Raw genomic sequence first — 266,580 nt, 5'->3', positions numbered from 1 at the left:
TAAACCTCTCTAGAAATGCTTCTAGAAATGTGCTTCTCCTTGGTAATTCCAAATCCAGTCAAATTAACATAAAGCTTCACCACCACATGCCCCAAAGGAAGGTCAATGACTGGAAAATTGGAAAAGATAAAAACTCAGCTGACCCTAAAAAGAAACCTTTGGAGTCAGAGTGGCTCAGAAGTGAAATTAACTCTGCCTTAAGTGAAGACTTCAGTTACTGAAGTTACCGAAAGCTCTAGTTACCAGTCTCTAAGGCTAGAATTTACCTCAGTCACAGAGCACTTGCCTGGTAAGCCTGAAGCGTGGGTTTAATCCTCAGATTCCCCCCTCCCAAACAAGTGTTGTCGACTCCTTCAAACTTCAGAAATCTCCCACTCTCTAAGAAATAAAAACTGAGTTTATAGAGAATTCATCAAATACAATGAAATCTGGCATTTTTGCTGCTGACTGGCCATGGGTTTGCTGGATGCAATCTCTAAACCAGTGGTTCTCAACCTTCCTAGTGCCATGACCCTTTAATACGATTTCTCATGTTGTGGTTACCTCCAATCATACAATTATTTTCTTTGCTACTTCATAACTGTTCTTTTGCTACTGTTACTAACCATAATGTAAATATTTTTGGAGACAGGGGCTTGCCAAAGGGGTAATAACCTACAGGTTGAGAACCACTGCTCTAAACCCTTGAGATGGAAAGAGAAGCAGAGATACTTCAAGACACTCAAAAGACTAGAAGAGGCTAACTGTCCAAAAACAAACAAACTCACCACGGAGACTAGTTGACTTCTTGGAGTGTCTGTACTCATTTTCTCTGTGTGGAGCCATCCCATATGGGTTTTGTATTACGCATGTCTGTTTCTTGGGTAGAGAACAGAAGACAGACACTGCTCCCTGAGACAGGATAGTTCAGTCCTATCTGGATGACACCTCCATCCCTGGCCATTCCACTCTGCAACATGAATTATACTTGTGTTTCCTTGTTTACAACCTACAATCTATGCGAGCCTTCTCTTGATTGAAACGTTATTACTGGATAGATCTTTTGACCTACACCTAGATTCTCCCACCTTATGCGGTGCCTTTAGATTGGTGATTTGACTAGATTCTTTCACACAGTGTTTACTGTTACTTTGGACTCCCTTTGCCCTCCTCCCTCCCCTATCCCTTATGACTTTCATTAAAAGAATTCAGTTATATTTAAACTAAGGACTGTTTCTATTGTCTGTCCAGAGCTTAGTCTAGAGCCAGCCTTTAATGCTACTCCTTGCTGTCTTCCAAGGACCCACATCTCTTGCAAGAGGCAACCATGGCTCAAGGTGTTTCCCTCCACAAACGTTACTTTATCTCAGCCCATCCTGGAAGAGTATCTCAGCCCTCTCTGCCTCAGGGTCTTCATGGGTAAGACTGAACTCTTCATAACTGTCCCTTGCATTCATGGGGTCATTTTGAGGATAAGTTTAGAACTGGCCACCTGATAGCTCAAGATTCGGAGCTATTCTAAGTGATGACCTCCCAAAGAGAAGCCAAAGGAGGAGGTGACCTGGGGTGAGAAACACCAATACTCCAGGCACCAGTTGTGCCAAGTTTGTAAGTTTGGTTCCATCTTCATGTTACCAAGCATGGCCTAAAACTGTTTACTCAAGACCTGAAACAACATAGGACTTTAGTCCAGGCAGAATTCAGCTTGAGAAGGCAAATCTCCCACAAAGACTAACACATCTGTTCTGCCAGAAGGATTTCAAAGTGGTACAAGCTTTTTGGAAGGCATTTGAATAATATCTGCCAAAACTATATATGCAGGACTGGAGAGATGGCTCAGTCAGTAACATGCTTGCCACACAAGGATAAAGACCTGCCAGGAGGTGGTGGTGCAGACCTTTAATCCCAGCACTGAGGAGGCAGAGGCAGGCAGATCTCTGAATTTGAGGTCAGCCTGATCTACAAAGAGAGTTCCAAGGCTACCCAGAGAAATCCTGTCTTGAAACACACACACACACACACACACACACACACGGATCAAGACCTAAGTTTAGATCTGCAGCATACATAAAAGTCAGATGTGGCACACATATGTGAAAAAGAGGCAGGTGGGTCCTGGAAGCTCATTGGCCAGTCAGACTAGCTGAACTGATGAGTTCCAGGTTCAGTGAGAAACTGTTCCTCAAAAGAAAATAAGATCAGGGTGGAGAAATAGCTCAGCTCCCAGCACCCACACGTAGCATCTCACAACCACATGCAACTCCAATCCAGGGAATTTGACACCTTCTTTTGGTCTCTGCAGGCACTAGTATCCATGTGTTGGCACATACATGTATACATCACACAAATCAATACATACATCATAAATACACACATCATACATCATACATATATACATATAAACAAATAACATTTTTAAAAGATGGAAAGCAATTGAGGGAGATAGCCAATACCAATCTTGGGCCTTCACATGCACACACACACACACACACACACACACACAAAGGTGTATAAGGAATTAATAAGAGAGAAGGAAAGATTTTCCAATCTTTTTATATTTTAATATCTTATTTATTCTTTGCCAATTTTATATATACTTACAATGTATCTTGAGTATACCAATCTCTATATTTTTATTTTTAAATGATCCCAATATTTTAATTTTCAAAAACGGAATGAAGGCCTAGGGAGGAAGTTGGGAGAGGCTCAGTTGATGGTTTGCTTCTCTAGCATGCAAGGAACCTTGGGTTCCATGCCCAGCACTGTATAAACAAGGTGTCACGGTGCATGTCTGGGATCTAATATGCAAGGAACCTTGGGCTCCATGCCCAGCACTGTATAGACAAGGTGTCATGGTGCATGTCTGGGATCTAGTATGCAAGGAACCTTGGGTTCCATGCCCAGCACTGTATAAACAAGGTGTCACGGTACATGTCTGGGATCTAACACTCAAGGTGGAAGTAGGAAGGTCAGTATCTCAAGGTCATCCTCAGGTACACAGTGAGTTCCAGACTAGCCTAGGATACACAAGAACCTGTTAAGAATGAGAGAGAGAGAGAGAGAGAGAGAGAGAGAGAGAGAGAGAGAGAGAGAGAGAGAGAGAGAAGAGGAGGGAGGGAGAGAAGAAGAGAGAGAAGAGGGGGAGGGGAAGGAAGGAGGAAGAGGCCAGAAGGGAAAAAGAAAAGACAAGAGTAAAGAAAGCAAGCTTTCTCGGGAATGTTTTCCAGAAGAGCAACTGGCATGGTTGACAAAGGTCTTGATCCTGACTGGGCCTTGCCCACTCTGCACTTCCTTACCTGAAAGACAGGAGGGCTGGCCCTGTGTGCCCAGTTCCTTCCAGGCCTCCTCTTCTATAAGGCTTTCCGGGAATGCACCCTATTTCATGTCATTGTTACTTTCTGTGCCCTTTCACATTGCAATTGTGCACACGATTGCAAGCTGCCCAGTCAGGGCTGGGTCATGGGTGTCGGGAGAACCCCTAGCATCTCATGATTACTACGGGGTTACTTCCTTCTCTTGGACTGACGTGTCAGTTAGCCGTGTACACTTGCTTCTCTCTTAGGCTTAATTTTACACTCCGGCTGGAGTTAATCCTGTTAGAAAGCAATTCATATAAAAGGTAATATTGGGAGAGAGGGGCAGAGCATCCTGTTCCTTGGTTAATTGCCCTCTACATGACAAAGTCCAATTCTGGCTTGTTCGTTCATTTAGGTTCATTCATTTAGATTTGTTCATTTCAGTTAAGGTTTGTGAGGATGAGGCAACAAGGGTCGTAGGAGACCCGTGGATACCCGATGGATAGAGGTGAACCGATTGCTCTGCTGTGTCTAAAGTGGAGAAAGGCAGAGCTAGGGACTGCGGAGCTGGTCAGGGCTGTGCTGGATCTGGGGACTTTTCATTGCTCTGTGATGGACAGAAGCGCCTCTATGGTCTGATGCTTGTGGCAGTAATTGTGAAAGAGTTGGAGTAACAGGAAGTCAATCAAGGGCTAAAGGAGGATGGAGGCCAGGCATTGTCATCTCAGAAGCTAGAAGCAGAGGCTGGAGAACTGAAGCAAGTTTGAAGCCAGCTTGGTCACCTTAGCAAGTTCCATCCAGGCTGTGTACAGAGACCTCGTCCTGAAGTCATCAAAATCACAATAACAAATGAAGGACAATGGAGGCCTTCTACAGCTGTTATGTGCCAGCTAGCTCCACAGTTTAATCTGGTCCCAGCTCCAAAAGGAGCTGCTAGATGTCACATCGGCTAGTGTCTGCTGGGCAGTGTTGTGATCACCCCTGAGACGCCCCTCTGTATACCGATAGTTAAGACATTCTGGCACATATTAAAAAAATTTTAACTAGGGCTGGAGACATGGCTCAGTGGTTAAGAGCACTGCCTGCTCTTCCAAAGGTCCTGAGTTCAATTCCCGGCAACCACATGGTGGCTCACAACCATCTGTAAATGAGGTCTGCTGCCCTCTTCTGACCTGAAGGCATACAGACAGAATATTGTATACATAATAAATAAATAAATATTAAAAAATTTTAACTAAAGAGTTCTTTAATGCGATAATCATGTCCCTTGATATTTACCCAAAGAGTTAAAAAGCTTACATCCATGCAAAGCGTGTGCAAAACTTCAAGGCGACCAACGTGTGCTCCAGGAGGTGAACGGGTCAATAAGCTGTGTACACTCCAACAGCAGAGTACTATTGAGTCTCAAATACTACTCAGCACTAAAATAAATGAGCTCTGGCCCAGGGTGGCGTCCTATTCCTGTAATCCCAGAGCGCAGGAGTTGGAAGCAGGAGGACTAGGAGTTCAAAGCCGGACTTGGTTACGTGAGATCCTGTCTCACCCTCCGTCTGAGACGGAGTGACCTCACTTCATACAGTCTAAGTTGATCTGTTCTCCTGCCAATTTTGTAATTTCACTTCTCTTTTGAACTGGATAGCGTTCTGTTTTATACACGTGCCAAGTTTTCATCGTCCATTCGTGTGCTGACGGGCATCTCGGCTGCTTCCATCCACTTGCTATAGTGAAACGGCAATAAAATGGATGTGCAGGTGTCTCTGTGGGAGGATGTGGGGTCCTCTGTGAGCACAAAAAGAGTGGGGTGGCTGGGTCATATTCCGATTCTATTTTTAAACCGTTTTAAGGTCCCTCCAAACTGATTTCCAAAATGGGTGTATTAATTTGTACCCCCCACCAGCAGTGTCTTGAGAGTTTTGTTTGTTCGTTTTGTTTTTGAGACAGAGGCTCTCTGCGTAGCCCTGGCTGTCTTGGGACCTACTGTGTAGATGGGGCTGGCACTGACCTCACAGGCATCTGCCCATCTCTGCCTCTGGAGTACTGGGACTAAAGTTTCCTATTTCCCACATCCTCTCCAGCATTTCTTGATGTCAGCCATTCTGACTGGCATGAAGCGGTATCTCAAAGTAGTTTTCATTTACATTTACCTGGTATCTAGGGATAATGAGCACTTTTAAAATAGTTATTGGCCATTTGTTCTGAAAGAAACTGTCTACTCAGTATATTGTACTATGTATTACTGGCAGTTTTATTATTTCCTGGGTGTCTAATTTCTGCCCTTCTTTGTAAATTCTGGTTGTTAGCCCCTTGTCTATAGCTTAGATGGCAAAGAGTTCCTCCCATTCTGTGGTCTGTCGGTGTGATCTGATGATAATTCCCCTCTCTCTGTGCAGAAACTTTTCAATTTCTTTTTGTTATTTGTTTTGTTTTGTTTTGAGTTTCTCTGTAGCCCTGGATACCCTGAAACTCAATTTGTAGACCAGGCTGACCTGGAACTTGCAGAGATCCTCCTGCCTCTGCCTCTGCCTCCCAAGTGCTGGGATTAAGGGTATGCACCACCACAGCTCAGCTTTTTAATTTCATGTAGATTCATGTGTTGATTCTTGGGGCCAGTTCCAGTGCTACTGAAACTGTTCAGAAATTCTAGTCTCTCCCCATCTTAAAGAGTGTTTCCTATATTTCATTGTTTCTGATTTGGGGGTATTTTAAAATAATTCTTTTTTATTTTATGTGCATTAGTGTTTTGCCTGCATGTTTGTCTGTGTGAGGGTATCAGATCTTGTGAGCTGCCATGTAGGTGCTGGGAATTGAACCTGGGTCCTCTGGAAGAGCAGTCAGTGCTGTTAACTGCTGAGCCAATTTCCAGTTCCTGATTTTATGTTTCTGATCTATTTCAAACTTATTTTTGGACAAAGTTAAAATGATTAATCCACTTCATTTTTTTACAGATGGTTATTCAGTTTTGACAGCATCATTTGTTTAAATGACTTTTTTTAATGCATTTTTTGTTTCCTTTGTCAAAACTTAGGTAGCTAACCAGGCGGTGGTGGCAACATGCCTTTAATTCCAGCACTCGGGAGGCAGAGACAGGTGGATCTCTATGAGTTCAAGGCCAGCCTGGTCTACAAGAGCCCAGGACAGGCTCAAAAAAACACAGAGAAACCCTGTCTTGAAAAAACATTGGTAGTTATAGCTATGTTGGTCTATTTCCAGGTCCTCTGTTTGTCCCGTTGGTCCTCCTGTCTGTTTTACACCAATACCAGGCTGTTTTGATCACTATAGCTCTGTACTATAATTTGAGGTTGGGTATTATAATACTTTCAATAATGTTCTTACTCCTCATAATTGATTTGGCTACTCATGGTTTCTTGTGGTTCCATATGAATCTTTGAATTGTTTTCCTAGGTCTATGAAATACATTGGAGTTTTGGTAGGTACTACATTCAACCTGTAGATTAATTTTGATAGAACATTTATTTTCAAACCAAAAATAATTAGAAGTGATAACAGGGACACTATTAATAAAGGGAATGATTTGCCAAGGAGTTATAACAACTGTAAGCATTTATGTACCAAGTATCAGATAGAATAATGCCATAGAACAAACACAAAGGACACAAAAAGGCCACACAGGTCCTAACATAATAAGAAGGGATTTTAATACCCCCTTCTCATATCTAGATGAGTCTTCCAAACTAAACACAAGTGAAGAAATCTCAGAGCTAAAACATACTCTGCATCTACTGGCCTGCACAGATGGGATACACAGAATACCCCAGCAGAGAGGGGTACATATCTTCCTCGGGGGCACTTGAACCCTTCCCCAACATCGTTTATATCATAGGACACAAATCAAGTCTTAACCAATCAAACATAACTGATATAATTCTTTGCACCCCGTCAGGTCACAGAAGAATAAAGCCAGAGATAGGCAGCAAGAGAAAGCACAATATTTTCATAACAGAGCAACGCTATCAGACCAATTTATGTCATCCACCGGAGTCTGAAGATCTACTTTGAAGGTCTCCAGTGCTCTTCACAGCCTCTTTTCTTGTGAAGTGATAACTTCACAGTAGAAATGGCTGGAACCGCAGCACTGGAGAGATTGCTGCAAGGGATGCTGTGAGTTCGAGGACAACTTGGGCTACAGGGAGAACCTGTCAAGAATGAAAGAAATTGAGAGAGAAATGGAGAAAGAGAAGGGGGAGGAAAGAAAGAATTGGAGGAAAAATAGATGAAGTGAAGGAGGGAGGGAGGCACGGAGGGAGGGAGGGGGATACTCTTTGCTAGTTTTTTTATAACTTGACCTAGATGTTAATAAACTTGCAGATGTAAAGTTTACTTCAGTTGTGTGGAAAGGGGCGCCAGGAAGGAGCAGGAATTTGCATTGATTGAGTGTGTTTATCATACAATATATACAGTCCTGCTTCCTGGCGATGCTGGTTGAGCAGCATTAATTATCCAATGGGGGTGCTAATTCATAAGTTAACACCTAGTTAACCAGTCGATTTTCACATTGCTATTCAAGACCAAGCTTCCATTTGTCTCACTATGAGTCCTGACTTCTACACCCCCTATAGCAACTTTCCCACGGCAGATGCCATTAAGATGACACAATTTGACATCACTTTTTGAGACAGGGTTTCTCTGTGTAACAGTTTTGGCTATCCTGGCATTCACTTTGTAGACCATTTGGCCTCAAACTCACAGAGATCCCCCTGCCTCCACCACCTGAGTTCTGGGATTAAAGGCATGCACCACCACCACCACCTGGCTGTTTTGTTTTAAGGAAAGGAGAAATAACACACTCAGAGCCGCTAGCACAGTGCCTGGCCCTGGAAAATTGTTCAAGGCCTGATAACTATTGTCGTTTGAATGAGATGTGTCCACATAGTCTCGGGCATTTTAATACTTGATCCCAGGTTGGTGGCACTGTTTGGGAAGGCTTAGGAGGTACAGCTTGCTGGAAAAAGCACATCCCTGAGGGCTTTGAGGTTTCAGAGCCTCATCCTAGGCTCACTCTCTCTCCCCTGTTTCCTACTTGCAGTTGAGCTTGTGGGCTCTCAGTCAACACCGTGGTCGCCATGCCTGCCAAACTGCCAGGCTCTCCCACCGTGAGGGTGATGGGCTCCTGGCCTTGAAGGATAAACTCGAATAATCCCTTCCACCAGCTGCCTTGATCATGGTGTTTTATCACAGAAATAAAAATGGTTATTATTTTCCTTGGTGACATTGCCCCTCAAAAATCTTAATGTATAAAAAAAATCTCAGCTCTTAGGAGGCAGAGGCAGGTAGATCTCTATGGGTTCAAAGTGAGCCTTGTCTACATAGTGAGTTCCTGTCCAGCCAGCACTGTACAGTAAGACTTCCCCATCTCAACACAAAATAAAATACTTGAAAGCCTAGAGGTTTAGCATGGCTCGAAGCACCAAAAGCAGAACATAAAAAGGAAAAAAGAAAAATGGAAAAGTATAAAAGAAACACGCACATGCACAGCACACACACACGCATGCATGCACATGCACACACACACGTGTAATTCCAGCTGAACAGTATTGCAGGGGCTATTTATCACATGTAGCTAGCTCACGGCTGAGTAGTCTGAACTCTGAGTCTCTTAGAGCTGTTATTGTCACCCATTGCTGTCTCTAAAGGGCTGGAACCTTTCACCTCAGTATACAAAGCTTCCCTTTTCCAAGAACAGCTGCTGAATAGCACCTCCCATAACACAATGCACGTACGAAGTGACTGCCACAACAGACATCTGGAGACACCTCAACCGCCTCTCACTCAGGAACCGCTCAATAAACTGTGTCACAGTCACACAAAGGAACCTCTGCGGCTATAAACAGAGAATGAGGGAAATGCTCTCAGAGCTGATAGGGAATAGTTTCCCGGATTGTGGTGAAATAAAAAAAGCAGGTTTCTCACGGGTTATAAAACATGCTATCTTTTCTCTAAGACTTCCGAGAGCAACCACTAACCCTTCCGACTTCACAGAATCATTAACCCAGGGCTCATCCCAGAAAGCTAAGGCAGGCTCCACACCAAGACACTTACGGGCAAGGAAAGGGAAAAACTACATCATATAGGAGGAAGCCAGGAAGTTAGTTGACTGAGATAATTCAGCATGTACTCTGATTCTTATGTGTATCTCTGTGTGTATGTGTGTTTGATTTTTTTGACACTGACTTTTTAAATTGATTTTTATTGAGCTCTACATTTTTCTCTGCTCTCCTCCCTGTCTCTCCCTTCAACTCTCCCCCAAAGTCCCCATGCTTCCAATTTACTCAGGAGATCTTGTCTTTTTCTATTTCCCGTGTAGATTAGATCCATGTATGTCTCTCTTAGGGTTCTCATGTTTGTCTAAGTTCTCTGGGATTGTAATTTGTTGACACCAACTCTTAAATAGCTCAGAACTAGCCTAGAGTTCCATGTGTAGCCAAGGATGACCTTAAATTACTCATCTCCTGCCTCTATTTCCCAAGGGCCGGGATTTTAAAAATGTGACACCACACCTCACTCCCAATTATCTTGAATATAAAAATATTAAAACCCTATGCATCTTAGAAAAACCACAAAAATTACTTCCTGATACTATCAATCTGGGGGCCTGGAGAGATGGCTCAGCAGTTTTTAAAATTGCTTGCTGCTTTCCAGAGGGGTCTGAGTTCAGACCTTGGGCACCTGTGCCAGGCTGCTCACAAACCAACATGTAATTCCAGCTCCAGGGGATTTAGCGTCCTTTCTTCTGGCCTGTGCAGGTATGCCCACAGACACATATAACTATAAATAAAATAATACAATAAGTATTTTTAAACGCTATAAAACTAACTGAAAATAAACAAGAAAAACAAAACAACAATGCCCGAACACTAGAAGCTCAGATACAAAACCAATTGGATTCTGTCTACACTTGTTCTGGAAGTTTCTAGAATCTTGTTGAAATAAGAGAAACAAATTTATTCAGAGGTGTATTCAAATGGAAGAAGCAGATCACAAGACCATTTCAAACCCAGATTCCATTACAATAATTTTACAGATAAGCAGAAAGTTCAGTTGGTGAAGTGCTTCTGTACCAGCACAGGGATCTGAGTTCAAATCCAGAACTCACATAAACACACAGGGCTTGGTGATTCTAGCACAAGGGAGACGGAGACAAGTGGATTCCTGGAATTCATTCATTGGCCAGCCAGCCTAGTCTACTTAGTGAATGAGACCCTGTCTCAAAAGACAAAATGCAGCCGGGCGGTGTTGTGGCGACACGCCTTTAATCCCAGCACTCGGGGAGGCAGAGGTCAGGCGGATCTCTGTGAGTTCGAGACCAGCTGGTCTACAAGAGCTGGTTCCAGGACAGGCTCCAAAGCCACAGAGAAACCCTGTCTCGAAAAACAAAACAAAACAAAAAAAAAAGACAAAATGCATTTTGAAATTTCCAGAGCATGGTGGAGCAGGCCTTTCATCCTAGAACTCTGGAATTAGAGGCAGGTGGATCTCTTGTGAATTTGAGGGCAGCCTGGTTTAACCATAGTGAGTTCCAGCATCCAGGGCTATATAATGAAACCATGTCTCAAAAAAGGGATGGAGCCGGAGAGATGGCTGGAGAGATTAAAAGCATTTGATGCTCTTCCAGAGGACCCAAGTTCAGATTCCGGTACTCACGTGTAACTCCAGCCACCTGTGACTCCAGTTTTGGGGGATCTGACACTGTCTTCTGACATCCACAAGGATTGGGCACGTATATGGTGCATTTACACACATGCAGGCCAACACTCACAAGCATAAAATAAAAATGGATAAATCTTTCAAAAAAATTTACTGTGTTTTCTTAACTAAACCACAATAAAGTATACTGCATCCTGAGTAAACACACCCAAGGTTGCCCTTGTACACACACACACATATGTATATTCATATATATATATATATATATATATATATTCGCATGCTTATGTTGAATAAATTTTTCCATATCTGAGATTATACCCCTGACCTATGGGGCTAGTTTCCCACATCTTTCAGTATTTCCTGAATGCTTTATTGTGGGGTGTATTTATTTGGTTTTTTTTTAAGATTTTTAAATTTATTATATATACAGTGTTCTGCCTACAATGCACACCAGGAGAGAGCATCAGATCTCATTACAGATGGTTGTGAGCCACCATGTGGTAGCTGGGAATTGGACTCAGGATCTCTGGAAGAGCAGCCAATACTCTTCTGAGACATCTCTCCAGGCCCTGTGGCGTGTATTTATATAAATTTTTTTAAAAAAATCAATAAATCTCTTTTACCCATTAATGGCCTGTGTGTATGGAAACCCATTTCAGGGTACATTTCTCACAAAGTGGTGATGTTTGTAATCTGAGGCCACGTCCCAACTCACCTCCACCTCTGAACTCTCAAACTGCTCTGCTCTGCCTGGTTCCAGTATTTCATTCAATGGGAGGCTTCTCAACTCTGGATGGGAGACTTCGCGTCTCTGGATAGGAGGCTTCGTGTCCCTGGAAGAGAGACTTCACATCTCTGGATGGGAGACTTCACATCTTTGGATGAGAGACTTCGCGTCTCTGGATGGGAGATTTCGCGTCTCTGGATGGGAGGCTTCGCATCTCTGGATGGGAGGTTTCACATCTCAGGGTTCTACAAAGACCTAGTCTGGGCTGAGTCCACAGATTGGTGTGAGATTGTATACCAGGGCAAGCCCCCCTCCCCAAAAAACATTAGCAGCAAAACTCACTTCCTCCAAAGGTCTTGCCCAACTGAAAGGGTTCTGCCTCACAGTAGGTCCACCAGAAGCTACCCCCTCCCCAGTAGGCAGATTTGGAAATCTCTCTAGCAGCTTCCAACCTTCAAAGGACAGGCTTCTAGGTCCCACTGTTGGGCTGAAGGTCACAGACGGAGCATGGCAACTCTAGCCGTCTCTTTCCACGGTTCTCGAGGACCTTGAGTATCTCTCAGCTGTGTCTCCTCCCTTGAGCTCCTGGCATCCTCCTCCTGAAGACCGCATGCCCACTGCATCTTAGACACATTCCCTGGCATACACACTCAGGTGGCTGCCACGTGTGCTGCTTCTGACCTGTGAACCGACTCAAGGCCCTGCACAAGCTAGGTTGGTGCTCATGACGGAGCTGGAACCCCACCCATGCCTAGTCCTCTCCTTCTCCTCTCTGCACCCTGAAGTTGTGACACATGCCCTCCTGGGTCTCAGTTCTTCCCAGGAGAGGACTGAATTAGCTGTTTTCTTCTATCTGTCCAAACCGTTTTGATTCCTTAGTTCCGTTGTTGATAGTCAGCTGAGAGACTGCTGTGGACTGTGGACCCCCAGATCCTGAATTTTCTGTGACCCCTGCCTGCCGGAGTAAACAACTTGTTTTCCTATGCTTGCAGCCGATCTGAGCAAACAGCTTGTTTTGCAGCTGCTCTGAGCACGAGACCCTTGGGAGTTCCTGATGGCAGGGGAGTGGTTTCTGGTGGGCTTACAGCTGAGAGTTGGGGTGTGGCCATTTGTCAAGGAGACCCTATATAAGCTGCCCTAGAACACAATAAAGAGAGCATTCTTGGGGAATTCTTGGCATTACCCATGTCTCTCTCTTTCTCTCTCTCCTCTCCTCTCTCTCTCTCTCTGTGTGTGTGTGTGTGTGTGTGTGTTTCAATCTCCTGGCCTTACCCGACTTGTGAACCGTACCATAGCACATAGCGCATAGAGCAGGCGTTGCACTACAGGAGACACAGCTCTGGGCACAGCAGAGGGCACATCCAGAAAGTTTTAAGTGAGGAGGGAAGACCTGCCCTAAACGTAGGTAGCACCATCCTGTGGTTGTGTACTGGGCTTGATAAACGAAGGAGAGGACAAAGTACCATCCTGTGGTGGGGTACTGGGCTTGATAAAGGGAGGAGGACAAAGCAAGCAAAGCAGCAGCACGCAGCTCCCTGTCCTTCCTGACTCCAGACACAGGGTGACCCCACCTCGTGCTCCTAGAGCCTCATCTAGAGCCATTCTTGCCACCATGAGTTCTCTCCATAACTGACTATGAACCTTAAACTTTGATCCCAAATAAGCCTTTCTTTCCTTCAACTGCTTTTGCCAGCAATTTTGTCACAGCCATGAGTGAAGTGACTGATATAGTTGCTCTCTAGCGTTGCCCAGCAACCTTGCCCCACAGCCTTCCATCCTTGCCCTTCCATCTTCCTTTCTGACCCAGTACCACCCACACCATTAGCGGGTGATGGAGGAGTATCTATGTGTTACTTTCATTGATTAATAAAAAAAAAAAAAAAAAAAAAAAACTGCCTTGGCCCTTTAAGAGGACAGAAAATTAGGTAGGCGGAGTAGACAGAACAGAATTGTGGGAGAAAGGAAGCAGAGTTGGGCAGACGCTTCAGGTAGTCTCCATAGTCAGTTGCCATGCTTCTCCTCGCCAAGATGGACGCAGGTTAAGATCTCTCCTGGTAAGCGACCACCTCGTGGTGCTACACAGATTACTAAATATGGGTTAAAGGAAGATGTGAGAATTAGCCAATAAGAGGCTGAAACTAATGGGCCAAGCAGTATTTAAATGAATACAGTTTCCGTGTAATTATTTTGGGTGTAAAGCTAGCCGAGTGGTTGGACGCAGCCCCGCCGCTCCAACTACAAGCCGGGAGCCAGCCTGGACGGCCTCTGCCAGGATCATTCCCTTCAAATCTGATACAATGATCAAGCCACACAGATGGTCCAGGGTGATTAGTGTACTGAGATCAAGTCTGGTGTCAGCCCACTTGGGACTTTGGAATATTGGTACAGCCATTCCTCATCTATCCAGCAGCAGCTCTCTCTCTAGCGTCTCCTCTCTATAACTTCATTATAAGCCAGAGCTGTGTCTCCTGTTGATGTGGGAGAGTCTTCTGTTTGTGTTGATTTCATTCGTTAATAAAGAAACTGCCTTAGCCCATTTAATAGGCCAGCTCTTAGGTGGGTGGAGTAGACAGAACAGGAGGAAAGAAGTGAGGAAGATGGCTCAGTCAGTCGCCATGCCTCTCCTCTCCAAGATGGACGCAGGTTAAGATCTCTCCTGGTAAGCGACCACCTCGTGGTGCTACATAGATTACTAAATATGGGTTAAAGCAAGATGTGAGAAGATAGCCAGTAAGAGGCTGAAACTAATGGGCCAGGCAGTGTTTAAATGAATACAATTTCCGTGTAATTATTTTGGGTGTAAAGCTAGCCGAGTGGCGGGACGTAGCCCCGCTGCTCCTTTCTACATCCTGTAGTATATAAAAACATGTAAATCTATATTAAAACACAATATTATATTTAAATATTTATTTATATATAAATATAAAAATACAAAGCATATATATGTTGTGTGTGCGTGCATGCACACGTGTGTGTGTGTGTGTGTGTGTGTGTGTACAAAAAATACTCATTCAATCCCTGGGACCCACACGATGGAAGGACAGAACTGACTCCCTCATTGCCCTCTCACATCTACATACAAGCCATGCCACACACACCCGAACACACATGTCAAACAAATAAATAAACGTTAATTCTTTAGTTAAAATATAACTTGATACCGAGGAGATAGCTCATTCAGTACAGTGATCATGGGGCAAGCACGAAGACCTAAGTTCAAATCCCCCATGCTCATGTAAGATGATGGGCACAGTGGTATATGCCTGTAACCCCAGCACTGGGAGGGCAGAGACAAGAGAATCTCTGGAGCTCATTGGCCAGCCAGGTTCACTGAGAGGCTATGCAGAATGATTGAGGAAGATGCCTAGCCTCAACCTGTGGCCTCCATACATACACATACATGAACATATGCTCATCACATTTAAGTTAAAGATAGACTCTACCAGAGTTAGCCGTCATGAATAGTTTGGCATGTGTTGTCCCAAACAAATTTGTTACAACAGAGATGTATTATCATCACAAACAATAATGAGATGACAGTGATTATCATTGCTCTTGGGCTGGTTTGAAATAAAATGGGGATGCTCAAGCATACCACAAGGACGTGTGCTCAAATAAGTTCATCGCAGCATTATTCATAATAGCCAGGCCTGGAAACAACCTAGATGCCCCTCAACCAAAGAATGGATAAAGAAAATGTGGTACATTTATATAATGGAGTATTTCTCAGCAGTTAAAAACAATGACATCATCATGAAATTTGCAGGCAAATGGATGGATCCAGAAAAAAAAAAAAACATACTGAGAGAGGTAACCCAGACCCAGAAAGACAAATATAACATGTACCGACTCATAAGTGGCTTTTAGACATAAAGAAAAGGAAAAGCCAGCCTACAGGCCACAACCCCAGAGAGTCTAGACAACAAAGAAGACCCTAAGAGAGACATACATGGATCTACATAGGAAGGAGAAAAAGACCAGATCTCTTGAGTAAATTGGGAGTGTGGGGGTCATGGGAGAGGATAGAAGGGGAGAGGGGAGGGAGGAAGGGGAGCAGAGAAAAATGTATAGCTTAATAAAAACAATAAAAAATAAATGTTTAAAAAAAGAATTTGGATTTTAAAAAAGGCAGAAAGACTTCATTAATTTATGACTTGTTCAGAAGATCCCTCTTAGGAAGACTTAACAAAAATTAAATGTACATGAAAAAGCAATATGGAAGTCTATAATCCTGCAAAAAAAAGTAATTTAGAAGGGGTAGTAGAAAATGAGTAGCATGGCCAGGTGGTGGTGGTGCACACCTTTAATCCCAGCACTCAGGAGGCAGAAGCAGGTGGATCTCTGTGAGTTCAAGGCCAGCCTGGTCTACAAGAACTAATTCCAGGACAGGCTTCAAAGCTACAGAGAAAGCCTGTCTCAAAAAACCAAAATTAATTAATTAATTAATTAAATGCAATAAAAATAAAAATATAAATACAAAATTAAGTAGCGTGAAAGAACATGGGATATACTCTGGGTGAAAGGTTTAAATGAGTATAGGGGAGGGATAAACAGGGCGTTGGTGGTGGCTAGCCAAAACGAAAGATGTATGACTAAGTCTGAAAGCGAAAATCCACTAGGTCATAAGCTAATTAAAATATATTTTTTTTAAAAAAAAAAAGAAAGAAAGAAAATGTCTCCCTAAGGGAATGGCTCTATTAAGAGGTGTGGCCTTGTTGAAGTAGGTGTGATCTTATTGGAGAAAGTGTGTCACTGTGGAGGTGGGCTTTGAGGTCTCACATATGCTCAAGCTATGCCCAGAAAGACAGACCACCTTCTGTTGCCTGTACAAGATGCAGAACTCTGTTACCTCTCCAGCACCGTGTCTGCCTGCACACAACCATATCCCACCATGATGATAACGGACTAAATCTCTGAAAATGTAAGCCAGCCCCAAGGAAATGTTTTCCTTTATAAGAGTTGCTGTGGTTGTGGTGCCTCTTCACAGCAACAGAAACCCTGACTAGGACAGCTCTCCAGCCTCAGGAGCACACTGATGGTAGCTGTGGTTAAAGAGAACATGGGGACCCGTGAGTCATTTCAATTAGAGGGCATTGGGAAGAACTTATTATGGGGCTTGGGCTTCTGCCAGGAGATCTGAAGATGGGGTGAGAGTTCAGAGAACTGCTTGCATTGGATACTGTCAAGAGGCCTAGCCATTCTGGGGCCAGGCAGGTTAATACACCCTGTTTGAGAAGAGGGAGGATGAGTGCTAGGCCAAAGCTAGAGATGGCCTAAGCCTGCACATCTTTACATCAGCTGGGGCAGGTGTAACAGGCCTTTTCTTTTGGGACCACCAACCAGCTCTCAAATCATGACACTTCTTATAGTCATAAATGCTCATTCTTATCTTATGATTGTCCCACTAGCTCTTATAACTTAACCTGTTTCTCTTCATCTACGTTTCGCCTCGGGGAGTTTTACCTTTCTTTCCTTCTGCATATCTTACTTTTACTGCTGCTTCTGTCTGTCTGCCAGCTGCCTGGCTTTTAGCCCCAGGTGTGTCCCTCTCTTTTTCCCTCGTTCTCCTTTCTCTCTCGAGAGATTTCTCCTCCTACTTATTCTCACTGCCCGCCAGCCCCACCTATCCCTCCCTGCCTAGCTATTGGCCATTCAGTTTTCTATTAGACCAATCAGGAGGGCAAGGTGAAAAAAAATGTAACACATTCTTATATTGTTAAATAAATGCAGCATAAAGCAACACACCTTTACACAGTTAAAATAGTATTCCGCAGGATAAACAAACGTAGCACATCTCTGGCTAGTTAGTGCATGCTCACTTCTGTGGTTTGGGCAGTATTCATGTTTGTGCCTGTGTTTAGATGTGGGTGTAGATAGTTTTCACCTTGATCTGTCACTAGCACTGAGTGCCCTTAGCCAACGTTGATGTTCTAGCAACTATTCCTAGTTCAACATAACTTGCAGAACTTGAGCACCAGGCTAGCTCCCAGCCCTCTGGGGCTTCTCTTCCCTAGTTACTGACTCTTCTTCACTAACCAATGTTGCAGACATATTTTCATGCCAATACTGAGTCATATTTAATCAGAACTATTTCACAATGAGTCATTGTATTTTTCTGTCAGTCTTGTAATTACTACTAATATGAAATTTTTTAGCAATACATCTCTGCACAGACTTTGGAATATGAGAGACCTGAAAATAATCCTTAGGAGATAACACTATGATCTTCGAAAACTTCCCCTCTGAGCTTGTTTCTCTGGCTGAAACTGTAGCTAATTATCCCAGTGTTTCTGAAGTTGAGTTTAGTATGAAAAATGTTTACTATACCATACAAACAAATTAGTATATGTAAGAACATCATCTTTATTTTTAGTTAAAGCAACTATTCTTTTATTTTTCTGTGTCTCAGTGAAAACTTTATGTTATTTTCAGGTCTCTCATATTCCAAAGTCTGTGCAGAGATGTATTGCTAAAAATTTTCATGTTAGACAGGCGGTGGTGGCGCACGCCTTTAACCCCAGCACTCGGGAGGCAAAGGCAGGTGGATCTTTGTGAGTTAGAGGCCAGCCTGGTCTACAAGAGCTAGTTCCAGGACAGGCTCCAAAGCTACAGAGAAACCCTGTCTCAAAAAAAAAAAAACAAAACAAAAAAAATCATGTTAGTATTAATTATAAGACTGACAGAAAAATACAATGACTAAGTGTGAAATGTTTTTGGTTAAACATGACTCAGTGTTGGCATTGTATGTATATATGTATGCATATATATAATCAATTATATAATACATAAAGCTTATAATTTTTATTTCAGGGTCAGAAAAATATTGTGATTTGAAAATTTACTACAATGAAGTAGACACACATTAGAATCTATTATTTTTTATTGAGCTATCCATTTTTCTCCGCTCCCCTCCCTTCCTCTCCTGTGATCCCCATGTTCCCAATTTACTCAGGAAGTCTTGTCTTTTTCTCCTTCCTATTTAGATCCTTGTATGTCTCTCTTAAGGTCCTCTTTGTTGTTTAGGTTCTCTGGGGTTGTGGCCTGTAGGCTGATTTTTTTTGCTTTATGTCTAAAAGCCATTTATGAGTGAGTACATATTATTTTTGTCTTTCTAAATATGGTTTTTCTTCTAGATCCATCCATTTGCCTACAAATTTTAAAATGTCATTATTTTTATTGCTGATTAGTACTCCGTTGTGTAAATGTACCACATTTTCTTTATCCGTTCTTTGATTGAGGGGCATCTAGGCTGTTTCCAGGTTCTGGCTATTATGAATAATGCTGTTATGAATATAGTTGAGCACATGTTCTTGTGGTATGGTAGTGCATCTTGTGGGTATATAACCAAAAGTGGTACTACTGAGTCCTGAGGTAGATTGTTTTCTAATTTTCTAAGAAATTACCATACTGATTTCCAAAGAAGCTATACAAGTTTGCATTCCCACCAGCAATGCAGGAGTGTTTCCCTTACCCCATCCTCTCCAGCATAAGCTGTGTTTTTGATCTTGGCTATTCTGACAGGTGTAAGATGGAATCTCAGAGTTGTTTTGATTTTCATTTCTCTGGTGGCTAAGAATAATGAGCATTTTAAGGATAATGTCTTTCAGCCATTTGAGATTCGTCTGTTGAGAATTCTCTGTTTAGGTCTGTACCCCATTTTTTATTAGGTTATTTGTTCTTTTGATGTCAAGTCTCTTAGGTTCTTTGCATATTTGGAAATCAATCCTCTGTCTGATGTGGGGTTGGTGAAGATCTTTTCCCATTCTGTGGGCTGCCATTTTGTCTTGTTGACCATGTCCTTTGCTTTACAGAAGCTTCTCAGTTTCAGGAAGTCCCATTTATTAGTTGCTAAAGCAACTACTCTCATTTAGGACATTAATTTTTGGAAAAATAATGTATCTCAGATAAATAGTTTAATTTCTTTGATCAAAAGGGAGAGCAGAAAAGACCCATCCGCAAATAACCAAACACTATTTATAGAACCCAAAGAAAATAAAGGTCTAAGCTGTGGTTCAGAAACCAAGATAGAAAAAGGTTGCTGGAGTTCTGAAAGAGAAGCACCCGAAAGCCACCTGTTGAAGAGTGTCCATGTGTTGGCTTGAATATGCACTCTACAGGCTCAGATATATGAACATCTTAGACCCAGTTGGAGGTGATGTTTGCAGAGGTTTGGGATGTGAGGTCTTGCTATAGGAAGTGTGTCGCCGGGGTTGGGCTTCAAGATCGCATAACCTCACCCTACCTACAGTCCACTCTCCCAGCTTTGTGCCTGTGGATAATGAGGATGTGAGTTCCCAGCTTCCTGCCCCAGGGACTATGCCTGCCACCGCCTGCTGCCATGCTTTCTGATGGACTTGGAAACATAAGCCAAAATCTCTCTCTCTCTCTCTCTCTCTCTCTCTCTCTCTCTCTCTCTCTCTCCTGTAAGTTGCTTTTGGATATAGTATTTTATCACAGCAACTGAAAGCTCCAGGGCCCATGACTCAGCACTGTAGAACCAAGCTAGAGCTATGTGGGCTCCACAGAAGTGCTTATTCGTTCTCTCCATTATCCAGTGAGCAAAGGTCAGCAATGGCGTATTGACTCATTCAATAAATATTTTTTGAGATCTCTGTAAGGTACTTCTTAGGCACTACTTAGGACTACACTAAAGAGCTATGGTTCAGGGTGATACAAAATATAGTTTGGTAAGGAGAAAAATAACTCAAACGGAATAAACCAGTGAAAAGGGGAAATGTGTGCTAATTATAAATGCTAGGCCAAGAAGGATATGGAGGCAGTCTTGTGGATTGAATATGAAATGTCCCTCACAAGCTCGTGTATCTGAACACTTGGTCCCCAGCTGGTGGCGCTGTTCACAAAGGCCATGGAACCTTTGGGATGTGGAGCCTTGTTGGAGGAAGTTAATCACTGGGGACCAGCTTTATGGCTTCATCACCTAGCCCCACTTCCTGTGTACCCGTGTTTCCTTTGTGGGGAGGAAATGTCTCTCTGCTTTCTGTCTGTCAGGCCATCCTTATGATCTTGCTCCCATGCTTTCCTCACCACAATGGGCTGTATTCCCAGTAAATACTATCTCCTATAAGTCGCTTTGGTCAGGGCCTTTTGTCCCAGCAGCAGACAAGCACACACGCATCTATACTGAGTGGTCAGGGTGGGCCTCACTCTGGAAGTGAAATTATGAGGAAGGCTAAATAGCTAGAAGGAGCCAGGCTTGCCAAGAATAATGAGCTTAAATGCCATAAGGAAGGAAAAGCTTAATGTGTCCACAGATGTGAATAAATGGGGTGTCATGGCTAGTCTCGATTGTCAACTTGGCTATGTCTGGAATGAACTACAATCCAGAAATGGAGGGCACACCTGTGAGAGATTTTTGCTTTGTTTGAAGTAGGTGAATCCTCTTTTAGTCTGGACCTTTGAAGTAGAAAGACATGCCTCTGATCCAGATCTTGAGATGGAAGACAGACCTTTAATCTGGGTCACAGCTTCTGCTGGAAGCCTATATAGGGTCATGGAAGAAGGAAGGTTTTGCTGTCGCTGGGTCTTGCCTTGCTAGCACATCCATTCCGCTGGCATCAGAGCCACTTCTTCCAGCACATACAAAAGGCCAACTGAGACACTGAGCCCCATGAGACTAAAAAACTACCAGATTCTTGGACGTTCCACTCACAGCCAGTCATTGTTGGGTTAGTTGTACTGCAGTCTGTAAGTCACCCCAGTAAATTCCTTTTATATAGAGAGATTCATTCTATAAGTTCTGCGACTCTAGAGAACCCTGACTAATACAAGCTAGTAAATAAATTCCTTGTATATAGAGATTCATCCCACAAGTTCTGTGACTCTAAAGAACCCTGAATATTACAGGCTAGTATGGTGGTTTCTTTGCATGAGGGGAAAGGAAAAAAAAGTGTGGGCAAGTGAATAAGTATCCTAACCTGCAGGACTCTTAAATAGAAGAAAGGGTTTGGAATTTCTCCTAAGTGTCATAAGAAACCATAAGAAGTTTTCATCTGGAAGGAATATATTCAGATTTAATTTCTGAAAGATCACTGTCTACATCTAAAGTGGCTTTAGTAAACTACAACCTTTTTTTGGCTATCCTTATGCCATTCTGAAAATTTATTTTTTCCCCTCCTTGTACATGCATGTGACTTAGACTTGGCCAATCACAGCATTCCATTTCCTTGAACACAATCATTGGTTCAGTGTAGTCATGTGATATAAACAGAGCCTTCCTTGTGATTTTTGGTTTGGAGTAGAAGTAGCTTTGACATCTGAGATCTGTAACTGAAAAAATGTGAAAACAGCCATCTTTATTTTCCTTTCCTTTAAAAAAAAACGTTTATTTTAGCCGGGCAGTGATGACACACACCTTTAATTCCAGCACTGGGGAGGCAGAGACAGGCAGCTCTCTGTGAGTTTGAGGTCAGCCTGGTCTACAAGACCTTATTCCAGGACAGGCACCAAAGCTACACCAAGAAACCCTGTCTCAAAAAAAAAAAAAAGAAGAAAATTTGTTTTGTGTATGTATGCATGTGTGCACATGCACATGTATGCCAAATCACGCATGTAGAAATCAGAGGACAACTTGAGTTAGTTCTCTCTTCCCATGTGGGTTCTGAAAATCAAATGTAGCAGCAAGTGCCTTTAACCACTGAGTCATCCGAGCAGTAGCCATCTGGTCTACCTCTGTAAGTGGAGCATGGACAGAAAGAAATCCGGCAGAACAAGCCGAGGTGACAGACAGTAGGACAGAGAGACCCCCCTCTAGCACTGAATCATGATTCCAGAGGTTGGCAGCTTGATTCCCAAAGTTCTTTTTGCTTTACTGAGAGTGTCTTACTCCTGTCTTCTCTACTAAGTGAGCCATGAATTTCTCATTTTACTTAACCTAGGCCTTCTTAACGCCAAGTATGTCAGTATATATACTTATAGTCCCAAGACTTTGGGGAACTGAAATAGGAGAATCACAAGTTCTGAGCCAGTCAGGGTACATATTGAGGTCAAGGCCAGCCTGAGCTATATAGTAAGATTACTTCAGCATCTTCCTTAGCTGGATTTTGCTGTGGGACAATGGTCTGTACCTGTCACTTATATTTTAAATAAATGCTGTTTGGCCAGTAGACAGGAAGGAAGTATAGGCAGGGTGACCAGGCAGGAAGCAAAGGTGGGAAAATAAGAATTCTGGGAAGAGGGAAGTGTATTCTGCAGTTGTGACCCAGCCACAGAGGAAGCAAGATGTGACTGCCTCATCAAAAAAGGTACCGAGCCACGTGGCTAATTCAGACAAGAATTATGGGCTAATGTAAGCTATAAAAAATAGTAAATAAGAAGCCTGAGCTAATGGGCCAATCAGTTTATAACTAATGTAGACCTCTGTGTGATTCTTTGGGACTTAATGGCTGCAGGACCACACAGGACAGAAAATTCAGTCAACAGGATTTTTTGTGTGTGCCCAATCTCCATCATTCTGAGGGAAAAATCACTTCCATCTTGAAACTAGAATAGCACAAAGACTTAGTACATTTGCCTGGTGTGGGAGGTCCTTCTGTATATGTATATGTGTTTCTTTTATGGTTAATGAATAAAGAAGCTTGCTTGGCCTGTGATAGAGCACAATGAGCTAGGCAGGGAAAACTAAACTGAACACTGGGAGAAAAAAGGCAGAGTTATGAGAAGCCATGTAGCCCTGCCAGAGACAGACACTGGGTGGAACCTTGTTGGTAAGCCACAGCCATGCGGCAATACACAGATTAATAGAAATGGGCTAACCAAAGATATAAGACCTAGCTAGCAATATGCTTAAGCTACTAGCCAAACAGTATTGCAAATAATATAGTTTCTGTGTGATTATTTCATGGTCTGGGTAGCCAGGAGCAAACAAGTGGCCTCCTACATTTGCCCCTTCCACAGAGAAGCAACGATGATGTCTGGCCCCTGGTCTAGCAGAAGGAAACTTTGGCTATAAACACTGCTCAAAATGTTTAAGATTAGAGGGCTAGAAAGATGGCTGAACAGTTAAAGCACTTGCTATTCTTTCAGAAGGCCTGAGTTCAGTTCCTAGCACCCACATCCACCACCTCACAACTGCCTATAGCTGCAGGGATCCAATGCCTTCTTCTGGCCTCTGGAGGTGTACTGCATTTACACATGTATACACTGACATGCACATATACACATCATTTAAAAAAATAAATCATTATTTTAATAAAGCCTAGACATGAGTGGCTAAGACCCATCCAGAGATGGACCAAGACCAGACATCTGTGAAAGGATGGCCCAATTCCCACTGCATGGGGCTCACAGTGACTACACCTGTCATGGCTGTCAAGTGGTTAAGCTACGATGGTATAATAAAGCAAGTTACAACAACAACATCTACTGCTATAGGTAATGCTTTTATTGTTGACACATTTCTCATTTGCTCCTTGCAGCATCCCTGAGGTAGGTATATCCCCACTTTACAGATGAATAAACCAATCCCTATGTTAGAGTATATGCCACAGATCACACACAAACCCACTGTTAACTCCAAACCCAGGGGACTCTTGAGTAGTTCACAGGCTGCTGTCAAGGAAGGTGGAGCAGAAAATGTCATCTGGAAAGGACTGCGTCACCACTGGAGTCTGAGGTCCCTTACCAGGGATGAACTAGGCACGCTCACAGGCCAAGACCAGGACTGAGCAGAAGCAGAGCACACTGGGAGTACAAAGTAAGAAACAAGGTGATGGTGTCTTCAAGCCGTGCAGAGCCTAGCTTCCGATGACCGGAGAGATGCCGGATCTCCAGCAGCAACGTGTCCAGGGACTGGCCACAGGCAGCAGGGCAGGGAGGAGCTACCACGGATCAGCACCTCCAGCATGCAGCCCACGTGGCGACTATGAGCACTGGTCTTTTAACATCATTAAGGCCTTAAGCTCTGATGAAAGCCATAATCCTCCAAAAAACAGACACACATGGACAAACACTTTGCATATCATTTCTGGAGTCCGTGGGCCCCAGCCGGGGGACTCCTATCTTAGAGCAAGGGCGAAAGCCGCTGCCAAATCTACCTTTAACCTGTGTGTATCCCGACACACATTTCCTTCGTCATCCCCCCAATCCTTAGAATGTCGTGAAGTTAATTTTAAATGGGAGCCAGGGAAAGAGGGCTCAGCCTCCACTCTAGCCAGGGAAAGCGCAGCAGTGGCAATGGCAGTGGTGGCAGCCAGAGGGTAAAGACAAGGAGAGGGATGGGGGCCACATTTCCTGCTGCCCTTCCCACCCAGAAGGTCACTTTGGGAACTTTGCTCGAAGTTAGAGAAGCTCTGTGGGGTGATAGGGGGTGTGGTTTCCCTCACTGGCTACAGAGGGTAAAATTGTATGGGCAGTGTCCTCCATTCCAACCTTCCCCTCTTACCCCCCAAAGCACCTAGGCACCGGCCCTGCCATTCATGCACACACAGACAGGTCTTCTAGGCACACCAGTGTACAGACACACACTCTTCCGGGAACAAAGGGAAACTGAGATGGGAGAGACTTCAAGGCGGTCAAGGGATCATGCACTCCCCAGAGTCAGCAATCTGGAAAATCATACAGCCACCACAAGGACGCAGTGCACACCAGCCCCAGCTACCTCTGTGGTGCTTCCTTCTGTCTGGGGACCACCAGAAAGCAAGTCTGAGATAGATCCTTGCTCCATCCCCAACTGATGGGCCCAAGATAGAAGGCCATGGCAGAAGGTCACAGGGATCGGTCTCTCAGGACTCAGGCAAGGTCTGGCCCTCAGTTCGCCCGAGTCTAGAGGACAGACACTGATGTCCAGGTGATCACACAGACTCCCAGACAACTGAGCAGCCATTGCCTCTCTCCCAGGTCCAGTAACCCTGGTCTTGGTAGCTGCTAGTTCTGGTGACTGCTCATGGGCTAGCAGTCATTTTCCTGGCCCTAGATGGATGTCTCATCACACGTGGCTAGAGGAGCCCCGGTGAGCCGGATGTGGGCAGGGCTCGAGCAAGAATCAAGCAGGAAGGGTGGAGGGAAGCCACCAAAACCACTGCCCCTCTTGGCCAGGGCCAGGGGCAGCCGCTCATCTTCAGGAGAAGGGGAGGGAGGGTCTTGGCTGTAGCTTGTGGTTCCGGAAGCTGGGGCCCCCAGGTCTAAGCCCACTTTGTCTCTAGCCAGAAGTTCCCTCTGACGCCGACGCTGTTGACGGCGACCAATCAGAAGGAGAGTGAGGGACGCCACAAGAACCCCCAGGAGAAAGCCAACCAGTCCAGCCCCTACCACAGTGTGGGCCCGGTTTGAGGGCCCCTGCTGGCTGCCCCACACCAAGCTGTAAGCAGCCACCACACGGGCCGCTCCACCCTCCTGACACTCACAGGCATAAGCACCCACCCATGGCCCCTGGGGTCACCACCACCTCTAGCCCATCCCTTCGCGGGGTGAGTGCAGTTACTCCACTGGGCTGGTGCCAGACACATGATGCCCAGGCAGAGCTGGGGGAACATGGCAGGACCACATGTCCCTTGGTAGCCACTGGAACTTCAAACACTACCGGGTGTTCTGCGGAGAGAAGGCACAGGCACAACAGACATGAGGTTACTAAGATGAGGGGGCATATGGAAAGATGTCAGATACGAGATGGAGTTGTAGGGACATTGCCAAAAAGGATTTCCCAAAGAGGGGACGGCCCTGAATCCCTGAATGTCATGTCTTCATGGGTCCAAGTTTTTCGATTAAGTCAAAAGTGAACAACTTCCTCGCCCCTTTCTGTGTATCCCACCCACATTTCCTTGAGCCATACAAACCTCCAGGCTCTTTTGGACACAAAGACGAGACATCCGCTGACTCTATGTCTTGGACCATCCTACGAAGAAGAGAACATATGGTGACTCTGAAGTTCACGTGTGCCTGCATCCTCCTCAGAGCCTCATGGTACCACGGTACTCCTTACTCACTACACAGCCCCCCATCTGATAAGTCACGCCTGGAGTCAGTCAGCATTCTCCCCGCCACCAAATCTTTCCTTAATTCCCCTTACGTTCCTTGAGGCGTTTGCCCTGTCCAGTTCTATATACATTCCTGCAAACAATCTGTTGGAAAGATGCTTGGTAGGTTGGCCCGAAGAGGAAGAGAAGTGTCCTAAGAAGCGAGACTGGCTGTCCTAACTTCAAGATTTCTATATTTAAACCTGAGTGGTCCAGGGAGGTGACTCAGCCAGTGGGTGTGCTGGTTGTGCAATGAGGACTTAAGCTTAAACCCCAGGTAAAAGACTGGGCGTGGGGCCAGGCTGGTGGTGCACCACAGGGCTTCAGAACAGAAAATCTCAGGGTTACTTTGAAAAAGGATTCTGCAAACAGCTGGCCAAAAAAATTATTCTGTTGAGGGAATCGATATTAAAGATTAACAGCTGAGAGTTTAGCTTGGGGAGAATGCCTGCCTAGCATGTGCAGACCCTAGGTTTGAATCAGGTATGAATCATGATGACTATAATCTCAGTGTGTGGGAGGATGAGGCAGGAGAGATCACTATGAATTTGAGGCCAGTTCAGGTTACACAGAATGAGTTCTAGCCTGATTATATAGAGTGGACTGTAGTACTCAATTTTTTTTTTAATTGAAAGACACTTATAAAACCTATAAGCCTATTAGATAAATAAGACCTATTGATGGTCTTATTTGAATCTTGACTTATACAGGCTGTTTTAAGTATATGCAAATGAGAAATTTGAAATATTACAGGATATTTGATAACACTAAGAAATTAATGATTGGGTATGGCTAGAGTAGTATTATGTATCATTATGTAACATGGCTATTTATTTTGCATGTGTATATGCATGTGTTTGTGTGCACACAAATGAACATGCACATGTGTACGTACACAGGGAAATCAGAGGACAATCTCAGGAGTCATCAGGCAGCATATACGTTTTTTCCCCCTCAAAATGCCCTACATGTGTGCTATGCCCTGACAGGCCAGAAGAGGGCACAGAAGCCCCGGAACTGTGGGCCATCATGTAGGTGCTGAGAACTGAACCATGCTCTTAACTGCTGAGCCATCCCTCCAACACCCACCAAACCCCTTTGAAAGTGCCCTTGGATGCTAGAGATACTCAAGGTTTCATGGATAAAGTAATATGATATCTAAGATTTGCTTCAAAACAACTGAGAGTGAAGTTATTAAAAACACAGGTTTGGCCAGGCAACAATGGTGGGAGGGGTAGGTACACGGAAATTCATCATAGCAGTCTCTCTACTGTTGAATATGCTTAAAATCCCCAAGGATGAAATATTTTTAGGATTGTCTTTATGAGATAGAAAGCCAGCCTGAAATACCCAGGGTGAGCGAGATGTCAGGGATTTATTTCCATATGGCATATTTGAAGGTCACTGCTGACCTTAAATACTCAGGGTGAGTGAGGAGTCAGGGATTTATTTTCATATGGCATATTTGAAGGTCACTGCTGAGAGGCAAAAGGGTGGTAGAGACAAAATGAGCAAGAGAAGTCAATGAGGAGGCAGAGAAGCAGCTCACTGAGAAGTGACCAGGTGGGGGAACGGCTCAATGAATAAAGTGCTCCCCTGCTGACTGAGGAGGAGGAGACAGAACTGGGAGGTTGTCCTATGACCCACACACACACGTGTTGTGGAAATAACATAGACTTGCTGGTACTCATATATATACACACATACATACATACTCACACCATATACAAATACACATCACACACACTTCATACACAAACACACATGTACACATTTCCATCACAATGCATCATATGGACACATAAAGAAGTGACACAAGCTTGGTGGCAGTGGAGGTGGAGGAAGCCAGTAGAGCCATGATTCACCCTGGAACCGGAGTCGATATCAGTCGCAGTCCAATGTGCACAGCATTTGCTGCGAGCACCTGAAGGGATGGCAGTCCTCCTACTGAGATGTGCACAAGAGGGAAAGAGGAAACCAGAGTGCATGCCTAAGAATGGCTGTGTCTGAGCTGCTTATGAAGCTCTGTGGGGGAGTACGAAGCATAGGTTCACAGGGGAGTTCTGCGGGGCTATGGGATATTATTTTAACTGTGTAGAGATATATCATATTTGTTTATGCTGTGGATGCTTTAACTGTGTAAAGATGTGTTTCATTTGTTTAATGATGTAAGGATGTGTTTTTTGATTAACCTTGCCTGCCTACGGCACCTGATTGGTCTAATAAAAAGCTGAACGGCCAGTGGCTTGGCAGGAGAAGGGTGAGTAGTGAAAATAAGTAGGAGGAGAAATCTAGTTCAAGAAAGAAAAAGGAGGAGAGAAAAAGGGAGAAAGAGAGGAACATGTCTGGAGCCAGAGGCCAGGTGGCCACCAGAAAGACAGACATGGGAAGCAGGAAAAGTAGGACATTCAGAAAGAAAGAAAGGATAAAAACTCTGAGGCAAAACATAGATGAAGAGAAACAGGTTAAGTTATAGGAGCTGGAGGGGCGAGCATAAGCTGAGGCCGAGCACTCATAACTGACAAGAAGGCTCCGTGTCCTGACGTGGGAGCTGATTGGTGGAGCCTGCAGCTCTGCTTCCGACATGTCTGTGACAATCACAGGAACAAAATCACCTCAGCGCAGTGTAAAAGAAGAATCTAGGACTAAACCCTGAGGAATATCGGTGTTCAGCGGCTGGAGGAGGAGACAGCAATCGATAGGGTGTGAGGAGACCAAAGAAGGCAAGAGGGAGAAACCCCAGCTAGGAGAGGAAGGGCAAGGGCAGGCTCTGTGAGAGCAGCTAGCAGGCTGAAAACCGAGAGATGTCGTCACCAGCTGACATGGACTCAGTCCCACTATCAGGGCAGGCCTAGCATTAATTAGGCAGCACCAGACAGACGGACGAACGGACGGACGGAAGGACGGATGAGCTAATATGGGCTGGCAGATGGACGGGCAAGTGATGCAGACACTAAACAAGAAGTAGGCACACACACAGGGTGGCATTAGCAGATGAGACAGGCATATGGGAGGGGTGGAGCCACGGAGGGCAGGCAGAGACCAAAGCAAAGCAGCCTCACTCACCCACGGTGCTCCCCTGCATGGGCCACACAAGCATCAAGCCGGAAGCTCCAGGCACACACAGGGTCCTGGGCCAGGATACACTCGGAGCAGCTCTGGAGACGGCCGCAGTTGCTGGTGTTCACTTGTGTTACCTCGGTAGGGGAGCCCACCAGGAGCCAACCCTACAAAAATGGAGCCAGGAAAGAAAAACGCGCTACATCTTCCAGGCCGGACCATGAACTGGCCACAGACTCGGTTCTTCTCCCCCTTCTCCCCCCCCCACCACCCCGGCTCCTCTGATCCACAACTCACATGGTACAGTTTCATGCTCTCAACCGGCTGTGGCTCCGGGAACAAGGCCAGATCTTCCAGGACACTGAGCTGAGCTCCGATGCGCACAGCCCGGTGGATGTGTCCGTCCTCTAGAAGGCAGGCAAAGGGCAAGAAAATGGCATGGTTGGCACGGTGCCTGCGGCTCTGATTCCAGTGCATCACAGGGGACCTCTCTGTAGTGACAGTATGCACTATGCAGAGAACTTGTTTGATGTTCAGATATACCTGTCCCCAGGTAGAGCACATCATATTCTTTCCCTGAGAGGCTGGTCACCCTGTGGGCCACAACTCTGAGATAGGCTGTATCTGTAGTGACCAGCAGGGGGCGGCCATCAGCTGGGAACACAGGCCTGTCCATGAGCGGGTGGTCTCTGATGAAGGTGAGCACTCGGTCAGGCAGGGAGAGTGAGGACCCAAACTGCTGGAGTTTCATGTTGTTGGTGATACACTAAAAGAGACAGGTCTGGGTGACAGTGTGTCTCAGGGAACAGGAAGTGTCAGGGACGTTAAGCACGACGCTTGTCCTTTGTGATGGCAAAAATCAGGCCTGAGATGCAGACCTGCCCACCCTCTCACCTCTCCAGGTCTGGGCTGGGGCACCTCGTTGTCCATGACAGGCAGTCCCCTGTTGCAGTCATGTTTTAGCTCTCTAAAGGGACCGTTCAACACTGCCCGAATATCCTGGGGTCGGAAGGCACACACAGCAGAGATGGCAGCTCCTTCCCTGGAGGAGTCACAGATTGGAGCCAGGTATCTGGAGAGGGCTAGGTGACAGCAACTCATGCCTTATCAAATGAGGTCATCCCCGAGAAACACACGGGAGCCATGCAGCTGAGGGAAAGAGAGTCCGCCGGCAGTGACCACACCAACTCCGCAGACCTCCCGCCCCGTCATTCTTCCCCACACCAGGATCCCCCTCACCACTGAGAGGAAAAGATGCCATAGAAGACGGGAGTCCCCGCTCCAGGCTGAGGTCGGAGCTCTGTCATATCCTGCAGGACCCCGGAGGCCTGGCCATGCTCAGGCCCTGGACACAGCAGGTCGGCCTTTAGAAATGTTGTCCATCTCTGTTGAAGGGTCTTCCGGCCCCCTAGGTCCCCCTGGGTGACAAGAACATGAGGAACACTCTTCAGAAGATCAATTAGGCAAAACGTGTGTCTAGTTTCCTCCCTGACTTCACAGTGCACATGGACAGATGAGAAGACAGACATACGGAGATGGAAGAGCAGACATATAGCCTGAGAAGCCGGGGGTAATGAGATGCAGAGGCAGACAGGACTGTGATAGCAACGACAGAGACAATGGCCGATGAGTACTGACAAAGAGCCGTGACCTCACGTACTCCGCAAACACCTACAGGCTGACATCAGTTATTATGTAAATTCTATATATGTGTTTCAAAGGTGCTAAAGAATAAACTAGACCACAGAGGCAGGAAGTGGTGGGGCAGGACTTGAACCTGGGACCGACATTAGCTCCTGCCTTGAACTTCTAATGTAAACCAACCTCCTGTATAGACAGTGTGTCACAAGGGTGAGTGTGAGGGTGGAAACGGGGCCCTCTCCATCACATTCCTCAAGTTCCTATGAAAGAAGCCTAGGTAGAGAACAGAGCAGAGGAGACAGGCAAGGAAGACCCAGAGAGAAGACAGAAGGACAAACGCCAGCAGATGACAGACAGCCAGGACAGAGATCTCACCGCACACACTCGGGCCACCCGCGGGACCTTGATGCGCTCATATGAGTTCAGCACTCGGGAGGTCTCCGTGAAGAAGAAAAGATTTCATCATCTCCATCTTCATCCCCCCACTCAGCCGGGCTCAGGACCATAGCAGCGACAAAGGCTGGGGCTGAAGAAACCAATGACCTCAGATCTTCACAGACAGAGCCTGGGGCCACCCAGCCTCCCCCCACCACCTGTGCCGCAGGCGGCCCTGTCCCTCTCCCCACCATTAAGCCAGGATGATAAGGTCTCTGTTCGAATCCAATCCTCAGCACGACCCACGGCTCGGGAGATTATTGGCTCTGTGCCCAGGAAGTTTTTCACAGTGGCAGTGTAGAGGACGCCCCCTGCAGGGCGACAGGGAGAAGACCAGCTGTCAGAGACACACGCCCAGAAGCAGAAGCAGTCACAGGCAGAGCATGGGACAAAACAGAGCAGCAACACGCAGGACTGAGCATCCACCAAATGTCACCACAGGGAAGCACCTGACTTACAAAAAATGGGACAGGAAGTGCTGGAGTAGGAAGCCCACACTGAGGAACTGCCAGAGAGACTGTATGGTACAACAAGAGCAGAAAGGCCTCTCTAGGGGACACTGGGGGTCACTGCGGTAACCTGGGGACACTGGGGGTCACTGCGGTAACCTGGTGACAAGGTGGCTGTCCTGAGACTTCCCAAGAGGTGGCATTTGCTTTGCAACAAACCCCGATTTTACTCAAGTTGTCCACAATGGAGCAGTCGGGGAACCTGTGTTTTTTCCAAATGCCACTGGGTATGCTAGTCTGGGACAATTCCCAACTAAAGACCACATGGGAATTGCTTGGGGACTTGAAGACAGGGAAAGTGTCCTCAGGCCCAGTGACTAACTCGGTAAATTCGGGACACTTCAAACAAGCAGGGGTTACTCTGATGCAAGCGGCCCAGGCTCACTTTAGAAAATGCCAGCTCAGTTTGATGAGAGGAAGCTCTAGGCAGTGGGGACAACAGAAGAGTGGGCTCTTCCTCTGGTCCCCAAACAACTGTGAGCACTCCAGGGTAGTAGTGGTAAGGGAATGAAGAGACCACAGACACTTTGGTTCCAAAGAGACTGACAGCTCTGTCACCATGAGTAACATGGGCAAAGCCCAGCCACAGGAATAAGAAGTGGCTGAGGGCAAAAGAAAGTCGCGGGCCTCTGGGAGGTCTCAAGCACCAAGGGCAGTCTGGAGAAAGCAAGTTGGCATGAGCCCATCAGCTACTGTGCACAAGGCACAGTGCTGAACACATCACTGTCCCCACAGACTCCACTGGGGAGAGGAAGACAAGCACATGTCCAGAGACCAGAAGTCTTGAACTAGTGGATGGAGGTGGGCACAGCGGGTGATCTAGCCATATCTACTTAGGGTTGCAGCATCTTTGGAAGGGTGGCAGGGAAGTACCAGGCATTGAAACCAGGACCCTGCATAAGCCAAGCAAGTGCTCTACCAACTGAGCTGTATCCCCAGACAGTCCCGTAGCCCCTCTGAAGAATAAAGTTGGCTGGTTAGGGCACTTCAAGGAGAAAGACTGGAGAGACGCAAATAGAGGAGCCATTTCCAGGCCTAAGGAGCATGGTGGCTGATGCCCAGAGGGCCAGAGGCTTCTGGGTCAAGCAAGCGAGCACAAGCGAGGCCAGAGGCATGGAGACGTACCCTGTTTGTCAAGTGTGCTCTGCCACACCAGAAAAAGTAGTCTCTATCCCACAGAAAAGAACAGAACTACAGAGATTTTTCTTTTAATGGGGGAGAGTAACAATCAGTTTGTGGTTGTGAAGAAGATAACGAGGGCTGGAGGTGCAGCTCCGCGGTAGAGCACTGACCAATGACAATGACAAGAGTGACACTGACGACAATCGAGTCCTGGTGGTGTGAATCTGTAATCCCAGCAGCAGGGAGGCTGAGGTGAGAAGGTGACAAACTGGAGCCCAGCCTGGGTTACAAAACAGGCTGCTGTCAAAAACGAGAAGGAAGCCATGGTAGTGTATGCCTTTCACCACAGCGCCCTGGAAGCAGCGCGCACAGATCTCTGTGTGTTCAAAGCCGGCGTGGTCTACGTATCAAGTTCTAGGACAGCCAGGGTTACACAGAGAGACCCTGTCTCAAAAACAAAACAGCAAGAGCGAAGATGGTTCAGCCATTAAGAGCACAGGCTGCTCTTACAGAGGACCTCTATTTGATTTCCAGCACCCACATGGAGGCTCACAGTCATCCTTGGACTCTAGACTCGGAGGATTCAACACCCTCTTCTGGCTTCCTTGGGTACTACAGGCATGTAGTACCCAGCCATACATGCAAAACACGCATTCACATAAAATGAAAATGGAAAAAGAGAGGGAGAAGAAACCACTCCCACATTAAATTCACCATGTGATATTTTTACTTGTGAATTCATTAAAAAAAAGTGATTTTTATGTTTAAAAAAGAGAAGAGGAGGAGGAAATAGGAGGAGGAAATGGGAAAGGAGAATAAGGAGAAAACAAAACAGAAAGAGAGGAGGCAGAAAAGGAATAACAGCAACAAAGGACCATTCACCCAGTCCAAGAAGAGTGGAAGTCCTGAACAAGGCACAGAGAATAAAGGGGGCAGGCTAAGAAGATATTCCTAAGGTAGAGTATGTTAGAAAGATTTGAGCATGAATTGAGATAAGAGAAATGGAAGAATAAACTAAGACAATTTCCCTATGGCTTATCACCCATAAGTAACCAGGACAAGAAACAATAGAGGAAGAGCCATGAAGAAGTAGCTGGAGAGGAAGGACATTCACTCCTGGGCATGCTAAGGCAAAGGGGCTTTCAAAACAGATCCGAGATTCTAGAAGGCGATTAAGAAAGGTCCAGGAAACACAGCCAGAGCCAGCACCTGGGACTCAGTGCACATCATGTTTAGGCCCCAAACAATGCAAAGGTGCTAAGCAGAAAGGTAAACAGGTTAAGGTGTCCTTGGGAACACTACCTTTTAAAGGAGAGGATTCTGCAGACGGCTAAGGGGTCTGAGCAGAAAGCCAGGAGAAGCAAGGCAGAAACTTTAGCAAGGGCTTGAAGGGGCTTGTGCTAGCCAGGGGATGCAGGAGGGCAAGGTCACACAGAAGGGAGTCAGACACCCCAGGCCGCAGATGCTCCAGAAAGGCTATTTGCTGTTATCAATGGCCAGATACCCAGCCTTGACACAATACTCACTGCAGACTGAAGGCAGGAGGCCTGGGAGACATGGAGGTTGAAAACCTTGTGGGGTAGGGATAAGAAGGGGAAATGATTTCACTACTTGAGATTTCAGAAAGGGTTTCGGCCTCAGAAGATTTCAGTTTGAACTCTGACTACTTACTAGATAACAGGATCTTGGGCAAACCACCTTTCCTAAATCCCAGATTCTTCAAATGCAGAATAGAGAGAAAGCCGCCTCTACTCAGAATTAATGCAGACGCCAGATAACACTCACAGAGCCCAAGCAAGAGTCTGGCACATGGCAGGCATTCAGTACAATCAGTTACAGCTCCCTGTGAAACTTCAGAGACATATGCTTGACTTGCTGCTAATAGAGGAGGGGCAGCTGTCAACTGACACCCCAATCCCTCCCAGAGAAGTAGAGAAAGGAAAACTCAAAAATTAGTCATAGGTCCCAGCAACAAATGGAACCGGATGTGGCCCAACTCTCTGGACTTACAAGGTGGTAGGTGGAGAGAGAACTGACACAGAAAAAAATGACTGAAAAAGGGTCCCTAGTCATGTGATGACACCACCTTTAACCCCAGCACTTGAGAGGCAGAAGCAGGTGGATCTCTGAGTTCAAGGCTAACCTAGTTTACAAAGCAAGTTCCAGAACAGACAGGGCTACATAGAGAAACCTTATCTCAGAAAGAAAAAAAAAGTGGTCCCAAGAACACCATACACAGAAGACTCTAAAACCAAAACTCTGGCAGAAGCTGTGCCACGGCTGTCCTGAGAATGGAAGATAAAAGGGGACAGGTGTGCATATTTAGAGAGCATGTCTTTAGGGGTCAAGGTGATAAAACATTAATGGAGAAGAACCACAGATACGCACGAAAGCACGAAAAAGCCTGGCTGTCCCTGGAGGCAAATGGTCCCAAAGTGCTCTAAGGGATCAATACCCTGCATAGTTAGCAACACTGGAACCTGCAAGTGCAGAGAACTGCCACTCAGGGTGGAATAGAAAAGGGTCACTGACACTAAGCCACCGAAGAAGGGACAGACACTCTGGGAACAGGAGTGGAAGTAGCAGGTATCCAAGTGCTCTGGGAGAATCAGTGGCTCACCACGTCTCAGATAAACACAGAAGGGACATCAAGCACACAGGCATGAAGGACCGTGTCACAGGAGGACATACAGTCATTACACATTCTAGATTCTCCAAGACTTCTTCTCCATTTCATTGTGACAGAACCGCAACTTAATGTAGTAAAATATTCATAAATGTGTAACTGTTTGGCCAATTATTGCTGATATGGATTCAATTCAAGTAAACATTCAAATACACATGCCGGTCCAGTGATGCATGCCAGAAAATCCCAACACTTAGGAAGCTGAAGTAAGAGTATTAGGTACCCAGGTCAGCCTGGGCTACACAGTTAGACCCTGTCTCACAGGCTGAGAGCAGGGGCATAGTGCTGCATTCTTTAATCCAGTACTATTGGGAGCAGAGCCGGGAGTGGGGGTTTCAAGGCCAGACTGATCTATATAAAAGTATCCAGAGCCAGAGCATATAGTGAAACCCAGTATCAAAAACCAAACCAAACCAAACAAACAAACAAAAACAACAAAAAAAAAAACACGAAACAAAAGAGCTGTGGTCTTGGGTGGAACTCAGCAGTAAGATGCTGCAAAGGCCCTGGGATCAACCTCATCATCAAAACAAATGACAATGTAAACCTAAAATGTAAAAGAACGATGACCACGGCACAATGACCACAGTACTATGTAGGGTAGTGAAAAAGCTGGTTAGAAAAAAACATTGGGGATAATTTGGTCCTTATTTTTATAAAACGTATTTAAATATATCCATATAGAGGAGCTGGGGGGAGCACTCAGCGGATAAGAGCACATCTGTGCAAGCATGAGGACCTGAGTTCAGATCCCTGACACCCACATAAAAAGCTAGCACAATCGTATGTGAGCCTGTTAGTCCCAGCACCATGTGGGACAGAAACAGTGGGATCACTGGAGCTTGCCGACCCTTAGCCCCGGGTTCTGTGACCGGCCCTGCCAGGCTCAAGGGGACAGAGCAGAGGAACAGAGCAGGACATCTGGCATGCTCTCGTAGTCTCCACACTTCACAAGCCATAGACAACTCAAACAGATGTGTGCACACACCACCCCATACATAATGTGTGTGTGCATGCATTTGTGTATGCATGTGTGTATATGTATGGATGTGGTCTTCAGAAAGATTGTTGAAGATGGTATAACTACAGTGTTTATGATGTTTGTTTCTGACTAATGTTATTAGAAAAATTGCTTTGCGTTGAGTTTTTTGAAAAAGAATCTTCCTGGGATGGCCTTGAACTTTTGATTTTTCTGATATAACCCCCAAGTGCTGGGATATCCAGTTTAAACCACTTTCCTAGTCTGACTTTTTCCTTTGGGGAAGGGGTAGAAAGGGTTGAGCCAGCATCTCATGTACTCCAAGCTAGCCTCACACTTTCCATGCAGGGAAGGACAACCTTGACTTTCCTGCCTCCATCTTCGAAGAGCCTAAGATTATAGGTATGTACCTCTACACCTGGGTAGTTTTTTTTTTTTTTTTTTGGTTTTTCGAGACAGGGTTTCTCTGCAGCTTTAGAGCCTGTCCTGGAGCTAGCTCTTGTAGACCAGGCTGGTCTCGAACTCACAGAGATCCGCCTGCCTCTGCCTCCCGAGTGCTGGGATTAAAGGCGTGCGCCACCAACGCCCGGCCTGGGTAGTTTCTTTAAAAAGAGAAATTCTTTAAACTTCTGTAGTCATTGTTAATTTTTTGAAGTTATCATCTTTTCTTTTATAACCCAGAAATTAACATACTTTCATTTCGAAATAGAAAAAAAAAGGAATTAAAAAGAGAATGAAAGCCACAAAAGATGAGGACTCACAGCTGAATAAACATATAGCCATATATGTAATAGGTCCCTGCTTGTCCGGGTGGCCTGTGGACACAGGTCTCAGAAGGATCAGCCACCCTAAAATTAACAGGCTAGGTTATGCACCCAGCAGCAAGTATCCATTACACCATCGGATTTCAAATTTCCATTTGGGAGGCTGGAGGGATGGCTCCGTGGTAAAAGCAGTTACTGATCTCATAAAAAGCTTGGGTTTGATTCCCAGCACCCCCATGGTGGCTCACAATCATCCTTAACTTCGGCTTCAGAGGACCTGATGCCCCCTTCTAGCCTCTGTGAACACCAAGCATACACACTGCACACAGACATACATGCAGGAACAACCACACACATAAAATAAAATAAATCTAAATAATTTAAAAATAAACAACACACTATCTCAATTTTGAAGCTTAGGATGGCCTTGAACTCCAGATCCTCTCAAAATGCTTACTTTTATAGGAAATTAACACAGGGATTATCTGTTTTTAAAAAAGATTATGAACATGCGCTAGTTTTCCATCTAAGATCGGCTCCCTTCCTTCCTTCCTTCCTTCCTTCCTTCCTTCCTTCCTTTTTTTCCTCCTTTTCTTTCTGTTCTTTTGACACGGTCTCATGATGGTCCAATCTGGCCTAGAACTCATTTATGTGGCTGAGACTGGCTTTGAAACTCTGATCTCCCACCTCCTCCTTCTCCCCTAGTGCCAGGATTACAGGCCTATGCTACCACATTCTGCTGGTCAGACAGTCTTTCGAGATGGACAGCTTCGATTCTATCAAACGTTTTCCATTTCCTTATCTAAGAATTAGGTCACCAGGCTACCTTTCTTCAGCAATCTATTTGTAAGACACAATTAGACAGAGATCCCGTGTTTACCCCTTATTGTTCTCTATGGGTCATGCAGGATCCTATGCCTGTCATGTTTCAGTGTATGCTTGGTTACCCAGGAGCAGAAGTGGATTGAAGAGGTCGGATTTGACCTAAGATGTTGGCGGCAGCCATACACCTGAACACTTTCAGGACTTCTTGGCAGAAGCATTACCACCAGCAGGGATGGTTCTGGAATCCATAGAGGAAAAGGTACTGGGTTGGGCAGGTTAACAAAAAAAAAAAAAAAGCATTAGCAAAAGCTTCGGGCCACTGTCACAGAAACCTGACTCAAGATGAGGTAGGAAAGACCAAAGGCAATGGCTCCAGTTTGGATGCCTGGGTAAGTAATGATCTCCGAGACCAGGATGAAGATGATGAGCTAATGTCGGGGCATGATGGTTGTGAGATTCTTGTGGGACATTCAAGCACAGTCGTCTGAAAGGCAGCTAGATGATATTCTCCATCCAGGTAAGGTCTGGAGGCAGGTAGGGAACCAGGAGCCCTCAGAATGTGGTGGAGGAAGAAGCCACGAGGCTGGCTGAGATCACAACTGTGTGGAAAAGAAGAGGCTTTTGGGTAGAAGCCAACCTTCAAAGAGCACACATAAAACAAGGGAACTGCCAAGGACTCACCAATGAGTTCAGGCTAATGTGAATCGATTGCCAAAAGAGTCACATTTTTCCTAGAATAAGTATCACAAATGAAGACAGTGAGATGATTTTGCTAATTTTATCTGACTACAGTACAGATAAATGTCATATTTCGAAATTGAACTTACAGCTAGACATGGTGGCCTATGTCTGCTATCTCAGCACTCGGGAGACTGAGGCAAGATGACTAGGAGGTCACAGCCAGCCTGGGCAAGAGAGACCTGTCTAAAAAAACAATAACAACAATAATAAACCCTAGAATTATTAGGTTTACCCAAAAAAAACTACAAGTACCAGTAACAAGACAAGCTGTTTTGACATCTCAGGAGAAATGCCAATCAAAACACAATATGGCCTAGGGTGGTGTACATCTTTAATCTCAGCACTTGGAGACAAAGGCAGGCTGAGATCCCTACAAGTTCAAGGCCATTCTAATATACTTAGCTAGGTCCATGCCAGCAATGATACTGATGAGAACTATGTCTCCCCCGGAAAGAAAGAAAGAAGAAAGAAAGAAAGAAAGAAAGAAAGAAAAGAAAGAAAGAAAGAAAGAAAGAAAGAAGGGAGGGAGGGAGGGAGGGAGGGAGGGGAGGGAGGGAGGAGGGAGGAGGGAGGAGGGAGGGAGGGTGAGGTGAGGGAGGGACGGGAAGAAAAGGAAAGGAAAAGTTACAAATCAAATTGGACTTTAGATAAGAATTTTTAATTAAATAATAATAAAATAATAACTTTCAATCAATAAATAAACTTAAAATGGAGGCTTGCACTCCTCTAAGCTATGTCCTCAATATGAATTTTTATTCCTGCTGAAACAAAGAAGCTCTCCAGAGACTCACACATGCTTAAGGAATATTGCTTTGAAGAAAGAACACTTCGTGTTCTTCTTCATGTTTCTTCAATTGCACAGACTCTAGAAATGTTTACAACAGCTACAACTCTCAGAAATCCTTCTTAATGACCCCAGCAACCAGTTCAGAGCCGAGAAAAATAGTGACTGAACTGTTTTATTCAAACATGAACTAATACAAACAAAGTCTCATCGGTTCTCAACAGTAGATGGTGACAACCATGATGTCTGGATGCTGTAGCTTCTCAGCTCTCTGCCTGCTTGCAAACACACAGAATCACCAATCACATTACTGGAGAGTGATATTTAATCTGCTTATCTTTAGACTTTTCCTAAAAATAAATTCCTACATAAGGAAAAAAAATTCACGTTTGTAGCCCAAGTTTCAACTTTTGTTTATATAAAATATATACAAGCTGGCATGGTGGTGCACAACTTTTAATCCCAACATTCTAAAGCCAAAAGCATGTAGAGTTCTCTGAGTTCATGACCAGCCTAGTCTACATAGTGAGACCCTGTCTCAAAAATAAATTAATAAGTCAGGTGTAGTTAGGGTGGCCTTTAATCCAAGCACTCGGGAAACAGAAGCATGGTGATCTCTGAGTTCAATGACAGCGTGGTCTACAAAGTGAATTCCAGAACAGGCAGGGCTACACATAGAAACCCTGTGTCAAAAAAAAAAAAAAAAAGAAGAGAGGAGGAGGAGGAGGAGGAAGAGGGGAGGAGTGGGGAAGAAGAGGAAGAGAACAAGAAGGAGGAGGAGGAGGAAGGAGAGGAGCAGGAGGAGGAAGAAAGGAAGGAAGGAAGGAAGGAAGGAAGGAAGGAAGGAAGGAAGGAAGGAAGGAAAGAAGGAAGGAATAAGTAATAAAATTTTTATAAAGAGTCCAAAAATTTAAGTACAAATATATTTTATGATAACCTTGGCAACAAGTATCAGTGAGAAAGAACGGTGATTAGTGAGAACAAGCCCCAGGTTACCCAGCTGGGAAACGTAGACTCACTTTGAGCCCACTCACGCCAACCACTAAAATAAGTTCCAAATATTCAAAGAATTAAATCTAAGGAACTTTTAAAAGGAAAAAATGGTTATTTTTTAAGAAGAACTAAGCTTTTAAAAATATAAAAATCAGAAGCCAGTGTGGAGATACAAACCTTTAATCACAGTCTAGGGAGGCAGAGCCAGGCAGAGCTCTGAGTTTGAGGCCAGCCTGATCTACAGGGTAAGTTTCAGAACAGTCAGGGATGCATAGAAAGACTCTGTCTCAAAAATAAAATAAAATAAAAATCAGGGCTGGAAAGATGGTTTCAGTGGTTAAGAACACTTGCTGCTCTTCAAGACATCCCAGGTTCAATTCTATAGCAGGCACATGGTTGCCCACAATCAGCCATAAACTCCAGTTCCAGGGGGTTTGATCCCCTCCTCTGACCTCTGAAGACAACAGGCATGAAACATGTCTCACTGGCATACACGTAGGCAAGCACTCATAAAATAAAACAAAGAATCACACACACACACGTGCACACACACAGAACACACAGACACACATACACACACATCCCACAGAGGAAAAGGTGTGAGTTGGAGTACTAATGCCCTAATCTCAACTGAGATTTACCCAATAAGCAAGCAAAAATAAGAACTATAAAATTAAAAAAAAAGTTCAACTTTACTGGCAGTCAAAGAAACAACAAATTAAAGCCAAGTGCCACTTTCAGTCTCAGATTAGCATCGATTTTCTTAAATGACAACAATATATTACGGCAAAATTAATGTGAGAAAAAAGACACCCTCATACACCTGCTGGCTTAGGGTGTGAATTGGTACACCCCATCTGAAATTCAATTAGCATCTGATAATGAGCCATAGCATCTCATCACCCTTGATATGGTAATCCATTTCTAGGAATCCTGAGATGAGCAAAACAAGGACAACATACACACATGCGTGTTCACTATAGCAATATGGATAACACTAACAAACTATGAAGGAAGCATAGAAAACAACACTTGAAATTATTTTAATCAACTTACAGTATTCTCAGAAGATGAAGAGTATCATGCCATTAAAAACTGCTCTTCACAGCTGGGCATAGTGGCACACACCTTTAATCCTAGCACTTGGACGCTAGAGGCGGGTGAATCTCTTGAGTTCAAGGCTAGCCTGGTTTAACAAATGAGTTCCGGACAGAGCTACATAGTAAAGCCCTGCCCCAAAGAACCATAAATAAAAATAAATAAATAAATAATAATAAATAAGCAAGCTAATGGAATAATTACTTTAAAAAATGTCTTCACAAAGTACTTTTGGAGGCTGGAGGACAGCTCAGTCAGTAGAGGGCTTGCCTAGCACACACAACGCCTGGGTTCTGTCACCAGTGTCCCTAAGGCGGATACAATATCTCTCCTTCCAGCCTTCAAAGGTTGGAGACAGGAGGATCAGGAGCTCAGGCTCACCTCTGGCTACATAGAGAGCTTGAGGCTAGCCTGGACTACATGTTACTTTGTCTTAAAAAAAACAAAAAAATTAAAATCATATAGAAAGTTCTACAAACTAAAGTTACATGGCAAAGATTCAAAATTATATTCAAGCTGGAAGGTAAGTGGTTTAAATTATTAGATCGTACACCTAAGATTCTATTCTGTTCCTGCTGTTCTGGCACTGTCAGGGAGGAGAAGCTGGCTTTTCTCTGACTGTGGAGAGTCTACATGGGGTAACCTCCCCTAAAATATGGGTTAACTCCCCTAAAATATGGGTTATGTAGTACAAAAGCAATCTGTTCTCTATGCCAAGAAATTTGTCATTCTCCAAAAGAAGTTTGGGCGGGGTCCACACTTGAACAATTGCAGGTGGCTCCTCAAAGGAGGCAATGAAGGAACTGAAAAACAGCCGTTCCTCTGAAGAACAAAGGAGGAGCCCCACAAAACGGTGTGTAAGGGTATGCGGGTGTGTGAACACATTTTAAAGCTGGAAAGAATATCCTAAAACACCGGCAGGGTTTTCAAAGCAGAGATATTCTAGAAGTACATTAAGTGATCGCCTCAAGGACGCATGGGGCCAATTTACACCAAATTGAATTCAACTTAATTTAAATTTCCTCAATCCATTTCAGTAGTCACATTTCAGGGCTTAACAGCCAAGGTAGCCAGTGGCTACCAAATCAGACAAAGATCTAGGTCATTTTGATTATCACATAAAGATCATTTGGATGGTGCTATTCTTAATCATGCTCTTTCTAAAATGCTCTTCTCCAGATGTATTACAATATGCACTGCAGTCAATTCCTCTTACAAACTGGGTGGGGTGGGGATGGCTGTAAGAGAAGAAACTGGGGTCCACAGAAAAAGCAATCAATCACACTGCAAGTGCGGGGGCCCACATTCTCTGGAGAGGAGCCTAGGGGAAATAGTATTCTGTGGGGACACAGAGCAGTCACAGGTCTCAGGGGCCATCAGGAAAGGCTCAAAGGAGACATGAGTGTAGTAGACATTCCAAGGGAAGACAAGACACAGAAACTCAAGCGGCAAGGGTGGGGAAGGAAGTCGTTAGGGCCAGAATCACCGGTTCTTGTCTCTCTCCACTCACCAGCCATTACAGCTGATGACCGTTGAGCTGGCTCAAAAGGACATTTCCCCCGGCCACTCTCAAAGTCTTCAACCTGCTGGAAAACTGGACACATCCTACAGACCAGAAGGGGGTGGGGCAGGTGGTTTAGGGTTCATGGGGAGGTTCATGGTGAGAATTAAACAGAGATCAAATGGAGGAAAAGGGCCATTTCCATTCATCCCTCTCTCCCCACTCTCACCCCTATACCCGTCACCTTACTCCCCGGTTTCCCACCCCACTCATTTTCTCTGCTTTCCTCCCCTTTGCCCTCAGACTCCACACCCCCACACTTCCTCATGAAGGCATACCTAGAACAGCCCTAGAAAATACCATGAGGCCAGTCATAGGTCTCTCCTCAGTAATTCTGGAGTTTGGAACTACCTGGATGTGCTAGAGCCTAGAGAGATGGAAGGGAGCAGACAGCCTTTTGAGGGTTGGAGCTCTGAGGAAGGGCAAGGAAAAGCCGAAGTCATGGAAACCAGCAGAAGCCCGGGAACTTAGAGAAAACAAAAGTATCATTCTTCCTCATGGAGGAACAGGGTCAGGGTCCCACATCCAAGCAGAGAGAAAACTGTGAAGCCAATGAAGAATGACCCAAAGCTCAGATGATGCTCTGAGGGCTGCTAGGCAAGTATTGTCTTCTCCCAGGGACCTCCAGAGGGTGGAGGGGACAGACGGAAGACTGCCATCAGGGCCAGTCACAAGTGATCTTAATCTAGCCTAGAGCACTAAGAGAGTGTCAAGCTAACACCTAAAAGTGGAAATGAGGAACGGTTTCACTAGGACTCAGAGGAACATTACTGCAGGTTGGCTTCAGATCAAAGTTATGACATGGACATGCCAGGCATGCTGTCTCCAGCTCGCAAACTCAAGTAGACGCCCACTGTGGCAGCAGCTTGATTGTTCTGATGCAGTCAGAGGTGTGTAGTAAAGACAGATCCTAAGCTTAATGCTGCTACTGTCCGACTATTCGCATTGATCCTCTCTTTGCTGCAGATGGCAAACAAGGTTTGATTGTGCTGATACAATTCTTAAAGAAGTCTTGTAAAACGAGATGTGACCTGATGGCTTCTCCAGAAAAAGATTTTGGATCCAGAGAGCCTTTGGAATGGAAGACCCCAGCACTTATAAATAATATATAATTATTACAAGGATAATGAGAACATCCTTGTCTGAGAAGAAAGATGGTGGTTCTGCACTATCAAAGTGCTCCGGCCCTCCTGGAGTGCAGTGAACACCAACTGTGGCTGCATTTCTGCCCTCTCGCCTGAGCCACTCCTTGCCCTGTGCGGAAGAGAATCCACCCCCAATTTACCTCCATATTTACTTCACATCAATTTTTCAGAATTGCGCCCATCTGTGCACGCACACCGCGTGCGCGCACACACACACAACCCATCATTGCCTTGTAGTGGTAGATTGTTTTGTATTTTAATAAGTAAATCTTGTCTGAAGACCAGAGGCAAAGATAAAGCCAATAGAGGTCAGGTAATGGTGGCGCACAGAGGCAGATGGATTTCTGTGAGTTTAAGGATTCCCTGGGCTAGAAAAGATCAGTGCAGAAACAGTGCAGGTGGTGGTGTGCTGGAGGAGGCCACTTGTCGGCTCACTGGAGTGTCACCTTTATTCCCGGTACCAGTAGGGAACCACACACCTTTAATCCCAGCCCGAGAGGGGATATAAACTGAGAGGAGAGAGGCTCTGGCTGCTTAGTTTACAGTCGCCCAGCCTTGGTAGAGGTAAGGCTTCTCTAGTGGCTTGGCTGCTTTGCTTTTCTGATTTTCAGGTTGAATTTATTTATTAAAATACAAATAATATATCACTTATATTTGCCTGGAGTACAAGCTCTAATAACCCAATCTACTTATCTTCTCCTGCTTCTCAAAATAATCATTTTTCCAAACAAATCACCTATTATTCCTGGAAAGCAAACTGTCTTCCTATCTCTGTGCCTAAAGCTGTTCTCTTTCTTTTCAGCAAAGACCAAAAAAGACAGGCCTTTTCCTGATTCCCTACCCACTTCAATCTCTGTGTATCCATTGGCATATTAAATTCATTTTCTTGAAATATTCCATTCCTTGGCTCTTGAGACAGTATCTTCCTGAAGTCCTTTTTCCTATTTGGTATTTGTTTCTCTAGCTCCTTCTTTTTCCAGCCCCACCATGTGTATCCTTAGGATCTATTTATAGTCTTTCTAACATATCATTCAAATATCACATTCATCCCTCTGTTTCCAGTCTTTCTTTTTAAACCATGGCCAGACCCTCTGAGACTGAGGCTCTCCAATGAGCCCCATGTCCTCCAAATTGAGTCCATTATTTCCACTGACCAGTGGATGTTTTCACAAAGTTTTTCAGTTTCTTAAAACCCAACATGTCAGGACTAACTAGCTCCCTCCCAGTCTTCCCTAGTGCTATTATCCTACCATCTAACCTTCTAACCCTTGAGAATGTGAGCCACCCACTAAGAAACAGCTTCTAATTGTCCTCTGTTCAAAATGACCCTGAGATGGGCTGTGAACATGTAAGTTCATCTCAGCTAATTTTCTTTGTCTGTATGTGGAGATTCTTCATCACATCATCATCACGTCAGCAGCCAGTCTCTATCAGCCGCAGTGAAGGCAAGTCCCTAAAGCTAAATCTGGGGATGGATAAGAAGTCTCTCCCTGAGCAGTGAAGTTATAGTTGACCCTTTGGCCTTGTCCAAAGAAAACAGAAGGCATATAAGGACCCAAGATGCATGAACCATGTCAGATGCTACAAGAGATGGAAGCCAGATGAAGCCCCCTGGGTTGCAGGTTGTACACACAGACAGGGTTGTACACATATCTATACTAGCCCAGGTTTAAATTTTGGCTCTGTCTCTGCTAGATATATAATCTTAGCCATGGTATCTAATTTCTTCTGAATATCAGTTTCCTTGCTTATAAAATAGAAACAAAACTACCTGAATATCATGATATGGTGATAAAATTAAACTTAATTGTGAACATAAGGAACCTAAGCCCACAACAGAGTGAATGACCATTACTTTTCTGGTAATCATTACTGAAGCTTAATATTTTTCTGCTCTATTAATGGCTGGAGTTTCCTCAACAAGTCACATTCAAGTATCTTCTTCCAATGCACGATGGAAGCTGAAACTGAAAGCTAGCAATTCATTGCTAAAACTGGTAGAAACCAGGGCTTCCTTAGAACCTTGATTTCCCCATGACCATCTGTGTCCAGATCAAAGCTTTCAGGAAATAGCTATCCACAGCCTCAATATCATTAGTCGGGGCATGGGAGGTTCAGCACTACGGGAAAAACAAGGACGTAGTCAAGCAGAATAGGACAGGTAAAAGCAGCAGAGGGTGTTGGAAATGTCTACAGAGCAGGCTTGGGATAGAGCGTGGAGGGCTAACAGAGCTAATCTTCCCCTCATTGCATGAGCCTGTGAGAGCGATGGCTTCAGAGAAAGCACTGATCTGGTGAGATGAACTGGTGGGGCACAGAACCCTGGCTCCACTCGCCATTGCTGACATCTCTCGAGAATGGATGGGGCCCAAGTCACAGGATAACCCCAGGCTTGGCCAGACGTTTTCCATCTAGGTATGTTGACTAGGACCCGATGGGGTCCAACTCAGAGATCCCAGGAAGAAAGAAAAGCTAAAGGAGATGAGCTGGGATGATGGGACTATGAACAATCCCTGACTCTGGTAGTCAGGCCTCTGGGATCCCTATGCCTGAGCAGACTAGGAAACACAGCTCTGCTACCTGTGGGCCTGGTGGGAAGTGTAAAGACCTAAACCCCCAATATTGATTTCTGTAATACAGAAGTTTTCATTCAAATAACCATCCAGAACCAATAAGCCATCCCAGACTGAGACAATCACCTTTTTTGTGAAGAGCATATAGAAAGAATTCAACAAGGCCAGGCTAGCCCCGAAGGAAAGCCCTGGGTGCTGACTGAATCCATCCCAAACCAGAGACAGGAGGGTGCCCCTGAACAGAAGTTTTTGGAGATGTATACTGCCTAGGCCCAAGCGGATCACTGTATTAGTGCAGACTACAGAACCACCCAGTCAATATCTGCAGTTCAGGATCAGAGTCAAGAAAGAAATACGCTCACAGCCTGTGTGCAAAGGACATGGAGGCTTTTTATTTACCCCAGGACTGAGTCACAAATCTGCGACCAGAAGACCAGTGGTGACCACTGTACAATTAACAGAGAAAGGTCAGAGTTCCAAACATGCAGCTGTGATTAGACTAGACATCATCAACAATATATCACACCAAGACTGCCCGGGTTGGAGGGTGGGAAAGTCCACAGGCCTTCCCCAGTAAACAAGATCTAGAAGAAAATGTGGTTGACAGAGTGGCTCATGCCGAAGGCGATGTCAAGAGCACAGAGCCAGCTGGTACCGCATTATACATGGTGATGACATCAGAGGTCATGAGAGTCACACACTGTAGAGAGTGGGGTTGGCAGAGGATGCCAGAAGATGAGGAGTCATGCTATGGGAGAAGAGAGATTGGGCTGTTCTGACGAGGAGTCAGGCTCTGCTGCTGGGCCAAAGCACTTAGTGGGCAAAGAAACACGAGTGTCTGGCTTCTGAAGTATCTCTTGGAGTGGTCCGAACTCCATTCCCTGACTCACAGCATGTTTTTACACTTAGCATACTCTACCCTCTACAGACAAGCAGCCTCTCCCATCCACTATGAGGGTATCCTCTATCCCCAGCCCCCACCGATATTTATCCTGCACAGTGGTTGTCTTAACTATGCCCACCACGGATCACTCACAACAAAGCCCTTCCCACCCTCGCACCCACCACCCCCAAGTAACTCACACTGCTGCGGGCTCCCTCTCCCTCTCCTTCTGCCCCTGTCACTCACAATAACCCCGCACTTCGGATCAAAGGCGAAGGTGCCACAAGTGAGGAGGTGAGAGGCATTGGCAATGGCGAGAATCTGGATAAAATTGTGACATTCGTCCTGGGGGGTCAGAGATGGTTAGAGAGAATCAGAAGCCGTGGGGATGAGGAAGGGCTGGGTCAGGTACAGTCAGTTAGAGGCAGCTGTGGTATGGGGAAGTACCCCGGTGATGTGTGGGTGTTGGGTCCTTGCCTGGACCCTTCAGGATAGGGGTGCCACTGTGGGATGACCAAAGTTAGGGCTGGGACAAACGTCCCCACAGACACTCAGGACAGGGTGTGGTTTACACCTACCTCTTTCTTGCCTTTCTTCCTACAGTTCTGTCTGTGCGCCTCAGGCACCATCCAGTCAATCTGAGAAAGAAGAAGAATTCTTTCCCCAGGTTCCCTTCTCCCTGCACACTGAGGTCAGGGAAAGAAGAGAAGGTTCTACAAATCTCAACAATCTGGAAACTTCCAAGATTCCGCACTCACTGCGCTTCTTTTCAAACTGGAAGTACCCCACCCATTAATGAGTAACAAAATCAACTGTGAAATCAAAACCATGCTTTTATTTTTGAGACAGAGTCTCAGCAGCCCAGGCTGGCCTCAGACTCTTGTAGGGCCAAGGATGACCTTGAACTTCTGATCCTCCTGTCTCCATCTTCCCAGTTCCGGGATCACAGAACCCATACACCATACACCACCACATAAGATTTTATGTGGTGGTGGAGATCAAATCCAGGACTCTGTCCAGGCTAAGCAATCACCTACTAAACAAATTCCTACCACATGTTTAAGGAAACACAATATATCAGAATTTATCACATATGTGACTTTCGATGCTGGTCCCAAGGAAATTTTCTGTCAGGACCCATTTACCTACTTGTGCGCCGTGTTAGGCGCGTGCACTAGAGCTCTGACAAATGCATCGTGAAAACTGTCTGCAAACTCCGGGGAAAATCACCATTCCAGTGACATCTCTGCCCACTGCCACCTGAAACACGTCATTGTACTCTTCCCCCATTATCATGCGTCCCTCAAAACCTCCCCCAACCATGTCTACCCATCACAGCCAAAACAGGTAGGAAGACCCCTTCCCATCATCCCCTCCCTGACTGGCAGACCAAGGCTTTAACCCTGAGAGGGTGTCCTCCGCCCCATCCTCTATTCCACACAGTAATGGTCTTAACCACACAACCACAGTCACTCACCAACAACCCTTCCCTCCCACCCATCACCCACCACCCGCAAGCAACTCACGCTGCTGCAGGCTCCCTCTCTCTCTCCTTCTGCTCCATTACATCTTTAGTTATTATGAAACTCCCCCACCTACAGCCCACGGAATGATGGCTTTAAATGCATGCTATGGACTCTGGGTCAACCCCACTGTCATCTCTCACCCTGCGGGGTCGTTCCCCCGAGAAGGGCAGGGTTAAAGCGAAGACGCTGTCCCGAGCTCCGACGTAAAGTGTGTGAGATGCAGGGGTCCACGAGGAGAGCAGAGTAATTGTATGTGCGAGGGGCGGCAAACCGCGTGAGATAGGAGTCAGCCTCTGGCAGGAAGAGAAGAGGGGGAGAGTAACATCAGCCATCCCTTCAGAAACATAAGGTCTCCATAGGGGCTGGGTTTTGCTGTCTTCCAAGGTCTATTTATTTGACAGCCAGCTAGGATTTTAAAAAGAAGAAGAAAGAAAGAAAACAGAACCCCAACAAGCCAACCATCTTCCTGAGGAGGCCAGAATAGTTAGCGCGCAATCCAGTCAGGCATGCTTTTTCTATAAAAAGAACACTTTAAACGAATAATGGCACAACTATTGAATCTGTCATTTCCATTCAAAGCAATGTGATACAAAACATTAAAATACCTATAGAAAGTGTTAGTACTTTCCTGATACACCTCAATTATTTCTTTTTTAGCTAAACTCTCATTATGTAACCAAAGCTGGCCTTGAACTCCAAATACTCCTACCTCAGCTTCCTGCCAGCCAGGATTAAACGTGTGTACCACCAAAGCGGGCGCTCTTTGGCCAACACATCTGGAGTGTCCTTCCTCTCTCACCCTACACCCTTGGCTTCCCCTTACCCCATTCACCCAAAGCCAGAGTGGGGTGATATGTGTTCTGAACTAGATCAGCCTGCATTTAAATGTGGTTCTTCTACTTACCACTGTGTGTGCTCACGTGAGCCCTGTGAGGGCCTCACCTTTCTCATGTGTAAACACCACCATCCAGGGGTGTTGGGAGAGTACAGGGGGTAATGAGTGGGCATACCACCTGTCTCAGTGGGCACATCCTTCCTTTCTTAGCATGCATTCTACTTAGACCCAAACAAAACTCATTATCCGCATCAAGAACTCTTAGCTATTTAAAGTTCAATACTGTAAATTCACCTTCGCTCAATATCTGGTTCTGGAGACCTGAGCTCTGCACATCCCGATTCTGGCGGCCTCTCCAGAGAATAGACCAGCTACGGGCCCATTCATCCCTAGATGTGCCAGTGTGGGCCCCACCATGCCATCCTTCCACATCCACACTCATCCCCAGCCTCTACTCTGATGCTTAGTATAAGCCCCGAATGGTCAGAACTCCTTTTGTGTTACCTGCTTTGCCTTGCCATCTAGCCTCTCTCGGTTCCTGGATACCAGTGAAGACTGGCACCCACAACTCTCTTTGTGAGGTACGGCTTTGCACAGACTGAAACTCCAGAGGCTCTGGTCCCAGCTTTGCTTTTTGGACTCACGGCATCCTTAGATGTCATTTGGCCTAAGTGTCACCCAATTGTGAGTTTTGGCTTCATTGAGAAGAAAACAAGCCCCATGCCACACTCATGTCCAACTCAGCAAAGAGTATTTAAAATGTGAATACCATCTGAACTTCAGCGGATACCCTGACTTCTCCCATCCACGACCCAGCCCTAGCCTCTGTTTTTAATATGTAATTTTTAGGTTTCATCATCATCTGTTATTATTACTATTATTAGTATATGCACCTTTGTATATTTGGTCATACAAGTAACCACAGAGTCCTGTTCCCTTGGAGTTGGAATTGCTGGTGGTCGTCAGCCACCCAACATGGATGCGGGGAACAAAAACTCAGATCTCCTGGAAAAGCGGCTAAATACCCTTAACACCTGAGCCATCTCTCCAGGCCCCTTTTTCAAAGTTTGAAGAACTTTGAATGGACTCATTGAAGTGCTTTCTAGCATTCAGAGTAGGGGATGGATTGGGGGAGCAGCGAACATTCAGAAAATCAAGTTAAAGCGAGTTGGTAACAGGATGGGGAGGATAAAACCAGAGATGTCAGCCGTATAGGAAGTGGGTGGAAAGATCTGGGTCTCGATGGCGTTGGGAGGGTGATTGAAAGGACAACGGGGGGGTGGGAGGAGAAGCTGAAAAGACTGAAGTTCTAGGTTAGAGATCAAGGTGGGTACCTCAAGTGGAATGAAAGAAAGAATAGGGAATAGCATGGGCTGGAAGTGAAATGTTGGGTGTGGATGTAGGTGCGGGAAACAGGAATAAAGGGCTGAAATGGACAACCTTGGGCAAACCCCAGGTGTTCCCTGGGCTTCAGTATCCAGGTCTGCAGGACATGGGTGCATCCTGTTGAAAGAGCTTCGAGAGCACTGTGGTTGTGTCTTAGGAACTGAGATGCCAGGCCAGGCTGGGGGTAGGATAGGGTGGGATAGGGTTGGGTGGGATGGGATGAATGAGATGGAGAGACACGGGGTACAGGTCTCAGTCTTGGTCTCAGAGGGGTGTGCACCGTGCAGAGAGGGGCCCTAGATGCTGCCGCTGGGGTTAGCAGGGCAGGTGGGTGTGGGCGCCTGCTGGCAAGGGCTGGGCTCCGTGCAAAGGGCTGAGGACAAGGATCCCTGCGTCTTACCAGAGATGGGCAGCGAGGTTCTGGGTACCGACCGGGGGACGCGGCCCCACACCGGGGCGCTCAGCATCGCCAGCAGCAGCAGCAGTAGCGACGGCGGCGGCGAGATCGGAGGCGGCCGGGGGCCCGGGTGGGGCCGCTCGGCTCCGGCCAGCATCTCTGGCTCCGCCTGATGCCGGGTGGGGCGCGTCCGGCTGCCTCTGATCAGTACCGCTACTACGCGGGCCTCGGTGCCTCTCGGATCCGCTCGGCTGAGCTCGGCCTGCGGCGGCGAGATGAAACACAACCCGACTCCATTCCCTCACGAAGGAACCAATGGAGAACCTGTTTCTTTCTATAACCAATCAAAATTAAGTGGAGGAGGGACGAGGAAGAGAGGCTCAACCCAGGTGGAGGCGGAGCTAGATCAGGTGCAGGTGTGAGTGTCTTCCCCAGAAGAACGGAGATTTCCCTAGGCCTGGAGTCACCCGTGAGTTTGTTACAGTCGCTCTTAATCCCCAAATATGCATATCTGTACTACTAGGAATATATATGTAATTCTATGGAAAATATGTGGATAAATGGGAGCATACACCAAATTTCTCAGAATTATTTCTTTGTTCCCTGTACGCACAAAGATATGGTTGTAAGGGCTGGAAAGATGACTCAGTAGGTAAAGGCACCTGCTGCTGAGCTTGAAGTCTGAGTTTGATTTCTAGCCTCTGCTCACACATATATATGACATTTGCTCACACATACACACAGATAATTTTTAAAGAGAGAGAGCCCTTGGGTTTCAAATAATATGGATGTAAACATCTGTTAATTTACTAAGGATTAACCAAATAATTCACAACAAAACTGTGACATTATTTAGTTACAACAATTATTAAGAATTTGTAAAGGTTACATAATTATTGTGGTGGTTTGAATGAGACATGTCCCCCATAAGTTCAGGTATTTGAATACTTATATCCCCAGTTTAGGGAGGTTGTTGAAACTGTAGCAGGAACTGCCTTGCTGGAGGAAGTCTGGGGCTTTGGGAGTTTATCAGCTCACTTCATTTTGCCCTCTCTGCTTCCTGGTTGTAGCTGAAGATGGATTTTTCAGCTCCCTGCTCCAATCACCTGCTCTTAGCCTCCCCCACCGTTATAGATTCTCCCTTTGGAAACCTGAGGCAAAATAACTTCCATAAGTCACTTTCAGTCATGAGATTTTATCACAGCAACAAAGAGTGACTGACACAATTATAAATCAAGAATAACCACTGAAGACAGAGACTGGCTGGGAGCAGCATTACTGCCCTTTCTAAAATTGCAGGATTTTATTCTACTTGTGGTATAAACAGACCAACAGAACATCCCAGCAGTGGCTGGAAAATGTGCCTGGCCATCCAGAAATGCACTGATCTGTTTCGGTGTGTTAGTGTTAATACGCCTAGCAACTGAGTTGGAATGATGAGTAAGCAGCCCTTAGTCACCTGTGGAATGGAAGTCTGGGATGGCATCTCGTGTTGTTTGAGAGCAATGAGGACTTGCTTTAACTCAGGCCGAAGACTTCTTCAGGTCCTTGTATGCTGTTTTGTCTCCTAAGGAGGCCTCTATGTAAATAAGTATTTGCTTTCTGGGAAGAGTTCTTGAGCAAATCCTGACTGACTCTCTAGTCTTGATCACATCTCTATTAGGTGCACACTTCATGTTTGAAGACAGTTGTGGTCTGGTATGAATTTCTTCTAGAAACCTTGTTTCCTTTCTGTGATCAAATCACTTCAATCAACCCAGTTCTAAGAAACAGCATTTGTGGGGCTGGAGAATTGGCTCAGTGGTTATGACCCAGGTTCAATATCTAGCACCCATGTAGCGTCTCATCACTTCCTCAGGTACCACAATGCGTGTGGTGCACAGACACACATGCAGGTAAAACATTCATGCACACAAATAAACTAAATCTAAAAATAAATAAATGAAAATATAAAAAGGAAAGGAAGAAATAAATGGTCTTTGTGAGTTCAGGAGTTGAGTGGTAATACTTGGTGTGTTTATTTCTCTCTTCTGGGGTTGAGAGAGTAAAAAGCACCCTACAAATATGCCACCTGTCATCATGAATTCTTTACCTGTACAAACACTTCCAAATATAATTACTAGATGTATGACCATGGATGTTTCTGATATATTGATATACCCATAAGTTTGCACAGAGCTGGGGGGGGGGGGAGTTTCTTCTTTAACACCATGAGTCTCTAGCCTTTATAGCAGCTTACCCCCTACCCCCTCTTCAAGTTTCCTTTACTAATCTTTTCCCTTCTCCCCAGGTCTCATTAATGCATGTAAACCTCTCCATCCTTTGAGGTCTGGGTTATGTCTTCAGTCCTTGGCCATTCATCTCATTTGCTTCCTTCATGGTGTTGCTGATGTTACTTCATGGTGTTATTGCTCAAAAGGAAGTAAAAGCTTGAAAATTTGGGGGAGATAGCTTTTGCTTTTCTTTAGTCAGTGTTCTATTGCTGTAGAAAGAAACCATGACCAAGGCAATGCTTATAACAGAAAGCATTTAACTGGGGGCTGGTTTCTAGTTGCAGAGACTTAGTCCATTGTCATCCTGGTGGGGAGAATAGCAGCATGCATGTAGGCACTGGAGCAGTAGCTGAGAGCTGGGAGCCTGGGTATAGCTTGGGCTTTTGAGACCTCAGAGCCTATCCCCATTGGCACACTTCCTCCAACAAGGCTACACCTCCTAATCCTTCCAAACCTTTCTAAAAGCACCACTCCCTGGTGACTAAGCATTCAAATAGATGAACCTCTGGGGGCCATTCTTATTCAAACCGCCACAGCTCTACTGATCCATTCCATATTATTAATATCTTGAGCCTTACTTCCTCACAAAAATATTCATACCTCATATTCCTTCTCAGATTATAGTGCAGTTTGCATAGTTTTTTATGCTCTTAGTTTTCTTGACGAATTAATGCTGTACTCCCACTCTTTTGCCTTACAATTCACTCCTTAGTCAATTTCAACCAACATTCAGCTCTATTCTTTTTTTAAAAAAATTACTTTGTTTTGTTATTTTATGTGTATGGGTGTTTCGCCTGCATGTATATCTGTATACCTTATGCTTGCCTGGTACCCAGAGAAACCATAAGAAGTAGAACTGGAGTTACAGACAGTTCTGAGCTGCCATGTGGGTGCTGAGAATCAAACCCCAGATCCTCTGAGAGAGCAGCCAGTGCTCCTAACCACGGAGCCATCCCTCGAGGCCCTCAGCTATCCTCTTGAAGCTCAATAGTAGCTTTGGAGAATGACATTTGGCTGCAGTGGAAAGAGTTCAGAATTCAGAGTCAGAATGAACTGGTTAGGGTACCAGTTTCTGTTACTCTTTAACCCTAGAAAAGTTACGTATCTTAGCTACTCAGAGTGTGGTGTGAGGACCAGCAGCACTGGGTGTCACTAGAGAGCTTAGAGAGTCACACACCTGCTGGACCAGAGTACTTGTGTTGGTGAGATGCCCACACTAAGAAACACCATCATATAGCTCTTTTGAAGAAAAGAAACTCAGGTTCCTTATATGTAAAGAATTGGTGGTGATACTCTGACTTATTAACTTTCTTGCAAACATCTCATATGTTTCTACCTGATTATTCATTGGGGACTCCTCCCACGAGCACATAAACTTTGTAGTAAGGGTTACTTTTTTTGTCTTCCCTATCTAGCACAGTACCTGCATAGAGTAAACATCCATATTTTTGAATGGATGAATAAATGTACAATCTATCAATACCTGCCATTTGCCCTGCCGCCATTTATGAACACTGCTATTCAGAATTGCTCTCATTGAGAGCTATTGTGTTAGACACTCAAGATATAGAGCATTTCTATTGTCAGAGAAGGTTCTATTGGATTGAGCTACTCAGAGTTTCATGTTTCCTTTCCATCTACCATGAATCCATATTTCCGCAGTATCATTCTTTTTTAAAAAAAAAAATTTATTTATTTATTTATTATGTATACAATATTCTGTCTGTATATATGTCTGCAGGCCAGAAGAGGGCACCAGACCCCATTACAGATGGTTGTGAGCCACCATGTGGTTGCCGGGAATTGAACTCAGGACCTCCAGAAGAGCAGAGTGCTCTTAACCACTGAGCCATCTCTCCAGCCCCGCAGTATCATTCTTATCAAAACTGTGAGCAGTCCCGAATGCCCCGTAAAATTAAGTTCATACTTCTCAGTGCAAACTTTAGACCTTTACAGTTACATATATATTCATACATACACATTTTGTTCTTAAAAACTTAGTAGCTGGCCGGGCGGTGGTGGCGCACTCCTTTAATCCCAGCACTTGGGAGGCAGAGGCAGGCGGATCTCTGAGTTCGAGGCCAGCCTGGTCTACAAGAGCTAGTTCCAGGACAGGCTCTAGAAACTACAGGGAAACCCTGTCTCGAAAAACCAAAAAAAAAAACTTAGTAGCTGATGCAGCTGCCAGCCCAGTGGGCTGGTGTACCTGCGCGGAGACTCGCGAAACATGAGTGACCAGGGCGGCGGGTGAGCACACGTGAACAGGCAGCGGCGAATGGCGGCGGCAGCTTAACGGCACAGACACAAAAAATAGACATAAAGCTTTATTAAAGGAGAGAGAGGGAGAGAGAGAGAGAGAGAGAGAGAGAGAGAGAGAGAGAGAGAGAGAGAGAGAGAGAGAGAAACAGAGAAGGGGAGAGACAGAGGCGTGTGTGCACACTCAAAAGGGGACAGTGAGAAGAGGGAGAGGGAAGAGAAAAGATTCAGGATGACTCCGAGAGACCAGAGGTAGCTGGGAGTGGGCGTGGAAAGGGGCGGGAACCAAAAGAATAACAACACATATATATTAGTTATACATAACATATATTATAGATGTATACACACAATATGGGGAAAGTCGTCCAAGCCCGTTGCATGCACCTCAGTCATCTATTCCATAGTGTATGACCCCCGTGGGACCTGAGGGCAAAGGAACCCCTAAAGGTAATCCCATGGTCCTTTGCTGGCCACAGTAAAGTCTTGTTTCTGACTGAGGGTCTTCCATCATCATGGGATAGCTCAAGGCTATTAGTTTATAGATAGAATGAAACCAAATCCCAGGCCCCAAAGCATTCCCCGTCATGTTAGATTAGGATTGGTTGATGTGGTGTGGAACTGGTTGTTCTGGTTAAAGATTCTGCTCATGCAGACATTGCTCTTTATTTCCACATTGCGTTGGTCTGTCCCAGTTTAACACACTCCACTGGAAATTCCCTAGAAATCCAGACTCAAATATCTCTATCATATTCTACAAGTGAATGCTGGGTGTTGGTGGGCTGTTTTGATTTGTTTTGTTTTTCGAAGCAGGGTTTCTCTGTGTATCTGTGTAGCCTGGCTGTCCTGGATGGAACTCACTCTGTAGACCTGGCTGGCCTTGAACTCAGAGATCTGCCTGCCTCTGCCTCCCAAGTGCTATAATTAAAGGCGTGCACCACCACGGCCTGGTAATATACTGCTGTTTTTAAGCTGTTGTTCTATTTTGATTATTTTACTTTAGTTTGCTTTGTAATTAATGATTTTGTGTACATTTTTGTCTTCTTTGCGCATCTCTATAGAATTAGTTTCTAAATGCTTAAAAGCTAAAGTTAGGGGTTGGGGATATAGCCTGTGGAAGAGAACTTGGGGGGGATTGGGAGAGAAGAGGAGGAGGGAGGGAGAGAAAAGGAAAAGAAAGAAGAGAAGGGAGAGAAGGAGAAAAAGTGGTGAAAGACTCCCAGTGTGGGGCAGACTCTCACTCAAGTCTTGGGATAATACGACCCCCCACCCAGTAACTCATGAGAGACCGTCCTTGCTGCAATCACACAAGGTTTAATGAGATGAGACAGGAACCAGTGCACTGGGGCCGAGACTCATAACCCACGCAGGGGAAGAGTTCGACCCCGAGTGGCCGGGAGAAGGAGTTTTTAAGGGAAGAAACCACAGCCCAGTGATCCAAAAGGGGCAGGGAGGGTGTAGAAAATTCCGAAAATACCAGTGATGATCACAAGGGGGGCAACTCCCTGCCTCTGAAGATCACTCTCAGGGTCATAATCAGCTAGTTCCTAAAACACAGTATTCCAAAATCCCAATGATAATACAAGGGGGAAACTCTGTTTCTCAAGATTATTCTCAAGATTACAATCTAACTTTATCTTCAGCTAGTTCCTGAAACACAGTCACTGAACCGGCTAATCCTAGATTTCTGATTCTTCTCTTCCTGCTTAGATTTTTGGCTATTTTCTTCCTGCTGAGGGTCGGGGAGAAACCTGGATTTATCCAGGGCTTTCTTTGGGGAAACCTCTTTCAGTGGGAGGGAGAGAGGGAGGGACGGACTATTGGACAGACAGACAGACGGACAGAGAAGAAGAGAAGAGGAAAAAAGAAAGGAATTGATGCTTTTAAGCCAGGCAGTGTAGCTCACCTTATAAACGAAACATCCAGGAAGGTAGGAGGATTGCCTGAGCAATTTGAGTTCAAGGCTAGTCGGGAGGACACAGAGAGACCCAGTCTCAAAAAGTAAAAGCAGGGGCTAGAGAGGTGGCTCAGTAGTTAAGAGCACTTGTTATAGAGGCCCTGGGTTTCTTTACAGCACCCATATTGTGGCCAAGAACGTCTGTAACTCCAGGTGCAGAGGATCTAGCGCCCTCTTCTGGCCTCCTCAGGCACTGCACACACAATGCACAGATGTACATGCAGGTGAAACACTCATACACATAAAACGAAATAATCTTTCTTAAAAGGCAAAGACAGAAGAAATGAAGCCATGAGGCCATCTTTATTTTTTTTCACCAGAAAAAGAGACTTTTTATAGACAGACTCTAATTCTGTCACCTTTAACTCTTTCTACTTCAGCCTCCCAGCTAGAATTTAATATAAACACATAAATAAAAGATGAAGAGAAGTAAAAATAGTTCTAGTATGTCTACAATCCAAGTTAAGAAGGCTGAGAAATACATTAACAAATGTCATTAAGTCAGACATGGTGGCTTGTACCTGTAATCCCAGCTAAGACCAAAGCAGAGCAGAGCCACTGATTAAAAAAAAAAAAAAAAAAAAAAGTTCCTTTCTGAGGGCACGATGGCTATTGCTTGCATTCTTCCACACCCCAATCATATCATGCTGCATGATACAGTGTGTTCCCCATCGGGGCTTACTGAATGAAATAGCCAAGTGAAGCTGTGGACGCGAAAGGCTAAGGCCTAGACCGCATATAGTGTTTTGCCTGTGTGTTTGGTAGGAAGAGGACAGCTAAGCGAAAGCTGTTTAACTTCACTCCGCTTTTCTGAGATCTACAACTGCTCGTGAACCATAGAGGACTATTCGCAGGACATTTTGGAACTTGAACAACAGCATCAGGAGTGGATGAAGCTGAGTGACCCAGGAAGACAGGGTTGGGAAGAAAAGACGCCACCTGCAGTGAGATGGCCTGAGGACACATATCTAGAGACTATGGAGGACCCTGAGAGGAAGAAACCCAGTGGGAAGTAGTCTCAGTGGGAAGAGCCTCAGGGAGGGGGCGGTCCTACAGGGAGGGGGCGGTCCTACAGGGAGGTTCCCAAAGGGGAGGAGCTCAGAAGGAGGAGCCCCTGAAGACCGGGTCGAGGAGGCCAGGAGGCGGTACCTAGAGGAAAGCCTCAGAGGAAGGTGGCAGTGAGAAGTTTCCTGTAGGGGAGGAACCTGAACTTGAGGTGATTTTATCTCAGGGAACTTCTGAGCAGGGGTACCTGAGATGGGAGGGGGTGGGGCCGAGGATGCTACTTAAAGAGGGACTCCAGAGGACAGATGCTCGAAAGGGGACTCCCTTCAGCCGGTACCTGAGAAAAGATTCCCCTGAGGGAGGAGCTGCCTGAACTGGGATCTGATGGGTTATCTCAGAAAGAGATACCTGAAGTAATGTGGGGAAAATTCTGAGGGAGACGCCACCCGGGTGTCTGAAGACGAACCTGCTAATTGAGTAAATTAGTTGAATAAGTGAATGAAGCTCGTGAACACTTAAGATTATAGGCTAGAACTCTCTAGAATGTTAGAGCTATGCTTTGGTTTGATGGGGGAGGGGGGGTAAGCAGGCGGTAGAGCCTGGGGGAGTTGTCCAGGGGAGGCATCTGCCTGAGGTGAGGCGCCTGAGAGGGCGATGCCTGAGGTGACTGTGTCTGAGGAGCGGTGCGTGAGAGAGTTCTCCCGGGGTGCCTGAGATGAGCTTTGCCATAGCCGGCGGGCACGGTAGGAGCAGGCAGTCTGGCTGGCGGGTAACGACGCTCGGTCTTCAGGCCTCTGGGCAAGGGAAGAGACTGAAGGGCTTGGGAGTCAGGACCGCCTCAGAGCCTCGTTTAGGGAACACACTGAAGTCAGCCCTCGGGGCAGGTGCGAGGGCGCAGTGCTGAGGGCTGCGTCGCCATCTGCTGGCTCGGTGAGGGGCAGCAGGACCAGCGGTCGGCCCGGTAAAAGCAGTGCTGACTGGCAGAAGGCAGGCTTAATTCTCTCTCTCTCTCTCTCTCTCTCTCTCTCTCTCTCTCTCTCTCTCTCTCTCTCTCTCTCTCCTCTCTCTCTCTCTCTCTCTCTCTCCCCCTCCCTACCTCCCTCCCCTTCTCTCTCCGTCCCCCCTCTCTCCCTCCCTCTTCGATCACCCCGCCCCCCCCGCCACCCCCCCTCTTCCCCCCACCGTGGTGGCGTCACCTCGCCCCCACTCACCCCTGAGCCGACAAGCCTAGACTAACTTCTTCAGTAAGAAGAAAACAATGAGCTCTGAAGGCCAAAGAAACTGTTTTTATCTCCCCTCTCTAAGAGGAGCCTTGACATCTTTAAGACTCTTAAAAATCTATTCATTTTTTTTTAATTGGAGGATAGGGTTCATCAAGGCAAAAGTTCTTTGAACCCCCAAGAAGTATGGTTTGGTTTGGTCTGTGGTACTAGGGAGTAATTCAGGGCCTTGCACCTGCTAGGTCAATGTTCCTCCACAGGGTGACACCGTCCCCACAACACACACACACACACACACACACACACACACACACACACACACACGGAAAATTTTGATGGAGCTCTGCTGGAGAGAGAACAGTTGGATAATTTACTGCACAGTAAAGTGTCCGAAGAGGTCTAAACTCACAGCGTAGGTACTTTAAAGAGGGCATGTAAAGGGGCCCTAATCTGTGGTGAGAGAATGCTGGGGAAGAAAGTACTCCAAGCCCAGCTGGAGCCTGAATGTGTTCATGACGAAAGAAGACTGGGGAGTGGGCAGATCCACAAGAACCCAGCGTGGCCCAGGGATAGGGATTCGGGAAGACACGTAGGCAAAAATTTGAGGCCAGGATGAGATGAGGAGTTTTGGATTTTGTTCCAAGCATAGTTGAAACCCAGTGAAGGGAGTTTAGTACTAAAGTAACTTGGTTTGGGGTAGTTCAAGTCCCAGTTCCAGGTTTAACCACATTACAGAGAAAAAAATAAAAATCCAGTGGTTGTTCTTAATAAAAGGAGAGTTCATGGGGTCAGAAAATGAAGTCAGTCCTGTTAGGTAGTGTGTCCAAACACTTCAGATGTGCTGTTTGGTCATATTTGAGGGGAGTCGCTTCATTCAAAGCAGAGCCTTCCCATCGCAGATGTGAGATATAAGCTGACTGTGAAATCACAGTGGGTCATGGTACAAGGGGAAAGAGTGTGGCTTAGTTAGGGTTTTCATTGCTGTGAAGAGACACCATGACCACAGCCACAGGAAGGGGTGGCTCGAATACAGTTTCAGAGGTTCAATCCATTGTCATCATGACCTAGAGCGTGGTGGTGTGCACACAGACATGGTGCTGGAGCTGAGACTGCTACATCCTGTGGGCAACAGGAAGTCAACTGGGGCACGAGGTGGTCTCCTGAGCATAGGAAACCTTGAAAAAGGCTGCCCCTACAGTGACACACTCTCTAACAAGGCCATACCCTCGCCACAAAGCCACACCTCCTAATAGTGCCACTCCCTGTGAGATTATAGGAGCCAATGACATTCAAACTGCCACACACTGTCAGGTCATCTTCTAATTTCAGCTCAAGGGATATCTTAAAGCGCACTCAGAACTTACTGTGTGAGGTGTTTCATTGAGAACAAACTGGATAGCATCACTGCTAGCGCTATTCCTTTCTTACCATCGTTTCCATCCCATTTCCCCCTCCATTTCTTGGGAATTTTGTAAGCAGAAGAAGTTTAAACTGCTCTAGTAGGCTATAGGCACTAAAGATTTCTGAGGGGAAAAAAAAAAAAAAGCTTATTTCATCTTTGTCTTTTTTTCTCGTTTTGTGTGTGTGTGGTGTGTGTTTATGTGTATGATATATATATGTGTGTGCATGTTCATTTGTATGCAAACATACCACTTGAGTGTGAAAGTCAGAGAACAACCTCAGATGTTGGTTCTTACTTTCTATCCTGTATAAAACAGGGTTTATTTTTGTTGTTTGTAGTACATATGCTAAGCAAGCTGGCTCAAGGCTTCTGGGAAGTCTCCTGTCTGCTTCCTGTGTTGAGGTAACTGGGCTAGCAGGAGTGCAATGTCGTCTTTTGGTTGGTTTCAAGGATTCACATTCCAAGTTGTCAGGCTTGTTCAGCAAGCACTTTGCCCACTGAGTCATCTCCCCACCGTATTTCATCTTGATTTTGTGTTTATTTGTAATACTTTCCTGTAAGTATTTTGTAATATTTTACTTGCATTGGAATGAATCACAATCCATTCCCTAAAACAAAGCAAGACAGATGTGTGAGAAGATAGACAACATTTTTATTAGAATGACTTCCCACTCACCTAAAAAAACAACTGGACCACCTGGAACACAGAGCCATTCAGTGGGGAACACCGAATGCTCCCTTCCTGTGGACATCTTTAGGGGAATGGAGAGCTGATATTTCACATGCTATAACTGAAAGCACCAGTAACATTGAAAATGTTTTGTTTGTCTTCAAAAGGGGAGAAACAGCTTTCTGGGCATTGGGTGTGATGTCATCACCCTGTAATCTCAGTACTTCGAAGGTATCAGGAGGACAAGGGTTCGATACCAACCTGGCTATAGAGTGGGATCTGTCTAAACAATAACAACAAACAAACTTCAGTGGTCTGAACAATGCCTTGTGCTTTCTTTCTTCTCACAGAACAATTTACAGTAGCCCACACTTTCCTCTACGCCTCAGAAAATTGTTAGATCCCTAAGTTTGGATCTGCTTGAACATTTTCCGGAGCGCCCCGTAATGATCCTGGTTTTGCTAGTGGCACTTCCCCCTGCAATATCTACATCCCTTTCGTCATAACCAATTTCTTATAAAACTCCACATAGACTAATCACAAAGAGCAACGGAGCAACACACTTCCTTGCTCTGCTGTCTGGACCCTGCAGTGACCATTTGCTGAGAGACTTTAAAAGGAGTTATATAATTGTCCACTGATCATTTTGATTGATATACATCTGTTATGGCTATAACGGTTTATGTAATTACTTGATTAGTTCTGCACAGCGACCTGATGCCTGAATTGTTCTGATGGGATAGTGTTAATGACCAACGCTGAAACAGCAGCTGAAATTGGTGCATAGTGGAACTGTGCAAAGTGCAGACTGCCTATGTCTACGGTGAAACTGGACATGGTGGCTCACCTCTGTAACCCCAACATTTGGGAAACTGAGGGGGCAGAACCTGGACTACAAAGTGAGACCTTGTCTCAGATAGATAGATAGATAGATAGATAGATAGATAGATAGATAGATAGATAGATAGATAGATAGATGGATGGACAAACGGACGGACGGACAGACAGACAGACAGACAGATAGATGATAGATAGATAGATGATAGATGATAGATAGATGATAGATAGATGATAGATAGATAGATAGATGATAGATAGATAGATGATAGACAGACAGACGGACGGACGGATGGACAGACAGACAGACAGACAGATGATAGATAGATAGATAGATAGATAGATAGATAGATGATAGATAGATAGATGAGAGATAGATAGATAGATAGATGGACAGACAGACAGACAGATAGATAGATGATAGATAAATAGATAGATGATAGATAGATAGATAGATGATAGACAGACAGATTGATAGATAGATAGATGATAGATAGATAGATAGATAGATAGATAGATAGATAGATAGATAGATAGATAGATGATAGATAGAGATAGATGATAGATAGACGGACAGATGGACGGACAGACAGACAGACAGACAGATAGATAGATGATAGATAGATAGATGATAGACAGACAGACAGACAGACAGATAGATAGAATAAAATGATGTTTTCATATATATGAAGGAAAATAGTCTAGGGGTAGTAAATGAGCCTTCTGGGTACCTATTTTTTCTATATTAATATATATGTCACCTTCAAACAGAACGTTCCATTTAGAATTGGCCTTGTACACCAGTTTATTTGTTTATTTTTTGTAGTGTGAAGCGGCGGGGCTGTGTCCCGCCACCCGGCTGCCGGCTAGCTTTACACCCGAAATAATTACACGGAAACTGTATTCTTTTAAAACACTGCCTGGCCCATAGTTTCAGCCTCTTATTGGTTAATTCTCACATCTTCCTTTAACCCATATTTAGTAATTTGGGTAGCACCACGAGTTGTGGCTTACCAGGAGAGATCTTAACCTGCGTCCATCTCGGAGAGGAGCAGCATGGAGACTCACCACGCGACTGCCTGAAGCGTCTCTCCCTAACTCTACTTCCTTGTTCCCACAATTCTGTTCTGTCTACTCCACCTACCTAATTTTCTGTTCTTAAAGGGCCAAGGCAGTTTTCTTTATTAATTAACCAATGAAAGAAACATAGATAACTCTCCTCCATCATTTCCCCTTTTTCTGTTTAAACAAAAAAGAAAGGCTTCAACTTTAACATAGCAAAATTACATATAACAAAACAGTTATCAAGCAAGTATTACAGTTACAATATTTAAATCTATTTTATCTTTTATCATAACTAAGGAAAGCTATAACTATCTATTTATTCTTCAACTCCATCAAAGACTCCAGAAGGATATAATGCTACCTAAGTAAACAAGAAATAAGTAACTTATAAAACTCTAGAAATGACAGAGACAACTCGCTGCCTGGACAGTCACCCAAAGTTCCTCTGTACCGTTGGGGCATCCATCTTCGGCCTACAGGCCCATAGTATCCAGCAGACATTTCCATGAAGCAGAAAAATTCCAAAGACAGTTCAGTCACTTTCTGCTGTGTCCTGCAGAACGTCTCGCAGACTCTTTCATGAATCAGGAACCCCGAAAGACCATCTCACCTTTAGGCAAGTTCAGCAGTCCTCTCTCTGCGGGTTCTTTGTGTCCAGTTTATGGAACAGTCCAGGCAAGAGCAGTTTCTTGCCCAAATGGCTAACAAACTCCATAAGTAGCCTCTTCGATGCCCATCTTCCTCTCGAAGTAGATTGGTGCTGCCAGGAGCAGACGTGTCTCATTGTCATGAAAAACCCTAAGTTATTAAAACATTAAATGCCATATTCTGCAGTCTTTGAAAGATATGAAGAATGTTTATCTAACTGAAATATATCTCTACATATCTAGAAAATCTAATAACTTGACTACAAGCTTAACTATTATCAATGATTATCCATTAACAACCTATATTTCCTAATTATACATTATAGTTTTTAAAATGAACTACAATCACAATAGCTTAATCAAGATCAGAAATACATATACATATAACAAAATTGACCTTAAAATCTATACCAATGCAAATTCATATCTATATCATCTCCCCCTTTAAATGTAAAAGAACATTTATAAGCAATATTTGGGAAAATGGGCGCAGTTATTTCTCTCCAAACTGCTTCCTGCTGAGTGGGGGCGTTGTTATTTAGGTCTTTCATGGTATAACCTGTCTGCTAGGTTCCTCCCAGTCGGCAGTTGAGCGAAGTAATTTTTTGAGGGTGTTCACAGCAACCTTTCAGGAGGGCGTGGTCTATCATACCATATTGGGATAGAAGCAATCCACAGAGTCTCGTCCTCTGTGAAAACAAAAGAAGAAACTCTTTTCCAAAGCATCATGTTCTTAGATCCAAATCCTGAAGTCATACCATTAAGATGTCCATTTTGGTCTAGACTGGCAGCCCATATAATGAAATGTCTCTCTGTATTTAGCTCCTTTACAGTCAAAAAAATCAAAGAAAACACAACAAAATACATAATCCAGACTCTCTGTGAATTTTCCATTTTTACGTGGCTTATTTTTACTCTATCACTTTACTTCTTTTAATCTATAACTATCTGTACTCTGTCTCTTTAAAGACTTTAACCTTTTTTTTTTTAAGGCATTAACTTTATTCTCTATATTTTCTTTTTCTCTCTTTTAAGCCTACGTGAGCCATTTAAAGGCCTTCTATGTCTGAATCTTTTCTATTGTGAATCTGTAATTTTTTACTATCCAGGAGCATTTCTTAAAAGGTTAACCACTTCTTAAAATAATACGGTACTGCCTGTTTATAGCCAAGTCTAAACCTTAACTGTGCTGTTATCATGGTAATTACGATAGTTCCTGCCTGAGGTCAGCACAATTCAGCATGGCGGAGCAGAGCCAAAGCCGCTCCTGCCTCATTTGGTGCCCCTGAGCCGCACACAGTTCCAGGCACACAGCAGTCCACATTGGAGCTGCACTCAGCAGTTTAATTCTGAGACTGAGCGTGCAGCACAGAAACTCTCTTAATCCAAGTCACAGCCGAATCTGAAGCGCAGAGCACCATGCAGTCTGAAAACATCTCTCTCTCTATGGCGGCAGGAATCCGCAAATGCTGTCCCGCTCGCCTAAGCCTGATTCCGCCATCTGCCCAGGTGCAGGCAGGGAGCAGTGAGCCATTGGCATGGTCTCAGAGAACTTTCTTTCCGATCCCAAGCGGGCAAGGTTTTTAAGTGGATTTAGTCACCACGTTGGAGCGCCAATCTGTAGTGTGAAGCGGCGGGGCTGCGTCCCGCCACCCGGCTGCCGGCTAGCTTTACACCCGAAATAATTACACGGAAACTGTATTCTTTTAAAACACTGCCTGGCCCATAGTTTCAGCCTCTTATTGGTTAATTCTCACATCTTCCTTTAACCCATATTTAGTAATTTGGGTAGCACCACGAGTTGTGGCTTACCAGGAGAGATCTTAACCTGCGTCCATCTCGGAGAGGAGCAGCATGGAGACTCACCACGCGACTGCCTGAAGCGTCTCTCCCTAACTCTACTTCCTTGTTCCCACAATTCTGTTCTGTCTACTCCACCTACCTAATTTTCTGTTCTTAAAGGGCCAAGGCAGTTTTCTTTATTAATTAACCAATGAAAGAAACATAGATAACTCTCCTCCATCAATTTTTTGTTTATTTTGTTCGTTTTTGAGACGGTCTCACTCTGTAGTTTTATCTGGCCTCGATCTTGTGATAATCCTCCTGCTTCAGGCTGCTAAGCCAGGCACTACTTTAAAAGTTCAGCTAAAAGATTAAATACTATCATTGCTTTCTTGGTAAATACATTAAGCATTGATCTGGATTTCTGGTTCCTAGAGTGCTTTCAAGCCAGAGTTAGTGAAATGATTCAGCGGATAAAAGCACTTGCTTCAAGTTCAGTCCCCAGAACGCACATAAAAGTAGAAAGAGAGCCAACTGCACAAAGTTAGTCCGCTGACCTCTGTATACATGTCATAGCGCAAATGTACCCTGTATATATACATCATCCATACTCGAACACAATAGTAATAATTCTATACAGTAGGGGATAAAACATCAAAAATTAAATGTTTATTTGTGACAGGATGTCGCTATGTATCCCAGGTTGACAGTGAACTCAGATCCTCCTGCCTCGACTTCTGAAGTACAGGCTTGTGTCACCATACCTACCTGTACTACCTTTTATTTAGTTGACTTGCTTTGTTGCCAGCTTCACTGTGGTATTAAATGGAGGTAATTGTAGTAAGCATTTCATCTCATGGAGAAAACTGTCATCTTCATCTCATGGAGAAAACTATGAAGAATAATTGTTGAACTGTGCAGATGCAGACAGCACTTCCTTTTCAGAGCAGCTGCCAAGATGGCTGAAGTAGAGCAGAAGAAGTGAACCTTCTACAAGTCCACCTACTGCGGTGTGGACCTGGACCAACCACTGCACTTATTCTATAAACAGCTGATGTAGTTGTACAGGCCCTATAGAGGCAGTGCCTGAACAGTGGCCTGCTGCAGAAACATCACTCTCAACTCAAGCACCAGAGAAGGAGGCATCACCCACGGCGAAACCCAAGGCGGTGAAGACCTACCTCAGAGACATGATCATTCTGCCAGAAGATAGTTGGCAGCATGGTGGGCGTTACAATGGCAAGACCTTCAATCAGGTGGAAATCAAACCAGAGACAATTGGTCACTACCTGGGCTAGTTCTTTATCACCTCCAAATCAGTGAAGCAGGGCAGGCTTGGTATCGGTGCCACTCACCACCCTCCTCCCCCTCCCCCCCTCCCCGCCTGCTTCATCCCCCCTCAAGTAGCTGTGGCCAATGAAAACTCACGTTTACTTCCTGGCAGGAGGAATGGTTGTGGTGCTGCAGAGATAGCTCAGTGGAAGAGAGCACTTCTGCTCTTCCAGAGGACCCAGGTTCAATTCCCAGCATCCACATGGACTGTTCACAACTGTCTGAATTCAGTTCCAGGAGATCTGGCACCCTCACACACACATACACGTAGACAAAACACCAATGCACATAAAATGAAAACAACCCTTTAAAAAAAAAAAAATGATTGTGAGACCAAAGATAGCTTAATCAGTAAACTGCTTGCCAAATTGGGATCCTCAGTACCCACATAAGAAGCCACACATGATTGCGTGCACTTGGAATCCCAGCACTGTGAAGGCAGAAAGGTATAGATTCTTGGGGTTCAATGGCCAACTTAATCAGCAAGCCCAAGGTCTCAATCTCAGTCCCTGTTACAAATAATAAGTTGGGTGACTCCTGAGGAATGACACCAGAGATCATCTTATGGCCTTCATACATGCACACACATGCACATTGCATGAACACACATGTGTACATATATGTGTACTCATGTGGCTGGGGATATGTCTTAGTGGTAGAAGACATCATAGTTGCTGTGTGGATGAGGCCCTAGGTTCAGTCTGCCTTCTAAAAATATAGAGTGGCGTTTGCTTTGGGGTTTTTGTTTTGGTGGTGGTTGTTTTTATTATGCAAGGTCTCACTCAGTATCAGAAGACTAACGCAAATCCCCAGCTTGTCCCAAACACATCAACCACCTGCCTCTCCTCATGGTTACAGATGCATGCTATAGGCCTATGCTAGACTTTTTTTGAGATGGAATCAATGTTAGATTAGTCTGGCCTAAAGCTCAAAAAATAGCCCAGCCAGGCCTCAACCTTCCTGCCCCACCCTCATACCCAGTAGGATTATAGGTATAAGCCACCATGACTTGCTGCTCTAAGTTTTTACTAACATATTTTAATCAGATTGTTCTATTCCAAGTTACTAAGGGACTTTGTTATGCATGAATACAGGATTTTATCAAAAAGTTTTTGCACATCTATAAATGATTATATAATTTTCCCATTTAATCTTCCAATGTAATAAATTATTATTATTATTATGGTGTTTTATTAAACTTAGGTTGAAACTGGAGGTTTCTCTTTCACCTGCCAGTTCCCAAATATCCACTCTGAGGCTTAATATTAATTACAGACTGGTTGGCTGATGGCTCAGGATTTTTGCTAACTAGCTTTTACATCTTAAATTAACCCATTTCTATTAGTTTATATTTTACCACAAGGCCCCTGTCTTGTTACCTCACATCTTGCTTCTCTGGTGGCTGCTGGTGCCTCCCTCAAATATGCCTTCTTTTTCCCTGTATCTGTTTGGATTTTCCACCTAACTACATTCTGCCCTGCCATAGGCCAAAATAGCTTTTTTATTAACCAACTATAATGAAATATATTCACAGCATACAGAGGGACATCCCACATCATTAGGTTCTCTGGTTTCTTTCTTTCAAGACTAGTTTTTCTTACTCTGTAACCCAAGTCAGCCTCAAACTAGAATGCTGAGGTTAGAGGTGTGTGTAAGCCATCATTCCTAACTAACATTATGCTTCTGAAATAAACCCAATTTGGTTATAATATGTTACTTTTATGTCATGTGTATAAGTGTTATGCCTGCATGTGTGTCTGTGCACCACTTGAGTGTGTCTGGTGCTTGAAAAGGCCTACAGAGGATGCAGATCCCCAGGGACTGGTGTGACACACAGTTATGCGCTATCATATAGGTGCTGGGAATGAACCTGGGTCCTCTGGATGAGCAACAAGTGCTCTTTACTGCTGAACCATCTCTCCAGTCCATGATGCGTTATTCTTTTTACATGTTCCTAGCTTTAATATTCTTGTCTTGTTTGGGACTTTTATATCTAAGTTCACAAATAAAAAGAATAACATTACTTTTCTCCTTTTTATTAACAAAAAATTGTTCTTTGACAATTTTATATATGTATATAATGCATTCTGGTTACTCTCCACCCTATCATCTTCTCTTATTTCCTTCCTCTTTCCCATGTTTACTAGTTTTTGTTTTGTTTTGTTTCCCACAGAGTTCAAGTAGGGTCATCTGTGTGATCCTGAGCTTAGCAGTTCATATATAACTGGTGGATTTGATCTTAGCCATTCTGACTGGTGTAAGATGGTATCTCAGAGTTGTTTTGATTTACATGTAGAAGAGTGAAAATAGATCCATATCTATTCTCATGCACAAATGGATTAAAGACTTCAATATAAATCTGACTACACTGAACCTGATAGAAGAGAAAGTGGGAAGTAGCCTTCAATGCATGGGAACAGGGGACCACTTCCTAAATATAACACCAGTAGCACAGACACTGAGAGCAACAATAAACAAATGGGACCTCCTGAAACTGAGAAGCTTCTGTAAAGCAAAGGATACAAATCAATAAGACAAAAAGGCAGCCTACTGAAAGACATTTGTTCAGCTAAGTTCATAGCAGCATTATTTGTAATAGCCAGAACCTGGAAACAACCTAGATGCCCCTCAACCGAAGAATGGATTTTTTTAAAAATGTGGTACATTTACACATTAGAGTAATCCAGTTTTATGAAAGCCAATTGTTTCTTTTTCTTTTCCTGTAGGTTTAGAAATATCAGTTATTCAAGTGGTGGCCACAGTCCCACACTGGTGTGGCTGCCATGAATCGAAGGAGAACTGGTAGCAGAGGGACAGCTCCTACCACGAAGATAAGTCACCAACCTCCACGACTGCTCATTGTGCATATCGCTGCACCCTCCTGGGCCGACATCTGCCCCAACCTCTGTGAGGCCTTACAGAACTTCTTCTCCATCGCCTGCAATTTGATGGGCCCCAGCCGCATGTCTCTGTTCAGCTTGTACACAGTACAAAACCAACATGAGTGTGTCCTCCCGTTTGTGGTAAGTCTATCTGTACTCATGGTACCCCGAAAGCAAATGAGATTTCCACAGCAGAGCCCGCAGTTTTTATCACTTACAGTGAAAACCACATTGGTCCCTCATTTCTAGTCAGCCCACAGGAACCAGTAGTCATCCTGGGGGGGAGGGGCAGGGGCAGCAAGAGGGAAGTCTCTGAGCTGGTAATTTGGGGGTTGAAAAAGGCTGCATACCATCCCTCTCCTCCAGGAGAGAGGAGAGATCTTAGCAGCTGCAGTTCCTTGAAATGTAAACAGCTAGATCCTTTTGCCCTCTTTGAAATGTAAACACTTAGAGAAGTTTCTAAATCTCTTCAGAGGTCTGCCTATTCAGTCACTCTCTTTCTCCAGAACTTGTCCTGGGGCGAAACTCAAGGCCCTAATTCTCTTTGCTCAGAAAATCCTAACTGCAAAACAGAAACTATTTTACCTGTGCTACACTAGGGTGAAACTTTAATTCCTTCAGGTAAAACACCACTTAAGGATTTAGAAGGAGTGACTGAGGCAGGGACCATTATCTTTACAAAGCTCCTGCACAATTAATTACTCTTCTCCTCAAAGAAAATTCAAGTGTTCCTGTTCTCTCAGGCAGGATTCAAAATCACAACATAATTCAAAATTACAAAAGCCTGCTTTGAGTCACTCTTACTGCTAATTCAGTGGACATATATTCTGTCGTTAAGGTAATCAAAGGAAGGAACTTCACAGACTTGTTACTGATTGTGTGTGTAAGACTGAACTAGAGTCCACTCGTTTTTTTAATTAATGTCTCATTCTCCTCATTCAAAGTGGGAATATAATATCTCTTTCGGTACTATAATGTATGAAAATAATACACATCTGTTTGGGTTTGCTTTCTACTGCTGTGATCAAACACCATGACCAGAAACAACTTGGAGGGGTCGATGCAAAAACTACAGCTCTTGTCTTATTTAAGAATAAGATAGTTTATGCTGAAGCCATTTTGAGTGACCACAGTCAGGGAACACAAATTCAAGTTATCCCAAATTCCATGTTCCAATGTGGAAGCAGTTTTAGGAAGTTTTATAGTACAAAAAAAATGTATAAATCAAGGCAAGTTTAAAATACATTGATGGATTTACCTGAATGCGGTTACAGCGAGGTGGGGGAAGCTTTACTGTAGGCCCAAGAGTTTATCTAATGATGTTCTTAGTGGTCTGCTAAGTTAATAGATACTAAAGGCTTTACTCTATTAGTGGACTAGAACTAGTCCACAATAAGGTTATTAGCCTTTGGACTTGCAACATTCCAATCTCTATGTGGTACTGAAATTCTAAGCAGTCAATCAGTCTCTGAAGACACAGCTTCTTCTCAGGAGTTCTTGTTCACAGAGAAAAAAGGTTTGTTGGACATACATGTTCAGATCACAGTCCATCCTGAAGGGAAGTCAGGGCAGGAACTAAAGGAGAAGCCATGGAGGAGTGCTGCTTTCTCACTCCTCCTCAAGGCTTGCCAGTCTGCTTTTTTATACAAGCCAGGACCAAGCTGCCTAGGAATGGCACCATCCGCAATGGGTCATGCCCTTCCATGTCAACTGTTAATCAGGAAAATGTCCTACAGACTTATCTACAGGCTAGTCTGACGGAGGCATTTTCTCAACTGAGCTTCCCTCTTCCAAGATTACCCCAGCTTCTGTCAAATTGACAAAAGAAAAAAAAAGAAAAAGGAGGTGGGAGGAAGGAAGGAAAAAAACACTAGCCAACACAATTGACCTCTTGCCAGCTTTATATTTTAGGCTTCTTGGGTTACAGCTTTGTAAAAATTTAATATACTTGGATTACTTTGATTATACTTTGGGTTTATAGAACCTGGGTATTGTGTCTCAAAATGAATCCTAAAAAAAAATGAAGGGAAAGGTTTGGGGTTATTTTTTGTGGGGGGTTGTTGTTATTAGTTTCTCAGACAGGGTTTCTCTGTATAACCACCATGACTGTCCTGGAACTCGCTCACATAGACCAGGCTGGTGTAGAACTCACAGAGATCCACCTACCTCAGTCTCCAAGGCCACCCAGTCAGGGAAAGGATTTTATATAAACTCTCAGAGTAATTAATCTAGTGAGTTTGTCTGTACATTGTTATTTCAGCTGGATTGGGATAGAAAATCATTAAAAATTAATTAAGGGGATGCTGGAGAGATGGCTCAGTGGTTAAGAGCACTGCCTGTTTGCTCTTCCAGAGGCCCTGAGTTCAATTCCCAGCAACCACATGGTGGCTCATAGTCATCTGTAATGAGATCTGGTGCCCTCTTCTGGCCTGCAGGCATACACGCAGACAGAATACTATACATAATAAATAATACATCTTTTAAAAAATTAAATAATTAATTAAGGAGTTCAACTGATACTTTCTACAAGTTGAGTAGAATTTGGTTCCTCAGATCATTAACTTTTTCTGCCAGATTATATGAAAATGTGGTGTCTTAACATAATAAACATTTATTGTTTCATGATTATTGTGAGTTGAAAATGCATAAGCATCTCAGGTAGGTGACTCAGGCATGGAGTTTCTCATGAGGTTGTTTTAAATATGGAAGCCATGATTGTAGTCATCTGAAAGCTTGACTAGAGCTGGAGGAGCAGGATATTCAGATGAAAATTAGAAGTTCATATTTCCTCACCACCTGGATCTCTACATAGAGTTATTTGCATGTTCTCATTCTATCTCTTCCGCAAGCAGGAGAGAGGGAGAGAGAAAGAGAGAGAGAGAGAGAGAGAGAGAGAGAGAGAGAGGGAGAGGGAGAGGGAGAGAGAGAGAGAGAGAGAGAGAGAGAGAAAGAGGTAGAGAGAGAGAGAGAGAAAGAGGTAGAGAGAGAGAGAGAGAGAGAGAGAGAGAGAGGATATGTTTTATATGTCCTGGCTACAAAAAGTTCACTTCTTCCACATTCCATTCATCTGAAACAAGTCATTGTTCCATCCAGGCAAAGCAACAAGGACCAGATGCACCCTCTTGCCTAATATAACCCAAAGGAAACGTGACAAGAGACTGCAGAGATAGTTCACAGTTAAGGAGCTTGCCTGCACATGCGTGAGACCTGAGTTCAAGGGCCTGTTTGGAGCATGAGCGCACACACAGTTAAAGCTGGCCCTGCTGGCTCAAGGATGAGGACCTGAGCTTGATCCCGAGCCCTGAGTAAAGAGCTGGGTGTGCTGTGTGCTTGTTACCCCAGCGCTGGGGAGGCAGAAACAGGAGGGTTCCTGGTGCTCTAGCACAGCCCAGTCAGCATGCCTCGGCTCCCAGGGAGACCCGGGCTCAACAGGATAAAAGGGAGATGGCTCCTGTAATGACAAATCTTGGTTGTCAACTTGGCACACCTGGAAAGAAACCTTAATTGCGGAATTGCCTCCCTCAGATTGGCATGTGGGAGCATTTTCTTGATTGCTAACTGATGTAGGAGGATCTAGCCTTCTGTGGGCAGCACCCCTATGGGTAGGAGGACTGCGTAAGCCAGTCAGGTAGCTGAGCAAGTCAGTAAGGACCTCTGGCCTCCACACACACGGGCGCATGCACACACACTTCTCAGGACACCGTACTCATCATATAGTACAATGAGGGGAACCTAGGGCTGTCACAATCTACTCCCTTAAGTTTCCAAGCCTCCACACAAAAGAGGAAACCAGGCAGGTGCCAGCTTATCCTCTTGGGTCTAGAAGTGGGCTCTGGGGCTTCAAAGAGACCTAGGTAGCTAGAGGAGAAAGAACTATATATGGGGAAGGAAAGAGAATTCCCGTTTTCCCTTTTAAAGGAAGTTCTTTAAGGAACTATATAAGTCAGTCAAGTTGCAGGCAAGAACAGATGGCATATCCAAGCTGAAAATTTTTCAGAGATACAGAAAGAGAATGTTTGCAGAAGTGAAGGCAGTTTAGGCAGAGTCAACAAAAGAATCGGGCCTCAGCCAGGCCACCCAAGACTAGAGAGAGCTGCCTTGTGGGATCTGGGACCTTTGTTAAAGAAAACACAGTGACTCTTGTTAAAGCTCCATAGATTTTATTCAGGACCACTGCAGTAGGTACGAGGACCTTGACAATGGAATTTGGCTGTGGAGGAGAGCCTGAGCTCACCTAAGTACAGCATTGGTAAGTGGGGCTCCCGCAGGTAAATCCCCAGCTAGTGCCTCCCATTGGACAGGCCTTTGTAGAAGCAGGAGTGTGAGGAAACACACAGAATTGGTCCCTAGAGATTGGCCTCCAAGAATACAAAAGCAGGGAGAGAAAAGTAGACAGTGATCAGGAAGGCAAACAAAACTTCCCGGTATCAAGTGCTGTGATAATTTTTCTTCGGGTGGTTTGTTTCCCTGCTACTCCCAGTATAGGTGGCCATTTTTAAGTCAATTGATCCCTTAATCCCTCCATTAGGAAAAGCAGGCAGTTTTATACTAGAAACCATGAAGTAGTCAGGTGTTTCACTAAGCTGGGAAACAGCTGATCTGCCAGGTGCCAAAGGAACCAACAGACCACAGGAAAGGGTTGAGGCTGATTGCCTCCTGAAAGGGAATAGCCAAGAGTGTACCCTGGGCAAAGTGCCTGCTCCCCCATTCCAATTGCTGTTGGTGGTGCTGGTGGTAAATGTTTATTTGATTCCTTTGTTTATTTAAATTGGTGTTACTCTGTCAACCCGCCTGGCCTGGGGATCACTATCTGGCTCTCAAGCTGGCTTCAAATTTGTGACAATTCCTCCAATTTATTCTACTGACTGCTAGGATTACAGGTGGGAGTAATCCACACCCAGTTTTTCCATTTTTCTCCGAAGGGTTGAGAGATGAATACATTGGCACAGATCGGGCTCACTGTTGAATGAACCCCAGACAAAACACTTTGGTGGTCTTATCAACCTGGGGTTAGAGAAAGCAAAAGCTAGAGAAAAGTGTATTCGTTTCCCTGTTTCTCTCAGAAAGAAGTCTTGGCAGAAGCCCTTGAGGAAAGTGTAGCCATAGGCCTCAGAGACCTAGGAATGCAGGTTTCAGGGCGAGGGAGACAAATCTCCCAAGAACAGCCTGTGTCAGGGCAGCCTGAGTCCTTGGGGAATTGGCTGCATGCCAGATCCAGGGTGGAAACTGCTGTTTCTCTTCCACCACTACCCCATGAAACCTGCCAGGTAGAGCCTTTTCATTGCCCATAGTAGACACACACACACACACACACACACACACAAACACACACACTTAGGACTCCCCACCGGTACTCAGGAAAGATGACAAGCCAAAATTTCCTCCCTGGAGAACAATAAACTCAATGCTAGTTAGAAACTCAAGAAAATCGCAGGAGCGATGCAACCACATGATGTCTACATCATGGATGGGCCAACAATCCAGTCTGCAGGAAAACAGGCCCTTGATTCCATTTTTACTGCACAATAAAGACAGCTGACATTTCCTGTCTGCAGGGACACCTCACAATTTAAATACAGAAAAATACTGAATGGGGGAACATATCCAGGACAGACCCAAGATTACCCCTCGCATTTAATTTTTTAGTATCATCAAATAATTCTGAACCTTTTATAAGGAATAATGACACAGAATTCATAATTAATATATTAGAATTCCTTTTATAGCCACTGTGACATGAATATAAATAATTCTAACCCAGGTGATTAGTTTCCCTCCCAAAGAAGGATTCCAGAAGAATGTCCTTATAGTGAAACTCTTCCTAATTCCTTTAAATTTTCCATTATAAAGAATTATTGAAATTTTGCATTGTCTACAATGAGGTATTAGGGTTCAGAATGCTCTGGTCTGCCTATAGTGCTTACTTCGTCATGCTTAGTAGCTGGCATTTGATCATGTCAAGCAGCAGGTGAGGGTAAGTTCTAAGAGAGACACCGTGGATGAGTGTACTGAGAGCAGCAGGAGAGGGAGGAGAAGGCAGGGAATTAATACTGCTAGAGAGACGATTTGTTTTTTGTTTTTTTTTTTTTGTTTTTTGTTTTTCGAGACAGGGTTTCCCTATAGTTTCTAGAGCCTGTCCTGGAGCTAGCTCTTGTAGACCAGGCTGGCCTCGAACTCAGAGATCCGCCTGCCTCTGCCTCCCGAGTGCTGGGATTAAAGGCGTGCGCCACCACCGCCCGGCTTAGAGAGACGATTTGAAGGAATCAGATAAACATGGAGTTCTGAAGATAGAAACCACAGCAGGCTCAACTCTTCCTAGTGTGGCAAGAAAAGCGGATATAGAAGGGAAAATAAAGTACACAGTGCAGTGATTTTTCTAAAAGCTATGAAACAAAGTGTTGGGGGTAGAGAGATGGCTCACAAGTTAAGAGCCTGCACTGCTTTTTCAGAGGACCCAAGTTCAATTGCCAGACTTCACTTCAGGGACTATAAAGCTCTTTTTGTTGTTTTGATTTTTCAAGACACGGTTTCTTTGTGTAGCCCTGGAACTCACTCTGTAGACCAGGCTGGCCTTGAACTCAGAAATCCACTAGCCTCTGCCTACCAAGTGCTGGGATTAGAGGGGTGTACCACTACTCTCTGGTTTAGGAGGAAAGCTCCTTACTGACTTGCTTGCTCAGTCTTATTTCTTACACAACTCAGAGCTACAAGTCCAGGGTTGTCACAGCCCACAGGAGGCTAGGCCCTCCTACATCAATCATTAATCAAGAAAATGCTACACAGACAAGCTAATAGTCCAATCTGAGGGAAGCAATTCCTCGATTGAGGTTTCTTCTTCCCAGGTAACTCAAGTCTGTGTTGATTTGACAGAAGCTAGCCAGCATACTGGGTTACTAAAGATTTGTGTCTTTGATTCCCTTTTCTCTGCAGCAAGTGAGAGGGAACTTCGTTAGGTTGCAGACCTGCATCTCAGAGCTGCGCATGCTGCAGGTAGAAGGTTGTTACAGACCCCATCATACCTTACTGCCACTGGCTGTAGAGGATGGGCTCCAGCAGTTCAAACAGTTCAGCAGATACATGGCCACCAGTGCTACTCAGCCCAGTACTTCCCTGGAGGTAAGTGATGCTGCCTTTATGGCACTAAGCCATTTTCCCATTCCATCTGTGTAGGTGTTTCATATTTATTATCCTTATGTTGTTCTGTTGCATAGACATTGAATGTAATTTCAAGGCTAAATGTTCAGCTACCTACAAGTAAAAGATTATTTCCCTTTCCCAATAACCCATAACGAATTCAGTCCTTTTTTTCTTTTCTCCTCAGTACTTTATCCTTTTTTCTGTGCATGTGCATATGCATGCACACACGCACGTGTGTGTGTGTGTGTGTGTGTGTGTGTGTGTTTGCGTGTTGTGTTATGTGTGTGTTGGATATTCAGACCTGGAGTTATATGCAGTTGTAAGTTGCCCACTCAAGCACTGGGAACTGTTTAGCATGAATAATAAAAACCCAGAGAAAGATATTGGGGTTCAACCTGAAAATCAGAAAAGCAAAGCAGCAGCCAAACCACTAGAGAGCTCTTACCTCTATGAAATCTTCAGACTAAAAGAGAGCAAGTTCCTGTCTCATCCTACCTTATATTCCTCTCTAGTACTGGGATTAAAGGCGTGCTCCACCACCACCCGGCCTCTATGTTTAACTAGTGTGGCTGCTGGGATTAAAGGTGTGTGTCATCACTGCCTGGCCTGTATGGCTGACTAGTGTGGCTCTTTTATGTTCTGTTCTTTAGGCAAGTTTTATTTATTAAAATACTACATTTCCCCCTTTTTTGTCTAAAATGATAAAGAAGGCTATAACTAATATAAGAAAAACTATATATAGTAAGTACAATAATTATATACAATATATACAGGCAAAAAATACATCAACAATGTCTAGTCCATTTGCACTTGACGAATTCAGGGAAAATACTCCATATCTATCCTATTGTGGTGAGCCCAAAGTCTTGTACCTAATTTACTTTCTATCATAACTTGCTTTCTGTGTCTGGTAAACAAGAAAAACTGTAACTGTAACTATATAGTCTTCAACTCCCTCAGAGACCCAAGAAGGAAATAATATTAACTGAGTAAGCAGGAAGTGCAAGTAAGAAAGTTCCAAAAACTGTGAGTAATGACAAAAACAGCTGTCTTCCTGGACAGTCACCAAAGTTCTTCTGCAAAGTTGGGGCATCCATCTTCGGCCTACAGGCCTAGCATATCAATAGACTTTTCTGTGAAGCAGGATATTGTGAAGGGCTCTTCCTCCTTGTCTTGACAGTGTTTGGTAGTCACTTTCTTTTGTGTCCTGCTTGTCCAATAAGGACAGCATACTGTCAGCAGTCAAGACAAGGGCACTTTCTTGCCCAATGGCTTACTTTTGCCACAGAGAAAGTAAACTCCTTGTGTAGTTCTTCAGTGCCCATTATCTTCTCTGAAGTGGATTGGTGCTGCCAGGAGCAGACATGTCTCATTATAAAAAAAAAAAAAACAACTAAAAAAACAACTGCGTTATTAAAACATCTTAAATGTCATATTCTGTAAATCTCTGAAGTGTTTGAAGACAACCTGTCTATCTAAAATGTATCTTTGTTTGACCTTGAAAACATACTTAATGTGACTACAAGTTCAATTATAATAGGTGATTAACTACTAACCTGCATTTCCTTATTATCCTAAACAGCTGGTAATAATAATTTTCAAGACTAGAAATTTACATTACATTGTTAAATGAGTTATATAGGTACAGTAGCTTGAACTAGAGTAGAAATGATGTACAGTATGTTCTAACAAAATAATATCAAATATTCAAAATTTGTGTATATATATATAAATTGTATAAAATCCAATCCACCATAAAACTAGTAGTTACTTTTTTTAAGGATTTATTTATTTATTTATTATGTATACAACATTCTGCCTCCATGTATGCCCACGTGCCAGAAGAGGGCACCACATCTCATTACAGATGGTTGTGAGCCACCATGTGGGTTGCTGGGAATTGAACTCAGGACCTCTGAAAGAGCAGTCAGTGCTCTTAACATCTGAGCCATCTCTCCAGCCCCTAGTAGTTACTTTTTTAAAAGTAAATTCAATAATCTACCTTTTTATCCTATCATATCTATATTCCCCCTGTTTTTCAAAACAAGGGCTCTGAATCTAATCTCCTTTGTTCAGATTTTCTCCTGGCCATAATCAATAACAACTGGTAACCAAACCCCCTAAGTAATGCTAAATATCCATAACCCATTAAACAACCAAAACCTACCACCCCACCTCTTGGGAATGTGGGCGTTGTATTTTTAAATTTACTTCCTGCTGTCTGGGGATGAAGGTATCTTTAGGGGATCCTGAACAGAAAAATTTGGGTTAACTGTCAAGTCCTGGGAGAGCTGGCTGTATCATTTGTTGTCCAGGCTCTGCATAATGGAAAAGTGCAGGGCCTGTCTCAAGTCCTGGCTAGAGCAGTCTGTGAGGCTGGACCATCTCAGCCAGCCACCTCGAAATTGTTCTGAGCAGTTTGTAGTTCAAAACCAATTTTTAAGTAGTGTTTTTCAGCTTAGTGGTGTTATCATAGTCCTGAATGAATTGTCATTGTGAGGCTCCATCCTCTTTGGAGACTACAGAAGTCGCTGTTAGACATGCTCATAGTTCACTGCAAAAGACTGATAGAAACTCAAACCTGAAACCATGTACAGGAAGGTAGATGAAACTTTTTTCTAGAATTAGTTACTACTCTATATGACCATTGATACCATGACAAAAAGTTTATATATATATATATATATATATATATATATATCTCCTTAAGAAAAGCTGTTAAAGAGTTGATATAAAACCAAAGAATTATGAGATTAGTGGCAATAAAATAGTCCTTAAATATTTGTTTTTCTTCTGTCACATCAGGTGACTCTTCTGACAGAGATTTTGGCTTTCATTTTAATAAGCATGCTTGGGTTTAGAGAAGAGCCACACTCCAACTCCAGAGCCAGCTTTAATCTTTATATGACTGGGACCACAGAAAGACCATTTGCATTATATGTCTGTAGAGAATAGAAGAAACAAACATTTAGGAAGATTTATGAAATTTTAACCTGTTGGAAATGTGATATACCAATAAGCCAATTACTCTTTTTCTTGAGACATTTTTTTCTGGATGATTTGTTCTTTTTCTTTGCTTGTCTCATTTGTCCAGTGGTCTTCAGATTCCTTTGCTGGATACCTCTCTTCTCCTGAAAAGACAAAAACAAAACCCTTCCCCAACCCTAATTCTGGTTGAGATTCTCTTTTGACAAGTTATATTTGATCAAATGAAAAGTCTTTGTTAGTTTTATAGGTTAGTTTAAATTAAAGAACCATGCTGTTAGATGAACTATCATCTTTTCCCATTAAGAGGTGTCTCTTGTTCAAATCGAATATTTATCAATTTTGATAGTGTCTATAACTTTTCTTCTCCTGTGGAAACAAAAGCAAAACCCCTTCCCCAATGTAATACATGTCCTGGTTTCCATTCTGAGATCAGTACATCTTTATTTATTTATTTATTTATTTATTTTTGGTTTTTCGAGACAGTGTTTCTCTGTAGCTTTGGAGCCTGTCCTAGAGCTAGCTTTAGTAGACCAGGCTGGCCTCGAACTCACAGAGATCCACCTGCCTCTGCCTCCCAAGTGCTGGGATTAAAGGCATGAGCCACTACCGCCCGGCAAGTACATCTTTAAAGTATATCAACTGATTTAATTCTGTAGTTTCTTTTCTACTGTCCAATGTCTCTCTGCAGCTGTTGTTCCTTTCTCATTAGCATTTAGAAAATTCAAAGTTAATAAAACATTATTCAGTCTATTCCTAGGGGTATTTATCATCCCTTTATTTATTTATTTAACATATCTTTTAGAATTCAATTTGATCTGTCTATAACTGTCTGTCCTGTAGGATTGTGTGGTATACCTGTAATATGCTTTATATTATAATAAGCAAAAAACCTTTCATTTTCTTATAGACATGTGCTAGAGCATTGTCTGTCTTTATTTGTACAGGTATACCCTTGATGGCCATAACTTGTAGCAAATGTGTAATTACCAAATCAGCCTTTTCCGACTCAAGGCAGTTGCCCATTAAAAAACTGAATAGGTATCAATGGTGTGATGTACATATTTTAGTTTTCCAAATTCTACAAAATGGAACACATCCACCTGCCAGATTTTACTCCTTTGAGTAACCTTTGGGTTACTTCCTCCAGGTAGTGGTGTTTGGTTTTATAAAGAACAAGTAGGACATTTCCTTATAATTTCCTTGGCTTGTTGCCATGTGATAGAAAAGTCTTTTTGTAAACCTTTGCTTTTGACATGATTTTTTTAAAGATTTATTTATTTATTATGTATAAAGAGGGTGCCAGATCTCATTATAGATGGTTGTGAGCCACCATGTGCTTGCTGGGAATTGAACTCAGGACATCTGGAAGAGCGGCCAGTGCTCTCAACCTCTGAGCCATCTTTCCAGCCCCCTGACATGTTTTTTTTTTAATGAAATTTGGAGGCCTTCAGGCATTTCCAATCAATAATTGATCGATTTCTACATTACCTTGTGCTAGAGGACCTGGCAGACCTGTATGGGATCAGATGTGTGTTATGTATATGGGAATGATTCCTAGTTCTGATTATATCTTGTAACTAAATAAATACTATAATCAATTCTATATCCTCTGATATAAATTCAGCAGTTTCAATGTGCAAAAAATCTTTTTGAATATTGTGAATCATTAACTATGTTGAGAGATTCTTTAAAATTCCTTTGTACCAGAAGAATAGCATCTAATTCTGATTTTGAACAGAATCATAAGGGCTTTAATCCACTTTACTTAAATTTTCTGATTTGAAATCTGCCTTTCCTAATTTATTTGCATCAGTATAGACTGTAGACGCTATACTTATTGGTGTGTCCCGTACAAAGTGAGGAAGAATCCAGTTAGTTCTCTTTATAAGTTGGATTCTCTTGCTTTTGGGATAGTTGTTGATAATCTCTCCCAAAACATTACTACAAGCTCTTTGCCAGGGTTTACTTTCTTCCCATAATTTTTTCAATTTTATCATCATTAAAAAGTACTATACTTTCTGCTGGGTCTATTCCCACTAATTGATGAGGTCTTAGTTTTCCTTTTTGAATTGACTCAGAGACCTTTTTCCACATAAGTTTTTAATTTTTTACTCAGTTTATGTGGTAAAAAAAATCCACTCTAAAATAATATCTACCCTCTGCATTAAAATTCCTGTAGGGAAATATTTGGAGGGTAATATGACCAGATGCAGTTGAGTTTCGGATTCACATGACCCACATGTGTCTTCTGTAATTTCTCTTCAATCAAAGTCAATTCTCTCTCAGCTTCATCTGATAAATCCCTGGGGCTATTCAAGTCCTTGTCACCATCTAAGTTTTTTTTTTTATTAATCAGGTCATCAGGACCTATCTCAGTAATTTGGGAAATGTCTCCTAGCAATCTTTGGAAGTCATTAAGAGTCTTCAATAGATCTCTCCTAATTTGCACCTTTTGGGGTCTAGTTTTTATAAACCTATTTTATAACCTAAGTAATTAATAGAATCTCTTTATAGTTTTTCAGAAGCAATTTGTAATCCCCACCAAGGCAAAATTTTCTTTACTTTTCAAACATTCTTTCTAAAGTATCTACATTTGAATCAGATAGCAAAATGTTGTCCATGTAATGGTAAACTATAGATTCAGGAAATTGCTTATGTATCATTTCCAATGGCTGAATTACAAAATACTGACACACAGTAAGGCTATTTAACATCCCCTGTGGGAAAATCTTCTGTTGATGGAGACTGCTAGTTCATTTCCCGACCACCCTGACTCAAAATAATCACACAGAAACTATATTATTTAAATCACTGCTTGGCCAATCACTTAAGCATATTGCTAGCTAGCTTTTATGTCTTAAATTAACCCATTTCTGTTATTTTATGTTTCACTATGAGGCTTGTGGCCTACCAGCAAGGTTCCAGCTAGTGGCTCACATCTTTTTCTCTGGCAGCTCCATGGCTTCTCCCTGACTTCACCTACTCTCTCTATATATCTTTTCCAGCCTGGCTATATTTTGTTAAGCCATTGGCCAAAAGCAGCTTCTTTATTTGTTAACCAATAAAAGCAATACATATATAGAAGGACTTCCCACACTATTTTTCATTTTCTGTTTAGACAAAAAGGAAGGTTTTAACTTTAACATAGTAATAGTACATAAAAGAAGACAGGTATCAAGCAAGAATTACAGCTGCAATAGTTATATCTACTTTATCTTTTATCATACCTAAGGAAATTATAACTATCTATTCTTCAACTCCATCAAAGACTCCAGGAGCATATAATATTACCTAAGTTAAAGGAAGTTCATTGTAAGGAACTTCCAAAACCCTAGAATTGACAGAGACATCTTGTTGCCTGGACAGGCACCCAAAGTTCTTCTGTATCATTGGAGCATTCATCTTCATCCTACAGGCCCACAGTATCTGGCAGACTTTTCCATGAAGCAGGAAATTTGAAGATCTGTTCTACCTTGTAATGGCAAAGTTTATCAGTTGCTTTCTTCTGTGTCTTGCAAAATGTCTGGCAGACTCTTTCATGAAACAGGAACCCTGAAGGATGGTCTCACCTTTAGGAAGTTCAGCAGTCATTTTTCTGTGTTTCGTGCATGTCCAATTCATACAGCATAAATAACACCAAGCAGTCCAGGCAAGAGCAATTTCTTGTCCAAATGGCTAACAAACTCCGTGAGAAGCCTCTTCAATGCAAATGTTTTTTATCAAATTTTTAAATTTTTTATTTTTATTCTTTACATACACCACTTCCCAACCACATTTATCTCTACCTTCACTCCTCCAAGTGCCCCTCTACCAACTAAATCCTCTCCTCCATTCCCCGAAAAAAAGAAAGAAAGAAAAGGAAAGGGAAGGGAAGGGAAGGGAGGGGAGGGGAGGGGAGGGGAGGGGAGGGAAGGGAAGGGAAGGGAAGGGAAGGGAAGGAAAGGAAAGGAAAGGAAAGGAAAGGAAAGGAAAGGAAAGGAAAGAGCAGGCTTCCCAGGGATATCAACTAAACATGGCATAACCAATTACAATAAGACTAGGCACAAACCCTCATATCAAGGCTGGAGGAGGCAACCCTGTGGGAGAAAAAAAGGGTCCCAAATGCAGGCAAAAGGAATAGAGCTACCTACTACTCATTCTGTTAGGGATCCCACAAGAACAGCAAGCTACACACCATAATGGATATTCAGAGGACCTAGCTCAGACCCACACAGGCTGCTTGATTGTCTCTTCAGTGTCTGTGAGCCCCTATGAGCCCTGTTTACTTGATTCTGTGTGTCGTTTCCTTGTGGTGTTCTTGACCCCTCTGATTCCTACAGTCCTTCCTCCCCTCTCTTCTTCAGGCTGCCCCTGGATTTACCTGGTATTTAGCTGTGGGTCTCTGCATCTTCCCCTATCAGCTGCCAGAGGAAGCCTCTCTGATGACAATTGGGCCAGGCACTAATATATGAATACAGCAGAATATCCTTAGGAATCATTTTACTGACTTTTCTTTTGCCGGTTGTATTTGGTTCTACCTTGGGTCTCTGAGCCATCCTGCTTCTGGTTCCTGCTGTCCAAGCAGTGTTAGGTGTAGGATTCTCATGGCATGGGCCTCAAGTTGGACCAGTCATTGGTTGGCCACTCCTGTAAGTTCTGCACCACCATTACCCCAGCACATCTTGCAGGCAGGACGTAATGTATGCTGAAGGTTTTGTAGCTGGGTTATGTCCCAGTCCCACTGCGGGGAGCCTTGTCTGATTATAGAAGATGGCCAGTTCAGGCTCCGGATCCCCATTACTAGGAGACTTTGCTGTGTCCCTCTTGTAGATTATGGGGGGGGGGGGGTTTCCACTGTACTGGTTTTCTACATCACCTCCCCGATGCCTCCCAATTCTAGTCATCTCTCTCAAAACTCTCTCCCTCCATCTTCTCCCATCCTGAACCCTATTGTTCGCATCCCTACTTGCCCCCAGTTCCCCTGCAAAATCTATTCTATTTCCACTTCCAAGAAGATTTATGCCCCCACCCGCATGAGCCCTCTTTGTTACTTAGCCTTTCTGGGTCTGTGGATTGTATCATTATTCTTTACTGAACAACTAATGTCCACTTATAAGTGAGTAAGTACCATGCTTGTCTTCTGGGTTACCTCATTCAGGATGATTTTTTTTTTCTAGTTCCATCCATTTGCTTGAAAATTTTATTGTTTTCAACAGCCGAGTAATATTTCATTGTTCAATGTACCACATTTTCTGTATCCATTCTTCAGTTGAGGGAAATCTAGGTTGTTTCCAGTTCCTGGCTATTATGAATAAAGCAGCTATAAACATAGTTGAGCAGGTATCCTTGTGGTAGGATGGGGGATGGTTCTTTGGGTATGCCCAAGAGTAGCATGGCTGGGCCTTGAGGTAGATTGATTCCCAATTTTCTGAGAAATATTGATCTTTGATAAAATTTTGACTCAAATTGACTAAATTTTTCTCAGGATTAGCAAATATCAAAATTGATGCTAATCTGGCTCCAGGCTGAGACAATCTTAAAATAATCTTAAATAAGTTGTGGGTGGATATTCTATGTACATTTGTGAGTGGAGGCTGAAATAGTCTCAGTTTTGGTGACCTCTGGCTGCAAACAGATGACTTGAAAAATAGTAGTGTGGAACTTCCCGTTTCCGGTTCACATGTGAAGAAGTTGGAAGTTGTCATTTTGTCCTAATAATTTTTAAAATGCTCTGCTTCCAAAAAAAAAAAAAAAAACCCAGAAACCCGGTTTATGTAATAAGAATGTGCAATAAACCAAGCTTGGGAAATTCAGTCTTCCAGTACACATGAAACACTAGTGGGCGGAAACTACCCCAAATTCTAGTCCATGCGGAGCCCCGGAACCAAAAAACTGAGGAAATCCTGACACCTACTGGCCACTCAGCAACACTCACCCCAGAAGGTGGTTTGCTCTCCACTGTCCACTAGGACACATAGAGATCTGGCTTTACAGGCTTGAAATTGGTCTTTAATAAAATTTTGACTCAAATTTTGACTCAAATAAATTTTCTTGGGATTAGCAAATATCAAGGAGCCTTAGCCCACACATTGCATGTCAGTTTGCTACAGGAGACGTCACAAGGAAAGGAGGAATTCAAAACGCATCCTCTCAAGGAAGAAGTCCTGACTAATGTTATATAATATATTATATAGATTGCATGTTACATATGTATGGGGCATTGAACTTGGAGTAATAAATCAAAGAAGGCACAAACTCCTAACTCCTAAATGAAATCATGAAGCATACAAATAAGCAATATACCACAAAGACAGTCTACAGCAATGCTTATTATTGTAGCATTATTCATAATAGCTAAGCTATAGAGTCAGTCTGATGTCTCTCTTTAGAGGAATGAATGGAAATGTGGTTTATGTACACAATGGAATTTTGTTCAATGAGAAGGAAGAATGAATTGCATCATTTGCAGAAAAATGGATGTAACAAGAAGATATCAAATTAAGTGAATTAAGTCAGACCCAGAAGGACAAAAGTCACATTTTCTCATTTGTGAATCCCAGGTTTTATACAGACAGATAAAAATCATATGTATATATGACATAAAGTCATAAGGTAGATGCAAACCGTCTAGTGGAATGAAGAGAACTAGCAGTGAGGGAAAGGAGTGAGAGCACAAGGGTTCTATTCAACGCCTCCAAAACCATTCAAGAGAAGAAGAGGGGAGAATAAAATAGTTAGATTAAAAGAGTTCGCCAAACTATAATTTGTGAGAAATTATCCTGTGGGGGGAAAAGATAAGGAAAATAATACAGGTTATAAATGTGTATCTATACCTGAAAAGTGAAACGTATCAAAGAAGAAATATGAAGATAAATGAAGGCATTTCTCTTAGTCTTAACTCATGAAACCGATAACATTTCGTTCAAAATCACAGCAACAGCATGGTGGTCGTGCCTACACACTTTTGTTTATAAATAAGTGAGAAGAGTGGCAGCAGTGGTATAAAAGAGGGGTGGAAAATTAAGATAGTTATTGCATATTTGAGAGTCGTGGCCTCTGCTGGCCTCACACTTGCTGTGTAGCTGAGGGTGGTCTTGAACTTCTGATTCACCATGCCTGGCTCAAAATTATTTCTGTAGCATGCTTATACTACCTGTAACATAGTAGTGTTATTTGAGAGTGGACCTGGATTAGTCATGAATATATGTTACAAGCTCTTGGATGACTACTTTGTAAAGTTTTAAAAAATACAGCCAATGTGCTAAAAATTGGAAAGAAAATAAAATCATAGGAGCTGCTTAACTAAAATCATTAGAAGCATGGTGGTGTGGCTCAAGGCAGGGCATTTTCCAAGCATGTAAAAAGGCCAGGTTCTATCCCTGAAGGGCAAAAAAGGAAAGAGAAAGGAAGGGAGGAAGGGGGGTGAAACAGGAAAAAAGGCACGTGTGACAGACATACAATGGTGACAGTGTAGATCAGTGCCACAGCGTCACTAGCTACTTAATGTCAGTGACCTAGGAGCCCCAGGTAGAAAGTAGAGTGATGTAGGAGTGTTTCTATCTATCTGCTGTTTCATTGGTTAATTAATAAAGAAACTGCTTGGCCTGATAGGTTAGAACAAGGTGGGTAGAGTAGACAGAACAGGATGCTGGGAGTGAGGCAGAGGCCTCGGGCAATTGCCCTGCCTCCTCTCTGAGACAGTCGCCATGAAGCCAGCCACCAGGTCAGACATGCTGAATCTTTCCCAGTAAGACACCACTTCATGGTGCTACACAGATTATTAGAAATTGGTTAATCAAGATGTGAGAATTAGACAATAAGAGACTGGAACTAATGGGCCAGGCAGTGTTTAAATGAATACAGTTGTGTGTTGTTATTTCGGGGCATAAGCTAGCCGGGCGGCGGGAAGCGGCCCGCAGCTCCTCACTACAGTAGAGAGAGTCAAAATGGATCAAAAGAAAGACTTGATTATATTTCGTCTACAAGAAACCTGCACTAGAATTTTCTCAGCCACTAAAAGCCCTTGCTTCTCAAGGAAGCAAGGAGGGGAATGGGAGAAGGGGAGGAAGTGTAAATTTTTGAATGGAAAAAAAAAGAATTTTTCTAAAAAAAAAAAAGAAAAAGAAAGAAAATCTGAACTGGACCCTTGAAACCCGCAGTAGAAAGAACAACTGAAAATTGTCCTCTCACTTCCATACTTACACCATGACACATGTGCACTCACACACACACACACACACACACACGCACAAATAATAAATAAAATTAATAATTTGTTTTATAAGAAGCCCACATTAAATAGAAATATATAGAGAGCTTAAAATCAAGTGTGTAGAGAAAAACATACACCAGTCAAAGCAAGAGGAACTGTATTAATTTCAGGCAAAGAAACATCAAAGTACACAAAGTTATCAGGGGTAAAAATATATATATACAATGGTAAACAGTTATTCCAAATGACATGACAACTCTTTTTAATTTTTAACTTTTTTGGGTTTTTAACAATTTTTTAAGAATATTTGGGGTGCTGGAGAGATGGCTAAGTGGTTAAGAGCACCGGCTGCTCTTCTAGAGGTCCTGAGTTCAATTCCCAGCAACCATATGGTGGCTCACAACCATCTGTAATGAAATCTGGCACCCTCTTCTGGCATGTGAGCATGCATGCAGGCAGAATGTTGTATACATAATAAATAAATCTTTTTTAAACAAATATATGTTTATTGTGGGGTGTGGTGGCACAGACCTTTAATCCTAGCACTCGGGAGGCAGAGGCAGCCAGATCTCTGTGGGTTCGAGGCCAGCCTGGTCTATATTCTGAGTTCTAAGACAGCCAGAGCTATACAGTAAGACTGTCTCTCAAAACACACACACAAAAAAAAAAAAAAAACTTTGTTTTATATGTATGGGTGCTTTGCCTGCACGTATATAAATGCACTTCTTGTATTCGTGGTGCCCAGAAGGCCAGAGAGGGTTCTGAATTCCCTGAAGCTGGAATTGCTGAGGGTTGTGAACAGAGCCCAGTTCTTGAAAGAACAGCCAGTGCTCTTAACTGCCGAGCCATCCTCCCCAGCACCAACACAATGATTCTTTTTTATTATCAAAGACTTTATAAATAAAAATAAATGGTGGTTAAATTAAATCAGTCAAGTATATGACACAGAACTGTAAACACACCCACAACATAGACAATGGCCATTTTACTTCAGCAAAATGGTATCATTTGTCATATAAATATACTGCTTATTAAAAGTTACTACATTATAATTTACTTTTATTTAATTTAAATTGGATTTCACTTCAACATGATCTAGAGCCATATAGAATTCATGTCTTGTTTTGTGGTGTGTTTATTTAGATAAAGTGCTACTAAAAGCACTTTAGTAGTTTAGGTAATTTTTTCCTTTACTTATTCAAATTTAAGGTAGATGACACACTGCAGCTGTTCACTCTGACAAAGTGTTCTCCTTTGTGGCTGTCCTCAGTGACTGGGAAGACAGGTGGCTTCTGTCCATAGACAACCAGGAGGAGACAGTGGGCTGTTTGGAAGCTTCTGAGCCAGGGAGGCTCAGACACCACACTTAGGGTCCAAGACATGAAGTTAGAAGAGTTCTGGTGTCTCTCTGATGGAGGGAAACAAGGATGAAGACAGGGAGACAGCGACAAAGCATGAAACTGCGCATAACTGCAAATGTTGACGGCCTTCCATGCCAGACACCACCTCGTGACAATAGTCATTGCTTGCGAAAGAGGAAAATGGGGTTCAGGAAATTTAGTAATTCATGTAACGTCACAGAGCTATAAAGCAGAAGCAGGTCTTCCCACCATTGTCTTCCTAGCTACAGAAATGATCGTTTCCACCATAGCTTAGCTTCTGAAAGTCACCAGTGAGCTCTGAGTGGAGGATCCATGATCAAAATTCCCCACCAGGAATCTCAGAGTGTAAAATGTGTTAGAATGACCAGACCGTAACAATATTCACCAGCTTCCAAAGCACAGGAGGAATAGGCAAGGACTGGATTATTGAGATGACTAGTTTTATGCATCAGCTTAGCAGGGCCATGGGATATCTAAATAGCTATACATAATTATATATTGTTCTTTTTTCTCCCTTTTATTGAAAATAACTTTTTTCTCACATAATATATCCTGATTACAATTTCTCATCCCTCTGCTCTTTCCAGTTTTTCTCTACTTCCTCTCCCATTGGGTTCACCCCCTTTTTGTTTCTCATTTGAAAACAAATAAGTTTCTAAAGAATAATAATAAAATGAAATAATATAAAACAAAAACTAAGACATTGGAGTAGAATGAAGAGGAAAAGGAGGAAGAAGGAAAATAGCCCAAGAAAAGGCACAAGAAACAGATAAAGACTCAAAGACCCTCACATTTGAATACTCAGGAATCCCATAAAAACATTAAACTGGAAGCCATAATATATACAAAAAGGGTATGGTAAAAAAAAAAGAGAAAGTGTGTGTGTGTTAAAATTAAATCTAAGATAATTTTTTAAACCCCTGACATGACATCATGATATCATAACATCATGATAAAAACAATTCTTAATGTGACAGGCCCTAGCACAGTGCCATCTACGTGAGGCAAAATGTAATATAACTGCAAAGATGAACAGATAAATCCACTGTTCTTACTGAAAACCTCAGCACCCTCTACCAGGACTGGACAGATCCCGCAGGCAGAGCAATCTATAAGGTATAACTGAACTCTTTAGTCCTATCAAAAGGATATAATCAGTATCTATAGAACATGTCATCTAAAACCAGACGAATGTATAGTATTCTGAAGCTCAAACAGAACACACACAAAGGTTGGTCATGCTGCAATCCTTAAAGAACTCTCTAGCAATTTCATACAATGCGGCGAGCGAGCCCCGACCAGCGGGGAAAGATCACCACCGACACAGGATTCTTCTCTGATCACACTTTATTGAAGCGCTGCTTGGTTGAGGGAGAGCTGGAAGCAGGGGGCTCCAAGCCGGGCTGGGTGGCGGCTTATATACAGGAGGGCGGGGCGTGTCTACTGATTAGGTGACGAGGCAGAAAAGGATTGGTGGAAACCTGTTGCTAGGCAGATGTGGCGCGAACATACTTGTTTACCCCAGCACTCGGCGCCATCTTGTAATGGCGAAGTGTAGATGTGGCCGCCACAGTTCCCCCCTTTTAATTTTATGACATTTAAAAGACAGTCAAGGCTGAGGTCAGAGGACCTTACCCTGAAAATGTAGACATGTCCCGTTTTTCTCAGGGATGGGAAAAATAAGCGGGACTACCCATATGCATAAGGTCATGATCTCCTGAGTGGATCTACTCAGTGCACTCTTAGGTGCAAAACCTCCTGTCCAGGACTACACATCCCCAGATTCAGGGGACCTCATCGATCCCTCTTTCCGAGTGCAATGGCTCAATGGCCTTCGGGTGCAAAAGCAGGGATTAGGGTCAGGAGTCCTGTAAGATGCTGATCCAAGCTTGGGGGGAGTTGCCGGCCTCCAAGGCTGTAAGGGCACGTGCAATGGCCACCTTTTCCCGTTTCCTTACCCGAATCAGCCTTAGAATCAGAAACAACGCCAATATCACTCCCGAAGTTAATATTAATCCTAGCACGCCAACCCCTGCCCATTCCTTAATATATGAAAAGGTATCTATCTACCAGCCAATCTGTAAATTCCCCCAGCGAAACCTTAGTCGCCTGGGTTTGATTCAAAGCCAAAATCTTCAAACTAAAATTTGCTTGCAATTGTTCCAATTCCCTTGTCCAATTGCCATTTAGATATTGAGAAATCGCTCGGGATTCATTAAGGGTAGCAGTATAGGGGGTAACACACAAGTGCTTAGTACGATCCACACAACCAAAGGTAACTATATCAAACATTTCTAACATATTTCTTTCCACCAAATCAATTCTCTTATTTAACAATAAAATACCTGACATTAATTGATGGTTAATCTTTTCTTGTATATACATAGCGTCCGAGGTTTTTTGAACCACGGAATTGATAATAGTAACCGTCTGAACTTGATTGGCCATAGCTACTCCTGCAGTAACAGCTGCCGCAGCAGACACTGCAATAGCCGTCACAATAGTTGCTGTAATGCCAAAATCCCTTTTCCGGCGAACCAGGGTGGCTAATGGGAAGTTCTTAGGATTGGCTTTTACAGGCAAAAACACAAAGGTAGGGATGCGCATAACAACCGCACCTGAATGGTAGAAATTCCAACATTGTGACAGAGAGCAATTATCCTTCTTGCAATCAACTGCAGTATTATTTGAACTCCCTGTAGTATTAAACAAAAGCCAGACAAAGGGAGGATCCAGGCAAACTCTGGTTTGCCGTAGAGTAGTATTATGTTTTTTCTCTACACTAGTTATATTAATTTCTTTAGAAGTGTGATTCATAATCCCTGTATAATTATTTAACATAATTATTCCAGAGCGAACAAATGTAGCAAATGGAGACAACTCAGTTATAGCTCCTCTGGAATTCATAAGTATCCACGGAGTAAAGGGTGATCCAACCTTTATCATAAGTTTTCTTTTAACCTTAAAATGGTTAAGATTCCTAAGAACCCATCCAGAATTATTGTAAAACTTATCATATCGTCCTCTGCAATCCACAAATTCAGGGGGATAGCTCAAATCATTACCAGAGCATCTAGGGACAGACCAAGAAAAAATATTATTACTAGTATGATTACTATTGCCAACCTGTGAATCACTATTATTAACCTTGCTAACCTGTACCCAATTGGGCGTTGTAAGGTTGCAACTGATCCCATAAGTGGTAACATTAACAGTATCATTGGAACCGGAATAGGAGCCAGATCCAGATTTAGCTCCAGATCTAACCTGAGGCAGGGCTACGCTAATGGCCTTTCTCAAAAAATTGGGGGTATCTTCTAAAAATGGATCTCTAGCTACAGTAAGATTCATGGCATCTAGCAAGATGCAGTCTGAGATAGAAGTGCTCTGATTTGTGGTAAAACATAAAGTTCCTGCTAGGGGCACTACAGTTTGATTAAATTTTTGTTCCTGAGCATCCACCTTTTTGCAAACTAAGTTCAATTGGCAACTATCAACAAAAAATTGTGGCAATATTGTGGACTCATTGTGAACAGGAATTGGAATGGGCCATGTACGGGCCACAGCCCAGAAATAAGATTCTTCAGATTCAACTGGAACCGGCAGGTTCACCAACAGGATCAGGAGCAGCAACATCTCCTTGCTCTTCGTCAGGCTGTTCCAGTGTTGTCACGATCCTTGTCAGTCTGGTAGGGATCCACACCGGATCTGGCCGATTCTGAGGAAAGACACAAACAGCTCCCCTGGACCTCTGTATCACAGGGTCCGGTCCATACCATTTGTTATCAATTACATCCTTCCATTTTACTAATTCTATATTTCTGTGTCTGTGGTCCATATGTCTTTCCGCGGCTGAACAGCCATTGGAATCCAAGGTCAAAAAATTAAATGTAAAGAGAGCGAGAGATATTCTATCTCGCGGGGATGCGCCCTCGGCTATTCCCCCCTTTTTGTTTTTGAAGCAATTCCTTAATGGTGCGGTTAGCCCTTTCCACGATGCCTTGTCCTTGTGGATTATAGGGCAAACCAGTAATATGATTAATTTCAAAAACAGAGCAGAACTGTTGAAAACTTTTAGAGGCATATGCCGGGCCATTATCAGTTTTTAAAGAATAAGGCTTGCCCCAAGCAGCCCAGGCTTCTAGGCAATGGGTCTTTACGTTAAGGACCTTTTCACCACATAACGGGGTGGCATGTATAACACCTGAACAAGTGTCCACAGAAACATGCAAATATTTTTGTTTACCAAATTCTGAAACATGAGTAACATCCATCTGCCAAAGGGTAAGTGGCTTTAACCCACGTGGATTAACCCCAATATGAGGCGGATGATGAAAAACCACACAGGAGGAACATTGTTTAACTATCTCACGTGCTTGGTCGCGAGTAATATTAAACTTAAGGCGAAGGGTATTTGCAGGCACATGAAACTTTCTATGAAATTGTTCAGCCGATTGCATAGGATCCAGGGCAACTAAAGCCATTTCCCTGGTAGCCCTATCAACCATATCATTAGCTTCAGTCATAGGTCCAGGAAGACCAGAATGAGCTCTAATATGACCGATAAAAAATGGTTTAGCACGTTGAACTATACAACTCTGAATTTGTAATAACAAAGATGCAACCATGCTACTAGGTTTAACATATGCAGCCACTTCCAGATGTTTTACAGCATTAACTACATAACATGAATCAGAATACAAATTAAAAGGCTGATGGGGAAAGGCCTTAAAGACCTCCAACACTACTTGACACTCCACGACTTGGGGTGCTCCAGAGCGAAATTTCAGAGTAACAGGCGGGGAGCCATATACCATATAGGCTCCAATTCCAGTTTTGGACCCATCAGTAAAAATAGTCAAGCCATTATTCAAAGGAGAAGCACTGGTAATCTTTGGAAAATATACAACATTCTGTGCCATAAAGGACAGCAATTTATTAGACAGATAATGATTATCAATAACGCCTGAATATGAGGAAATCAATACGGCCCAATCATCAGTAGTCCCTGTCAAAACCTCAATTTGATCTTTGGTATAGGGCAATATTAACTTCTCTGGCATTTTTCCAAAGGAGGTCAAGCTGAATCTCACTCCCAATAATGCCTGTTGTGCCACTAAATCAGGATAATAGCTTAACGTGCGCGAACCAAGTGTATGACCATGTATCCACCAAATCGGGCCTGTCTGCCACAATACTCCAGTAGGATGACCAACAGTGCGCAGAATGCAAAGCAATAATGGTTGTTCTGGATCAAACCGAAGAACCTGCGCTTGTTCTATGGCCTTTTCCACTATCTTTAATGCTTCTTTTCCTTTGGGTGTAAGCTCTCTAGGTGACGTTACATCAGGATTTCCTTCTAATATTGAGAACAACGGCTGCAAAGCTTCACGGGTAATGGGGAGATATCCTCTCAGCCAATTGATATCTCCGAGCAACTTTTGAAAATCATTTAAAGTGCGTAAATGTGATGTACGAATGCAAATTTTCTGTGGAAAAATCTGTTTTGGGGTAACACGGGCTCCTAAAAACTTTATAATACTTGTCTTTTGAATCTTATCGGCGGCAATAATCAGCCCCTTTTGTTTTAAGGATGCCTCCAGGGCAACTAATGCCTGTTCTAGCATATGCTCTTGTTTTGCTGCCAATAGGATATCATCCATGTAATGGATCAGCCTAACTTTGGGAAAACTACGTCTCACTGGTTGTAACGCCTGATCCACGTATAGCTGGCACATGGTGGGACTGTTGGCCATACCCTGTGGTAAAACCTTCCATTGATAGCGTTCATCAGGCTGTTCATGATTTATAGAGGGAACAGTAAATGCAAAACGATGTTTATCTAAAACATGCAAGGGTATAGAAAAGAAGCAATCCTTAACATCTATGGCAAAAACAGGCCAATCTCTTGGTAAAGCACTTAAAAGAGGCAACCCTCTTTGGACAGATCCCATGAGTTGCATCTGTGCATTAACTGCTCTAAGGTCATGCAGCAGCCTCCATTTTCCTGATTTCTTTTTTATGATGAAAATAGGAGAATTCCAAGGAGACACAGAAGGTTCAATATGACCAAGCTGAAGTTGTTCTTTAACTAATATGTGTGTGGCCTGGAGCTTTTCCATAGACAGGGGCCACTGAGGCACCCAAACGGGTGTATCTGTGCCCCAGGGGATGCGTAACGCATCATCAGTGGCCCCTAGGAAAAACCCAAGCCCTTCCAATCAGAGTTGGGAGTGGGCAACACGGGGTCACTTCGTCCTTGAAGGCGAGCCCCCAGCCCTTTTCCTGGTACATAGCCTTGTGCCTTCATGATATCTTTACTCACTTGAGAATAATCATTGGTAATTATTAATTTTAATTGTTGTTGTACATCCCTTCCCCATAAATTTAAAGGAAGGTCTATGACAAAAGGCTGAAAAATGCCTTGACTGTGTTCCATCCTCCAATGCAATTGCTTAGCACTCATATCTGGAGTATTTTGATATCCTAGACCCTGTAAGGTTTGTGCAGCCGTCTGTAACGGCCACCTCTTTGGCCAATCCTGTTTACGCATCACACTTCTGTCCGCTCCGGTATCTAACAGGCCTGTAAAGAGCTTTCCTTCTACTTCTAGGGTACACATGGGGCGATCATCAAGTCCTATAGACAAGCATGCTAGCTCAACCCCAGAGGAGCCGAACCCTCGCTTGCCCCTCTCTTTCTCATAAGAGGGAAATTTTTCATGGTCTGATCGAAGAATTAACAATTGTGCAATACGATCTCCGGGTGCAATCGAAATGATGCCAAACGGAGAATGACACATTACCTTAATAATGCCTTTGTAGTCAGGGTCGATCACTCCAGGTAGCACTAATAACCCTCTAAGAGTACCGGAGGATCTTCCTAAAACTAGTCCCACTGTTCCTTCCTCTAGAGATCCTGACATATCTGTGTCTATAGCTTGAACACCCATACTCTGAGTCAGTACCAATCCGGTGGTGGCACGGAGGTCCAACCCTGCGGAGCCTGTGGTGGCCCTTCTGATGACTGGGGTGGTCTCATGTTTGGCTCCTGAATTGCCCCATAAATTCTCGGGCCCTGGGGTAGTGGGCCCTTCTGCCCGTTTTTTGACATGGCTGATGTGGCATTGGGTATGGGCTGTCCATTGATATCCTTTACGGATCGACACTCATTCGCCCAGTGTTTTCCCTTTTTGCACCGCGGGCATGTGCCCGGCTGTCTCTGACCTTGGCTCTTTTTATGTGTGCCTTGGGGGCAATTTTTTCGTACATGCCCCGGCTTCCCGCAATTAAAGCAGGTACCTGATCTTCCCTGCCCCCTGGAGACTGCTAGCATAGCAGCCGCTAGACCAGCATTAGTTAGAGGGCCGCCTATCTCTCGGCAGGCCTTAAGCCAAGCATCCAGTCCTTTATTTTTCCACGGCATGATGGCTCTCTTACATTCTTTAGTAGCCTGTTCAAACACTAACTGCTGAACCAGAGGCATAGCTTCTTCTGCCTCACCGAAAACTTTTCCTGCAGCTTCCATCATGCGAGCCACAAACTCCGAAAAAGGTTCAGTAGGGCCTTGAATAATCTTCGTAAGATTGCCCGTTACTTCACCTCTTTTTGGTATCATTTTCCATGCTCTTGTATAGATTTCATTAATTTGTTGATAAACCTCCACTGGATAGGCTGTTTGATTAGCCGTCCATTGCCCTTGCCCTAATAACATGTCTGCATTCCAGGGAGCTCGATTTGGCGTTTGCGCATTTACTCGAGCCTGAGTGTGAGCAGCTTCTACCACTATAGATCTATAATCTAGATATTGACCTGTAGAAAGGCATGCTCTAGCAATTTCCCACCAATCTGTTGGTGTCATAGCTCTGGTGGTCAACCGAGTCAGTAATGTGCGAGTATACTGCGCATTAGCTCCATAAGTCTTTGCCGCTTCCACTAAATCTTTTAACTCTTTATAAGGGACTGGCTCATGATATCTTTGTTGATTTTGATCCTCAAAAACAGGAAATACCACCACTGAAGGTGGATAATGCACAGCTAACTGCGCAAGAGTGCCCCTGTCGATGAAATGGCAGCTACTCCTGGGCTGCACGTAAGGAGGGGGAAGCTCTCTAGTGGGCACTTTTAGAGCTGGCCCATATCTCTCCTCCTCATAATGTGCATCTTCCTCCTCTAAGCTCTCCTCCTCTGCCTCTACCAGCTCCTCTTCAGCCAGCCGCAAGGCTGCGAATTCATCCAGCACCGGATACAGGGGAGGTGCTGAAGGTTTATTTATCTTAGGATCCTCTTTTTCTTTTATATCTTTCTTTTCCCCTTTTTTGTTCCTTATTACCGTGCACTTTTCTTCAGTATCCTCCTCTGTCTTTGAACCTGCTTCTGAAAGGCTGTCCTGGTGTCTTGCCAGCATTTTCCTTCCTTCTCTTAACTCCTCTACATTTTTTCCGTCTTTCAAGCAGGAGTGTACTAATCTCCAAAAAGGATAAGTTCCCTTCTTTAATTGCCCCTGTTCCTTTGCTGCCTCCAAATCTTTGCCTAGCTTTCTCCAGCAATGCAGATTTAGATCCCCAGACACCGCAAACCACGGCGCCGAGCGATCAATATCCCCGACAATCACTTTTATAGTGGATTTCGAGATTTTCAATCCTCTCTCCTGTAGTAACCGCTGTATAGGATCTACAAAATCGCATGCACCGGAGACAGACTGATCATTGCCCATCTTTGCTTACTTTTCTACAAGAGGCTTACAAAAGGGCAGAAAAATCGCATTATCTGCCACGGACTTACTTTCGCTTTAGATGTTGCAGCAGCGACACTCCTCTCCTGGTCTATGACAACGGATAAAAATGCAAAAGGCATAAACCACTACAGCAAAAACAACCACTGCTAATGCAAACCACAAAGGACTAATTCCTCCAAGAAGCATATCTGAGGATACTTACCGGCGCCAACCGCTTCGTGTGTAGAGTTCTGAATCCTCTTCGCCCCCCCCCCCCCTGCATGTGTCCGCCGAAGTTCCCAGGTTTCGGCACCAACTGCGGCGAGCGAGCCCCGACCAGCGGGGAAAGATCACCACCGACACAGGATTCTTCTCTGATCACACTTTATTGAAGCGCTGCTTGGTTGAGGGAGAGCTGGAAGCAGGGGGCTCCAAGCCGGGCTGGGTGGCGGCTTATATACAGGAGGGCGGGGCGTGTCTACTGATTAGGTGACGAGGCAGAAAAGGATTGGTGGAAACCTGTTGCTAGGCAGATGTGGCGCGAAAAGTTCGCGCCACATACTTGTTTACCCCAGCACTCGGCGCCATCTTGTAATGGCGAAGTGTAGATGTGGCCGCCACAATACAAAAATCATCTAGTGTCTGCTCTCGGACCACAGTTGAATTAAACTAGAAACCAGTTCCAAAGATAACTGGAAAAGCCAAGTATGATAGATAGCACACTCCTTTAATCCAAACACTACGGAGGCAGATGCAAGTGGATTTCTGTGAATTCAAGGTCTACACAGAGAGGCCCTGTCTCAAAAAGCAAACACAAAAAAACAAAGATAGCTGAAAATATCAACACACACACACAGAGAGAGAGAGAGAGAGAGAGAGAGAGAGAGAGAGAGAAAGAGAATGAGAATGAAGCAAAGAGGGGGAACTCTCAAAAAGTTCAAAAATATTTTGAACTAAGAAAAAATGAAAACACAACTTGAAATTTGTGGGATACAGAAAAAAAAACAGTGCTTAGAGGAAAATAGTACCAAATTCATATATTAGAAAAAAATATATCTGATAGTCTAAGCTTCCCCTTTAAGAAACTAAAAATAAATGAGACCATAAAGTCCAAATAAGCAGGAAAGAAAGAATAAGGATAGAGCAGAAATCAATGAAGTTGAAATTAGAAAAGTAAAAACTGGTTTTTTGAAGTGATCAATAAAATGGATAAACTCTAACCAGATTATGAAAAAGAGGAGAGAATGTAATATAAAATACTAACATCCAAAATGAAAATGAAGGCATTGCTATAGATTCTATCACCTTAAACATATAATAAGGAGCACTCTGAGTAGCATTGTGCCTTCAGCCTGGGAAAGAAAAAATAAAACATTTTTCTTCAAATGACACACAAAAGAATTAGCAACAACAGCAGAACCCACCTGAAACCAATAAGCCACTAGGAAGGTTGCAAGCTACAGAGTGAATAATACTGTACAAAAGTCTATCACTTTCCGATATACCACAGTGAACAAGTTATGCTTGAAATAAAACCACACCCACAGGACTGCGTGACTTGGTTATATTCACAACACTTAGAAATATTGCATGCATTGTAGTAAGGACAGCCCCTCTGAGAAACAGTGCTGGGAAATTGGGATATACACATGTAGAAGACCAAAGCAAATCCTTTTTTCTCGCCCTCTACAAAAATAGACTCAAAAGACATCACAGACCTTTATATAAGACCTAAAACAATAAGACTATAAGAGAAAAATTAAGGGGAAACACTTGAGGAATACACAATAATTTTCTGAATAGGATTCCAATAGCTCAAGCAATAATACAAATAATACATAAAGGGGCTGCATTAAATTTAAAAGCTTTGGCTCCACAAAAGAATCAATCAGGGTGATGGTGGCGCTTCCATTTAATCCCAGTACTCAGGAAGCAGAGGCAGGGGGATCTCTGTGAGTTCAACACCAGCCTGGTCTGCAGAGCAAGTTCCAGGACAGTCAGTGCTACACAGAGAAACCCTGTCTCAAAAAGAAAGAGAGGATGAGAGAAAGGGAGGGGGAGAGAATCAGCAGAGTAAAGACAAAATCAGAGAAAATCCCTTCTAGCCATTTATCAGACAGCTAATGGATGTTCACACTATATAAAGAACTTGAGTTGGAAAGATGGCTCAGTGGTTAAGAGCCTTGGCTGCTCTTCCAGAGGACTGGGTATTGGTTCCCAGCACCTCCATGGTGGCTCATAAGTATCTGTAACTCTAGTTCTCAGTGTTACTGTAAACTGAAAACCTCTACAAGAGTAAAGCATTCAGAAATAGTACTAGCAATTGTACTTTGACCTACATCCCTCTTGGCTAATTAAAAACATCTACATAAAAAATAATCGCATATACAATCGTCTTCCAGAGTCTCAAAATCCAAGGCAAAACTGATCATTGAAAACATTCATTTCAGTGGCATAAAAGATCCCAATTATACACAAATGCCTTAATATTTCTTCATGCCCAACATACAGGCCAAGGGTTAAGTACATTTTAGAGTCAAATGAAATTGTTTCTCTGGATCCATACTGAAAAAAATAGGGAATCCATCTGTGTTGTCTGAGTTTTCTACTATTCTGTTGTCGGGGCTTTTTTTGGTTTTCTGTCCTGCCCAGTTCCTGCAATCAATCATTAAGTCCCAAAGAAATCACACAGAGGTCTATATTAGTTATAAACTGATTGGCCCATTAGCTCATTCTTCTTAGTAACTCTTATAACTTATATTAGCCCAATATTCTTATCTATGTTAACCACGTGGCTTGGTACCTTATTCGGTGGGGCAGTCACATCTTGCTTCTTCTGTGGCTGGGTCAGGACTGCAGACTAGGACTTCCTTCTTCCCAGAATTCTCTTGTTGTCATTGACCCGCCTCTACTTCCTGTCTGGTTGTCCTGCCTCAACTTCCTGCCTGGCTACTGGCCAATCAGCATTTGTTTAAAATATAATTGACAGACTATAGACCATTGTCCCACACCACATCTGGGAATGGAAAACATGGAAACTCCACCGGGAGATGCGCTCTCTAAAATGTAGTGCTTCTGTAGTGTGAGGACCTCAGTACCCTCTTCCTCTGCTTTCTTCTGAAAGAAAGTACTTTGAGCAGAGGAGATGCTACCAGTGTTTAATGTTTTTTTACCCAGGATGAATAAGAGAAAGACCAGAGCACATGGCTTCTCTCTGGTTGCTGTCTAGACACCATCTAGAAACTATCTGGGATTACTGGAAAGGATTTCTGATGACTATCTGTTTCATTGGAATCTGTCATGTGAAACATTATTTGTACCATTCTTTTTTTTTAAATATTATTAATATTTATTTATTATGTATACAATATTCTGTGTGTATGCCTGCAGGCCAGAAGAGGGCACCAGACCCTATTACAGATGGTTGTGAGCCACTATGTGATTGCTGGGAATTGAACTCAGGACCTTGGGAAGAGCAGGCAATGCTCTTAACCTCTGAGCCATCTCTCCAGCCCTGTACCATTCTTAACCTGCCAACTAAGATCAAATGAAGTTTTATTTCTAAATTACATTTAAATCTCTCTCTTTATACTAAACACAGTAGCTACTACCAGAGACTTAAAATGTTGTCTTCCAGAATAGATTGTATGTTCTTCACTCTGGATATAAGAAAAGCAAACATCTTTATTATTTTCATGGATTTCACTTTAGATTACTGTCCTGACTTCTCAGCCTGGAAAAGAAGTGATCAGACAACTGGAGGAAGGGTTGAAGGATATAAACCTACTTTGTGTCAGAAGGCTGCAAGTGGTTGAGATCCCAAGAGACACCCAAGAGCATAGAGACTCACCATCTCCTGTTGAAGAACCCAGCAATGATGGTAAGAATTGGACTTTTGCTCTTTCCCAGACTGGTCTTGACCTCACACTCTTCCTGCCTCAAAAATGTTTATTTGGGGCTGGAGAGATAGCTCAGTGCTTAAGATTACTTGCTCTTATGGAGGATTCCCGTTTAGTTCCCAGCACCCACACGGTGGCTTGCAATTGTCTGTAACTCCAGTTCTAGGGATCCCATGCCCTCTCTGGCCTTAGTGGGTGCTGGGTATGCACATGGTACACAGATGTACATGTAAGCAAAATGCCCTACACACAAAAAAATTAAAATACATAAACCAATCATTTTTAAAGGGAAAAAGTAGGGTGTAATGACCCATACCTGTAATTGAAACCTTTGGAGATGGAGACAGGTAGGATTAGAAGTCCATACTTCATAGGGGCCAGCTTAGGCTACCTGTGACGAGAGAGAGCGAGAGACCCAAATTTTCAGATTTTGTGACATAAAGCACTTAGAACAGTGCCTGGCACAGATAAATGCCGTGTGCTGATATTAATGGTAGGTTAGAGAAGTCTTTGTAGCACTTTTTAATATGCCTGGTACTGATAAAATTTCAAGCCCTAGTCATTTATTGTTTTACTAAAAAGATTATATGACCATCAAAATACTTTTCAACTTAGAAGCCTCTCCTAACCCCATTACCCTGTTACAGTACTTTTATTTTTGTACATTGTCCCTCAGTTGTCCCCATCACATTTACATTATATAGGTGGAATTTGTCTAATTTTTTATTTTCATCTAACATAATATAAAACTTTTGCATAGTTCTCATGCTCCTTCTTTTCTGCTTTTTGTCTATTTTTGTTCTTCTTTCACTCTGAAAATGAGAAAGAGTTTACCCAAGAAATAGGTACAAACTCTTACAGGGAAACCAGGATGCTGTCTTTACCCTGTTTTCTCTCTTTACATATGAGCCAGCCCTGTATAGACAGTAAATTCCTAATGATTTTAATCATCTTAGGATCTAGGAAATTCAGCTAATTCTAGCACCCAAGATTGGCCTCATAGAAGAGCCATAAATCATGGGAACAATACTGCTATCTTCTTTCAGGAATTTTTTATTGTTTTATTTCTTATTTGTTATTAATATTCTGTTTACACACATGTATGTGCATGAGTTAGAGTTCATTTTTAGCTTTCCACCTGGTTTTGAAGCAGGGTGCCCCTGGTTTCTGCTGTTCTGTGTACTGCAGGATAACTGGTGTACGAGCTTCCAAGATGATTCTCCTGTGGCTGCCTCCTGGGGTGCTGGGATTACAGGTACATGCCACATCTTTTGGTATGTTCCATGGATCAAACTCAGCTTGTTGAGTTTGTGTAGCAAGTGCTTTTTACCCCCTGAGCTAGTTCACCCCGGAAGTAAAGTTTTTTTTTAATTTTTTTCTTCTTGTTTTCCTATTTGCTGCAGTGCTGGGAATCAAACTCAGTACCCTTGCACCAAGGCACAAGCATTCTACCACTGGGCTAGATTCTTGCTCCTTAAAAATAAATTTTGGGGGTTGGAAAGAGAACTCAGCAGTTAGGAGTGCATGATGCTTGTAGCGGTGTTAATGAAAATGGACCCCATAGGCTCATACACTTGCAAGCTTAGTCGATAGATTGTTTGGATAGGATTAGGAGGTGTGGCCTTTTTGGAGGAGGTGTGTCACTAGAAGTAGACTTTGAGGTTTCAAAAGCCAGTGCCAAGCCTAGTGTCTGTCTGTCTCTCTTTCTCTCTCCCTCTCTCTGTCTTTCTCTCCCTTCCTCCATCCCTCTTCCTCCTCTCTCTCCCTCCCTCCTTCTCTCTCTCTCCTTCCCTTCCTCCCTTCCTTCGTCTCTCCCTCCTTCTCTCTCTCTCTCTCTGCCTGCTGCCTGTGCATCAGCATATAAAGCTCTCAGCTATGCCCCAGTGCCATGCCTGTCTGCTTCTCACCATAATGATCATGGACTAACCCCCTGAAACTGTAGCAAGCCCCCAATTAAATGTTTTCTTTGATGAGTTGCCTTGGTCATGGTGTCTTCACAGCCATAGAACAGTAACTAAGATAATGCTCTTTCAGAGAACCCAGGTTTCCTATCATTCACTATGAGTAGTTTACAACCACCTTTAAATACAGCTCAAGAGGATCCAAGGCCCTCTTCTTGCTTCCTCAGAAACCCATACACATATGGCATATGTTCACACAGATACATACATATACATATATATATATGTGTGTGTGTATATACATATATATATAAATCTCAACAGAGATATATATTATAGTACTTCTTGGGGATGCCTAAAGCTTCTTTAGTGTTCCTTAAAGAAGTCAGAACTGGAACATGATGGTAGATAAAACACTCAATATCATAGAATTCAGTTCTCCCCAAACTGAACTACCAATGTGATTCCAGTCAAAATCCTATCAGAGCATTTTGGTTGATTTTGTATGGGCTCGGTTTGGTTTTTTGTTCTTTGAAACAGGGTCTCACTATGTAGTTCTAACTTGCATGAACTTATGGCAATCCTCCTGCTTCAACCTCCTGAATGCTAGGATTACAAGTATGAACTGCCATGCCCAGCTTTATTTTGTTTTTTTGTTTTGTTTTGCTTGTTTTGTTTTTGCCAAAGCCTAAGTTCCATATTACCTAGGCTGCTCTGGAAGATACGATCCTCCTATTTCCTGTGGAAAGTGTGTGTGCTCAAGTGCGCGTGTGCATGCATAGATGCGTGTTAAAACCGAGGATGTATCTCGTCAGGTGTAAGGATCATTCTTAAAGTTGTTCAACAAGACAGCTTTGGGGCTTGTCACACAGCCCCACCCCAGATCCTTTGCCTCATGCATGATGCTCTGGGTGTTACACCCAGCACTGCAAAAAATAACAGATAGCATCCTACTGACACAGGAATCGATGGTCTGTTCTGTCTGGAGCGGATTACTGAGCCCAGGAGTAGAAAGTCACGTGAAAACTTGATATGTGGTGTGGCTGCCATGGAAAAGCAATGAAAAGAGATTAATGCACTTACTCGATCATCCTAGAGCTATCAGCGTGCCTTACAGGAAAAGGGGAAATTGGATCTCTACTTTACAAAAATGTATAGCATTTTAAATGGGTCAAAAACCTAACTAGGAAAGATGAAACTTGTGGAAGAAAATGTATAAGAAAAGAATTTTCTGACGGTGGGTGGGAAAAAGAAGGAAGCTCTTCCCAAATGAGACACAAAGTCTGCTGACGACGGAACATTGGAATAGTGTCACTATATTAAAAGTCAGAATTTCTGTTTGTCAGAGGACGCCGTGAAAATGTAGTGAGAACGAATCAGAGGTACAGCTCTGCCTCCTATAACCAGTAAAACGCCGCTGTGTGGAATACAGAACTTGAGACATCTTCACGAAGCGGAGCATCACAGTGAATGAACCGTAGCCATGTAGAACAATGTGAGGTGGGGGAGGGGAGAGTAATGCTTCTGTACAAAGCTCAGGGAAATTAAAACAACAAGCTATAGATTAAAGTAGTAAACTACTTTTTAAAGGGGAGTGATAAGAAAACTCAGCGTAGCAAGGCCTCCTCTGAAGATCAGAGAACAGCACACAGACATATCAGCTCTAGTAATGCTATTCTACATCTCAAATTAAACAAAAGAATTCGTGGCTGTCCGATTATCGTTGAGCATTTGGAACTTACATGAACACACATAGTATGTCTTCATTTGCATATAATAAATTTTTATGATAGCCTTATAAAGAATGGGTAAGCAATAAATATGCCAAAACTAAAAAGGCCACAGTGATCAATATCCTTTGGCATCTAGACAGCATCTGTCCAGGTTGACAACCGTCTGCACTGATTGGGTATATAAGTCTTGAACCAGTTAGAAATCAACTTAACGAGGCTGCCAACGAGCCTACATTTCTCAGCTATGTACACAAGGGTATCAGGTTCCTTTGCTAAGTGCTCCCAAGCCATCTGTTTAGAATTTCCTCCTAGAGTTTACCAGGGATCGATGTCAAGCTCCCTTGGAAAGGTAGTCTAGCCATATGTGTTCTCAGGAAACACCAAATGTTAACAATCCAAACAAAGAAGATAGAGATTCATTGCTTCTTAGAAGATTCCAGAAAGACCTAGGTAGGGGACTGGGCATCCCCTCTGTACTGCCCGTGGTTGTCAGACTCCAGCGTCTTAGAGAACGGGCCAGAATGAGCAGCTGCTTGACGAGTTTGGTTTTGATAACTGCATTAAAGTCATTTTCCTGTGGCATTGAGACTAAATTAGAAGCTCTGCTGTTTTTGCTACCTAAAGATTTTTAACACCGGCAGACATTTGTTTCATTAAGAGAAGCCATGATCTAAGAGAAATAGCAACCTCCCTTTTGTAATTTAAAGTAATAGGAATTTAGCCAAATATTTGAAGTTATTTCAAAATTGAAATTTTAAAAGTTTGACCTTGCCAGTTTGAGGAATAATCCACACACTGGAAGTTACAGCCACTCAGCACATACAGCTCAATGAGTTTTCATAGTAGTGTACACCTACAAACCATCACCTCAAACAAGACACAGACACTTCCCTCATGCTCAAAAGGCCCCTCCTGCCTCACTGCGCTCAGTCTCATCGATTACATTTAATGTAAGTAGAGTCATACAATAGATACTTCTGTGTCTAACTTTTTTTTATTCAGATATTGCGATTTGTCCACATTGTTTATATCAATTAATTTGTTTTTATTGTTGAGTAGTAATATTTTACATAAATATTATGTTTTAACTATTCGTGTGTCAATGGACACTTTGGTTTCCAGTTTTTATCCATGGATAAAGGTGGTATAAATATCTATGCACAGGTCATTCTGTGTATGTATGTTTCATTTCTCCTGGGTTCTTATCATTCATCTTTTCTGACACATGTACTTTCAAGCCATTTGTGTGTTTACATTTAAAGTATATTTGAGCCAGTAATGGTGGCGAATGCTTCAGGCCAGCACTCAGTGGCAGAGCCATGTGGATCTCTGAGTTTGAGGCCAGACTGATCTACAGAGTGACCTCCAGGACAGCCAGGGCTACACAGAGAGACTCTGTCTCAAAAAAAACAAACAAACAAAAATAAATATGTAATATAAATAATAAAATAAAATAATAGTTAATTAAGATAAATAAAGTATACTTTCTGTATAAAACATATCTTTATATTCATTCTGATAACTTCTAAGTTTTATTCATAATGTATATTTTATTAATAATTACCATAAGTATTGATATGGTTGGTTTTAGGTCTACAGTTGTATTTTTTTAATCTGTTAACTCTATTTTTGTGGTCTTTTCTCCTCCTGCTTTCCTGCCTTCGAGGGGTCTGCCTTAAATGTTTTTTAAATTAGGGGCTAGAGAGATGTATGAGCAGTTAAAAGCTCTTGCACTCTTCCAAAGGACCCAGGTCCAGTTCCCTGTGACTGCATCAGGCAACTCACAACCACCTGTAACTCCCTCCAAGGAATATAACCTCTTCTGGCTTCCTAAGGCACCTGAATACGCATAGTACACACACCAAGAGACACACGCATATACATAATTTTTTTTAATTTAGCTGGATGTGGTGGTGCATGCCTTTAATCCCAGCACTCAGGAGGCAGAGGGAGGTAGATCTCTGTGAGTTCAAAGCCAACATGATTTACATAGTGGACTCCAGACCATCTAGGGCTACATAATGTGACTCTGCTCCCCAAAACAAAAAACAAAACAGAAAAGGGATTTTAATTCTATTTTATCTATTATAATTTAGAGATTCATCTTCAAACTCACATTTGAATTCACAAAAATAATTCATGTTTTTTTTGCGGCTTCTCTGGAGGGGTTACATTGTATATCTTTTGTCTTTTTACAATCTAATTCTCACTCTAACCTAACTCTAATTAGACTTAACATAATACCGTAGGGCTTAAAATCTATTTTTAAACATTTTATAGGCGATTTAAAATTAATATAGCATTCTTTCATGTAAAATACAGAAACTTCACAATTACATAGGTCCATTTATCCTGCCTCAAACATATAGTCTGTCTTTTACTTATTTGTTTGTTTGTTTGTTTGTTTGTTTGAAACAGGGTCTCACAGAGCCTAGACTGGCCTTGAACTCAGTATACAGCTGAGAATAACCTTGAACTCCTAACTCTTGTCTCTACCTCTCAGATTCTGAGTCCTAGGGTTACATATACACCATTGTTTATGTTGTAGTTAACATATGTGTTCAGTGCTCACCGTGGAGGCCATAAAAGGGTATCAGGTCTCCTGGGACTGGAGCGGCAGATGGCTGTGAGCTGACATATGTTCTGGGAACTGCTCTTAACTGCTGCGCTGTCTCTCCAGCCCCTAGTCTTAAATCCTGGATCCTCCATGTTTACCCATCTATTTTTGCCTCTTCTAAAGCTCCTCATTCATTACTAAATGTCTATCTAAGTTTCCCTTCCCTTGAAGAATCTTGGTATTTCTTATAGCATGGTTCTCCTCATTGTCATTAAAATGTTTCTTCCACTTTCATTCTTGAAGTATATTTGACTCATACATACAATTATAGATTGCCTGGGCTGCTTCAGTAATTTAAAGATATTTCACTGTCTTCTGGCCTCCCCTGGTTTCTATCTAAAAGTGACAGCCCCTAAATCATTTTTGGCTATCTGGAAAGGATCACTTTTCTGGCTGCTTTCATGCAATTCGTCTTTATGTTTGTGTTCAGCAGCTTGATAATGATATAACTAAGCATAGATTTCTCCTCCTTTATCTTGTCTAGAGTTCACTAAACCTCTTGAATCATATTTTTTTCACGATCTGATCATTTATTTGTTACTCTTACAAGCTTATTTTTGACTAGATTCAAAAACAGAAGCTCTCAGTAAGGATGGCCTACATCTTTTCACGTCTGTTCTTGGCATTTTCCTCTGGCTTCCTTCATTCTCTCGGACAAAAGCTTAGCATATTCTGCAGCCTCCTCTTTGTTTACCTTAATGTATTGTTTCTTCAGAGCAATATTTTAGCATCTGTGTTGCAGGACGAGTGGAGTGACAAGACTCTGATCTGAACCTTGGGTACTTTGGTTCCAGGCTTACCTTCTTTGTTTAAGGACTTTCTGACAACTTATTGGCAGACATCGTCCTCTTTAGAGAGATTGAGCAACTTCAAGATTCTGCTAGCCTTTTGGGGCTGCAACTGCTGAGATACAGTAGTACCAGTCGGTCTAGGAATATCCTTCTCTCCCGTTTTTACCATGATCAAATTGGCCCCCACCGTACCAAACAGACTGTGCTTCCTCTCTCCAGCTCTTCATATGAGAGATGCTGCTCACTCACTCATCAGCAGGTGTGCTCTGCCATGGGGCTCAAGATGCCTTGCTTATTGGAAAACCTTGCTTTCCACTCCCACCACTGACTCAGACCACATAGCCCTTCCACTCTTCACCAGGGCATCAAAAGCGACTTCTGTGGCCTCCGTGTTTTGCACAGAAAGCGCGAATCTGGCGTTCATCATTCACTTTGCTGTGTTCCTCAGTGTGTTTCTGATGCTGCTGAGTGGGAAGGAAATATACACAGCTGACCACTCAGGAGGCTCCAGCAAAAAGAACTTGAGTCTATATGCTTTATTTTCCTTTTTAAGACAGGGTCTCACGGTATAACCTTGACTAGCCTAGAACTCAATTTGTTGACCAGACTGGCCCCAAACTCACAAAGACCCATCTGCCTCTGCCTCCCAAGTGCTGAAGTTAAAGGTGTGTACCACCATACCTTATCAAATCTATTCACTTACATCTGTAACCTAAGTTGAAAAGTTTTCTACCATTATTTCTTGGAAGACTTTTGTGCTATAGCCCTTCTCTCCTTCTAGGGCTCCAGTTACCCGTATGTTAAAGTGGTGTGTGCCTCTCATCTAATTTCATAGTGCTGGGACAGAACCCAAGCCTGTGCAAGCTAAGCAAGCCCTCTGCCAGCTGTGCTGTGCCCTCGCCCTTGTTTATTTTGTTCAGTTTTCTCTCTTCAGGTCACTAAGTCACTCTTTAAGTCACTCACTTCTTCCTCTTTCATTTTTTGTTCTGCTTTTAAGCCCATGTGAATATGTTTGTTTAGATATTGTATTTTTAAGTACAAAAGCTTCATTTGTCTACCTTTTATAGTTTCTGTTTCTCTACTGACATTTCTTACATTTCTATTCGTTTTTGTGAACACAGAATGATTTCAATTATGCTAGTACGAAGTCCTTATCTGGTAGATGCAACATCTTTATCATGTTAGTGTTTGCATCTGTGATCTGTGTTTTCCATTGAGACTGAGCCATGGTTTCTTTCTCTATATGCCAAAAATATTTTGATTTTATTTTACGAATGCTATGATATAGAGATTTTAGGTTCTATTGTGTTGTTTTGGAGCGGTTTTTGTTCGTTTTGTCAGCCAATTAACTTTGTTAGCCTCAGACTGCCACGCATTGGTCCTGCAGTGAGCAAACACTCAAATTCCCAGTCCCATTCTTTTCCTATTTGTTTTGCTTGTTGATGTTATTTGAGACGGGGTCTCTCATTAGGTAACTCTGGCAACTGTGGAACTCACTATGTAGACTAGACTGGCCTTGAACTCACAGAGATCTGCCTGCCTCTGCCTCTCAAGTGCTGGGATTAAAGGTGTGTGCCACCATGCCTGTCCTCAGTCCCATTCTTTAGCCTAAACTCTAAGCTGTGTTCCATTTGCCCCATATGTGTAGGGCAAGGGCAGATAGGGCCTTGGACTGTGCTTACGCCCACCATTCGGTGCTCTCTGGCTCACTCTTCTGGTGGCCATCCCCCTCACTTTCTGGAGAACCTGGTTCAACTGTTTTCTTCCTGAAAGTTTGGGCTGGGCGATGGCTAAAGGATAAAGAACTTGCTATGTAAACATGAGGACCTGAGTTTGACCTCCAGCTTTCATATTAAAGGGCCAGACACTGCAACACCTCCTGTAATTCCAGAACTGGTGGGTGGAGGCAGGAGGGATCCTAGTGGCTTACTGGCCGGGCCATCTACCAAAACAGTGAGCTCCGTGTTCAGAGAGAAATTCTATCTCAAAGAGAAGGTGGAGAGCCATAGAGGAAGACGTTGAAATTGACCTCTGGCCTCCACACATGCAAGCGTGGGGTTACATACCTGCGCTCACATCCATACACTCCCACATACAGGAATAAAGGAATAAATGTTTTTTTAAATATTTATTTATTTTATTATGTAAACAATATTCTGTCTGTGTGTATGCCTGCAGGCCAGAAAAGGGCACCAGACCCCATTACAGATGGTTATGAGCCACCATGTGGTTGCTGGGAATTGAACTCAGGACCTTTGGAAGAGCAGGCAATGCTCTTAACCTCTGAGCCATCTCTCCAGCCCAGGAATAAATGTTTTTAATGAAAATATAAGTCAGTGAGTTGTCTCAGCGAGTAAAGGTACTTACTGCCAAGTCCAAAGACCTGGGCTCCATACCTTAGTCCAATCTCTAGAGGAGAACTGATTCTTGCCATCAGACTACCACATGCACACCATCACACACCTACACACCTACACCACACACACACATGCACACACCTACACACCTACACCACACACACACCAATAAATAAATAGACAGATAAATGAATAAATTAATAAGTAAATGTAATTTTTAATTAATATTGTTGACATGATAAAAAAAAAGGCACTATGACATCAAAGGACAAGTGAAAAACTAGGGGAAAGTACTGGGATTTATGATACAGGGGGACCGATATCTAAATACAGTGCCTCAACTCCTTTAGAGGGGAATTTGTAAATATCTTTGAAAGTTTTGTATGGACTTGCCTTTGAGTCCCCAGTTCCTCTTTCATGAATGCAGTATCCTGAAAATCCTCCCCCAGAGATGCAAATGTGCACAGAGTCACAGTCATGCAGTCTAGGTGTGCGTGTGTGCACATGCTTTAGGATGTGCTTCGTTTCAGAGACCTTTCCAACTCTTTCTTACTCCACTTAGCTCACTATGCAAGCCCGATGTCCCGAGTCCAATCCCTGGATCTCACGTGAAATTAGAGCACTGACTCCCTAAGGTGCTCTGACCTTTACACTCGTGCCCTGGTGCACGTGCAGCCGTGTGTGCCTGTTTGCACACACAAATGATGATAATCAATAAATAAATGTTAAGTGTTCAAAGGAGGAATGCTTTTCTGTGGTTGCTGGGGCCATGTCGTCAGATTGAATGTCTTCCTAGCCCTGTCTTCATCCACCCTTCCTTGTCCTCTCTGACCACATGCCTGTAAAACCCCTACTTCCCAGTCAGCTTTAAATCTTTGAATATCAGGTTACAATAAATAATTTTAAGTTGTATAACAAGTAAATTAATGTCTGCAGGCATAGTAAAAGACTTTTGGTTTTGAAACAGGGTCTCTTTATGGGTCCGACTGCCCTAGTAGTTGGTACCTACCCCTCAGACAAATTCACAGCAATTCTGCCTCAGTCTCCCTAATGCTGCAATCACGGGCATGTGCCACCATGGAAGAGTTTTAAATATCTTCTAAGACTAGTGTTTACCAAGCCAAATAATACTTTATCTGTTTTTATGTTTTATTGATATGGGGGGATATGCATGTGGAAGTCAGGGCACCATCTTGGGTGTCACCCTCCTTTGAGACAGATTCTCCCGTGGCTCTAGGGTTCACCAACTAGACTAAACTGCTGTCCAGTGAACACCAGCTGCCCTCCTGGCCCGCCTCCCCGGTGCTTGAACTGCAGACGCACACCGCCTCCCCAATATTTGTATGTAGAATCTAGAGGTTAAACTCAAGTCCTCGAGTTTGTGAGGCAAGACTACCAACTGAGCCCTCTCCGGTTCCAAATAATACTTTAGGCTTCGTCATATCTCAATAACCACTAAGCAACCTCTTTTACATAGGGGCTTCACTTTTTTAATAAAATGAAAACAGGACCATTGAGAACTATAGTTAAAATACTTTTTCTTCCAATTTGGATCATATACTTCATTGACATTTTCAGCACACACAAAAAAAAAGAAAAAGAAATAGCAAGGCTTTTAGTGTCTAAAATGTTCTCATCTTGGTAGACTTCTGAGAGGCAGCGTTTTCATCTTTATGCCTGGAGCTGCAGGGTGCTTTAAAGTCTGCTGTGCTTCCTGGTGTCTGGGGTTCTTCCTTTCTGTTCAGCGGGCACTCAGCCTGGGCATCGCTATCACTTCCAGCTCTCAGCATCAATTGCCTTCCTGTCGCTGTGGTGGAACACCATGACCAAGGCAACTTAGAAAAGGAAGAGCTGTCTTGGCTATGGTTGCAGAGAGGGCAGAGTTCAAAATGGTGGGGACAGCCTGGCAGCAGGCAGCAGGCATGAGGCATGGCAGCAGGCATGGCAGCAGGCAACATGCATGGCAGCAGGCAGCAGGCATGGCAGCAGACATGGCACCAGGCATGGCAGCCGGCACCAGGCATGGCAGCCGGCACCAGGCATGGCAGCCGGCACCAGGTATGGCAGCAGACACCAGGCATGGCAGCAGGCAGCAGGCATGGCAACAGGCATGGCAGTAGGCACCAGGCATGGCAGCAGACACCAGGTATGGCAGCAGGCAGCAGGCATGGCAGCAGGCAGCAGGCATGGCAGCAGGCATGGCACCAGGCATGGCAGCAGACACCAGGCATGGAAGCAGGCAGCAGGCAGCAGGCATGGCAGCAGGCATGGCAGCAGACACCAGGCATGGAAGCAGGCAGCAGGCAGCAGGCATGGCAACAGGCATGGCAACAGGCATGGCAACAGGCATGGCAGCCAGCACCAGGTATGGCAGCAGGCATCAGGCATGGCAGCAGGCAGCAAACATGGCACCAGATATGGCAGCAGGCACCAGGCATGGCAGCAGGCACCAGGCGGCAGACACCAGGCACGACAGCAGCAGCAGGAGAGCTCACATCTTCAAACACAAACACAAAGCAAAGAAGACAAAGTGGCAGTTGAGCCAGGCCTTAAGCTCTTCAGGCCCACTCCCCGTCACACACTGCCTTCAGCAATGCCGCATTTCCTAACCCTCCACAAATAATGCCACTAACTGAGGACCAGTTATTCAAATGCCCGAGACTGTATGGACATCCCATTCAAACCATCACACAGATGGAAGAGTTGCAGTTACAGAGCTGTGACTGGCCTGCAGTCACAGAGAAACTATTCAGCAGCCTGGATAGAATTCATTCTTTCTGTTCATTGGAGCATTTACTGAACCCTGCTGTGTGCCAGGCACTAGGCTAGTCCTGGCGGCACGGGAGAGGACGAGGAAGCAGGCTTGGTGCACAGCAGCATATGTATGCTCTTGTCTGGGTAGGGCCCTCTGCATCACGTCTGTAGCATCCAGAGAAGGACCAGTCACAAAGCCCAATGCAAGCTTAACTGTCAAGAAATATTCCCAAGACTGCTCCTCATAAAGGGTGGTCCCCATTTGTGTTCCCTTAAAACACACGAACCGAAGAACAAGAGATTCAGGGACTGGGGAGATGGCTTAGTGGTTGTCGCTAAGCCTGCTGACCTGAGCTTGACCTCCAAGACCCACATGGTGGAAGGAGAGAATGACTCCTGCAAGTTATCCTCTGACCACCACACAATATGCATGTGTGTGTATACACATACAAATACACTCACCCCAAATAAACTAATATATTTAAAGAGAGAGCTTCAGGGACTAGAAATATGGCTTACGGGTTAAGTGTCAAGCCCTTGCAGAGGATGGGATTCAATTCCCAGGACACACATCAAGTGACTCGTAACTGTACATAATTCCAGACTCAGGGGACCTAGGCCTCTGGCCTCCACAGGTACCGTCATTTACAAGCAAATAGCCCCACGTATACAAGTAATAAGAATAATAAATCTTGACTGGTACCTTAAGGCTCACAGAGACTTTCTGAGAATCTGGTAAGAGTTAAGTGCCTGCCCTCTTCCCCTACCCAACCCAAATGCACCTTTACACATACAGATGACACCACATGCAATTTCAGAGGGTTCTCACCCAGGATTCCCAAGGGCAGGCCACCGCAGGGCCGTTGGTAGAACAGGGCTGATCTCTAGGCTTTTGAGGGAGTGGGTATGAGCTGCAGGACGGTCTTGGAGTTCCATTTCGCTGGAACCACCTAAGGACTTAGACATTTTATGTCAAGAAGAACCCAGTCATCTAATACACATGTAGAGAATCCCATAAACAACACACTTGGGAGGGCTCGATGAAGGCTGCCATGGCTTGTAGCCACTAGAGGGCAGAATAAGTCCACACACAGAATGTGAACGCGGCCTCCTGGGGACACAATGACTCAGGCGAGGCAACCGGAGCGCTTAGCTGTAGTTTCACTCGCGCACCCAATCAAGGGGGCCTGTTTCATCAGACATACGGTGCCTGCCTTCTAGCCAATGTGGGAGCCGCTCTCCAGCATCTAAGGGCAATATTTCCTTTCCAACTCCCAGGTTTAGCACATCTAGTTATATTTATGAGTAACATCTCAATAGAAGCCAAGAACGATGACCAAGAAAAAAAGAAAAGTTGGTTGTTTTTGGTTTTTTTGTTTTTTTTTTTTTTTTTTTTTTTGGCCTATGAGAGTGAACCATTTCGTAGATGAGAGAAGAGGAAAGGGCTGGGCATGTGGCTTGGTTACTGGCATGCTTATCTTACACACACAAAGCCCTGGGCTTGGCCCTCGGCAGCACATAAACTGGATATAGCAGTGAATGCCAGTCCCTATCATCTGACACCCAGAAGGTGAAAACAGGAAGATGGGACGTTCAGGATCATCCTTGGCTACAGAACGGTGTGAGACCAACCTAGGCTGCAGGAGACCCTGTTTCTTCTCAGAGTGTCAGGGAGAGGGAAGAGGAGGAGGAGAAGGAAGGAGTTGTACTTACTGCATGCTGTTCACAAACATCTCACGTTGTAGTGCTTCGTGATAAGTAGAATATAGGTTCGAGTCCCCACCCCACCCAAGAACACACAACTAACAATATTCAAGGCACAATCTGAGCCCTGGTTTATCCACTAAAACTCAGTGCCTTTCATACACTCAGGAAGAGAGATCCTGCGGAAGGAATTGATGAGTATGATTAACACCGTAGAAATGAAGCCCACAAACACCCAGAAGGTACTAATTAGAGCAGACAAAGGAAGATATTTAAACATAGCTCCTGGACAAAGTTCTGAGTCAAATGCTGGAGGAGCCGCATGCCATGGATTAATGGAGTAATAAAAGCCCTAAGGAAGGAAGGAAGTCATGTGACAAGGAGACGAACTTAGCTAAAGCAGAAGAGACACAGGAAAAGCAAAGGGAACAACAGGCTTTGCTCAGCTTCAGCTCGGGCCAAGACCCTGAACTGGGGGATGGGGAGGATGTCCGTGAAAAGAAGCCTACGTTTAAATGGGGGACGATCAAATGTGTTCCCAAATCACCACAGTGACAGCATAGAATTTAAAGTGAACTACATGCCCTGCCAGCATCACCTACAAACAGATCAGGGTGTAGCAGGTGGCATTTGAACTTGATCTTGAAAAATGGGGTGTCAACAGATGGCAACGAGGAGGAACAGCCTGGGCCATCCCAGAGGAAGAGGAGTGTGGGATTCTGAGGAGTGATGGGTCATACTAAGCACTCCAAGATGAGTAGGTTACAATAGAATCAACCCTGAATCCTTTGGAAGAACGGCCATCAACCAGAGGAAGCCTCTGCTTCTTGTCCCTGAAAGGATGCCACTCCTCCACTCCTCCAGAGAAACTTTATCTCAAAAAAAAAGAGAGAGAGAGAGAGAGAGAGAGAGAGAGAGAGAGAGAGAGAGGAGAGAAGGAGAGAAAGGGAGAAATAAAAAGAAATGGAGGTTGGAGAGATGGCTCAGCAGTTACAAACACTGGCTGCTCTTCCAGAGGACTCAGGTTTGATTCCCAGCAATTCCCATCATCCACAAGGTGCTCACAACCATCTGGAAATCCAGTTCCAGGGGATCCAATGCCATTTTTTGGCCTCTGTGGATACTCCATATACTTGGCCCCAGAATACCTATTCACATAAAAATTAATTAATAATTAAAATAATTATATTTTTAAAGGTAGAAACACAAACAATGAACACTCTGGGAAAGACTAACTGCTTGGCTCTTTTGATGACATGGCATTTTCCATTGTAGAGGTACCATGCTCAAGGACTGGTTATTCTGGGTGTCTTTTGCCAGCACCCTCTCAGACATTTAGCTTCCCAAGTTCAGAACTAGTGGAAAAGCTAGGATATTATAGAGGAAAAATTGAAGCTGCCATAATTCACAAGAACAGAGGTGACACCCACATCTCTGCCACTGAGACAAATGTAGGAGCCACGTTTAGAGAAGGTCCCCACATCCTTGCTGCTTTATCTGTGCCCCATTCCTGATGAGTTTTCTCCCTATCTAGAGTGTATATCCATCCTCTAAGCTGCAAGACCACCAATAAAGCTACTGCAAAGTCTTACAGTTTGCTCGTCATCCTTGTGCAGGGGGCCATGCTTGTCTTTTGTTTTGTTCTAGTCTTAGCATATTTGCTGTTAAAGGAAGCATTTCTCCGTTTCTCATTTTTTATTTATTTTTTTATTATTATTTTTCCATTCAATTATTTACACTTCCTTCCCTCCTCCCAATCCCTTCCCGCTCCCCCACACCCCCTCTTCCCTCTTCCACCCTGCTTGAGAGAGGGCAGGGAACCCTGCCCTGCGGGAAGCCCAAGGCCCTCCCCCCCTTTTTTAAGATATGGTTTCACTGTGTTTTTTCTGTCTGACCTGGAAGTCTCTATGTAAAACAGAATGGCTTTGAACTTCTAGAGATCCACCTACCTCTCTCCTGTGTGCTGGGTGAAAAATGAACCATCACATCCAATCATTCCTTTCTTCTTAAAGGAACTGTTTTTCTGTGGCTTCACCGCTCTATGTTAAATTTATAGCTTTAATTACTTTAGGAAATCCTTTTTGCTGTTATTGTTGTTATTTCTAGGTTCTTAATATAGACAATGATGTCTTGTCTCCCCTGATTCCCATTGTAGGAGTTTCTAATCTTCTACCTTTTATACTCACTTCTCTGAGCCTCTCTTTTTAAAAAAAATTATTTATTTTTACTTTATGTGTATGGATGCTTTGTATGTATGTGCCTCACATGCTGCCTGGGGGAGCCATAGGGTAGCCAGTTGGATTGCCTGGAAACTGGAGTTGCAGGCACTTATCAGCCAAAGTGTGGGTTCTGAGATTTGAACCCAGATCTCCTAGAAAAGCAGCCAATGCTCTTAACCACTGAGTCACCTCTCCAGCCCCATCAGTTCCATTTCTTTGGCCCTGTACTTGCCTCCGTAGCTTTAATAGCTCTTTTGCCTCACTGAGGGAAAGCTGCTCCCTCATCCCCAAACGTGTTAGGAAAAAAGAACAGTATATCCGTTGTTTGCCTATGCCATCACCAGATCCACGTTATTTTTTAAATGTTTCTTATTGCAATATCGTTGTACTTATTGTCATAGTACCATAAAACACAGTGGTACAGATGGGAATTTGAGAACGAATACTCAAGACTAATGCAGCTTTTAAAATTCCTTGGCGACAGAGAGCTGTGTGCTCCTGGTGGAGTGAATGAAACAGCTAGTAGTGAATGAAGCTGCATAACTATTTAGCAGAGTTAATCATGCTGACCAGAAAACAGAAAAAGGTGTACTTGCTATCCCTGTCCTTGAACGAGATGTGAAGTCATCTAACGCCCTGCACTGCCTGTGTGGAGCCAGCACCTTGGACTGAACCTTCTTTGTTCTTGTGGCGGGGAGTCTGCCACCTCTACCAACTTGTCCTCAGGAATGTCGCTCTAGAAATAAACCGCCCGGCATTCATGAGTCATACACAGAAGTTAATTCATTTGAGCCACTGGCTTTTCTTAGGCCCTTTGTATCTCAGCAAGCCCCTCAGGGTTTCTCCTCAACTCTTCCCGTAGATGTAGATTTTTCTGTTTGACTTTCCCTGACAAGTTATCTGCAGAACTAGATCCCAGCACCAGAGGTAGATCTGGCTGAAGTCAGAAGTACCTAGGAAAGCCTGTCAACCCACCTACCCAGAGCCACTCATCACACCAGACAGTCCCTTCTCTTCATGCCAAACACACTTGTGAGACAGTTTGCCAATAGCTAACTTTGTAATCTATATCATAAGGTAAAGCCCAATACAACGGTTCATCTTTTTCCTTTTAGATGCTCAGATTGATTTGAAGAGGTAATAACTAAATATATAAATGACAACACAAAATTAGTCCTGCTAATAAGTAAACCTGCATTGTTATGCAGGTTAATTTAATTTCTCATCGCTTTAATATTTTTAGTGTTTTTAAAAAAGATATATTTTATTTATTTGGTGTGTGTATGTGTGTGTGTGTACACATGCCATGTTTGTGCAGGCACCCATGGATGCCAGAAGAGGACATTGGATCCCTTAGAGCTAGAGTTTCAGGTGTCTGCGAGTTGCCCAGTGTGAGTGCTGGAACTGAACTCTGGTCCTTTGTGAGAACAAGCATTCTTAACTGCTGAGTCATCTCTGCAGACCCTTGGGATATTTTATAACAGAAATACACAATTAGATTAAATGTAGAAGCCAGACAGTGGTGGCACACACCTCTAATCCCAGCCCTCAGGAGGAGAGACAGGCAGATCTCTGTGAGTTTGAGGCCAGCCTGGTCTACAAGAGCTAGTTCTAGGACAGGCTACAGAGAAATCCTGTCTTAACTCCCCCCACAAAAAAAAAAGATAGAGTATAGAGAATGAAGGCATGTAGATGAAAAGGGAATGTGTCTCAGAACTAACAGTTGGATGGCAGCCTCCCAGACTTTTATAAAGCACTTGTACATACGCATGTATGTACTTACACAGGTAGTTTTATGTATATACAAATGGGATCATATCTGCCCTACAACTTCCTTCATTACTCCCTTCTAGATCCCATGTTGGTATATTTATCTTTAAATTGCTAACAGTTACATAGTACACATCAGTTTGAGTGTGTTGTAATTTTGTAATTTGTTTAAACACTCTTCTATTGATAGACATTATTTCCTGTTTGGAGTTTGATTGTTGGTGTGACAATGTTGTGCCTAATGTCTCTTGTGTATGCTTCAAGAATGTGTCTAGGACAGATATTGAGACATACAATTGATGTGTCAGAAGACAGGTATACTTAAAGTTCATACTTTTCAAAATTTATAATTACAAACTTTGATGTGTGTAACGGTTCATGTTTGTAATCCCAGCAACTGGGAAACAAAGGTAGGAGGCTTGTGGCAGGCTCAAGGCCTGCTCTACACAGTGAGTGCTGGGCTAGCCAGAGCTGCATAGCAGTACTCTATCTTGGAAAAAGATGTTTAGTTAAAAATTAAACACTTAGCTGGGTGTGGTGGTGCATGCTTTTAATCCCAGCACTTGAGAAGTAGGGGCAGGCAGATCTCTATGAGTTCAAAAACATCCTGATCTATGTACTGAGATCCAGGACACAGTTAAACCCTGTCTCAAAAATGATAATAATAACAACAACAATAATAGTTGAACACTTGGGCTGGAGGAATGGTTTAGTACTTGCTGTGCTCTCAGGAGGTTTCCAGCACACAGGTAGCTCATAGCCATCTGTAACTCCAGCTCAGGGGAATCTGACACCCTCTTCTGACCGCCACAGACACCTGCTTTACATGCACATACCTACATGCAGACACACAGACACATAATTAAAAAATAAAAATAAGTGGGTAGAGAAATGACTCAGCAGTTAAGAGTACTCTGCTAAATTCAATTCCAAGCACCCTCAAGATAGCTCACAGCAGCTGTCTATACCTCTAGTCCAGTTCCAGGGCATCCGATACCCTCTTCTGCCGTCCATACCTCCAGTTCCAGGGCATCCGATACCCTCTTCTGCCGTCCATACCTCCAGTTCCAGGGCATCCGATACCCTCTTCTGCCGTCTATACCTCCAGTTCCAGGGCATCTGATACACTCTTCTGCCGTCCATACCTCCAGTTCCAGGGCATCCGATACCCTCTTCTGCCGTCTATACCTCCAGTTCTAAGGCATCTGATCTTTTGCCATCTATGCCTCCAGTTCTGAGGCATCCCATACCCTCTTCTGCCCTCTGTGGGTGTCAGGCACACTTGTGGTGCACAAACTTATATGCAGACAAAACACCCAAACACAACGATTTTTATCCTTTTCAAGATTTATTTTATTATTTTACATGTATGATCATTTTGCCTGCATGCATATATGTGCACCACATGCATGTCTGGTGCCTGCTGAGGTTCAAAGAGGGTGTTAGATCCTCTGGGACTTGAATTACAGACAGTTTTGAGCTACCATGTGGGTGCTGGGAATCAAACCCGGATCCTCTGCAAGCCCAGTGCTCTCAACAGCTGAGCCATCTCTCCAGCCCCAACACAGAAATAATTTTAATTAAAATAAATATTTTTAAAAATAATTATAAAGACTTATTTTTATTTTTAATTGTGTGAGTGCAGGTGCTGGGAGTTTAGAAGAGAGTGCATCAGATTCTAGAAGCTAGAGTTGCAGGCAGCTGTGTGCCACCTGGCATAGGCGCTAGGGATTGAACGCAGGTCCTCTGCAAGAGCAGAAAATATTCTTACAGTCAGTCATCTTCCCAGCCTCACCCCCCCCCCACACACACACAAATAAAGAGACCTCCCTTAACCACCATTCTCCTTCCTCCTTCTGCAGAGAGTGCTCTCCTGGAAGCTGACATTGTCCTTCAGACTCTTGACAACGATGTCGTCAGCATGGAGGTCTTCTTCAAAGCCTGGCTGCATAACAGTGAAACCGACAGAGAACACATCCATCTTCTTCTTGCTCCACAGAGCCTTCCTCCTCCTTCCACAGCCAAGGATAATACAAGTACACAACCCTGAAAAGATAGGTTCTGTAGGCGAAGTCTCTCCTTGTCTAAGATTACAAGTCTAGATGACTCTGGGGAGTCATCCCAATACAGATCATTTGAGGCCTATGGGTTGGAGGAGGACTGGGTGACACTGTCTAGTGACAACATGTCTTTAAAGAGAAAGGCTCTAAAGGGTGACCGTTCCAGCCAGCGAGAGCCAAGTAGTTATAGAGGCAAAGTCCTTGATGCTCAGTGATAAGATATTTGCTACACCATAGCAGGATATACTGAATCGTGCATTGCCCTCAATATTCTCGCTCTTAGTGTGGTAGGTATTGTTGTTACTGTAATCCAATTGTCTTTTACCTTGATACTATCAACACTGCCTTGGTAAGAATAATAACAGTAAATAAAAATCTTCTCAGGGGTCTGGAGGAGGGATGGCTCAGTGGCTAAGGGCACTGGCTACTCTTGTGGAGGACATAGAATCAGTTCCCAGTACCCACGTGGTAGCTCACAACCTCCTGTAACCCCAGTTCCAGGGCATCTGACACCTTCTTCAGCCATTGCACTGCTGAGCCATCTCTCCAACCCCAGTTAGCAGTCTGTTTGAAATCTCTTCTCCTACTCTAATAGAATTCTGCCATGACTATCGCTTTTTCAGGATGGGGAAAAGCCCTCTGAAAGTATAATTAGATAGGAAGGATGTTTCCCCTCTTTCCAGGGACAGCTATCAGATTCTGCTTCTTTCTCCATTTAAACCTAGGGCTTTGGGACCAGCAAGATGGCTCAGTGGATAAAGGCACTTGCCACTAAGCCTGACAACTGGAGTTCAATCCCAGGTCCCACGTTATGGAAGAATAGACTCCCACAGGTTGTTCTTTGGCCTACACATATGTTCCATGCCATACACACACACACACACACACACACACACACACACACACACACTCAAATACACACTAAATAAGGAACTTCTCTTTTACAGAACCTAGGGCCTGAAATACCTTGGATGGCTTAAATTGATGATATCATAATCTGTCTTTCCTTTGCCTGTAAAATGTCTTCCCAGGGCCTCCTTTGTATTGTGTCCCACGCTGCTCCTACCAATCCCTCCCTATCCCATCCTCTGGAATTCACTCATTCACTTCACTCAATTAAAAGCAGCCGGCAACTGTACACAGAAGCCAGCTTGTGTTTAACATTTATGTGCCTTCCCCCACCCCCCATACTAACTTCTTTTCTTGCCTAATCCCCTTCTGCTTTACACAGCACCACCAGGCAAATGCTGTCACTGAGTATATCACCAGATCTACGATGCTGTCAATGATAAGACATGCCACTGTTTTTATACCAATAAGAATGGGAACACTGTCAATTAAACAGGACATAGAATACTGCCATCGTTCCTGGGCGAATTCAAGTCCTAAGATTGTCCGCCTGGCCAATAGCAATTGTAAGACAGATATAAAGATCTAAAGATCTATCTTAGTGTGTGAAAAATCTGCCTACAAACCAAATATAATACTATACCTGTTTTTACACATGAGGAAAGTAAGACAAAGAATTAAACACTTTCCTCGGGCTTCATAGAAAAACGATTCCAGGGCCCCTTCATCTTGGGACCAGAAATCTCTGTTTGTACACTTGACAATTCTTGTCAGGAGTATGCTCATCAAACACAGGTCTATCTTCCTCCAGAACGTCTACCTTTGTCTTCTACCACTTACCCACCTGGGGCTTAGGCTACTCTCAACAAAAGGGACAGTGACTTGCTGTTCTCTAGTGGAGCTGGGACCCTCCAAGGCCAGGAACTCCTGCAGCCTGTTTTATCTCTACTGCTACACTGGAATCCAGATGTCAGGCACAACTGGAATGGAGTCTGGAGAAATTAGGTCTTCTCCAGAGTGATGAGGCCCATGGAGATTATCAACAACTACAATAAAGATCAGACTGTAGTTACCTCTTAGGGGTTTTCCTACTGCTACCAATGAGACCTTCATCCAGATGGACAAAGCTTCCCAATCCTAAATCCCACTGACCAGTAATGGAGAGTCGGGCAGAGAAGAAATGAATTGAAGTCTACATCTTATAAACTGGGCCCGGGAAATCTACCTGAATCTATCACCCACTCCATTTTTCCACAAGGTTACTTTGACATTGTTTTACTTGGTTTTAAAATTAGTATAGAACATGACAGATTTAGTTAGATAACATGCTCATAGATGGATGCCATTGCAGCTTGCTTCTGCTTTTATTTTTATCTCACACAGCAGTCTGGTCATTCCTCAAATCACCATCACCTACTAACCTCACAAGGATTCAGGGTTTGTACACTTGCAAGTTTTCTGTTGATATTCAAACCATATATATATATATATATATATATATATATATATATGCTTTATAGCATCAAGGACTCAGGCTTAGAGCAACAAATCGTTTGGCACCTGAAGGTAATTGCTGGCACAGAAACCTAACACAGCCAGGAGCAGGAGCAGCAATACACGCCTGAAACCACAGCACTTGTGAGGTAAAGGCAGAAGGGGCAGGAGTTCAAGGTTGTCTTCAGCTATGGAGCAAGTCAGAAGTCAGTCTGGGCTGCAGGAGAGCCTCTCTCAAAGGCTGGGGGGGGATGAGTGTTGGGGTCTGGAGAGATGACTGAGTGGTTAAAAGCACTGGCTGCTCTTCCACAGGACCCAAGTTCATTTCCCAGCACCCACATGGCAGCTCACACCTGTCTGTAACTCCAGTTCCAGGGCTTCTGACCCCCTCACCCAGACACACATGCAGGCAAAACACAAGTGAACACAAAAATAAATTATAAAAAAAAGAAAAAATTTTTAAAAAGAAATCAAAAGCTTAATAGAGCGCCAGACCCTGAGAATAGCATAGCTCTGTACCAGTCCACGCACTCCTGATGTCTAATGCCGCCGCTGTGCGCTGAGGCCTTGAAGGTCCAATACTCAGTTCCTTCCAGACATTAACCATAAGCTGCTATTTCAGGAACTTGTTCCTCCCGTAGTCCTGAACGCCCCCTAGAAGAGCCCAGAGAAAAAGAGTAGCAGTCAGCTGACTGAGTTCTGCTTTCCTGCTCTTCCTTCATCTGACCGGCATGCTTGCCAAAGCTGCAGGGAAGCAGAGGCAAGATTCCCCAAGGGCCTCTGCAGATTACCCCAGGTTCGAGACTTAACAAGTGTTAGCTGCTCCAGCGAGGACAGGCATTCTTCCTGAAATGAAGGACAAACCAGACCTCTTGCTCTGAGACAAACGCTCAGTGAGCCCAGCAGTAAAGCCAGGGAAGATGATGCCCGGCTCAGAGGCTAAGTAAACAGTGAGGAGCAAAAGCTGAAACACAGGGGGCAGATCTACTTTTCCTCCTCCAACCAAGCGTGCTTTCTTCTTCCTATCCTCTCCCCCCCCCCCCCCCCCCGCCTCCTCCTAACCATTGACTGCCTAGGGAAAGTGAACTTGCCTCTTAATGGCAGCTTGAGGTAACTTGTAACCCAGCCTCTTCTCTAACTCTCCTTTGATTGTAGTGTGCCTGAAATGTGACCTCCAAGAGCGATTTCTCAGCCCATCCCTGCTTCCTGGGACAGCCGATGGCACGTTGAGGACAGATGATCCCAAAGGAGACATCAGCACACTCTACCAGATGGCTTCCCTGTCTCCAGACTCTCCGTACAAGCTGCAAGTGATCAAGTATGCTTTGAAAAGACCTCACCGTTCTACTCTATTCTTCTTAATTCCATGGCTGGGAAGTGCAGAGATTCAGGGTCTATCTTGGCAGTCAGGCAACAGTCAGTGGCCAGGTAGCAGTTACAAGCATGTCACGAAAAAAAAAAAAAAAAAAAAAAAAAACAGTAAGGTTGGGCTCCTCAGCAAGTGGAAGCCAGAGGGGCAGATGTAGACTTGCTACCACAGAAGACTTGGAGGTATAGGCAGGAATTGGAAACATGGGCTTTGTGTGTGGAGAAAAGCAAGATTGATTCAGCCACCCAGTGGACTTGCCAAAAGCCATGGGGTTGGTATGGGAATGAGCCTTTCAGGGACAAAGCATATCCAGGTCTATTTCAACCCTACCACTCCTCTAAGTGCTGCTTCAGGGGATCAATGTTCTGCTTCAGGCAGAACAATGGGAAAGCCCAACTTTGCTCCCTTCCGCTCATACTATAGGGCCCCAGGCGAAGGCTGTTGAGCTCTGAGTGTACCAGATTCCATGCTACTGACCACACACTCTGTAAACTGCACACCCTGACCCACCAGCTCCCCCAAGACAGACCTAGATCAGAGCTGGGTGTGCTGAGAGGTCCCAGCACCATTAAGAAGTCTTTCTTTTCCAGGGCTCTAAAATCCAGTGGGATCTGTGAGTCCGTGACCTACGGACTCCCCTTCATCCTCAGACCCACAAGCTGTTGGAAGCTGGACTGGGATGAGCTGGAGACAAATCAGCAACATTTCCACGCTCTGTGTCACTGCTTGCTGGTGAGTGCCCTGTGCCCGGGCAAGAGTAACAACTAGAGAAAAACAGCCACTCACTCCTCCCTAACCCCAGACCTGCATCAAAGGGGAAACTGGAAATACTTTGAATTTTACAGTCAATTTAACAATACTATTGGTAGATGAACCCAAAGGAAACATTAGTACACTCTACCAGACGGCTTTCCAGGTACTGGACTGTCACAGTCTGACCAGCTGATCAAGTGTGGTACCAAAGACCCTCCCCACTATTCTGCTTGTTTGTTTGTTTGTTTGTTTGTTTTTGAGACAGGATTTCTCTACGTAGCCTTGGCTGTCTTAGAACTAGTTCTATAGACCAGGCTGGCCTCGAACTGACAGAGATCCCCCTGCCTCTGGCTCCCAAGTGTGAGACAAATGCCATTTTTTGTATGGCGGATCTTTTTATTTTGTGTGCATGTGTGTTGGGGCTGCAGAAATGCCACGGCACATGTGCAGAGCTGGGAGGACCAACTTCTGGAGTCAGTGCTGCCCGCAGCCATGTGGGTCCTGCAGATCAGACTCGGGTTTCAGGCTTGGCAGCAAAAATCTTTACCAACCATGCCATTTCACTGGGCCGGGTGCTATACTTATCGATAGCGTGGCTAGAAACAGAAATTCAGATCATATCTCTGTCAGGAAAAGTCAGTTTGGGGGCAGCAGTTACAAGCACTGATGGAAAGGTGAGGTGAGGCTACTCAGTTTGTAGCAGAATGCTTCCTGAAATCAGTCAGAACCCCTTAGTTTACAAACTTTAGACGTAAGTGATGTTGCTTTGATACCTACTTCCTTTCTGGGCTCAAAAAACAGGTCAGTAGGTAAAAGTGCTTGCCGCATAAGCCTTGTGAGTCTGAGTTCAATCCCCGGGATCCACCGTGGAGAATGAAAATAGACTCAGGAAATTGTCCTCTGGCCTCTGCTCAGGCTCTGTGGCACACCTGTACACACACACACACACACACACACACGTACATACACACACACAATAATAATGATAAATGTTTAAAGTTCCACGGCCTTTCTGACACTGTACTCATTATCACAGGTCATTTGAAGAAGTCTCTAGTCCCGATCCATGTCAGACATTGTGTAAAGCCCTAGATACGCATTCAGTGGTGGCATCATAGATACATCTGTGTCCTCAAGAAACAGTCTGTAATGGAAGAGATAGAAATGCATACATGGCTTGCAATAGAGCATCAGAAATCAAGGTTAACAAAACCCAACATAGAATTATTTGTGGGCATATATAACCAATTAGAACTCAGGGAAGGATGGGGTGTGGGGAGGGGGGTAAATGCAATATCCAACAATTGTTTGGCATCAGCCTTGAACATCAAGATGTCAGCCTTGGAGCAAAAGCAAATAGAAAGCACAGCACATACACAGAAAACTAATGTGGCCAGGCCAGATGACTCAGAAGGCAAAGGTAGGAGAGAACTAACTCTCTCTCTCTCTCTCTCCCACTCTCTCTCTCTCTCTCTCTCTCTCTCTCTCTTTCTCTCTCTCTCACACACACATAAATTATACACACATACACAATAAATAATTTTTACACAATAAGTAATTTTTAAGAGAAAAAGGAAACTAACAAGAGGCTAGAGAGATAACTTTGCAGCTAAGAGAGCTTACTGCTCTTGCAGAGGGCACAGGTTCAGTTCTCAGCACCCACATCAGAAGGCTTGTAACTTCCTGTGATTCCAGTTCCAGGGGGTCTGATGCCTCTTCTGATCTCCACTAACACACACCATGCACACACACACACACACACACACACACACACACACACATTCATGCCCATGTGCATTCACATAAATTTAAAAAAAAGGAAAAAGGAAAGAAACCAGGTGTAGTGACACTCACCTTTAATCCCAGTACTTGGGAAACAGAGGCAGGTGAATGTCTGTGAGTTCAAGACTAGCCTGGCCTACACTGCAAGTTCTGGGCCAGCCAGAACTACAGTGAGACCCTATCTCAAAAACCTAAAAAAGGAAAAAAGAAAATCAATGCAACACTTAAATTGAAATAAACTAAGTAAAAAGAGAATCCAAGATGAGATACTGAATAAATAATCGACCTGGAGCGGGAGAGATGGCACAGAGTTTAAGGGGTCATGCTGTTCTTCCAGGGGACCTGAGTTCAGTTCCCAGCACCCACCTTAGGCTGCTCACGACCCCCTGTAACCTGAGCTCTAGAGAGATCCAACACCTCTGTTCTGCACAGACCCACACACATATAATTAAAACTGAAAAGCAAAGGCTTGACCAGGTGGGCACAAGTGACAGATCGGCAGGATGGCTCCGAATGGAAGGACAGCACAGCACCGTGTCTTCCCCTATCAGAAGAGGACTTCTGTTTCAAAACTCACGCTCCCTTTGGGGCCACCCACCGAGTTCCTGTTTCTGGTCTGAAGAACGCCCACCTCCTGTGTTTGTAGGGCACAGATCAATCAGTTCAGTGAGTTCCCAGCAACTCAGCTTACTGTGTGCTCCACCCTCTTCCTCAAATCTGAGAGCATCCATCACTTAGCAGGTGTTTCTCCCAGGTGCTTTCAGTCCTTTTTCTTTCCTTTTGGACATATTGGAGATTGAACCCAGGATCTCACACATGCTAGGTAAACACCCTATCCCTCTCTTGGGTCCCCAACCTTCCTTCTATCTATCTATTTACTTATTTTTGTTCTGAGACAAATCTCATTTATGTTACCCAGGGAATTGAACTTAATCTGCAGCCCAAGCAAGCCTTGTATCCAGACCTTCCTGTCTCAGCCACCCTGAAGTAGCTAGAATGACAGGCCTGAGTCTGCAGGTCCTGTTTATAATACAATAAGATTTTTTTTAAGGCAGGGTCTCATGTAGCCCAGGTCGACCTTTTTGCTGTGTGGCTGAGGATGACCTCTATGCTTTCCGAGTATTAGAATTGTAGGCAGGTACCGTCAATACCTTGTTCAGTGCTTAGAGTACAGGAATTTGGGTATTGGTTTTTGTATTTTGAGACAAGTTCTCTCTATTATGTAGCCCTGGCTATTCTGGAAATTACCATGTAGACCAGACTGGTCTCGAACTTGCTGAGATGTCTCTACCTGCTGCATACTGGGATTAATAAAAACAAAAATCTGGAAAACAAGTTTGGACAACTTGTGAAAACAGGGTTAGGGAGGTGAATAAACGTAAAAGATGAACAAGGCACAGTTGTGAATGCCCAGATACACTGGAGACTAGCCTAGTGGAGTGCAGGAGCCTGCAGCATGAGTGGAGAGAGGAGGAAGCAGAGTCCAAAGGCAACTTAGAGAGGAAAGGTTTCCCTTATAGCTGACAGTCTAGCGTCAGAGGAAGCCAAGTCAGGAACCTAAGACAGGAGCTTGGAGACAGGAACGAAAGCAGAGAGCACGGAGGATACTGTGTATGGCTTGTTCAGCCTATATTTTTATATAGCCCAGGACTACCTGCCCAGGGGAAGCATCACCCATAATGGACTGGGCCCCTCCCGCATCAACCATTAGTCAAGAAAACATCCTACAGACTTGCCTGCCAATCAGTGTCATGGAAGCAGTTTCTCAGTTGCCTCTTCCCAGATAACTTTAGCTTGTGTCAAGTTGACAAGAAGCTAATGAGGGCCCCCATTTATTTTTATTAGCATGTATTCATATATATCTATATATGCATGTATATCTATGTATGCATGTATATCTGTGTGTGCATTGTATATCTATATATGCACGTATATCTATGTGTGCATTGTATATCTATATATGCATGTATATCTATGTATGCATGTATATCTATGTGTGCATTGTATATCTATATATGCATGTATATCTATGTATGCACGTATATCTCTGTGTGCATTGTGTATCTATATATGCATGTCTATCTATGTATGCATGTATATCTCTGTGTGCATTGTGTATCTATATATGCATGTATATCTATGTATGCATGTATATCTATGTATGCATGTATATCTATATGTATGCATGTATATCTATGTGAGAGCACCACCTGTGTATGGCTGCCCACAGAGACCAGAGCTGGAGCTGCAGGAAGTTGAGACCTGTCTGACAAGGGTACTGGAACCAAACTGGGTCATCTGGAAGAATACCAAGAGTTTTTAATTGCTGATCTATCTCCCAAGCCCCGTGTTTATAAAACTTTACCTCCATCTTTCGTTTTATATTTTCACGCTTCTTTGTTCTTTTCAAATCTGGTGACTGCTCAGTTCCCAGAGCCCTTGTTGCCCTCTCCTCACACCAGTGTTTCCACTGCAGCCAACTTCTGCCTCCGACTTCTGTCTTTCTGTTAATAGCACCCACCATTGTCTAAGCCACCCACGCGTGAAACCTCAGCCACTTTCAGCTATGGTGTCCTTCACACTCGAGTCACCCCAGGCCACATCAGTTGTCCTCTCCTAACCTGGAGATGTCCTTGTTTCCTGTCCCCAATGCTTGTCTCACAATTTTTTTTTATAAACTCCTAACTTCCCTTACCCGACCTTCCAGCTCCATTTTACCTGCACATTAACACTAAATTACTTTTTCTTTTCTTTTCTTTTCTTTGTTTTTAAACTTATTCCCTTTTTTTTCCTTTTTAAACAGGGTCTTGCTGTATAATCCTGGCCAACTTGGAATTTACTATGTAGATCAAGCTGGCCTTGAACTCACAGAGATCCACCTGCCTCTGCCTGCAAAATGCTGGGATTAAAGGCATGTACCGCCGTGCCCAGCCTCAGATTACCTTCTTTTTGTTTTATTTTTATTTTTATGTACATTGGTGTTTTTCCTGTATGTATGTCTGTGTGAGGGTGTTGCATCCTGGAGTTATAGACAGTTGTGAGCTGCCATGTGGGTGCTGGGAATTGAACTCAGGACCTTTGGAGGAGCAGTCAGTGCTCTTCGCTGCTGAGCTATCTCTCCAGCCCTCATATTACCTTCTTAAGCAGTCCTCTGACTATCACGTTTCTCATGTGCCTACACCCACCGGTTTAGTGAGCCTTGCTTGTCCTAGTCTGCCAGCACATTCTCTCCCCTACGTCCTCACTGCTCTAGTCAAATCCTGCTTTGCTTGTGCTTTAATATTGCAGCCATTTCGTCACCGGTCCGGATGCTTTCCTTGTTTCCCCTTCTCGGTGTGGTTTATAGCAATGCCCATAAGCTAACTTGAAGAATGGCCTTGAGTCTGTCATCTTTCGCTTCAAAATATTTTGTGTCTTCACCTGGTGTTGTAGCTCGGTGAGAGAGAACTTACCTGATGTGCGTGATGCCCTAGATTTGATCCCCAGCACCACAAGCACACACATGCACATTCACACATATGCACGTATGTGTGCACACACACACATGAATACACGCACACACACTATCTTGCTACAACTTATACCCCGTATTTCTTAGTCCAGTTAGTATTCAAGGTCCAGCCTTATCACCCATTATCTCTTAACATAGTATATATTACAACCAAATAAATGAGAAGCATTAGATTTCTCCTTTGGTCCTCCTCTGTTCATGCTGTCTCTTCTCTCATCTCCGTGTGTTCAAATCCTGCCCTAACCTGAAAGACTCAGCTCAAATGGTGCTTCCTTAGTGAACACTTTCCACTAGCCTTTTTAAATTAGATTTTATGTATTCTATTCCCTTTTAGAGAAAAGCATATTTCAAGTCATTTTTTAAGTATATGTCCTTGATTTGACTTAAAGGTTGAGGTGTAAATGTGACCTACCCTAAAATCCTGGATGGCACACTTGCATTTTCCTGGTATTTCTGCCACTTCTCCACTTCACCAACCAAATCCTCAGCTTTAGTCAAATTTTGGCTCAGAGCAGAAATTCCCCTCTTTTGTTACCTCTATTTTTTTAAATATTGGTTTATATGCATGAGTATGGATGTATGGGATGATAGGGTGCAAAGAGCTTCAGTGTTCCATGTCTCTCTGCCTTTTCATCTGAGGCAGTATCTCTCCTTGAAGTTGGAGTTTGTGAATTCTAGACTAGCAGGAAGCCTCCACCCCCTCAGAGCTAGGATATAGATCCTCACAAGGACACCCGGCTTGTTCCATGGGTGCTGGGATCCAGACTCCAGTCCTCTGTTAAATAGCAGACACTTTAGAATTGCAGAGCCATCTCTCCTGCCCCAGTACCTTCACTTTTGAGACGCTCGGGGCAGTTTTCTAAGATACTCTGCTGAAAATAATCCCTATTGCTCAAGAAAGCCTGTGCTTTGCATCTGGTGCCCTCCAGCCCTGTTCCTTGTTTTCTGACTGTGAACTTAAGCAACAGATTCATCTCTAACTATGCTGCATTTATGTATTCATAACTCTGACAAGCACAGTAGCCCCATGTGGTTTAGTCTCTGCACAGATGACATGTTAAAAAAACGTTATCCACCGACCCAAAAGTAATTTTTTAATTAATTAATGTGTTTTCAAAGAAGAGCCATCTTATAAACACAATGGCATTTCTCAGTTCTTTCTCCTCCACCTAATTATCTGTAACCTGGCGCTTACCCTGGGCCCTCTACACACAAGTGTGCACATGCTCAGGCTCTCACCACATCCTTGGGGCCCTGCTTCTCGTCTTCCTCCTCCCACTCAGCCACATATTCTAAATTGGCTCTCTGACGTGCACTCTGCCTCGCTGCCAGCTCCTGTGTAAAATAATCAAGTCCAGCGCTAGCTTCTCCCTTGAGCAGTACAGCAGGGAGAGAGAAGGAAAGGGAGGCACGTGTGAGACCCACTAGTAACTCTTGTCTCTGTCATGTCTAACAGAAGCTATAAGGTGGGCCTTACATGTCTGGGAGGGAGGATAACTAGATGTGTACAGCACCTGGCGCATATCAGCCGCGTGGTTTGCAGCGTTATTGGTTAGTGCTTTTATAATTTCCACTTGTTTCTTCCTGTTCTCTTGGGGGTTTTTTGGTTTTTGGTTTGGTTTTGTTTTTTGAGCCAGTGTCTCTCTCTCTCCATAGTGCTGGCTTTCCTGAAACTATGTAGACCAGACTGGCCTCAAACTCCCAGAGCTCCACCTGCCTCTGCCTCCTGAGGGCTAGTATTAAAGGTGTGCACCACCGTGTCCGGCTCTTTCTGTTTTCTTCTACTATCATTACATTTATTTGTTTGCTTGCATATGTCTGTGTCTGTGTGTGTGTGAGAGAGAGAGTACCCACAAATGTGGAGATTAGAGAACTTGTACAAGTCAGTTCAAGCCTGGTAACCTTTTATTTGTCTTTTGGTTTTCAAACTTGTGGTCCTTTCCCTTTTTTTCATATCTAGCAATATTTAATAAAAGCCACACCTGCGTATAAATGCACTGTAGAGGCTGGAGTTGGGAGAGAGGGCTCACCCTTCTCTGGACCAGTCAGACAGTCCTCGAGTACTGTGCTGAGTCATGGCTGGGCAGCCATCCTGCTTCAGCTCAGACTGTCCTCCAGAGCTCTCGACCACAAGCCCGGGGTACTGTGTATGTCCCCTCACCCTAAAAGGTCTCAACTCTAACCACTGCCCCCCACATCTGCTGAAACACTCTTGGCTTTTCTCAAGTATTTCTGCCTCCTGACCCATATAACTCCAGTATGTCACAAATGTTCTCAGTGGAAAACTGGCTGGAGCCACACCCTACTGCACCCCCAGGTCTCCACCAAAAGATCTGCTAGTCGCTCTGTTTCCTCACAAATGTCTCTTAGCAGGTAGGGCTCTAGATTCTGAGCTTCACCACCATTGCCTCCATCCCCTTCAACCCGAATTCACATATGCCCTCAGGGTAAATGAAGCAGTTGTAATTCCCTCCTTTGTCTGGATTCTTCCCTCTCTAGAGACTGTTATCTATATTTCTTAGTCCAGTATTCAGGGTCCAGCTTTATCTCCCATTATTTCCTTCACATAGCATATTTTCCAATCAAATGAATGAAGAGCATTCCATTTCCCCGCCTTTCATCCTCCTCTGTTCATGCTGCCCCTTTCTCATCTCCCTGTATTCAACCCTTGACAATGCCTCACTCCAAACGGCCTCTATACATGACCAAGCTTTTCTGACCTTCCTGGGAAGGAGAAGCAGCCAGCGCTGACCTCTGAATGCAGAAGTAACTCCATCACGTGCTCACGTACTCCCCCTTTGCCTTCTGATTACATTTTCTAACTTGTCCCCGGCCAGTTAGTTGACTCCCTGTTTTCACTTTCAGGTTCGTGAACTTCCCCACAGGTGAAGGCACAGGGAAGTTGTGCCCTCTCCTCCAGCCTTAACTCAGAGCAGCTCTTCTGGGCCAAATACACGCCGCAACTGTCAAACCCTCGCCATTAGTGCCATCCCAACAGATTCCACAGCTGCAAATGTGTAACTTTTCCAGCTGCGTTTTGCACACTCTAAGCCAGAGTCACCTGCAGTTAGATGTGTGCTTTCCAGTCCCTGATAGGTTTTTCTGGGAATCACTCCATTTCTGTCTTCCCCAAAGGTTACTTTCCTTTATTTGAGTTTTTACTTTCATCAAAAATGCTTTATCCAGTCTTTGACATTTCTCGGGAGACATGAACAAACATCTCCTTATCCTAGATAGGAAATTGATGACAGACCGAAGCACAGATACCACCAACGCTCAGTTTGGTGAACCAATGAGTTTTATTGGAATTACGTATAAGAGAATGGGTGAGGGGTTATTTACAGGAGCAGAAATGACTCAAAGTCATCACCAAAAGTCCACTGCAGCATGGGTGACAGCTCACAAAATCTGGAGGCCTAGAGTGTTGACTCCAGGTAACTGAGTTGATCTGTTCCTCTTCCAGGCAGCTAGACTGCTCTCTGCTTCTTCCAGGCAGCTTGCTTGTTCTGAGCCTCCTGGAAGCAGGGTATCTCCAACAGTTCTTACAGTGTGCATATGTGTGTGTGTGTGTGTGTGTGTGTGTGTGTGTGTGTGTGTGCGCGCGCGCGCGCACGCGCGCACATGCTTAATGGAAAAAGGCCTAGAGAGTCTGCTCAGTTTCAGGGACTTCCTGAAGGTTTTTACCTCCTGAGCTTAATGACCGTCCCTGAAGGATGGAGTGTTTCATCTCCCTTAGACTATCCTGTTGTCTCACCTTCTTTCTGACTCCTGTATCTTATGGAGCTTCCCTCCAGGATGGAGGGTTTTACTCTCAGAGAAAACTACACAACATCTACAGTCTCATCAACTTCACTCTTAGATTAATCCAAATCCTAAGCATCTGCATCCTTACAGTGTCCTTTGATGCTTTTATAGACCTATATCTAAAAATTATCCGCTTATTTTTCATTTGACAAAATAAGAAGCAACTTATAATTAAATACATGTTAATTTTAGGGGGAAAAAAAGAAGTCTCACTACATAACCCTGGCTGGCCTGGAATTCATTATCTAGACCAAGCTGGCCTTGGGTTCACGGAGATCCACAATGCCTTTTCCTCTTAAATTCTGGGATTGAACATATACACTATTATGCCTAGCTAATTTTAGAAATGTAATACTTTATTATGCTGACTTTGTACCTAACACAGTTCCAAGTATTTTGCAAGTATTATTTTATTACCATAGCCATCCTATAAAATAACTGAAAAGAAAAGTATCAGCTTAGGACCCGAGGCCAAGTTCTCAACACAAAGGAGATTTATTTGCCCCAGAGGATAGAGTAGAGGACAGGGCATAAGAGACAAAGTCAGAGATAGAGGAAGAAGGAGAAGGGGAAGGGAACAAGGGGAAGGGGGCAGGGATATTTGTCCCTGCAGGCACAGAGGACTGCTTCTGAATAGAAGGGAGACAGACAGGCATATAGGAAAATGGCAGTTTATAAAGGTAAAATGGGCCACGGACTTTAATCCCACACTCGAGAGTCAGAGGCTGGTGGATCTCTGTGAGTTCAAGGCCAGCCTGCTCTACAAGAGCTAGTTCCAGGATAGGCCTCAAAGCTACAGAGAAACCCTGTCTCCAAAAAAAAAAAAAAGTGAAATGGGAAAGCCCACGTGAGGATGAGGTATTTAATTTCATTTGGGCATGTTAATAAGTCTGCCAAGGAGGCTTCTGATTACTGGACTTCCATACTTTGATAGCTGGACCTTGGCAGACAACCTCAGGAGGAGGGAGTGGACAAATAGGGGGATGGACCTCGGTGGCCAGCTTGAGGAATGTAATCTACTTGTTTTAGCAAGGCAGAGGGAATGGGGGAGAAAGGCGAGGCTGCCAGAGCCACCTGCTCCAGTGGGCTACTCTCCCTTCCGTAAAAGCCATCTCTGTCATGCAGATGAGGAAAGTAAGGTGCAGAGAAATGGTAGAGTCAGGACTGAACCCAGAAAGCTTGTTCCAGGCCCCAAATTTTAAACCACTCTACAGCCATGTGGAGTGCGTTGTCATGTTGATCACAGGTGGTCTCTCAAACATTGCTTCTTGGTAGCATCCATTCAAGGCTCCCTTACTGTTTGTCAAGGAGAACCATAGGGACCTCTAGCATTTCTGGCAGTGTCCCTGGTCCTGGCTTCGTTATTGCCCTGTTCTTAGCTCCTTCCTCTAGCCAATCTCCCTCCTTAACTCATCATGTGGTCTTTATTTGCTGGTGCATTTTTTTCTAAGTTTGCACAAAAATTTTATGAAATGTGGTAGGGAATAAATACATAAGTAAATAAAATTAATTTTTTCCAAGTCTTTATGAGATGAATCCATCCCTTGCCAGGAAAAAGCTGTTTCAGTCACCCAAGACTGCTGTGTAGTCCCAGTTATGTAGCTAGTGACTCACTGTCCACATCCTCGCTCCTGACAAAGTCGGGTCTGTGTGAACTAGAAAAAGAAATGAAAACAGCCCTGAAGTCTTTCGGCTTCCTACTTCAAATGTCAGCGTCTAGAGAGACACATTCCTGAGTTTCCAGTCCATGTCTGCTCCAGTTGGCCACAGCAGTGACAGCATTCCAGCCAGGACACGTCCAGCAGGAGTCTGAGCACACAGGCTACGGGCTGGTTGGGCTGTGAGCGGGTGTGGAGATGGAAAGCCCTCGGCTGTAGAGGCCAAGACTCAAGACCAAGATTCCAAGCAGAGAGTGGGGTGATGGCAGGTCAAGAACCTTTAAAAAAATAGAATGCGGGCGGGGCTTAGGATCTGAAGGTTGTGAGGGGAAGAAGTCTGAAGGCAGCAGGCTAGCATGGGGTCCCAGGGCCTCCTGGGAGCCAGCCTGGTCTACTTTTCTTGCTTCACCTTTCACCCAGCCTTGCCTAGTCTCCATTCCAGAGACATTAATAAATTGCTAAGTGTTCTCCAAATACGCTAACTGATCTCACATGCTCACACACTGTGCTCTTGCCTCTGTCCACCTGACAAAGTTTTATTCACTTTTCCCGGGTTCTGCTTATATGTCTTCACTGTGAAGCTTTTTCCGCTCTGTCAGACCTTGTCCCCACTCATTATTGGTTTGTTTGTTTATCCTTTTCCATCCTTGTGGCTATTGTCACATCTTACTTGGCCCTCACAGCACCAATAATTGCATGGATTGGCACTGTAGCTCCCTGCTGTGATAATTGTCACCTTGCTGTTTTCTTAAATCAAATTCAGAAAATACAGGTTCCCATGCGCCATGTTGTTAATATACTTGGTATCTGCATGGATGCCTCTCCCTTGGGGTCACACCCAGAATCCTAACCTCCTAAAAGGCCTCTGGGCCTCAGCACATCCCAGTACAGTAATGTAGACAAGGGATAAGACTGGATATCTTTGTTTCTGCTCTTGGCAGTAAAGTGTGTGTCTTAGTCAGGGTTTCTATTGCTGTGAAGAGACACCATGACCACAGCAACTCTTATAAAGGAAAACATTTAATTGGGGCTGGCTTACAGTTTCAGAGGTTTAGTTTATTGTCATCTTTGCAGGAAGCATGGCGGCATGCAGGCATGCTGGTGCTAGCCAGTCAGCTGAGAGTTCTGCATCTGTATACATAGACAGCAGGAAGAGAGAACCACTGAGTCTGGCTTGGGCTTTTGAAACCTCAAAGCCCACCCCCAATGGCATGCTTCCTCCAACAAGGCCACACCTCCTTGGCTTTCTGAGGTAGTGCCCCTCCCTGGTAACTAAGCATTCAAATATGAGCCTTTGGGGCCATTCTTATTTAAGCTACCACAGTGTGCTACCTTTTACCACTGTGAGTTAGAATTTTGAAGTTTTGTAGGGATAGGGCTGTTTGCTTGCCTGTTTGTTTTGAAAGAGAGTCTTACACTGTAGTCTAGGTTGGCCTGGAACTCACTATCCAGCCCAGGCTGTTTTTCAACTTGTGATCCCCCTACATCAGCCTCCCATGAGCCACTACAGCAGGCAGCAATGAGGTTATTTTTCATTTTTGTTGTTTTATTTTGGTTTTAGCACTTTGTCAAGATAAGGAAGTTCTACCTGACTTAGTTTGTTGTTCATTTTTATTGTGGAAGGTTATTGACTTTTGTTAAAAAAAATAAATCTACTGGATGATTATATAGTTTTTTCTCTTTATATTATTAGTATAGTATAATCTATTGACTGATTTTTTTTAAATATTAAGCCAAGGGATTAGAGAGATAACTCAGCAGTTAACAGCACTTGTTGCTCTTACAGAAGACCCAAGTTCAGTTCCAGCACCCTCATATAGTGGCTTACAACCCTCTGTAAGTACAGTTCCAGGATATCCATGCCTTCTTCTCACCTCACAGACACCAGGCATGCATGTGATACATAGATATATCTTCAGGCAAAACACCTATACACATTAAAACAAATCTTGCCTTTGCTTGCTATCTCAATTGCTGTGAATTTGTATGTGCCACTCCCCTGCTACATGCAGAAGGCAGTTTCCTTGTAATCACCTACACCACCACCACCACTTCCCCCCCACCATGGCTTGCAGTCTTTCTGCCCCTCTCTTCCACCGCCATCCCTGAGCTTTGGGTGGAGGAGTATGATATAAATGTCCACAGTCTCTTTTTCTCTGCACCTTGACCAGTTGTGGGTCTCTGAGTTAATCACTACCTACTGCAAAAAAGAAGCTTCTCTGGTGAGGGCAGAGATACACTCTAATCTATAGGTATAAGAACAAGTCATCAGGAGTTGGTTTAATATGATGTCTGTAATGGTCTGCCCTGTCCCTTTAAGAGACAAGCCCCGCCTATTCCATCTCCCCCCAGTGCCAAGGCTTCCAGCCTGAGTCCTTTCCTTTCAGTTTCCTGAAGAGGCAGCTTCTATCCTCTCTCCCTTCTCCCACTTCTTCCCTTACCTTCCCTGCTCTTCCCTCTTCTCCTCTTCCCCCCTTTTCCCTCCATAACCGACTAAATAAATAACCCACTTTCTCTGCATGGTGTGTCTCTGTCTGTCACCCACCGTGAGGTTCCCTGCCTGGGATCTGCTGCCCCTCGTGGCCCTGGGCCACTCCAGAACCACAGCATTTTTACCACGACGCTCCTCATGGCCTGCTGCCCAATGCAGCCACTCGGGGAACATCGCCGTTTTATTTTGACCATAACAGTGTCCAGTTAGCAGAGTAATAGAAGTAGGTTCTCCACTAGGGCCTATGCTCTATCTAGTCACAGGTACTTGGCCCCAGTAATGATGTCAGGTATGTGAAGTGGACCTTGTTACTTTGATGACATTTGTGCCACTGTGACACCAGTGGGCATGACTTGCAGACCAGTCACTGCTGCGGCCCACAGTGTTCACAGCTGGGAAAGTTGGTGGCTCCTTTTCGCCTCTCTCTCTGTAAACCCTGCCTTAGCAGGTCGTTGGCAACTTTGCTGTGTTAGATTCTAATTTCCATTCACAGTTAATGATTTTCTAACATCTCCTGTGAGTTCCTCAGTTGCGTACAGATAGAAGCATATTGTCTTCACATATTCATGAATTCCCAAGGTGCTTTCGGTACTGATTTCTAGTTTCATTCTACTGTGGTGGGAGAACACAGTTTGGAAGGTTTAGTCTTTTTAGATGAATAAAAGTTTGTGTTGTGGTCTGTCCTGAAGAATGTTCACCTGCGAGGACTGGGTAGTCTGTTTTAGAGGGCTGGGGATCTTTTACCGTGATTATGGGAACCAGTGTGAGAGCAGAACGGTGTCATTAGTCAGATATTTATCACTATGGCAACACTCCTGCCATAATCAAGAGAGGGCAACTTACTTGGGATCACAATTTCAATGTTCAGAACATAGTCCTGGGTTTAGCTGATTCTGGGCCCAGGATGAGAAAGATCACTCAGTTTGTGATAGACAGGAAGCAGAGAGAGTTACAGGAAGGGAGACCAAGGTAAGGTCTAACTTCCAAGGACACTCCCCGAGGTGACCTATTTCCTGCAGCTAAGCCCCACCTCCTAAAGTTTCTAGCTTCTGCCGCAGGGTCCCAACGCCTGAGGACCAAGATTTCTACAGTCTATGGGAATTATTTCAAATCGAAACCACGATAAGAGTATTGGGTGCTGCTGCAGAGGCTTCTCTCCTCCTGGTTCCTTCCTTGCTGGGGTGAGAGAAAAAGCAAATGCTAAACAAACCTAATTTCTGTCTTGTTTCCCTTCCCATTTCCAAAGGCCCAGCGTAGGCTTAGCTTGGTGGGTGCATTATACCAAGGAGATACATCTCTCTCCACAGGCGAAGCTAAGTGGGTGTTTGTTCCTCCCAGCTCCCTGTGCCTACCTCCAAAACACCTCACTCCACACCCGGCCATGTTTCATTAACCGCACCCTGTGTTTGTTTGATGGTCTTCACATTAATGGTAGACCAAGGCAGTGCTGGTCTGTGAGATTAAGTTTCTACCAGCTATAAGAAATCCACAGCTGACCTCCTTGCAGGGTTTGTATGGGTACCACTTCTACTCCTGTCAGCCCGAGGTCAGTAACTATCTCCTCTTCCTTCTCTCTGGTATCCATAATGGATCATTAAGCTGTTCCTAGAAGAAGGTCAGTACAACTGTAAAGAAGTTGGGGGCGGATGACCTTACTGAGGCTGAACTTGGAGTACGGCATGCCGTTCAACCCTGCCCCATCCACACCTGCTCTGAAGAGAAGGAACACACTTTGTGAAGTCTAAGCCACATTCTGTGGCATCTCCAATCACAGCCTAAGCACAGGCATCTTTCCCCATACTGTATATTAGCTACCTTTTTTCTGGATGTGACAAGGAACCGACCTGAAGGAAGAGAGATGTATTTTGTCTCACAGTGAGAAGATACATCATGGTGGGGGACGTGCTCCGCGAGGAAGGCTCACAGTGGCAGATGCACAAGCTGCCTGATCACATCTTGGAGGACCAAACCAGGAACCCAGGCCAGACTATAACCCTCCACTGACTCACTTCCTTCAACTAGGCCCCACCTCCTAAGGGTTCCTTCCCCAAACAGCTCCACCAATGGGACCACAGCAAACACGAGCCCATAGGAGATATTTTATATTCATAACATCATATCTTCCTTCTGGTAAGTTTAGCATCTAACTCGTGCTCTTTTCCTTAGAACCAGTCAAAGTGTATTAGAAAGAACTCAGCAGTTGTCTACCTACGGTCATTAGCACTGTTCCCCTCGAGGACCCCAAAGGCTGCTGCTGGTTTTGAGACGTTCCCAGGCTTTTTCTCAGCCTCAGATACCTGCTGTGGCAGTTAGCCATACTTCCATGTCCTAACAGGTCAACCCATAACTTAACTAACATCCTTAGACTTGAGCCCTGGACCTCAAGTCTCTAGTGCCATAAACCACTACCCCGGGGGAGAAGCTAGAAATCTACTGTCCTAAACGGGAGCCTTAAAGATCAGCTTCCTCCCCAGGAATTGAAGACAAATTAACATTTTCATCTAATAGAAACATATTTATGTCTCTTCCAGAGCTTTCTGACAGTCTCTTTCTGTCTCCAGCCCATAAATTTTAAAAGCATTCTCTAAAATTATTTCAACAGAAAAAAAAATCCAAGGAAAAGGAGGGGGCAAAAAGCAAATCTTCTTGCTCCTCTGACGGTCCCAGTGTTAGCAGGGACTTTTGAGACTGCTTTCCTACATACCAGCTGACTACAGAGACTTAGCTGTCATCTCAGGTTGGTCAACTCGGAGTCCAGTGGCCAAAGGTGTCCTGTGTGCAGCACTCAGAGGTTCTTAGCAAGCCCATAGTGTAATAGAGATTATTCTTCTTTAATGATGAGATCCAAGAAACATCCCATGCCATGCTCCCTAGCTCATTGTCTCAGTGGCAAGGTATCTCATGCTTAGTTAAGTCTTGTGCATGCAGTTGACATTATCAGTTTGTTTAGGACTGAGAAGTTTTCTGAGCACGGGACAATCGTTCCTAAATATAGACCAGTCAAGAGAGTGGATCACGTGACATTTTAGATAAACATCCCTTACAAGCTTCCCCTTACTCAATTATAAATGCCAAGAGGATACAGTATCTAGTGAGTTTCTACACACCTAGTGCTTAGAACCTAATAAGTATTCAATAAAAAAATCTTTATATGCATAAATGTCTTACCTGCATGTATGTGTATGAACCTCACAAATGCCTAGTGCCCATGAAGATCACAAGATGTCAGATCTCCTGAAACTGGAGCTAGGGGTGATTGTGAGTGCCAGGGTGTCAGGAACTAAACATAAGTATTCAATTCTGCAAGTGTTTCTAACTGCTGAGCCATCTTTGCAGCTCCCCACTCAATAAATTTTTAACAAACTTACAAATGCCTAGAATGGTACAAAAAAGAAGTCTGAGAAACAATGATGATTGAAATCCTGAGCCCTAATCAGAAGTTACCTTGGCCAATGGAAACTAAGCAATTGCCTAGTCTTCCCTCAGACTAGGCAAATACCCTGACAAGCACATACGCCATAATTTTAATATTATTTGCTCCTAGCTTGGTGGACTCAGTAAGCCTCAGATGGACTTTGCATCACAGTTTGAATCTGTTCTTCAGGGGGAAAGCTCTAGATATAAGAAAGATAATATCAGCATATGACGTTCTTTCTATTACTATTTTTATTTGTGTGCACCGGTATTTTGCCTGCATGTATGTCTGTGTGAGGGTGTCAGATCCTCTGGAACTGGAGTTACAGACAGTTGTGAACTGCCATATGGGTTCTGGGAATTGAACCCGGGTCCTCTGGAAGAGCAGTCAGTGCTCTTAACTGCTGAGCCATGTCTCCAGCCCACAAATGAACTTCTAAGGTCTCCACAATGCTCTTTACACAAGTGCCTGGGGCTGGGTAAGCAGTCCACTGTTTTAGATTATTATTATAGTTACAGTTAGCTTTCCCATGCCTGGATCACCCATCTCCACCCATGCTTTGCTTGAGGAAGCATCATGCTTCTCACCTATCTTCGTCCAGGATTTTATTGAAGAGGCACCATACTTCCCTTATCAGCCCATGACTGTCAACCACAAGAATAGTCACAGCTTTTCTTCTTGGAAGCATGAGCGGGTTCCCTGCCCCTTGCTAGAGATCATTCTGTGCTCGTGGTTTGATGGCACTGAGTTAAGATGGCAGAGCTTTCCCTCCTCCCTCTGAAGCCACCAGCAGGTGTCAGATGCCTCCCTGTGTCACTTTCTCTTGTCTTCCACAAAGTACTGATGGGTATGATGATATTTTGTTTGTAATCTAACAAGCTTGCCAGAAGATCAGAGTATAAAGCTAAGCCACTAGTTACCCATAAGAGACCAGGCAGTGGTGGCCCACACCTTTAATCTCAGCCCCAGCTCTTGGGAGACAGAGGCAAGGCAGATGGATGTCTGTGAGTTCAAGGCTACCCTGAGCTACACAAGATTGACTCTGCCTAAAAGAGAAACAGAATTCACACAAAGGTGATCCCAGCACTTGGGATCCCATGCCTTTAATCCCAACACTAGAGAGGTGGAGACAGGAGTGATATGGCTGGGCAGAGAGAGAATATAAAGTGGGAGGAGACAGGAGCTCAGATGCAGTTTGAGGATTCAGTCTGGAGGTGCAGTTTGAGGATTCATAGAAACAGGATCATCCCTTAGGTCTGAACATTGGTAGAGGTAAGAACTCTAGTGGCTGGCTGCTCTGCTTCTCTGACCCTTCAGCTTTCACCTCCTAATATCTGACTCTGAGTTTATATTAAGACCAATTAGAATTCATGTTACAGATGGTCCTTTCCCGTGGTCTTCCACTCAGCACTGATGCTCCCTTTCCTGTGGTCTTCCACTCAGCACTGATGGATGGTCCCTTTCCCGTGGTCTTCCACTCAGCACTGATGGATGGTCCCTTTCCCGTGGTCTTCCACTCAGCACTGATGGATGGTCCCTTTCCCATGGTCTTCCACTCAGCACTGATGGATGGTCCCTTTCCCGTGGTCTTCCACTCAGCACTGATGCTCCCTTTCCCGTGGTCTTCCACTCAGCACTGATGGATGGTCCCTTTCCCGTGGTCTTCCACTCAGCACTGATGCTCCCTTTCCCGTGGTCTTCCACTCAGCACTGATGCTCCCTTTCCTGTGGTCTTCCACTCAGCACTGATGGATGGTCCCTTTCCCATGGTCTTCCACTCAGCACTGATGCTCCCTTTCCCGTGGTCTTCCACTCAGCACTGATGCTCCCTTTCCCGTGGTCTTCCACTCAGCACTGATGGATGGTCCCTTTCCCATGGTCTTCCACTCAGCACTGATGCTCCCTTTTCCTGTGGTCTTCCACATTGTTCTTATGTTAGAATGATAGAACTAGTATAGTTTGTTGTTCCCATGTTGTGTAACTGGGAAACTGTTACATTTGTGCCAGAGGTGATTAATGGTCTCTGCCAGCAAGAGGACATAACTTCCCGATGACTATAACCATTTGACTCCATGTTTCTTGGAGATTTGTGATTTTCCTTGGAAAAGGACCAAAGAAAGTTGCCTTGTTTCCATCTCATAAAAAAGGGTGTGCCTATAAATTCATTTGTAAATGCTTGTCTCTTCTTTCTGTCTGGGTGCTCTGCTGTCTCTGTGGCATGTGACATTCACAGAGCCACTGCCCACAGGGTCTAGCACTTAACTTTGTTCTGTGGACTCACTGAGTTGATCTCAAGGGTCCTGTCCCCACCCACTGTCTTGCTGCACTAAAACTTTCCCCTGTACACTTCCTCTTTCTCTTCTTGGCCTGCAGGCCACTTGAGCATCTTCTTAAACCTTTACTGGGTATTCCAGGGGCATCCCCCACAGTCATCCATCCCATCCCAACTGCCTTCAGTGCCAACACTACCAGACTTTACTCTCAAAATAAGACCTGATGTCCCTCACCATCCTCTACACACCTCCATTTCAAGACTAACTTTAAGAATTAGGGGTGGGAAAAAGAACTCAGTGGTGGAGTGTTTGTCTAGCATGTGTGAGGCCCTACGTTTAATTTCTAGTGACACAAAAAAAATTAAAAAGAGAGAGGCTGGAAAAATGCCTCAGTCAGACCCGAGTGTGATCCCTAGAACAACCCACATTAAACTACCATTGTGGTACATTCTTATAATCACAGTGATGGAGAGGCAGAAACACATGAATCTCTGGGGCTTACCAGATAGCTGGCCTAGCCTACCGGGTGAGTTCCAGGCCAAAGAGAAACCCTGTTTAAGAAAACGGCACCTGAAAAATGACACCTGAGGTTGTCCTCTATACACACACACACACACACACACACACACACACACACAATTATAATTCTTGGAACCAGGCGCTGTGAGTCACCCTAGCACAGGGTGTTGGAGCAGCCTAGCAATAGTGAAGCCTGGGCTACAGTAGTGAGTTCTTAGATACGGGGGTCACACAGCAAAAACTGTCTTGGGAGGGAGGTTGCTTAATGTTATCATATTCAATTTCTAGTACAAAAAAATATATTTACAAAGAATTGTAATTCTAGAAAGAATTGTTCTTTTGTTTGTTTTTGTTTTCTGGAGACAAGGTCTCATATATATATAAGGTCAGGCTGACCTTCAAGTGGTGATCCTCCAGCCTCCATCTCCTGAGTACGGGGATTAAAGGTAAATACCCCCACACCCAATAGTAAACAAAAATCTGAAGTAGAAGAGATGGTTCACTGAGTAAAACCACTAGCCATGCAACTCTGCCCCTCAAGCTCAATCTAAGCACTCTAGTCCTTTTTATTCTATTTTATTTTATTTTATTTTATACGTATGGATGCTTTGCCCACATGTACATCCAAGCACCACTTGGGTGCCTGGTGCCCAAGAAGGCCAGAAGAAACAGGCATTGGATCCCCTGGAACTGGAAGTACAGATGGTTGTAAGACACCATGTGGATCCTGGAAATTGAATACAGGTCCTCTGGAAGAGCAATCAGTGCCCTTAACTGCTGAGCCATCTCTCTAGGCCCTGGTGGCATGCGTCTTTAATCTATGGCAAGATAGGAGTGGAGATAGGAAAATTACCCTGAATACTGTGGGTCAGCTAGCCTAGAATATATTTCAGAAACAAATACCTTGCTACAAGGTGGAAGGCAAGAACCAAGTTCCAAATCTTGTCCCCTGACATACACACACCATGGCACATGGCATGCCTGCACACACACTCACACACACAAATTACATACATACAACATACACAAGATTGTCTTTTTTTAGACTCTACACTTAATATTTAATAGTCTAATGTCTAACTAGAATGAACTCACTTCAAGTTAAAGAACATTTCTTAGTTTGTATCTTCCCCAAAACCTTTCGGGTATTCTCGGGCATATCCTAAACCAGGCGGGAAGAACAGTAATGGTGCTTTTAGGGGCGAAAATGAAATATCTCTTTCCTCTTTGACACCCCAAAGAGAACTCAGAATCTGCAGTTGGGGCTGTGCTCAAAACAAGCCAAAGACTGAAGATGTGTGTCCTTGTTACAGAAAAGAGATTGGCTGCTGTTGGCCAGAGGGGAACCCCAGATCCCCAGACGCAGCCAGAATGTCCCTGCCAGCAACTTCTATGTGATCACACCATCTCACTCTCTCACACTGCTGGCGAAGTTGGTGGCCACCAGGGAACTGATGCTGCCTGGCTTCTTCCCCCCACTGTCCGAGGACCCACCTGAAGACAGCCTAAAAATCATAGAGGCAAGTGGAGCCTGTGTGTCTTAGAGTTCTATTGCTGTGAAGAGAAACCATGACCAAGAAATTCTTATAAAAAGAAAGCATTCAACTGGGGGTTTGCTTCCAGTTTCAGAGTCTTAGTCCATTGTCAACGTGGCGGAGAACATGGTGGCACACATGGCACTGGGGTAGTGGTTGAGAGCTACATCCTAATGCTCAGGCAGAGAGACACTGGGCCTGCTGTGGGCTTCTGAAACCTCAAAACCAACTCCCAGTGACACACCTTCTCCAACAGCGCCACATCTCCTAATCTTTCCAAAGTATTCACCAACTGGGGACTGAGCATGCAAATATATGAGCCTTCGGTAGTCAGTCTCATTTAAACCACCATACCATGGGGAAATAGAGCAGAGCTTGAGAAAGGGGTGAGGGAGAAAAACAGTCATAAGGAGCAGGCAGGGTTTGTTACGGCCATCAGAAATAAAAACAAGAGTAGAAAGTGAAGTGGGAAGAAGTCAATGATCTGGTTAAGGCAGCAAGGTGAAAATTAATTGAGAAGCAAGCCTGATTTGAGGGAGAGATTTATGCAGAGAGTTGAGAGAGAAATGGGCCTTGACATAGGCAAATAATTTGGAATTAGTGCCATCCATTTTAGGAGATCCCATAGATATGGGCACATGCATAAATGTGTACATGTACACACATATGTACACCCCTGAGGATACCCACAGAAACAGCTGGTCTGAGCTAGTGGGAGCTCACCAACTCTGGACTGACAGCAGGGGAACATGCACAGGCCTGAACTAGGCCCTCAAATGTGAGTGACAGTTGTGTGGCTGGGGCAGTCTGTGGGGTCACTGGCAGTGGGACCAGGATTTATCCCCAGTGCTTAAATTGGCTTTTTGCAGCCCATTCTCTTTGGAGGGGAGGGCCTTGGTCTGCCTCAAAGTGATGTGGCAGACTTTGTTGACTCGTGTGGAGTCTTACCCTCTTTGAGGAGTAGATGGGGAATGGGGTGAGTGGAAGGTGGGGGGAGCAGGAGGAGAGGAGGGAGAGGGAACTGGGATTGTAAAATGATTAAAAAAATTGTTTGGTGGCCTTGTAAAGACATACCAACTATGCATTATACATATTCATCGGATGGGCTTCTTGACAGAGGGATGGTAAAGCTGATTAGAGAAGACCATCTCAGCACTTGAAAGAATTGCGGAGCTTAGGGAAGAAATAATGTAATTCTATGTAGGTTCTTTTTCTTACTGGTGATCATACTATCCACCTTATGATAGACTTGCCACCACCTCCTTGAATCTTATGCCCATGAAAACATATGCTTTGTACAAAAAAAATGGATATTTTTGTCATTCTGTATTTTAAAATGAACATACTTTGTGTTTGATGTCAAACACATGAAAAAAATCCTACCTATGGTATCAAATTCAACATAATAAATTAAGAGAAAAAATATATATGTAGCACAAATAATAAAAACCCAGAGTCTGATATTGGGGTTCAACCCGAAAACCAGAAAATCAAGGCAGCCAAGCCACTAAAGAAGTCCTACCTCTACCAAGGCTGAGCAACTGACCGCAGACTAAACCAACTAAGTCTCTCTCCTCCCATTCCCTCTCATGCTGGGATTAAAGACGTGTGACTCCCTAGGACTGGGATTAAGGTGTGAGCCACCACCACCTGGATTTATTTCTGCATTGATCTTGTGTAGCCCAGGGTCACCTTGAACTCACAGAGGTCCATCTGACTCTGTCTCCCAAATCCTGGGATTAAAGGTGTGTGCCACCATTGTCTGACCTCTAGTAGCCTCTGGTCTTCAGGCAAGATTTATTTATCAAAATGCATAATACACCACTGCATATATATTATTTAAATCAGTGCCGACAGGTAGCTGGCTGTGAAGGAAAAGGGGCAAGTACCCCAGAAGGGAAAGCTGAGAGCAGCAGGGGAGGAAGTCCAGACAGGTAGTTCAGGTCCAGGAGTTGAATCTGATTTGTTTAGCTTGGTCAGAAGTGCCCTTTGCAAAAGCCAGCCATCATGACCCTCCTGTCATCTGCACTTGTCTTGGAGAGGGGACCATGAGGAGCACAACAGGGAGGAGGGATCAAAGAGTGGGAACAAAGGAATGATGGCCAATAAGGGAGAAGCCCAATGGGAAGATATGGGTGGACTTTCATGTCTTCAAGTGTTCATTATGGTGTTCTAGTGTGTTCATGCCAAGCCTCTAGAGAGATGGCAGCATGTCTGTGGCTCCACCTGTGCACCCATGTGACACTATAGTCCTGTCATGTGCATGTGCATTCTTGTGCTCTGGGCCTCTGCTGGGGAAAAGGCGTAAAAGTATGAAACTCAGATGCAAAGAGGCCAGGAGGCCAGGAGCCGCCTTCTGCAGCACCCCCTTCCCCTTCTCTCCACTCCCCTCCTCCTCTCTGTGTCTGGGCCCCTCAGGTGGGGGTGGCAGAGGAGGCTCTGGATGGGGAGAATGGGAACCACAGTCACAGCTGGCTGGCCGGCTGAGGAGCAGGACAGAGCCCGGGATTGTGCTAGCGGCTCGGCAGCCAAGAGGTGGGCAGGAGTGCCATGGTTCCCTCGGTGGTCCTCACTTCAGGGAAGCAGCTCCTGGCACAGGATATTGTGGCCGGAAACCCTAACTACTCAGGAATGCTGTGCTCCAGTGTCCTCCTGCTGTGCCCCACTCACCTCCGGCTGGGAACTCCCTGTACTTGTTTTAAGGCCTGGAGCACCCCTACCCTATGTGTAACCTGAAGACACACCTCCCCTTCCCTCCACACACTGGACCCCTTGTACCTCTCGGAGAGTTCTGGTTTTTCTCAGAATCCAGTAACCCTTCCTGAGACCAGTACTAATTCCTGGGGCCAGTATTAAGGGCTTCAGAGTCTCCAACCACCAGGCATTCCGTCTACTTCTATTCCTTCACCTGAAACAAGCACATCCTCATGGGGCGGAACACGGGTGAGACTCATCTGTCTCAGCCTCGACCGCAGGCTGGCGTCCTCCCCCTCCCCCAGCCTCTCAATACTCAGGCCGGTCTCTAAGAGGCATCTCGAGTTCTATGACCTTTGAGTTCCCGGAATAAAATGCCTCCTCTCCTCCTTAGAGCACACTAGACGGCCTGGAACTGGGAGCCACCTACAACCCCCTGCAAGTTGAGAGCCAGCTGTACTCACATCTGAGTAGCACCTATGCCAAGCCTCAGGGACGCCTCTCCACAAGCAGGGAGAGCAGGGGCCTTAGAAAGGTACCTCTCCCTCCTTCCCCAGTCCTTCCCTTTAGCCTCCCATCCCCTTGTGCCCTGGGTCCAAGAGAGTCCTTCATCTCCACCCTGCAACAGCAGCAGTTATGGGAGGGGGGTCGGTTGGTTTGGGTTCTGGTTTGGTTTCCCGAAACTGGGCTCACAATGAAACATTATAGCCCAGACTGACCATGAGCTTGCCCTCAACTCGCTTCAGCCTCCTGAGGTCACCACGCCTGTGGCTTAGGTACTCTGTCTGTAACTCTTAGTCATCCACTACCTGTCTTGTTACGCAAACAGGCCACACTAGAACTACAGCCCTCTCTTTGGGAAAAATAAAAAATAAAAAATAAAATAAAAAGGCTGACAGAGAGACGGAAGTAGAACTGCCTAAGGGGAGGGAAAGGATCTAGAGCTTCAGGCTTTCTGACCAGAGCTTCAGCTCCTATCACTTCTCACAACTCCAGCAAGGGAAGCCTCACTGAGGACGGGTGAGGAAACTGGACTAGTACCTCAGAATGGGGCTCCGGAGAAAAGGCTTAAAACCAGAAGCCAAGCGTGGTGGCTCATACCTGTGATCCCAGCACTCAGGAAGCTAAGGCAGGAGGATTGTAGTACCTCTGAAGCCAAACCAACTATTGTATTAAGGGTTCCCTTTTTGAGACAAGGTTTCTCTGTAGCGTTGGAGCTTCTGGAACTAGCTCTTGTAGACCAGAGATCTTCCTGCCTCTGCCTCCCGAGTGCCAGGATTAAAGGCGTGCGCCACCACCGCCCGGCATTAAGATTTCCTTTTGCTCAGTGGTTTTTCCTGGTTTCTCTGTAACTGAGCATTTGGGAAAAACTTCCATTTCTGTCTCAGCTAAAATTGCAGAAGAATGTTTCTGAACTCCAGAAGTAGAAGCAATGACCAGATGCCTGGGAGCAGAGCCCACCATGAGGGCTTGGAGGGCAAGCTAGCAGAGAAGGGGCATTGGGCAAGGAGATGGTACTGCAGCCTAGGGACTGCAGTCACTACCCTGGGCCTTCAGGGTGCCGCTCTAGAAATGAGTCGGCAGTGATGAGAACTTGGGAACTATCTAGTCTCCATACAAGATTCCCGTTGTCCTTTGCAGGGTGGACAGCCCCAGACCAACAGAGTTCGAACAACGGTGGTCCCCCTGACAGTGGCTCCAGCCCCAGGTAGAGCTCCCAAGATGTCAGCAGCCAACAAAACTTCCTCGGGAACCTTCCTGCCCTCTGACTCAGAGGAAGAGTATCCTTGTCAGACCTAAGCCTCCAGTGCCAGGACACAGCCACACCGTACAGGATGGCTGCCTGAGTGCGGATCTGCCTGCTCTTCATCTGAGCCTCCCCGCCTCTGTCCCCAGTACTGCCATTGCCCAACTTCGGGCTGAAAGCAGCACACCCAGGCCTGTCTTTTGTCCAGCAGGGATTTTCTTCCTCTTTCGGGTTATTTGATAGTAGTGTTGACACAAATAAATGTCCAGTAAACCTCTACCATTGTTAGGAGCATTGCTAGGCCAGAATTTCTTCCTGCAGCTTTGTGTAAGAAGGTGGATGAGCTTGGGTCACCCTTGGGGAAACTGCAATTCGAGAATCACGATAAGGTTTTCACAGCTCAAGAAAAACAAAGACATTGGAACCTGCACCCTGGTCCAGAAGAGTACCCTTCCCAAACCGCCCACAGCAGTTCCTTCAGCATCAGACATTCGGTTCCTGTAGGCAAGCTTGTGTCTGTGGAGGGGACAGGGCACTGTCTAGTGCCCAGCAGAAGGGAGGGGACACTGTGAAAGAAGCCTTCTCCCTGCCCCATCTCCTCTCCCCACACCTGCCTACCTTTCTGTCAGATCCCCTGAACTACAGAAACATAGCTACCATTTGTCCAGTACCTTCCCTAGGCTTTGGATGACAGTCAAGTGCTCAGGAAATGTATCCTTTTCAATGCAAGCAATCTTTGGAAGCTGAGCCAAATTCTCACCCTTGGTGGAAGGACTGCAGAGGAAAGTTAAGGATCATGGCTAGCAGACAACTGACCCAGGGCCACCGAGCTAGAGACCAGCCCAGGTGAGCCTGTGGCCACCCAGGCTCTGAGCCACCACACTGCAGACTTCACTCGCTGGGGCCCTTTCCTTCTTCCCCGGCCCCCAACATCTTTCCGGTTCTTCTGATCCCTCCATACCCTCCCAGCACGTGGCCACTGTGTCTGTTCACACACAGAGACTTTTTCAACCCAAACTGGCTTTAATGAGATTCGTTTTATAAATTAAAAATATGACTGGCAAAGAACAACACAAGAGTAAGGATCCACACCGGCCTCCCCAGAGTGCATCCTCTCTGACCAGGGGTCCCCTTCCACAGGCCTAGTCCATGAGCCATCCATTCCTTAGCACTATGAGCCTCCCCAGAGCCTATCTCTTGGCCTTCTCATCTGTTCTACTTCCTGTGACTTCCTGGAGCTGGTCATCCCTTGATGCCTCTGGTCCCCTAGCCTTAACATAGGCCCCTCCCACCCTCTGGTTCCTGCTGGTTATAACAGGTTTGATTTTCAGTGCCCGTGAACTATCAGCATGAACTCCCCGTGAACTATCAGCAGCTTCCTCAGGTGGAGCCCTCCGACTTGACCCCTCCCCTGTCATTCCCTACTCTAGAAAGCCCACAGTCCCAAGTCCCTGAGGTCCCACTCTTCTGGACCTTGCTGTACAGAGCTGTGTCTAAGCTGTGGCTTTTGCTGCCACTGCCACCTGTGGGACCAGGTTCAGGAAGGACCAAGCCCTGTGGCTTGGGAGCAGGTACGGGCTTCGAGCTGCGAGGAGGTGGTACAGCATAGTCATCCGTAGCAGGGTTGTAAGGGAGCTCATAGCCTTCCTCCTTCGCCCGAGCCTGGCACCACCATGCATCCTTGGGCTCCTGAGGCAGATCATAAAGGCCCCGGGGAGGGGCTGGGGCCAGGCCCTCAGGTTCATCATAGATGGGGTCCTCTTTGGAGTCCGTCAGCTTGGTTTTCTGCAGCTGCTGCTGCACGTGCCCATACAAGTCCCAGTAAAGAGGTTTCTTTGCGTGCACCCCCTCCCCTGCCCTAGCAGGGGTGCTGCCCAGGGGGTCCGAATAGACAGAGTCCTGAGAAGGGCCTGGGAGAATTCGCAGCGAGTCTAAAGGCTCAGCATATAGGGCCGGGGGGCTGCCCAGGGGCTCCTGAGGAACAGGAGAGGAAACCACCTTCCCCTCGGCCTCCCCTTCATGGGAGTCAGTTCTGAGGACATCTTGTCCCTGTCCCACCTTTCCTTGGGCTTTCTGCTGCTGGATGGCGGCCTCAACTGCCTGAAAGATGTCATTTCCCTGTGCAGTCTGGAAGGTGAAGGTCCCAGGGCCAGAGGGGCAGCGACGGCCCGCTTCAAAAGAGAACATTACCTGGGGGTGTGAAGGGAAACACATTATGAGTGCCACAAGAGATGACCGCAGGTCTGACCAAGTTAGTGTACCTGCAGAAAAAAGACGACCTGGGGACGGAATTGGTGGCTTACAGCTACCCTACGCCCTCTCTGACAATCATTCTCCCAGAAAGCCCCAGCACCTTGTCCCGGCCATAGCGTCGCAACAGAGTGTAGGGCCAGAAAAGGAGCGGCTCCAGGATTTGACTTTGGGCCCCCAAAGTCAGGAGGGTCAACTTCTCGGCCTCCACCCTCAATATGTAGGAGCCTTGCAGGCCACAGCGTTCAGAAGCCTCGGTCCTCTGCGTGGTTACCCAGAACTGGGAGCCTGGAAGGAACACACAGAAAGGGGAAGGAGCTCTGGGGCAGGCTAGGGACTCGGTAGACTCCAACACTAGCTCCCCAAGAGCACACCCTTTCCCCCACTCCATTCATGCCAGGCATCTACCTTCCCAGGTGGGGCTGTACAGTGAATTTTCCAGCATCTCCAAGGCAGAAAACTTAGGCGGGTTCTCGGTCTGCGCCAAAGCCCAGCCGCCTTTCTGCGGAAAAAGGCACATCGAGAACCTTATATAGAATTCCCTTGGGTCTGGAGTAGGTGCAGGAGGTCCGGTGCCGCTGTAATAGCCCCATTCTCGCAGGGTCCCTTAGGCACAGGGCAGCTCACCCCCAACCCCTCACCGGAAAGGCGTTTCTGCATAAAGTCTGCACCCAGGCGGCGCTGGACGGGGCGTCCGCCGCCAGCAGGTGCGAGCGCTGCGCGGTGTCCAGGCGGAAGGCAGTGGCGCCGGGCTCTGGGGGACTCTCCACAGACACAGGGGCCACGCTCACACACTCAGCCAGGCGGATCATCTTGCAGTCCAGACGGCGAGAGCCGCCTCGACCCCCTCCAGAGCTCGACCCCTTGTGGTCAAAGAACTCCAGCCGCGCTACGCCGTGAGGACTAGCCGGGTAGAGCACAGCCCAGGTTTTCCTCCACCTCTGGGGAAAAAAATGAAAGACGCGGTAGTGCGCGGCAGGGCAGCACGAGCCCCACGGGGAAGAAGAGACCCCCATGCAGGCCGATCTGAGCCTGTGGTTTCCCAGGCAGGGACACTTTCCCAAAGATAATGCCATCCCAACTCTGCACCAAGGAGGGCACAGCCTGGGGCTTCAAGGGAACGTCGTGGGGCTCTACAATTGCCCTCGCGGCGTTCCGATCTGCTTCCGGCCCCTTCCCTCTTTCTGGATACTTTCACGCACTTCTAGTCCAGAGGGGTTTCGCCATCCCCCACGCCACACACAGACACATACACACACTACCTTGGTCCCAAAGCGCTGACTCTGCAGAAAGAGCGGACCCTCCATCACAGCCCCTTCCATGGCCCGGGCTGTTCCTTCCGCGCTTCCTGGCCCGAGGGCGGGGGGTGGGGCGGGGCGGGGCTGCAGGGTGCCGGAGGCGTGCCCGCTCCTCCCTGGCCCCTGCGGCGATGATGGGGGTTGGAGGAAGAGGAGCCTGCAGGAAGAAGTCAGGGTGCCCAGATAAGCTAATTGGGGCCTTTATCCTACAGTTCGCACCGTGGTGCCACTCAGGGAAGCTGTGATTGCCAACCAGAGGGTCCTGGTGCCTGGGGGGAGGGGGGGCTGAGACTGACGTCATATGCTTAACGTGACATCAAAGTGAAGGCCGTGACATCACCCGCAGGCACCCGGGGGCACCACAACGACCAAGGGGGCCCTCGGAACATTAGTTCCCCTTGCGGGACCTGCTCCCATGGCCCAGCCCTGGAGCTGAACTGGACTGTTGATACTCTGCCTAGCGGGGGATGTGAAGGAACGGCTGGGGGCTGGAAAGTTTCCCGCCTCCACAGGGGGCCGATCCCGAAACCGTTTGCAAGTCCAGCACCCTGACCGCGTCTGCCGGACCTCCAACCTGCGGGAGAAAAAAAGAAAGCTTCATTGAGTCTGGAGCGGGGGGGGGGGGGGGGGGGAGGTAGGGGGACGGCTGAAGCCAGCTCCACGGGGGAGGGGAAGATCTGGAGGAGGGAACTGGCCTGGCTGGAATGGAGGGAGAAAGCGGAATGTGGGAGGGCTCTAGGGGATGTGGGAGGGACCAACGAAGAGGGGGGAGGAAGGGGGGGTCCAGTCTCCCCTGGCCGAACAATTTTTTTGGGGAAGTCCTAAAACTAATCTCCAGGACCAGCACTCTGCTCCCAGCCCCTGGAGCTCTGCCTAGGCGAAGAAGGTACGGGAGTCACTGCAGGCCAGGAGGAAGAGGAGTTGGGGATGGAGAGGACGGTGGACCAGGGAAAGTTGATTTGGGATGGAGTCAGTAGGAAAAGCCGACCAACTGACAGTTTTCTTATTGCTAAAGGAGCGAATCGCAAGAGTGGCCAGCCGAGCAGATCGTGGGGATGCAAGCTTCAGGGTGTAGTTAGGAGGCCCTAAACCAGGGCTGCCAAGCCAAATGCCCCCCAAACAAAGCTGTCTTGTCTGAGTTGGGGGAAGCAATTCTGGAGGCCCCCTTGCTGTGGAGGGCTGTTTTCAGCCTTGGATAGAGAAGGCCTGAACTAAGGAGCCAGCCCTAGCTTGTGGTTGCCCGGTGACAGAAACAATGGTGTTAGAGGAAGATTGGACAAACCCTGCCCGGCTTGAACCTAGCTTTCCGGGAGCCCCCGACCCTGCAGGATATTTGTGAGTCCATGTGCTAGGGAGGGTGGTCGAAAGTCCTCCTTCTCTGTTTAGCCTCAGCCTGTCCTGCCTGGGCATCTGCTTCCACAGAAAACTGCTCATAGTCCTCTCATTCATAGTTCTGAGATCGCAGCGGCTGTTCTCCCAGGCTCTCCGCGCCTGAACTGCTGCTGCATGGCTCCTCCTGTCATTTCTCCCGTGCCTGCACTGTGGCCTTTATTCCCTCTGCTCGAGGCTTGTGCCTTCTGTGTCACCTCCCCCCCCTTACTATGCGTTTGGGTTTGTATCATGTCTATCCATAACTCAATGTGTCTGTCACCCAGTCTGTGTGCTTCTGTTTTTTCCCTCCATTCCCACAGTCTCCCTCCTTCCTCTCACATCCTGTCCGCCTGGGTCACCCTGTCTGTGTGTCTCTTCCCAATCGCTCTGTTTATCTGGATCATCCTCACACTTGGCCTGTAACCCCACACCCAGCCCATGAATGGGAGTAAATGAAGAGAAAGAGAATGATGATAATGATACCAAACTAGGGAAGGACATTGTGGGACAGAACAACTTAAAACAGTTTGGTTATTTGCAAAGGAAAAGGCAAGCCTCCCTCCACCCCCGCACCCCATAACTAGGTTTCTAAGGCTGTACCTGTTTTGTTCCCTATCCTCATTTAGTGTCTCTCCCTCTTTGTCCCTTAGTGTCCCGCTCGGGCCTTGCCTGCCATGAGATCTGTCAGTGTGTGGTCTTGCTGCTCCTGGGGACTGCTGCTGCTGGCCTCGCTGTGCGGCTCCAGTGTGGGGTCTCCATCCCCTTCCACTGACCCAGAGAAGAAGGCGGGAAGCCAGGGGCTGAGGTTCCGACTGGCTGGCTTTCCTAGAAAGCCCTATGAGGGCCGTGTGGAAATACAACGTGCCGGTGAATGGGGCACCATCTGCGATGATGACTTCACACTGCAGGCTGCCCATGTCCTCTGCCGGGAGCTGGGCTTCACGGAAGCCACGGGTTGGACTCATAGTGCCAAATATGGCCCAGGAACCGGTGAGTGATGCTTCGGGCTAGCCCAGACATTACCTAACGCAGCTCAAGTACAGGAAGAACACCATGATGGCACAGCCATAGGGACGTGGTACACCGAGAGTGGACAGAATTAAGTAAATCCACGGATAATAAGCCATCTAACCGTGATTTCTGGGCCATATGCCCTGGGGCTAGCCCGGGCTTCCCATGAGCCTCCAATGCTCTATGTGCACAAAGGGGGGGGGGGGCATTGATAAGTTCTCTTCTGCAAAGATTCTGCAGAGCCATGCACACGGATGGCCCAGTGCAGGTGACCCCTGCATGACCCAAATGCAGCTAACTTGATGAGAATGTGAGAGGTGGTGAATGGTGTCTGCATGTCCCTTGGCTAGAAGGGGTCATATACTACAGCTGGCAAAATCAGGATCCAGGCTAGAGCTAAAACAAGAAAGCTGGAACTCATGGCACAAGTATGAGTGTGGGACACAATCCTCTGAGGCTGGAAGTGCTCAGCCCAGAAGGACCCACAGTGGGACTGATCAGCAGATATACATGCAACCTGCTGGGGTGTTGATACCCCTGTGCCCACTGGCTCTACCCTTCTGAGATAGCACACTTAGAGAGGGACAGTAGAAAGTGGAACTGCTGGGCGGGGGTAGCTCAGTGGTAGAGTGTTTGCCCTGCTCAGTCCTCTAGAGAGAAAGAGGGAGGAAAGGGGAGACAGAGATGGGAGAGAGAGTGGTGAAACCACTCTCAGAAGCCACGTTTCAGGAGGAATGGCAAAAAAAAAAAAAAAAATCTAAAGTCTGGCCCAGAAACAAACAAACAAGCCTCAGTTAGCAATTACATGTTCAAATTCGGGAAGGCCAGTCGTGGCTAAAGGGTTTTCTGGGTGGCATCAAAGGACTGAATCAGACCTGGTTGGGGAAAGTTGTAAAGAGTCACAAGGACTTTCTGGTGATTATGTGGCCTTGTGAGGCAGAACGACTAGGTGAGGCACCCTGAACACCGGCTGTGACGCATACCTTTGAGAAGGTCCCTCCCAGTTCCGAGTGGTCAGCGATACTCAATATGATCTGGAAAGTAAAAATAGGGTTTCTGTGGCAGCAGGCAACATAGGCATACAGAAAAATGCCACAGGGAAGAACGCCAGACTGAAGTGAAAGATCTAGGATTCCCGAGTCTCAGGGAGAAGTCAGACTCTTAGGTAAGTTACATCATATCTGGAGCCCCCAGCTCATTACATGAAGTAGTCATCTGCCAGCTCCAGTCTAATGATTAAGTGTGTACATGCTACGGCAGAGCATTTGGCAATAATAGGGGCTTAATTATAGCTATTATTGAATGAATCCTTATTGATGAGAATTCAAATATTGATTTTTTTGGTTGGTGTTGTTTTAATTCATCAATTTGTCAGTGTCCCAGATCACCCCCAACCTTGTATCAACTTTATACCCTCTTTCCTCTTCCCCTCCAGAGTCCCCCGTCCCTTCTCATACAAAAAGGGAGGGGGCAGGATTATCCTCAAGGCCACATGAAGCCACCAGCTTCCTCTCCAGCCCCATTACTCCTTCACCCTTCTTCCTCAAGCATTTCTCTGTCTGCTTATCTCCCTTTCCACAGGCCGGATCTGGTTGGACAATCTGAGCTGCCGTGGGACTGAGGGAAGTGTGACAGAATGTGCCTCCCGGGGCTGGGGAAACAGTGACTGTACCCACGATGAGGATGCTGGGGTCATCTGCAAGGACCAGCGCCTTCCTGGCTTCTCGGACTCCAATGTCATTGAGGTCTGCAGTGCACACAGCGCGCGCGCGCGCGCGCGCGCGCGCACACACACACACACACACACACACACACACACACACACACACGAAGCTGTGGGAAGGCCATATGTGGTTAGAAGAGCTATAAAGGGATCCCGTAAACCTTTCTGGGATAATGTAAATTTCTGGGAAACTTGGAAGGTATGGCCAAATGAGATGCTGCTGCCCTGCAAAATCCAGTTTTTAAAACTGCGTGTGAGGGCTTTGCAGTCACGTATGTCTGTGCACCCGGTGTCTGCCTAGTGCAAGCAGAGGCTAGAAAAGGCCGCTGGATCCCATGGAACGGGATTACAGGTGGCTGTGAGCTGTCACAGGGTCTTGGAAATTGAGCCCCAGATCCTTTGGAAGAGCTCTAGCTCCCGAATCCAACTATTTTAAGTATTCACATTTGAGTTACTAAACCTGGCACGAGCCTCTCCAATTTGTTCCTGGTCACCTGTCCCTCCCGGCAACATTGCTGCTCTCCTTCAGTATCTTTCTTACTTTCTCCTCGTCCTACGACACTTCCTGTGAAGCTTGCCTCCTGCTTCAAGCAGACTTATTATAGCTTCCTTTTCTAAGTGCCTTCGGGCCCTGTTATTATCTCTCAGGCATGGCACATTCTGCCACTGTCACACACTGCCATCTGGGGCACATTCCCCAGACAGGCAGTTGGCCTGGCTTCGTTCTTAGCCTTGTCTCGGTGGCCCCACCGTCGGGTTTTACAGTAGACACAACCAGGGCTCCTTCAGGGTGGCACGGCGTTGCTACTGGGATTTTTATTCTTTTATTTATTTATCTATTTATCTAATTATTTATTCTGCCCCTGCCTCTGGTCCCATCTCAGGTGGAGCATCACCTGCAAGTGGAGGAGGTGCGACTCCGACCAGCTGTGGACTGGGGCAGGCGACCCCTGCCTGTGACTGAGGGCCTGGTGGAAGTCAGGCTTCCTGAAGGATGGTCACAAGTGTGTGACAAAGGCTGGAGTGCTCACAACAGCCACGTGGTCTGCGGTATGCTGGGCTTCCCTGGAGCAAAGAGAGTCAACATTGCCTTCTACAGGTGCGGGGCTCAGGGGTGTTGGCAGACTTTGGCGAGGATGATGGGTATTGGGGGAATCCCAGGTCTAAGAGAGGGAACCCGGGAGTCTGCTGTGCCACAAGGCAACCGGGAAATCGACCTCGAAAGCTCTCCTACCCAGGATAGGAAACAGGCAGATAGGCGAGTGGCAGGATGAGAGGGCATCAGGGTGACGTCATCGGTCGTCAGGCAGATTTCTCAGCCTGGGCCCTGGAGTCTCACAAGTTCAGAGTTCACAGAGGGTGCGGCCGCCTGTCGGAGGCGGTGCCTGGGGCCTCTGCGACTGGCCAGCACCGAGTCACCCACCCTAGTGAACGGTTCTGTGCAAAGGGCGGCTTCCTTCCTGAAGCATCTCATTTGACAGTTTGGATAAACAGCCCCTACTACCCTGGCAGCCAGTTGGAGAGTCGCAGGCCCAAATGCTCGCCTTCTTTGGCTCCTACTTATTTCACTTGCTGCCAGGCTGCTTGCCGGCCGGTGGCTTTCCATTGAACACACTGCGTAAGATGTGATCCAATGGGGAAGTGTGTTGTAGAAGTGCCAGTCTTTGAAGAAAGTTGGCATTTGCCTCATGTTGAGACAGGAAACCATTTCAGGTCTTATCTCTAATACCGATAAAGCTGTCTTTTGAACCTGAATATATGCTGGGCAGAAAGCGGCGTTAATGTAACCAATATTTTGTTCTCTCGTCTATAATGAAATTATGGGGGATTTCTGTAGTCTTTCTAAACTCTAGCTAATTGTTCTCGCAGCAGACTCCAGCCTCCAAATTCAGTACTCCTCCATAGAAAGAGCTCAGAGCAGCTTGAGCGCAATTTTATTATTTCAATAATTTTAGATCGCACGTGTTCCCTAAGTGCTCACAAGCTTTCTGTTTAGCAACTTCCTCTCAAATAGCATTTGTCTGTAGAGTAAGAAAATGTTTTTTTTTAAAAAGTCAACGCATTCTCTAATATCCATTCATTTCCATATTTATTGGAACTTTCTTTGTCGTGGTACCCAAACACATCTGAAAATTCTTTCGGCCCAAAGGCAGACAGTTGAGCTGTCTGCAGACTGACACCATTTTACAAAAGCTGTGCTGTGCCCTGGTTGTCATCCAGGCTGTCTTTCAGGACCCAAACACTAGGTTCTAAAACAGTTGTGGGATTCAGTTCAAGCTTTTCCAGGAGAAGAGGATGGAGTGAACCAAGGCCTAGAGAGTCGCTCATCCAGCACGTAGTTGATGACCCACTCTGTGACGGCTTCTACTGTAGACTTTGGAGATTCCACAGTGAGCACAGACCAAGGGACAACCAGAAAATAAGTGAATTTATAAAATGTAAGGATGGTAGTATTACCATGTCATGGCTTCTTACTCCAAGAATTGAAAGAGCACACGCAAATAGCCACATAGGAAAGGATTTTATTCTAATGTGAAATGTATGGAACAGATGGACTGCAAGAGGCCAGCAGGCCGCCTGAGCCAGAGTGCTCCAGGACGGAGCCAGAGTGCTCCAGGACGGAGCCAGAGTGCTCCAGGATGCCTGAGCCAGAGTGCTCCAGGACGGAGCCAGAGTGCTCCAGGACGCCTGAGCCAGAGTGCTCCAGGACGCCTGAGCCAGATGCTCCAGGACGCCTGAGCCAGAGTGCTCCAGGATGCCTGAGCCAGAGTGCTCCAGGACAGAGCCAGAGTGCTTCAGGACACTTGAGCCAGAGTGCCCCAGGACGTCTGAGCCAGAGTGCCCCAGGACGCCTGAGCCAGAGTGTTCCAGGACGGAGCCAGAGTGCTCCAGGACACCTGGTCACTGCCCAGGACTTCCTTTTGGGGTCTGGGAGAAGAGCTGGTTGTTAAGGGATGAACCGTAGGCGATTTCCTATTTTGATTGACAGGCTTGGGTTATAGAAGCCTTTGTTTACTGCTCATATCTTTTCCCATCATGCATCTGATTTTAATCTTATGCATACCCAACCATGCATAGGCATGCAACGGTAAACTGTGGCCTTTCCCTGAAAGTATACTCAGAGAATACAGTTTGCCTGCCTAGGCTGGACAGGTTCACTTCCCTAGTTCCTGAATATGTTCCAGGATGTATTTGCACCAAAAAGGGAGTTACTAAGGGTTGCTAGGTCAGCTGTATGCCAGAGTGACCTAATTGCTTTGTTCAGAGATGGGTGTGCATGTGGCAAGATGCAGGCAGAGGTTCCAGGGTGCTACATGGTCTGTTGAGAAAGGGGATGTGTATGTATATCTCAAGGCAACTGAGTCCAGTTTGCTAAGCTATCCCTAGGTTTGCCTGTCTCCGTAATGTGCAGGGAGTAAGGGGTAAGGAAGTGGGAGCAGTGAGGGCACGGCTATCCAGACATGTCAGAGAGGATGAGGAATTAGGAGAACGGGATGGCGAGAAAGCATTCTTCTCTTCTGGTCAGTGTGGCTGGCGCTGAGAGGCGCGGGAGAACGTGGTAGGTGACGTGATACCGATACCGGCGATGGTAGGGAAGGATTGGTGAGCTAGATCAAGAAGGGCCACTTGGGAGACACTGGCTTCACTCTGTGAGGTGCGGGACCATTGGAGGATTTGAGCAGAGGTTTTGTTTTTTAATTTTTATTACATTTTCACTTAATTTGAGTGCCACTGTGAAGAGATGGATATCAGAGGGTGGTGTGCCAGAGGAGGCTCCTCCCATGTGGGTCAGAGGGTGGAGTGCCAGAGGAGGCTCTCTCCCATGTGGGTCCCAGGGACTGAACTCAGATCACAGTCTAGACATCAATCTTCTTTATATACGAAGCAACTCACCTGTCCTGTCCCAAGAGCTGTTTTTGTTTTGTTTTTGTTTTTGAGATCACATCTCATATATCCCTGGCTTGAGGCCCTGATCCTTCTGCCCCCACCTCCCAAGTACTGGGGTTATGGGTCTGTATATCTCCATGCCCAGCTGGTGTGTGGCATTTAACACATTTCTAATCATTACTTTGGATTGCTTTATTTTATGTTATTTATTATTATGTGTGTGTGTGTGTGTGTGTGTTCACGGCGTGTGTGTGTGTTCACGGCGTGTGTGTGTGTGTAGCCCAACGATCAACTTCAGGTGTTTATTTTTTTAATTAAATTGCAGGTGTGCACCACCGTGCCCAGTTTTGCACTGATAATTTTCAAACTTGTTTTGGTGTTCTAGAATATGGGAAAGCTACCGAATTTTAAAAGAAATTATTAAAAGAACAAATGTATAGCTATCAGAACGCTTTGCTGCTCTTGTGCAGGTTATGAAACCGAGGCTCTCGGAGCTTCCCTGTTGTGTAAGAAGACACTTCTTTATAAAAGACAGCCTCCCTGTGTAGCAGGTGAACTGGCAAGCCCTCTGCCTCAGCCTTGAGTCCTGAGAATGCAGGCTTTTCTCACTGTGCCCAGCTTAAGAGGTCACCTTTCTAGTTCCAGGACAGGCTCTAAAGCTGCAGAGAAACCCTGTCTCGAAAAACCAAAAAAAAAAAAAAAGAAAAAAAAAAAAAGGAAGAGGTCACCTTTTCATTCATGTGACTACGGCACATGCTTCCTGACCTCCGTGCGAGGAGAGGAGAGTAGAAAGATGATAAATGATGAGGGAGGTGGTCGGGTACCAGACCACAGATCTGCAGGCCCTGCTGGACCTTCCTACTAAAGGCAATGGGGGAAAGAGTGATGTGGTTGGTTGTCATGTTATTTTGTTTGGGGGAGGGATAGGGTATCTACATAGCCCTAACTGTCCTGGAACTCACTGAGTAGACCAGGGTGGCCTCAATTCACAGAGGTCCACCTGCCTCTGCCTCCCAAGTGCTGGGATTAAAGGTGCCACCACATCACGTGACAGTAGAGTATTTCACTGAAGCTATGCATGGTGGTATTCACCCATACGCCCAGCAGCCTGGAGCCTGAGGCAGAATGATCTGGAATTCTAGGCCCACTTGGAGACCCTGTCTCCAAAAGAGAGGAAAAGGGGTGTTTTAATGAAGAGGTCTATGAGATTACATGATCAGGCTGTGGCTCTATTTTTTCAGATGGGTTTTCATAATAAAATAATCACAGGGCTGGAGAGATGACTCAGTGGTCAAAAGTACTTGATGTTCTTTCAGAGGACTTGAGCTAATTCCCAGCTTCCACATCAGGTCCCACAAACACTTATAACTCTAGCTCCAAAAAAATCCAATGTCTTCTGGCTTCCATGGATGCCTGCACACACACACACACACAAACACACACACATAAGTAAATTATTTAACTTTTAAATAATTATTTTAATGAAACAAATACCTTTTAAAACAATTACAAGCTGGGTATATAGCACAGGCCTTAAAAGTCATCCTTGGCTACATTTAAATTTGAGGCCTGCCTCGGCTACATAATGAGACCTATCTCAAAAAATACAAGGACTGGAGAGATTGCTCAATAGTTAAGAGTACCAGCTGCGTTTCCAGACCACAGAAGTTTCAAGTCCCAGCACCTACATCGTAGTTCCTCACCATCTAGAACTCCGGTTCTGGAACTCTGATGCCCTCTTCTGATCTCTGAGGACATCAGGCACACACATGGTACACAGACATACGTGCAGGCAAAATACCCACACACATAAAAGCAAACTCACAAAAAAATTTTAAAAAGTCATACCTGATGATAGCACATGTTTGTAATCATAGTACTTGGGAAAGTCGGGCAAGAGAATTACGTCATGCCTAACCATAGCATGTGTTTGTAATCAGTACTTGGGAGACTCAGGCAAGAGGATTCCACGTTCAAGGCCAGCCTGGACAGCATTCAGGGGAAGAAAAGCAAAGCAATAAAAATGTACATATAAAATCCTATGCACCTTCACACAGTATACTATGCCAGAATATGTGGGTACTCAAGAGAAATGATAGGGCAGGAATATGGACAAAGAAATCCCTAACAGGGAGCCATGAACCTCTTCAAAGCCAGATGAGGCCTGCGCTTACCAGGCCATGCTCCATCCTGTAACCTGTGCAACACAGAGGCAGGAGAATCAACACTGGCTCAAGTGATAGACCAGGCAGGACTTAAATCAAGACCCTACCTCAACCCTGTACCCCACCTCACTGCACGCCCCCACCCCCCACCAAAACAAAGCCATACATAGTATTGGGCAGGACAAAGAATGGCCATAATTAAAATCTTCGAAATTAGAGAGACAATAAGGAGAAACTGAATTTAGGAAACCTCCTGGAGAAGGAAGGAAGTCAGTTTTTGAGGCCAATTTAAAAGATTGACTTCCCTGCAAGCACCTTTGGGAGATGAGCTCAGCTTATGAATGATAAGGCATATGGGATTGGAACCTGGGCAGGAAGAAGACTCACAGCCAAACCAAGCTAACATCTTCAGATATGTGGTTCTCCATCCATGCTCCAGAAGTCTCAGGTCCTTTGAGAGCCCATCCAAGAATCAGGAATCACACATACACTCAAACACACACAGATACACACATATACAGACACACACACACACACACACACAGATACACACATATACAGACACACACACATACATACACAGATACACACATATACAGACAACATACACACAAACACACACAGAGAGGAAGAAACAAAGAGTAAAAGAGGTGCACTTAGCTTCCCTAGGCCTGACCCAAGCTATTCCTATGTCCTCCAAATCCCAATGCCCCCTCTGTAGTCAGATTTCCTTTTGGGCCACCATCTTACAAATAGCAACACAGAGGCTTATTATTGATTATGAAAGGTTTTCCCTAACTCGGGCTTTTTCCCAACTAGCTCTTATAACTGAAATGAACCTGTTTCTATTAATCTATGTCCTGCCATGGGGCTCAGTTACCTCTCCTCTGTACTGTATGTCCAACTTTAATGTCTCCCTGGCATCTCATGCACACCTAGATTCATCCAGAGTTCCTCTCTCTGCCAGGAAGTCCTGCCTATTCTCTCCTACCTAGCTATTGGCCATTAAACTCTCTATTAAACCAATCACAATGACACATCTTCACACAGTGTAAACAAATATTCGGCAACACCCATCCTCTGGACTCCCCTAGAGTTTTCCACCAACCTACGGACCCAGAAGCCCTCATTCCTCATTTTTTTTGACAGGGTTTCTCTATGTAACAACTCTGGCTATCCTGGAACTCAGTTTGTAGACCAGGCAGACCTCAAACGCACAAAGATAGGCCTGCTTCTACCTCTCGAGTGCTGGGGTTAAAGGTGTGTGCCACCACCACCCAGCCCAGTTCATCTGTCTTGATCCAATTTCTAATGGTCTTGGTACTAGGACACTGTTCTGAGTCCATGGTTTTCACTGAAGCTCACCCCCCCCCGCCCGTTCATGTGCTGGGACAGCCTATAGGGCCTTGGCAATAGCTGATGGCATCATGCTACTTTCAGAAGCTCTCTGTTAGGAAAGGAATCTTGGCCCTGGTTCTGGCTGCATTGGCCTTTTCCACTTGGTTCTGCACCAATCCTGACTCGATCTTGTCTTACCCTCACAGAAAGTTGAGGAAGCGAGCAGCCCGACGCCCCAAGCCCCTTGGAAGGTAAAGGGGCAAGAGCCCCGGGACCTCCTGCCAGCCCCCTGGGGCTTCAGGAGGTGGATGGATGGATGGATGGAAACCTATCCATCCATCCCAGAACCCAACCTATGGATTAGAGATGTAGCTGGATAGTGGTTACTCCCAAGGGAGGGAGGGAGGCAAGCATGGGAGTGGGGTGAGCTTTGATCTTAGGTAACTTTGATCTTAGGGAGTTATGTGGGAACAGCTGAGGAGATACTGTGTCTTTCTCTTTCTCCCAAAAGGCTTCCATTGCAGCCTCAGCCCCTGCGTTCTTCCTCCTCCCCACCCACCGCCACTCCCTTGGTCCAAAACCATTTCCACTCTCCCCTCCCTTGACCTTCAGCTGACCTCCTCACCACTCCCTCACCTGGATTTCCATAACTGGATTTGCCTTCAGTGGCACCGATCCCAGTGAGTGTTGGGAGTTGCTAAGTGAATGCCTTCCGGTGGCATCATCCGTCTCAGTGCGCAGGGAAGCCAGTCGCCCTCCCCGTCCTGTGAACAGAGGGGTCCTTCTAGACACAGAACGCTTCACTTTTCCTGGACCATAACCTCAAGCACCGCCTCTATCAACATCTTTGTCCTTTTTGCAGAACAATCAACAAGTTTAAAGTCACACACAAGCCCCGGGTGGGCAGGGGCCCAAGCAAGAGGTAAATGGAGTTTGGGGTTGGAAGCAGAGAAAAGGCAGGGTGGGCAGGGGCAGGGCTGTAACCAGGGAAGGGTCCTAGACAGGCCTGTTGGATTATGGAACTGTTGAGAGGCGGAGTGGCAGCGGTGACAGTCACCTTCCAGATCCTTCTAGAAATGTGAAGTAAGGCGCTGTAATGCAAGTCTCTGGGGACTGTTAGTTGTAGGGCTTTTGGTTCTTGCCTTGTGTGCTTGTCTTCCTCCTGTGAGTTCCAGTAGAATCTAGCACTCTGTGCCATGCTGGGCTCTCCCCATAAGATCACAGTGTGGCCAAGAGATCAGTCTTCTAGTCCTGCTTTATTCGACAAATGCTTCTTATTTCCTTTTTTTTAAGTAAATATTATCAGGGGCTAGAGAGATGGCTTAATGGTTCAGAGTACACACTGCTCTTCCAGGGAATTCGAATTCAATTCCTGATACCCACATTGGGCAACCTGTAAATGCCTTTACCTTCAGCTCCAGGGGATCTGGTGCTGCTGCCCTCCTCCCACATTCTTAGGCACCTACAGTCACATGCACAAACCCACATGTATTTACACATAATATTTTAAGTTTATCTGGTGTGGAGGGTGGCATATGGAACCTCTCTGGGAATAGCTTAAGAATCATGGCTCCCGCCTAGCTGCCTGCTAATAGTTAGACATCCGGTCCCATATTTTCTTCCTGGGCTCCCTCAGAATTCAAGGGAGTAGGAGACTTCCAACCCATTCAACTTGTCTCTAAAAGGCAGACAGCACCACTAAAACCTCCCTGATAACTTGTGACTGAGGACCAGTGAAGGCATCCTTTCCAGTGTCCCCTCCTCAGCCAGCTCCAGTGTTCCCCGGTTACCTCCCTGTCCCCACAATGGTATGCCTTACCCATAGGCTTCTGTCCCTGATAGCTGTCAACGAGCTCAGGATTTGATGAGGGTAAGTTCTTGCAACCCTCTTTGGCTTGAGTCATCTTTGCCCACCATAACTGTCCTTCCTGACCCCCACATTGAAGCGCACACTTTATAACCATTTTGTATTGATTATAGGGAGTGAGTAAGCATGAGTGTAGAAGTTAGATGTCTGTCCTGTGATCTCAGCCAAACAGGACACTGACAGTACCTGTTTGCTTTGGTTTTCAGGATCCGTTTATCCTGGGCTTCCAAAGGTATTCTGTAAAGTGTCCTGTTTCCTTTGCCTGTTTTGTGTGTGTGGTGTTTGTTTGTTTGTTTGTTTGTTTGTTTTCTGAGACATGGTTTCTCTGTGTATCCCAGGCTGTTCTGAAAGCCCCTTTGTAAACCAGGGTGGCCTCAAACTCAGAGATCCTTCTGGCTCTGCCTCCTAAGTACTAGGATCAAAGGCATGCGCCACCACTGCCTGGCCCTTTGCCAAATATCCTTTCTTCTTGTCTTTCTAGCCAATGGCTTTAAATTGTCAAATTCCCTCTTTTCTCTAGTGTCAGGGATAGGGCACCTGACTGTAATAATTCCCTTCCTCCCTGAGCCTGTTCAGCCTCCAGGACTGGAGTCTTCCTCCAGTCACCTAGCTGAAGCCCCTGTTCTGTTGGTATCTAAAAGACCCCCTCTTCTCTCAGGCATCTCTATGGTGTTTCTGAGTGTTAGCATCTCTAATTGTGTCCTGTTTCCCTGCTCAAATGGCTATGCAACAATGCTCAGTTGAAATTGCACAAGCATGAACTACCTCATTGCAGACATCTGCAGCTCAACTCAGGTCTTGGGTCATGTTTGTCCCTGGGGTGTCCACAGCCACCTTCCCTCTTTGGCCATGCAGTCCCTCCAACTTTCGTCTGTCTTGCATCCGTCTTTGTTCCAGAGAGGGTCACGGCTAGTCCTTCATACTGCTGTCTTCTAGTCTATTCTTGCCATAGCCGCCTGTCATATTATGACAGGGCTTCTAACCTGGAAGCCCTCTGACCTCTGAGAAGCCATTTAGAGGCAGACTTCCTCAGTCCTCAGCATCCTGGCTCCTTGTCATTTGGCTTGTTCAGTCACAGCATGACAGAAAGGCCCGCTCACTGGCTATTCAGGCCAGTTTTGTGTCAGTCACTCCTCTCCTTCTGAGCCATCTCTTCTGTCTTCTCATTCGATTTGCATGGCCTCGTTGGCCTCAGCCTCCCATTGGGTCATTAAGAACAAGACTGCAGCCCGGTGGTGGTAGCACACACTAATCCCAGCACTCGGAAGGCAGAGGCAGGCGGATCTCTGTGAGTTCGAGGCCAGCCTGGTCTACAGAGCTAGTTCCAGGACAGCCAGGTCTACACAGAAAAACCCTGTCTCAAAAAAAAAAAACAACAACAACAACAACAACAAAACAAGGTTGCTATCAAACCTGGCCACCCTTCCCCTAGGGTTCTGCTGCTGAAAGTCCCTCAAATCCCCTGACTGAGTAGCCAAAGTTCTTTTAGACTACACAATATCTCTCTACACACTAACAATCCTGTCTCTTCCAAGGAGAACACAGAGGGGGAAGAAGAGGGATGAGGGGTCATGAGAAGTTGGGGTGGAGTAGGGAGGGGAGGTGGCAGATGACTGAGGGGCAGGTAAGCAAGAACTTGGCCTCACCCTGCTGCACCTCGCTCCTCCCCACAGGATGCTGGCCCAGAAGCAGCAGCACTCCTTTGGTCTGCATGGGGTAGCATGTGTGGGCACGGAAGCCCACCTCTCCCTCTGTTCTCTGGAGTTCTACCGTGCCAACGACACCACCAGATGCCCTGGGGGAAGCCCTGCAGTGGTGAGCTGTGTGCTGGGCCCTCTTTATGCCACCTTGACTGGTCAGAGGAAGCACCAGCAGATGAAGCCTCAGGGGGAGGTATGTCACACAATGAATATTTTGATTCTGCAGCACTGGGAGTTGACACGTGATAGGCAAACCTATCGTTCACCTACACCCCTAGCCCAAGATAGTCAATGGGACCTTTTCCCACCCAATGTGGGAGCTCCCTAGCCTGTCCTCTACTCACTAAGCACAGCCCCTATCTTTGAAGACAGGGAACCTTCCAGTAGCTGTGCCATAGACCTGATGACACCCATTGTGATTAAAATCTCATTCAGGCCTGGAGGGATGGCTCAGCCATTAAAGGCTAGGCTCACAACCAAAAATATAAAATCTCATTGAGCTCTCTGGCTGCATAGCCCTCCCTAAACCAACGTTTCTATTCTAATCACCTCTCTGAACATGTCTGTCTCCTACAGGCCCGTGTGCGTCTAAAGGGCGGCGCCCACCCGGGAGAGGGCCGAGTGGAAGTCCTGAAGGCTGGCACGTGGGGAACAGTCTGTGACCGGAAGTGGGACCTGCAGGCAGCCAGCGTGGTGTGTCGAGAGCTGGGCTTTGGCACTGCTCGAGAGGCCCTGAGCGGTGCCCGCATGGGGCAGGGTGAGGGGAGCGGATGTTCACACTACCATGGGTACATTCCTTAGGAAGGTATGGAGTCCTCTGGGCAATGAAGGTCTAGTTACAACCTCCTCAGCCTTGACTTCCAACTCTAGGCATGGGTGCCATCCACTTGAGTGAAGTCCGGTGCTCTGGCCAGGAGCCCTCCCTCTGGAAGTGTCCCTCCAAGAACATCACAGCTGAGGACTGTTCCCATAGCCAGGACGCCGGTGTACGATGCAACCTCCCCTACACTGGAGTGGAGACTAAGGTCAGTCATGCACTCCACTTTGGGTCTTTCTGCACAGGCCCAGCATCCGGAACACAGCTTGCCTGCATCCAGCCCTTTATCCCAGGCCCGCACAGCCCACAGCCCCCACAAACCCTGCCATTTGCTAGCCCTTTCTCTGTCTCTGCTCCCTGCTGTAGCCTGTCACCCCCAAAGTTCCTCTGTACCTCTACAGATCCGACTGAGTGGGGGCCGAAGCCGTTATGAGGGGCGAGTTGAGGTGCAAATAGGGGTACCGGGGCATCTTCGCTGGGGCCTCATCTGTGGAGATGACTGGGGAACACTGGAGGCCATGGTGGCCTGCAGGCAACTTGGTCTGGGCTACGCCAACCATGGCCTGCAGGTGAGTGGGGAGAAGTGGGAAACCAAGTTGTCACCAAAGTCTGTGCTTTGGGTAAAGGACTAGAAGCAAGTCCTTTGGCCCTGGAAACTGGAGTCTATGGCCTCACCAGAACACCTCCATACACGCCCCCCAGGAGACATGGTACTGGGACTCAGGGAACGTAACTGAGGTGGTAATGAGCGGAGTGCGCTGCACGGGGTCTGAGCTGTCCCTGAGCCAATGTGCCCATCACAGCACCCACGTCACCTGCAAGAGGACTGGAACCCGCTTCACTGCAGGGGTCATCTGTTCTGAGAGTGAGTGACGACTGGGTAGTGCACCAGAGAAGTAAGTCCTGGACCAGCCCTCCCTTAGAGGGAGATGCGCTTTGATCTGGAGGGGCACTCTTCGGCAGCGCGCGCCGTGAGAACCCAGCGTCCCACAGGGAGCTGGAATGCCCTCAGCGGTAACTCCATCACTCTTGTCCCACGCAGCTGCTTCCGACCTGCTGCTGCACTCCGCGCTAGTACAGGAGACTGCCTACATTGAGGACCGACCGCTACACATGCTGTACTGCGCCGCTGAGGAGAATTGCCTGGCCAGCTCCGCCCGCTCGGCCAACTGGCCTTACGGCCACCGGCGTCTGCTCCGATTCTCTTCCCAGATCCACAACCTAGGAAGAGCTGACTTTAGGCCCAAGGCTGGGCGCCATTCTTGGGTGTGGCACGAGTGTCATGGGTGAGAGGGCAGACCGGGCCAGAGACAGGAAGGCTGCGGGGATGTGACAAGCCTGCTGGGATCTGGGAAAGAATCACAAGTTCCCTTGTCCCGCAGGCATTACCACAGTATGGACATCTTCACTCATTATGATATCCTGACCCCCAACGGCACCAAGGTGGCTGAGGGCCACAAAGCTAGTTTCTGTCTAGAAGACACTGAGTGTCTGGAGGGTGAGTTGGGGCCAGAGTGGACTTAAGCCCAAGCATTGTCTTGCCCTTCACTGACATATAACCCTCCCTGCAGATGTCTCTAAGAGGTACGAGTGTGCCAACTTTGGCGAGCAGGGCATCACCGTGGGATGCTGGGATCTCTACAGGCACGATATTGACTGTCAGTGGATTGACATCACAGATGTGAAACCAGGAAACTACATTCTCCAGGTGCCTGGCATCTGCCTGGGCTTTTGGATATTGCAGTTTGGGTGGGTGATGGAGACACCTTTGGACCGGAGATGTGCGGCTGGGTCACATCAGCCTTCTTTCTAACTCACAGGTGGTTATCAACCCGAATTTTGAGGTGGCAGAGAGTGACTTCACCAACAACGCGATGAAGTGCAACTGCAGATACGACGGGCATCGCATCTGGGTGCACAACTGCCACATCGGTGGGTGACAGGAAGGGCGGACGGGGATGGGAGGAAGCTTTCATCCCTGCCTCATGACTCTGTGGGGAGCCCCTCACAGTGCCTGTCTTCTCTGCAGGTGATGCCTTCAGTGAGGAAGCCAACAGGAGGTTTGAGCGCTACCCTGGCCAGACCAGCAACCAGATCGTCTGAAATGGCACCGCCCTCTCAGCAAACCACCACTGACCCCATGGCAGGGGTCTGAGGCTGCCATTACCTCAGGAGCGTCCCACAAGAACTCCTGATGTCAGCAGGCCCACTACACCATCTGGCTGTGCACTGTGGATGACGAACTGGTGAACAAAAGTTGGTGCGTCCCCTACTGGGCCAAGCGGGGAGATTCAGTCAACAGACAGCACACAGAGAACTGCCATACAGAATGGCAGCAGCAGCAGCAGCGTGTTCCTTGAACAGGGAGGTCTGAGAGGTCAGCTCTCACGCTCTCCTAAGTACCGCTTTACCTCTAGCCTTCTGGTGGGGGAAAAGATCCAGCCCCCGTTTTTGACTGAAACGTGTTGCTAGGTATAATTTTATTTTATATAAAATGTGTTCTTCAGAGCCCAGGATTGGTGCTGGTGGTTAGAGGAACCTGCCCTCTATCGGTCCATTGACTCCTCGGCTCAGGTGCACTCAGAACCTAGGCTAGGAAGGCAAGAAGGAAATCAGGGCAGGAGTTTCATACTCTTGCTAGTCCAGTCATTCTGTGACCTCAGGGGTCACATATAAGGTCAGTGTTTCTGATCCCCGCCGGATCCGCACTGCCAGCTGTGATTGGGTTCGAACAGCCTCGTAAACATCTTCAGCACTTTGTACCATTTTCTCCCCGATGGCCAAGATCACGTCACCGGGCCGCAGACCAGCCCTGCGGAGGATGAACAGGGAGAGGAAGGGGTAGACAGCTGAGTTCAAGGGTCCACGCACCCCACGCCACCCCACCTCACAGAGCAGGCCTTCCATCACCTGTGTGCAGGGGAGCCCAGGATAACTTTGTGGATGAGGACACCATGCTGAACATCAGGAAAGCTTGGCTCTCGGAGCTGGAGCTCAGCCAGGATGCTGGAAGGGTACAGACCACCGTGTTAGCTGCACCCAGGCCCTCTCTCATCTCGGCAGGTCGCTTTTTGTCATCCAGTGTTTAGGAGGTGGGATATGCACATGAAAGGCGTTGATTCCAAATGACATGCAGTGTTAAACCAACTGCACTTGCGTCATTCTGGAATTCCACCTTAAGGAAAGGCAGAACCTAAGCCGAGCCTAAAAAGATGGGTTCTATTAACCATATGAAATAAGAAGGTATTAAGACACAGATATGAGCCAGGCGGTGGTAGTACACGCCTTTAATCCCAGCATTAGGGAGGCACAGTAAGCAGATCTCTGTGAGTTTGAGGCCAGCCTGGTCTACAGGGCAAGTTTCAGGATAGCTAAGGCTACACAGAGAAACCCCATCTCGAAAAAAAAACAAACAAAAAAATAGGAGTAGAAAATCAAAGTAGTTCTGAAGAAGCAACAAGATGGTTAGAGATAAGTGGAAATGGTCCTTTAATGCTAGCTCCATGAAGATTCTAAATCACAGCAGCGAAGCAATAACATGATGCAGCCAATCTAGTGAAAGGTACAAGATGCAGTAGGATGAAAAAGTTATGATGAAGAGGGAAGAGCTCTTGTGACAGCAGACAACAGCTCATCTTAGATAAAGACAGACATGAAAGCAAAACCGAAAACATAGTCCAGCTGCAATAGCCCCCCATCTCATGACCCATAACGGAGTCCAGCTGCAATGGTCCCCGTCTCATGACCCATAACGGAGTCCAGCTGCAATAGCCCCCCATCTCATGACCCATAACAGAGTCCAGCTGCAATGGTCCCCGTTTCATGACCCATAACGGAGCCCAGCTGCAATGGTCCCCGTCTCATGACCCATAACGGAGTCCAGCTGCAATGGTCCCCGTCTCATGACCCATAACGGAGTCCAGCTGCAATAGCCCCCCATCTCATGACCCATAACAGAGTCCAGCTGCAATGGTCCCCATCTCATGACCCATAACAGAGTCCAGCTGCAATGGTCCCCGTTTCATGACCCATAACGGAGCCCAGCTGCAATGGTCCCCGTCTCATGACCCATAGCGGAGCCCACTGTAGGGCACAGGCGCACTCACGGTCCTGCAGACCGCCCCTATACCTTGGAGTCAGAGTCAGCATCATCACTCCAATGTAGCGGCGCTGGGACCCGCTGATTCCAAACCAGGAATCTGTAAAAAGAGGACAGATGAACCCACCCAGCTACACCGGCTTTCCCTCCCTCCTACCAGGAGAGCCCTCTCCAACAAGTTGCAGTGAACGCCCCTCCCCTATGTCCCATCCTCCATTTTAAAGGTGCCCCTTTCCTACTAAGAAAGGCTCACTTTTCTTTTCCCCGCGGTGCAGAAACTCCCTAAGGCGATCAGAAGGGATGGCAAAGGAGATTCCAGCTGTCACCTTCATGGTGTTCACTCCAATCACCTCCCCATCCTGCAGGGACACAGCCCTCTGTCCCCTAGCCCACACAGATGGCAGAGCAGCAAGGATTTGGGGGCAGGGGTCTGATTGGATACCAGGAGATAAACAAACTACAGAAACGTAACCAAAAATCCTTAAATGAGAGAAAAAGCCACCCTTCCCCCACACTGACCTGGGGTATGGATTCTTTTAGAAGAACATGGCACTCACCAGGTTAACCAGGGGGCCTCCAGAATTTCCAAACTGTGAGATAAGATGAAAGAAAACATCAAAGGAATCTGAAAGTCTATGCCTCTGGGAATTCTATGACTGTAGGCATAACCAGGATGTTGGGAAATTCTTCAAATTCTGTTCCCAGCCCATGTCCTAGACTGGCTGCATTTTGCAGCCCAACCTCTAATATAGGCCCAGCCACCACCTGTCAGTGCCCACAACAGACCGCCATTCTCCTCAACTCCAACCTAGCTCCACATTTCTCCCCTATCAGGACGCACATCAATAGCTGCGTCAGTCTGAATGTATTCCACGTTGTTTTGAGGAAGTCCCAGGTCCCTGGCTGGACGCTGAGCAGAGCTGACAATGCCAGATGTGATCGTGTTCTGCAGTGCAAAGGGACTTCCCATGGCAACGACAAATTCCCCTTGCCGGACGTCAGCAGAGCGGCCGAGGGGCAGTGTGGGAAGAGGCTCCTTAAGGGAAATGAGTACACCCAAATTGGTCAGTTTAAGAAGGGAGCAAGTGAACAGCTGCCATCGGATCGGGCCTCCTCCATCCCCACCTTGGTTTGAATCCTCAGCGTGGCAATGTCTGCCACAGGATCCACAGCTGTGACCATGGCCTCATAAGTGTCTCCGCTAGGCAGCCTCACGCGCACTCGGCGCCGATCAGCCACCACGTGGGCGTTGGTAACGATGAGGCCATCGGAAGCCACTACGAATCCTGAACCGTTAGAGATGGGGACTTCACGGCCCGAGAAAGGGTGCCTGGGAGGGGGGAAAGCACCGATTACACTGCAGCTGCCACCCCATTCTGCTCACTTGCCTGAGGGCAGTTGGTTTCAACACCTCCCGGTCAACTTCATCATTACCGGTCCAGGATTTCGATATAGACCACAGCAGGGGCTGTCTTCTCCACCACATCTGCGATGAAATTGTACTGGCTCCGGGGAGACTTGGGTGGCGGAGCCGGAACAGCAGCCAGCACCGCGGGAGGACCCCGCCCCCAGCCCCACAACAGCAGCAACATTGCTCCCCCTGCTCCCACCGCCACTGCCAGCCATTCGCGCCGACGGATTCCAGAGTTCCTGCAGGCCTCCTGGGCACCGGAGTCTGGCGTCCCCACAGTCAGTCGTGCCCAGATATCCGGGGTCCCAGGCGTCAGACATGCCCGTGATGCAGGGACCCCTACAGGCACCCGGGCCGGGAGACTGGGGGTCCCATAAGTCATCCGGGCCTGAGGGTCAGAAGTTCCTGACGTCATCAGAACCCGGAGGTCAGGGGTTAACCGGGGACCCTTCCCCCAGAAGATGCCCCCCAAAGCCCTCCATGCCCGAAGGCTCCTGCCTGCACCCCGCCCCGCCTTCAGCGCAGCCATCAGCTCCGCCTCGGCTCTCTCCTTGCCCGCCCTACTAAGAGGCGGTGCACTAAAGCCCAGCTAGCCCACTTGGTGAAGCGAGGCACGCCGGTATCTGTCCAGTGCATGCCGGGAATTGTAGTCCCCTCAGGACGCAAGACGCGCTCTTTTAGGCGTGAGCGCGCACGCACACACACGCACGCACACACTAGTTCCCCCAGGCCGCAAGGCATGCTGGGAGCGCTACCCCTTCCGGGGCGCTTCTGGACCTCGGGTTCTGGCATCCCTGCGGATGCCCAAAGACTCCTCCTTCCCAGGAGCCCCCGCGGCCCTGCGAAGATGGCGGCGACAGAGGCCCTGCTTTCCTGAGGCGGCTGCGATGGAACCTCCCCCAGCTCCGGGGCCGGAGCGGCTCTTTGACTCGCACCGGTAAGCGCTGCGGAGGGAAGAGACCGGTCAGCGGGTCCTCTCGGCTTCGGCGCCTGATCGCGTCGCCTCTCGCCGCAGGCTCCCGAGTGACGGCTTCCTGCTGCTCGCGCTGCTGCTCTACGCTCCGGTCGGCCTCTGCCTCCTGGTGCTGCGCCTCTTCCTAGGGCTCCACGTCTTCCTAGTCAGCTGTGCCCTGCCTGACAGCGTGCTCCGCAGGTGCGAACTGCGGTGCCTGGGGAGCCCCCGGGCAGGGCCTGGTTCAGGACCGCACAGTCACCGCTGCTTGTGTCCCCAGGTTCGTGGTACGGACCATGTGTGCGGTACTGGGGCTCGTGGCCCGGCAGGAGGACGCCGGACTCCGGGATCACCGCGTCAGGGTCCTTATTTCCAACCATGTCACACCTTTTGACCACAACATAGTCAACCTGCTCACCACCTGTAGCACCGTGAGTGGGGGCGAGGCCGAGAGCGCCACCGGGTGGCCCCCTAGGCCCGAACTCAGTGCTCACCTTACCCATTAGGGTCTCTTGGGGAACACCGATCCTTTTCCCTCACCCCATAAACATCCCCCTACATGTTACTTTTTTTTTGACATTTCCCCTTATTCTTGCTTTTTCTCCTCCCTGCTCTCAGCCTCTGCTCAATAGTCCCCCCAGCTTTGTGTGCTGGTCTCGGGGCTTCATGGAGGTGGATAGGCGGGTGGAGTTAGTGGAATCACTCAAGAAATTCTGTGCTTCCACGAGGCTCCCGCCCACACCTTTGCTGCTCTTTCCCGAAGAAGAGGCCACCAATGGCCGAGAGGGGCTCCTGCGTTTCAGGTGGGTAAGCACAGGGCCCTGGCTCCAGTGGAGTGGGTTGTCAAGCTCCTGGGTGAACCTGCCCTAGTTCATTTCCTCTCTGCCCACTTTCTGTCCTGCCCTCGAAATTCTTAATTCCTTGGTTATCTGCTTATGTAGTTGGACAGTTTCCTTGCTTAAGGCAAGTATGAGTTGTTGGCTGGGCTACACTGCACTCCCATCTTACTCTCTCTTTCTTAGTTCATGGCCGTTTTCTATCCAGGATGTGGTACAACCTCTTACGCTGCAAGTTCAGAGACCCCTGGTCTCTGTGGTGAGTACCGACTGGACAGGGCATGGTGGGGGGGTGGAGGGGAAGTTTCCCACCTCTGGCCCTGGCTTAGACCTCACTTCATGCCCTCCCTTCAGACGGTGTCAGATGCCTCCTGGGTCTCAGAACTGCTGTGGTCACTTTTCGTCCCTTTCACGGTGTATCAAGTAAGGTACTAATTGTCCTCAGTTTTTGGTGGCTGGGAAGTTGCTCACTTCAAGGTCCTGGAAGTAGTGACCTCTGGTTAATGTCAGAGTTCCTCCACAGAGGCAACACTTATCCACCTCCCCTTCTCATCACCACTGTCCCAGAATAAATGGGGAGGGGGTGACACCCTTCGCTCTGGTGCCTTAGCAGGGTACTGCTTTGATTTCTACAGGTGGCTCCAACCCGTTCACCGGCAGCTGGGGGAGGAGAATGAGGAGTTTGCCCTCCGTGTCCAGCAGGTGGTAGTGAACACAGGCATGGTGGTGGTGGGGCCCCTCTTCAGGGGCTGGGAAGAAGGCCTGAAGGGCTGCAGTTATAGCCTAACGATTCTCCCTAGCTGGTGGCCAAGGAATTGGGCCAGACAGGCACACGGCTCACTCCAGCAGACAAAGCAGAGCACATGAAGCGACAGAGACACCCCAGAGCACGCCCGCAGTCAGGTGTGTGGTCTGTGTGCAGAGACGTTTGCCCCCGTGGTGGCTTTACTGTGTGTGCTTGTCAGCCACCTCGTTAGCTCTCTACTCACCTAATGCTTCTGTTTTTTTAACAGCACAGTCTTCTTTCCCTTCTTCTCCCAGTCCTTCTAATGTGCAGATGACAACTCTCGCTCAAAGAGTCAAGGAGGTTTTGCCCCATGTGCCATTGAATATCATCCAGAGAGACCTGGGTACGGGACAGGGTAGCTTCACATAATGACAGATACAGGAAAAGTGGGTTGTAGCAGAGGGTGTACAGGAAATGGACACTCTGCCCCTCTCTTCCTAGCCAGAACTGGGTGTGTAGACTTGACCATCACAAATCTGCTTGAGGGGGCTGTGGCTTTCATGCCTGAAGATGTCACTGAGGGAACTCAGCCCCTGCCCACAGCCTCTGCCCCAAAGGTGAGACCCAGGGATAAATGAAGACCAAGACTTAGGGCAGGTCGGGGCAGTCTCTTTGCTCCCTCTCCCTGACTCTCTTTTTGATGTTGAGACCCTAGCACAGTGCCTCTTTTGCAAAGTAGGCATCGATGGGTGTTTAATGATGATGACTTCGCAAGCCCTCTGACATTGTGATCACCTCAGTTCCCCAGCTCTGGCCTGGTGACCCCTCAGCCCACAGCCCTAACATTTGCCAAGTCTTCCTGGGCCCGGCAGGAGAGCCTGCAGGAGCGCAAGCAGGCACTGTATGAATATGCGAGAAGGTGAGGGGAGCAGGAAGGAGCGAATTGGAGAAGGGCCCAATGAAGCTAATGTGACAAAGTCTACACACTGTCTCTCCCATGTCCCACAGGAGATTCAGAGAGAAACAGGCCCAGGAGGCTGACTGAGCCCAAAGGAACAGGATGGTACCCAGAGCCGCAGGACGGAGACTGGGGGCAGCCCTCATCCAGCTCACAACAGGCGGGATGAGTGGGTGGTAAAAAGGGAGGGATGGAGCTCCCCCAATGTCACATTAAATTCAGGGTTTTCACTCAAGGTCTCTGTTGCCTCTCTGGGTGTCAAAAGCCCCTCAAGCAGGTTCCTTTTCCTCAATCGAAGAGTATGTGGGTGAGGATGATCCCCATGAAACTGAAGAAAACTGGATCCCTGCTTGGCTATGGTGGGAGGCTATCACTGGAAAACTACAAGTCCCAGAATGCATTTCATGAGCACAGGCCTGTCAGGTTCACACATGCTCAGTGTGGTGGCAGGAACCGGCATTCCATGGGTTCCTAGTTAAATTAACTAAGGTGGAGCAAAAGGCCCCACCCCTAAGAGCAAGCTCCAGGATTGGAGTTGGAGTTCAGCCTCAGGGTGGGGCCAGAGTTTACCTTTGTACTTCAGGCGGGTCTGGGTTGGTGGTGCCTGGCTGGGTGTGTCCAGAACTGGCTGCTATCCTGACACGTCTCAGAGCTGCTGGCAGGTTTGAATCCAGGATCCTTATGGCCCTGCTATCCCGCTCGCTCTCTTTCCCATATTTCTTTTTCCCACCTTGGGTTCTTCCCACAAATTACTATGCTTCACGTAATTCCTGATGCCCCCAAGGGGCCCTGTGCTAGTCACAAGGTCTTTACTGTCCCAACTACAACAGGGTAAAAGTCCACTTGTGATGACTCCTTAGAAGAACCCAGCACTGTTTCCTGGCAAGCAAGTGCCGCTGGGAAGGATGGACCCCAAGGCATTATCCTCTATGGGCTGAGGTTGGGAATCAAGCTGAGATGCGAATTGGGTATCAGCCACCAGATCCAAGGCCTTACTGGCTGCCCTGCTTCCCGTAGGTTCTATGGACAGCCTCCATGGCCTCTGGGCTGGCAGAAGAGTCTGAACCAAGTCTTGGGGAGTCTGAACTGGCTGTGAACCCCTTTGATGGGCTCCCCTTCTCTTCCGGCTACTATGAGCTGCTTGAGCAGCGCAGAGCCTTGCCCATCTGGGCTGCTCGCTTCCTGTTCTTGGAACATTTGGAGAGTAGCCCCACTGGAGTGGTGCTGGTGTCTGGGGAGCCCGGCTCTGGCAAGAGCACCCAGGTGGAGGAGATTCTGGGAGTGGACAGAGGGCAGGGTTAAATGTGCCTTTTCCTGGGTAAAGAATGGGCATGTGGGAGAGGTAGGCAAATGAAGATGGGATTGGCTGGCCTCAGGGTGGTAAGCGTTCAAAAATCCCAAGTCAATTGGCCATAGTTCCTACGTTCTTCTGTCTCCAGTCCAGTTCCCTGACCATGACCCTTCCTTCTCCCCACCCCAGATTCCTCAATGGTGTGCAGAGTTTGCACTGGCCAGGGGGTTCCAGACAGGCCAAGTTACTGTCACTCAGCCCTACCCTCTAGCAGCCATGAGCCTGGCTTCAAGGGTGGCTGATGAGATGGACCTGACCCTGGGTCATGAGATTGGATACAGCATTCCTCAGGAGGACTGCACGGGGCCCAGCACCATGCTCAGGTGGGCCATTTGCAGTCCCATTCCCTTTACTGAGTGGAAACAAGCCCAGTTGTCTAGCCCCTCCCCTCACCCTCACCCCAAGATACAGGTTATGGTGTGTGAACCAGCTGTCCTCAGCAAAGAGGTGGGGCCACACTTAGTGATCCACAGGCTTAGGAAATCTATGACAACATCTTTTTCTGACCTTCAGTTTCAAAATCTAGGCACCTTGGGGGAAAGGTTTTGGATTTGGGTCTGGTCAGTGTCCTCACTGACTCCCTGCCTACTACTACCAATGCCAACAGGTTCTGCTGGGACAGGTTGCTTCTGCAGGAAGTAGCCTCCACCCGGGGCCCTGGAGCCTGGAGTGTGCTGATCCTGGATGAGGCTCAGGAGCGGTCAGTGGCCTCAGATTTACTGCAGGGTCTCCTGCGAGACACCAGACTGAAAAATCTTCCAGGGGATCCCCGAGTGGTTGTGGTTACTGACCCAGATCTTGAACCCAAACTCCAAGCTTTCTGGGGCAATTCTCCTATTGTGCGTGTACCCAGAGATCCTGGTGGAGATCCCACTCTTGTCTACAGAGACAGTGTCCCTAGTGACCTAGTGGAAGCTGCCTGCCAAGCTGTGCTTGAGCTGTGTCGGCGAGAGGAGGCACCAGGAGATGTGCTGGTGTACCTGCCCTGCGAGGAGGTAAACAAAATGACAAAGTGGATTATCGGAAGCAGTTAGTGCTGCCTTCCGTCCTAGGAATGGGGCAACACTCGTTCATTTGGAACAATGTGTTTGCTCTGCTAGAGTCTTAGTGGGAGACCAAAGATTTCAGAATAAGAAATTTGCTGCCCACCTTTTAAAATTCCTTATAATGTAGAACTGTATACACAGCTAATTGAAATTATAATGTCCCCACCTTTAGAAGTATGTATTTTTTTTCTATGAGTGAAAAGCCTTAGCTTTCATTAGCTTGTCAAAAAAAAAAAAAAAAAAAAACAAAACTGTGCTACCCCCCAAAAAGGTGAGAACTGCCCTAATGCCCCACCCCTCTCCATAGGAAGTTTCCCTGTGCTGCGAATCCTTGTCCAGGGAGTTGGGGACATTGGCTGTCCCAGGGCCTCCACCACGGGTACTGCCCCTTCACCCAGGCTGTGGTCAGGCCATCCAAGCTGTGTATGAGGACACAGGCGTGAGTGTCCGGAAGATCGTGGTCACTCATTGGCTGGCAGATTTCTCCTTCTCCCTCCCGTCCATCCAACATGTCATTGACTCGGGACTGGAACTTCGCAGTGTGAGTGAGAGAAACTGAGAGAAACGGGGAATGGAGCCTCAGCTGGAAAGGGACGGCTCTGATCTGTCTTGACCTTGTTTGGGGACTGGAAAACAGGTTTACAATCCTCGGATCCGGGCAGAATCCCAGGTGTTGAGACCAATTAGCAAGTGTCAGGCAGAGGCAAGACGACTGCGGGCAAGGGGGTCCCCACCAGGTAAGAGCCTTTGCCTCAGAACCCCCAAAACAATCTCACACAAGCCCTGAGAAGTTACTTCCCCAGGCCTTTCTCCTCTCAGGATCCTGCCTCCGCCTGTACTCTAAATCAATCCTAGAACTAGAGGCTCCCCTGCTGCCCCATCCCAAAGTGTTCGAGGAGAATCTGAGCTCCCTGGTGTTGCTACTAATGAGGAAACAGATTGCAGAGCCAGGGGAATGCCACTTCCTGGACCGGCCTGGTGAGCCCCCATCCTGCCCCGGGGCTACCTCTGACTGCGAGGCTCAGACCTGAGGTTGAAGCCTTGTGTTCATACCAGCACCAGAAGCACTGATGCAGGCCCTGGAAGACTTAGACTATTTGGCTGCACTGGACGACGATGGGGACCTGTCGGATCTGGGGATCGTTCTGTCGGAGTTTCCCCTGCCCCCTGAGCTGGCCAAAGCCCTGCTGGCCTCCTGCGAGTTTAACTGTGTGGATGAAATGCTCACTCTCGCTGCCATGCTCACTGGTACATTTCTAGATTTAATCTTCCTTGGGTTAGGAATCCTGTCACGTGTTAGTAGGGACTTTGGGTTTTTGCTGTGCTGGGAATATTATGTTAGGCAGCTGCTCGGCCCTGCACTGGGGTGAAGCCAGACTCACTGGTGCTTCAGCTGCGTCAGCCTTCACCCCTCATGGTGCCCAGAGAGCCAGATGTTTCCCATCTCTCCCTAACATCTCATAGGCTTTTCTCCAATGCTTCTTTCTTCTCGGGGTACATCATCTCACCCACACTGTGACTCCATCCACTCACCTGTCCTCCTTGTCCCCATCCCCTGCCACTACCACCACAACCACCACCACTACCCCACCACTCCACCCCTGCCTTCAGCTATGCAACATAATCCATATGGAAGTCTCACCTTCTGAGTTCCAGCAGCAAAATCATATCTCCCCTCCCCCCCCGCCGCCGGAAATGGCAACTATCTAGTGAGGTTCCAGATATTTAATTCGAGGGACACTTTTGAGCATTTATTCACAACTTTCTGACACAAGAATGCTTACCTCTTCCACTTTAAACTGTCTCCTCCCTATGCCTCTGTGTTACCATTTTTATTTGTGCTTTCTTTGGGGGGTAGAATTCTGTTTTTTTTTTTTTTATTTGTGTGTAGTGCTTACACGTGTATGTAAACATGTGCATGAAAACGCATGCACTCTGAGGCCAGAGGATGTCGGGTTCCTACTCACTCTCTGTCACTCTCTACTGTATTCCCTTGAAACTGGGTCTCTTCCTGAATCTGGAGCTAGGCTGGCATCCCTCAAGCCCAAGTGGTCCTCTTGTCTCCGCCCCCTACAGTTTTGAGGTTACAGGTTGTGTTTGGGCACATCAGGTGGCGTTTTCACTGGTGCCTAGAATTTGAACTCAGGTCCTCATGCTTGTATAACAAGTGCTCTTAACCACTGAGCCACCTCCCCAACCATCCCCTTCTTTTTGAGGCAGGATCTTGCTATGGAGCCCAAACTGGCCTTGAACTTGAGGCCTTTGTGGCTCCATCTCCTGGATGTTGGGATTATAGGTGTGCACCATCATGTCCGGCATCCTGTAGTTTTCATCCCACGTCTTTGGCCATTCTGTCTTCATCTTGTCCCTGGAATTCTCATTCTCTGCTTTTCCATTGTAAACTCCCCTCAGGGTTCTAACCTTTGACCTGTGTGTCTGCTCATTCCCAGAATTCTGAGCAAACCCATCCACACCCACAGTTCACACTGCTGCTTCTGTACCAAAATCTCCAGGCTATGCTTTGCATCTCTCCACCAGTGCCATTTAAACAACAAGCAAACACACAGGGTCTCACTGTGTAGGCCAGGATGGCCTCAAACTCACAGCCTCCTGCCTTGGAAGTCCTGGGATACAAAAGGTCTGTGCCACCATTCCTGGATTCCCACCCTCCCCTCCCCAGTACCATTTTTTTAGAACTTAGGAAGGAAGAGATGGGGAGGCAAAAAGGAGGTAAGGAAGAAGAAGAAGAAAGAAGGGTACAGGGAGAAATGGAAGAAGAAGAAAAAGAGACATTCAACTCCTGAAGACTACCCCCCTAAGATTTTATTTTTATATGTATCTCTTATCTCTACATCACAGCATGCAGTACCTGTGGGTGCCATAAGAGAGCATCTGATCTCTCTCTCTCTCTCTCTCTCTCTCTCCCTCCCTCCCTCCCTCCCTTCCTCCCTCCCTCTTTCTCTCTGTCTCCGTCTCTCATACACACACACACACACACACACACACACACACCTGGAATTTTAGGTGATTGTGAGCCACCATGTAACTGCTGGGAACCAAACTCAGGTCCTCAGCAAGAGTAGCCAGGGCTTTTAACTGCTGAGCAATCTCTCCAGTCCCATGTTCCTTTCTTTTTAAAAAGTATTATTATTGTGCATGATGTATGATGTAGGCTGATGGGGTGTGCCATAGCTCACGTGTAGTCAGGGAACAAAACTGTAGAATACTTTCCATATATATATATATATATATATATATATATATATATATATATATATATCGGTTCTGAGGATCAAACTCAGGAGGCCAGGTTTGCAGGGGTGTGTGTGTGTGTGTGTGTGTGTGTGTGTATGTGTGTGATTTTTAAAAAGATTTTATTTATTTGTTTATTTGTTTATTATGTATACAGTGTTCTGTCCATGTGCTTTGTCTGCACACCAGAAGAGGGCACCAGATCTCATTATAGATGGCTGTGAGCCACCATGTAGTTGCTGGGAACTGAACTCAGGACCTCAGGAAGAGTATCTCTCCAGCCCCAGTTTTATTTTTTTAAGACAGGGTTTTCCTCTGTAGCCCAGGCTGGCCTGAAATCCACTGTATATCCCAAGCTAGTCTCAAGCTTGCGGCATTCCTCCTACCACAGTCTCCCAGGGAGTAGGTAGGGCTCCGGGTCCACATTCCTGGCTTTCCTAATAAGTATCTCTGCTAGACTAGTCCCTAGCGTCTCAGCTCAGAACGGAGCTCGGACACTCTGCCCCCACCTGCCCTTACCCACCGCCTGTCTTTCCCTCTCTGTTCTGTTTCGGATAATCCTACCACTCTCCTGTGCTCATCCTGTGCTCATCCGCCTCTAGAGTTTTCCTTTTAGTTCCTGCTGCATAATCACGGCCAATGCCGGTGTGGGATCCTCCTCCCCGCTCAGCTGGATTCCTGCCATGAGCTCCTAACCAGTCACGTGGACGGCACTTGGATTTTCTTACTTTAGCCTTCCTTGGAGCTCTTCTGCCTCCTAGACTGTGCCGACTCTTCTGCACCACAGTGACTATCCAGACCTCCCCAGCTTCCCTTGCCATTCTGCCACGTGTCACTCGTCCCACCCAAACCAGATGGCTTCTAGTGCTCCAAATAAGCCGTGTCATTAACCTTTGTGCCATGCCATCCCGCAGTCACAAATGGTCCCTCTGTCCCTTCTCCCCTCACACTTCTGACACTGACTCAAAGAGCTAGGGCTTTTCTCCCACTTCGCTCTCATTTCCACCACCAGAGCCTGGATCAGCTCACCTTCTCTTTACTTCCAGAATGCCAGACACACTTGTTTTTCTTTCTCTTCCACTTCCTTGTTGAACTCTCCTACCAGACTGGAGGTGGGGTGGGGGGGTAGATGCATCAGTGTGCTTGCACGCAAAGGCCAGAGGAAGGAGCTCATTTTTCTGCTAGACTGACTGGACAGCAAGCTCCCCGGATCTGCCTGTCTTTCTGTCCTTAGGTTCTGGGGTTACGGGCACAGGTAGCAGTGGCGTTTTTTCTGTTTGGTTGGTTGGTTTTGTTTTATGTGGGTGGTGGGGATTCAGACTCAAGTCTTTATTCTTGTACAGCAAGTGCCCACTGAGTTTCATCTGCCCGACCTTTCTCCTGCCAGATTCTAATCTCCTTGAAGGCAAAGACATGCACCTCCAGCCACCAGTGTCTGTGGGAGATGGTTTCCAGGACTCCCTGTGGATACCATAGCCCACGAGTGCTTCAGTCTCTGGGTTAAATGCTGGAGTGCTTGAACATAACCTGTGCTTGTTCTCCTGCATCCTCTGCTGCTGCTGCATAACCTGCAGGTCACTGACAGTGCCCTGGACTGTGTGCAAACATTATGCAAATGGTACCCTATGTTATTAAGAAATAACAGCAAAGGACAATCTACATGTCCTCTAGAGATGCAGTTTTCTCTGAATACTTTCGGTCGGCAGTTGGTTGAATCCCCAGATGCAGATCCTTGGCTGTGGAGGGCTGGCTGCCTCCATCTCCAAAGTAGAGTGAAGCGCAGAACACCCGGGAATCTATTTTCTTTTAAATTAAGCTCCCAGAGGGTTACTCCTACTTCTTCAGTAGTCTGTCTGTGCTGCTGTCATTCCTGGTTCCTCTCCAACCACCTTCCTGTCTCCGCCTCCAGCTGCTCCGGGGTTTACGGGACCTCCACTGTGTGCAGAAGAAGCTGCCTTGCGTCGGGCCCTGGAACATGCAGATGGCGATCACAGCTCGCTGATCCAGATTTATGAAGCCTTTGTACAAAGTAAGTGGCTCACTCTACACCCTCAAAGACTCCCAGGAAATACCCAATCAGCCAGCAGACCTCTCTGTGTGTGCAGGAAGAGGAGGCCCTCTGCCGGGGGGGTCATTCTTTGTGCCAGTCTTAAGGACTTAATCATAGCTGTTTACTTTCTTCTCCTAGGTGGAGCAGATGAGGTTTGGTGTCAAGCTCGGGGTCTGAACTGGGCAGCATTGTGCCAAGCCCGTAAACTCCGAGCGGAGCTCGTGGAACTCATGCAACAGATTGAGCTTCCCTTGTCTCAGCCAGCCTTTGGCTCTGAGCAGAATCGCAGAGACCTTCAGAAAGCACTGCTGTCAGGATTCTTCCTCAAGGTTGGGGAGGGGGAACTTGATTGAACGAAAGGGTGCTTTGCCCGGTGTGGTGGTGCACATCTCTAATCCCAGCACTCTTGGTCTACAGAGTAAGTTCTAGGACAACTAGGGCTACATAGTGAGATTCTGTCTCCAAAAGGAGTGAGGCACGGCTGGAAGGTGAGCTTAACAGTTAAGGACTCTTATTGCTCCTCAGAGGCCCCAGGGAACCCAGGTTCATCCTTAACTCCAATTCCAGAAAATTCGACATTTTTCTGACCTTCAAGGGTAGGCACATGGTGTGCATACATATGTATGTGCAGGCAAAACACTCATACACATAAAATAAAATAAATAATTATTATTTTAATTTTAGGGAAAAGATCAAAGGCCTGGGAGTGTCTAGGGGAAGAGCTGAATAGGCCAAGCACCTTGCTTCAGTCTCAGGGATAGACTTTGGTCCCCAGAACTATGGATTCACTTGTAATTCTGCCACTAGGGAGGCAGAGACTCTCGGGCCCTGGAGCTGTCTAGCAGCCACCTAGCCTGTTGGCACTTTCCAAAAAGGTGGGTGGCACCTGAGGGATGACCTGAAGATTAACACACATGTAATTCCATGTTACATGTAATTCACATGTAACACCCATGATTTCTTAGAACTAAGAATCTGAGGGTTTAGAGGACAAGGGGCCATGGAAAATGCCATATGGTGAAGCAAGGACCAGACCACAACTGAAGATTCACTTTTAGGCTCCACAATACTCTTAACCCTTTCATGCTCCCTCATTTTTTCTCCTCATTTCTTCCTTTTTTTTCTTCTTTTGTGTGTGGGGGGGAGAGGGTGCTTGTTTGATTGCTTTGTTTTGTTTCAAGACAGGTTTCCTACTTAGCCCTGGTCTCAGACTCACAGAGATCCACCTGCCTCTGCCTCCCAAGTGCTGGGATTAAAAGTGTGACTCTTCTCTCTTCTTAAAGGCAATGATGAGACAGACAGGGTCTCGTGCTGTCCAAGCTGACTTCGGACTTCCGGTGTAGCTCAGGCTGGCCACAAACTCCTGCTCTTTCTGCCTCTGCATCCCTAGTGCTCTGATTACAGTGTGTGTCGCCACACCCAGTATTGGCCTCCTTTTCTTTTCTTTCTTTTTTCCTTTATGTTCTGTTACTTATTCCATTCATGTATTTGTATTTCAATGAGGTGGCTCAAGACATAGACGGAGCTGGAAATTACCTGCTTCTCACCCACAACCACGTAGCCCAGCTGTCTTCATACTGCAGTTACCGAAATCGCAGGGCCCCACCACCAGCCTGGGTGCTATACCACAGCTTCTCCATATCTAAAGACAACTGCCTTTACATCGTCTCTGAGATTCAACCTCAGATGTGAGTTTCCTGACCCCCACTCACCAAACCTAACACTGGGGAGGGGGACTTAGGAAGAGGGTTTGTGAAGGGGGCTGAGGGGAGACACATAGGATCTCATTCTGACTTTCTCCCACAGGCTTGTGGAGCTTGCCCCTCCGTACTTCCTGAGTAACTTACCCCCCAGTGAGAGCAGAGACTTCCTGAATCAGCTGAGAGAAGGAACTGCGGTAGAGCCATCAGCAGAGCCTGAATCTTCCTCTCCCCGGGAATATGGGGATGGCTGTGTTCTGCAGTGAGCTGTCTAAGGAGTGGAGCCAACCTCACCACACAGCACCAAGGCAGTCAGCCAGTCTTAGAAGCTCAAAATCAAACATACTCCTGGAACCCAAGATCCAAGACACAGTGGGTGGGGAGGGAACAGGGAGCCTCAGTCCAGAAGGACTTCTCCTTTGTCCATGGCAAAGGAGCAAATACTGCTCACTCCACACAACCTTGCACTCTCCTAGGGGCTATAAAAGCTTTTCCTACGTTTCCAAATTTGAGTTTGGTTCTCCAGTGCCGTATACAACATCTATGAGTTAAAGATAACACTTTAGAAAGGACACGGACTTCTGCAGGTGCAATCTCTTCCACCTCAGACCAAGTCTTTGTGCCGCCTGCCATAGCTGTCATTAGCACAGAACATGAGTGGTCTGGCTACCATAGGTCTCTGTCCTTGTCACAGTGTTCCAGCCTCTGCCAGAAGCAAGATAGGAAAGAGACAAAGTACCCCTTTTAGACCAGAAAGCTTTGCAGTCCTCCCACTGACTGACTGTCAGAAAGCCTGCGGTAGCCATTGGCTCACCTATACTCCGAAGTCTTTCTGATCTTTCATTATGTCGTGTGTGTGTGTGTGTGTGTGTGTGTGTGTGTGTACACAAGCATGCCATAACACACATACACTGGACAGGACAATTTGTAGAAATTAGCTCTCTTCCTCCTAAGGCTCAAACTCAGATGGTCAGGAATAGGGGCAAGTGTCTTAGCCTGCTAAGCCATCTCCTCTTTCTGTCTAAAAGGTGTAGTGTTTTCCTTCTGTCTGGGTACTCCTTCTCTCCGCCCTTAATCTATTCATTTCTGAAGCCACCGCCATCCCACACATTGTAAATGTATCTGTGGAATGTGGTGAAAAGAAAGGTTTAATCCGTGGAACCCCAGAGTTCTCTCTCCTGGAGATCCTGGCCTCACCAATCCATTGTCTCCACCTCTACGTTGTCAGAGAGCTCCCCCAAAGGCAGGCATCCAGAATCTTCTTCTAGATTTAGCATTAGTTTTCCCTACAGTTAATCTTGCCACGGGTCCCCAGTTTCACCTCCCTGGTTCACAGCACCACTGGCCTCCACATCTGGCCTCCACATCTCCAGTCTTGGATTCTTAGGTTTGCCAGTCCCAAAGTATACCTTGGTCACTCTAACACAGGACCCATAAGCTGCCCACTGGCTTCTCCTCTTGGTTCTCTGACCCCTTATGGCACCGGAGCCAGATTCTCCTAGATTTTTATCCTTTGGGTATGTAAGTAGCTATCTTACCTACAGCATAGGTGCAGTGTGACTCTCAAGATGGGGGAGTGGCCGGCAGTTTAGACACATGACAACGTGTAAGACTGAGTCTAGAAGGAATCCTTAGCGATTGTTTTACCGTTGAGGGGATGAGGTGGACAATCTGGTCCCTGTCACAGTCAGCCACATTCGCGCGCGCGTGTGCGTACCAACACCTCTTCCATTACCCCGATGTCCTTGATATCTTCCTTCACACCAGCTCAGTGGCCCCTTCCCAGTGGAACCTGAGCTCTGAACTCACTCTGGGCAGAATCGCAAGTGCATGGCAGCATCCGTGCCCCATTTACTACATCCTGCAGGTTGCCCTCGCGACCCAGGTTCCAGCGGGTCCAAAATTCAGTGGAAGGGCAGAGTCAAAGTGCAGGACAGGGGCCGCTTGGTGGCCGAGGAGCCTCGGAGGACAGTCGCAGGCCTTCTGCTCTGCACGCTCCGCTGGCGGCACCGCACACAGCCGCGGTGGCGCTCCTTGGGTAGGGGTCGCTCACACCACCGAGGCGAGTCCGGACACCGAAGCCACCTTGTTGTCCTCAGCCCAGGGCTGCAGATTCTGCAGCGCGAAGAGCGAAGAGTTGTGCAGGCAGAGCGGGTCTGGGGGCAGCGGCGGCCGCAGCGGCCGGGGCAGTGCGTCCTGCTGCAGGTGCAACAGCAGGCGACCCGCACGGTGCCGCTCCGCCTCGCGCTCCTCCGCCGTCTGGCGCCTGGGCGAGCGGAGAGCCGGGGTCAGAGTGGCGGAGAGCCCTTCCCCGCCACTCGGCCCGCCCGCGCCCCGCGTCTCACCGCCACTTGGTGCGTCGATTCTGGAACCAGGTCTTGACCTGCGCGTCGGTCATGCGCAGGGCCTTGGCCAGCGCCGCCCTCTCTGCCGAGGCCAGGTACTTCTGGCGCAGGAAGCGGCGCTCCAGCTCCAGCACCTGCGAGCGGGAAAAGGAGGTGCGCGGCTTCTTGCGCTTCGGGGGGGTCCGGTTTTGGTAGGGGTGGCCTATGCGACGTGTCCCAGAGAAGGGCGAAAGCGCAGCTATGGGGCGGAAGAGCAGGGCAAAGTTTGGGGGTGATCCGAGGTGACACTAAGAAGAGAGCCCCTAGTCCTTACTGGGGCCCCGCATCCACTGAGGCCTCGTTCAAGAAGGGACCTAGGAAGAATGGGGTCCCTCCCAAACTTCACTCTGTCCCTCCTTACAGTGGGCACGGTAGGACTGCAGAGGAAGGGCGCATGCACCCGACGACAGCAGCTCTCTCCTTACTGCCTCTCCTCTGTGGGACCGAGAAATGTGGGGTCGCGGAGGTTTCACGGGGATGAGCAGAGTGGGAGGGAGAAAGGGGTAAGAGTTGGGGCAGAAAGCTAAGAGGCGAAGAAACGGGATCTACGAGGGAAGAACGCCGAGGGGTTGGGCAATCTCACCCGTAAGCCTGTCCTTAGCAAAGCGGCGGCTGCTGTCCATCCAGGGGAAGGTGAGTCCCGCTAGGCCCCCGGCGCCGCCCAAACCCGAGGGTCCGGGCACCGCGGGGGCCGCACCCGAGGGCGGCGGCACCGGCAGCGGGCGGTGAGCGGGGACACGGATCACGCCGCCCGGGCCCACTCCCGAGCCTCTGGGCAATGGGGCCAATGAGCCGGCCGGAGCGTAGCCGGAGGCTCCGTGGAATCCACCCGAGAACGTTGCATTCTCCCCGTGGCTCTGGCCCGCCTGACCCTGGCCCAGACCGCCCCCCGGGGGTTCGGGACCGCTCAGGATCTGATCAATGCCGAAGCTGATGGGTTCGTGGTGCGGAAGGTGGTGCGGAGCCAACACCGCCGGCTCCATGGGTCCGAATGAGAGGACCGGGAGGCTGGATGGCTAGGAAGGGTGTCTCTGACGGCTGCGGGAGCCCGGCGGCGGCGCGCTCCGGCCAGCGGCTTCAGGGGCCGGCAGGGGTGGCCACGGCCGGGCGACGGGGCCCCCGGGACAACAGCATCCCTGTGCACCGGGCGCAGCCGCGCGCGTGCCCGCCCCTCCCGGGCATCCGCGAAGGGACTCGCATCCCGGAGGAGGAGCGTGGCGGGCGGGGGTCTCGGGAGCGCAGGTGGACACTAGGCTACTCAGGCCGCTGCCTGAGTCCGGTGTGGAGAAGGGTGGCCAGCTCAGGCAGGGGCAGTGACAGACAGATCGGTCTCTGGTGGGCAGAAGGGGCTGAGGGAGGGCAGGGGCGGGGCCCTGTTGTTAAAGGGAAAGGGATGGTTGGACGTGCCAGGCGCAGGCAGGGTAGAGGAGGGCGCGGGTGTCAGGAAGGTACGGTGCGCGGGAGGGGCCGCTGACTCAGCCGGGATGCTCGTGCGTCCGCATCCTCGCCGGCCTCCGCCTTCGGGCTGCCTAGACCTCGCGGGTTCCTCGGCTGGTGCTTCTGTCCCCAGCCCCCACTCTTCGCCTCCCGATGGGTGCCGCTGGCCAGCTACTGGATTCGTTGTGGCCGCTACCCAAATGCCCTCTGAGACCAAATCTCGTTGTGGCTTCCTGGCTATGTTAGAAGCGGCTGGGGGACGGCGATCCGCGACCTGGAGTCCCAGGAAGAGGCCAGGTGTGGGAAGCAGACGGTGACAGGGCGTGTTTGGTGGGCTCGGGCAGGGAACGAACATCTGAACTTGGGGTTGTGGCACAGCTCCTGGCTTTTCCTGTAGAACTCCTCACCCTGGTCCTGACCGGCCAGGAATCGGTGCCCTGTTTCTCTGAATTTCGATTCTCTGAAATTGCTGTAAATCGGACCCAGGTCTCAAATAGACCAACCCGGGCCTCCACCGCGGGATTCCACTCTATTTTGCATCTCGGAAATCTATCCTCACACACTCTCCTCCCTTCTCTTGGGGACTCGCTTAGGCCTTGGGAGGCTCCCCGCTCCGCATCCTACAGACACTTCTCCCCACCCAAGGCTCAGAAAACGGGCCGGAGCATGCCAGCCAAGGAGAGTTGGGGGAAAAGGATGAAGCGGCTCGGTGACCTTGTGACCTCTGGGCGCAGACCCAGGAGCTGAGAGTGTGTGACCTCCGTGTCCCTCTCTTGGATGGGACCCCTGCCGGGCGGGCCCCTAAGCCGAAGACACGCCCCCGCCGCCACCCTGCCCGGTGCAGGCCGCCATAATCGGGTTAGCTGGGCCGGAATTACATTACCTTCCCCAGCCCGCCCCGGCCCTAGGGGGGGCCCTGGCGCCTCCGAGCCGGTGAGACTGGGCCCAGGGAGGGGGGCAGCGGGTGGGCACGGAGGAGCTGCTCAGCTTGCCTTGGATACATTCTGGCCAGAAGACCCCGCCCCGCTCTGCCAAGCCTGGACCCTCACTTCTGCCCACCTCAGAGCTCTGCTCCACCCTGCGGCTTTCCCGCGTGAAGCGAAGTGTCTAGCAAGTGTAGACCTCCCTATACTAGTTCTAGTTGTTTCTCCAGGATCCCCCAGGGAAAGGCGCCCCTCCTTTCTCCCAGCAGATGGGCTGGCAGCCTGGCGCCTGGGGCAGGGTGAAGGGGTCTTTTCTCTCCTGGGAACCAGGATATTTGGGCATCTGGACAGGAACATAAAAGTAGATAAAAGTGGGCCCTCCTTTCCAGTGTTCTCAGAAGCCTGCGGGGGCGAGGGGAGGGACGACGGAGGATAGTGGTTCTGGACCCAGGAGGGCATCAGTACTGTGAGAGCCCTCTCCCACCTTTGCCACCTCTATTCTTTTCAGCTATTCCTTCCACCGCACTGGCCACAGAGGGTGCGCGGGGTGGGGGGTGGGGGGAGACGGGGCGGCAATTTGGCTTTGGTGCTTTTTATGTATGTCCCTAGAGAACACACTATCACTTCTCCCTTTCACAGGACCCTCCCTGTTCTGAGCTGCAAAGGGAGGGTGCTCCTAGCATGAAGCCCCAAGCAAAGCCTTCTGCTCCATGGGAGTCTAGGGACCTGGCCTAGAAAGGCAGTCTCCTGCATGGGGACTGGCTTACAGGTAGGTGTGCTCAGGAGGGTGAGCTTCAAGGAGGGAAGTACCTGTGTCTCTCACCAAACTGAATAAATCTTTCTGAACTCGTCCAAGAGCGAGTCAGTGACGGAGAAACAGGCAAGGTGGTGAAGAGCTGGCTTTCAGCTTTTGAGGTCTGCACAGGTGGCAATCACCCATTGGTGACCTTTCAAGGAGAATGGTCACAATCGGCAGTACGTACACATCTGGGAGCTAATGAGGAAATTGTCTAGTACCTGACTGTAGAGCCAAGGTCATCCAGTTTTGCCAGCCCCACCAAGGAATTTCTCTTCTTGCGTTAATCTCTGCTTGAATGGTTCCTTCTAGTTGAAGTTAAAGATGGAGGTTCGAGGAAAGCGCTTCCTCCTGTCCTTCCATGTACATCTGTGACACACCCTCACATGTGTTTTTCTTTCCTTTGTCCCCTGCCCTCTTCTTTTTTTAATATTTGGGATTGTACCTTGCTATGTAGCCCACAGTGGTCTTAAATTCTCCATCCTCCTACTTTTCCTCTTGACCTCTTAGACCCTGAGTTTATAGGCCTGCCCCATCATGCCCATTTACCCTTGAGTTTCTGATTCACTTGAAGAAGCTGAGTGCCCCACCTCAGCTTCTTCCCTTCCCCTTCTCCCTGGTGTTAGCTGTTCTTCAAGATGGTCCTAACTCTTATGCCACCACGTCTGTCATCAGCCCAACTATATCAGAATTTTCTCATTTGGACAGTCTTTCCCTGACTTCTCAAGTGAATTTTTTCATCTCCTCTTTCCCTTTTTCTACATTTCTTTCCTTCTCAGCTATCCTGTGTTAACCCAGAGGAGACTGGTTTTTCTACGCCACTTCTTTTTTATTGCATGGTGTGTGTGTGTGTGTGTGTGTGTGTGTGTGTGTGTGTGTGTGTGGTGAGGGAGGAGTGCAGGTTTCACTATGGAACCCTGGTTGGCCTGGAACTCATTCTGTAGACCAGACTGGCCTCAAACTCACAAGAATCCCCCTGCTTCTGCCTTCTGAGGAACACCTTGCAACCAATTATTTCTTAAATTTTCTTTTTTTCTTAATTTTTTCTTTAAAAAAATTAAGATTACATTTCTTTATTTTTAGTTCTCCTCTCTCCCTCTCCCTCTCCTTCTCCCTCTCCCTCTCCCTCTCCCTCTCCCTCTCTGTGTGTGTGTGTGTGTGTGTGTAGATGTACCACGGTATGAGTGTGGAGGTCAGGGAACTACCTCTGTTGTTCCCCCACCATGTGGGTCCCCAGGTTAAACTCAGGTCATCAGGCTTGGAAGCAATCACCTTCACCTGCTGGATCATCTCATCAATCCTTGAGATGTCCTTTCCTTTAGCTTCTATTTCAGTTTCTTTTGCTTTTTATTTCTGGCTTTGTTTTGAGCACTGGGAATTGAGCCTAGGACCCATGCATGTAGGCGAGTGCCCCACCACTGAGCTGCATCCCCCGCCCAGTTTTACTATGCTTCTCTCGAATTCTGTAACATGGACTTCCATTGTTACAGCATATAGCCATCCCCCACTAGCTCTGCATCTGCTGCTGCAGAGAGGACTTCAGGGGACTGAATTTAGCTTTTATCTCTGTTCAGGTTTCATCCATTCCAGTGGCCTCAATTCCCACGCCACCCAGACAGCACTGACATCTGCCATTTGAGCCTCATCTCTCCAGTCTCACTTCTGTCCTAGCTTTCTGGCCAACTCCACCCTTCTCTCTTGAAACCACCTTAAGTCCAACAGGCTGGAGGAAATTCTCACTCCTCAAGATGCTTATTCAGCCTTTTACTTACCCAGGCCTACCCAGTCAGGTCCCTAGCTGCTTCCTTCTGCCATACTTTGCTTTAAAGTTTAACATGGAGCTTCCTCCTCCTTTGGACAGAGTCTTCTGTAGCTCGGGCCATGAATTTGCTATTGTAGCCACAGCTGGCTTTGAACTCTGATCTTCCTGCTTCTGGTTGCTAGGATTATAGGTGTGCTTCATTTCCAGTACAGTCTTTCCTTTCCATTGCTAAACCTTTACCAAATTGTTTTCCAAGGATGGGCAATCAATCATGGGATTTAAAAGATAAGGAAGTCATTGTTTTCTGTGGGACAAAAGAGAACTGATTGAAGCAGCGTGGAGAGAGGACATTCAGAATATTTTCTTTTCCTCTCTCTCTCTCTCTCTCTCTCTCTCTCTCTCTCTCTCTCTCTCTCTCTCTCTCTCTCTCTCTCTCTCTCTCTCTCTCTGGTTTTTCGAGACAGGGTTTCTCTGTAGCTTTGGAGCCTGTTCTGGAACTCAATCACTCTGTAGATCAGGCTGGCCTCGAATTCACAGAGATCCGCCTCCTGAGTGCTGGGATTAAAGGCATGCCCCACCACCGCCTGGTCATTTAGAATATTTCTAAAAGTTTTCTTTAAATTTTATAACCACACGTGTGTTTACCTCTTTGACTTTATATGCACTACAATATGCGCAGGAGCCCTTAGAGGCCAGGAGTTGGATCCCCCTGAAACTAGAGCTAAAGGTAGTTGTCAGCCACCTGCCCAACAGGGGTGCTGGGAACTGAACTCATGTCCTCTGCAAGAGCAGTGAGTGCTCGTAACTGCTGAGCTGTCCCTCCAGCCACCATGCAGAATACCCACTATGTGCTCAGATCTGGAGATATGAATAGCAGAGGGAAGGAGGTACCTAGCTCTGGAAACTTACATTCTAATACAAAAGGCAGATTAAAAACTAGAAAAATACTACAAACTAATAATCTATCTATCTATCTATCTATTTATCTATATACTCTATAAGCAGATATAATAGCATACACAGAGAGAGAGAGATGGTGGTGCATGCCTATAATTCTAGGTACTGTAGGAGGCCAAAGCTGGAGGATCACAAATTTGAGGTCAGCTGGAATAATACCGTGAGTGTTTCAGAAAGGAAGGGAGGAAGGAAGGAAGGAAATAAAAGAGAGGGGCTCAGGAAATAGCTCAGGCAATAAAAAGCTTGCTATGCTAATGTTCAGATCTGAGTAGAGTCCCCAGCATCCCTGTGAAAAGTTGGGTGTGGGGGAGCACTGGGGAGGTAGTGACAGGAGTGTCACAGGCCTTGTTGGCCAGTCAGGGTAACCTTATTCTGAAGGATCCTCTCTCCTCAGGATCCTAAGGACACTGGAGTTTGTTCTCTGGCCTACACATACACATGCATGCACATGTGTGCCCACTGTAGTGTGCACATGCACACATGCAAATTAAGTTACATTTTTAAAAGATTTGTTTAATTTATGGGTATACACTTTTGCCTGTATAAATTTATGTGTGCCTCATGCAAGAGCCCATGGAGACCAGAAGAGGACTTCAGATCTCCTGGAACTGGAGTTACAGGTGGCTGTGAACAGCTTGACTTGGGAACTGAAACCCCAACCTGCGTCCTCTCAAAGAGCAGTAAACACTCTTAACCACTGAGCCATCCTCAGGCCCCACGCTTTGTGTCTACTGTCTGTCTATCGATCTACCTACTTATCTACCTATCTATCCATTCATCCATCTATCTATCTATCTATCTATCTATCTATCTATCTATCTATCTATCTAAAAAAGATCCAGAGCCTGGTGTGGTGGCACTTGCCTTTAATTCCATTGCTTGAAAGGCAGAGAAAGACAAGTGGATCTCTGTGAGATTAAAACCAAGTTTGATCTATCTAGTAAGTTCCAGGCAGCCAGGGCTATGTGTTAGACTTCTATTCTGAATGAAAAGGGAAACTATCAAGTTTGGGGCTTATTTGTGTTTTTGAAGTTTATGTGCATGAGTGTTTTGCCTCCTGTATATATGTGCACCACAAACACGGTATAATGACTGTGGAGGCCACGCTAGGGCATGGGATCTGCAGCTGGAGTGACAGATTGTTGTAAACCTTTTTGTGGGTGCTGGGAAGTGAACCCAAGACCTCTGAAAGAGCAGTCAATATTCCTAACATCTGAGACATCTCTCCAGTCCCTGGGTTTGTTTAGTTGTGTGTGTGTGTATGCGCGCACGTGCGCGCACACACATGCACGTGTATGTGTGTGTTCCTAGGGATGACCAAAGCCTGGGACAAGCACTCACTACAGAGCTGTAACCCCAGTGCTAAAATATCTTAAACAGAAAAAGGAAAGCACACAATCTAATTTTTTATTTTAGTTTTCAGTTTTTTTCCAGAGTCTCTGTGTAGCCCTGGATGTCCTGCTGGCCTCACTCTCAGAAATCCACCTGCCTCTGCCTTGAGCGCTGGAATTGAAGGTATGTGCCACCACACTTGGCTCAACAATCTGATTTTCTAAATTTTATGATTTACTTATTGCTTGCTTGTTTCTGTTGTTGTTGAGACAGTTTTATGTAGCTCAGGATGGCTTCAAAATTGCTGTGTAGTTTAGGATGATCCTGAACTCCTGATTCACCCCGCCCCCACGCTTCTACCTCATAAGTGCTGGGATCACAGGCCTGTGCCTTCATTTTTTTTAGCAGTTCTATTGAGGTCTAATTTACAATAAGCTGCAAGTTTTTAAAGTGTATACTCTGACTGGTCTCCACAGATGTAAATGCCTATTAAACTAATACCACAATCGAAATACGAAACATCCATCAGAAACATTGTGTTCTGTCCAACCTATGATCAGAATCATTATTCCATGCTGTGGGAAGAAGGGGCAGGAGCGAGAGCAATGGTGGACAGGAAGAAAGTGGTTGAGACCTGCAAGGCCTGAGTTGTGATGAGGGTAGCATGGACTAGGTAAACCATAGCTGTAATTAGTTGATTAACAAGTTATTAATACTTCCTTGTTGTTTATGTACTCCATTCTAAAAAGAACACTTTATTCCATTCATGGGGTAACACACATGCACACACACACACACTCTCTCTCCTTTCTGTCAGATACCTGTTGCCATCAGTCTAATCATTCCAACCCTTTTAAGCCCCATTCCTTCTACTACCACTCCCAATCCATACATTTGTTGTTATCTATCTAGATATCTATTGGTTTTTTTTCTTTTTTCTTTTCTTTTCTTTTCTTTTCTTTTTTTTTAGACAGGGTTTCTCTGTAGCTTTGAAGTCTATCCTGGAACTAGCTCTTGTAGACAAGGCTGGCCTCGAACTCACAGAGATCCACCTGCCTCTGCCTCCCAAGTACTGGGATTAAAGGCGTGCGCCACCACCGACTGATACTTCTATTTTCTTGATCGGTCCTCTCCATACTACCTTTCTTTCCTATTTCCATCACACTTATACCCCTCATCCATGTGTCAATCATGCCTACACAGAGTTCCATCTTTTTCAGAAAGCATTTCAATGTTCCAGTGGTTATCTCCCCCTTGGCTCCAATCTCCAATTGTACTCGGTGCTAATAACGCTTCAGAGTAAATTTTTTTATTTTTCAATTTCGCTATAAGAACGCAGTGATGACAGTGTACTAGCCCCGGGACCCCCAGGTCCTCACCCAATGGGGGCCTGGGCCTATGCTACTTCAGGCACTCGCTGCCCAAGTATCTTCGCTGTCAGTCCTCCCCTCCTCCTTCGGCATCTGCTCTGCATTAGTCTATCCCAGGCCTCCGCAGGCGCCGATGATTAAATCATCATCATTAACCAGGGCCTATTCCCCCCACCCCCGGCAGTAGCGAGAGAGTGGGGGGTAAGATCGCCACGTTCCCGGAGGGTCTCTCCCTCCCCACTCCACCCAAAGCACCCTCTCCGAGACTTCGCGAAGCCGGGAGAAACTCCCACGGTGGAGCGGGGAGAAGGCCCGCCACCCGGACGCAGTTCTGCAGCGCGGACGCCGCAGCAACCGAGTAGGGTCGCATTGCAGGGTGAGGACCCGGGGTCCCAGGCGAGGTCGCGTCCCAGGACTCCCACTCTCCGGAGCCACAGCGGGCGGCGATCGCACGGCCTCGGGGTCGGAGGGCACAGGCTATCTATCACAAACAAGCTCCTGAAGTTGGTCCAGAGGTCGGGTGCGTGCCGTCGGAAGGACGCCCGTGGGAGCGTGCAATACAGAGACCCTGCTCCACGACCCCCACCCCCCACCACTCCCTAATGACCACGGGGAGGGGGGGCCAGCGGGCTCAGGTGAGCACACGGGGAAAGAGCGAAGGGGTGAGGGCGGGGTGTGCCGGAAGATTAGCCAATCCGGAGAATTTGAGGCCCTCGTTGCTATGAGACAAGTCCCGCCCCGCAGGCGGTACCGGAAGTGGCGGGCTGGGATCAGCCTTTAAGATGGCGTCTCCTCAGGGGGGCCAGATTGCGATCGCGATGAGGCTTCGGAACCAGCTCCAGTCAGTGTACAAGATGGACCCGCTACGGAACGAGGTGCAGGGGCGGCGGGGTGACTGCTAGGGTCCGTTAGCTGTGCGAACCCAAGCAGGCAAGAGGACGGGCGGTGGCGGGACAGGCGCCCAGTGCGCCTGCGCAGCAGTGGGGTGCGCGTACGCACGCGCGATTCCGGCAGGGTTGCCAAACACTGTGGATTAGGACGCCTGCGCGTTTAGTGTCACTGACGGCGCTTGGTCTCCCTAGGGAAAGGAGGGTCGGGCGAGTCCGGGAGAAGAGAGCACCCGCTGTGCGCGGAGCCCTCTGCTGGGCGGAGGGGAAGCTCATTTCCCCCACCCCCTTCCACGGCCTGAGTCCAGTGACAGGAACCGCTCCGGAGCTGGGAAGTGCTGAGGTGAGGTGGGGTGGGTTTGTGCGACCAGTGAGGAGTGACTGAGGGTGTGTCCGCAGGAGGAGGTCCGGGTGAAGATCAAAGACCTGAATGAACACATCGTCTGCTGCCTGTGTGCTGGCTACTTCGTGGATGCCACCACCATCACAGAGTGTCTCCACACCTGTGAGTGTCCCGGATCCTGCCCTGTCCTCATCAAGGCTGGCTGCAAGCCTCTGTGCTGTCTGTCCCACTCGCCCTATGTGCCGGGGTCCCAAAGGGCCTGAGCGTCTGCGTTTCTCCTTACAGTCTGCAAAAGTTGTATTGTGAAGTACCTGCAGACCAGCAAGTACTGCCCCATGTGTAACATCAAGATCCACGAGACGCAGCCGCTGCTCAACCTCAAGCTGGATCGGGTCATGCAGGACATAGTCTATAAACTGGTACCAGGCTTGCAAGACAGTGAGTGGCCACCTTGTGTTCGTGGGGCCTCCTGACTCTCATGCTGGGTGGCAGCTTGATGTGAACAACAGTCTTATTGGGAATCATCTAGATAAAGAGGTCAACAGCCAGGACAAAGAGAATTAACATGGCCGCCCTTCACCCCCTCCTAGGTGAAGAGAAACGGATTCGGGAATTCTATCAGTCCCGAGGCTTGGACAGAGTCACCCAGCCCAGTGGGGAAGGTATGTCCTTGGCGGTCATTTGGGGGAGGAGGGAGGCAAATAAAGCTCTCAGAGCATTTCCTCTGCCCAGGTTTGCTCTCTGGGGGAAAGGGGGGGGGGAACCTGTTCCAGCCTCCTCAACGTCTACTTTTTCTCAGAGCCAGCCCTGAGCAACCTTGGCCTCCCTTTCAGCAGTTTTGACCACTCTAAAGCCCACTATTATCGCTATGATGAACAGCTGAGCCTATGTCTGGAGCGGCTGAGGTGAGGGGCAGGTCAGAGGTTGCGTGAAATGATACTACCGGTACCCCAGAATCGGCTAAGGGACTTACGGAAAGGCCAAGGGGTGAGGGAGTGTCTGTTCCCTTGAAGAGAGGGTGCTATGGATCTAGGTGGGAAGAGAGGAAAAATGGAATCCTCTAACTTGTTTCTGTTTCCGTCCAGTTCTGGCAAAGACAAGAATAAAAACGTCCTTCAGGTGAGAAAGGCTGAAGGGAGGGCCTCTTTGAAGGAGAGCCTCTCCCAACAGCCCCTTCCTCACACACCTGTTCTCTTCCCCCTTCGCTGTTCCCAGAACAAATATGTCCGATGCTCTGTTAGAGCTGAGGTACGCCATCTCCGAAGGGTTCTGTGTCACCGCCTAATGCTAAGTCCACAACATGTAAGTAAACCCGTGATATATGAAAGCACAAGAGGCTGAAAGGGGAGGGACATGTCTGGTTTGGAGGCTTGTGTCTGGAAGGAAGCTGAGACAGGAAGATTACTTCAAGTTCAAGGTTAGCCTAGGCTATATAGTGAATTCCAGGTGAGTTTGGGCTCCACAATAAGGCCTTGTCTTCAGAAATTAAAAAAAAAAAAAAAAGCGGGAGGAGGCTCTGGTGAGACAGCTCAGCCGCTAAAGCCGGAGTTCTGTCCCCAGACCTAAACCAAAACCACCCTAGTGAGGCAGTGCAAATTTATAATCCCGGTACCAGAGCTGGGACTAACCTTACCTACTGGATGAGTTCCAGACCAGGGAGAGAATCTGTCTCAGAAAAGAAACAAGATGGATGGAGCCTGAGGAACAACACCCAGAGCTGTTTTCTGGCCTCCACAGACATAAACACACAATGTACACAGGAACATACACACACACACACACACACACACACACGCACTCGCGGACAGTCCAGGGAACAGTCTCTGCCGAGTACTACCAAGGTCTCTTCCCTGCCCCATCTCCCCATTAGGTACAGCTCCTTTTTGACAACGAGGTTCTCCCTGATCACATGACAATGAAGCAGCTATGGCTGTCCCGCTGGTTCGGCAAGGTAAGCCGGGTGCAATGGGTTGAGGACCCTGCAGATGCTAACAACCCACTCATTTTTTTCTTTCCCTTCTTTCCTTAGCCATCTCCTTTGCTTTTACAATACAGTGTGAAAGAGAAGAGGAGGTAGGGGCCAGACTTGCTTCCACCCCCTTCCCACCCCTCCCCAGATATTTATGTGAAATTAACTGTGGCTTTATTTTTTGAAATAAAAGCTTTTAAAAAGCATTTTTCATCTTCCTTGACTACTCACTGCATACTCAAGCTTTGGCCTGTGTCCTGGTTGCTCAGCAGTCTCCCCGGTATCTACCAGATGTCCTCAGGATGTCCTTTGTGACTTGCAGAAGGAGCGGGACAGAGGCCCGTGTGAGCTGAAATCTGGCCTTTTGGGCAAGGGAAGGCCATCTACATGGCAGCTCTGCTGTCCTCGTGTGCTGCAGGATATGATAGCAGCCTCAGCGGAAATGTCACAAACGTCAAGAGAGGAGGGCGTGTGGCTCCTACAGGGCTGAAGAGGAGGAAAAGCAATATTTAATGAAAAATCCAAATAATTGCATTTGGTTCTGTAGCCTGGGAACGAAAGTCAAGAAAGAAGACCCCACAAATGGCGTCTAGTGGGGCAGATCTGAGCCTAGGACAGCTGTCTACAGAGGCAGCTAGCCTTGGGGAAGGGGAGTCAGTGAAGCTGAGATGGGGAAGACACCAAGAGGAGCTTCACAGAAGAGAGGCGTGGTCGGGCAAGGACATATCTTGTCTCTAAAAGCCCACTGTACATGATAAACTTTGGCAATAATCCCACAATGTCCTGGTTCTATGGATAGCTATGTGGAAGAGTCAAAGTATTTCCACACCCAAAAAACAAAAAAGCAAACAAGCATAGGTGGGGTACACCTACTCGGAGCACTCAGGAGGCAAAAGCAGGCAAATCTCTGATTTGAGCCCTCCCTGGTCTATGGGACAGGTAGGGCTACTAAAAGAAACTGTGTTCAAACTCCCCCCCCCCACCAAAAGAAAGAAAAACAACAGAAACCAGGTAGTAACAGGCCAAAGACACACCCAGGCTATTCTGAAGAAAACCTCAGACTGCTGCCCAATCCGAGATGAGCTGCAGTGAGCAAACAGTTTAAGGTCTGGGGGTTCGTAAGTGTAAAGCCTAAATCTTGCTGCTGAAGGCTGACTCCGGGAGCTCAACGGGCCGAAGTTGGAAGGCTGCAATCAATACAGGCCGCCCTATGCTTGCATATGGAACTTTCCCACTTTGCATTATGTTGTCTGGAAACCTTACCAAGTCCTCGGGACACGTGGAGAATATAGGGCCAAGGCAAAAGTATTGCAGGAGATGAGCTGAGCCAAGCAACTCTCACTTATAAATTCCAACACTGGGGAAGCTGAGGCAGGAGTTCTGAGCTAGCCTGGATGGAGTAAAAAGTGAGCCATTTCCAACAAAAAGTGCTTGAGTGTCTGAGGCAGATGACGGATCTAGGTGGGGATGCATCCCCAAAGATTCCCGTATCTCATTCCTATAAAGCTGGGTATGTGTGGGGAGGGGTAGACGACGACAGACTCACCTCCTCCAGGGACCCCTCCCCCATTCAAAACAGCTGTTCCCAAAAGCTGACCTCAACAGCAGGGCAAGTTGGGATAAAGATCCCAATAGTGTTCTCCTAGTACGCCCGGAATCTAAAGTCTACAGCACACAGCACCCTGGGTGTCCCCGAGGGTTTATGTGCCTCTTTCTTATGGAGGCACGGGCAAGGTGGAGCGCTGTTAAGCGCAGCAAACACTGCTGGGAGTTAGACTGTGGTCTGTGTGTTGTCCCCCCAACCCCCGCCCACATTCTTCGAGGGTGCTTGCTCTTGGATATGGCAACAGCTCAGCAGCAAAAAGAAATCTGAGGAATTGGGATTGAATATGATCAAAATACAAAGTATAAAATTTTCAAGGCAAAATTTTTAAATAAAATTAAAAATGTCAGAAAGCAGCTTGTATCCATGAAACTCCGTGCACCACCACCACTCCCGCGCGCTAAATAAATGCTTTTGTTTTATTTTTAATTAAGTCGGGCCTGATGACTAGGGGTTCCTAGCTCAGGAATCCTGAGCTCCCATGCCTGGAGATGTGGTCTTTACTCTGAGGCTGGAACAGCCGAAGGTGCTAAGGTTTAGATCTGGCTGGAACGATGGGGTCCGGTGGTTGCTGCAATCTTCGCAATCTTCTTCCTGTCAGAGCAGTGGAGGCAGCAGCTGCAGTGCATCTCCTGTGGTTGCTGATGTTGTGCAGCTGCAGACTCACTTTCCTTTTCCCACCCTGACCCCAAGGTCACTCGCATCTCATTTAGGGATATCACACCAGTGCTTCTGGGGGAGGGGGTGCAGAACTTAATAGAACTCAACTCCAGAACCCAAGGGATTTGATTACCACTTAGGTCCTCAGTCTGAATAAGGAAACTGCCCCAGGCTGAGTGCAAGCAGTTCTGAGGTTGAGGCAAGAGGATTGCTGTGAGTTCTAGGCCACTCGGCTATACGACGACAAGACCCTGTTTCAACTCTAGCCCCCCAAAGAAAACAACCCAGAGATAGAGGAATCTCTCCCACACACCTTGCTTGGCTTTTCTTCCTTTTCCTTTTTGTGTGTGCTAGGCAAGTCCTCTGTCAACTGACCTATATCCCCAGCCTCTAAAAATACTTTTGTTGTTGTTGAGACAGGGTCCCACTGTGTAGCTCCGGCTGTCCAGGAACTTACTATGTAGATCAGGCTGGCCTGGAACTCCGAGATCTGCCTGCCTCTGCTTTCTAATTGCTGGGATTAAAGGTGTGTGCCACCACACCTGGCTTCTGACAAGGTTCTTTGTCCACTGCAATTCTGAGCAGCCTCCAATTCAGTTTGCTTTACACTCAGAATTCAAAGGAATTTTGTGGGGTGAGCCACTCTGAGAGCGACAGTCATTTATTGAACAGACCTAAGGGCTAAAGGGGAAGCTAAAGTGGCCTGGGTGGAGGGAACCATTGGGTGACAAGTGAGTGTCTAAAGGAAATGAAGGTCTGAGTGTAAGCATCCCATCTTCTACTCTGAGAGGGATTCAAAAGGCCCTGGAGTGTCTGAGGGGCCAATGGGGAGACAGAGAAGTCTGGAGACCAGAAGAATTGCCTAAGGATGCCAGGGAAGACATCCCAATCCTTTAGGACCCCAGAGTGCTAGACCTGTAGGTGCAAGACAACCGGGCACCAGGAAGTTTCTGTGCTCCCCAATTCCTGTAGGGAAAAGTCTAAGAGATAGCTGAGCGCGCCTCTCAAGCCCAGAACCCAGGTTTAATCTCTTACTATCCCTCATTAATCACTCACCCTCCTCTGGCCCCTTCTGTGGATCCGGTTTCTCCCCAGCTCAGGTTCCAGATGCGTAGCCAGGAGAAGCCCCCCTCCATGGCCCCCAGGATAGTCTGGACTAGTCCCTAGGCATTGGGGTGGCCTTAGTCAGCCTCTGATGTCGGGACATCTTCCCTTTAACCTCTCCACTTCTCTTCCCCCCCCCCCCCCCCCCCCGCAAACTTGTGTCTGAGGACTATCCCGTCCATCACCTGAGCCCATCTGCTGAAGGGAGGAGGCAGGCAGGAGAGATGGAAGGAGAGGAAGGCAAAGCCCCTCAGGAGAGCCCCACACTCCTCACCCCCCAACACACGGGAGTAATTGAGAACAGAGGTACAAAGGACATAAAAGCCACATAATGGATATGTGAGGCAAGGTTGCAGTGTCTTTTGGGTGACAGGACTGGGATGCAGTGGGGCAGTTCCTGCTGCCTCCTGGGATCGGCTTTAATTGCAGATTAAGTGAAACCACAGGGCCTGTGCTGAGGACTGAGGCCTGCAGCAGAGGCCCTCTACTGCCCTCTCCCCCACTCCGCCCCCATTAATAAGCAATTAACAAGGTTCTGAAGCAGCTCAGCTTTTCCCGTGCCCTGGCTCTGCTCTCTGACCCTTCATTGAGCTTCAAGAACATCCCCCAGGCTTCCAGGAGGATCTGAATGCCTGAAGGCTGGGGTGTCGTCAGAGGGAACAGGAACCCTTTATTGGGAAGACACTCCTCCCACTTTCAAGGGGAGTGTCCTATTGTCAAGGAGCCTTTGGCCCAGGTCCCCAGGATCTCCTAAGTCCTATTTGGGGCACCACAACTCTAAGTTACATTTGCCTTAGGGGACAGACCAGTGGCACCGAATAGTATGGGAGATGCAGAGAGGCCCACAGGAAAGGGGACATGGGGAATAGTCCTGCGGTGGTGGTGGGGGGGCAGGCTGTTCTGGTTTTTTATTTAACTATAACAAAACAAACACAAACAGAATACTAGTTTTGCTTTGGCACAGTGGCTCACTCCACAGAAGACCAAGCCAGGAGGATTGCTTTGAGTTTGAGAGAGCGTGGGCTACATAATGAGACCTTAGCTCAATCATAAATATGTTAATTAAAATTAAAAGTCATGTGTGATGATGGCACACACCTTTAGTCCCAGATAAGTTTGAGACCAGCCTAGTCTACATTGTAAGCTCCAGGACAGCCAGGGCTACATAGTGAGATGCTGACTCAAAATAATAATAATAATAATAATAATAATAATAACAACAACAACAACAACAATAACAATTTAAAAAGAACATTGGCATGCCCGTTGGTAGTAGTTGAGTCTCCATGTCTATAAGGTTTCACCTTTTGCTATTCGAGGTGGTTATAGTAAAAGTGAGCCAGGCCAGTCCAGTCTCACTAACCCAGCTTCATTGTCCCTGAACTGTCTTATATTAACTCAAGATGATCACGGAGGGCTAACTCAGGTGAGAACACCCGTGGGGGAGAAGAGGACAGAGAATACAAACAACAGCGAACAGACTAGATCTCAGAGTTTGCACCTAAGTTGCCAGTGCCGCCTGCTTCATGCTCTGGCTGGGTCTGTGAGGTCTGCTCTTCAAATAGTCTTCCCTGGAGAATGACCCCACAGGGACACCACACTTGGACTATAAGAGCTTTAAAAAAAAAATGACAAAGGCAGACCCACTGGTAAATCAGGAAGAAGAGCAGGTTTTCTGTGGAGACCAGTCCTCTGGAGCAAGGGGCCCCTCCGGAACCTTAGTGCCAGTCCAGGTCTCTGGAAGCTTTTTGGGTGTGTTTTAATTTACTGGGACCTCTAGGCTACAGCAAGGCAGACTCACCTTCCCCATTCCTTGTGGTATCTTTTTATGACAGTCATTCCACTAGGCCAGGCTCTCCCAGGTCTTGATCCTGGACCCCCACACTGTACCAAACCATTTCCAGCCACCATGTTCTCTTTAAGACCTTTTCCCAGGGTTGGGTGTGTTAGATTAGGCCAAGTTAGGATACTGAGTTCCTAGCTAAAGTCCAGGAGCCTAACACTATCAGCCCTGATCCTGTTTCTAAGAACTCTGCAAATCCCCAGCCCTCAGGGCCAGGGAAAGCAATTTTATTGCCCAGGAGTTTATGAGCCAGAGCCGTGGGTGGGGAGCCAAGCAGCAAGCAGAATCCAGTAAAGTAAGCCCAGTTTGAACGTGCACGGAGAAATCACCGGCTTCTCTCCACCCTATAGAAGAAATAAGGTTGCCAGGACACCTACGGGCTCCAGACTCACTGTGGGCTTTGGAGGGAGGTGCGGGTGCAGAAGGAGGGGACATGGGGCTCCCACTCAGCTCTAGGGGGCGGGTCCGAGACAGGGGGCCCAGATCGGAAGCTGAGCACTGGGGGCCAAGGAGGTCGTAGAGACAAGAGCAGCGGGAGGCGGGATCGTTACCACCCGGCTTGCCATGAACTCTGGACGCCAGCACCGGACACCCTTCAGCATCGCAGACATCCTAGGCCCGAGCATGATTCCTCGAGCACCTTCTGCGCCACAGCTTTCTGAGACCAGCCCTGATCCCGCGTCGCCACTGTGTGCGCTGGAGGAGCTGACAAGTAAAACATTCCTGGGCCGCGACCCGCGCGCTCTGCAGCCTTCTGAAGGTACAACGCCTACAAGGTCGTGGGCTTGAACTCAGTTCTCTCTCCTTCTTCTGTCTCTCTCTGTCTGTGTCTCTACTGTCTCTCTCTCTCTCTCTCTCTCGTCCCTAGTCACAAAGTTTTGTTCAACCCTGGGGAGTCATTTTTACCCAGCCCTGCCCTCTGTCCAGGTGTCAGGAGTTGCATCCTGGCCCCGCAAGTCTCTAGTGTTAATTCCTAGACCTTGCAGTTGCTCCAGGGGGTCGCCAGCGCCGCGGGGTACCTACAGGCTGGGAAGAATCTAGGGACCTCTTGGACTGGTGCATTCGCTGTGTGCGGGACAAATGCGACCCAGAAAAGCCGCGGAAGAGACAAAAGGCTTGAGCTCTAGGCAAGAAATGAGTAAGGCAGGGCTAGGACTAGGCAGAAAGCTTTGGAGACCTTCTAGAGAGCTCTGTGCAGGAAGGTCCTTGCAGCTGCTTTGGGCATAGGAACCGCCTCTCTGCCCCCTTCCCTCCCCATGCTCCCACTGTGTCCCTTTTTGGCTCCGGGAAAGGGAGTGGATATTTTTAAGGATGTATAAACAGACGGCTTTATATGGCCTCCAGGCCTTGTGGGTCACCCTACCTCAATCTAGCCTCTAACCTACTACTACCTTACCTTACCTGGAACTCCAAAAGGCGTCAGAGGATCTTCTCCAAACGGCCTTGATCCCTGCACCAGATCTCCTCTGGTCAGTCCCACCCACTCCCCTGCGTGAGCAACCTCATTTCTCTGTCACCAGCATTTCCAGAGGCCTGCTGCTCTTCGAATCCCTGGCCTGACTCGGTGTGAAGGGAACATGGTGCTGGGCCTCCCCCACACCTGCTTGAGCCTTGCGACCCTGGCTTTTCCACCCAGACCACAGCTCCTCCAAAGCTGGAGACTGACATTTCCGTCTCATCCCGGCAGGCAGAGTCACCCCTGAGGCGCCGCTGTGTTCTGGCGCTGGTGTCCGGAGACGCCGCAAATCGCGAACAGCGTTCACTGCACAGCAGGTGCTGGAGCTGGAGCGGCGATTCGTCTTCCAGAAGTACTTGGCACCGTCAGAGCGCGACGGACTGGCTGCGCGACTGGGCCTGGCCAATGCCCAAGTGGTCACTTGGTTCCAGAACCGTCGCGCCAAGTTCAGGCGGGATGTAGAGGAGATGCGCGCCGATGTGGCCTCTCTATGCGCGTTGTCCCCGGGAGTCCTGTGCCACCTGACACTGCCAGACAGCGCTTCAAGCCCTGACCCTGGCCCTACAGGACCTGATTCGGAGCCCCATTTATCGGATGAAGAGATACAGGTGGACGACTGAAAGAAAAGCCCCTTGCCAGCCCAGGATTCCAGGGCCCCGGACTCCTCTGCTAGGGCCCTTGTCTGGGTTCCCGGGTGGAGGGGAGAGACCCACTTGGCCGTGTTATGTCCCTCAGTCCACACTCCTACTTTTTTTTTTTTTTTACTCGTTGAGAATAAAACTGCCGCTCTGCAGCAAGGTGCCTCAATCCGGGATGTGGATTGTCCGCAGCCCAAACCAACGCAATCTCCTACTCACTGGGAAATTGGTTCTGCTGTCTTGCGGTTCCTTTAAAACGTGGTGCTTCTCTTAGCCCTGATAGCAACTCTAAAAGGCAGGTGTCTGGCTCTGCTCATCTTCCAAAAGAATCTTGGGGTCAGGATTTGGACTCGGGCATCAGCTACCCCTCAGAGATCCCACTGTCTCTCTTCTCCAGAGACAGTGGGTGGAGAGGAAGTGGGCAGGACTCTAGCAGTGGCTTCTGGTCATCACCCTCTACCCCCTCCTGGCCACCTTTGTTCCCAAGACTGTCTGCAGACTTGGAGACCTCTACAGGAAACTTTAGGTTGTCCCCAATGTGATAACGTGTTTCTTTCCTTTCTTTTCCCTCTTTTTTCTTTAGAGAGACAGGATTTCTCTGTGTAGTTTTGGAGCCTGTCCTGGAACTCACTCGACCTCAGATCCGCCTGCCTCTCCTGAGTGCTGGGATTAAAGGCTGGGAGCGTGCCACCACCGCTGGGCATTCCTTTCCCTACTCTTAATCAAGTTCTACTAGGCTTCCTGCATTAAGCGCTCTACACTAAGCCTAGAACACCTGTGATCCCACTACTTGGGAGGTGGAAGCAGGAAGATCAAGAGTTCTAGGTCAGTCTGGGCTACAACATGCTCGCAGGTGCGCGCATGTGCGCGCAGGCGCGCCCGCGTACACATACACACACCAATAAAGAAAGAATTCTATGATGGCACTCAGTGACACACCAGTGTCTGGAAAGAGGGCACACCCACTTCTACCTCTGGGACCTCTTACTGGTGAGAGGAGCTCAGAGTAGCTGTGACCGCCACAAGGACACCTCAGCCTGGCCCCACTGCTGATATCTCTGACATTCACTTCTGCTGGTCATTGATCTTCCTCCTGCACCGGGGAGGGACTGGGAGCACCTAGGAATTACAGGCCCATCCTGCCAGTCTTTAGGAGACCACCACCCAGCTAGGGCCTCTGCTGCAGGTGGAGGGTCAAGAATGGGAAATTCCAGGGAGGCTGAATAAGGCTGGAAAGCAGGAGTGATGCTGGTGTCTTCGCGCGATAACTGAGTGCTTTGTGTGACTCAACCAGCGGAACAGCCGACCGTGGACCTTGGGTCGGGTGCTGGGAAAGACCAAGGATCCCGCCCCGTAGGTGGTAAGACGAGGTCCATCTTTATGCTTTTCTGACACAAGCCTTTGTTTTGTGTTGTTTTTGTTTTTCAAGACAGGGTTTCTCTGTGTAGCCCTGGCTGTCCTGAAACTCACTTTGTAGACCAGGCTGAATTTGAACACAGAAATCTGACTGCTTCTGCCTCCCAAGTGCTGGGATTAAGAGTAAATGCCACCACACCCAGGATAAGGAAAATGTGGTACATTTACACAATGGAGTACTACACAACAGAAAAAAATAACAACACCTTGAAATTTGCAGGCAAATGGATGGAGTTAGAAAACATCATTTTGAGTGAGATAACCCAGATCCAGAAAGGCAATTATCATATGTACTCACTCATAAGTGATTTTTAAACATAAAGCAAAGAAAACCAGCCTACAAACCACAATCCCAGAGAACCTAGACAACGAGGACCCTAAGAGAGACATACATGGATCTTATCTACATATTAAAAGACAGAAAAAGACAAGATCTCCTGAGTAAATTGGGAGCATTGGGACCTTGGGAGAGGGTTGAAGGAGAGGGGGGAGGCAGGGCGGGGAGCAGAGAAAAATGTAGAGCTCAATGAAATCAATTTTTAAAAAGTAAGCACTAAAAAAAAGAAATAATGAAAAAAAGATTAATTTATTTTCATCGTATGCATGTAAGTGTTTTGTTTGCACATATGTATGTATACTGCCAGAAGAAGGCGTTGGATCCCCTAAAACTGGAGTTATAGTCAGTTGTGAACCCATGTCAGCTGGGAACTGAACCCAAGTCGTCTGCACTTCTGCAAGAACAGAAAGTGCCACTTCTCCTGACATGTTGTTTGCCCCTCCCCGTCCCCTGGATGAAACAAAAACACATGCTTTCAACTCCCCCAGGTACCAGCCCTATAGAGGTGATTAATAATAGGCTCTGTACTGTAAACAAGCATGTCTTCAGTGCTCTAGGGAGGCCAAGCAGAAGAAGGCTGCTTAGCTGAGTAGAATGGTAGGGTGTGAAAGAGAGTGGCAGAGAGCAGCAGCTGGACTGGGAGAAGTGTGGGGCAGTCACAGAAGGGAATCCATGTGATTCTCCTAGCGACAACCTTATAAACTCAGCACTGGAAGGAAAATGGCATGGGACAGAAACTGTGGCCACTGATATAGAGCTAAGAATCTGCCAGTCGTGCTCAAAACATATTCTTGGCAACTGCACCACCCTTCCACACACACAGGTAGCACAGCAACCTGGCTCTGGTCATGCCATGTTCAACCTTCTAGACTTCTCCAGCAGACAGTCCGCTCTGTCAGGCTGCCCAGCACTGCCAGGTTTTTAGCACTGATACACCAGCACCTCCAGGAGACTCGGGATGGCTGGACACTCCTTTTGTGATGACTCTGCACTTGAGCTTCTGAAGCAGAGCCCTGTCCACTAGCAGCAGCTGGTGTACAGCAAGCGGGGCAGGGTGTCGGAGTGACTCAGACTCAGATGAGGCTAAAAAGTCCTTAGGAGGGAACATTATTTAAAGGTGTGTCTAAGAGTCAGTCAGTGCGAGAATAGTTATGAATGCAGCACAACACAAAACGGTAAATGTACTTAAAACATTATAAGGGCTTTTTTGGTGTGTGTGTGTGTGTGTGTGTGTGTGTGTGTGTGTGTGCTGTTTTCCATGTATATGTGACTGCAAGGATATTTTTGTATATGTACTCATCTGTGTGCATGATGTGTGTTTGGAGATCAGAGAAAAATAGCAGGTGTTGTCCTCAATTGCTCTCTGCCTTATTTTATTTTATTGAGTTGGAGTCTCACTTTGTAGCCCTGGCTGGCCTGAAACCCACTGTGTAGACCTGACTGGCTTGAACCGTCAGAGATCTGCCTGTCTCTGTACGTACTCCCATGTCTGACTCCCCCTTATTAAAGGAAGGAAGGAAGGAAGGGAGGGAGGGAGGAAAAGAGGAAAGGAGGGAGGGAGGAAGGAAGGAAAGAAAGAAGGAAGGGAAAAGGAAAGGAAAGAAAAGGAAAGAAAAGAAAAGGAAAGGAAAGAAAAAAGAAAAGAAAAGATTATGATCTGGGTGTGGTGTCTCGGGCCTTTGATCCCAGCCCTTGGGGAGGGGAGGGGCAGAGATAGCAGATCTCTGAGTTTGAGGCTAAACTGGTTTACATATCAAGTTCCAGGTCAGTCAGGGCCACATAGTGATATATTACCTTAACAAGAGAGAGAGAGAGAGAGAGAGAGAGAGAGAGAGAGAGAGAAGCAATAGAAGACATCTAAGGTTCTCTTCTAGCCTCCATGCGTGTGTGTATGTGTGCAAACACACATCCCTCTCATATATGTACAACACTCTCTCTGTATGTCTCAGAATGTAAACAGTGATTACCTAGAAGGCTTGTGAGCTCAATGCTCTGTAACTTGATTGAAGTTTCTGGCCTGGTGCGGCCATGTTTACACCCATCAGTTTCCTAGGTGATATGGATGGTTCTGACCTCCAGACATGGAGGTCCACAGACCCAGGAATTCTGCATTGTGTTAATTTAAAAAGCATCGTCTTCACACACCTCTTTCCATCTAGGAGTCACAAATACTCCGGACAGCTGCGGGCAAAACTCAGCTTATTTAGCAGCCTGGATGCAAAATTTCTGGGCTTTCTCCTTTAGTCCCTCAACTACTATTGTGCAAATGAAGGGACTGAGCTCAAACACTGAGAGACCAGCCTCAGGGCCCCAGCTAATCACTGCTGACTCTACCTGCTTTAGTACTTGTGAGGTCCTAAATTATAATTTAAAAAACTGTCGAAGGCCTATATAAAAGAGATTTTTCAACAATTACAAATGGAAGAGGTTGGAGATTTAGCTTGATGACAAAGACCTAGCTCTATCCTCAGCAGTGGAGGGGCGTGGAGGGAGGGAAGCGGGGGGAGAAGCTAATTGCAATGCCAGCATCAAGGAGCGCAGAATAGCTGTGTTAGTCCTACCTGCTCTGGGTGGGCTCTGAGAAGGGTTTCTCAAATGCAAACTCTTGAAGAATCTTTCAGCAGGGGGGAGGAGGTGAGAAGTTGATCACTGAACACTTGAGAGGTCAGAGGCACACAGCAACACAGACAGGAATGTTACCAGAGGCTAGGAGCAAACAGAATTGTATCTAGAACAGCCAGGGGCAGAGACTGAGATAAGGGAGGGTGAGTTCCATCAAGCCAAAGGGTGTGGCTCAGTCATTAACCATCACTGGGACACCCCTCCCCAACCCTTGCTCCTGACCTATGAGCCCTCTAGAGCTAAAAAGCAGGACAAACTCCATGGTCACTTCTCTGACTCTGATATAGTCTCAAAGCCTGTACTTCTGTGTAGTTCCTGCTATGAGCCTTGGAGGACTTCAGGATGCCCTTCCTTCAATGCCCTTAGGAACTCTAACTCTCTCTCTCTCTCTCTCTCTCTCTCCAGCCTTTTCAAAGGAGAGATGGCTCAGTAAGTAAGAGGTTCTCATACAGAGAACCTCCAGGGGATTCTGTGCCCTGTTCTGGACTCCACAGGCAATGTGTCAGACCTGTATTCAAGAAAAACACTATACACATAAAATAAGAAAAAGAAAATGAACATTAAAAACAAGTATTTTGGCTGGGTGCATATTATAGTGGTGCATGTCTTTAATCCCAGCATTTAGGAGGTAGAGGCAGGCAGATCTCTATGAGTTTGTTAGCTTGGCCTACATAATGAGTTCCAGGACAGAGCTACATAGTGAGACCCTGTCTTGAAAACAAAACAAAGCCGGGCGGTGGTGGTGCACGCCTTTAATCCCAGCACTCTGGAGGCAGAGGCAGGCGGATCTCTGTGAGTTCGAGGCCAGCCTGGTCTACAAGAGCTAGTTCCAGGACAGGCTCTAAAAAAGCTGCAGAGAAGCCCTGTCTCGAAAAACCAAAAAAAAAAAAAAAAAAAAAAAAAAAAAAAAAAAAAAAAAAAGAAAACAAAACAAAATAAAAATTTGTTTATTGTGCTAGGTACAGTGATACACACCTTTAATCTCAGCACTCAGGAGGGAAAGTTAAATTCTAGCCTGATCTACATAAGTGAGTTCAGGGTCAGCCAGAGTGATATAATGAGTAGGTGTGTGTGCATGTGTGTGTGTGTGTGCATGTGCGTGTGTGTATGGGACAGGTGTGAAGCTCAGAAGTCAGCCATATGCATTCCAGGGATCAAACCCAGGTTTTGAGGCTTGGTGGCAAATGTGTTGACGCACTGAGCCATCTCCGCAGCCTGATTTCATTCTTGCGGCGCTGCAGTGAGGAGAGGATGCACTTAACTACACGGAACGTGACGAGCCATGTTCTGAATGTACTAACTCACCCACTCCCTACGACTCCATGATATAGGGTTTGTAGGTATCCTCATTTAACATTTTTAAAAGATTTATTATACTTTTTACGTTTTTTCAAGACAGGGTCTCTCTACCTAACTCTGACTGTCCTAGAACTCACTATGTGTGGCATACCTCTGCCTTCCAAGTTCTGGGATTAAAGGCATGAACCACTCACTTGGCCCCAAGATTTATTTTATTTCTAATTATGTGTACATGTCTGTGTGTGGGTACGTGCACATGAGTGCAGTGCTGGCAGAGACCAAAATATGGAGCTGTATCCCCTGGAACTGGAGTCACAAATGGCTGTGAGCTGCTTTGTGGATGCTGGGAATTGAACCAGCGTCCTCTGCAAAAGCAGTAATTGCTCTTAACTACTAAGCCGTCTCTCCATACCATCATTTTAAACATTTATTGCGGGGTGGTAAGATGGCTCAGTGGGTAAAGGCACTTGCTATGAAGCCTGATCACCTACCCAGGATCCATGTGGTGGAAGGGGAAATTGATTCCTGCAAGTTGTTCTTTGACCTTCCTACACATTCTATGATATGCACATACACACATGCATGTGCACACACGTACACATGCACACATAGATAGATGATAGATAGATAGATAGATAGATAGATAAATGTAATAATATTTTAAAAGACTTATCTTACTCATGTGTGTGTATGTACACATATGAGTGGGTATACATACTTTGGGGGTACAGTGGCCAGAGAAGGCGTCAGATCCCTCAGCACTGATATTGCATTTATCCTTCCAGACACCTGATTTGTTGTGTGAGTGCTGGGATCTGAACTCTGGCACTGAGCAACAAGAGCCCCTAGTTGCCGAACCATCTCTCCAGTCCCACTGTTCTCATCCACTAGAAAACCACTAGAAAAGAGAACCACTAGCCAGAGGCCCCACAGTAAGGAAGAAGCAAGTCCCAACCAAGCACACAGTGTGATCCTGTCCCTGCTCTGATAACCTCCAGAAGACTCTCTAGTCCCCAAACCCTTTGAGTCCACCTGCCAAGAAGCCCTACTTCAGGCTACACTGAACCGCACCTGTTCCCTGCCAAGTCCTTCTGGACCCCCACCCCAAAGTCCTTTTGGCGCCCTCAACACATACACTCTGGAGCCACTTCTTGCACCATTTCTTCTTGACTTTCTATTGCATGCACTCCTCCTCTGCTGCCAATTTCTCAAATAGATGGGCTTCCTGGAAAAGGGAGAGCAGGTGACAGGCCAAAGGAAAGGAAATATGGAGAATACAAGAGAACAAGATAGGAAGGCAAGCTAGGCGTGGTGGCACACACTTTTAATTCCATCACACAGACTGATTTCTATGAGTTGGAGACCCGTCTAGTCTACTTTGTGAGGTCCTGGCCAGCTAAGGCTATATAGTGACCCTGTCTCAAATAACAAAAACAGAAAGAGGGCAGAAATGGGCAAACCCTCAGAAGTAACCTTGAATGGTATAGATTGAGTGAAGGACATTGGGGTGGAAATGTGGGCTTTGTTGTTGTCTTAGTTGGGGTTTACTATTGCTGCGCAGAGACACCATGACCACGGCAACTCTTTTAAGAAAAACATTTAATGAAGATTAATCCATTATGATCATGAAGGGGAGCATGGCAGCCTACAGGCAGATGCGACGCTGGGGCTGAGAGTGCTGCCTCTTGACTCAGAGGCAGCAAGAAGTCCAGTGACTGTCACGCTGAGTAAAGCTTGAGAAAAAGACCTCGAAGCCCACCCCCACAGTGATACACTTCCTCCAACAAGGCCACACATCCTAATAGTGCCACTCCTTTTGGGGGTCATTTTCTTTCAAACCACCACAGTTGTATTATCCTAATCCTGGGGAGATGAGAACAAATGTTACTCACTCCAGGTTGGGATCCCATGGTAGACCAAGGCGAAGATACAGCCAGAGTACAATGAGTTTTACTGGGATTGCTTAAAGGAGGAGCGATGACTCAAAGACAGCTGCTTCACCAAGACCCGCCTCAGCATGGTGACAGCTCATGAAAGCTGGACGTCTGGAGCACACCGCACAGCCTGCATGCAAGCTGCACATCTGGAGCACACCGCACAGCCTTCAGGCTAGCTGCACATCTGGAGCACACCGCACAGCCTGCAGGCAAGCTGCACATCTGGAGCATACCGCACAGCCTTCAGGCAGCTCAACAGGTTGGAGTGCCCTTTCCATGTGACTCAGTTGGTATGATCCTCCTCCAGGGAGATTATCTTGTCTCTGTTTCCCACACAGTTCACCTTGGCCAAAGGCAACTCTGAGCATCCCTACTGCTCAAACGGCCCAGGGAAGGGAGGGGTCTGAAGAATCTGGTCAGTTTCCAGGACTCACTGAATAAAGTTACACACCTCACACATTGCTGGATAGCAATGGTATAGATCCTTGCGCGATTATTACCTTAGTATTGGATCAGACACAACCTGAGGTCTCCTGTGGCTTTCCTTCTTGTTGGATTACTCTGACTACAGTCTGATTCCACGGACTCTTCAATCAAAAGGACAAGGAACTTATCAGAAGGTCTCATTGTCCCCTGGGACCTAGCTGACCTTGGAGGTCAAAGACCACATTACTGCATTTCCTCTTTGACTATCTTCCCCTTGCTGGTGTAGACACCCAAAGTTTGCTGAAGGACAGCCTTGCCAGTCTTGTCATGTTAACTCTGGGTCACAGTTAGGTAAAAGCTTAGACAATTGTAAACAATGCAAGCAGTTTTACATAAATCTTGGTTTTGATGTGATTTGGTTTCCCCACATGGTTAAAGTCTAACCCAGCAAAAATATAAATAATTACCTGGATTAGACATTCATTTTTATTTTTTGTTTTTAAGATTTATTTATTTACTATATATACAGTGTTCTGCCTGCATACTAGAAGAGGGCACTAGATCTCATTACAGATGGTTGTCAGCCACCATGTAGTTGAATGGGAATTGAACTCAGGTCCTCTGGAAGAACAGTCAGTGCCCTTAACCACTGACCCATCTCTCCAGCCCAACATTTTTGTTCTTTTAAGCCAGTTTTTGCAAATATTATCACAAGTTGATCAGTATAATGTTGCAGAATATTTGTTTAACTATGCAAAAATATGCTGCATTTGTTTAACTATATAAAGATGTGTTGAATTTGTTTAACTATGTAAAGATGTGTTGCTGCGGGCTGGAGAGATGGCTCAGAGGTGAAGAGCACTGATTGCTCTTCAAGAGGTCCTGAGTTCAATTCCCAGCAACCACATGGTGGTTCACAACCATCTGTAATGAGATCTGGTGCCCTGCAGGCACTCTATACTTAATAAATAAATCTTAAAAAAAGATGTGTTGCTGCTTAACTTGCCTGCCCAAGGCACCTGATTAATCTAATAAAAAGCTGAATGGCCAATAGCAAGGAAGGAGGCCTCGGTGGGACTTCTCAGCAAGGAGCATAAGCAAGAGGAGGAATTCAGGCTGGGGGAAGAAAGAAAAAAGACACTAGAGAGATGCCAGGGCTAGCCAGACAGAAAGTAGGAAAGCAGGACATACAGAATGGAGATAAAAAGCCCTGCGGCAAAATGTTGATGAGTAAAAACAGGTTAAATTAAGTTAAAAAAGCTAGTGGGACAAGCCTAAACTAAGATTGAGCATTCATAATCAATAACAAGTCTCTGTGCCTTTATTTGGGAGCTTGTTGGTGACTCAAAGAAAATTCCAACTACAGTATAATTTTGGGGGGTTTAAAAGATTTATTAAATCTATTTTATGTGTTTAAGTGTTTTATTTGCATGTATGTAGGTCCACCATAAGCATGCTTCATGTCTGCGGATGTCAGACAAGGGCTTCTGATCCCCTGTTGTGAGCAACCATGTGGGTGATGGGAATCAAACCCAGGTCCTCTTTAAGGGCAGCAAGTGCCCTTAACAGCTGAGCGATCTCTCCAGGCCAGGCTTAGAAAGACTAATCGACTTTACTCATCCAACATATGGATCATCCTTAAATTCTGTATGGTTTATTTGAATTCCTTGTGACTTGGCTTTAGGTTTTCATTGTTTGGCTCCATTGCTTATTTTTCATTCTTAGAACAAAATCTTTTTTATCATAAAAAGTCCACCCTTATCCAAAATATTCCCTTTTCCTTTTTACCCTTTTAACAAAAACATAACCTTATACTTAGATTATTCTCAACAATTCTCTCATACCTGTTTACTGTTTCTTTCTCATTTCATGCCTCCGAAATGTCAAATCCAAAGAACATATGTGGCACCTTGTAACAGATTAAGATTATCTGTACACACACTTTTTTTTTTTGGTTGGTTGGTTGGTTTGTTTTGGTTTTGGATTTTTTTTTTTTTTTTTTTTTTTTTTTTTCGAGACAGGGTTTCCCTGTAGTTTCTAGAGCCTATCCTGGAACTAGCTCTTGTAGACCAGGCTGGCCTCGAACTCAGAGTTCCGCCTGCCTCTGCATCCCAAGTGCTGGGATTAAAGGCGTGCCCCACCACCACCCAGCTGCACACATCCTTTTTATTTTTTAAAGATTTATTTACTAGCCAGGCATTGGTGGTACATGCCTCTAATCCCAGTACTCGAGAGGCAGAGGCAGGCGGATCACTATGAGTTCAAGGCCAGCCTGGTCTATAAGAGCTAGTTCCAGGACAGGTTCCAAAGCAACAAAGAAACCCTGTTTAGAAAAACAAAACAAACAAGTAAAAGCAACAACAAAAAGATTTATTACAGTGTATATAATGTTATGCTTGCAGGACAGAAGAGGACAGCAGATGTCACTATAGACAGCAGTGAGCCACAATGTGGGTGCTGGGAATTGAACTCAAGACCTCTGGAAGAACAGCCATCTCTCTAGCCCAGTTTTTTTTTAAAGATTTATTTATTTATTATGTATACAACATTCTGCCTCCATGTTTGCCTGCACGCTAGAAGAGGGTGCCAGATCTCATTACAGATGGTTGTGAGCCACCATGTGGTTGCTGGGAATTGAACTCAGGACCTCAGGAAGAACAGCCAGTGCTCTTAACCACTGAGCCACCTCTCCAGCCCCCTCTAGCCCAGTTTTTACAACATTTCTTTCTTCTTCTGGTTAGAAAAAAAAAATACTTTACATTCTAGCAAGAGCCTTGACATATTATCAAAATGACCTTGATGTTAGGGAATAGGACCTTGCAAACAGGAAATGGCAGAAAAGAAAGCACATACAGAGCCAAAAACATCTCTGCATGTTGTCTCTGTAATTGCAAGTTTAGATGAGAAAGACGTGTTAATGTGTTTTAATTCTCGCTGCAAAGAGGGGTGTTAGGGGCATGCCTCTCGGAATGCTCCCTGTCCCTCCACTTAGAACAGTGGATTTCTGCTTTCTCCCTAGAGTCTCTCTTCTGTCTAACTCCCTTTGAGCTTTCTCTATTTGGTGATTTGGACCTTGACTTTCTGGAGCCTTGCCTACTCTCATGAATCTGACTTATGGCTGTCAACAGAATCTAAGCTTTCTGCTTGTTTTGCCTTGACCCTCTTACACATACCTTTTGCATGGCTCTGAATAACTAGCTACATTTCCGCCTCTTTAGCCCTCCATCTTTTCTCATTTGTTTTCAGTCTGTCTGCTCAGTGGTCAGTTGCAAAGTGTAATTTTAGTATCCCTTTTTCCAAAGGCTCTTTTGCGTTTAATCTCAAATATTTTTTCATCTGACTATTAGGCCTTTCTAGGAATACTGAGGGCTCATCTTTTTTTTTTTAATGTTAATTTATTTATTATGTATACAATATTCTTTCTGTGTGTATGTCTGCAGGCCAGAAGAGGGCACCAGACCTCATTACAGATGGTTGTGAGCCACCATGTGGTTGCCGGGAATTGAACTCAGAACCTTTGGAAGAGCAGGCAATGCTCTTAACCACTGAGCCATCTCTCCAGCCCCCCTGAGGGCTCATCTTCTTTTCCTGTTTATTAAGGTTTCTCTTACCTAATGACTCCTTGGTGGTGGTAGCCCACTCTGAATGAAGCCTAGTATATTTCAACCGTGTCCAGAGCTTTCCTTGAGACAGTCTAACACCTTTGAAGTTTCTACAACACACCGTCTGTGGCTTTGCACGTCTTATGTTCTCTACCTGGGATGTTTTTCCCAGGCCAATGGGTTGACTCTCTTGTTCCTTTTAGATCTTGACTTAAATGTGACATTATCAGGGAAGCTGTCTCTATCACGCCTTTTAAAAAAGGGAAACCTCTTAATTCCCCTGTACTGTTTATACATCTCATATGTGACAAACTGTGTTAGCTGTGACTGGCGCCTCCATTAGATACTGCTAGTTCATTGAGTAGAAGAGTTTTTATTTTATTATTATTATTTTATTAATTATTATTATTGGTGTGTGTGTGTGTGTGAGAGAGAGAGAGAAAGAGAGGGAGAGAGAGAGAGAAAGAGAGAGAGAGAAAGGGAGGGAGGGAGGGAGGGAGGGAGGGAGAGAGAGAGAGAAAGAGAGAGAGAGAGAGAGAGAGAGAGAGAGAGAGAGAGAGAGAGAGAGATTTTCTCCTTCCACCATGTGGGTTCCACGGATCAAACTTAGGTTGTCAGTCTTGGAAGCAAGTGCCCTTATTGCCTGAGTCACCTTGCCAGTCCTCTCAAAAACAAACGAGCAAACGTTTTTCTAATGAATGTTAGAGATAACAGGAGGATTACAAAAGGATTGTCAAGATGTTTTTCTTAAGCAAACAGGTTTGTGTTATGAACCAAAAAACAACTAAATAAAAGATAACTAACTTTTAAAGATTTTATTTTACTTTTAATTATATGTTTCTATATGGGGGGGGGGCATGTACGATATGTTCAGGGCCTTCAGAGACCAGAGACATTAGATCTGCCAGAAACTGGAGTGGCAGGTTGTTTCAAGCCATCTGATGTGGGTGCTGGGAACTGAACAGGGGTCTTCTGCATGAGTGGAGGCATCTCTTCAGTTTCAATTAATTAAATTTTAGACTTGTTGACTTTATGTGTGAGGAGTGGGGGCTCATGACCCTGAGGCTGGGGCCAATTTTCTGTGTGGATCTGTATCCTTAGCCTGAGGATTTGTTAACTGAAATTCTAGAAATAAATCAGGAAGTGATCAGGAAAGCAACTGGAAATTTAGCTTGCCAATGCCTCCATAGTTGGTGCTTTTGTCTCTCCTTCAGTAACTTTACCATATGCTTTAGGAAATCTAAACCTTTGAGGCCTTTCAAGCAACTCTCAGAGACCGTGTCTCATACTGTAGTCCAGGCTAGCACGAAATTATGTAGGCCAGGTGTTGACTACCTCATGACAATCATCTGTCTCAGCCACCTGAGTGGTGGGCTGTAGTGATATTCTCTTCTCCTTGTTTTAGCGTTTTTGCTCAAATTGCCCTTTGTTCACATATCTTTCCAAAGCACTTGTCACCACTGCCTAGTTCCCAACCATGAGACCCTCAAATGCTCAATTTTTGCCTGCTGTGCACATTATATCAGCAGCAGCCTGAGGGGTCTCACTGTCTATGTGCAGACACATATGTGCAGGGCCTGAACCTACGGGTTCCCCAAACCGGAAGCGCTAACTGAAAGACTGAAAGAAAATATAAAGGAGGCTGGCCATTCTCTCTCTCTCTCTCTCTCTCTCTCTCTCTCTCTCTCTCTCTCTCTCTCTCTCTCTCTCTCTCTCTCTCTCTCTCTCTCTCTCTCTCTCTCTCTCTCTCTCTCTCTCTCTCTCTCTCTCACACACACACACACACACACACACACACAAAACACTTCAGCAGTGGAGGCTGAGATAGCCAACTGTGAGTTAGAGATCAGCCTGATCTACATGGCGAGCTCCAGGCTAGCCAGGAACATACAAGGAGAGACTCAAAGAGGAGTGAACACAACAACCACAGACCTACAAACAAACATGAAGACAATGATCGGGTCAAAAGGAAACTGGGGTCTCTCCTTCCTCTTTTTTGTAGTATCGAAATTCCTTGCTAAATCGGGAACCACAGGGCCCCCAGATGGCAACCAGACCACTGGAAACAGTCTTTCGAAAAGGAAGGTGATACGACGTTAGGGAGGCCAAGATGGAAAGGCCAGAGTCCTCCAGTCTCCACCTGAAGCCTAAAATTCTACTGAAAATGTCCAGACCCTGGCAGATTCAAGGGGCCTCTCCTCCTGGATTTCCTACCGTCAGGTCACACCACTCACTTGCCTTGCCTTACAACATTTGGCATCAGCGCCTCCTCCCGTCAAACCGTGAGAGGAAAGTGAAAGTCTGGTTAGAATTTTGTGCCCGCTAGAGGCCGGGAAAGTGTGCTGACAGCCATCTTTATTAGGGGCAGACGCCGCGGCTACGGAGAGCGAGTGAGGCCAGGAAACTTTCGACTGCAAGCTGGTGAGTCCAGGCGCCCGCGGGTGTGGAGCGCCACGGGATGCGGGGAGGTGTCGGGCGTTAGGTTCGTTTGGGACCCGCCCTGCCATGGCCTGGGCACCCCGATCCGGTGGCCTTCTGCCTCCTCTCTCTAACGAACCCCCGTCGTGGGCGCATCCCGTGGGCGCTGGGAATGAGCGGGGCGAGGGGAGTCGCGGAGGGCCTGGGCTGCTCGCTGCGGGGGGCGTCCCGCGCCGGGACTCCGACAGACAGCCCTGGGAGCCCGCATCGGCCAGCGCCCCGATGCCCTTCGCTCTGCAGCGGCTCCGGGCCACGTTGCTCCGTCTGCACCGCGAGCGGGAGCAGCTCCTGCGGGCCCGGGACTGCGCCCGCCACCTGCAAGCGGTCGTGCGGCTGCTCCGCTCCAGCCCGTCAGCTAGTGCCCTCTCCCTGCAACAGCTGCACGGCGACTTGCAGCTGTGCCCTTCGCGTGGGGCGGCTCTGCGTCTCGGCCTCCCGGGCTCCAGCGAGACACTTCTCCTGGCTCGCCCCGTCGGGCTAGCAGCCCAGCGCCTGGATGCTGCCATCGAGATGCAGCTTCGCGCCCTAGGCAGGGCACCCGCCAGCCTGGGCCTGACGTCCCAGCTAGCTGAACTGTTGCTGGTCCTTCCCTTCTACCACACGCTACAGAGACAAGTCGTGAGCAGCGTTCCTGGGGCCGCGCGCCCATTCCCGGCGACCCGTGTGCTCCATCTCCTGGGTGCTGAGCGGGGTTGTCAGGTAGCACATAGACTGGCTGAGGCCCTTGGCGGATCGAATTTACAAGACCAACTCCGTCGGCAGTGCGACGAGGAACGAGAGCTGCTGCCGGGGCTGCTCGGTCTAATAGGGGGCGTGGCTAGCACCGACAGCAGTGGACTGAGGCTCGGAGGGCCTGGAGCCCTGTGGAGCCAGTATTGGACCTTGCTGTGGGCAGCCTGTGCTCAGAGTCTGGAACTAAGCGTGGGACCCTGGGGGGACCCTAGAGCAGTGGCCCAACAGCTGAGTCAGGCACTGTGTCAAGGTGAGTGAGAAACCCAAGCTGGCATGTGGGGGTTGTGGTGAGGGTCTCTCCTTCCGTTTACCTTAATCGGCTCACTCATCTCTAGCCTGTCAGCAAGAGCAGGTCCTTTAGAATGAACTTCCCTGAGTTTATAGATTAAGATTTCCCAGGTCACCTTGCTTCCCTGTCTTTGTTTTGAGGTAGGTTTTTTACTACGTAGTCCACACTGGCCTCAGACTCCTGTGTCAGCTTCCCACGGGCTGAGAGCCTGACTTTGCACCCCTGGTTTGAGTGGTAGAGGCCTGTAAATAGGGAGGTTTTGTTTTCCGGCCCTCACCCTCTCTCCCATCAGCACCCCTGCTTCAGGAGTGTGAGAAGGAGCTGTTGTCTCTGTGTCACAGCCTGCATCATCGGTCTCTTGTCTGGAGCTGGGACCAAGGTAAGGAGAGAGGGATATTGGGGTGGCCCAGGAGTCAGTTTGCTCCCCACTTCAGACTATATTCTGTCATTCCAGGGTTCTGCCAGGCCTTGGGATCATCCCTGGCGGGTCAAAGCGGCTCTGTTTCACCATCTCAGACTGCTGAACTGTTGCAGCAGCTTTTCCCTCCACTCTTGGACATCCTTCGAGAGCCTAAGTCAGAACTTAGCCTGTGTCTGCCTCCAGGTGAGACAGCTGTGGAATGGGGTAGGAGGCAGAGCAGTTGATATCTTTTTTCCTTCCCTCTGTTCTGAAGACCTCATGAAGGTAGCCCACGGACCCTAGGATACTCTGCTCTTCCCCTCCAGGTCCTGCACCTGTCGCTCTGGGGCTCTGTACCCTGCAGACAACCTTGATCTGGTTCTTGGGCAGAGCTCAGCATCACCTGGCAGCCTGGGCCCCTGGTTCCTTCCTGCTCCTGATCCAAAAGGATTTGCCTGTGAGTATCCAGGGAGCAGGGAAGAGAGCAGCCTGCCCTGAACTGAGCCCTCACTCCCTGTTTCCACCAAAAGCCTCTACTGCGTGCAGTGGAAGAGCTGTCCAGCCTGGCCTCAGAGGCAACCTTAACCCTGGAGGTGGAGCAGCAGCTGGGCCTAGAGATCCAGAAGCTAACTGCAAAGATGAAGGTAAGAACACAGATGCAGATGAGAGCACAGATGTGGCTGAGAGCACAGGTGTGGGAGAGAGCACAGATGTAGGTGAGAGCACAGGTGCGGGAGAGAGCACAGGTGCGGGTGAGAGCACAGATGTAGATGAGAGCACAGGTGCAGGAGAGAGCACAGGTGCGGGTGAGAGCACAGATAGATGTAGGTGAGAGCACAAATGCAGGTGAGAGCACAGGTGCAGGTGAGAGCATGATAGATGCATGTGAGAGCACAGGTGCAGGTGAGAGCACAGGTGCAGGTGAGAGCATGATAGATGTAGGTGAGAGCACAGGTGCAGGAGAGAGCACAGGTGCGGGTGAGAGCACAGATAGATGTAGGTGAGAGCACAGGTGCAAGTGAGAGCACAAGTGCAGGTGAGAGCATAATAGATGCAGGTGAGAGCACAGGTGCAGGAGAGAGCACAGGTGCGGGTGAGAGCACAGATGCAGGTGAGAGCACAGGTGCAGGTGAGAGCATGATAGATGTAGGTGAGAGCACAGGTGCAGGTGAGAGCACAGGTGCAAGTGAGAGCACATGTGCAGGTGAGAGCACAGGTGCAGGTGAGAGCACAGGTGCAGGTGAGAGCACAGATAGATGTAGGTGAGAACACAGGTGCAGGTGAGAGCACAGGTGCAGGTGAGAGCACAGGTGCAGGTGAGAGCACAGATAGATGTAGGTGAGAACACAGGTGCAGGTGAGAGCACAGGTGCAGGTGAGAGCACAGATAGATGTAGGTGAGAGCACAGGTGCAAGTGAGAGCACAGGTGTGGGTGAGAGCACAGGTGTGGGTGAGAGCAGAGTCCCTGATAGTGGCAGTGTGTGCCCCAACTAGGGAATGAGCAGAGTAGAATCTGTACCTTGCAATCTCCTTGGAGTCTCCACTAAATTCACTTTTTCTTTGTTGGTTTCTTGTTCTGCCTTAGTCTTTACTATGGAAAATTTTCAAATATGGTCATCACAGTAATCAGCTCATGGTCAGTTATGATTCACACCCACCTGCTAATAGTGAAAGCCACTGACATCATTGCTTAGACTTATTTCATTAGCGACTGCAAAAAGTGGTATTCCATAATTATATCTTTCACTGTTCCTACTAATGTTCAATTCAATGGTCCTTTTCTCTTTAGGTTTAATGTGTATGTTTGCTTGCTTATTTTGTTTTGTTGAGACAGGGTCTCACTATGTCATTCTGGCTGGTCTGGAACTTGATATGTAGATAAGGCTAGCCTAAAACTCAGAGTGATTTGCCTGCCTCTGCTTCTTAAATGCTGAGTTTAAAGATGTATACCATCACATCTGGCTTAATTTATAGTTTTATTGAAGTAGTACATGTTTACAGTTTAAAAAGTGACATGTAGCTGGGCAATGGTGGTGAAAGCCTTACTCCCAGCACTTGGGAGGCAGAGACAGGCAGATCTCTGAGTTTGAGGCCAGCCTGGTCTACAGTGCAAGTTCCAGGACAGCCAAGGCTGTCTCAGAGTAAAACAAAACAAAAAAGAAAGATGTAAACTGGGGCTGTAGCTAACAGTAAAGCACTGGCTGATCATGTAGCAGGACTTTCTTTGATTCTAATTATGAGCAGGAAAGGTGTGGGGGGGGAGCAGCAAGATGGTTCTGACACCCTGAATTCACCTCCAGGGCCCCTGTGGGGAAGAGAACCAGTGTCTGCAAGTTGTCCTCTCCATATGTAAGCATACCAACACACACATGTGCACACACACACACACACACGCACGCACATGCGTGCATGCGCAGAGAGAGAGAGAGAGAGAGAGAGAGAGAGAGAGAGAGGTGGGGGAGAGGGTGGATAAAAGTAAAGTATTTTTTAAGGCCTCTAATGAGAACAATTCCACCTTCCATCTGTGGTTGGCTGGTTGTTTCCCCCTCTCTCTGAATCATTCCTGAGCCTCAGCCTCATGTGTGCTAGGTAAGCTCCGTGTCACCAAGCTGTGTCATCAGCCCTTTACTGTACGTGATTTCCTTCGCTATTTATTGATAAAGCTATCCTGTCTTAATTCTGTCCCATTTTGCACACTATTGCTCCCTACTATGGAAAGTGTAGAATATGAGGTTCTTTTCATTTTCTCCTGTGCGACTGTCAATCCCTGCTGACTCTCAGCTCCTTTGCTCTGCTTTTCTGCTCGCCAAGCATCTTACTCTGTGAGCTCACACTTCAGTTCTGAATCCCAGACAGCCCAGCAACTGTTTGGCATTTCTTCCATGGTTACTGTTGTCGCCCAGAGTATGGGCATCATGAATAGGGCCTGACAGTGATGTTTTGGGAACCTAAAGGAGAACCATGGCAGGTGTGAACATTGTAGAGTGTTCCATAAAGTACCTGAGGCTTAACCGGTGGCTGGGCAGCCTCTTGAGTAGCAGGACAGTTCTCAGCCTGAGTAGCAGGCAGCCTCAGAGTAGCAAGAGCGGGTTCCCCATAGAGTCTTCTTGGGGAACCAAAGCTGATAGCTGATATGCTTGCTCTGGTGATATAGATGCTCGATCTTTTTCTTTCCCTCTCTTCCTCCCTTCCTCCCTCCCTCCCTCCTTCTCTCTCCTCTCTCTCCTCTCTCTCTCTCTCTCTCTCTCTCTATCTATCTCTCTCTCTCTCTGTGTGTGTGTGTGTGTGTGTGCGTGTGTGTGTGTGTGTCTATCTTCCTCTTCTGTAAGTGTGTGGGCTTATGTGTGTCAGAAAAGGAGTGTGGGAATTGGTAGAGTAAGCAAGTTAGCATTAAATCATTGGAGGCAAGGCCAGGTGTGCTAATGCATACCTTTAGTCCTGGTATAGAGGAGGCTGAAACAGAATTTTGAGTTTGAGGCCAGCCTGGGCTACATGGAACATATAAGGCCAACTTGGATTAGACAGTAAGACCCTGTGAAGATGAGAGGGAGGAAAAAACGTTATGTTGGAGAAAGGAAGAGTTTAGGCTTAAACAAGTCAGATGTGCCAGGAACCCAATGGCTGCCTTTCCTCCCTTTAGCTTCTTGGGATCACATAGCCATATCTTTCTTTGTTCTCTTTTGTTCTTTCTTTCCCCCTCTCCCCTTCTTGTTTTATGAAAGAGTACACTCAAACTGGCCTCATGGAACTTGTGATTCTCCTGCTTCAGCTTCCCCAACCTGGAGTTACAGCATATGCCACTGTGCTCCGCTTGCATTTTGACAGAACTTCTGCCAAATGCCCTGATTTTCAGATTCTTCTCCCTGAGACAGGCAGCAAAACAAAGACCCTGGTTATTGCTGTCTTCTCCCTTTCACAAACACGGCCCGCTGCAAAAGTCCCTTTTTACTATCTGCTTTGCAGGTGGCAAGGAATACCTAATGTAAAGGCATTTCAAAGGCGCCTGAATGCCAGGACAGTGACAGAGCCATGACCCTGGTCTGCATCCACTGCCTTCCTTTCTGGATGTAGCCAGATCATTTTCATCTCACTTTTTGCCTCAGCCCCTGCCTGGCCTGATCAGAGCACACAGACCCACCTGTCTACTATATGCTTCTGACAGGTCATAAGCCAACTTGGCTTTTGTTTTTATTTCTTGAGACGGTGTCCAGACTGGCCCTGAGCTTGTTATGTAGCTGAGGTTGGTCAAGAATTCCTGATGCTCCTGTTTCCACTTTCCAAATGCTGGGAGTACAGGCATGTAGGTAGACCATTATGCCTCCCCTCCCCCTGCCAGTCAGTTCCCAAATAACCACGGAGACTTTTTAATGCTGAATGCTCGGCTGATAGCTTAGACTTATTTTTTTAATATTTATTTATTACTATGTATACAATATTCTGTCTGTGTGTATGCCTGCAGGCCAGAAGAGGGCACCAGACCCAGTTACAGATGGTTGTGAGCCACCATGTGGTTGCTGGGAATTGAACTCAGGATGTTTGGAAGAGCAGGCTATGCTCTTAACCTCTGAGCCATCTCCCCAGCCCCCGCTTAGACTTATTTTTAACCATCTCTTATAACTTAAATTAACCATTTCTGTTCATCTGTGTGCTGCCCCAAGGGCCCGTTTACCTCATCTGTGTGCTTTTCATGTCGTTTCTTCCGAGTCGGGCTGGCGATTCCTGAGACTCCTCCTCCTTCTTCCCAGCAGTCTCTTAGTCTGGTTTTCCTGCCTAACCTCATTCTGCCTAGCTATAGGCCAGTCATCTCCTTTATTAAAACAATCACAGTGGCATATTTTCACACAGTGTGAAGGAATATTCCACACAGGCCTATATAACCCAACATGCCTGACTACTAAATCATATGCCTCTGACTACTAAGAACTGGTAATCCTACCTATCGTGCACAGTTTGGGTCCAGACCTCATGGAAAATTCAGTTAAAGTTGCGACATTTCTCCTTAGAAAATGCCCAGGCTCCCACAGTGATACATGGATTCGGGATTTTACAGACCCCACATTGAGGCCTCAGAAGGGAGAAGCACCATCTCATCAGTGTGACCCATGGGCCCTTCCTACTTTCCTCTCCCCCATACAGCTCCTGCCCGAAGAGTCACTGAGTCTCTTTTTCCAAGAATGCCATAAACAAGCCACACAGGGCTTCAAGATCCACATGCCAAGGGGTCGATACTGGAGGCTTCGACTGTGCCCTGGTAATTTTTCTTTTTTTTCTCTGTAGTGCTGGGGAAGAGACCCAGGACTTCACACATGCTAGGCTAGCAAGCCCTACCGACTGAGACAGACACAGAAACCTCAGCCCACTGTCCTGGTAACTCCCCAGGTCCACCTTCTCCTTCCAAGGGCTCCCGGCGTGAATGGTGACTCAACACCACTGTCACCATTCTTGTCCTCACCTTGTGCCCTTCCCTCTGGTGCCCACCAGATTTCTAGAATGTCACAATCCGTCCTTTATCTTCTCTCCCTCCAGAACATCCCAGTGCTCCTAGTGAGTATGCAGGGATGGTGGTCTGCACTGTGCTGGAGCCTGTGTTGCAAGGACTGCAGGGATTGCCACCCGAAGCCCAAGCCCCTGCCCTCAGCCAGGCACTAACAGCCATACTGGGTGCCTGGCTTGACCACATCCTCACCCATGGGATCCGGTTCAGGTGGGAAGGAAAGATGGTCGTGGCCGAGGGAGAATGTCAACAGGGAAAATGAACACTGGGGCAGAGCAGTCTGGGGAGGCGCGCATGTTAGGTGGCCACATTGTACCTGAACATCTAGTCTGCAGGGGGCGCTGCAGCTCAAACAAGACTTCGGAGTGGTCCGGGAGGTTCTGGACCAGGAGCAGTGGGGCCTGTCCCGGGAGCTTCGCCAGACTCTGCTCTCACTCAGCGTCTTCCAGCGGCTAGATGGGGCCCTGCTGTGTCTACTACAGCAGCCCCTGCCCAAGAATCCAGGCCACAGAAGACCTTCCTGTTGCTGTGAGTCATTCATTACCCCTCCCCAATCCCAGGTTTTCCCAAGTCCCTCTTTCACTTCTTTAAGAGACCACACCCCCATCTCACCATTGACTCGGCATTAGCATCACCCACCAACCTGCCTTCCACGTCTGCCTTCCCAGGTTTTTGTAATGAAGTCCAGACCACTGAACTGCCCACCAGCAACCTCAACAGTCTGGAGAACTTGGCACCTCCTCTACGGCCTGGAGTCTCCCCAGCCCAGAACATGCACCTGCTAAGCACCCTAGGAGGAGGAGGACCCAGTCCTGAGGCTTACCTGGCTGGAAACCAGCAGGCCTGGCTTGCCCTAAGGCTGCACCCGCACCCTCGGTGGCACCTATCCTTTCTTTCCTGCCTGGGAACAAGCCCTGAGCCCTAGATTGCCTACGACCAGGAGTTCCAAATCGTGGGCAGTTAAGCTCCAGTCGAGGAACTGTGTGTTAGGCTTAAAACCGGGATCTTGGGAAGACACGTATATAAACTACACAGTCTGGAATTGAATCCAAGGTCATCCTAGTACCTGGAATCCAGAGTAATGGGCAAACTACAGCCGGAAATCTGAAAGTCCGTGACAATGAAGACAAGAGCTAGAAATAAGCTAGATTTACAGGGTTTGCTCGCAAGAGACAGAAGCATGTTTTCTCTTGAATCCCAGCAACAAGGCTAAAGTTAATAAATTCATGGGGAAACACAGACAAAGCAAGCATTTCTCCACGTGGAGAACTTGTCTTAAGCCTTCCCTGTTTCTATTTTTAGTCATTAGGCTGTAGGACCTTGACAACATTTAAACTGTTCAGGAGAGGTTTGCTTCCTGGTGGGGTGGACAATCCCTGATGTAGTAATCCCTCATTGGAAGCAGCCAGGATTTAGGATGGCGTTGAGCTAGGTCTAGCAGGCAGGATGCTGAACGGGCAAAGCTGCAGGAGACGAAGTGTTTTCGTGCAAAGGGAGTTTTTGCACATTCACTGTCTACGCTGCGTGTCGCACAGGGTAAGGCTACCGGCTGAAGTATTCGCGGACCGCCCACCCTGGGTCCCTAGGCGGCCCGGGAGGGCAGCCGCTACAGGTCCCGCAGAGGCCGCCGGAAGCGGTCCCTTCCAATAAAGCGATCCCCAGCACTACTTCCGGGGGAGGGGTAACCATGGCGGCGGCTTTAGCTCGGCTGGGACTGCGGCCGGTCAAGCTGGTTCGAGTTCAGTTCTGCCCGTTTGAGAAGAACGTGGAATCGACAAGGTACGGGTTCTGGGGAGGTGGGAGGCGTCCTCGCTCCCGACGCCTGCGCGCGCACCCCCGACCCACTGCCCGAGTTCCAAGGCCTCTCAGACCCGCGCTCCCTGCCTCGCGCACGTCCCTTCGTCCCCGGGCGCGCTCACGGGGTCCTCCCACCGCAGGACCTTTCTCCAGGCGGTGAGCAGCGAGAAAGTCCGTGCCACAAACCTCAACTGCTCTGTGATCGCCGACGTGAGGCACGACGGCTCCGAACCCTGCGTGGACGTGGTATTCGGTAGGCCTGGCTGGGACGCGGGCGGGCGACGGCAGACTCCGGGTCCCTGACTCATCGGTTTGCATCTTCCCCAGGAGATGGGTATCGGCTGATTATGCGCGGCGCCCACCTCACTGCTCAGGAAATGTTCACTGCCTTCGCCTCCCACATTCGGGCCAGGAACGCAGCGGCAGCATCCGCACCCAGCACAGACAAGCCGGAGTCAGTTACCGGTACCCGGCGCTGACATTGCAGAAGAGGACAACGACCGAATGTTAGCTTGGAACTACAGACAGTTGTCTAAGAAGAGCTGGGCTTACCCAAAAGACTCCATGGACGTCATGAAACAGACTGACAGTGTGCAAGGAACCCTGACACTTAACAGTGCTTTGGGGGCAAGATAAGTAAGATTAGGTGATGGAGGGTCAGGACAAATTTGAATTTTTCTTTCTCTTCCCTCACTGCTTAACCATATTTGAACTTGGCGTCATCTGTCACCCAAATACCTTTTAATTAAATATTTATTGCCAATTGAATGTTATTTTGCGCAGGTTGTTTTCTTGGTTGGTTTTCAAGACAGGCTCTTGTCATGAGCTAACCTGAGACTTGGTATGTAGCCCAAGGTGGATTTCTCCTGCCTCAGACTCCTGAGTGCTGGGATTATAGATGTGCTTCACCACACCAGGCTTCAGGCCTCATCGTCCTTGGTAGTTTTGTCTACTCTTACAAGTTTTCTGTTTTTAGTAGTTTCTTGTTTACTCTCATAAGGAATCTGTCTTAGTTAGGGTTTCTATTGCTGTGACGAGACACCGTGACCATGACAACGCTTATAAAGGAAAACCATTTAATTGGGGCTGGCTTACTGTTTCAGAGGTCCATTATTGCCTTGGTTGGAATCGTGATGACATACAGACAGGCATGGTGCTTCCGTAGGCAGCAGGAAGAGACGATGACACACTCCTCCAACAAGGCCACGTGAATCTACGGGAGCCATTCCTTTTCAGACCGCCACAGAACCACCCATTCTGTCATCATTTAAACTGCTCTGGACTTAAGCCCTACATTTCTGTTTAGTTCTAACCCCAACTTCTATGGTTACCTGCTCCCAATTTCCTTCATATGCTACTAACATTCTTTCCTTAAAGTGTGGTCAGCTGCACCTGGTGGCGCAGACCATCCCAGCTACTCAGGAGGCCAGCCTGGTCTACTTAGCAAGCCCTTTCCATCCTCACTCATTCTCCTGTACCACTTGGCATTCTTCCTGGTGACATTTTCCCGAATCATTTTTGCTGCTACTTAATCTTATCCTTCAGGTACATAATGGCTTATTTTTCAGAGCACCTGAAGTAGTTTTTAGTCCAACAGACATTGATGTGACCATGAAATCATTTTAGAGGATTAAATGGTATAAAAAGTTATCCATTCATGCTACATGAGTATTCTTTTAGAAAACTAGTTTTAAGCAAATAACCATGTGAATTTTATAACATAAAGGCACTCTAATATGCGTGTGAGTGTGTTTGTGTTTGGAAGTACTGGGTTACAGTACACATTGTTTTGTGTACTTTTTTGTTTGTTTTGTTTTTCTGAGACAGAATTTCTCTATGTAACAGCCTTGGTTGTCCTGGAACTTGCTCTGTAGACCAGGCTGGCCTTGAACTTAGTGAGATCCACCTACCTCTGCCTTCCTAATGACTGGGATTAAAGCTGTGTGTCACCACCTCCCAGCTATTTTGTTTGTTTCTTTTTTTTTTTTTTTTTTTTTTTTTTTTGGTTTTTTGAGACAGGGTTTCTCTGCGGCTTTGGAGCCTGTCCTGGAGCTAGCTCTTGTAGACCAGGCTGGTCTCGAACTCACAGAGATCCGCCTGCCTCTGCCTCCCGAGTGCTGGGATTAAAGGCGTGCGCCACCACCGCCCGGCTGTTTGTTTCTTTTTGTGGGTGTATGAATATGTATATGTAGATGCACTTGCCTGTGTTTGCAAATGTGGAAGCCGAAGGTAGGATCCATCTGTTTTTTTTTCAGCAAGCCCCAAGGATTCCATTCCCCAGTGCTGAGGTTACTACCCCAGCTGGCTTTTATGTGGGTATACTGGATCCCAAGTCAGTTTCTCATGCTTTCCCAGTAAGTGCTCAAATCACTGGACCACCTTCCCAGCCCCCTTGTTCCTTACTGTTCATTACAAGGGAAGAAAAAACTAGCCCATAGTTACTGCCAAAGAAGAACTTGATGCCCAGTGAAGGCAATCAGAGATCTCTTAGATACTGGCTGTAAGTAATTTACCAACTACATTAACTGCGGAGCCTCCCTCCGCCCAGCAGTACTGTAACTCTTCCCTGCCTAAAAAGATACCAGAGGCTTCTCTCTCCACCCTCCTTTAAGGTACCAGAGGCTTCTCTCTGCACCCTCCTGTAAGAATGACTGCTGTGAGAACCAGCCCCCAGCGGCTCCGGAGTTGAAGGGGAGCCACAGAGTCAGCGAACTAATCACTCAGTTGATTTTTCTGTCTGAGGGAGTAAAACTTTTAGGGCCTGAGAAAAAGGGAAAACACTTACACACCTTCAGGGTCTCTTTATCCTCTCTCTATCTTTATTCCTCCTTTACAGCTTATATATCTCATCAAAATCTTTTAAGCAATATAAAAATTACAGTGTGGTTACATTCTATTTTTTAAGTGAATCATTATAATGAATACAGGTAAAAAACCAACATGTTCCCATTTTCCTTACATGATTAAACATTTTATGTATTATAGGTAAGAAACAAATTATTCCCAAGAACCAATACACTAATGTCCAAGCAGCTTGTTATAGATTAGTAGAGTATAAGCAAGCAAGGTATTTTTCTCAGCCAGTTCTTTTACTGGCAGGCTGCTTTTTTCAGTTAGAAAGAAAGGATCAATCACTATTATTATTTATCACTAAAGGTAATCTTATAAAAACTTTTAAAAATCACAAATCTAGCAGGGTGGTGGTGGCGCATGCCTTTAATCCCAGCACTCGGGAGGCAGAGGCAGGTGGATCTCTGTGAGTTCGAGGCCAGCCTGGTCTACAAGAGCTAGTTCCAGGACAGGCTCGAAAGCTACAGAGAAATCCTGTCTCAGAAAACAAAAACAAACAAACAACCAAATAAACAAAACCAAAAAAAAATCACAAATCTAAACTTTTATATATGAAAACCAATCCATTATTTCTACTTTCAGTCTTCAGGGTGCATACCCACTCATCAACAGTTTATTTTATTATATCATCAGGAAGCTGAGGGCAGAAATGGGCACAAGGAATTAATCACCTTTGATCACCAACCCATCCTAGCAAGAAAGGCACATCAGCCAGCAGTAGCCAGGCTGCCATTGTTTTTGTTCCCTGACCTCATTGAGTCTCTCACTCAACTATTAAAAATATGTTTTTCTAAACTTTAAACTGTTCCCCAAGGTTTTCTGTCTCAATGCCATGAACAAAATCATCTTAAGTCATACTTAAAGCTTCATTTTAGCTATGATGCACACTGAAACCTGTGAACACGTCTCCCAACATTAAGATGAAAAGAACTCAAGGTAGCCTAGCTCTTGGAACTCAGCTCTTTTCCTTGATCATTAACCCAAGCCACAATCTACGTGGCTCCTGAAGAGAAACGCCTAAGTCCTAACTGGGTGACAATTTCTAGTTTCTATTTTGTACCCTTTGCAGCCCCTGCTCTTCCGGGGCAGAGTCAACAGTATATTCTACCTTTACCTGTATTAATTTTCCCACTAAACGAAACTCTATCAACAATCCCTTACTATATTTGATTAGAAACCCTTAATCATCAAAATTCTATTTAAACTAATTCTATTATTGTATAAAACCATTGCTTCAATTAAACAGTACAGCTCAAGAGGAAATCATCTTCATAATAATTCATAGGTAAAATATTCCCAGTAGAATGAGATACTTCCATGAGATAATCACACTACATTAAAGGCAGTGGGGATCCCCTGACACCCTTCACCCATTCTCACCATGCCAGATACCAGAGAAAAATGGCATCAGCAAACATGTAAAGGCACAGCAGTAGCAAGAAACATTCTGGAGCCAAAGCCCTCTGGCCTTGCCTATCTGAGATTTACCCATTAGTGCCTTGCTTCCTGGTAGGCCAGACTCCTGAAGCTTGTCACCGGCTGCTCCTCTGACATGGCCACAGGCCAAAGACAAGCCCCTGAAGACTATAATGTAAAGACCCAGCCTGCCTGGGGTGTTGGCCCCAGTCATCTCTGCCCTTAAGTACCTATGACATGGGACACATAAATCTATTATTGCCTGCTTTCTCATTTGTCGAGTAAGGATAGTAGGTTTGTCCACTTAGGGTTCTGTGCTGATTCCATTAACCTTGGAATGAAAATACTGCATCCGGGTGCAATGGGTCTCTCTCTGTCCTGCCAGCCTGAGATTTTACCTTATCTCAGTACTGTCCATCCTGCTTCTCTGAGCGTCTCGTTTCTCATGCATGCCTAGATTCCTCCTGGTTCCCACTGTGAGGAGTCCTTCTCTGTCCAACCAGACAACTCCCAAATGATACAGAGACTTTTTATTAATTATGAAAACTGGACCTTAGCTTAGGCTTGTCTCACTAGCTCTCATAACTTAAATTAGCCCACGTATATTCATCTATATTTTGCCTCATGGCTTTTTACCTTTCATTCTGTACCTCCGACTTGTTCTGCATCTGTCTCCTTGCATCTCCTTTGCATGCCCAGATTCGTCCCCAGTTCCTCTTTGTCCGAAATCCCACCTATTCTCCCTGCCTAGCTATTGTCTGTTTAGCTTTTTATTAAACCAACCACAGTGACACATCTTTACACAGTGTAATCAAGTATTTCTAAACATCCAGGGGTCGAATAGATGGCTCATTGAGTAAAACTACTTACTACCATGCTTGATGACCTGAGTTTGATTTCCACGACACACATGGGAAAGGCGAGAATCACCTCGAGTACTTGGTCTTCTGACAAGCATGCACACATGGTGGAACATGCACACTCACCTACATACCCTCAAGATAAACGTAATAAATTTAAAAACTGCACCTGTGAGAATGTGTACTTGTTTTCCCTTTGTTATTATTCTCTAAATAATACAGCTGTTGACATACCATTTACACTGTATTAGGTAGTTATTTAGAGAATTCTTGAGATATAAGTCAAGTATAGGTTACATGCAAATACTACAAACTTAGTGGTCTCAGCACTCAAGTGTCGAGGGCTGGGCTTGGCTATGTAAATTCCAGGGAAGCCTTGGCTTCATAGTGAAATCCTAAGTTGCTCATAGGCCAGTCTGAGATGCAGGTACTACCTCTGAACAACCTTAAGACAGACGGAAGTCATGTTTTCCATAAGGTACTCTATTTCTTGGATCATAGGAAAGAAAATGCCTTTCATAGCGTCTAACCCTGAGTTCATCTAGAAAAGCATGGTAGTGAGGGGCTAAGATACAGCTCAATGGTAAAGTACCCGCCTAGCACACAAGTGGTTCTGTGTTCCTCTCTGGCCCTACAGGTGAGTGAGTGTATGAATGAGGGCTGGAGCTGCAGCTCAGCAGAGTGCTTGGCTGGCATGCATGAAGCTCTTTGATCCCACTACTGAATACACTACTAATTGCACATGTGCTTGTAACCCCATCGCTGGGGATGTAGGGGTGGGAGAATCAAGTTCAAGGTCTGGCTACTTGGCAAGTTCCAGGCCAGTCTGGAATACGGAATTTTTCTTAAATTTAAACATGAACAGGCTGAGTTAGTCATTTCATGAGTGAAGTCATTTCATTACTTGCCTGACCCCGGGCTTCCTCGTGAGTCCACTCCAGGAAGACAGGAGTGCAGGGTGTGAGTAATGATAGAGCTTAATTCATTAAACTTCCCAGGTTTAAGCTAGCCACGTGGGTCTAAAGCTAGCCCCTTCCCAGCTCTGTATCTTGGACCCGGTTGCTTGTATTTCCTAGGCCACGTTTTTCTGCTACCAGATTAGACTGGACAGCAATATGTAAAAGTAGTATATTAGATCCTAGCTCCTGACACTCTGGAGGCTGAGGCAGGAGGATATCAAGCTTGAGGACAGCCTGGGCTATATATGCAAAGCAAGACCCTGTTTTAGTCAATCTGGCTTTGCATATCAAGTTGGAGGAAAATTTAGACAAACTCATCTTCCAAGAAGGAAAAAACTAGCCTTAGTATGATCGTTTTTTAATACTTATTTTTTTATGTGTATGGATATTTTGCCTGCATTATGTCTGTGCACCACAGTGCATGCCAGTGCCGGAGGAGGGCGTCACACCCTCTGGACGATTTGTAAAATGCCATGTGGGCGCCGGGAATCATACCAGGTCCTCTGCAAGAGCAGCAAGTGCTCTTAACCGCTAAGTCATGTCTCCAGCCTCACCCCCACACGTACTTTTTTCTTTTTTATAATCATTTGTGTGTGCTTGTGAGTGTACGTGTGGAGGTGCGCTCGTGCCACGGCACAAGTGTGGAAGCCAGATGTGTAGGCGCGCTTGTGGGAGTCAGTTCTCTTACTTCCACGACGTGGGTTCGGGCATCTAACTCAGGTCATCAGGTGCCGGCAAGCGCCTTTATCCGCTGGGCCATCTCTCCAGCCCAAGATCATTATTTAAACAAAGCAGAACGATGGGCTCAGCATGGTATTGCTTCTCTCTTTCTCTCTACCCGGTGAACCCACGCCCACTGGCGCTTTTCACCGGCAGAGTCCGGTACTCAGTACCGAACCCCGCCAACCACAGCGCTTCCGGGTTCCGGTCCCGGACCTGACGTGGCAGGGCGGGATTTCCGCGAGGCTTCCGCCGGTGCTCACCGAGCTGCGGACAGAAGGCTCAGTTGACTGACCGCACGGTGGCGGCCGGGGTACAGGCCAGCTGCAGTGATGGCCCGCAGCGAGAGGCGACGGCGCGCCGCGGCTGCAGAGGGGGCGCGGTCGCTGGAGAGGGCGCGGGGCGCTGGACGGCGGGACGGCCGGGCGAGCGGGGCGAGCGGGGCGCGCGGCTCAGCTGGCGGCGCGGCCCTGGCCGTGGTGGTGCTGGCGCTAGCCTTCGGTCTGTCCGGGCGCTGGGTGATGGCATGGCTCCGTATGCGTCGTGCACTCACACTGCACCCCGCGCCGCCCGCGCTGCCCCCCGACTCTTCCAGTCCAGCCGTGGCCCCGGAACTCTTCTGGGGCACCTACCGTCCACACGTCTATTTCGGCATGAAGACTCGCAGCCCCAAACCACTGCTCACCGGTAACTCTGGGGCAGGCGACGGGAGGAGTGGGGAGGATCCAGTAGTCTTCGCAGACTTAGAGGGGCAGTGTCTGTTGATTTACATGCCCGTTCTACTCTCCAGGACTGATGTGGGCGCAGCAGAGCGCCACCCCGGGAATCCCTCCTAAGCTCAGGCATACGTGTGAACAGGGAGACGGCGTGGGTCCCTATGGCTGGGAATTCCACGATGGCCTTTCCTTCGGCCGGCAGCATATCAGCGATGGGGCTTTAAGACTCACTACTGAGTTCGTCAAGAGGCCTGGGGGTCAGCATGGAGGGGATTGGAGCTGGAGAGTGACCGTAGTGCCTCAGGTCAGGGCATCAGGGTCCTCTTTCCTCATCACAGACTTCCCCCATCCTCCCCTTGCAGCAGCAAATGCCCTATGAAATGGAGGTTAACAGTGGTTGGGACACCAGCCTTGCTCAGCACCTCCAAGCTTTCATTTCCTTGTTTGTAAAGCAGTTATCACCCTGGTACCTAACCCAAGATTAAGTGAAACAATCCATATAGCATCCTAAAACACCTGTCATATTCCCCCTGGGAGCCCTCGGCCCATTCCAGTACACCCACTTACCCTCAAGCATTGACAGGTGTTTGCCACAACTCTTCCTTGTAATCTTTGCTAAGGCTGATTCTCAAAAGAATGCTTTTCTGATGCTTTATTATCGTTGATCACCCAGGCCTCGGGTACTTCTTCCCTCCCTTTGGTGTCCCTGTTCTTCTATGTGGTAACTGATGGTCAGGAAGTTCTACTACCAGAGATTGAAGCCAAAGGACAGTTGAAGTTCATCAGTGGGCACACCAGTGAACTTGGTGACTTCCGCCTTACCCTTCTGCCACCAACCAGTCCAGGAGACACTGTCCCTAAGCATGGCAGGTATATGGGGGAAGGTGCAGGGTGGTACAGGGGTGGTATGGATGTTGACTTAGCCTGGCTTCTATGACCCCACTTTCCCACCAGGGAGACTGCCAAGACCTTCCTTTCCTGAATAACTGTCCCCATTTGTCTTCTTGCCTTCAAGCTACAATGTCCTCTGGTCCTCCAACCCAGGGCTGCCGCTGCTCACAGATATGGTCATGAGCCGCCTGAACAGCTGGTTTAAGCACCGGCCCCCAGGGGCCTCTCCGGAGCGCTACCTTGGTTTGCCTGGATCTCTGAAGTGGGAGGAGAGTGGCCCGAGTGGGCAAGGCCAGTTCTTGATACAGCAGGTGACACTGAAAGTCCCTTTCTCTATGGAATTCATATTTGAGTCTGGCAGTGCCCAGGCAGGAAATCAAGCCCGTGGGCCGTTGGTAGGCAACCAGCTGACCCAGGTCTTGGAGAGCCATGCTGCAGCTTTCCAAGAGCGTTTTGAGAGGACCTTCAAGTTAAAGGAGAAGGGCCTGAGCCCCGAGGAGCAGGCATTGGGGCAGGTTGCTCTCAGTGGCCTCCTTGGTGGGATTGGCTATTTCTATGGACAGGGTTTGGTGTTGCCAGACACTGGTGTGGAAGGGTCTGAGCAGAAAGTAGACCCTGCCCTATTTCCGCCCGTCCCTCTTTTCTCTGGAGTCCCTTCCCGGTCATTCTTCCCACGAGGCTTCCTTTGGGATGAAGGCTTTCACCAGCTACTGGTCCAGCGATGGGATCCCCACCTCACCCGAGAGGCCCTCGGCCACTGGCTGGGGCTGCTCAATGCTGACGGCTGGATTGGGCGGGAGCAGATACTGGGGGATGAGGCCCGATCCCGAGTACCCCCAGAATTCCTAGTGCAACGTGCAGCCCATGCTAACCCTCCAACCCTGCTCTTGCCGGTGTTACGGATGCTGGAAGGCAGTGACCCTGATGACCTGGCCTTCCTTCGAAAGGCTTTCCCCCGATTGCATGCTTGGTTCTCTTGGCTCCATCAAAGTCAGGCAGGGCCAGTGCCACTGTCCTACCGCTGGCGGGGCAGAGACCTGGCTTTGCCTACCCTGCTCAATCCCAAAACGCTGCCCTCAGGCCTGGATGACTACCCCAGGGCATCACACCCTTCTGCAGCAGAGCGACACCTGGACCTGCGATGCTGGGTGGCACTGGGCGCCCGGGTGCTGTCACGGCTTGCAGACCAGCTTGGGGAGGCTGAAGCTGCTGCAGAGCTGGGCCCGCTGGCTGCCTCCCTGGAAGAACCTAGGAGCCTAGACGAGCTGCACTGGGCTCCTGAGCTGGGGTTTTTTGCTGACTTTGGGAACCACACAAAAGCTGTACAGCTCCAGTCCAGGCCTCCGCAGGGGCTGGTTAGGGTGGTGGGCCGGCCTCCACCTAAGCTGCAGTATGTGGATGCCCCCGGCTATGTCTCTCTTTTTCCCTTCCTGCTGCAGCTGCTGGACCCCAGCTCGCCCCGCCTGGGGCCCCTGCTGGACATTCTAGCTGACAGCCGCCATCTCTGGAGCCCCTTTGGGTTGCGCTCCCTCTCGGCCTCCAGCCTTTTTTATAAACAGCCTAATTCTGAACATGATCCCCCATATTGGCGGGGTGCCGTGTGGCTGAACATCAACTACCTAGCTTTGGGGGCACTCCACCACTACGGGCATGTGGAGGGTCCCCACAAGGCTCAGGCTGCCAAGCTCTACCATGAACTCCGTGCCAATGTCATGAGCACCGTATGGCGGCAATACCAGGCCACGGGCTTTCTGTGGGAACAATACAGTGACCAGGACGGACGGGGCATGGGCTGCCGCCCCTTCCATGGATGGACAAGCCTTGTCTTACTGGTCATGGCTGAAGAGTACTGAAGGGACTGGAGCAGAGCCAGGCCACTTGTGTCCCTTGGAATATGCAGAGACAAGGTTAGGTTTCTGATCCCCTCAGATCTTGTGAGCCCATCTCAGGTGTCTCCTTATTGTCACCCCATACAGTTCTGGGGTGACTGTGAACTCAAGAGTCTATTTTTCTAAATAAACTGGAAAAACCCTAACTGAACTCTTGCCTTTGGCAGTAGCCTCAGGGCTGCCTGCTGTCCTCAGGTAAGGTGATAAATGGTCACTGCTTTTCCCTTCAACACCAGTGTGGTTGGGGGCAATAACTGAAGCTCTGCTCTACCCAAAACCACAAGCAGCTGGTTCACGTCTCTTTAATGAGATTAAAGGCTCCTGTGTATGTTTTGGGAGTGAGTAAAGATAGCACAGTCCTCGGTACTGCCCTCTTCGGGGCTCCAGCCCTTTCAGGCATATTCTAGGAGGGAGAGGATGGGAGGGGCCCACATGGAGGACCACAGTTGAAACCCGGGCTGCTCCTGGTGGCCTCCCTCCTGAAACTACTTATGGGATGTCCCCATAACTGGAAGACTGCCCCAGGGGAGAATCTGGGGACAGTGCACAAGGGGAATGGTCCTCCAGATCTGGTTGGGTGGGACTAGCCCTCATCTCCTTGACTGGCTCACCTTCGCTGGAGTCAGGACAAGGACAGAGCTCAATACCTGAGTCACCAGTCAGGCGACGATAGCGGCAGGAAGGGGGTATGTGAACTGGGCTCAACCCTGCCCCAGGCTCACCCTCCTGATGAGGGAGGGCACTCTGGTGGGAGGAGACACCTTCCACATTTGTCCCTTCCAAGTGGGCAGAGCAGCTGGATGCAGAAGAGCAGCAGGTGCATCCAGTGGAAGCAGTCAAGGGGTGGCCCGGGGCCGTAGTGTAAGGAGGTGGTGGTGTGCCAGGGTGGTGAACCACATCCTCATAGGCTGGGGGTTTGAAGGTGCTGAGAAGGCCTGCAGGAGAGAGAACAGCATGGATGACTGAACCCAGGCTAGAAGAGTGAGCTCTCCTAGTGGGGAAAAGTGCTTTGAAAAGTGCCAGTGGAAGTGTGGGGTGGCTGAGGGTCCTGGCTTGGGAGGGGCTGCTGGTTCTGCACCCAAAAGCCTCAAGTCACTCACGAAGGTCAAGCAGGGAAGCAGCAGGAACAGGGCCAGCCCCATGGCATGCCCCATGGTAAGCCAGCAAGTTGATCTCACGCTGCCGCTGCTGCTGTTGCAGCCTGAGTTTAGCTCTCCGGTGGCGGAAGGCGCAACAACAGCTAAAAAGGATAAGGACTGTCCAGAGCAGCCAGAACCCTGTGAGAGGCAAGAAGAGCACATCTCCTATTACCAGCCTCGCCCTTCGTGCAGAGAAGAGTCCTCAGGAGCTGAATTCAGAAATCCAAGGGAGGACGGGCAGGGGACCTGAGAAGGGTCCCTTCGGAGACTCACACCAGAGTTCATAGTAGTAGGTGCAGCATCCAGTCTCCCCGCAGCAGTGGCCATTCTCACAGAGGTAGGGTTGGGTATTCACTCCTGGGCATAGCTCTTGAAGCTGGAGGCAAGTCGGCACTTAGAACTAAGGGAGATTTACCCAAGGCCCTGTCCACCCCACCTCCTGCATGAGCATACACGATCCCATCCATGAGCCAACGTAGCTTGGGGAGATGGCAGAGGGATGCGAAGAGGAGTGTTTAAATATATGTAGGGCTGTCAGTATGAAAGATTTGGAATAGCCAGAAACTAGTGTAGAAGATAAACTGTGGATACACAAGGCAGGTGATTTCAGTACTTTACACCCAAGATTTCTCTCACCTAAGCCTGGCCCCAAGGGGTTTTTGGCAAGGTATAGTTTGGAAGAAGCAAAACACAATCTGACAATGGGTAGAGATCTTAGGCCAATTCCAAAGCTAAAATGCTTTCAACATCCCCCACCCCGACGGTCTGCCTCCCACAACCCCAAGATGGATTTTTCCACCCCTGGGACTCAAGCTCCCTAGGGTAGAGGAGGGGCAATGTGAGACCCAGAGCAGTGCTCCCAACCAGATGGGATTGCTGTGGATGATAAAGGATGGCATCCAGGGCGCGAGTCTGGCTTCCAGCTCGTCTCCAAATTGCTCCCTCAAGAGAAGACGCTGCCGAACTCTGTTGTGACAATAGGCACATAGAAAAACATGACAAATAACTGCTGCACGATAGAGCGAGCCTCCCTGGGGTCCTCACTACGCCTCTGGTAACTGGAAAGCCACTGCAGGCTTGCACTGCAGCCATGGGATGGGGTCTAAAGGCTGCAGGTAAAGTCAACTGCGTCTACGTTACAAAGTTTAGACAAAGAGTAGAATGGTCACGTTCAGGAACTTCATAGTACCTTTGGCTCCGAGAGCTCCTCCCCCTCCCAGGACAGGAAGTGACAGGAAAGGGGAAAGAGAAATAAATGGCTGTCGTGATAGGCTTTTAGAGCTGCTGGAATACCTGCTGTTGCGGCGACCGGAGTGCCCCCCAGGCCTCTTCGCTGCTGTTCCTGCTGCTGGCCCGAGCCATGCCTCCACCTACAGACCCCTGAAGACCACAGCCTCCTCTACCTCCTGCTGCCCCGCCCCTACCACCTCTGCTGCCACCACCATGGTCCCTGCCCGGCACATTTCCGAAGCTGCCACCATCACTCCGCGGCCGGAGCTCCCATCCGGGGAGAGCTCTTCCAGAGGACAAGGATTGCTCAGTCCAACCAATCAGTATCGTTCACCGACACACTGACCAATAGGAAAGGATCACAGGTTTCTCCCGCTGTCCAATCCGCAGCGGCGCCTCTGCCGCTCTCCCAGACAACAAGAACTCGCACAGACAAAGCCGAGGGGAAGGTTCGATCGAGACCCTGATTGACAGCAACAACAGCCAATACGGACAACAGGACAAGCTTTGACTTATCAGCCAATGAACGGCCGTGCAGGAGCACAAACTTGCCGCCGATTGGCTGGATGAATCGCACAGGTTCCGAGTCGGCCGGTTTCCCACTCCAGCAATTCTTTACAAGCCGAGGCACTGCACCAAATTTAATAGGGTGGGGGAGACAGAAGGAATGTGGCACGGGGGAGGCCTTAAGTGGCCAGGAGGGGGGACCCCGGGCCTTCAGGTCCACCCAGCCTTAGCTGTAGGTTGATGCGATAGCACTGCAGGCTGCAAAGAGCCTGGCCGGTGCGGGAGCAGGCGTAACGACGTGGGTGGGGGCAGCCGGGGACGGAGCAGCGCGGAGCGGGGCCCGACGGGGCGGACCGCTGAACCACCGCCGCGGGTGCGGGGACACCGGGAGGAAAGGACAGAGTGGAGCCCTGTGCCCCACTGCTGTAGCGCACCATGGGTGTAGGGGCCGGGGCAGCTGCCCGCCCTCCGCGCCTCTCGCCCCGTGCTGCACCACGCCCTCCGCGCCCGCTGGGAGCGGCAGTCTTGGTGAGCCGCTCAATAGTCTGATTTTTGTGCTCCTCGGCCCGCCTTGCTGCCTGCAGCCGCCGCTTCCGTGCCCGCTCCTCACGTTTCAGCAGCATCTCTTCGGTGAGGGCAGGGGCAGGGCAGCCCCCGGCCACCGGTATCGGCAGGATGGGGGACGGCTGACTCCGCGCCTTCTGGAGCAGGGCTCGCTGGGAAAAGAGTGAGGATGTCTGAGAACCTAATGGTCAGGTCCCCAAGTCGTGGGATGAGAAAGAGGACCTGGAAGGCAGGGTCTTGAGAGTCATACCCCCCTCCCCCCATTTTGTTTTTCGAAACGATTTCACTATGTAGCTCTGGCTGTCCTTGAACTCGTTATCGAGCCAACCTCGAGCTCAAGAGATCCTCCTACCGCTGCCTTCCAAAGGCTGGGATTAAAGGCTTGTGCAACCAGGTTTGTTTTGAGGAGACTCTTAATAACACTTGCTCCTCCCAGGGCTCCGGACCTTCGCTCAGCTTCAAAGGGGGAAAACATCCCCAACCTGACCCAAGTGTCAGACCTGTACCATCCTTGTACAGAGTTTTGCTGGATTAGGCTCAAACCAAAAACTCAGAATTACTCTGGATTCCTTTTCTTCTCCAGTCATCTCCAAACAAGTAGCTACTTCCAAAATAGATCCAGGATTTGGTGGGGTTTTCTTCATTCTATTACTACTTCTTGCTTAAGCTATCTCTCTCTCTCCTGTTCTCTACATTCCATGCCACTCTCCCGATTGATTGATTGAGACAGAATATCTAGATGTATTCTGCTTGGCTCAGAATTTGTAGCCATCCTGTCTTTCACATTCTGGGATTACAGGCATGCCCCCATCACAGCCTGCACAGCAGTTTCTCCGGAAATCCCTTACCCCCACTAAGATTCGCTCCACAAATATCACCAAAATAATTACTAAAAATTTAAGTCAGCTTTGTCACTTGTCCACATATGACCGACTGGTGGCTGAGCCACATTTTGCTCCTGTGCCTATGTCAGCTGGCCTCTTTTGCTTGAGACACTGCTGGTACTGGAAATGTCATCTCATTAAAGAGGCATTCTGGGCTGGAGAGACCACTCAGCAGTGAAGAGCACTGGCTGCTCTTGCAGAGTTCCCAGCACCTACAGGGCAGCTCACAACTGGCTGTAAATCTACTTCCAGGAGTTCTGCTGACCTCTGGCCTCCATGGGCAGCAGCCAAACACTCATATACATAAAATAAATAAAAATTGTCTTTAAAATAAAAGTAGCCGGGTGGTGGTGGCGCACGCCTTTAATCCCAGCACTTAGGAGGCAGAGGCAGGCAGATCCCTGTGAGTTCAAAGCCAGCCTGGTCTACAAGAGCTAGTTCCAGGACAGGCTCCCAAGCTACAGAGAAACCCTGTCTCGAAAAAGGAAAAAAATAAATAAAGCAAACAATGAGCCTTTCCCTACAACAACCCTAATGCTTCTGCCTTGCCACTTTCTATTTCATCAATCCTATTTTCTGTAGTTTGTAAAAATTATCATTGAGCTGGGTGTGGTGGCACACACCTTTAATTCCAGCACTTGGGAGGCAAAGACAAGCAGATCTCTGTGTGTCAGGACAGTCGGGTTAAATAGTAAGATCCCAGTTCAAAAACGGAAATAGTAATTTACCATCCCTCAGCATGCAGGAGAGGAGCAGCCTCTACTTTTCTGTTCCACTGATATTCTCACTGCGCAGCAAACAGCTGCTTCTCCCCGTGTGTTTGCCGAGTGGGTAAAGACTACACTAACTTACCTGTCTCGCAGTAAGCAGCCGTTCATCAATCTCCTTCTTGAGGTCTCCATTGTCATCCAGCTCTCCCTTCTCCAGGGCATCTAGCCACCTCTGTTCCTCCTCTTCCTCCTGACCCTCCAGATCCCCTGGCAGGTCCCGAAGTGGGGAGGGGGACAGATTACTGTCTTCATCTGGATAGGAAAGTTGGGAAAGAAAAGCAGAACATTAATTCAGCAAAATTGATCCTGGGTTATTGAAAATTCTCAGAACCAACCCCTTTCCTTTTGCCGGGTATAAATGAGCAACCCAGCGACCCCACCTCCAGGGTCTTCTCACCCAGCCAGGCTCGGTACTGCTCCAGAGGCACTCCTTCCATAGGTTCCTCTTCATTATCCACTACCATCAGGGGAGAAGGTGATCGCGGCCCCTCAGGGATCACAGTGAAGGTAGGAACACTGCAGAGAAGGAACACTACTCCAAAGTGAGCAAGTGGCTCTGTCCCACTCTGGAGCCACCTGCGGTAACCTGGACCCTGAAGTCGATGTTCATTCTCTATTTTCCAGAAAGCCCAGCCCACCTGATGTTGAATTTCCCCCGAATTAAATATCTGACCTTACCTCTTGGTGCCCAGGACCTGTCCACCCAGCTTGATTTTAAGTTTAAGCTGGGGCTTGGCAGGAGCCTGTGTCTGCCCGGCCTCCTCTTCCTGATGATGCTTCTTCTTGTGTTTCTTTTTGTGCTTCTTGTGTTTTTTCTTGTGTACTCCGTGGCTGTGAGGACCTGTCAGGCTCAACTCCAGCGCTTCCCCTGCAGAAGGAGAGGCTGTCAGAGGTGTCCATCAAACAGTGGCAGGGGAAGATCTTAAAAACCTAACAAGTCTACCGAGTCCCAATCTTTCCACGTTATTAGGCGTTATCATAACAACCTCGCTCCTTTCCACCTGTGGCGAGTTGACCTGGCTCCGCCGAGTGGGAGGACTCGTTTCCAAAAATCACCTAAGTTTGAGCCGCCTGCGCCTACCTGGTTCGGGGGCCTCCATAGCCCCAGAGGTGCTCCCGCGCCGCCACAGCTTGCTCATGGGGTCCTGCAAAGGAAGAGGACTGGAAACAGTCGGGACACAAGCCGACATGCCTTTTCCGCCCCGCGGAAGAACGGAATTCAGCAAAATAACCGGCTACTTCCGGTGCCTGGCAACCATCTTTGTGCGTGGCACGGTTTACAGCTAAAAAAATACTCCGGTAAGAAACAAGGCCCATTCCAAATAAAAGTTCCGGCATTGCTAAGTACCTGCCTGGCATACCGGCAAGCCTTAACGCCGTCAAAACCAAAGGTCTAAGCCTCTTTGAAGCTGGAAAAGCCACAAAGAAAGCTTTCCCTTAACTTGCACTCTCCATATTAGATTCCAGAGCTGTTCACTCTCCCTCTCCTCTCTGTCTCCCTCTCCTCTCTCCTGCATTCTCATTGGTAGGCAATGGACCATTACAGTGTATCTATACAGTCGGAAACGCTAAGTTTCTCGACTAAGGAAAGTTGTAAAATAATAAAATAGACACAGAATTTAGATTCCGGAGAATAGTTACATAGTAAAGAATGCATCCCTCTAAAGAAGGCAACTTTCTAATGAAACAGCTAACCGATTTTGCTACATCTCTAAGCGAATCTGATACCGTTTGTCTGTGCAGGTACCTACATACGCAGACACAGACATACACCTGCATATAAATTTTAAAAATAAGCTGGGTGGTGGTGGTGGCACATGCCTTTAATTCCAGCTCTTGGGAGGCAAAGGCAGGTGGATCTCTGTGAGTTCCAGGTCTACAGAGTGAGTCCCAGAACAGCTAGAGCTGTTACACAGAGAAATCCTGTCTCGAAAAAAAATAATTTTTTAAAATGTGGCTAGGGCTGAAGAGATGACTCATCAGCTAAGATCACTTGCTCTGTTTCAGAGGATCCTGGTTTGGTTCCTAGTATCCATACAGCTGCTCACAGTTATCAGTAACTCCAGTTTCAGACTGTCTGCTTCTTCTGGCCTCCTCAGGTCCTCTGCAAGGTCCTCTCCTCATGTCTTGCTAACAGCTGAGCCATCTCTCCAAGCCCTTGATTCTATTTATTTGTTTACTTGCTTATTGTTTGCTTGTTTGTCTTTGAGACAGGGTTTCTCTGTGTAGCCCTGACTGTCTTGGAACTCACTTCGTAGACCAGGCTGGCCTCAAACTCACAGATTCTCCTGCCTCTGCCTCCAGAGTACTGGGACTGTGTGTGCCACCAAACCCAGTTCCTTGGTTTTATTTATTTATTTATTTATTATGTATACAATATTTTGTCTGTGTATGTGCCTGAGGCCTCATTATAGATGGTTGTGAGCCACCATGTGGTTGCTGGGAATTGAACTCAGGACCTTTGGAAGAGCAGGCAATGCTCTTAACCTCTGAGCCATCTCTCCAGCCCTCCCCCCCCCCCTTGGTTTTATTGTTAAAAGTATCATAAGGTAGTATCTACTTAGAAAAAAACGGAGGAATATACAATGTATCGCTAATGTTGATTATCTCTAAAGGTTACAGTTAAGGATCTTTTACTGTCTAGATTTGAACTTGCTCTGTAGACCAGGTTGGCCATGAACTCAGAGATTCACCTGTCTCTCTACCTCCTGAGTGCTGGGGTTAAAGGTATGTGCCACCAATACCCGGCATTGCAATAAGCTGTTTTACGGTCCATGCATATATTTGAAACTAGGAAGAAGACAACACCTATGTATATGTACTTCATATCTGAACAGAGTATGTGAGCAAGGTACTAGCAGTGAACAGGAGGAGGAGAATTTATTCAAGAGAGTGATGAAGAGCCAATTCATAGTTCTATGTGGGAATTCAGCAAGAGAGCAATGTGATAGAGTTATTAGATAAAAATGGACTTTGGAGTCAGAGACACCGACTATCAAATGCAAGTTCTACCATTTATTTTCTGGACATCTCGGGCTCCAGGTTGTTTAAGTTCTTTGAACCCTCTGGTTACAAGTTTGTAAGATAAGATAAAGTAAAACCTACTTGACTGGGAGCTTTTTCCTTCTTCAGTAGTAGGGATTAAATTTAGAGTCTTGTGCATGGTAAGAAAGTGTTCTACTGCTGAGTGCTTCATAGGGCTCTTCCAAGCTATAAAACAAATCAAGAACACAAATATTTTATGTAGAATTGACCACAATAAAAGATGTTCCTGGAAGGTAATAAATGTAGGGCGGGATAAGTAACTCAGTTGGATGAGTACTTGCCTGACATGCACGGAGCCTTGGACATACCCAGCACAGGATAAAATTGTGCTGATCCACAAATGCAAGCCCAGCGCATGGAGTCGGAGGCTGGAAGAGCAGGAATTCACCAAGGTCATTCTCAGCAAGTTTGAGGCCAGCCTGGGATACAGAAGACCCTATCATTAAAAAATAAAGAATATTAGTAACAACAATAAATGGACTTGTAACCCAAGTGTTTGGAGAAAAGGTGGTCTTTCTTTTTTCTTCTTTTTTCCTCTTCTTTTTCTTTCTTTCATTTCTCTCTCTCTCTTTCTCTCTTTCCCCCTTCCTTCCTTCCTTCCTTCCTTTCTTTCTTTCTTTCTTTCTTTCTTTCTTTCTTTCTTTCTTTCTTTCTTTCTTTCTTTCTTTCTTTCTTTCTTTGAAATAGGGTCTCACTATGTAACCTTTGCTGTACTCACTCCATAGACCAGGCTAGACTTGCTTCCTTGGTGCTGGGATTAAGGGTCTGCATCGCCACACCTGGTTTTAGTTATATGTGTTTTTAGACAGGATCCTGTATGTTCCAGACTGGTGTTGAACTTGCAGTATAGCTGAAGATGACCTCAGACTCCAGATTCCCTTGCGTCTGCCGGTGGGTGCTGCAATCACAGATGCACACCATCACACTTGGTTTCCTGCAGTTCCGTGAGGAAGCCTGGTACTCCTTGTGCGCTAAACAAACACTCTAGCAACATTCCCAGCCCAGCTTTCAGTTTGTTTTTAGTTTACTGGGTGCACAACGGTAGTGGGCTGGGTAGCAGCAAGAACAACGTCTGTGTCACGTGGTTGTGACATGTGCTTTTAATCCCAGTGCTTGGAAGGCGGAGACAAGTGAATCTCCAAGTTCTAGGACAGCCAGGACTACACAGAGAAAAACCGAGAAAAAAAAAAAAAAAAGAGTAACCCCTGCATTTTAGAAGACTAACTCAGGGAGGCCTTTCTCGGACATACCGGGATGTATAACACACGGCTGTTCCATAGGAAGGTGCTGTTATTTCTATTCTATAAATAAGGAAACTGAGGCTCATAGAGACCAAATGCTTTGGTCAGAGCCACAGTGGGAGTAGCAGAGCAGGCACCAAACAGAGGCTTCCTGACGCTTGTCTGGGCTGTTTTCTCTACATCCAGTGTCCAGGAGGGAGGAAGTAAATAAAAATTGGCTTTAGTTTTTTGTTTGTAACTTTGCTTTGTTTAGTGTGGTAAAAATTTATAGGCTAAGATGAATTTTAGCTTCTGGAGAAGTTCTTTTTTGTTTTTTTTTTTTTGGGGGGGGGTTGTTTGTTTTGTTTTTCAAGACAGGGTTTCCTTGTGTAACAGTCCTAGCTGTCCTGGAACTAGCTCTTTTAGACCAGGCTGGCCTCGAACTCACAGGGATTCACTTGCCTCTGCCTCCCGAGTGCTGGGATTAAAGACGTGCGCCACCACCCGCCTCTGAAGGAGTTCTTTTTATTTATTTATTTATTTATTTATTTATTTTATTTTATTTTTTTTGGTTTTTCTGAGACAGGGTTTCTCTGCAGCTTTAGAGCCTGTCCTGGAGCTAGCTCTTGTAGACCAGGCTGGTCTCGAACTCACAGAGATCCGCCTGCCTCTGCCTCCCGAGTGCTGGGATTAAAGGCGTGCGCCACCACCACCCTGCTTCTGAAGGAGTTCTTAAGCCTCGTTTTAAAATCTCATGAAATATTTTAAAATTTATAGTGTCATTTGAATAGGAATGACCACCAAAGGCTGATATTTTTGAATGCTTAGTTACCAGGGAGTGGAACTTTTAAAAGGATTGGAAGGACTAGGAAGTATGGCCATGTTGGAGGAAGTGCGTCACTGTGGGTGGGTTTTGAAGCTTCAAGAATCCATGCCAGGGTGGGAGGTTCCTGTTGTCTACAGATCAGAATGTAGAACTCTGAGCTACTTCTCCAGCACCATGCCTGCCTGCTTACCAACGTGCTCCCCACCACGGTGATGAACTAGATAATGGATTAAACCTCTGAAGCCGTAAGCAAGCCCCCAATTAAATACTTTATAAGAACTGCCTTGGTCATGGTGTGTCGTCTTAGCAACAGAACAGGGACTAAGACACATGGACAGCAGTGCGTCTCTTCCCCACTTAATCAAGATCCTGCAGCTGTTGGCACTGACCCAGAGTCTAGCCAGGAGCTGAGGAACAATAGCCACTCCTGGCCCTTGGGAGGCTTGACACGAAGATCATTAGTTCATTTAGAGGCCAGTCTCAGATGTATTGAGTCACTGTCTCAAAAAAACAAAAACAAAAACAAAAACAAAAACAAAAGCAAAAAAAAAAAAAAAGGCTGTGGGTCTGGAAGATTGGCTCAGCAGTTCAGAGCACTGCCTTGCTCTGCCAGAGGCTCAGGGCTTGAATCCCAGCACCCACACGGGGACTCACAGCACCTGGAGCTCCAGTTCCAGAGGACCTCCCCGAACTCTGCATACATGTGGTACACAGGCATATATGAAGGCAAAACACCTAAACCCACAAACCAAAATTAAAGGTTAAAAATAATAAAACAAACAACAACAAAAACAAAAATAAATAGGCCAGGCACATGCCTGTAATCCCAGCACTCAGAAGACAGAGGTGAGAGGATTGGGCTCTCAAGTTCAAGGCCAGCATGGTCTACATAGCAAGATCCTGTCTCAAAAATCAAACAAACAAAAGGCAGCATTTCCTCATATTTATTGCCACTATAATTATTCTTTTGCTGACCAATTTGAGAGAAAATTACAGAGCCTACCACCATGTAGTCCATTTGAAATTCACCAAATGTGCAGCAAGTCCTGCCTTTTCCTCCTGTCCAGTCCAGGAGCTAAGTCCAGATAACACAGTGCAGTTATTTATCACGGGTGTTCAGTCACTTCCCATAGGCATTTCCTTATTAGGAAAGACTCTTGTAACCAGAAGGGCCAAGATAGGTCTTGGAATGGGAGAGCAATTAGGAGACAGAGCTTCATACCAGGCTGCATGATAGGGCCTTAAGGGGAAAAGCCTTCTCTTCAGAAACTTAGGGGGCCTGGAAAAATGGCTCAGTAGTTAAAAGTGCTGCTCTCTTCCAGAGTACTTGGGTTTGATTTACAGCACCCACATGATGGCTCATAATACCTGGGTTTCTAGTTCCAAGAGAACTAATGTCCTATTCTGGCTTCCATGAATAACAGGTTCAGATGTGGGGGATAGACATACATGCAAGCAAAAGACCCACACACATAAAATAAGTTTTTAAAAGTTTAGGGAGGAGCTGCATTAAGAGAGGTGGCCAGAAACAGGGGAGAGTGGGAGAGACGGTTATTATGTAGAGCATGATGGGGTCCTGAAGGGAAAGCCAGGCCTCTCACTTCCTCCCTCTACAGTGTTTCCCAGGGCTAGAAACTCTTAGAGGGAGCATCTTCCCTCCCCCCCCCCCACACCTGCATCTCCCACACACCAGCATCTCCCCCACATACCAGCATCCCCCCACACACCAGCATTCCCCCATACCCACATCTCCCCCCACATAATCACATCCCCCCACACCCACATCCCCCCTCACCAGCATCCCCCCACATACCAGCATCCCCCCACACCAACATCCCCCCCACACCAGCATCCCCCATCACACGCCAGCATCTCCCACCACACCCCAGCATCTCCCAACACACCAGCATCCCCCCACCAGCATTCCCCCCACAGCCGCATCCCACACACACCCCAACACTCCCACACACGCCATGCACGCAAACACACACAATTCTAGTTTTGCGTACATGAGTGAGGAGGTCAGAGGCCCGCATCTGTCAAGCTGAAGTTTCAGGCAGTTGTGAACCACCAGATATGAGTACTGGGGACTGAATTTGGGTCTTCTGAAAGAGCAATACTCACTCCCAAGAGCCGAGCCTGTACTCCAGCCCCTCTGCTGTGCTCCGAGCACAGTTCATCAGAAGCACTGTCTTCCCGTCCTCCCCGTGACATTGACTTTGCTCAGCCCTGTCCAGATGGTGTCACCGGCTTCTCCCACTCTCTGTCGCCTGTTGTGAGCTTATCAATCTCAACATCACAATTTTTGTCTTTGGAAACATGAACATTTTTCTGGGGAACTGCTCTGAAGAGATGAATTACTATACCATTCATCTCCCTCAGAGCCATTCCCTCAGGCTTTACCCAGCAGTACCTGTGCAATCAGCCCTACTAATTTTCAGATGATCTAGTTTAAAAAAATATTTTATTAATTATTGGGGAAATTTACACAATGTACTTTAATCATACCCACCCCTTAACTTCTCCATGATCCCCCACCCCCACATCCCCGTCAACTGCATGTTCTCTGTCTAACACATCAACTCCAGTTTGCACTGCCTACGCACTCCTGGGTGTGGGGACATCCTCCAGAGAGTGGTCAACCTACTAGCGCTACACCCCTAAAGGAAACTGACTCTCCCTGAGAAGTCATCAACTGCCAAGGCCCCAGGCTTGGGGTTGGGGTTCACGATCCCCCCCACCCCACACTAGAATGCTGACTGGCTGATCTTGTGCAGGCCACCCCAGCTGCTGTGAGCTCATGAGTGTGGTCAGTGGTCCAAAACACAGTTTCACTCCCGGCCTCGCTGACCTTTGACCCTTACACCCCACCACACAATGGTCCCCGAGTCTTGACGAGGGCTGGATATATATGAAGATGATATATGTTTTATTACTGCCTTTATGTCATGTGTTAGTTAGCATACCACTGTAAAGAAGGGTTTCCTCTTTTCTGTTTGTTTTGAGGGGTGGCTGTTTGGTTGGTTGGCTTTTGTTTTGTTTTTTTTTTAAATATTTTATTTATTTATTTTGCATACAATATTCTGTCTGTATGCCTGCAGGCCAGCAGAGGGCAGCAGACCTCATTTACAGATGGTTGTGAGCCACCATGTGGTTGCCGGGAATTGAACTCAGGACCTTTGGAAGAGCAGGCAATGCTCTTAACCACTGAGCCATGTCTCCAGCCCTTTTGTTTTGTTTTTGAGACAGGATCTCCGATAGCCAAGGCTGCTAACCTTGAGCTCACTAGGTAGCCCAGGATGGAGGATGACTTTGAACTCCTCATTCCCTAGCGTCCCTTCCCAAGTGCTGGAATTACAGGTGTGTGCCAGAATGTCTGGCTTCTATTTATTTCCAGATATATTTATATCAGTTTAGATTCTCAGTTCAAGAAAGGAGTTTTAAATTTTTATTACAAGGGACTGGAGAGCTGACTTGGTGGTTAATAGCACAGGCTGCTCTTCCAGAGGGTCCTGATTCAATTTCCAGTGCTCACATGGCAGCTCACAACTGCCTGTAAATACAGTTCCAGGGGATCCAACACCCTCACACAGACACCCAAGCAGGCAAAACATCAATCACATAAAATTAAAAATGAATCATTTTATATAAATAACTTTTTATTGCAAGCTAGGTGCGATGGTACAGGTCTTTAATCCAAGCACTCTGGAGGCAGAGGCATAAAGATCTCCATGACTTTGAGGCTAGCCTAGTCTAGTTCTGGGACAAACAGAGACTCTGTCTCAAAACAACAACAACAACAAAATCACATTTATTATTTATTTATTTGGAGGTGGGGAGGTGTGCCATGGTGCATTGATGAATAGTGTTTATGTCAACTTGACATAAGCAAGCCATAGGGAACAAGCCAGCAAGCAGAACCCCTCCTTGGCCCCTGCATCGGCTCCTGCCTCCTGTTTGAGTTCCTGTCCTGACTTCCTTCAGTGCTGTGGAAACATTAGCCAAATTAACCCTTTCCTCCCCAACTTGCTTTTGGGTCATGGTGTTTCATCACAGCAGTAGAAAACCTGAGGAAGACAGAGCTGTGTGCAGGCCACAAGCAGAGATCAGTTCTCTCTTTCCACTCCTGGTACTCAAACTCAGGTCATCGGTCTTCGTGAGAAGAGCCTTTACCCACGGAGGCATATCTCATCGGCTCCTGCACACGATTTTACTGCCGGACACTACCAGATGTACTACGCTGAGACTAGACTCTCCCAGGGTAACGACTGAGAACCGTGACAAGCCAGGCAGAAGGAACACATGACTGAGGTTGTGCCAAGGCATCACATGGGAGCCATGTCCAGGAACTGCCTGATGAGGCTTTGTTGCCAACAGCACCCAGTCTTCAGGGGCTGCAGTTGCAGTGAATTTACCATGAACTCTGACTGGGGCTTGTCTGCACTCCAAGATTCAAAGTCCAGTTGGGAGCAGTCCAGTTTCTCTTGGTCTAGGTCTAGGGCATGGGGTGGGCAGAGGAGACAAATGTTCCTCAGCTGCCTTAAAGGAGCTACAGCTCCTGCTACCAGGATGTTCCTGAGGGTGACAGTGTCAACTAGGAAGGTGATCTGTGTCCTGTGTGACTCACCCCTTCTCCAAATGATGGGAAACCCTGGGAAAGAGAGGCCTCTGAAAGCAGTGGTAGGCTGGTAAATGTTTGACAAAAGCTACACTGGGAAGTCGGCCACCTCGTCTGTTATGTAAATACTCTCATTGAAGCCCTTCAAACAGGAAAGTCACTAAACACACACCCGGAGCAGATATGCAAACTCAAGCTTAAGGTAACATTTCTGTGCTACAGATGCCAGCGAAGTAAACACAGAAGGAGATAATAGTAAAACAACCAGGAAGTAATGAGCATCTGGCATTTACCACCTTTGCTTTAGTTTTTAAAATAAACTTTAAAACCTTTGCTTGTTTGTTTGTTTGTTTGTTTTTCAAGACAGAGTTTCTCTGTAGCTTTGAAACCTTGTCCTGGAACTCGCTCTTATAGACCAGGCTGATCTCCAACTCACTGAGATCCGCCTGCCTCTGCTTCCGGAGTGCTGGGATTAAAGGCGTGCGCCACCACCCCTTGACTTCCATATTCATTTTTAATCTTTAGGTTATGTGTATGTCGTGCGTGGGTAGGTGCACATGAGGGCAGGGGCCCAGAGGTCAGAAGCGCAAGAGCTGGAGTTGCAGGTGCTTGTGAAGCTGACTTGGGTGCTGGGAATTGAACTCGGGTCCTCTGGAAGAGCAGCCAGTGCTCTTAACTGACGCACCGTTTCTCCAGCTCTCCTTATGTTTTTCTTTTAGCTTAACATGGTGGTGCACACCTTTAATCCCAGCACTCAGGAGGCAGAGGCAGGTGGATCTCCGAATTCAAGGCCTGCCTGGTCTACAGTGTGTTCAGGGCAGTCAGGGATACACAAAGAAACCTTGTCTTGGAAAAAACATATTAGTTTTTTCTTTTACACTTGTGCATATGTGTTTGTGTGTGCATGTGCATCAGAGGACAACTTTCAGGAGCTGATTCTCTGCTTCCATCATGTGGTCCCCCGGTGATAGAGTTCAGGTCTTTGAGAGCTTGGCACCAGTGCCTTTACATGCCGAGACATCTTATTGGCTGTAAATGTTTTGCCAGATAAAATTTCAATTTAAAAATCAATCCATGACTATCTTGTCTCTTATTTCTTCTCTCTTGTTGAGTCCCGCAGGCTGACATCACCAGCCCAGGCACAGTTCTTCCATGGGCTTTGCACAAAAGGCCACCTTACTGCTTGTGCCATCCTTTCTGTAAGCCTAGAAGCTCCTGTACTCTATCCCACAGGGGCAGAACCTGATTCTGTCCCACCCTGGACTCAGAGTGGTGTCACCCATCCCAGGTCACATTTCATCTGGGAAAAACTGGTTCTGTGCTGAAAAGCAAACACTGAAATTGAACATTTTGTTTTGTTTGTTTAAGTCGGGGTCTCACTGTCTAATTCTGATTGTCCTGAAACTTGCTATGTATTATTGAACTCACAGAGATTCCCCCTGCCTCTGATCAAGGCATGTGCCACCCATGTCCAGCTAGAAATGAACCTCTTTAGTTGTTTGTGGTACTTAGGGTTTTGTACATGTTGAGCAGGTACTCTGCCACTGAAATACTTCTCCAATCCAATTAATATTTATCTTTTTTTTTTTTTTTTTTTTTTTTTTATTTATTTATTATATATACAACATTCTGCCTTGATGTATGCCCACATACCAGAGGAGGGCGCCAGATGTCAGTACAGATGGTTGTGAGCCACCATGTGGTTGCTGGGAATTGAACTCAGGACCTCTGGAAGAGCAGCCAGTGCTCTTAACCTCTGAGCCATCTCTCCAGCCCCAATTAATATTTATCTTGATGAATGATTTTGTAAAAGATTTAGAGTGTGTGTGTGTGTGTGCACGCGTGTTTGTGTGTGCGTGCGTGCGTGCATGTATGTGAGTGAGTGTGTGAGTGTGTGTGAGTGTAGGTGCCTGAGGAGTCTGGAGGCGTTGAATGCCTCTAGAGCTAGTTAGGGGCAGTTGTAAGCCTCCTGACTTGGGTGCTGGGAACTGAACTCAGGTTCTCTGGAAGAGGATTTGGACTTTTAATTGCTGGGCCATCTCCACAGCCCCTGCCCTTTTTGTGACAGAGTCTCACTATGTAGCACTGGTTAGCCACAAACTCCAAGCAATCCTCCTACCTTAACCTCATGAGTGCTAGGATTACTGGTGTTCACTGTTATTCATGGCGGGGTAATGAGCTGTTTTAATCCATGACATGGCTTTAATGAGCCATCTTAAATCCGGTGTGGCTTTTGTTTATTGAGTACTTGTGATGTACAGGGGACAGAAGAGGAACGAGACGACTGCCCATCTCCGGAAAGCTCATCTATTAGAGCAGTGGTAGGGGACCTGTGGAGTGAAGGAGGAAGACATGCCTGTCTTCTTATCCCTCATCCATTTGAGTTTATATCAACTGTCACAGCTGTGTGAGTGTAGGAGGATGAAGATGGATGGCTGTCTTTCTTCCTGCCTCCCATCCACTTCCTCACCTGTTGGTAGTATCTGAAGCATCCTTTGAGGAACCTCTCCCTCCCATCCTCTCCCCCTTCCAGATGATTGGGTTGTAGTTGCTCTCTAGGAGTGACCAAGTGACTCAGGTGTGACCGCAAGCACACCTTGTGAGTCTTTGCCAAGGTGACTGGTTCAGGTCTAGTTAATCTTCTGACTACAGGATGTGTTTGGGATGCTTGAATGATCTCAGATGGCTAAGCATGAATCCCAGACATGTACAGAAGCCTCAAGCAGCAGATGTTTGTTTTACAGGCGGGGGATGGGGGGTACACGTGGTAGTTGAACTTCTATCTGAAAAGAGGCAGTACCAGGATTTTTGGCAGCAATATTGTTATGCTATGCTATTGAGGATAAGAACAATATGAAGGGAAGTAGAGCAAAATAGTGTGTGTGTGCGTGCACGTGTGCACGTGTGAACAAAACACAAATCTTTGTGACTCTGGATGCCTGGGTCAAAGCCACACCTAAAGGCAGACCCCTGCACTTATCAGGTGTATAAGCCAGAGCTCTCCATCTTTTGCTGAAGTGATTTAAGTCCACTTTCTAACAGACTATTGCGTCATTTGCTGCAGCACAGGGCTTCCAAGTTGGCTGCCCTGCAAGCTGGCTCCTGCCATCTGCTCTGTAGTAGCCCCACCCTGTCTCAAGCTCTACCCAGCCAGTTCTGAAGTTTCCAGGAGACTCTGTTTAGTTGGCCAGTGAACCAACTAGTCCTCTGCCATACCCTTCGGTCTCACTGAGCTCTGCTAGGGAGGAGGGAGTCCTGTTCTTGAGAACCCCAGGCTCTGCTCCCTGGCAAGCAGCGTAGAGATAGCCAGGATTTACATGCTTTTTTGTTGTTGTTTTGTTTTTGGATTTTTTTGTTTGTTTGTATTTCGAGACAGGGTTTCTCTGTGTAACAGCTCTGTCTGTCCTGGAACTTGCTTTGTGGACCAGGCTGGCCTCAAACTGATAGAGATCCATGTCTGCCTTCTGAGATCTGGAATAAAGCTTTGCACCATCATACTAGGAACAGTCCTAACACTCTTAAGACACTTAAGGTCCAGGTCAGGTGAGATGAAGCACTTGCATCTAAAGATGCAGTCGTTGAGGACCTGCTCCCTAGTCTTTGTAGCTCTGCTTATAGGGTGCTTTCCCTGTGAGGGCTTCACTTTCATTGCCATCTATGAATTTTGTAGCAACTGAGACTACAGTATCCTCATAGAATAGACTAGAAAGTTCACAGTGGTTGGACCAAGGTTCTGTGGTCCAATAGGGAAGCAACTGAACTTTCAAGACCCTCCTAAATCCTTTTTATGAACTGAGGCCACTGTGGAGGGGCAGGTAGCTATGCAGGGAAGCTTAAAAGGGAGAGATGGAGTCAGCTATAGGAAGTTGTGGCCTAAAAGGTGAGACTTGGGCGGTACCAAGTCAGGCTAGAACCAGGGAGCATAATGAGCCATCCGTGTGACTAGTGTTTTCTAAGTTCCAGAACCCCGGGCTGACAGGTGGGGGCTGCAGCTGGGGAGGGGATTCGGGGACCCAGCCCAAGTTCAGGTGAGCTAATCCAACTAGAAGGGTGGAAGCTCTCAGGCAGTACTGGAGTGATTTAGGGTGCCTTTGGCTCTGAAACTGTCGACCCAGATTGGCTTGGTGCCCGGGTACGAGCCGGGCCTTTAGCGGGGGTGGAAGAGGAGGGTGCCGCGCCCTGCCCAGCCCAGGTGTCGTCTCCGGGGGCGGGGTTTGGGAACCGGGCAGCTGGGGAGATTCCCGGCTGCACTGGTGGGAGGGTGGCCGTCGAGGGACCGGAGCCCAAGAACGCGGGAGACCGATGCCAGGAGCGCAGGGAGCACACTGAGCAAGGGGCTGCAAGCATGTTCTCTCGAAACCATCGGAGCCGGGTCACAGTGGCCAGGGGCTCCGCCCTGGAGATGGAATTCAAACGCGGCCGTTTCCGACTTAGTGTCTTCAGCGACCCGCCGGAGGTGAGAGGCCGCGTCCTTGCCTTCCCCTCCCAGTACTGGCAGGTGGCCCCGGCTATCCTGCCTCCTGGGCGCGCCGCGATCTGGGTCCATTCTAGCTCAAGTTGTTGACTTAGAAAGCCAGATGAGGACAGGGTGCGGATCCGTCTGATCTGTGCTAGCCCACGCATTGCCTGGTTGGGGTAATTTGCTTATGACTGGAAAGGTCCTCCATACGAGGGGCCCTAAACTCAATTCCAGAACTATGACTGTCCCAAGTCCCTCCAGCATCCCGGGCCAAAGGCAGTGGGCAGTCAGGCATCTTCTAATCCTTGTATTCTTGGCTTGGCTTCCAACTGATTACGAGCTGCCAGTAGCATCCCACACTCTGTGCCGACCCCCTAAGCCAGCCTCCTTTGTGGGCTCTCTAGTTCTGTGACTTGTCCGAAGCCCTCCCAGTGCCCTTACTCCTGAAGGGCAACAAACCTCTCAGAGTAACCTCCAACTCTAGTGCGCGCTCTCTCTCTCTCTCTCTCTCTCTCTCTCTCTCTCTCTCTCTCTCTCTCTCTCTCTCTCTCTCTCTCTCGTGTGTATCTGTGTCTCTCTGTGTGTGTCTGTGTGTATGTCTGTGTCTGTGTGTCTGTGTGTGTGTTTTCACTCTGGAGAAGTTTTCCACAACCAAACTTTCCACCTCCCTTCTTGGATCTAAGGAATCCAGCCTCTAGACTGAAAGTTACCATCCCCACCAGCAGGGTACCCCTGCTTGTATGTTCGGAGTCCTGTGCTTAATTTAAAAAGTCCCTAAACTGTAGAGGCACTGGAAGCCCATGGCTGGAGCCAGAAATGAGAGGCGCTTAGCCACCCCAAAGAGACTTACATCCCCAAAGTAAGCCTCCCACATGCTCAAGGAGGTCCCAGTTCGATG

General features: G+C 46.9%; 15 protein-coding genes, 1 non-coding gene and 1 pseudogene across 26 annotated transcripts; 10 read left to right on the top strand and 7 right to left on the bottom strand.

The window, feature by feature from the left end:
- Positions 1-25,593: 25,593 nt before the first annotated feature.
- Positions 25,594-52,736, bottom strand: Sema4f (ssemaphorin 4F). The gene is given in 17 exon segments (XM_038320441.1): positions 25,594-26,043; positions 26,045-26,211; positions 26,457-26,515; positions 29,703-29,863; positions 29,994-30,103; positions 30,240-30,462; positions 30,591-30,738; positions 30,936-31,114; positions 31,713-31,792; positions 31,795-31,863; positions 31,964-32,083; positions 43,784-43,867; positions 48,678-48,780; positions 49,014-49,073; positions 50,102-50,185; positions 50,187-50,254; positions 52,583-52,736. Coding segments are annotated over 17 exon segments (2,319 nt in total).
- Positions 52,737-68,648: 15,912 nt separating this feature from the next.
- On the top strand, positions 68,649-71,206 carry LOC119807180 (annotated as a pseudogene).
- A 599-nt stretch (positions 71,207-71,805) lies between these two features.
- On the top strand, positions 71,806-154,195 carry LOC119808189 (meiosis 1 associated protein). Of its 2 annotated transcripts, none has more exons than XM_038320587.1 (9): positions 71,806-72,045; positions 78,835-79,020; positions 104,029-104,197; positions 123,925-124,098; positions 127,621-127,783; positions 128,425-128,566; positions 149,354-149,560; positions 152,664-152,804; positions 153,911-154,195. In XM_038320587.1, the coding sequence occupies exons 1-9, from the start codon at positions 71,806-71,808 to the stop codon at positions 154,067-154,069; spliced, it is 1,581 nt and encodes a 526-aa protein (XP_038176515.1). In that variant the 3' UTR covers positions 154,070-154,195. The 2 variants fall into 2 exon arrangements, with proteins under 2 accessions (XP_038176515.1, XP_038176516.1); XM_038320588.1 differs by having other exon boundaries at positions 152,664-152,825; positions 153,920-154,195.
- On the bottom strand, positions 119,644-119,750 carry LOC119808548. The gene has a single exon (XR_005284475.1). It is a non-coding gene; the product is annotated as a U6 spliceosomal RNA (small nuclear RNA).
- An 824-nt stretch (positions 154,196-155,019) lies between the features above and the next one.
- Dok1 (docking protein 1) lies at positions 155,020-157,738 on the bottom strand. Its single transcript, XM_038319768.1, has 5 exons — positions 157,529-157,738; positions 156,908-157,207; positions 156,675-156,768; positions 156,370-156,554; positions 155,020-156,206 (listed from the first exon to the last, which is right to left on the bottom strand). The coding sequence occupies exons 1-5, from the start codon at positions 157,586-157,588 to the stop codon at positions 155,397-155,399; spliced, it is 1,449 nt and encodes a 482-aa protein (XP_038175696.1). The 5' UTR covers positions 157,589-157,738; the 3' UTR covers positions 155,020-155,396.
- A 602-nt stretch (positions 157,739-158,340) lies between these two features.
- Loxl3 (lysyl oxidase like 3) lies at positions 158,341-175,910 on the top strand. 4 transcript variants are annotated; one of them, XM_038318676.1, is made up of 14 exons: positions 158,341-158,450; positions 159,586-159,925; positions 161,528-161,691; positions 162,554-162,768; positions 172,601-172,820; positions 173,204-173,384; positions 173,498-173,652; positions 173,846-174,013; positions 174,147-174,309; positions 174,487-174,730; positions 174,827-174,942; positions 175,016-175,152; positions 175,265-175,376; positions 175,474-175,910. In XM_038318676.1, the coding sequence occupies exons 2-14, from the start codon at positions 159,610-159,612 to the stop codon at positions 175,545-175,547; spliced, it is 2,265 nt and encodes a 754-aa protein (XP_038174604.1). In that variant the 5' UTR covers positions 158,341-158,450; positions 159,586-159,609; the 3' UTR covers positions 175,548-175,910. The 4 variants fall into 4 exon arrangements, with proteins under 4 accessions (XP_038174604.1, XP_038174605.1, XP_038174608.1 ...); XM_038318677.1 differs by having other exon boundaries at positions 158,367-158,899; XM_038318678.1 differs by lacking the exons at positions 158,341-158,450; positions 159,586-159,925; positions 161,528-161,691; positions 162,554-162,768 and adding exons at positions 169,962-169,982; positions 171,134-171,159.
- Positions 175,910-179,569, bottom strand: Htra2 (HtrA serine peptidase 2). Of its 2 annotated transcripts, XM_038318683.2 has the most exons (8): positions 178,978-179,568; positions 178,669-178,873; positions 178,385-178,579; positions 178,101-178,133; positions 177,797-177,902; positions 177,574-177,643; positions 176,355-176,450; positions 175,910-176,256 (listed from the first exon to the last, which is right to left on the bottom strand). In XM_038318683.2, the coding sequence occupies exons 1-8, from the start codon at positions 179,481-179,483 to the stop codon at positions 176,091-176,093; spliced, it is 1,377 nt and encodes a 458-aa protein (XP_038174611.1). In that variant the 5' UTR covers positions 179,484-179,568; the 3' UTR covers positions 175,910-176,090. The 2 variants fall into 2 exon arrangements, with proteins under 2 accessions (XP_038174611.1, XP_038174612.1); XM_038318684.1 differs by lacking the exons at positions 175,910-176,256; positions 176,355-176,450 and adding an exon at positions 176,483-176,648 and having other exon boundaries at positions 178,978-179,569.
- Positions 179,570-179,730: 161 nt separating this feature from the next.
- On the top strand, positions 179,731-182,662 carry Aup1 (AUP1 lipid droplet regulating VLDL assembly factor). Of its 2 annotated transcripts, XM_038318685.1 has the most exons (12): positions 179,731-179,891; positions 179,970-180,107; positions 180,187-180,337; positions 180,525-180,709; positions 180,929-181,001; positions 181,097-181,170; positions 181,378-181,444; positions 181,543-181,645; positions 181,756-181,872; positions 181,971-182,086; positions 182,270-182,388; positions 182,478-182,662. In XM_038318685.1, the coding sequence occupies exons 1-12, from the start codon at positions 179,755-179,757 to the stop codon at positions 182,512-182,514; spliced, it is 1,317 nt and encodes a 438-aa protein (XP_038174613.1). In that variant the 5' UTR covers positions 179,731-179,754; the 3' UTR covers positions 182,515-182,662. The 2 variants fall into 2 exon arrangements, with proteins under 2 accessions (XP_038174613.1, XP_038174614.1); XM_038318686.2 differs by lacking the exon at positions 182,478-182,662 and having other exon boundaries at positions 182,209-182,327.
- Positions 182,663-182,780: 118 nt separating this feature from the next.
- On the top strand, positions 182,781-192,333 carry Dqx1 (DEAQ-box RNA dependent ATPase 1). 2 transcript variants are annotated; one of them, XM_038318681.1, is made up of 12 exons: positions 182,781-183,089; positions 183,445-183,690; positions 183,908-184,101; positions 184,386-184,773; positions 185,132-185,365; positions 185,462-185,561; positions 185,644-185,802; positions 185,881-186,072; positions 189,986-190,105; positions 190,265-190,455; positions 191,630-191,814; positions 191,933-192,333. In XM_038318681.1, the coding sequence occupies exons 2-12, from the start codon at positions 183,463-183,465 to the stop codon at positions 192,090-192,092; spliced, it is 2,151 nt and encodes a 716-aa protein (XP_038174609.1). In that variant the 5' UTR covers positions 182,781-183,089; positions 183,445-183,462; the 3' UTR covers positions 192,093-192,333. The 2 variants fall into 2 exon arrangements, with proteins under 2 accessions (XP_038174609.1, XP_038174610.1); XM_038318682.1 differs by lacking the exon at positions 183,445-183,690 and adding an exon at positions 183,258-183,440 and having other exon boundaries at positions 183,035-183,089.
- A 1,332-nt stretch (positions 192,334-193,665) lies between these two features.
- On the bottom strand, positions 193,666-195,193 carry Tlx2 (T cell leukemia homeobox 2). The gene is made up of 3 exons (XM_038320428.1): positions 194,794-195,193; positions 194,172-194,409; positions 193,666-194,092 (listed from the first exon to the last, which is right to left on the bottom strand). The coding sequence occupies exons 1-3, from the start codon at positions 195,191-195,193 to the stop codon at positions 193,876-193,878; spliced, it is 855 nt and encodes a 284-aa protein (XP_038176356.1). The 3' UTR covers positions 193,666-193,875.
- Positions 195,194-203,512: 8,319 nt separating this feature from the next.
- Pcgf1 (polycomb group ring finger 1) lies at positions 203,513-206,192 on the top strand. The gene is made up of 9 exons (XM_038319209.1): positions 203,513-203,662; positions 204,074-204,179; positions 204,303-204,455; positions 204,608-204,679; positions 204,817-204,922; positions 205,103-205,136; positions 205,233-205,319; positions 205,888-205,968; positions 206,047-206,192. Exons 1-9 carry the CDS (start codon positions 203,570-203,572, stop codon positions 206,092-206,094), a joined length of 780 nt encoding a protein of 259 aa, XP_038175137.1. The 5' UTR covers positions 203,513-203,569; the 3' UTR covers positions 206,095-206,192.
- Positions 206,193-211,760: 5,568 nt separating this feature from the next.
- Lbx2 (ladybird homeobox 2) lies at positions 211,761-213,272 on the top strand. The gene is made up of 2 exons (XM_038317834.1): positions 211,761-211,956; positions 212,884-213,272. The coding sequence occupies exons 1-2, from the start codon at positions 211,761-211,763 to the stop codon at positions 213,270-213,272; spliced, it is 585 nt and encodes a 194-aa protein (XP_038173762.1).
- Positions 213,273-227,234: 13,962 nt separating this feature from the next.
- On the top strand, positions 227,235-235,369 carry Ccdc142 (coiled-coil domain containing 142). 2 transcript variants are annotated; one of them, XM_038320689.1, is made up of 9 exons: positions 227,237-228,389; positions 228,721-228,807; positions 228,883-229,032; positions 229,155-229,285; positions 229,359-229,472; positions 233,965-234,079; positions 234,355-234,532; positions 234,651-234,850; positions 234,991-235,369. In XM_038320689.1, exons 1-9 carry the CDS (start codon positions 227,435-227,437, stop codon positions 235,245-235,247), a joined length of 2,187 nt encoding a protein of 728 aa, XP_038176617.1. In that variant the 5' UTR covers positions 227,237-227,434; the 3' UTR covers positions 235,248-235,369. The 2 variants fall into 2 exon arrangements, with proteins under 2 accessions (XP_038176615.1, XP_038176617.1); XM_038320687.1 differs by having other exon boundaries at positions 227,235-228,389; positions 228,721-229,032.
- A 147-nt stretch (positions 235,370-235,516) lies between these two features.
- Positions 235,517-236,887, top strand: Mrpl53 (mitochondrial ribosomal protein L53). Its single transcript, XM_038320690.2, has 3 exons — positions 235,517-236,101; positions 236,260-236,372; positions 236,447-236,887. Exons 1-3 carry the CDS (start codon positions 236,010-236,012, stop codon positions 236,596-236,598), a joined length of 357 nt encoding a protein of 118 aa, XP_038176618.1. The 5' UTR covers positions 235,517-236,009; the 3' UTR covers positions 236,599-236,887.
- A 6,326-nt stretch (positions 236,888-243,213) lies between these two features.
- Mogs (mannosyl-oligosaccharide glucosidase) lies at positions 243,214-246,566 on the top strand. Its single transcript, XM_038319295.1, has 4 exons — positions 243,214-243,611; positions 243,715-243,944; positions 244,314-244,510; positions 244,656-246,566. Exons 1-4 carry the CDS (start codon positions 243,257-243,259, stop codon positions 246,382-246,384), a joined length of 2,511 nt encoding a protein of 836 aa, XP_038175223.1. The 5' UTR covers positions 243,214-243,256; the 3' UTR covers positions 246,385-246,566.
- A 140-nt stretch (positions 246,567-246,706) lies between these two features.
- Positions 246,707-249,253, bottom strand: Wbp1 (WW domain binding protein 1). 2 transcript variants are annotated; one of them, XM_038318870.1, is made up of 5 exons: positions 248,853-249,253; positions 248,405-248,525; positions 247,833-247,935; positions 247,521-247,697; positions 246,707-247,355 (listed from the first exon to the last, which is right to left on the bottom strand). In XM_038318870.1, the coding sequence occupies exons 2-5, from the start codon at positions 248,456-248,458 to the stop codon at positions 246,910-246,912; spliced, it is 780 nt and encodes a 259-aa protein (XP_038174798.1). In that variant the 5' UTR covers positions 248,459-248,525; positions 248,853-249,253; the 3' UTR covers positions 246,707-246,909. The 2 variants fall into 2 exon arrangements, with proteins under 2 accessions (XP_038174798.1, XP_038174797.1); XM_038318869.1 differs by having other exon boundaries at positions 248,424-248,525.
- A 150-nt stretch (positions 249,254-249,403) lies between these two features.
- Ino80b (INO80 complex subunit B) lies at positions 249,404-252,938 on the bottom strand. 2 transcript variants are annotated; one of them, XM_038318867.1, is made up of 5 exons: positions 252,596-252,938; positions 252,193-252,397; positions 251,912-252,030; positions 251,597-251,766; positions 249,404-250,012 (listed from the first exon to the last, which is right to left on the bottom strand). In XM_038318867.1, the coding sequence occupies exons 1-5, from the start codon at positions 252,702-252,704 to the stop codon at positions 249,476-249,478; spliced, it is 1,140 nt and encodes a 379-aa protein (XP_038174795.1). In that variant the 5' UTR covers positions 252,705-252,938; the 3' UTR covers positions 249,404-249,475. The 2 variants fall into 2 exon arrangements, with proteins under 2 accessions (XP_038174795.1, XP_038174796.1); XM_038318868.1 differs by having other exon boundaries at positions 252,193-252,382; positions 252,596-252,799.
- Positions 252,939-266,580: the final 13,642 nt, after the last annotated feature.

Source organism: Arvicola amphibius, chromosome 2, assembly GCF_903992535.2.
Source record: "Arvicola amphibius chromosome 2, mArvAmp1.2, whole genome shotgun sequence".
NCBI classification, from domain to species: Eukaryota; Metazoa; Chordata; class Mammalia; order Rodentia; family Cricetidae; genus Arvicola; species Arvicola amphibius.
This window is presented reverse-complemented; position numbering and strand designations above follow the sequence as displayed.

Bases quoted from the DNA above. Each gene is read 5' to 3' on its own strand.
- LOC119808189 (XM_038320588.1), top strand. From the start codon at position 71,806: ATGAATCGAAGGAGAACTGGTAGCAGAGGGACAGCTCCTACCACGAAG. The intron at 127,784-128,424 runs GTATGCTTTGAA...TTTCTTTTCCAG, and splicing joins TACAAGCTGCAAGTGATCAA to GGCTCTAAAATCCAGTGGGA. The intron at 128,567-149,353 runs GTGAGTGCCCTG...TCCTTGTTACAG, and splicing joins CTCTGTGTCACTGCTTGCTG to AAAAGAGATTGGCTGCTGTT.
- Dok1 (XM_038319768.1), bottom strand. From the start codon at position 157,588: ATGGAAGGGGCTGTGATGGAGGGTCCGCTCTTTCTGCAGAGTCAGCGC. The intron at 156,769-156,907 runs GTGAGGGGTTGG...CTTTTTCCGCAG, and splicing joins TATGCAGAAACGCCTTTCCG to AAAGGCGGCTGGGCTTTGGC. The intron at 156,207-156,369 runs GTGCTGGGGCTT...TCACACCCCCAG, and splicing joins GACGCTATGGCCGGGACAAG to GTAATGTTCTCTTTTGAAGC.
- Loxl3 (XM_038318676.1), top strand. From the start codon at position 159,610: ATGAGATCTGTCAGTGTGTGGTCTTGCTGCTCCTGGGGACTGCTGCTG. The intron at 174,014-174,146 runs GTGAGTGGGGAG...CACGCCCCCCAG, and splicing joins ACGCCAACCATGGCCTGCAG to GAGACATGGTACTGGGACTC. The intron at 174,943-175,015 runs GTGAGTTGGGGC...CCCTCCCTGCAG, and splicing joins AGACACTGAGTGTCTGGAGG to ATGTCTCTAAGAGGTACGAG.
- Htra2 (XM_038318683.2), bottom strand. From the start codon at position 179,483: ATGGCTGCGCTGAAGGCGGGGCGGGGTGCAGGCAGGAGCCTTCGGGCA. The intron at 178,134-178,384 runs GTGCGTCCTGAT...CTTATCTCACAG, and splicing joins AGACTGACGCAGCTATTGAT to TTTGGAAATTCTGGAGGCCC. The intron at 176,257-176,354 runs GTGATGGAAGGC...CATCCTCCGCAG, and splicing joins CTGGGCTCCCCTGCACACAG to GGCTGGTCTGCGGCCCGGTG.
- Aup1 (XM_038318685.1), top strand. From the start codon at position 179,755: ATGCCCAAAGACTCCTCCTTCCCAGGAGCCCCCGCGGCCCTGCGAAGA. The intron at 181,445-181,542 runs GTGGTAGTGAAC...GATTCTCCCTAG, and splicing joins TTGCCCTCCGTGTCCAGCAG to CTGGTGGCCAAGGAATTGGG. The intron at 182,389-182,477 runs GTGAGGGGAGCA...CATGTCCCACAG, and splicing joins CTGTATGAATATGCGAGAAG to GAGATTCAGAGAGAAACAGG.
- Dqx1 (XM_038318681.1), top strand. From the start codon at position 183,463: ATGGCCTCTGGGCTGGCAGAAGAGTCTGAACCAAGTCTTGGGGAGTCT. The intron at 184,102-184,385 runs GTGGGCCATTTG...CAATGCCAACAG, and splicing joins GGGCCCAGCACCATGCTCAG to GTTCTGCTGGGACAGGTTGC. The intron at 185,562-185,643 runs GTAAGAGCCTTT...TTCTCCTCTCAG, and splicing joins GGCAAGGGGGTCCCCACCAG to GATCCTGCCTCCGCCTGTAC.
- Tlx2 (XM_038320428.1), bottom strand. From the start codon at position 195,193: ATGGAGCCGGCGGTGTTGGCTCCGCACCACCTTCCGCACCACGAACCC. The intron at 194,410-194,793 runs GTGAGATTGCCC...TCCGCCCCATAG, and splicing joins TGCTAAGGACAGGCTTACGG to CTGCGCTTTCGCCCTTCTCT. The intron at 194,093-194,171 runs GTGAGACGCGGG...CCGCTCGCCCAG, and splicing joins AATCGACGCACCAAGTGGCG to GCGCCAGACGGCGGAGGAGC.
- Pcgf1 (XM_038319209.1), top strand. From the start codon at position 203,570: ATGGCGTCTCCTCAGGGGGGCCAGATTGCGATCGCGATGAGGCTTCGG. The intron at 204,680-204,816 runs GTATGTCCTTGG...ACTTTTTCTCAG, and splicing joins CACCCAGCCCAGTGGGGAAG to AGCCAGCCCTGAGCAACCTT. The intron at 205,969-206,046 runs GTAAGCCGGGTG...TTCTTTCCTTAG, and splicing joins TGTCCCGCTGGTTCGGCAAG to CCATCTCCTTTGCTTTTACA.
- Lbx2 (XM_038317834.1), top strand. From the start codon at position 211,761: ATGAACTCTGGACGCCAGCACCGGACACCCTTCAGCATCGCAGACATC. The intron at 211,957-212,883 runs GTACAACGCCTA...TCATCCCGGCAG, and splicing joins CGCTCTGCAGCCTTCTGAAG to GCAGAGTCACCCCTGAGGCG.
- Ccdc142 (XM_038320687.1), top strand. From the start codon at position 227,435: ATGGCCTGGGCACCCCGATCCGGTGGCCTTCTGCCTCCTCTCTCTAAC. The intron at 234,080-234,354 runs GTAATTTTTCTT...CTCTCCCTCCAG, and splicing joins GAGGCTTCGACTGTGCCCTG to AACATCCCAGTGCTCCTAGT. The intron at 234,533-234,650 runs GTGGGAAGGAAA...CTGAACATCTAG, and splicing joins ACCCATGGGATCCGGTTCAG to TCTGCAGGGGGCGCTGCAGC.
- Mrpl53 (XM_038320690.2), top strand. From the start codon at position 236,010: ATGGCGGCGGCTTTAGCTCGGCTGGGACTGCGGCCGGTCAAGCTGGTT. The intron at 236,102-236,259 runs GTACGGGTTCTG...CTCCCACCGCAG, and splicing joins AAGAACGTGGAATCGACAAG to GACCTTTCTCCAGGCGGTGA. The intron at 236,373-236,446 runs GTAGGCCTGGCT...CATCTTCCCCAG, and splicing joins CTGCGTGGACGTGGTATTCG to GAGATGGGTATCGGCTGATT.
- Mogs (XM_038319295.1), top strand. From the start codon at position 243,257: ATGGCCCGCAGCGAGAGGCGACGGCGCGCCGCGGCTGCAGAGGGGGCG. The intron at 243,612-243,714 runs GTAACTCTGGGG...TCTACTCTCCAG, and splicing joins CCCCAAACCACTGCTCACCG to GACTGATGTGGGCGCAGCAG. The intron at 243,945-244,313 runs GTCAGGGCATCA...TTGATCACCCAG, and splicing joins GAGTGACCGTAGTGCCTCAG to GCCTCGGGTACTTCTTCCCT.
- Wbp1 (XM_038318869.1), bottom strand. From the start codon at position 248,921: ATGGCTCGGGCCAGCAGCAGGAACAGCAGCGAAGAGGCCTGGGGGGCA. The intron at 248,526-248,852 runs GTATTCCAGCAG...TTGTCACAACAG, and splicing joins TCCGGTCGCCGCAACAGCAG to AGTTCGGCAGCGTCTTCTCT. The intron at 247,698-247,832 runs GTGAGTCTCCGA...TGCCTCTCACAG, and splicing joins CTACTACTATGAACTCTGGT to GGTTCTGGCTGCTCTGGACA.
- Ino80b (XM_038318867.1), bottom strand. From the start codon at position 252,704: ATGTCGGCTTGTGTCCCGACTGTTTCCAGTCCTCTTCCTTTGCAGGAC. The intron at 252,031-252,192 runs GTAAGGTCAGAT...CCTTCTCTGCAG, and splicing joins CAGGTCCTGGGCACCAAGAG to TGTTCCTACCTTCACTGTGA. The intron at 250,013-251,596 runs GTAAGTTAGTGT...CTCTTTTCCCAG, and splicing joins GGCTGCTTACTGCGAGACAG to CGAGCCCTGCTCCAGAAGGC.